Raw genomic sequence first — 229,899 nt, 5'->3', positions numbered from 1 at the left:
AATATAGCAACCCTGGAATTTAGATTATGTCCCCTTCCCCAAGGTTTACTGTTGTCTCTGGGTTTTGTTGCTATTTGTTTGTCTAGTGACTTTTCAGAACTAATTCTGTAAAGTCTATTTTCTTTGTCATGCATGGCCATTGAAGTCGCTGCTCAGTTAGCTTAGTAGTCAGCTATTGATTGGACAGAGATTTCCTTAGTCATCTAGAATCAAAAGTCTCCCAGTCTTTGCTGAGGGGCTTGTATGGTTGTGTTAGACCTTCAATACTCAGCCAGGCAGTATACAATTCTTCCTTAGTGTTTACTTCCTGCTTGCACAGAGCCTCAAATTCAGCCTGAGGTGAGAAATTAGAGTCTTCTCAAGTTTTTTCTGAGCTTGTGTACAGCCCTACACTTGCAGGTGGACTTCTAGATTCCCAGGAATATGTCAGAGCTTTTCAGAGTTGCTGTGGACTTCTCACTTTTCTTTTGAAGCCTTTTGGTTAGCTTATCATTTGCTCCAACTGTTATCCACCAACCCAGGCAGCTGTGAAGTTAATCAATTGCCTCTAATTATTTTAGACAAATGCCCCCAGGAAAAAAGCTTTTTACACTGGGTGAGAGCTCCAAGTCAGGTCAAATAAACACAGCCTTGCAAGTGGGGTCTTCCAAGGATCCACCAGACAGGCCACATAATGACAATTCTCTGGGAATGTGGCTTTAAAGGAGCTCCAGCAATGGTTAAGTGCTTGACTACTAGCTGAAAGTTTGGCAGTTCAAATGCACTCAGAGGCACCTTGGAAGACAGGACTGGTAACCTCCTTCTGAAAGTTCACAGTGTTGAAAATCCTATGAAGCAGTTCTACTCTGAACACATGGGTTGCCTTGAGTCAGAAATGACTCAATGGCAACTAACAACAACAACAACAACAACTCTGTTCTGCCCCCTCTGGTGGCTGCCAGGCTGCTGGTTTCACTGTTATCGCAGGCTGTTTGTTTTCCAGGTTAACATGGAACTGGAAAAGGGAAAATGGGAACAGAACAAGTTAAAAGACCATAAAGATTGCTGTTCTTGTGGAGAGTCAGCCATTTTTCTTGAATAAGTGCTCCCTGGATTGCTGCAAGCCTTTGATTAATTTTTAGAATTCTGAAAAAGTTGATTTTGAAAATTTTCACCAGTTGCTTCATTGCCTTTATGGATGAGAAATTTTTGACGATCTTTACTCTGCCATTTTGCTGATGTCCTCCCTGGAAAATTTTTTCTCTAAGAAGAAGGGTCAGGGGATCATTTCACTGCACTTGTATGCTAAAACTATAGTTAGAACAAATCATAACTGATAATAATTGAAGTTCATTACAAGTGTATCAAATTGTTTAAATTGTGTTTACATTGTTTAAAATCTTATCATTGCATATCTCTTAATAAATAGAAAGTAATATATTTTGTGCTTTTAATTTTTCTAAGAAATATTTATAGAAAAACCACAATTTGGTAGAATTATGTTTTAATGTAGATTCTAAGTTTCCCAGCCCCTGAACAGAAGCCCTAAAGTCCTAGTCTGGCTTCTATGCCATACCTGGAGCATGTAGGGTCCAGATAGAATTGGCCAATGGTCAGGATCAGGGCTTGGTGTGGGAGCCAGAGTAGCTATGCCTGGAAAGCCTAGGGGTGTAGTTGAGAGTGGATTGTGAGCAGAGCACAACTGAGAGGCTAATTGTGGGTACTTGGGAGGGAAAAGGAAGAAATTGTTCGAAGTAGAACTACCTATGTCCCTGGGCCAGAAAGAACTGGGCCCAGCTAGGGTCTGGCCCCCACGGGTTAGAAGGTTCAGAAAATGGCTAATGTATCTTATAATGTCCCAGGCATAGAGATGAATGAGCAGGGAATTCAGCACCTCTTCTGACCCCAGTTGGGTGGCCACTTGCTGGGTGATGGGGAGGGCAGCTGGGTAAATATGAGAGTCATATTGAAAGTAATATGAAAGTAAAAGGTTCACCTCTTTGTTTTCAGATATGTTTGCACGCAGAAAACCAAAATGCCCTCTTAACTCCGAAGGGCAATGCCTTACACTCCCACAGTAGGCACTTGTATGCTGAATTGAAGACCTAAAGGAAAGAAGTTTGTAGTTGTAGTCCAGGAAGTGTTTAGAGAGTTTTCCTATAATAGCCCAAGGCTCAGAAAAACCCCAAAGTCTCCAGGTAGGTTGGGCTTCACCTCTGTGTAGGTATGAGACCTCATGTTTGGGGAGCAGAGGCTGATCTCTCCAGTGGCCCAAATTTTGGCCCAACCTGTTCTTTTTTTTTCTAGAGGTGGGCCTGGAGGGCAGTGCCAGCCCCTGCTACTGCCCCCTTAAAGCTATGCCATAGGTGCCCAGTGAGATCTGTTCTCTGCCTTCACCTCAACCCCTGCCTGCCCCACCCCCCAACTCTGCCTGTTGCCTGGGATTCTGTAACAGGAAGTTCTCAACTAGACTTCCTGGGGAGGGGAAAAGAGGTGGAAAGGGAAAAGTAGCACAAGTATAGGGAGCTCAGAGACACAGCTTCTTCCTGTTCACCAGGCTGGGAGTTCCCAGGGACCGGGCCTCTTCCTTTTCTGTCATTCCTCATACTTCCCCCATGCACCACCCCCAGCCATACTCAGAACTTACTACATAAGGCCAAGAATCTTCTCCCCTCAAGCTTCTGGAAAGATCTCCAGGCAAGATGAAGTAAATGGCTCGCCTTAGAATAAAAAACAGGTTGTTCTCTGGGAACCGAGGTGTGTGCAAAAGAGGGTAGGGTGTCAGCAGAAGCCCCACTGAGCTGGACAATGTCAGGAAAGGAAACCACCCAGCTACCACTGTGTTCTCCTTCAAGGCTGGGTCTGGGCAGGCCTCCTCTGTCAGGGAAGGACTGTGGAGCTGTTCCCAGAACAGATAATGGTATTTTCTTCTAATGCTTTTCAAAATATGCTCATGTGTATGTATGTGTGAGTGAAGCAGAGACAGAGGTAAGAAATGGATCCAGATCTTAAAGGCCTTAAATGCCAGAGCTTGGATTTTTTCCTAAGTGACATGATTGGATTTCAGAAAGAGTTTCTTGGCTGTTGTATGGACTGGATTGAAGGGTCCAAGAGTAGAGAGAGTTAGGAGGCCACTGTAGTGGTCAGGCTAGAAATGGAAAGGTCTGATGTGGAACAGTGGCCGGGGAATGGAAAGGTAGGACACAGGGCTTGTACTCAGGGAGGGGAGAAGGGACCAGAGAGCTCAGTGAGGGAGGGGTCAGTGGAAGAAGGTCTTGATCTAGAGCCAGAGCCAGAGCCGGGTCTTGGGGAACAGGAGCAAAGACTTTCCAAGAAAACCCATATCTTAGGCTCAGGGAGAGGTCTTGACCAGAGCTAAGTGCATTCATAGGGTGTTAGAAGGGAAATTGGGGCAGACTCTTGGGAAGCACAGAGTCATAGAATAGGGGCTTTAGGCTCCGGTTCTAGGTTTTCTGCAGTGGCCACTTAGCCCCTCTTCATAACTTCTGGAGAAGGGAGCTCCTTGTTTCTGCATATCATCCCCCAGCTCAGGGGTTCGGGGGAGACTGATGAGGAATTCTGGCCACGATGAAGCTGCTGGAAGCTCCATAGAGGAGGGACAGGACCCCCAGATCCAGATGTGCAGAGAGAGAGATAACTTGGAAGGCACAAGAAGCACTGCCATGGCTCGGGGTATTGGGCTGGGCAAGGCTGGAAGGGACCAGAGTCCTTGGCATCCTGAGGAGTAGGGGTAGAGGTGGCTTCCAGGCCAACTCCCTCCCCTTCCCCCATCTTCAAGATGTAGCTTTTTCTCATGGTTTCTGCCATTCTAGTTTCCCCCAACCTCTGAACCTCTTTTTCTGGTGTCAGTGAGGGAGGAAGTATTGGGAGTAGAGCACTTCTTGGCCTAGAATCAGGCCCATTGGGTGGTAGTTTCAGAGACTCACTTTCAGCTGGCTCCCCATTCTTGGCAGAATACTCACCAGGCTGGGGCTGGGCCATGCTGTTGAAGGAGGTGGGGAGAGGCTGGGTCTGAGATTCTAGGCCTCTAGAAGCAGGACACCAAGGTTTCAACTGAGCCTTGGTTACTGATTTTGTGTGTGACCTCAGGTCAGTGCCCTCCTCTCTCAGAGCCTCAGTTTGCCCATCTGTGTTTTTGTGATTAATGGGATAAATAGCAGAGATGGGACTAGAAACCAGATCCTAAGTCAAGGGTCAACGTGATGGTTAGTTTTATGTGTCAACCTGACTAGGCTACAGTGCACAGTTATTCAGTTAAACACACATCTAGGTATTGCTGTGAAGGTATTTTGTAGATGTAGTTAATATCTACAATCAATTGACTTTAAGTAAAGCAGATTATCCCCAATAATTTTTTTTCACCCAACAAATTGAAAGGCCTTAAGAACAAAACTGACTTCTCCCTGAGCCTAAGATATGGGTTTTTTGTTTTTTTTTTTTTGAAGGGTCTTTGCCCCTGTTCCCTCAGACCTGGCTCTGGCTCTAAATCAAGACTTTGTCTACTGACTCCCCCTCACCAAGCTCTCTAGTCCTTTCACCCCTCCTGAGTACAAGCCCAGTGTCCCACCTCTCTATCCCCTGAAGAAGTAGAAATTTTGCCTGCTGGCCTGTGGCCTGTCTATAGATTTCAGACTTGCCAGCCCCCACAATCATGTAAAGCTAGTTCCTTTAATTAAATCAGACACACACACATATATATACATATGTATATATATACATACATGTATTTATGTATATATGTATTAGATATACATAACACACATATATAAAATTTCCTATTGGTTCTGTTTCTCTGGTAGAACCCTGATATAGCCAGTTTGCTGGATTTGGTCAGAGAGAGGTTCCCCTACCCTTTGGCCCTGCCCACTGAGTGCTCAGTGGGCATGGAGTACAGTGTGCTGTACAGTCCATACAGGCTGTAAGACACCCCTGCCTGCCGTCAGTCCCCTTCTAAAGGTCTTCACTTCCTCCAGTGAACCCTCATAGATTGCTTTTCCCCACTCCATGATATCTCAGGCAGCACACACTGCTTGGTCTAGGGCTGTCTGTCCCATAGAACTTTCTGCGACTATGGAAATGCTCTATAATCTTTGTTGTCCAATAGTGTAGCCACTAGGCACGTGTGGATCTTGAGCACTTGAAGTGTGGCTTAGAGTGTTTGAGGAACTGAATTTTAATTTTAACTAATGTTAAAATTAAATTTAAGAAGCCACAAAGCCACATGTGGCTAGTGGCTACCATATTGGGCAATATAGGTTCTAGTCTCCTTGTTTTTTGTCTATCATAAGTTAATTAATAAGTTACAATTTATTGAGCACTGAGTCTGTGCCAAGCTTTGCATAAGTGCTTTACAGACACATCTCAATGAATCCCGGAAATCCCATTTCAGAGGTGAAGGAACCAAGGCTCAGAGAGGTTAGGTAAACTGATTTCAGGTTGAAGAGAAAGCCGGTGGGCCATCCGAGTATGTTATGCTCTCCAGCCATTTAGGGAGCTTTACAGGGACCAGCCTGAGTGTCTTCCTTCTATAGCTACTCTACAGCACATGGTTGGACACCAGGGCCCAGAGAGGCTCGTTAGGAAGTACCGATTGGTGTATACTTCTGGTGAAAAGGAGGTAAGCTAATTCCATTCCTTCCTCACCTCCTGGGGAGCCAGGGATCCTAACTTCTGACATTCCACCTTCAGACAGCTCTGTCCTTGCCTCTCTCCTAGAGCACAGTGTCCTTTGGGTCACTGAACTTAACTAAGTGCCAGGTGCAGCAGGTTGCAGGGAGGGGTCACAGGCAGGCCCAGGGGAAGCTGTTGGGCTGGGAGCTGGGGCCTGGAAGAATTCTTCTGGTTTTAAAACAAGCCAACCACAAATAGTATTATAGTAGCTACCTTTTATTGAGCACTTACTTTGTGCCAGGCACTTTACATATATGTGTGCTTATAATTCTTACAACCTGGGAGGTAGGCATTATTATCATCATTTTAGAGATGAGGAAACCCAGGCTCAGAGAGGTTAAGCAGCTTGCTCAAGGTCACACAGCTGGTGGATGAGTAGTATAATGAACACTCAAGATGGGCATCTGTGAGTGCCTCAAAGCTTTCATCACACATTTGCCACACTGAAAAAATACACGGGTTGAAGGAATGGGCAAAGGGACACATTCTCCAGGGGGCGGGGGAGCAGTTCTGCTGTCAAAACTGTTGAGAGGTGCTAAGTCCCGCTGTTTCCCACCTTCCCTCCCCCTCTAGCAAGACATTCCTTTCCCAGACCCAGCTGCAAAGTCAGGAAAAACTCTCTACTCTGGCTGAAGTTCCTCTTCTTAGAAACAGAAAATGACTGAGATGAAAACTCTTATCCTGTGTGTGTATTTGCAGGTGCCAGTGTGTGAGTGTAGCTCCTGTACTGGGGCACACCACCACCAGAATACCTTTCCCTGTTAGGCCACATCTCCACCACGTGTGCATAGCGAGGCAGCTGAGGAATCTTGAAAGGGCTGTTTATTTCCTACCAGAGTCCTAGGGTCACCACCTGGGAGGAGGCCAGTTCAACAATCTAAGCCTCAAATTTGCTCCCTGCCCCCTCCCTCCAGGCTTATCCAGCCTCAGGGATGTTGTGTTCATTCCATAGATCCAGTGACAAATGGTCTCTCTCTCTGTCACACACACACACAGGTTCTTGAGTTAAGGCAACAAGTCTGGCCTGTACGACCCTGCAAATCTGCACCAGTCAAGCCAAGGTACAGGGCCCTGGCCCAGGGCTGAGCCCATGTGTGTACACAGGTCAATGCAGTATTTGTTAGGAGTGTCTTCACAAATAGGGGATGACAATGGGTCCATGCTGAGCCCAGTCCTTTTACACCCTGGGAAGAGACCTCCTGCCTCGTTGTTAGTTGGCCAAGCACCTCCATCCCTTCTTCCTAGCTGGGGTGGGGCCAGGTCAGCCACAGTTCAGCCTCAGAGACAAGAGCCAGTGCTAGAACTCAGGGCTTGGCTTTCAGCTCCAAGAATGTGAGCTAAGTGTAGCAGGGGGCTATTTTAGGACTTCAAAGGGGATCAAGCCCCCACCTCAGAAGGACAAAGATGGCCACTCAGGCCAGGGCAGAGGGAGAGATTTCTCTTTGTGCTTTTAAAACCCAACCATGTGTAACAGGAAGAGAGCTGAACTTTTTCCCCTCAGCTCTCTCACCCCCATTCTAGTGAAGAGGTTTCTGCAGATGAATGTGAAAAATGAGAATGAGAAGGGTGGGGTGATAGGATTGTGTGTTGGAGTGGGCATTTGCTTCAGCGCCCCCTCCCCAGGCCCCACAGGAGCTGTCTTGAGCACATTTACTGTCAGCACCCACTTAGTGGGTGGCACAAAGGTAGGGCTTGCTGCGGGTACACAGTGCGGGTATGACGGAGGGTTAAGGACCTGAAGGCAGGCCAGGGATAGGGTTGTGGGGTTCCTGGGGCCTGGGCCGGTCAGGACGCCCAAGTAAAGTAGGCGACCTCATCCAGGTCGACGGGGTAGTCGGTGAGAAGCACCGGTGTCTTGTCAAAAAGCTCGCCCTTGTAGCTGCGCCACTTGCCAGCAGGCAGGTAGACGTCGCGCTCCTGTTTGCCGGGCTCCAGCACTGGCGCCACGAGCAACGTATCCCCGATAAGGAACTGAGAGTCGATGCGGTGCGCCGTCTCATCTCCGGGCGCTATCCACCAGAGGGGTCGCACGATGGGGTCGCCCGTGTCGGTGACTTCACCGGCCAACTCAAGCAATAGCGGCGCTACAAGCGAGGCCCGCAGGGCGGCAAATTTGTGCGCAATGGCCACCACCTCGGCGTCGTAGCGCCAGGGTGGGATGGAGAACTGCATGGCGGGCATGAAGGCGGCCACCTCCAGCCAGCGAACGTAGAGCTCGCGCTCCGGCACATCGCCGCCGCCAGCCATGCGCTCGGGCACCGCGTTACCGCCTACCATGTCAGGCAGGATGAATGGGTAGCCCAGCATGCTGACCGTGAGCACAGCAGGAATGAGCGAGCGCAGCCCCAGATCGTAGCCCCACACCGAGTCACGGTCCACCAGGCGGAAGAAACACGAGATGTTCTGCGACTGGTATCCCACGCGGACCTCGGCTAGCGAGAAGAATGGCAGCGCCATCTCGGTGTAGCGCCGGCTCCACACGCTGGGGTCGGGCAGCGGCCTGTACGTACTGAAGTCCCGCGGGAGGTAGCTGACCTCGCCCGCGTCGAACTTGAAGGAGGATACCGCGTAGCGCGAGCGCAGCCGCCGCAGGTGGCCCTGGAACCAGTCGCGGGCCTCCGGTCGCGTGAAGTCGAGCACCGCGCCGATGCCGTTCCACCAGCGCACCAGAGCAGGCAGCCGGCCCGTAGGCTCGCGCACGAACAGCTCGCGCTCCACGCCCTCACCGAAGCGCGACGAGTTGTAATTGACGAACGGGTGCACCCAGAGCGTGACGCGGAAGCCGGCGTCGCGCAGGCGGCGGAACATGTCGCTGGCGTTGGGGAATTTGACCTCGTCAAAGTCGAAGTCGCCGTAGGCAGACGTGTACATGTCGTCGATTTCCAGGTGGCTGCTGTTGAACCGGTGCTGGCGAATCTGTTGAGCGAACTGCAGCACCTTGTCCTGATCCACACCGCGCCCGTACAGCGCCCACGTGGACCAGATCGGGTCCCGGAAGGCCTCTGGCGCTGGCACCCTCGACGGCTTGTTGAAGTAGCGCCGCACCATGTACTTGTGGATAGAGGTGACGTCTGAGCCGACGCACACGCGGTAGCTGAGCTCCGGCGCAGCGGCGCGGCCGGCAGGCGGCTTGTAGGGAGTGTCGTGGTAGCGCGACTGCAGCCGCAGCGAGCGCTCCGTGCTGTTCCAGCCCAGGTGGAAGGGCACTGAATCGTTGACTTTAATGGCCGCTGCGCGCGACGATAGCCAGTAGCGCTCAAGGATACCTCCGAAGGCGGCGTCAGAGGAGTAGACATCACTAGTGACGAAAGGCTGCGGCTCTTGCTGGCCGTCCAGGCGGATGGGCCAGTGCTGTGTCCTCATCTCAGCGCCGCCATACCAATGCGCCGCTGAGTCGCCCAGGAACATGGCATGCTCCACAGCGCGCCCTGCTGCCGCCTCCTCCCAGCGAACGCGGTAGCACATGACTGTGTCCTTGGGTCGAACAGTCTGGATGAAGAAGTGCAGCGGACGCCCATCTGCCGTGCGCGAGCAGCCGAGCAGAGCGCCATCGCGGCTGCAAGAATCGAGGTCTAACGCACCTGAGCGAAAAGCCAGGCGGAAGACTTGCTCACCCTTCTGGTTGCGGATGGAGAAGCCGCCGCGGTTGAGATCCAGCAGCTCAGCGCGCAATCGTTCTGCCTTGCGTAAAGAAGCACTGTAGTAGCACCAGGCCACAACTGCGGCCAGCACCAGCAGCAGCCCCAGCACAGCGGAGCCCACCAGCGGTTTCAGATCTTTGGAAGGTTTGGGTTTGGAGGGTGAGAAGTTGTCCGGCAGGAAGGTGTACATGGCGGCGGTAGCGGAGGCCTCGAGGCTATTACTGCCCCGGTGGCTCCGACGGCGGCGATGGCGGGAGGACTCCTGAGAGTCCTGGGGCATCAGCTCCTACCTAAGGAAGGATCGGGCAGTGAGGCCATGCCACCAAGCCCATCTGAACGTGGCCTTCCGGAGTCTAGAAGGGGAAGAAAGGATGAAACTGAGATCTTTCTTCCGTAGTGTTCCCATTCACTGTAGCAAGAAAGGTGTATACTTTGGGAAGAACTGGGACTTGGGGGCTTGACTAGTGGCAAGTGACCAGCGTGACCAGTGGCAAAGGTGAGCCTCTCAGGATTATCCATCTGGGTTTTACACACCCTTTCTAATGGGCCCCAGTGCTTGTCACAATTAGTCAGGACTTTCTGAATGGTGAGGGGGCAGGTGGCATACATTATTTTTGGGGTGGGAAAAAACCCCAGAGAGGGTTGGGGACTGTCCAGGGGCACAGAGTAAATCAGATATCTCTGGAATCACACATAGGGACAGTTCAGACCCATGTGTGGACAGCCCAGACTGAAGAGAAGGGGAAGGAACTGGAGAGGGCTTGGTCTCCCAGAGGTATGGCCGTGGTGGAAGAGAGGGGATAGGCTAGCTAGCTCCTTGGGACCTTTAACAGGGCAGTAGTTTGGGCGCTGCCACTTCTCCTGTATATTGCAACAGTTCCCCCAGTAGGCCTCCTTGCCTCCAATTTCTTCCCCTCCAGTACCTCCTGTTCACAGCAACCATGTGATCTTTCTAAAGCACTTGTGAGATCATATCTCTCCCTAGCTAGGAGAGCTGCTTATGTCCCCTGTGATGAAGTACAGAAGTATAAGCCTTGCAATCGAGGCTCCAGGCATGACGTGGTCTCAGCTGCCTTTTTGACTCCATTTACTGCCAGGCCTATCCTGTGACTACTAGGCTTATTTCTCCCCCAGCCTAAATCTTTCAGTCCACCTGCTTCAGGAAACTTCACCCACCTTGGGCCCACCTTCACCCACCCTAGGGTCAGAGACCCACCACTACACACCCATACTCTCAAACACTGTATTGTAAACATCAGGATAAGGCTGCAGAGAAACATAGGCTTGTGGGGAGGTGTGTGCCCCAATCTGCTGCTCAAGGCCACTGACCCTTCCTGTCCCAGCCCTCAGGACAGAGTCCAACAAAGAAATAGCACTAGGCAGACATACACACTGCCAGCCAGTTGGCCTGCTCCCACTGCTCCAGCTGGGGGGAAGGAGAGAGGGAGACTGGCAAACAGTAATTAGTCTCCTCCCAGATGCCAGTGTCTGTCTCTAAGTCCTCAGCTTCTTCCAAGGAGATGCTGTAACTACTCAGGGTCTTCACCTCCACAGCGGAGACACTAACAAGACCAGGTGCAGATCAGAACTTTGATCACAGATGTCAATACACAGCCCCCCACAATATCCCTCCCCAAGGAGGTGCCATCTCAGGGCCTGATTCTCAGTACCTCCTCCCCTCACCTCTCTAAGTTGGTCAGTCCTAACTGGTCTGGAATAGCCTCTTATTCCCTTTCCTCTCAGCACATTCTGCACACACAATTTAACTTTCCTTCCCCATCCCTCTACGGACACCCCTTCCTGTACGTACAGGCTAGAAAAGCCCTGCTGGAAAATGCAGGTAGCAGCCTTTAATGGAAGCCCTTAAACTGAGCAGAATCCAAAGAAGGCCTTAGGCAGCCCAGGCTAGACCTGCTGTGCGTTTGTATTCATTCAAGAAAAGTGAGGCACCATTCTGTGCACTAAGGGAATAATGGGAGAGGATCCTCAAAACTTTCATATTAAGTTAGCCCATCTTATCGCCCCTGAAAGTGTGGCGAGGCCACCAAAGTGGCCTCAAAAGCCCTTTCCAACACTTTAGTTCTAAGAATCTTAACTTTCTGGAATTCTAAGGTTCTTTGATGAAGGACAGGATCTCCAGGCCTGGGCACCCACTCCAAACAGACACCCAAATGCCACTATAGTATCCAACCCTAACAACAATGCTGAGTGTCAGGCATAGCTACAGTGCCCATCTTACAGACAAGAAAACAGTAGCCCAGACAGAAAAATGGATTTGTCTGAAGTCACCCAGTAGCAAGTTTGCCTGAATCCAAAACCCCAGCTCAACCGCCCCACAGCATAAGTTTGGGGAGATGGGAGAATGATCTGACCTGGCTGCCAAAATGCAGCACAGGAAAGGGGCTATGTAGCCAAGAGAAGATGGGATATGCTTTCATCAGGTGGGTACGGGGCATGGTGAGGTCTGTCTTCCCAGGGACTTGGTGCTGCTGCTTGCTCCAGGTAGACCAAAAAACCAAAACCAAACCCAGTGCCGTCGAGTCGATTCCGACTCATAGCAACCCTATAGGAAGAGTAGAACTGCCCCATAGAGTTTCCAAGGAGCGCCTGGTGGATTTGAACTGCTGACCCTTTGGTTAGCAGCCGTAGCACTTAGCCACTACACCACCAGGATTTCCCCCAGGTAGACGAGGAAGTCTTTAAGGGGAGGGAAAGGGGCAATTTTGATGCTATCTGGTACTGGGGCTGTGGGCAAGAAATTTATGGAAGGGACTGGTGGGGGAAGAAATCTATGGTTCCAGTGTTAACTGTGGCGCTAGAGACCCCTGTAATCTGCCGCCTCCGTAATCTAGCCGTCTACAGGCTAATGCCAGTAAATGGGGTCTGCAGGGCGGGCACCTTGGGCTTTGCCCCTGCCGAGCTCAACCTCAACCTACTCAACACTCAACCTCAGCCTTGAGTGTAGCTCCTAGCTCTGACTGAGAGGGAGCCCGGCCCAACTGAAGGGAGGCCATTCCAAGCTGAGTCGTTTGTCAGACGCAGTTCCCAGGGGGGTGGAAATGTCAAAGGCAACTGGATCTGGCCCATCGCCCTCCCCCGCCTGGCGACGGGATCCGCAAGGATCGAGAGACGGTGTATACAACCTGGAATACTCTGCATCCGCCCCCAGCGTCCGGCCCGACAGCTATTTGTCCGAAGGGAGAGACTGAGGTCATGTGGGCCCGTCGCCTGTTGGAAACTGCGGCCCGAGGAGGGACCCAGGTGTCCAGGCTGGCTCTACCCACTTATCGGTAGGAGGCAAAGTTCAGGAATCATGAGCCCTTAGCAGCCCCCCGAGGTTCTCCCGCTGGGCTCACTCACGGCAGTAATGGCCCCGCAGAAGTGGGATTGAAGGGAGGCTCCTGCAGATGCCCTGCGCGCTAGCCAGAGTTGTGAGCCGTTGTGGCTTGGTGGCGGGGCTCAGCCTGGCTGGGGACAGGGGGAGCCCTCCTCGGGCCCCGCCCCCTGGCGGCTTGGCCCCGCCCAGGCCTACGGTCTCACCCCTGGCAGTCGATCCCTCCTTCCATATTGTCACGCGGGTCCGAGGTCCCGCCCCTAGCCCCCACTTTCCTCCCACTGCTGGACCCTCTGCTTCCAACATTTTTAGCCAGCCACAGGTCCTGTGCCTCTGGCTCAGCCCCTTGCCTGCGGGCCCGCCTCCGCTGGGCAGTCGTTTGCCCGCGTGCGGGCGGGGCTCGGCCCCAGGCCTTTTGGGAAATGTAGTTCTGGAGGAAGGCGAGGCCAGAGAATGTTGAGTTCTTCCACTTCCAGGCTGGGTTTGGGATGTGTATGAGGAGAGAGCCGAAGGGTAAAGTGGCAGGGCTGGCCCCTGGTATTCCTTCCCTTCCAGTGGAAGCCGTCTCGGTCTAACACTCTGACAAGCTCTCAATTTTCCCATGTGGAAAAGAAGTACAGAAACGTCTGGAGGATTTCAGAGCTCAGCGCAGGGAGAGCTCACAAAAAAGGACGCCACAGCGGGAGTCTGTAGCTCCATCAGCGGAGAAGCCTCGGCTGTCAGTTCCCCCCCCGACTAGACGGGCTATGTACAAGGTCTGGGACTGCGAAGAACCGCCTTCGCTTGGAATTTGCCCCCGCCCCCACACCTGGTTATTTATAGAGTCCACTCTACCTTTGGAAACCCTAGTGGCATAGTGGTTAAGTGGTACAGCTGCAAACCAATAGGTCGGCAGTTCGAATCCACCAGGTGCTCCTTGGAAACTCTATGGGGCAGTTCTACTGTGTGCTGTAGGGTCACTATGAGTCGGAATCGACTGGACTGCAACGGGTTTGTTTGTTTTTTTTTTTAAGTCCCTCCTTGGTTAAGTACTAAGGCGGCTAACCAAAAGGTCAGCTCTTGGAATCCACCAGGTGCTCCTTGGAAACTCTGTGGGGCAGTTCTGCTCCGCCCTGTACGGTCCCTGTGAGTTGGAATCGATGGCAACGGGTTTGTTAAGGAGTTAGTCCCTCCTTGTGGTGGAAGCCTTTGGTTAGAAAATGCTTCTGGTGCTTAGAGATGAATATATCCCCTCACACTTCTGTCCCTGGGGGTTAGGGAGTGAAGGAAGTGCCAGACTTTGAGGTTTCATGTTTTTGATAAAGGTAAATACTGGCGATCCCAGGGACTCCAGAAAACCCCACCCCTTGCTCCCTGTTGGGCAGAGAAACAGGGCTTTGTTTTGCAATTTAAAATTTCTTGGTCTTGAGGCCCCCAAACTTATGTTTTGCACCACTTCAACCTGGGTGACAGAGCAGCAAGGGTGTCTGAGCAGAGACTTTTGGGCAACTGTGATGAGATTCTAGGAGCAGAGGTTGAGAGCTTTGGGTGTAGGGACAGAGCTGACTGTGGACTGGAGGATTCTGGGACCACTGAGATTCAAGAGAGCCCAAATTTGGGGGGCCTACTAGAGGGCCTCATGGGCTGGGAAGTAGATGGGCCTAGGAGGAGTCTTCCCTGCATGACTAGATTAGTCTGGGCTCCGGGGTGGAGGGGAGGACACCAGCTGGATGTAGGGCTACTGTTGTACGTCAGGAGGGTACTCAGGGCCACCCAAGGGAAGACTGAGATGGGGGAGGGGGTGACTTAGGGCAGGGTGACTTTGAGAGACTCCATCTCAGTGGAGGAGGCTTGGCAGAGCCTTCACTGTCAGATCCTGCTGGGTAAGGACACAGGAGGCAGCCTCTGGGGGTGAAGAGTTTATTTATTGGTCAGCCCCCTTGGCCTGGCCAGCCCAGGGTCTACCAGCAGCCATACTCAGGATAGGCCTCAGACACAAACTCAGGGTGGACAACATAGTTGTTTCTCAAGGGACCACCAGTCTTCCTGAAGTGACTTGTGTCCCATCTGTGGGGAGAGATGGGTCAGCCCTTTTGGACCTCATATATCTAAGTGGACAACGATCCTAATTCTCAATGGTGACCTTATCCCAACATTATGTCCCCTAACGCTGAGCCCTGGTGGTGCAGTGGTTAAAAGCGCTGGGCTGCTAACCCAAAGGTTGGAAGTTTGAACCCACCAGCCACTCTGTGGGACAAAGATGTGGTGGCAGTCTGCTTCTGTAAAGATTTACAGCATTGGAAACCATATGAGGCAGTTCTACTCTGTGCTATAGAGTCACTATGAGTCAGATAGACTCAGCAGCAGCCGGTTTGGTTTTCTGATTTATCACTGACTGACCCAAGACTCCAACACTGACCTCAGGCTCTACTTCTTCATTTCTAATTCCCAATACCTGTTCGTTAACATAGACTTCTTACTCTTCCAGCTCTGAATCCAATGCCTTGATCTCTTGACTCTAAGCCCCACTGCCAAGCTCTGACCCCTCAATACCGTCCTCCCTGTCATGGGGGGAGGAGGGGGGTCTTCCATTTCCTAGCCTGCTTTGACTTCCTCGGGGCGCTTGCGCCCCCTCGCGGCATCTTTCAGTCAGTGCATTGCAGTGGACCAGTTCCCCCCGCTCCCCCCTCAAGTTCCGCCGGCCATACCGAGGGACAGCCTTCCTCATGCGTAGATGTGTGCGCGAGACTTACCTAAGGTTCGGATAAGGGTAGTACGACGGCGGGGGAGTTATAACAGCACATTGTATTCCGGGTCGGTGTTGGTAGGGAGATGCAGCCCTGGAGGAGAAAACGGTGGGCAGGGCCTTTTGATATTCCCCTAACCCTCAACCCAGGCCAGGCCTCTGGGCGGTGCTTCAGGAGTCAGTTTCAGGGCTCCGAGACGGTTTCCTTAGGTCTCCATACTCTTTAAGACTCCACCGCAGCACCGCCTCCGGGAAGCCCCTTGGGAAGTCCCCCTCCCCGTAAGGCCGGGTTCTGCCGCCCAGGCCGGGCTGTGGAGCATGCTGGACTCGGGTCAGACTCCCGCTGCTGGAGGAATTAGAAGCTCCGTTCCCCGCCGTGAGACAGCATTTCTCCAGGCACTTTACTGTCCCACATGCCCACGCCTTTGTGAGGGTTAAGACTCAGACTCACACAAGGCTCTCCCCGCCTGGGGAGGACAGGGGATCACCATGGTAGGTTAGGGATAGGGTTTCAGGACCCCGTTCTGCCCAGCTCACTACGTCTGCCGTTGTGTGCAGGGAGAATGCTGTTTCTTCAGCTGTTACACTTGAGAGAGCCTCCCTGCGGAGGGTGGCGGGGCTTCGAGGAGCCTAGGGCCACCGTGGTAATGCGCTCAGCATTTCCTTGTCACTTAGCTCCTAGCAACGACCCAGCCTACCACCGACGGGGACCCGAGGCACAGAAAGAGAAGACACTTTTCCCAGGACACGTGGCACCCCTCTGGCTAACACTTGAGTGGTCACAGATGGGTGTCGAGGTAGGGGCTGGGCCGGTAGGCACGCAAAAGGTATGTGACTGGTGTGCCGAGTTTCTTAAAAACTCCGGCAGGATCTCCAGAGCAGATACAGGAGCCAGGTTGACTTTGAGCCTATTCCGGAGGGACAGGGGTCGGGGACTTGCGGGAGCCTTCATGCTGGTTCTACCGCCCCAGCTGTCTGCTCAGACCCGGCTGGGGGCGGGGTGGAGCGCGCAGCCGGGGGCGGGGCTTGTTTGGGGCGGGGCCCGCAGAGGCGGGGCGGGGCCCGGCAGAGGCGGGCCAGGCCCTGCGAACCTTACAGTCGGCTGCGCGCAGCACCCTGGCCGCAGGCGGCGTTGAAGGCAAGGCGCCCCGGTGGCGTAGTAGTCCATCCCGCGCAGACAGTAGTGGCGGCCGGAACAACGGCTTTCGTAACCCTGGAAGGGCAGGCGGCCCGGCAGCGGGTCTACACACCCGCATCGGGGAGTGATCTGCGGCAGCGGCTGGTTCCGTGACAGCGAATTCAGCATGTTCACCACGACCTCACGCTCTGAGCCCAGGCCCAAACCGGAGAGACCCAGAGTGACACAGAGATGGGAAGAGACAGGGAGAGAGGAATACAAAAAAAAGGGACAGATAGAAATAGGGTTACACTCTCTCCAGGGCCCTGGGTTTTTGCCCCCGTCCCCAAAGTCCATCCCACCCGGAACCTCCTGAGCCTCACCTTACCCGTTCCCCTCCGCCACCACAACCCTGGTTACCGTAGGCATTCAGCCGCTCAGGTTTAGGAGGGCATTCCAAGGGCATTCCTCGAACTACCGTCTCCATCCCGGCCTCCTAGAAATGGGATACACGGTACCTCAAACTCTGACCACGAGGAGCTTCTGCCTTTGGGGGCAACTCCCAGGACATCCAGACCCTCCCCAGGCCACGCCTTCTCCCGCTCTCCCGTGGCTCCTCTTCCCTCCAGGCTCTGAGTGTTTGGGGTTGAGTCCTGGCAATGCGTTTGCTCCGCCTCACGAGGGGAGGTGCTGTAGGTGAAGGAGGTTTGGCCCTGGGCCGCTGACGACCCTGCCTTCGAGCTTGTCTTTGATTTTCTGTCATCTCTGTCTAGCTGACCCTGTCTAGCTGGGTCTCGGTGCCTAATAAGGGATTTTCAATATTGCCTGCCCGTCAAAATCACCTGAGAAGCTTGTGAAAAATTCTGATTCTTGAGAAAGTTCTGATTCAAAAAGTTTCAGTCAACCCGAGGTCAGCGTCAGCCTAACCTTAAGAAGCACTGCTATGACCTCGAATCCTTACACATTCCCTCTTCTGTCGGTCCTGGGGCTGGGGGTCAAACTCCCACCTATCTCCTGGGAAGAATTTCCTATATCTGTGCTGCCCCTAAGTGGCCTTGCTCCTCCTCCTGTTGTCCCTGCTCACATCACAAAGGAGGGGAGGGTGGAGCAAGTATGCTCAGCTCATCACTGGCCCTTGGCCAGCCCCAGTGTCATAGGGACTGCACCACAGAGGGAGGGGGTAGTTGGCAAGCTTCAGAAAGGCAGCACTTCAAGGAGGACATGCCAGTCATGTCCCCCACAGAGCCTGGTCAGAGATTGGGACTTAGGGGAGCCATCTCCAGAGGTTGGGATTTGGGGCACCCAAAAAGGTTGGAACTCAGGGGCCCAACATAGCCCCCTCCTGGGCTTCCTTGTTTCCTAGAAATACAAACACTAGTTTCATGGATGAAGGAGCGCCCTGGAGCATTGTTGGCAGACAAGGGCTGAGGAACTAATGGTGTCACTGTGCCAAGGATGGGGAAGGGGGATGCTTCCTGGACCCCAGGCATCTATGCTGGGCAAAGTAGATACCTTAGGCAGCCGGGGCAGGCAGGTGGTATACTTGTTCCATCCGGTGCTATTGTAAGGTCCTATCCTCCATGTGGCGTACCGGTCACCATACAGATAGTTTGGGTTGCATTTGTCTGCTTGATTATAGGAGTGTGGATATAGACAGTGTTACTCCTTACTCTACCCTAGGACCTGGGAAACCCGCCTCCCAGATGTTTCTCCTCTAGTTCCCAGCACAAAGCTGGCTCTCACTTATCTCCGTCAGGCCAGTCCCCAAACCCAGCCTGGCTCCAAACTCACCCTAGAAGCTGAGATGCAGCCAATTCCCCACTCAAGGCAGTCTTCTGAGTGGGATCTGGATCCTCTGGCCTGATCACTTTTCATCCTCGTATTACCCTGTCTGAATTAGCCAAGCTGGAAATGGGGCCTCCTCCAAATTCCTCCCTCTCCCTCATCTTCCACATTCAGGCATCAAGGTTTGCCTATTCTACCTCCTTAAAATCGCTTGAATCTTTCCCCTCTTCCCCAGACACCTGTCAGCTCACCCCTGTATCTCTGCAGTGCTTTAACCAGGAAGTAGTATAGTGCGATTAAAGAATGGACTCTGCAGATAGACTGTCTGGGTTCACATTTCAGCTTTGCCAATTATCAGCTGTGTGTGACCTTGACCGAATTAATTTTGCTCTGTCAGTTTCCTCATCTTTAAAATGGGGGTAATAATTCTATCTATTCCGTAGGGTCGTTGTGAGGTTTATGTAAGTTAATATATGTAAAACAGAACAGTGCTCGGCACATGGAAAGTTATTATTAGTCTACTAATCTCCCTGCCTCGTCTTTAAAAGCCTACGATTCAACGTTACATAGAAGCTGCAGTACATTTTCACAAATGATAATCTGACCAAGACACTCCCTACTCAAAATCCTCCAAAGCCCCACCCACCCAGTCACCTAAGCCTGTCCTACAAGGCCCTATGTGATCTTCTCCCCCCCCACCCCCCCCCAGTAGTCTGAAAGAAGAGACATGAGAGACATTACAGAAGGAGGACTGGAAGTCCTAGAGGTGTGTAGGGGGTGGGGTGGGATTGGGATGTTAGGATTTAGAATTTGGGGTTGGGCAAACTAAGTTTGAGGTGTTTGGAGAGATCCAGGTAAAGATGACCATAGTCAGGTGAAGGAGAGTGGAATTCTGGTGAGGGCCAAAGATAGAGATAAAGACTTGGAGCTGTCAGTAATTAAAGCCACAAGTTAGATAAAATGGCTTCGAGAGAGGAGAGGGTCCAGGATCCAGGACAGCACCCTGAGGAACCCCGCATTTCCCCACGTGAGTGGATAAGAGGCCCAGGAAAATGAGGTATTAGAGAAGCTGAGGAAGAAAAGAGTTTCAAGCAGTATAGTGGTCAGAGAGTGAAATGGATAGGATAGGTCTCAAAAGGTAAAAGATTGAAGAGACCCATGGATTTGGCAATTAGAACCGTACAAGAACAGTTTTAGTGTTTGTGGATGAGGGTAAGAGATGCAGATTCCCAATATCAATTCATTCAATAAACACTTATGAAGCCAGGCACTGTTCTAGGTGGAGGGGACACAGCTGTGAATAAAACAAGAGTCCCTGCTCTTATGGAATGTTTGAGAGACAGACCATAAACATCTAACCAAATGAGAAAGATAATTTCTCATAAGGTGTTAGAGGAGGGGGAAAATTAGAGACATTAGGTATAGACTATGTTTCTGAAAATCTTGGCTGTGAAGAGAAGGAGCAAGAGAAAATTCTTAGGCAGAAAGACGTTAGAAAAGATTTTCAAGTTGAAGAGAAAGAGGGCATGGTGAGCTGAAGGATGCCTGATGGGGGGTGGAGGGGATGGAACAGGATTGCCAAGAAGATGGGAGGGGATGGCATTTGGAATATACTTGGAGGGATATTATTTGTTTGGGGGGAGGTTAATATTCTTTCCATCTCTAAGGATAAGACCCAGGATTTTTCCAGTTCTGTAGCACAGACGGGGGGCTACCAAAGGGCAGGGGTTGGATCTCCTCCTCCAGGGTCAGGGTTAGGTCAGGTGGTTGGGAGTCAAGTTGGAGTGGGGGTTAGTTAGGGAAGAAGCCCAAGTAGGGATAAGATTGATGTAGGATCAGGATGGAAGTCAAGATCCAAGTTGAGTTCAGGTTGGTGGTCATTGTTGAGGTCACTGCTGGGATCAGGGTTGGGCGAGAGGTGAGGCCCTACCTTCCTCTTGAGAGAGCCAATACTTCTCAGGGAAGTAGGGGTGGCCTGGTATGCAGTTTTTATAACTGTAGTTCTGCACAGCACATCTGACCATCTTCTGCAGGGCTTCAGGGTCCACATGGCGCTCCATAGTCTGAGTCAGGCCCTGAGCAAGGGAAGAGGGCAGGAAGTGGCTACATACATAAAGACCCAGCACTGGAGTCCTTCCGGAGAAGGTGAGCCCAGGTGGGTCTCCTCCCCTGCTGCTCCCTATACCAGAGGGAGTCGGTGCCAGCCTTGGCCCCCTCTGCATAGTTTCCTTGTTTGAATCACTCTTTCCTCCTTTCTTTCCATCCAAGCCTGGGCCTTAGAGCCAGGCACTTGCCCTCATTCAGGATGGTTTTCTTACTTTCTCATTTGTATCCTGTCCCTGACTGGGAACTCTTTGAGGGCAGACAGAGCTGGATCTTTCTGTTTCTTCCAGACTGTGTACTGCCTGGGAACTGCCTGGGTCTTCCCCAACAGAGCAACAGGCCCTTGGCACAATCTGTAGCCTCAGGAAAGGCTGGGTGCCCAGGGGGCTGGCTACCTTATGCAAGTCGCTGGGAATTTGGCTCCTTGGAGGAGCCAAAGGGTGAGGGTGGTGCTGGAGAGGCCCCTACTGACTCCAGTCTGCGCATGACTCTGGCTCTGATATTACCCTTAACCCTGAACTTCACTTTGTCCTGGCCCTCACCCTACTCTGACCTTTTTCCTGGTCCAGGCCCTGGACCCCTTCTGCTTCTTGGGGTTCACCTCATCTCATCCCATCACCCTTTTTGGGTTAGATCTGTGGAAGCCCAGATCTAGGCCTCCCATTGTCCTCACCTGAGAGCAGAATGCCAAATTAGTTGTGGACTCACAGGTCTCTGCAGACAGCTGGTGTGAACAGGCAGCTGGTTCACAGGGTGAGATACCCAGCAAAGAGACACCAGAAAGGACTTCCTCATAATGGACAGTGAGGTGCTGGGACAGTGATGCTATCACCCACACGTCCTTCTTTCGATCTTAAGTGCAGAGGTTTTTCTTAGCCAGGGATGAGACCCTGCTGCTCCCAGTGCGCTGCCACCCACCTGAAAACCCCCAGTACAGGGGCTTCTGGGATCCTCTGTCCAGCTGAGGTTCTGTTCTGTGGCAGACCCTGTACAGTAACACTCCCAAGTAGGTGGAGATGGGGCCAAACGTGGGGGACCACACGTGCAGGGGCCACACCACCATGATACAGCACTTCCCTGAGCTTTACACACACATACACACACACACACACCAGGTATATACATAGATCTGTGCACCCAGATACACTCATAATACACACACAGACATACATCTACATATCTACACTCTTAGACATATTCACACACATAAACACTCACAGATACTCATACCACATACACACTCACAAATACAAAAACAACCATTTAGAAGAGCTTACAGGTATCCTTTTTTCTGTGAGAGCCTTTCCTCAGATGTGTGTAATTTTTGATTGTCTGCTCATGTTTAATAGGAGACTAAAAAGCTTATTGGAGGCTTTGAGCTGTGAGTAGACTTTGTTGACCATGAGCATCACTTTAGGGTGATCTGGCTGGACCATCTTTTGCAAACCCTGATGTCAGTATCTGTAGGTCTTTCTCTTGTGCTGATTATATTTTTCAGAAGAGACATCTTCAATCTCTGGCTTGAGAGTAATGACCTAGTTGTTGGTGTTCTGAGAGCCTAGTGAACCAGAGGGCTGCTGGGAGTTTTAGTGTTCAGTCTATGAAAGTCTACCTGTTTTTTTATTATGGTCCCCTGCCCTAAGCTGGGCCTGAGGTCCTCAGTGCTGAGATCCTCTCCAAAAAATAAGCCTTATGACTTTCGCTGGGGTAGGTGTGGGCAGTCACCCAGTAACATAGACAAGGAGGGGGAATTAGTGGGTTTAGCTGCTTCTTAAACAGCTTTCAAATAATTTTTATTTTAGCCTAGGCCCTGTCCCATCCTCAGTTCCAGAGAAACTTAGTACTGCCAATTCCCAAGCCTTTTGAAAATCCTGTAGTTTTAAGTTGTATTATGTCTTGAGTTTCCCACTGCTGGCTTTGGATTCAGCTTTCTCAGATCTGCTAAGCCAGTTACCACTTAATCTTCCAAACTTCTGTCCCCTGTCCCCTCTCCTTTCTCCCCATCCTTGTGGGTTTATGCCTTAAATATTCATTTACTGTAGTTTTAGAGGGGTTTCAGGAGAGAGGAAAAATACATGTGTATTCAATTTTAACCCAGAGAATTAACAGTTATTTATGTATTCTATATACTAATCCTTTGTCAGTTACACATTGCAAGTATCTTCTAGTTTGTGGCTTGTATTTTCATTTTCGTTATGGTGTCTTTTGATGAATAGAAGTTCTTAACTTTAACATAGTTGAATTTATTAATCTCTTATGGTGTTTTTTATGACTTGTTTAAGAAATCTATCCATATTCTAAGATAATGGAGATATTGTCCTATCTTTTCTTCTAAATAATATACAGTTTTACTTTCCATATTTAAGTCTTTAATCTATCAGGCATTGTCTTCTGCATTTGGTGTGAGGTAGGGATCAATTTTATTTTCATTCACGTGGTCCCATTGAGTAGCCTATCTTTTCCACAGATTTGTAATGCCACCTCAAGCCTCATATATCTTTTTCCATAGGTTTACTTTCAACATCTCTGTTGTATATCGTTTCCATCAGTGTGTGGATCTGTTTCTAGTCTATTTTATTCCATTAAACAATTTGTCTATCACTACAGTAATAATATACTTTATTAGTTCCTATAGCTTTATAGCCAAACCAGTGAGTTGCTGTCTAGCATAATACTTGACTGGGCATATACCTTTCTTCTTCAGGAGTATTTTAGCTATTTCTCGGACCTTTGCTTCTCTGTATAAACTTTAGAAATGGCTTGTCAAATTCCTGAAAATATTCCATTGGGGTTTTAATCAGAATTTCACTGAATCTTTATGATACTGACTTTTCCTATCCAAAAGCATGTTATCTCTCTCCATTTGTATAGTTATTTTTACAAAGTATTCAATAAAGTTTTGTAATAATATTCATATAGTTTTGCACACATTTTGTTAGATTTATTTCTAGGTACGTTTATATTTTGTGGCTAGAATAAGTGATGTATTTTTACATTTATATTGCCTAAATACCCATTGTTGGTGTAAAGAAATGTGATTGACTTTTTATCTCATATTCATCCCACTTTCTACAGTCTATTACATCTAGTAATTTATAGGTTATATATATATTATTTTATATATATATATAATTACATCATTTGTAAATAATAACATTTTTGTTTCTTCCTTTCCTATCTTTGTATTTTTTTCTTGGTGTCCTGGCTAGGACCTGCCATACAATGTTGAATAGAAGCAGTGAGTGAACATCCTTGCCTTGATCCTGATTTTAAAAAGAATGCTTGTATGCACACCTGTGTTCATTGTAACACTATTCACAGTAGCAAAAAGATGGAAACAACCTAAGTGCCTGTCAACAGATAAATAAATAAACAAAATATGGTATATACATGCAATGGAATACTATGCAGCCATAAAGAAAAATGATGGGTTTTCAAAATATAACATGGATGAATCTGGAGGACATTTTGCTGAGTGAAATAAGTCAATCACAAAAGGACAAATATTATATGACCTCACTATTATAAAAAGACAAGAATAGATATACATACTGAAACCAATGTTCACTCGTGGTTACCGGGGATAGGTGGAGGAGGAGGGATCACTCTCTAGATAGTAAGCACCTGTTATTTTTGGTGATGGAGAAGGTAATGTGGGTGAAGTGTGCATAGCTTGACCAAGGTAAATGATGTCATTAAGGAATATACAAGAAAAAAGGACTTTCTGGTAAATACTTTGCCATATACAACTTTGCAGCAATAGCAACAACAACTAAAAAAATGAGCATGTTTACGTGTGTGTGTATATATGCATACAAGTGAATAGGTATGTATATATATATGTATCTATGTGGCCATGCATAGATGTATCTATATGCAGGTATATATACATACATGTATGTGTATATATGTATATATACACACATATGTATAGATATACACGTGTATATGAATATATATAATATGTATGCATCCATATATATTCATGTATTCAATAAAGTACATCCCAACCCAGTGCCGTCGAGTCGATTCCAACTCATAGCGACCCTATAGGACAGAGTAGAACTGCCCCATAGAGTTTCCAAGGAGCGCCTGGCGGATTCGAACCACCAATGCTTTGGTTAGCAACCGTAGCACTTAACCACTACGCCACCAGGTTTTCCATAAAGTACATAGGGGTTAAAAACACAGATACCTCTTAGACTTAACCAAACACCTTGTAGGATTGGTTTACAGGGTATGAAGGCTTAGGACCATAGTCTTGTAGGACAACCGGGTCATTTGGCATAATATAGTACATAAAGTTTATGTTCTACAACTTAGTTTGGTGTGTAACATCTGGGGTATTAAAAGCTTGCAAATGGCCATCTAAGATACAACTATTGGTCTCTACATGTCCAGAGTAAAAGAGAAAGAAGGAAACCAAAGACTCAGAGAAGAAACTAGTCTACAGAACTAATAGTCTACCGGAACTACAGCTTCATATACCCAGAGACCAGAAGAACTAGGTGGTGCCTGGCTACCGCTACCAACAGTTCTGATCAGGAACTTAGTAGATAGATCCTGATAGAATTGGAGCAAAATGTGAAACAGAACTCAAATTCTTAAAAAGTCCAGACTTACTGGACCAGTTGAGACTGGAGGACTCCCGGGGACTATTGCCTGGAGATATTCCTTAAACCTCTAACCGAAACTATTCCATGAGGTCACCTTTTAGCTAAATAACAGCCTATAAAATAAACAATATCATCTGTGATTACCGTGCTCCTTTAAAAAATCATCTAAGTGAGATCAAACGGTCAACATTTACTCTAAAGCAAAGATGAAAAGGCATGGGGGCAGGGAAACTAGATTACTGAAAATGGAACAACCAGAACGGAAATAATGATAAAGTTGACACACTGTGAAAAATGTAACCAATGTCACTGAACAAATTGTGTAAAAAAAGCCAAACCCATTGCATGCAACTAATTGTGACCCTATAGGACAAAGTAGAACTGCCCCAGAGAGTTTCCAAGAAACACCCGGTGGATTGGAACTGCCAACCTTTTGGTTTGCAGCTATAGCACTTAACCACTGCATCACCAAGGTTTCCAAATGAATTGTGTAGAAATTGTTAAATGGGAACCTAATTTGCTGTGTAAACTTTCACTGAAAACACAATAAAATATTAAAAAAGAATGCTTGTTAATCAGAAAAGATGTTGGCTGCATACTTTTGGTATATACCCTTTATCAGGTTAAGGAAGTTTCCTTCTATTTTTGTTAAATCTTTGTTTTTAATCGTGAATGAGTATTGAATTTTTAGCAACTATTATTTCTGCATTTTTTTCAAATAGTTTTATTGAGGTATAATTTACATACCATAAAATTCACCTATTTTAAGTGTACAATTTAAGGATTCTTAGTAAGTTTACAGAGTTGGGCAACTATCACCACAATCCAATTTTAGAACATTTCTATCACTCCAAAAAGATCTCTCATGCCCATTTTGTTTCTGCATACTTTAAAATGATCTTGTGGTTTTCCCCTTGAATTTGTCAATGTAGTAAATGATATTTATAGATTTTTCTAATGTTAAACCATCCTTATATTTCTGAAATAATTATAACTTAACCATACTTGCTGGATACAGTTTGCTAATAATTTATTTAGAATTTTGGCATTTGTGTTTATAAGTGAATTTACCTGTAATTTTCTTTTCTTACACTTGGAAACCCTGGTGACATAGTGGTTAGGAGCTATGGCTGCTAACCAAGAGGCTGGCAGTTTGAATCCACCAGGCACTCCTTGGAAACCCTATGGGGCAGCTCTGCTCTGTCCTATAGGGGCACTATGAGTCAGAATCAACTCAACGGCAATGGGTTTGGTTTGATTTTTTTTTTTTTTTTACCCTATTCTTGATTGGTTTTGCATCGAAGTTACACTGACTTCATAGAATGAGTTGAGAAGAATCCTGTTTTTCCCTGTTCTCTGAAAGAGTTTAAGACTGAAATAAACTGTTCCTTTAACATTGGAGGAACACAACTGTAAAATTATCTACGTTGGATGTTGTCTTTGAGGGAAGTTTTAAAATTACTGATTTAATTGCTATAGGACAATTCTGGGTTTTTTTCTAATTCTTTTTATGGCAAGTTATATTTTTCTAGAATTTGTTCATTTTCTGTGAGTTTTCAATTTTATTAGCATAAAGTTTTTTAATTCTTTTTAAAATTTTCTTTTCAATTCATGGGTATGATTCTTCTTTCAGTTGTTTCTGCCTTCTCTCTTTATTTCTCGATTATTCTCTCCAGAGATTTGTTTATGAGTCTTTTCAAAGAACCGAATTCTGACTTTGTGACCCTGTTAGATCTTTGCTGTTACGCATTGAATTGTGTCCCTCGAAAATATGTGTTGTAAATCCTAACCTGTATGCCTGTGGTTATAATCCGATTTGAGAATGGGTTGTCTTTCTTATGTTAATGAGGCAGGATTAGTATAGGGTGTGTCTTGAGGCAATCTCTTTTGAGATATAAAAAGAGATTAATCAAAGCTAGCAAGCTGAGATGGGGGAAGGAGATCACCCAGGAGCAGAAGCTCAAAGTGACAAGGACCTTCCTCCAGAACTAGAAGAGAGAGAAAGCCTTTCCCTTGAGCCAGCGCTCTGAATTTGAACTTAAAACCAAACCCAATGCCGTTGAGTTGATTCTGACTCATAGCAACCCTACAGGACAGAGTAGAACTGCCCCATAGAGTTTCCAAGGAGTGCCTGGCAGATTTGAACTGCCAACCTCTTGGTTAGCAGCCGTAGCACTTAATCACTACACCACCAGGGTTTCCAAATTCGGATTTAGAGCCTCCTAAACTGTGCGAAAATAAATTTCTGTTTGTTAAAGCCACCCACTTGTGGTATTTTTGTTATTGCAGTACTAGATGACTTAGAAATTTGCTATCTAATTTGTTAGTTTTTGCTCTTATCTCCAGTTTTCTACTTTCTTTCCATTTATTCTGTTTTCCCGTAGTTTTATTGTGTTGATCTTTGAATTCTGTTAATGTTTTCGACCTAGTACTTGGTCTATTTTTATAGTGGTCCTTGTGTTCTTGAATCCATATTTGCTGGATTCGGGATTCTATTTATGTTTAATAAGTCAAGCTTGTTAATTGTGTTTTCAAGTGTTTTAGATTTTTGTTTTTGTTTCTTTGCTTGACCTATCAGTAACTGAGGTATGTTAAACTGGTGGATTTTATCAATTTCTCCCTCTAGAAATTTTTTAGGTCAATACAAGTTTAGAATTATAATCTGTTTCTGGTGAAATGAAACTTCATTATTTACGTAGTGACCCATTGAAAAGTGTGTCTGTGTTTAATCTTACAGTCTCTTTTGCCTGTTATTTATTAGCTACCTCAGCTTTTTGTTATTGTATATGTATCAGGCAGGGTTGGATCAGAGCAGCAGAACCACTATGAGTGATATAGCATAAGAGATTTATTATAAAAATTAAATTTTCCACAATTGTGAGAACTGGTTAAGAACTTAATGCAAATCCTCTGTTTTTGCACCCACTGTTGAGCCTAAAGTCACTATAGTTCAGCATGGCTAGTGGTCAGGAAGGAGACTTGGACATGAAGTGGGGAAGAACAAGGATAAACTGGAGCCCACAAGGACAAACTAAAACCTGCATCTGTCCCACTGCCTCCAATCTTGATGATACAGACGACCTTCAGGAGAATATGTGCCCTTCACCAGAGAACTGCACATACATCTGGCTCTTTTGTGTCTTCCAAATCTCACACAAATTTCTCTAGTATACCCTTGCCTCAATTCTGACCTCAATTAGGAACCACTTACCATTGCTATAGAGTCGATTCTGATTCATTGTGACTGTTAAGGATTGAATTGTGAGAGAATAAATTCCTCTTTGTTAAAGCCATCCACTTGTATTTCTGTTATGGCAGCACTAGATGACTAAGGCAGCAACCCTATAGGAAACCATTTAGGGAAGGGAATTTTAAGTTGACAGTGCAAAACCACAGTATCTTATACTTTCTTTAGAATAGTTCGAGGATGTTGGAACACCTTAACTGTGATTTCTTCCCTTCCAACTTAAATGCTATTGCTTTCCAATATTTTAGTTCTTTTTTAATTTTACAAATTAAAAATTATAATAATTTTATATAAACAATGTTTCTTAAATTTACCTCATATTTGCCATTTTCTTAGCTCACCATTACTTCTGCATCTCAGATTTCTCTTTGTCTCTCTGCTCTGCATTCTGGGAAATTTCCTTCACTCTATCTTTCATTTCACTGACACTCTTCAGCTGTGTCCTAATTTGCTCTTTAATGCTTCCACTGAGTTTTTTATTTTAACAAATATATTTTTCCTAAATTTTATTTGTTGTTATTGTTGAGAATATACACAGCAAAATATACATCAATTGAACAGTTTCTAAATATGCAATTTAGTGACATTGATTACATTCTTTGAGTTGTGCAACCATTCTTACCTTCCTTTTGAGTTGTTCCTCCCTTGTTAACATAAACTCACTGCCCCCTAAGTTCCTATCTAAACTTTTGAGTTGCTGTTGTCAATTTGACCCCATATAGATAGTTCTTAAAAAAGCATAATGTTCAAGGCAGACCTTTTTTACTAGTTAAGTTAAACTATTGTTCTGTTTCAAGATGACTTCAGGGGATATTTTTGGCTTAAGGTTTAAAGATTATCTTAGGGTAATAGTTTTAGGGGTTTATCTACCCTCCATGGCTCCAGAAAGTCTAGAGTTCATGACAATTTGAAATTCTGTTCTGCATTTCCCCCCTTTTGATCAGGACTCTTCTATGGAATCTTTGATCAAAATGTTTGGTAATGCTACCCTGGCACCATCCAGTTCTTCTGGTCTCATGGCAAAGAAGGCAGTTGTTCATAGAGACAGCCATACATTCAGTATCCTCCTCCTATCCCTGACTCTTCTTTCTCTGTTGTTCCAAGTGAATAGAGATCTATTGTTGTGCCTTGGATGGCCGCTTGCAAGCTTTTAAGCCCTAGACACTATGCGACAAACTAGGAGGTAGAACAGAAGCACTAAACACATTATTATGCCAATTAATTGGCATGTTCCATGAAACCATGACCTTAAATCACCAGGATCCCATGAGGTGTTTTGTTGTACGTAAGCAGCCTCAGCAGCTATTCTTTTCTCGTTATTGTTATAAATATATCTGTCACACAATTTTACCAATTCAACCTTTTACAGGTGTACAATTTATTGACAACAATGACAATAACTGGCTGTGCAATCCTACCCTTAGTGACTGTGATATTTCCACCACCGTTAACCCCCCTTGCCCTCCTTCCTCCCACCCCTGGTAACCACTAATAGACTTTGTTGTCTATACATTTGCCTTTTCTTGTCTTTTTATTTAAGTGAAGTCATACAATGTCTGTCCTTTTGTGATTGACTTATTTCATACAGTGTCATGTCTCCTAGCTGCATCCATACTGTAGTATGTCTCAAGACTTCATTTCTCCTACTGGATGAGTACTATTCCATTGTACGTATGTACCACATTTTGTTTATCCATTTATGTGTTGATGGGCATTTAGGTTGTTCCACCTTTTGGCTGTTGTGAGTAGTGCTGCAATGAACATTGGTGTACAAGTCTCTTTTTGAGTCTTTGCTTACAAGTCTTTTGGGTATATGCCTAGGAGTGGAATTGCTCGGTAATATGGTAGTTCTATTTTTAGTTTTTTGAGGAACCGCCACACAGTTTTCCATGGCAGCTGTACCATTTTGCATTCCCACCAGCACTGGATAAGGTTTCCAGTTTCCCCACATCCTTGCCAACATTTATTATTTTCTGTTTGTTTTTAATCTTAGGCATCCTAGTGGGATTGAAATGGTATTTCATTGTGGTTTTGATTTGCATCTTTCTGATGGCTAATGATACTGAGCATCTTTTCATACATTTGATGGCCATTTGAGTGTCATCTTTGGTGAAATGTCTATTCAAGTCCTTTGCCCATTTTATAATTGAGTTATTTGTCCTTTTGTTGTTGTCGAAGTTTTATATGTATATTTTTTTATTATTGGATTCTTGTTGGACATATGGTTTCCAAAGATATCCTCCTAGTCAGTAGCTTATCTTTTCACTTTTTCAGCCTTTTGATGAACAAAAGTTTTTAATTTTTATGAGGTCCTATTTATTTATTTTGTCTTTTGTCGTTTGTGCTTTTGTTATTATATTAGATAATCCATTGTGCAAAACCAGGGCTGACAGCGTTTCCCCTGCTTGTTCTTTTGAGAATTTTATGGTTTTAGTTTTCACATTTAGGTCCTTAATCCATTTCAAATTTATTTTCGCGTATGGTATGAGGCATAGATCCTGTTTCATTTTTCTGCGTGCGGAAATCCCATTTTCCCAGCACATTTATTGAAGAGATTCTTCTTTACCCATCAAATGGACTTAGCACCTGTGTCAAAAATCAGTTGACCGTAGATATGTATTTATTTCTGGACTCTCAATTGTATTCCATTTGTCTGTCTATTGTTATACCAGTACCAGGCTGTTTTGATTACTGTGGCTGTACAGCATGTTTTAAAATCCAGAAATGTGAGTCCTCCTACTTTGTGCTTCCCTTTTAACATTGTTTCAGATATTGGGGCCTCTTGCCATTCCATATAAAATTGAGAGTAACAAATAGTTTTATTTTTTACATTTGCTAGTCATTTTTTATAACCCATTGTTGCTTGCTTGTTTTGATGATTTCACATTTTATTTTAAAGATTTCTTAATTATTTTACATTCTTTAATTTTTTTATTCCTATTCTGAAGTCCTTGGAGTTTAAATCTGTTGTTTGTTGTTTCTATTGATTCACTTTATGGTGGTTTGTTTCCTCGTATCTCTTATTGTGAGTTTATATTTAATTTACCTTAATCTGAACGATACCTGGAAAACTACATTGAGGGTGTTTCTCACCAGAGAAGATACACGTTTGCCTCGTGTGTGTTCACGTGTGTACTAGCAGTGGTGGTGGTAGTGGTGGAGGAGGAGAGACAGGGAGCCAGGGATCACTATTAACCTGAGATTATGTTATCCCCCCTCTGATTCAGGATGGAATTTACAAGTTTAGTTCCTCCATCTATTAGCCAACTTAAGCCTTAAACTCCTGCTTATAGTTCTGACACTGGCATTTTCTTCGGGGTAATCCTATATTCTAAGTATACTTACCACTCATCTCCATGAGAATTCAAAATGAAATAAAAATAGATTTTTATGCAGGATCTAGTTGTTTTGAAGCAGGAAGGCCCATCAGAGTTTCTAGACCATCATACTGCAAGAAGTCTTTCCTTCATTCTTAATCCTACTGCTCTCTGGTTTTTATTCTTTTTCAATCACTAAAGCTTTTCTGGCCAGTTACCAAGTTATTATGCCCAAGAGATCCCTTCTGGTGTCTGCAACTTTTTTTTTTTAATTTCTTTGTGCTTTAAGTGAAAGTTTACAAATCAAGTCAGTCTTTCATATAAAAATTTATAAACACCTTGCTATATACTCTTGGGAAACCCTGGTGGCGTAGTGGTTAAGTGCTACAGCTGCTAACCAAAGGGTTGGCAGTTTGAATTCGCCAGGCACTCCTTGGAAACTCTATGAGGCAGCTCTCCTCTGTCCTATAGGGTTGCTATGAGTTGGAATCGACTCAACGGCACTGGTTTTGGTTTTGATATACTCTTGCTCTCCCTCTAACGAGACAGCACGGTCCTTCCCTCCACTCTCTTTTCGTGTCCATTTGGCCAGCTTCTGACGCCCCTACCCTCTCATCCCCACTTCAGACAGGATATGCCAATGTAGTCTCATGTCTCTACTTGATCCAAGAAGTTCATTCCTCACCAGTATCACTTTCTATCCCATAACCCAGTCCAATCCCTGTCTAAAGAGTTGGCTTTGGTATTGTTCCTGTCTTGGGCTAACAGAAGGTCTGGGGACCATGACCTCCAGGGTCCTTTAGTCTCAGTCAGACCATTAAGTCTGGTCTTTTTATGAGAATTTGGGGTCTGCATCCCACTGCTCTCCTGCTCCCTCAGGGGTTCTCTGTTGTGTTCCCTGTCAGGGCAGTCATCAGTTGTAGCTGGACACCATGTAGCTCGTCTGGTCTCAGGTTGATGTAGTCTCTAGTTTATGTGGCCCTTTCTGTCTTTTGGGCTCATAATTACCTTGTGTCTTTGGTGTTCTTCATTCTCCTTTGCTCCAGGCGGGTTGTGGTGTCTGCAACTTTTGACACCACTGACTTTTCTCTAATAATGCTCTCCTTATTGGTTTCTCTTTTATTTTCCTCCTTTCTCTCTGGTCATATTTTTCTGTCTCCTTTTATGGCTCTTCTTTCTCTGTCTAACTACACCACTTAAATATTAATAGTCCCCAAAGTTATGTCCTTGGCCATTTTCTTACTCATTGACAATCTCATCCACTCCTATGACTTCAGCTACCACCTATATGTTGATGATTCAAAATCTACATCCATAGCCCGGATCACTTCCCTTTGCTTCAGATAAGTCTCCACCTACCCATCAGATGTCTTTCCCTGGATGTCCTCAGAATATTTTTGTTCCAAAACAAACTCCAAATACCTCTCTAATCTGCTATTCCAAATCTCAACCCCAAATCTCCTGTTCCTCCAGTTGCCAGAGCCAGAAATCCCAGAGTCATCCTAAGCTCATCCCTTTTCTTATATCCAGATGGTGACCAAGATCTGTTAATCTATTTCTTAAAATTCTCTCCTACTGGGTGTGGAAAAGCAGGTACTCTCATACTTTGCTGGTGGGAATATAAATTGTTACAACCCTATGTACTACAATTTGAGGTGTACATCAAAAGTTTTAAAAATGTGCAAGTCCTTTCTCTCAACAACACATGTCTAGGAATTTATTGTAAGGGAATAGTCAGAAATATGTACAAAGATATACGTACAAGAATGATTATACTAGCAACATTTTATAAATAATCTAAATTTCCAATAACATAAGATTCCTTAAATACATTATGGTACATTCGTAAGATGGAATACTATGCTGTCATTAAAATCATATTTTAGAATATTTTGACACAGGAAAATGTATTTGATATATGCCTATGTGAAAAAAAGCAGGATTCAAAATACTAGTTCAATATGACACTGTTTTTATTAAAAAGCAATATTTGCTTCCTAAAAGGGCATATCATAAAATATTAGCAGTAGTTATTTTGAGTCATGGGACTATGCATCTTTTTCTTGTGTGCTTCTCTGAATGATCCCCATTTTCTACATTATGTATTTATTTTATAATTAGGAAAAAATGTATTATTTTAAAGATTCTCTCCTAGTCCAAAAACTTTCTTTTTTCACTGCCACAGTCTCTTCTTATCTCCCACCCACATTCTCCTCCATCCTTCGCTGGGTTTCCTGCCCTCAGCCCTACCTCCTCCAGTTCCCTGGCACTATGGCAAGAGCAGCCTAACTCACAATCCAAACATGACACTCCCAGGTTCAAAAGCCTGGAGCATCGTGCCCATGCTCCTCAGGATACCCTGAGAAGCCCTTCGTGGCCTGCATCTCCTCTCCTATCACAGGGCTGGGCTCTCCCCCTGCTTTAGCAGTTCTCAGTTCATGGTGGGTCCCTGGCCCTAGGCTGCCTTTTCTCAGAACTCTTCTTCTGGAAGCCTCCACCTCCTGGATCACTCTGTAGACCTGCCATTCGAGTTCCAGGAGTACTTTCCCCTTTCTAGTGCTTCTACTGGGCTATGCTCCACACTGGGTGGCCCTATTTTATACACTTGTTTGTTGAGATCTCCTGGAAGTCAGGGTCTGGCCCCTCATTTTTTTATCCCAGGTGCCCACATTATGCCTGGCACATGTAGGTACTTGTGCACATGTACTTACAAACTTTGCCTGGATGATACAGATAAATTCTCTGAGGCAGAATCACAGACTCACAGATCCTCTCTCCCTTTTGTGAAAGCTGCACAGACCCACTTGGTCACCCATTTTCAAGCACTGTCACAAGGAGACAGCAATAAGGAGACATGCCTATAAGACATTTTCTAGCATATCCCACAGGCACACACCATTGTAGATGGAGTCCTGCCTCAGGGCCTTTACGCTTTCTGATAACTCTGCCTGGAACCCAGTTTTTTTCAGCTCTTCACATGGCTAGTTCTTTACAGTCTCAGCTCAATGCCACCTCGAGAAAGATCATCCGTGACTTCCTCATCTAAGTAGCTCTCCCTGGTTACTTCCATTTCTCTTACTCTGTTTATTTCCTTTACAGTATTTTGGACAATTTATAAAAATAGTGTTTATTCTTTGTTTATTATCTGTCTCTCTCCACCCCCTATCCTGATGTAATTCCATGAGGGCAGGATCTTATGCTATGTACCATTGTAAATTCTGTGTCTAGGCAAATGAATAAAATGCATACACACATACACATAAAGTTACAAATAATTACAATCACATATTGACAACCACACACTACCACTCATGCAGATATTCATGGCTATACACTCCAGCCTGTCCCCCCTCCCCCACCAACCTGCACTTACCGGGGTCACAAACTTGTTGGCCTCCCAGGCCCACAGAGGTGGGTCCTTATAGACCTCCTTGATGGAGGTAGGAGCCCTATAGGAGTCACTGTAGGTGCTGATGGGCGTCTTGGTCTTACGGGAGAAGAGGAACATGGTGGGTCGTGTGTAGGGGATGCTGTGGTAGGTTCTACCTACCAAGGGCTCCTGCTGGACATCAGTGACCACCGCTTCCCCTAGGCAGCCCACACCTCCAGCCTGGCAGGTGTCCCTAGCTACTATGACTCCCTCCTATGAGGGATCCCTCAGCTTCCGTTCCCCACAGCCTTCCTGCCACCACCCTACCTTGCCTCCCCCTCCAGGATGGGCACTACCCATTGTGATATCATCTGGCTCAGCACCGTCTCTGGGAAGGTGAGGAAACCCAGTTCCTCTTTACCCTCCCAATCCCTTCCTGCCTCAAGCCCTTCAAAACAGACCAATTTACAAGAGTTCAGAGGGCCCCTGGAGACCTTCTAAGCTGAGCTTCTCACTTTTTTGAAGAGGAAACGGGTTCAGAGGGGTCAAGTGGCTCAATCAGAGTCATGTAGCAGGTCAGTGACAGGCCCTGGCCTGGGAATCCATGGGTGGAGGAAGAGTGAGCTGTGCATTCAGACAATCAGTTCTCTCACCTTCCCAGCCCACCTGCCCTTTGCCCATACCCCAGGTAGGGAGCTGAGGCTGGCTTGTTTAATGCTTTTAATATTATTTGTGTTACACGATACACAACCAAGGGTGATGGTCAATACTGCAATGGAAATGTTAAAAAAAATATTATACACGGCTCATGTCTTTCACACACCTTCCTAGAAATAAATTAGTGAGCACGGAGAAACCTGGCTGGTTGGCAGCCACAGCTGAGAGTAGAGGGAGTGTTAAGGCAGTATCTACAAGGGGGAATGTGGCAGGGGGGCAAGCTAAGGCCTTGATTTTTCCCCTCCAGCCTCCCAAACAGGGAAGGAGGGAAACATGCACTCTCCCCAGATCCAAAAGCTGCCCACCATCAGCTTCCTACCTCTCCTGTCATGTGTACACTGCCTCAATCTAAAGCCCTTGCTTGCCAGGGGTCTATGTATGTCCTGATGGGAGGGAGCTTTCCCTGGTTTCTCAGGGCCAGAGTCACACAGCACGTGAGCAGCAAAGGCAACAGTCTAAGTGAGCCCTGGTAGGGGCTCTGCCTGATAAAGAGGTACCCATGTTCTAGATGGTTGAGTCAAGGAGGCTGGGTGGTGGTGGTGGTGGTAGTGGGAGGCCTGACCCTGGGGCCCAGATGGTGGGGGGGGATGCTGATTGGGGTAGGGAAATGGGCACCGATGGGGGCCAGTTTGAACTTTGTGGGCCCTGTAGGTGCCTTCTCTGTCTTTCCCTTCCTTTGGCATTTTCTCATCTAACTAGGGTCCCTGTACTACAGGAGGGAGGAGTGGGTAGAGGGAGTAGGGAGTGGAGAGCTGCACCTCCACACACTGGAGTTGGCAGCTCCTGAGTGTGGTGCAGCGAGAGGTGCTACCCTTCCTAAGCCAGCAGCCTCACTCCCCCCGTCACTACCCCCCTTCTAGCCTCCCACCTCCCAGAACTGGCATCCAGAGGGTGGGCTGTGGGTGTGTCCATTACATGCTTGCAGCATGTGAGTGGCAGACATGAGAGTGGATATGCCAGCATGTTGGAGTGTCAACATGGAGGAATGGGGAGTTGTACACCTTGGCCCTGAAATACCAGGTTTGTGGGGCATAGGCCTGAGCAGCTTTAGGTTATCTACACTTTCATTTTCCTTCCCATGGGGGCAGGTGTATATTGCCCAGCTCAGAGGAGGGTCCCAATCACTTCCTTCTTCTTTTTCATCCTCTCCTTTCCTTTCCCCCACCCACAAATCAGCAGCAGAAGCAGAAGCAACAGTACATACATTCTGACCCACAGATGCCCGGTACAGCTACGCACACAATAGACATCCACACACATATACACATTCACAGACACACACATATAGATACATGTATTCCCAAACAGATCTATTTAAAACTGCCCCCTTCCTTTTCCACACAGAGATGCAAACCTGGAGAGCTCCTCAGGTGTACTCAAAGACACAGAGAACTCCCCACACACCTCCACAGAAACTCCTACAAAGAAATTCCTCAGGTATGAAGGGACTGTAAAAATAATTGCAGCTACTGCTCATTTTACAGTTGAGGAAACATGCCCAGAGAAAGAAGTGATGTGTTGAAGATCACAGGGAGAGTGTCAGAGCTGGTATGAGAACCCAGACTTTTAACTCCCAGTCCAAGGCTCTCAGTCCATTGAAGTGCTGAGCAGCCTCTCTGTTACCAGACCACACAGACACTTCGCCACCATGGAAGCTCACATCTGTGACAGAAATGGACACATGCAGATGGAGACCTGGAGGGACAGGCCCGACTCAGAGAACAGACAGACACACACCCTGACACCTCAACACATACATTCTGCCAGGCTCTCCCTACCACACACATGCAGTCACTCAATCCAGCTTGCTTCCTTGCAGAGTCTTGCTGAGAATCAGCCTCCGGAATCTTCGGCCTGGGTGGGATGGGAACGGGGCTTCCGCTGCCGGCCTTAACCCCCTCCACTCCCCGCCCCGCCCCTTCCAGCCTGGGACAGAGACCACAGAACGGAAGCATAGGAGGGGCGGGGCAGAGCGATACATTGGTTAGGGGCAAGGGAGGACGGATTATATCACCCCAAACCCTGGCCTGTCTCCAAAGCCCACCTTACCCTCCCCCACAACCCAGAGAGCAAGGAGAGGGGTGAGTGGGGCAAAGAGGAGGAAAAGGCCTCCTCTTGATGTAATCAAGATGGTGGGGGGTAGGGCAATATCCCTCTGGGCGGCTTTGCTAGGCTTCCCATCTGGAGATGAGGGGATAAACGCAAATAGGTTCATGGACCGGCAGGGGGCGCGTGGAGGGGGCTCTCAAGTGCTGGGCCCGGTTCCCACGGCTCGGGCCTTCCTCTCTCCAAGCCTCTTTCCGTAACAGGCTGGGGCTGGGGATTCATGGCTTCGCTAGGATGGGGCCAAGCCCCTGGCCTTATGATCTCTCCTCTCACTCATTACTCTTGGCCTCCCTGCCATCCAGTTCCCCCTCCCCGACACCAGACTGCAGCCTTGGGAGACGGGGCAGAGTGCTGGGTAGGGCCCCCCAAGTAACTGAACAAACAGCCCCTACCCCTCCTCAGCCCCGGGGTGGAGAGGGACCCGGTTTTGGTTTCTCCGTCTCCATGAACACACAGAGGTACACGTCCTACCATAGGAGGAAGCAATGACTGTTACGAGGTTGCGGCTGTAGAGGGCGCTGGGCCGGGGACAGGTGGACGAGCTGGGGAGGTGTCGGCCCCTGCCCGCCCAGCCTGGCCCGCTCAGCCCTGTCCCGACTGCCGCGGCGGCCCCGCCCGCTACTGAATATGGCAGGCGGTGGAGGACGTGGCCTGGCAGCACATGCAGGTGGGGTTCACGGACTTGGGGGGTATGAGGTCCAGGTCCTCATCGTCTGGGATCTCGTCTAACCGGTAGCCGTCCTTCAGCAGCTGGATGTTCAAATCTTGGTTGATCTGCTGTAGACAAAGCGGGGGAGGAGGTTAGGCTCCGGCGGGTGGGAGAGACTAAACCCCCACCCTCCTGCGCCCCGCCCCAGGCCCGCCCACCTGTCAGCACCATCTCGCTCCAAGTCGCTCTGCACCCCCCAGGCTTCACCCCACCGAGACCCCACCCTCACTTTCTTACAGGCACAGCTTCCTGAGGCCCCATCCTGCTACATTCCAAGGTCAAATTCTCACCTCAGGTCCTGCCTTTATTCCGGCACTGCCCCGACCTCATTCCTGCCCCCATAAACTATCGCCTGTATTTCACACCCCATCCCATCTAAGAGCCCTGTTCCATCTCAAGCCCCGCCCCATCCCCGGGCCAGTACCTTACGGACTAACCTTGTTACAGACTGTCCTATCCCAGCCCCATCCCCGTCCCCATCCCCGTCCCCACCCCCACCCCACCCTCACCCCAGTCCCGTTTTAGGTGTCCTTTTTTTTTTTTTTTTTTTTTATCCTTGCCTAGGAAACCCTGGTGGCGTAGTGGTTAAGTGCTAGGCTGCTAACCAAAGGTCGGCAGTTCAAATCCGCCAGGCGCTCCTTAGAAACTCTATGGGGCAGTTCTACTCTGTCCTGTAGGGTCGCTATGAGTCGGAATCGACTCGAAGGCACTAGGTGTGTGTGTGTGTATCCTTGCCTACTCCTTTTCTCAAGGTGTGATTTGACGTTGGCCCCCCCCCCCTTTCCCTTGATAGAGGTGGGCCTTCTCTGGTGTGTCTAGGGTGGCGGGGGGGGGGGCCTCACCTCAGCAGAGGAGTAGCCAGAGGAAGAATATCTGGACATGTCAAAATCGTCATCGCTGGCAGTGGAGAAAGGAGGACAGAGGAAGCAATTCAGGAAAATTTAGTAGCAAATCCCCTACACCCTCCCATCAGTCAATACCCCACCTCACCCTCCACTGTCCCAAATAAACAGTGCAGTCTAAATAAAAACTGTGCTTGTTGTGCAAATGCAGTTTTAAGACAGGTTCCCTAGCCCCACCCTACTAAATTGCCACCATTAACCCCCTTCTAAATAGAGCCGCCACTCCTTCCACCCCACCCTACTCCTTTTTTCAAGCTCAAATCACCCTGGCCTGTTGATTTTTCCGAGGTCCAGGTCTAGTCAGGTGTGTTCCTAGCAAGTAGGGCTACTCTCTTAGAGGGAGTGGAGCATTAAGCATTGCAACCTGCTGTTTAGGGATGACATCAAGGCCTGTTCTAGGGGAAGCCTTTGGGTCAGTTCTCCTAGGACAGCAGCATACTGCACCAGCCCCCCTTTCCTCTCTCTGCATCCCCCTTCCTCAGGTAAAAAAAAAAATTCCATTCCCTGGGGGATTCACCCTTGGAGAGCCCCCTGGCTGTCTGAGGAACACGCCAGTTCCCAAAGTACAGCAGATGTGGCCTCTACAGCCCACTTGTGCTCACACCAGTTTCTGGCTTGCCCAGCTGTCCCCAGGCCCCCGTACACACCTGTCCGTGTCAAGGGCTACCAGTGGCTTCTCGTCTGGGCTCTGGTCAAGCGAGGAGTAGCCTTTATTGGGGACGACCAGCCTGGGTGGAGAATTTTGGGGGTTGGAGTGGCAACTGGAGCACACAAGCCTAGCAGGGAACTGGGTTGGGCCCAACCCCACCATGTCCCTCCCTCCCTCCCCATCTCGGATCTTGAGGCCCTCTCCTTTTGGAGAGGAGCTGGACCTAAGGAAGGAGGGAAGAGGAGGAAGCTCAGGACCAGCAGAGATAGGTGCTTACTAACTGGATCCAGGTGGGGTAAAGGGAGCCTCTACCTGGTCCGGGCCATGACATTGTTCTTCTTGGGTTGCTGGTTGACAGGGCTACCCATGCTGCCATTCTTCAAGGAGCCCTTTCGCGCCAGTTCCCGCTGCTTCTCTGCAGAGGAACATGGGAAAGAAGCTGTGTCCTGCCCCCAGGGCCACCCCATCTACTGCTAGGGGCAGCCTGGGCTGGGCCTTCATTGTGAAACACCTTGCTTTTCTAGGGACTGAGGCTGTGACCCCAACTCCAGACTCCTACTGCCCTGTGGAGACAGTACTTGGCCCTGCACACCCTAAATCATGTAGCGGGGTGGGAGGAGCAAAAGGAGGCAGACCCCCTGTCCTTCCAGGAGCCACAACTCCCATATGGGGCAGTTAGTGTGTGCTTAATGCCAGGGAAAGGCTGGGGAGGAAGAGATGATCACAGAGAGATGGAGTAGTCAGGAAGACTCCCTGAAGGTGACACCTTGAGCTGGAGAAAGGACAGCATTCTAGGAAGACGGGATAGTGTGCACAAAAATGAATTTAAAAGTGACCATAATAAATGTGGATCTGGGTGGGATGGAAGGGTGAAGAGCAAGAGAGATCAGGTTAGAAAAGTAGGATCCATTTATTCAATCACTTATTCATTCAACAAACACCTTGTGTTACTAATCATATGCAGGTCCTATGCTAAGCAGCTGGGGGCTCTATATCTGGTTATAAACTCAGAGCATGACGACCTTGAATGTCAGACAGGGGAGTTTGGAATTAATGCAGAAGGCAAAAAGGAGCCACTGAAGGTTGTGGAGTAGAACTGGCTGAAGGGGACTAGCAAGGTAGGGGACAGGAGGCTGGGGGAAGCCCCTCTGGTCACGCTATCTGAGTGATGCTCCTGACTTCTCTGCAGCCCCTGATATCTCCTAGGCTCTGTGCTTACCAGGTCCATGGGGCTGGCCATTGGTTGACCCACTACCCCATGTGGCACTGAGTGAGTGTGGGAGAAGATCTTGCAGGAGAAGTTTTGGGGACACTGGCCTCCTCTCTCTGCTCTCAGCATCTCTTCTCAGCAGTGGTTGCCCAGGTCCTGAAGGAGGCCCATCTGTCCTTTCCTACTCATCTCAAGTAAAGCCCAAATCTAGGAAAATGGACTGTCGAGTGGGGAGGGATGCTAGGGGAACACTAACTCATAAAATAACCATGAATTCCATCTACTGTGACTCATTTTGGAATTTCCTCTGAGTCCCATATCTCTGAGTCTTTTATCTCCCAGTCTCTGCCTGTCCCTGCTCTTTGCAGCTGTTCACCGGGTCCAGCTTCTTCTCAGCGAGTGACAGCTGCCATTACCACCCCAAGCCTCTAGGGGGTGCAATTTGCCTTAAAGTTCCTGGTGGTGATTTTTTTTTTCCTTAGTGAAACTGGAACAAGGTTGTGAATTTTCATGTGGAACTTTGGTGGGAATGTAATGGAGAGGAAAAAAAATTACATTAAAAGCATCCTGCGATTGTTTGAAATAGTGAAAAAAACGCAGACAAATTAGGAAAACCAAATTATGGACCTTGGTGGCACAGTGGCTAAAAGCTATGGCTGCCAACCGAAAGGTTGGCAGTTCGAATCTACCAGCCGTTCCTTGGAAACCCTATGGGGCACTTTTGCTCTGTCCTGTTGGGTTGCTATGAGTCGAAATCGACTGGATGGCAATGGGCTTGGTTTTGGTTTTTGGTATGCAACTATTGGAGCTCTGGTGGCGCAGTGGTTAAGAGCTCAGCTGCTAACCAAGAGGTCGAAATTTGAATCCACCAGCTGCTCCTTGGAAACCCTATGGGGTAGTTCTACTCTGTCATATAGGGTCACTATGAGTTGGAATCAACTCAATGGCAGTGGTTTTTTTTTTTTTTTTTTTAATGCAACCATTAGGAGCCCTAGTGGCACAGTGGTTAAATGTTTGGCCGCTAACCAAAAGGCCTGCGGTTCAAACCCACCAGCCGCTCCAGGGGAGAAAGATATGGCAGTCGGTTTCCATAAAGACTACAGTCTTGGAAACCGTACGGGCCAGTTTTACTCTGTCCTACTGTGTCGCTATGAGTTGGAATCGACTCCACGGCAGTGGGTTTTGAGTTATGCAGCCATTTAAAACAATGCAGTGATTCTTCATATATTGACATTGGAAGGGGCTCCAAGATATGAATTGGAAAAAAAAAAAGTTTTAGAAAATGTATACAGTGTGATACCCTTATGTCAAAATGCAAAATAGAAGTAGAAAAACTAAAGATGGGAGGGGAGTAAAGGAGAACTTAAACTTGTTAAATTTAAAAATAGTAAATAAAACTGGCTGCAGTTTGAGCCTGATGTCCTAGGAGGATGTACAAAGTCCCTTTAGGGAGGGAACTGCTCTCTTGTTTAAAAAACAGCTTAAGGGGCTCCCTGAATATGGTGTGGAAATAGCTAAATAACAGAACAGGACTCTTCAGAAAGGAGTCTGAGAAGCTACAGAGGGAGAAGGTTTTAGAATAGATGTAGATGAGAAAGAGCACTTGGGAATGAGGAGGAGGTCCAGTATTTGGTGGGCAGCCCAAGGTAAAAGATGGACAGAATGACAAGGATGGCAGAGGAGTTTTGAAGGAGAATGATGACCTGGGTTTCATTGTGAACTCTTTCCTGTATGTACTGTATTGTAATTTCTCTGTATGCAACCACATTTTTAGCAAATGTCTGTGACACACAGTAGCTGTGGGTCAGTGAAACTTTGGGCTCTGAAGGGAGGGGGCAGTGTTCACCACAGGATGAAGTGAGAACCTAGCTGCTGGGGCTGTGGGGGATGGTCGGTAGCCAGGTGACTGCAAAGGAGCAGGCTGCAGTGTAAGCTGACTTCAGAGTGGACATAAGATAAACTCCCAAGGAAAGGTGACCCTGGAAAGGGGAGTGTGGGGAGATGTTTGGGTTTACTAAGAAACTGAAAGGAAGCCTCCCTAAACGGGAGCCAAACAGGTCCTGAGATCTCCAGATGAGCTGAGGTTGGAATGGGGAGAGGGGCTCAGTTTCTAGGCTTTGGAACTCTCATTCCTTTCTATCCTTCAGACATATTAACTGATACCCCACCTCTAAGGCAGCTTTCTGTCAGCCTGATCCAGTGTTTGATGGCACTTCCAAGCCCTCTGTGGGTACTTCAAGCCCTGCAGCTCTCTCTTAGAATACCTGGCACCTTCTTGGCCTCAGAGATGCCTCCTAGAGTTTTAGGCTCCTACAGAGAACTGTAACTGCCCTCTCTGCCTTGCAGGAGATAAGGTGCCTGGCAGTGCCAGTGACTTGGTGGCTTGAGTCTTGGAATCATCTAACCTGAGTTGGTTTATCTGTGGTACCTCCTTGCAGACCCAGCCCATCTCCCTCACCCCCCAGACACACTCACCCAGCTTCACTTGGAGCGGGGATGGTTTGTAATTCATGGCTACTGACTCACCCTCCCGGGCGTCACAGTCTCCGTCTGAGATGGAGGCGGCGGCTGGGTCCTATGAGGAGAAATCAGAGAGAGAGAGAGTTGTTAGGAAGTGAACACAGAGGGCTGCTCTCAGCCCTGAAGCTGGATTTCCCACCAGCCCTCTGGGTTACTGGAGGCATTTGTCTCTGTCAGCAGGCAAGGGATCGGGCGGAGGGGCCAGACCCATCCGTTGGCGGGAGGAAGATTCTGAGCTGGGTAGAAAAGCCAAGGATCTCAGCCCCACTTATACCCAGCTGGGTGTCTGTCTTCAAAGTCCTGTGTGATCCAGCCTCCTCCAGAAAGTCCACTATGATGCCTTAAACCCACAGGACTGCCTCCTTCAACCTAAAGCCCACACTAGTTGCCCTGCTCCTCAGGGCCCTTCCTGTGTACTTGTTTGGAAAGGTCTTTCTAGGTTCCCATTGGTTGAAGTCTGGATTGAGGTCAGTTGGTGCTCTTTGAACCAGGCCTTCTCCCTCATGGTTCCGCCTGCCCAGGATCCAGAGAACTGACTGGCCAAGCCAGGCCAGACTATCAGCTGTGGCCACTGGACAATAAAGAGTTCTAATGAGGACTCCCCATTTCACAGATGAGTCCTAAAGAGGGGCTCCTGGAAGAACCTGATGGGTCAGCTGGGTGTGGTAGGAAAGAAGATAAATAATGGTAAAGAAGCTGATAGCCAGTTAGTCCTGTGCTGCCCAGAATGCAAAATATGGGGCTTGACACTACAGAAATGACTGAATGTAGGAAAGCATGCATCTGCATATTGTCCAGGGGCTGCAGCCTTCTCAGTCTCCCTCACCACCCTCCTTTTCACCTCCCTGCACTGGGCTGAACCCAGTGCTGCCAGGATCCTAACCTAGCGCCACCATTCCCTCCAAAACATCCAAATCCTCTGCTCTAAGATTCAAGGCCCTAGCCCACTCTCACCCACAGGTGAAAAGGGCTGGAGTCATCCACATTCTCCTGAGATGCTGATGACCAACCATTAATATAGGTATTGCCATCCTAGGGGTTTTTGTATTTTAACCAGGGACTGCAGAGTAGTAGGCCTAAGGTATGAGGATTCCAGAGCGAATCCAAGGCTGTTGCCTGTTCTGCCTCTGGGGCTGCAGAGAGTAGAAAGGCAGGTAGAATGCCTCAGGACTGGCCTACAGTGTCAGGTCTGGGAATGTGGGAGGGTTCAAGTGACCCAAAACTGCTGTTGGCTTCTGTTCCTAATGTTTGAGAGAGAAATCTTGATCTTGTTTGTGCTCCCTCAGGCCATCCAGAACCCAAGGGCCTGGGTGGACTCTGCTGCCAAGTGGTTTGTGAGTTGCTTCGGGCTCAACCTGGACCTCCTTCCTCTGCTCTGATCCCCACCCCTTAGCTACAGTGAATGTGGAGGGGGCAGGAGGCTCTGCTCAGAAAAGACCCAGCGCCACAGTGCCTGAGTCTCAGGCAAACTCATACCTTTACTGTGGGCTTCCTGTTTGTCTTCCCTGAGAAATGCAGCCAGTGCACCACAACCATCTCATGGCAATGGTATAAAAAAAAAAAAATTTTTTTATAGGGAAGATTAAATATGAAATATTCATGAATATAAGTATCACAAAGGAAATCCAGGTAGAAGGAAGCTTCTGGCTCCAAGAAACCAGGGAGAATTGAAAATATCCCCCAAGGACATCTCACAGGCGTTAGCTAGATCCGGAACTAGAGTGGGGATTAGCAAGATTATTAATAAACACTCAGCAGAGACAGATGTTGCAATGCATCTCTAACAGCAACCCGTGTTCCTGCAACCATTCAAACAAATTCTCCAAAGACTGCTGAGAATGACTAATAGCCCAATCTCACTGTTTCTGGGACAGGGTATGTAGGCTAATAGCCAGTGCAAAGCCAATACATCTAAAGGAAGAAAAAAGAGCCAGAAGAATCCTTAGTCTGGCCCAATGGTTCTCATTCAACTGTGTTCCCAGAGCCCTATGGCTTGGGTGGGGCTGAGAGTGAGGAGGAAACAATAATAGAATGAGGGTCTGGCTTCCCTCCCACAAGAGTAGATCTACTTTTAGTTCATTTACATATTAGGCTTCCTATAAGATTTTGGTTGGAGAAAGAGTTCTATTTCTTAAAAAAAGAAAGGGGGGGGGGAAGGTTAAGATCCATTGATCTAATCCAATCCAAGCTTTAAAAAATATGTTTTATTAAGGAAATTACTAAACTTATACAAAAGTAGAAAAAATAGTATAGTGAGATTTTGGGTATCTATTACCAGCTTCAACAAATGTCAACTTATCAATTCATTTTTTTAAAAAAGGAGGAAACCTAGGCTCAGAGGGAAAGTGTCTTACCCCAATTCAGTGATGGAGTCAGTGACCTTTTAAAGTATGCAAGGAGGGGTGTAAGGAAAGAGACAATGACTAGGAGTTGGAGCCAGAGACAGGTCCTCTGGGAGGCTGTTCTGTCCCCTCAGGCCCAAGCATCAATCTGCATACTAACCCCTACCTTTAACCTCCTTGTGCTACAGCTGTACTAGCTCAAGAGTTGTTCTAGCTCAAGAGCGGTCTCTGGCCTTAAATTGTGGGAGCTGTGGGTAGTGAAGGCTGGGAATCTAGAGACCAGAAATGCAGATAAACAGGATGGAATTGGAGACTAGGACTTTCAAGGCTCATGCCCAGAGGTTTGAAGAGGGGAGAAGCCTGGAGAAGTAGCCAGAGGGATTGCTTTCCTGGATGACCAGCAGAGCTTTACAATTTTCTCTTGTAGGACTTTAAGGGTCAAAAAAAAGACTTGTGGGGGCTTTTGTAATTCCATATCCATGGGCTTATCTGATTTTCACAAGTACCCAGTAGACATTGTGATTGCCTCCCCAACATTTAAAGTATTAGTATTACCCTCCCCCAACTAGGCAGATCGTGTGGCATAGGTGGGCTGACCTCACTTCCATGGCTAAGGGGATTCCCTGACTAAAGGAAGACAATCTACATAATCCCATCGTCCTTGTCACACAGACTGAAAGACAGATTGTGATGAAGAAAAACAGACTCTGGAGCCAGGCTGCCTAGGTTAGAATCCAAGCTTCTCCATTTACTAGCTATGTGATCTGGGTGTCAGCTTTCTCATCTGTAAAATGGGACTGATATTAATACCTACGTCAAAAGGGTATTGTGAGAATAAAATGAGTTAATATACATCAAGCAATTAGTAGTGGTCACCCTGCTGGTATTTGAAATACTGGTGGTATAGCTTCCAGCATCACAGCAACATGCAAGCCACTACAGTACGACAAACTGACAGACAAGTAATGGACTACTGGAAATTCAAGCCAAATTCAGAAGAGGATGTGGAATGAGGGCTATCACTGCTGATGTCAGATGGATCTTGGCTGAAAGCAGAGAATAACAGAAAGATGTTTACCTGTGTTTTAGCGATTATGCAAATGCATTCAACTGTGTGGGAACCTGTACATAGACCAAGATGCAGTCGTTTGAACAGAACAAGGGGATATTGCATGGTTTAAAATCAGGAAGGGTGTGTGGTCAGAGTTGTATCCTTTCACCAAACTTATTCTATTTGTATGGTTAGGAAATATTTGGTGAGCAAATAATCTGAGAAGCTGGACTATATGAAGAAGAATGTGGCATCAGAATTGGAGGAAGACTGATTAACAACCTGCGATATGCAGATGACACAACCTTGCTTGCTGAAAGTGAAGAGGACTTGAAGCACTTACTGATGAAGATCAAAGACTTCAATATGGATTACTCCTCAACATAAACAAAAATCCTCACAACTGGACAAATAAGCAACATCATGATAAACGGAGAAAAGATTGAAGTTGTCAAGGATTTCATTTTACTTGGATCCACAATCAATGCCATGGAAGCAGCAGTCAAGAAATCAAACGATGTATTGCATTGGGTAAATCTGCTGCAAAAGATCTCTTTAAAGTGTTGAAAAGCAAAGATGTCACCTTGAGGACTAAGGTGTGCCTGACCCAAATCATGGTATTTTCAATCACCTCATATGTATGTGAAAGCTGGATAGTGAATAAGGAAGGCCAAAAAAGAATTGGTGCGTTTGAATTATGGTGTTGGTCAAGAATATTGAATATATCATGGACTGCCAGAAGAATGAACAAATCTGTCTTGGAAGAAGTACAGCCAGAATGCTCCTTAGAAGCAAGGATACTGGAATTTCATCTCATTTACTTTGGACATGTTATCAGGAGGGGCCAGTCCCTGGAGGACATCATGCTTGGTAAAGTACAGTGTCAGCAAAAAAAAGGAAGACCCTCAATGAAATAGATTGACACAGTGACCACAACAATGGGCTCAAACATAGCAATGATTGTGAGGATGGTGCAGGGCTGGGCAGTGTTTCATTTTGTTGTGCATGGAATTGCTATGAGTCAGAACTGACTTAACAGCACCACACAAAAACAAAAAGCACTTAGAACAGTACTTGGTACATAACGGGCACTATATCAGTGTTAGCTGTAAAGTTGTTATTAGTATAGGTTTAGTAAGAATCACACAATAGTGGATAATGTGCCCTGGGAGTGACTGGCCCACAGCTGTACATACCTCTTTATGTGTAGAGATACCTGTGGAAAATGTGCTCCCTCCACAGGGTAAGGAGAGGACTGACCAGGGGGCACCCTGTCTCCTCTTTCTCCTCCTTCCACGGTGCCACATTTCCCTCACTGATTTAACAATGCTAGGCTTGGGGCTCACAAAGAATGGAAAATAGGCCCATGCGTAAGGAGTGACCAGTAATTATCAATAAAGGGAATAAAAGCCATAGAAAAGTAGAGGGAATATGACAAAGTAGGTGGTAATCAGAGAAAACTTCACAGAGGGGACACTTAAAAAATCTCAAAATATCGGTTGATCAGTGAGTTTAAGAGGAAGAGAGAAAGGATATTCAGGAAACAACATGTGCAAAGTCTCAGACTCATGAAACTAACAGTGTATTCAAAGAACAGTCAGTATTTTACATAGTTGAAACCTTGCAGGTAGGATGAAAAGTGGCAGGAAATAAAGTTGGTGGGGTCAGCAGGGCTTAGATCATGGTGGCAGGTGGGCCTTAATTTTGTTCTTTATTCAGATGATGGGGAACCAATGAAGCCTTAAGTAGGGAAGTAACATGGTCAAATTTGAGATGGAGAAGGATCTCTCTGATAGCCATGTGGGAGATAGGTGGGAAAAGAATGAGACTGGAGGTAAGGATAATTAGGAAACGACTGAAACAGTGCCAGCAAGAGGTGGCAGGGGCCTGAACAAAGTAGAAGCTAAGAGGACAGAAAGGAGGATATTAAGAAGAGTAGAATTAGCAGCCTTTAGAGATAAAATGTAGGAGTATAGACATTCCTAGCTTTATGCCTGGGGTAATTAGGAAAGAGATGCTAATTACTAAGACTATCCAGGAAGAGGCATAACTACACTGCTAGAGAGAAAATGCAATGAGTTTAATTTGGGACATGTTGAATTTGAAGTGTTTTTGGACATCCAGATGATATCATTAGTAAGGTTTGAGGTGTGGGAACTCAGAAAAGAGGCCTGGGCTGGCGGTGATGGAAGCCCTTTGATAGAGAATGAGCAAAGTGGAAAAAAAAAAAAATCAAGGATGGACCCCTGGGTAATACCCAACCTTAGGGATTGAGTAAAAGAAGGGGACTAGGTAAGAGCAGAAAGATGAGATATAGGAAGCCACTCAAATAGAGTTTTAAGATGGAAGAAATCAGCAGTGTCAAATAATCAGATGGGTCCCTAATGTAAAGAAAATATTTAGAAGTAATGAGGTCATGGGTGGCCTCAGTGAACACAACTATAGTTGAAAAGTAGGGACAGAACTCAGATTACAGGGAATTTAGGAGGGAATAGGAGATAAGGAAGTAGAGACAGTGAGCACAGACTATTATTTCAAGGACATAGGGTGAGAATGGAACAAATGAGAATGGGTGACAGTCACAGGCAGCATTACTGTTGAATTTCCTTAGAACCAGGGAACACCTGACACTGTCCTACACTGAGGGGAAGGAATCTGGGTAGAGAGGAGTTGTTTGACGGGGAATGGTTTCTAAAGAGTCAAGAGGAGATAGAACCAGAATCTTGGACTAGAGGAGGAAGCTCCTTACTGAGATGGAAGGGTGGTAAAGATGCGTGGGGGATGCAGATAACCATGGAGGTGGAAAATTGGGTGGAAAGTTGAGGAAGTTCATTCCTAAAAGCCTAAAATTTCACTGTTATACAGAGGGCTACCGGCCCTTTTGTCAAGTGTAGTCAGGTAAAGGAAGGGGATGAATGCTACCGGGGGGTGGGGATTAGGAAGAAGAGGGGTACTTAGTGGCTGCCAAGGAGTGGGAGGAGATCAGGCTGGCTAGGCTGTCAGCTACAATCCTCATTTTTCCCATGACCCAGTAGCCAGGATGAAGGCACTGTCCCTGGTGCTGAACAACCTTGTCTGTCTTGTGGATTGAATATGGATGATTCAGGGTAGAGATACTCTATCTCAGCTTTCCCATAGGGAAGGATACCTCTGTTCTCACCTCCAAGCACTAATTCTCAGGAAAATTGGAATTGAAATGGATATAGAGTGAGGTATGAAGACGCAAATTGCTCAAATCAACCTTCTATAACCTTTCTTGATAGAGCAGGCATGAATTTTCCTCTAGTTTTAGGAGGAAGTTTGGGGAGGCATCTCTGAGTTGGGAAATTCTGGAACAGGGTCAAGTCTGTACTCTGTTCACTTTCCCTGGGCGAAATCAGGAATCAGGATAGACCTAGAGCAGGAACCAACCAAGTTAGGAAGGAGGACAGTGCTGATAAGGAAACAAAAAGCAGGGGAAACCTGGGGCTCACGTCACTCTCTGTCAGGTGTGGGCAGAAAAATAGAGCATTAAAGATCAACTCTGCTTGAGTCACAATTTTTCTAGAGGTCTGAAGCTACCTGGGGCTGTGGTCTGGCTATTCAGGGCTACTCTGTAACAGCTCTTGGCAATGGGTGGAGAAGCATGTTCACATATCATGTTGAGAGGCAAATCCAGCAAGTACAACTCAGTGCCTTCATTGATTGCCCACAGCTGGGCAGAAAACTGACCTCCTGTCCAAGAATATTCAATGGGAACTTAGGCATCGGTCAGACTGCCCTACTTCCCTGCAGATGGCTGTTCATTCAGCCTCTAAGGTATTTCCGTTTGTCTTTGACTCCACATCTCAACGTGAGAACCATTCAATGACGGCTCTTACTCTGTGATATGACCTGAAGTCACACCTCACATACACAGGCCATTCCCTGAGTCCCATTTTTGGGCAGCTCCCAAGTTTGTTGTCCATCTCTCCTTCTCCAGGAGCTGCCTGTGGTGCCAGGCAATTGGCTAGGACTTCTATCCTGTTGGAACATATAGGGCCCCATTTATAGGGAAGAATAAAAGTCTCTCATAGGGATAAAATCTTTGAGTGAAGATCTGGAGGAGAATCAGGGGAATATAAGAGGGATGGTCTCCCCAAATGTTAGTGGCTCTTGCAAAGAGTAAAATAAGAACAAAAAAGCTAAAGAGAAAGATTGTGGAGCCTGAGCTTGGGAGATGGGGCAGAGGATCTTGGCTAGTTCAGGAAGGCCTCCTCATCAGCCTAAATCTCCCCAATCATCTAGGTTTTTCTCTAAAAGAAACTTTAATTCAAATAAAGCCCACACACTTACTGCGTGCCCATGTTCTTTCCAGCTCTGGACTAGGCGCTGGTGGTAGAAAGGTGGTAGAGAGCAAAGCACCCTCTCTTTACTCACACCACAGTTCTGTACAGCATTTTGGGGCAAAGTGAAGTTCACCAAAAAAATGGAAAGGATTTTCATGCTAGGACTAGAATTTGGGAACTCAAGCTGGTCTTGTGGGTAGTTGAGGATTTTCTGTCTCTTTAAACAGCTCCTGGGATGGAATTCATTATACATACATACACACACAAAAACAACAACCCAAAGAAACCACCACCAAGCCTTGGTATCTGTGGTGGCTGGCATTGGCAAAACCAAAATGAGGGAGTGTAAAGCAGCTGCTGACTTCAGGCCTAGTAAAAATGCAGCTATTACAAGTTTAAAAGATTTTCCTATTATAAAGTCGAACATGATAAATTAAAAAAAACTACCTTTAGTTTCACCACCTAGAGACCACCTTTGTTAATATTTTGGTTTATATCTTTTGAGCCCTTTGTGTACAATACAGTAGCAACACTCTAGGATTTCCCTTCTCTGTGCGCTGGTGCTGCTCCCATCCTCATGGTCACAGCATTGGGCCCTCAGCAACCATGTTGGTTCCATGTGGTCCCACCTCTTTGTATGTATGTTCAGACTAAAAAATCACCTCTAGACTTGGGAACTGGGATGAAATGTAAAGCTCAAGACTGGAGTGTTGTAGAGAAAGCTGTTGGGAGAGAGATAAGAATAAAGCTGATATTCAGAAAGGAAACAAACACAAGAGATGGAGAAAATGCTCCCTAGGTTTCAGGCTCCAGCATTAGAATCCCTCCAAGGCCTGGCTACACGCCTAACCTTAGACACCGTGAGACACCCTACTATCCTTATAGTATGTTTTCCTTTCTAGCTTAAACTAGCTTGAATTGAATTTTGTTACTGTAACCAGAGTACAAACTAATGCACTTGAATAGAATAACATTAAAAAAAAAAAAACTGTATCCTGAATTCTGTATTTTGTAAACTTAGTATTAGAACACAATCATCCCTCCATATTTTTATATAGTTTTGTAACCATCAGTTTAGGCTGCATAATAATCCAAAGGAATATACAATAATGTTTTTTTTTTAACAATTCACTTATTTTGGACACTCAGGTTTATAATTTTTCACTATAATAACGCTATACTGAAATCCATATATATTTGCACTTAGGATCATTTCCTAAATAAAATAGAATTACTAAATCAAAAGACACGAGCGTTTTTTAATATTTTCGATACATATTGCCAAACTGCTTTCCCAAAGGATCATTCTAGTTTACAATGCCTCCAGTCATGACTGAGCGCTATAGCTGGTTTTTAATATTTCATTTTTCACTGTGCGCTGGGGAATTTCAGGTCATCACATCTATCCATTATCTTCCAAGAGAGCTCAGCTCCAGTCCTCATTTACCTGGTTGCCTCTGGGGAATCTTCTTTGAAAGAACAGGATTTCCTCTGGGCATCACCTGCCAGACCAGATAAAATACTCCTTACTTGAGGCCACCAATTAAGAATGAAAAAAAGGAAGATTTGTCTCATGAAGCTTGGGAAGGACTCTAAATGGAGCACTGGTTCCCCTGGCTGCTGGCCACAATGCAAGAGCCAGTTCTTGTCCTGTGCTAGCACGTCATCTCTGGGAACCAGGACAGTAATCTCAGAGCCAGGAGGCAAACTTCAAGGAGTGGGTCTTTCTTGCTTTCAGACTTATGGTGGGAGAGTTAACCAAAATGGCTCTGGGGCTATCCCAGCTGGGGTGGAAGCTCTTATCCTTTAGCTTTCAAAAATAGCTACTCAGAAACAGGGAGAGAAAAGGATGGTGAAAGATAGGAAGCTAGCAACTGGGATGACCAAAAACTGCGTTCATTTTTGAGACAGGGAGACAAGGGACCAGTGAGTTTTGAAAAAGAAAATTTAGAATCTTGCTCTGTCTTCTTGTGGGCTTGTCCCAGGTTGATGTGCTGCTATTCATTCCCATTACCACTCACCTGGAAACCCCATGACCGAAAAGCCTTTGTTTGGGACATAGGATGACATATACCTTAACTCAGTGACACCCACTGTAGCAACCCTGGCTTGGGGGAAGCCTATGCATACAGGCCTAGGGGACAAGCCTCATGACGAAGGTGGTATAGCCAGAGCCAGAAACTGAGAAACATTTGTACCTTCTGGGTGGCCTCACTTGGCCTAGCCTCTGACCTTCACCCAACCCTTAAGCTCATTTCCTGAGCCAGATGTTGAGGAGGCTCCAGCCTTACTCTTTGACCAGCTGGAGACACAGGTATTGGCCCATACAGTCTTGCAATCTACGAGGTCTTTAAGCCCCACATTCTACTCCCTCACGTTTCAGCCTCATTAGGGAAATACGATTTCACTTAATGGAGAAAGTTCTTTAATAACGGATCAACTGGAAGGACTTGAGACAGAAGGAGAAGATGGTGTGAGGGTATGCAGTACAGAGGAGGCAGTCCCTTTTCCTCTTTTTTTTTTTTTTTTCATTCAGGTCTGGCCAACACAGACTTTGTTGTTGTTGTTTTTTACTGTGTTTCAAGTGAAAGTTTACAGTTCAAGACAAGTTCTTAAACAAAAATTTATACATATATTGTTATGTGACCCTATAATGTGACAGCACACTCCTCCTTTCCACCCCAGATTTCCCGTGTCCATTCAACCAGCTCCTGTCCCTTTCTGCCTTCTCATCTCACCTCCAGATAGGAGCTGCCCATTTAGTCTCATATTACCTACTTGAACTAAGAAGCACACTCCTCATGAGTATCATTTTATGTCTTATAGTCCAGTCTAATCTTTGTCTAAAGAGTTGATTTCCGGAATGGTTTTAGTTTTGGACTAACAGAGAGTCCAGGGGCCATGTCTTCTGGGGTCCCTCCAGTCTCAGTCAGACCATTAAGTCTGGTATTTTTACTAGAATTTGAGTTCTGCACCCCCACTTTTCCCCTGCTCCTCCTTTTCACTTGCTAGCTTTTAAGACCCCAGACACCACTCACCAAAGTGGGATGCAGAACATTTTCTTAATAAACTTTGTGATGCCAGTTGACCTGGATGTCCCCTGAAACCATGGTCCCCAGACCCCCGCCTCTGCTACTCTGTCCCTTGAAGTGTTTGGTTGTATTCAGGAAACTTCTTAGCTTTTGGTTTAGTTCAGTTGTGCTGACTTCTCCTGTATTGTGTGTTGTCCTTCCCTTCACCTAAGATAATTTTTGTCTACTCTCTCTCCCTCCCTCTCTACCCTGGTAACCATCAGAGAATGTTTTCTTCTGTGTTTAAACCTTTCCTTGAGTTCTTATAATAGTGGTCTCATACAATATTTGTCCTTTTGCAATTGACTAATTTCGCTCAGCATAATGCCTTCCAGATTCATCCATGTTATGTTTCACAGATTCATTATTGTTCTTTATTGTTGTACAGTATTTCATTGTGTGAATATACCATAATTTGTTTATCCATTCATCTGTTGGTGGGCATCTAGGTTGTTTCCATTTTTTGCTATTGTGAACAGTGCTGCAGTGAAAATGGGTGTGCATATATCTATTCGTGCGAGGGCTCTTAATTCTCTAGGATATGTTCCAAGGAGTGAGATTGCTAAATTGTATGGTATTTGTATTTCTAGCTTTTTAAGGAAGCACCACATCAATTTCCAATGTGGTTGTACCATTTTACATTCCCATCAGCAGTGTATAAGTGTTGCAGTCTCTACAACCTCTCTAACATTTATTATTTTGTATTTTTTTGGATTAATGCTAGCCTTGTTGGAGTGAGATGGTATCTCATTGTAGATTTGATTTGTGTTTCTCTAATGGCTAATGATCGTGAGCATTTCCTCATGTATCTGTTAGCCGCCTGAATGTCTTCTTTGGTGACGTGCCTGCTCATATCCTTTGCCCATGTTTTTAATTGGGTTATTTGTCTTTTTGTTATTGAGGTTTTGCAGTATCTTTTAGAGATTAGTTCCTGATTGGATTTGTTATAGCCAAAATTTTTTTCCCCAAGTCTGTAGGTTGTCTTTTTACTCTTTTGGTGAAGTCTTTGGATGACCATGAGTGTTTGATTTTTAGGAGATCCCAGTTATCTAGTTTTTCTTCTGCTGTTTGTGCATTGTTAGTTATGGTTTGTATTCTGATTATGCCGTGTATTAGGGCTCCCAGCAACACAGACTTTGGAGGTGAGGCCTTTCATAGGAGAGAAGAAACCAAAAAAACCAAACCCAGTGCCATCAATTCCAACTCACAGCAACCCTATAGGACAGAGTAGAACTGCCCCATGGAGTTTCCAAGGAGCGCCTGGCAGATCTGAACTGCCGACCCTTTGGTAAGCAGCCATAGCACTTAACCACTACGCCACCAGGGTTTCCAGGAGAGGAGTAAGGACTCTAAAATCAGGAGAGTTGGATGGACCAGGAGCTTTTAGTTTGGGTGCCTGGGGCTTTCTACATGGGGTGCTCCTTAGGTGGGTCCCAGAGGGCAGGAAGGGAACCAGATGCTCAGGGTTAACAGAGCTTTAACGATCATAGACCAAAGGATCTTTCAATTTCGTTCCAGGATGTGGAATTCAGTTCCCCAACGTAAAGAAGGAGGCACAGACATTGAGGAGAGATACTGTGCAGGAATTAATATGGAGCATTTGGTTTGAGAGTCCTTGAGACCAACCCCCCGGAGCCCTGCATGTGGTAGAAAGTCAACAGACACTGATGTTTGGTCTGGGCCAGATTGACTCGTGGATTCATGTCTGGATCTTGGCCCCAAATCTAACTTGAAAATTTTTGGTAAGCTTCAATTACTCAAGGAGTTGAGCCTGGTCTGCACTAGTTCATGAATCTTTTGAGTTCTTTGGTTTCCCAGGAAAGCAAAGGAATTGTCTGTGTCACGGATTGAACTGTGTCCTCCCAAAATACATGTCAACTTGGGTATGCCATGATTCCCAATATTGTGTGTGGTTGTCCTCCATTTTGTGATTGTAATTTTATGTTAAAGAGAATTAGAGTGGGATTGTTACACCCTTACTAAGGTCACATCCCTGATCCAATGTAAAAGGAGTTTCCCTGGGGTGTGGCCCACACCACCTTTTATCTTACAAGAAATAAAAAGAAAGGAAAGCAAGCAGAGAGAGAGGGGGACCTCATACTACCAAGAAAGCTGCACCAGGAGCAGAGCATGTTCTTTGAACCCAGGGTTCCTGCATGGAGAAGCTCCTAGTCCAGGGGAAGATTGATGACAAGGACCTTCCTCTAAAGCTGACAGAAAGAGAAAGCCTTCCCCTGGAGCTGACGCCCTGAATTCGGACTTGTAGCCTACTAGACTGTGAGAACATAAATTTCTCTTTGTTGAAGCCATCCACTTGTGGTATTTCTGTCATAGCAGCACTAGGTGACTAAGATAGTCTGTAAGTGCCTATGGAATGCTTTCCCAGAGCTGCCATCTCTGATCCCTTTCCTCCAGACTTGGAGGAATAAGTAATAAGGCAATGGACTTGGAGACCTGGTGTAAAGTAGTTTCTTTCCTTTGTGGCTTTTCCTGCTCCCTGCCCTTCCTCTCCTTTTCCACCTATTCTAACTCTAACCCCCATTAGACCTGATAAACACTACTTTTTGCTCACGAAGACAACTTGCAGCTCTAAATCTCAGCTCTCTGGCAAGGGCAGTCTCCTATTCTCTCCTTTTTGTCATCCCAATAATCAAACATTGGTGAGCTCTCCACGTTAAAAAAAAAAAACCTAATATTCAATTTACTGAACATCAACAAAGGGCAGGGCACGAAATACTTAGGGAAGGGAAAACACCAAGACCTGGTTCCTGCCAAGAAGACTTTAGTCTAAAAGTGGAGAGATGATGGCACACAAAGCAGCATATTTAAGGCAGAGAGGGACAAGAGAGACAGGAATGCATGAAGGGTGGTGAGACAACAAAGGAGAGTGTGGTGTGATGGAGGTCTGCTCTCCTCCCTGATGTAGATGATCAGGCCTGGGCAGGAGTGTGGTAAAGCAAGATCAGTTATTGAGTCAGTGAGTACTTTGGCAAGAGGGTTTAAAGCAAAGAGTGGTGAGGCTCAGCCCTGGGGACGAGGCCTCCATTCTTACCACTCTTAGTTGCTGCTGCAGCTGCCACCCTTACCCTCCTATGGGGCACTCAACCCAGCCCATTTCTAGGGACCAAGACAGTGGGCCTTCTCTCTTCACTGAGATCACAAACAACTTTCTCACAGAGAAGGATCAAGAGGCCCTAGGTGGGTGACTTGGAAGTATTTTTATTAGGAAGGCAAACAGGGATTCAGAGTCCTAAGAGTGCTTTAGAGAGATAGAGAAATGGGAGCTCAGATAAAACAAACTCTTGCTGCCTCCAACCACACCTATGGTCTGCAGTTACACTCCTCAGGCCTGCTTTGTAACAAGGAGGTCAATGGTGCGGGCTCCCGAAGGCTCGGAGCCCAGCCTGGGAATGAAGGAGGTCAGCGAGTGTCATGTGAACAAGAACTCCCACTGTCAGTTGTCCTAGGACAAGTGCCAGGTTCCGGTATATGAATGATTCTTTGCAGGGAGGGGGCGGCTGGAAAGGGGCTCCTCTGGCCCCAGAGGCCAATCTGCATCCTGTCTGCCCCACAAAGGCTTATGAATTCCCAGCTGAGTCTCTGAAGAGAAGACAGTTCTTCAGGTGGGGGTGTGTGTGTGTATGTGTGGCTCCATTGAGGGCAGAGAGGGGGGTTTAGCTTGGCATAGGTTCAAAGCAGGTTTTTCAAGGAGTGAAGCCAGCCAGTTGTTGGTTATCCATTTCTCAAGAGAAATAATACTCAACTGCTAATTAGATGGTCCCGGGGTCTGCAGTGTCTCCCAAGGCTCAGGCTGGTAGAATGCCTCTCCCTGCCCACTCATCGCTCCCTAGCTGGTGCAGTGACACTGACTGGCTGACTCAAGGGAACACCCTCATTCCCAAGACGTCCACAGGAAGGGGGCCTGAAGCACCAAATAACCAATACCCTTCCAAAGAATCCCCGATAGCTCGGTAGCCCAAGCCTGAGGAACATCTCTTCTCTAGCCACACCCCAACAGCCTCTCCACATCTGTGCAGCTTTCATCTAGACAGCTCTAACACACCTGTACAGTCTGTATCCCTCCATACCTGCTGAGCTTATCTATATGCCTCAAGAATCCAAACCCACTGCCATAAAGTTGATTCCAACCCTACAGGATAGAGTAGAACAGCCCCATAAGATTTCCAAGGCTGTAAATCTTTACGGAAGCAGACTGTTACATCTTTCTCCTACAGAGTGGCTGGTGGGTTCGAACTGCCCAACTTTCAGTTAGCAGCCGAGCACTTCAACCACTGCACCACCAGCCACCCCCCCCAGGACTGTGCTTCTTCAACATTAATGTGCATGCAAATCACCTGGAGATACTGTTTCAATGCACATTCTGATTCAGAAGGTTGGAGCAAATCCTGAGTCTACATTTCATGCAAGATCCCAGGTGATGCAATACTGTTAGTACATGGACCACACTTTGAATAGCAAGGCTCTAGGCCAGCTCTTCTACACATACACCATCTCTCAGACAGCCGTTGGCTCTAGCCTTAACATGGTTACATTCTCAGTGCCAAGAAAGGACAATCTTTTGGGAGGGGGCTACTCAGAGTTCATGTTGGAGAGGCAGCTGTGTTAAGAGCTCTGGCTGAGCTCAAGCAGGAGTGGTTTAGAACAACTTAGTGCAGGTGTAGTTCTTCTGGAATTCATTGAATCATTTTTGTTAATATTGCCAGAACACCTCCTATGTGTCTGGTCCTAATACTAGGTGCTTTATATATATTATCTTATTTAATCCTCCTAAGACCAAATAAGATTAAGTATCATTCCCATTCTAAAATTGAGGAACCAGGTTGTATTAAAGCAATATGTTTAAAGTTATACCTTGAAGGTGGCTGTACAAGGATTTGAATCTAATTTCCACATTTCATACCCTAGCCCCTTCTCAGAGATGTCAGATAAAGTCATGAGATTAACAAAACAACAGAATTTACACAGTCATCTTTCCAAGCAGGCACATGGAAGGCTGGTACCTAGTCCAGTCGTGTCTCCAGTGCTCAGCACGTACTTGGAGCCCCTCTTCGGAAAATGGCCTGGATGCTTTCAGCTCACCAAACTTTTGCTCAATGAGTTCTCCACAGGAAGGAAATATTACAGCCACTAAAGCAGTCAATAACTCAAGAGGGAGAAAGAGACTGGCAGGAAGCAGTGAGAAAGAAAAAGCACTGGGAACTGAGAATGCTAAGCCCAGGAGAGAAAAGCAGAGCCCAGTACAAGAAAAGGAGACAAAAGGGTCTCAGTTACCAAATTCAGTTCTGGTCCCACCTATATTTAGGCACACTGTGTCTGGTGGCACAGTCGTTAAGTGCTACGGCTGCTAACCAAAAGGTCAGCAGTTTGAATCTATCAGGGGCTCCTTGGAAACCCTATGGGGCAGCTCTACTCTGTCCTATAGGGTCACTATGAGTCGTAGTCAACTCAGGAGCAATGGGTTTTTGGTTTTGTGCTGGAAACTGGGGATACAAATATAATGTGGTCCCTGGCTATGAAGTGCTTATAGACAAATGAATAACCGATAATTTTAATAATACACTAAGTGCTACAACAGAGGTTGTAGAGGGTGCTGCAGGTTAAGAGGACAGAAGCACCTATCCCACCCTGGGGGATTAGGGAAGGCTTTTCCAAGGAATCCTGAGGCATGAAGGATGAGTAGAAGGTAGAAGTGAAGCAGATGAAGAAAGGAGTGGGAAATAAAAAAAGAGAGAGGAGGACACACACAAGCTATACTGCATGTAAAAGAATAGCTCAATTTTGCTAGAATGTTAAATGTCAGGGGGTGAAGTGGCAGGTGATGAGACTAGAATGGGAGGCTCAAAATCATGAAGGGCTTTGTAAGTCATGGACTTTAACTAGAAACAATGGGAGCCGCTGAAAGATTTTAAGCCCATTGTCAGACTTAACACAAACAGATGACTCTGGGAGCAGTGTGAAGAGAATGGGCAGAAGAGATTAAGATGGAGGCAGGTAGACCAGGTAAGAGTTATGGCAAGAGGTGATAAAAGCTTGAAATAGGCAGTGTCAGGGGGCTAGAGAAAAGGTGATGGAGAAGAAAAATATACCAGAGTTCACACTGCTGGGGCTTAGTAGCTGACCGAACCTGGATTTGAGGGAAAAGACCTAAGCAAGGATAACTACCAGATTTCCTCCTTACTTAAGTGACTGGGTGAATTGTGATGCCAGCAAACAAGACAATACAGAAATAAGTTTCAATGATTTGGTTGCGCGTGTGTGTTAAATACTCGAGGAAAAAACTTAGGGGACATCAACATTGAAGGAGCAGACAGAAGACTAAGAGGCATAGTCAAAGGTAGGAGAGATGGATGTCATGGACGGACAGAATTTTAGGAAGGATAATGTAAGACATGGAAGAACCAGAGTCCTGGAGGGGCTTCTATTACATGAGTGGAGATGGTTAAGGCTAGGAGAAAGGGCCAGCAGGAAGGGCCAGCTGTTCGAAGATGTCAAGAAAGAAGGTCCGAGACACATGGTTTGTTTTTTGGTTTGCTGACATTTCAACGGAAACTTTGTTTTGTTCTCAACAATTACGGATCTGATCTTTGGGAGGACTGAGACTCCCCACAGAGAAGAGCCCTCCAGTAGAGAAGCCTAGCCACAGTCCAGAGATCATCGCAAGTCTTCTATTTCTTAAGAAGTGTGAACTGAAGTCAAGGGAGGCTGACCATGGCCTTGCCAACCTAGAAATAACAGCAAGCAGTGAGGTGGGTAGTTGCCCCATGTTCTGGCTGCACCACAATCTCTTGACATAGCCTTGAATCATCCTCACCAGGCTATGACGAAAAACAGCAAAGACCCTGGGATTCTAGTCCTTGGATCAGGAGGCCAGCACAGACCTGTGAACAGGAATAGCCTGGGAATCCAGGATAGAGAGGGGAGCAGCCCGCGCAGAGATTTTTCCAGAACCTGGAACATCTGTTTCACCAACTGTGAACATCCAAATGGAGGTTCAACCTCGGAACATATACTCCATTATGTGATCAGGATTTCTCGCTTTTAAAACCTTCAACAATACCTTTCTATAAAAACAAACAAATGAGTAAAATCCAGGGCTTCAAACTGGTTCATTCCGGTTCAGACCCCTGCTGAGAATTTGCGTTTCCACCTCAGATATACTGAATCAGAATCTACAGTTTAACAAGATCCCCAGGTGATTCTTATTTATAACTTCCTGGGAACTTGCTAGAAATGCAAATTCTCTGGGGGGTGGGGGCGTGGAGGGATGGAGGGGGGTGTTTCAAAGTCCTGGTAAAATCAAAGTAAAAATGAAGGATCACTTGACTTAATTGGTAACTTGCCCCTCAGGTGTAGTAATGGTCAGTAGTCGACATGTCTCCACTATGCCCACAGAGGTTAAGAAATGTGCGGTTATAGTTAGGGCTAGATTCCAGTTCTTCTGTTTCTTGCATCCAAACACTGGCACCTATGGGTGAGGGGGTAGGACACTGAGGTATAGGAAAGCCAGGCTTACACTAGGGCAAAGGACTGGCAACCTCAGTGAGGTTGGACTGACTTCTCCCAAGCCCTAAACTTTGACCTTGGGGGCCTACTCTATTTTGAAAACAAAATAAAACCATGTTTTGGGGTGAACGATTTGTGTTTGCTATTTACAAAAATAGGTCTGTGATGCTGCCAGAGTTGAACGAATGTTTTATGTTATTTGATGCATTTGAAATAACCCAATACACTCTGGATTTTTTTTTTTTTTTTCAGTGAAAGGAATGCTTGTTCTGTAGCGTTAATCTTGGTTACAATTAGAAACCAAACTCCAAAAGTTCCTATGTTTCCTGGCAGGGGACCAATGCTTTCCCTTCACCCACTCTATAACCTTGTGGCTGTCAGAGGGTTTGTTAAAGGCCTTCACATCTAGGCTCCAAGAGGAAGCAGAGAATAGCCATTTCCAGGGGTATTTTAGCTTTTATATGGTCACCTAATTTCAAGGGAACCTACCTTTTTAATGTTATGATTAAAGTTAGGCTTCCACTCTTTCCCCTGCCCCTTTCTATCTTTTGCTTCAATGAAAATCTCCTGAATGTTGGATTCTTGGTAATTTTTCCTATCTCAATGTTTAGGAGAGCTACCTTCAACTCCTTTTTACATCTAGGTCAGAACTAAGATGAGATCTGCCTTTAAAGATAGGAAAAATGATGGGCTAGGGAAAGAACCCCCAAATTCTGGACCCCAGTCTACAGTAAGCCCTGGGCTGCTCTAGATTCTGAGAGAATATTGCCCCCACCCTCTCACCCAACTCCAGCCAGATGCAAATTGTCTGGATCAAGCCGCTTCAACATGCTGATGTTATCAGTCTCATGGTGCCTGGAGCATGCAAATAGGAACTGGCAATGGCGCCGGCTTCACAGGACGTAGTAATGTAATTTAGTTTCTGAAATACAAGCACAAAATCTTGAAAGCTGACTTTTTTTTTTTTTTAATCTACTTCAGGAGGAGTGGTTGTGGTGGTGAGGAATTCCCAGTGGAACCATCTAAATAGGGAAATGGCTTCTGTCATGTATTAATAAACAGTTCAAAGCAATGGAAAACACACAGGATTTGTAGGGAATGTAAAGTGCATAGTCTTTCTGGCCTTCTCATGCCTCTGAGCTGTGCTGCCAGGTGAGGGCTACTCCATCTGTCTCTCCCCCTGAGCATTCCAGTGAGGGTTCCCTGTGCTAGGGAGGTGGAACAGGCACCAGCCTCCCCTGGGAGCATTCCATGGTGGTTTGGGTGGTCTCAACCTGCACTTTTTTTAAAGGAGTTATTCAGATTGGGCTAAGAAAGGTGGCAAAGGAGAGTTGCATGTCCTCCCTTGCATGTCCCCATCCTCACCTTGTGCCATTCTTCCCCTGGTCTACTACATTTTGCATCATCTCCTTTGTTCCTGATGGAGCGCCAACGTCCTTTTACCTCATCCTTCAGGCCTCAGCTGACACAGTCTGTGAATGCCAGGCTAGGTTAGGTCCCTCTAGAATGTACCCTCACAGCCCCTCCCCCTATACATTTCTTTCATGGACCTATCAAATTTTAAATTATTTATATATTTGCTTAATAAATATTCATAAAGGCAGGGGCTATGACGGTCTCCACTGTGCCTAGCACAGTACCAAACACAGAAAATGGTAACAGATATAAATGCAAACCAACTTCTACTTGGTTTGAAGCCATAGCAAAGAACTTTCTGGAACAGAGGTGGCAAAAAGCTGGTGGCCTGCCAGGCTATGCCATGGCCTTATCTAATAGTGTCCCAGACAGCTGTTGCATTGTGTACCTTTTGTAGGGCTACTTTATGTAAGCCTCTGGCCTGGGCTGTAAGATCACTCTCCAGGAAGTTACTCCTGGAGAACAGCCAAAGGAAAGGTCCCCAAGCTCTCACTCACCTGAAGGCTTGGCCTAGTTAAAACTCCAGTTAAGGTCCATGGCCAAAGCAGCAGCTCAACTTCAGTTCAACTTCTCTTAGGCAGTGACCACCAGCTAAGCAGACACAGCCGTCTTTGTGATGCAAGGGCTAGGCTCATATATTTGCTTGCAGATATACATTCTCATCATTAAATTGTTAAGACTCCACTCCTCCTTTTTTTTTTTTTTTTAATTGTGCTTTAGGTGAAAGTTTACATCTCAGGTTAATTTCTCATACAAAAATTTATACACATCTTGTTTTGTGTCATTAGTTGCAATCCCCACAATGTGACAGCACACTCCCCCTGTCTACCCCGAGTTCCCTGTGTCCATTCATCCAGTTCCTGTCCCTTCCTGCCTTCTCATCCTGCCCCCAGACGGGAGCCACTGATTTGGTCTTGTGTATCTGACTGAACTAAGAATCACGCTCCTCGTGTCTATTATTTTTTGTTTTATAGTCCTGTCTAGTCTTTGTCTGAAGAGTGGGCTTTGGCCATGGTTTTAGTTCTGGGTTAGCAGAGTGTCTCGGGGCCATAAAGAACCCACTCTTACTGTTGAGTTTTAAGAGGCGTGGGGGGCCAGCTTGGAAACCAAACTATCAGAAAACAATTTGGAAGGTGACAGGGGTGGGTCTGCTCCAATCCTTTCTCTGTTCAAAGTGATTTCTGATATCCTGGGGCTTGCAACCATGTTTACCAGGCAGTGAACTTGTCCAAGGCAGAGAAATTCAGATCTAAGGGCAAGAAGACTGCAAAGTAAAACTCAAGAAACCTCCCTGAACGGTAAACACAGCCTCAGGCTGGAGAGTAGGGCCTGTGGATTCCAGTTTTGCCTCTGGACTGCACTGACTTTGAGAGTTTAGACAGGTCATTTCACTCTCTGAGCTCCCAGGTCTGTTTTTATTCAGACCCTGAGATCCCAGAAAGAGCCTCCAGGGCAGAGAGTAAATGAGTTGTCCCAAGTAAATGCCAGATGGCAGCCCTGGGATTAGAATTCATGGGCTCTTCTTTCCAGCCAGCTGCTCCCTCCCCTGAGTCCTGCAGCATTTCTTTTTCTGAATGCTCAGGATTGTATTCAATTTAGTAAGGTTTGTGGTCACATAATCACAGCTCCTAAATAAAACAATGACTACAGAGCATCCGCTGTGAGGAAGGGGTGCCTTTGCCCCTGAGAGAAGATGCTCAGAGCAAGCTCTGGCTGAGGTTAGGACTGTTGCACTTGAACAAAAACTAACATAAACAACTCTCTTGGGATCCGGCATGAGTCCTCATCTGTTCTCATTTCTTCTCCAGACTTCCTTGTGTGTATACAGAGCCTGTGCTTAATCCCACAGTAAGGGAAGCTGGAATATGTTGTTTCCAAGAGCAAGAGAGGGCCAGGCTGAGGGACTTTTGAGATTCTTATCACTTATAATACAGCTACCAGATTGTCAATGCCCCTATCTCCAGGAGCACCATCCTGCTACACCTTTTGGGGTGGGGTAGGGGCATCCCTAGTCCTTCTAGCCCAAACTCTGACAGGTCAGTGAACACAAAATGTTCATTTCTCCTCCCTGACCTTCCTTCATCCATTATGCCCGGCTGGTGCAAGGAGTGGGAGCCTGCAGTGGTTTTACTACTGCTTTAGCACCTGTTTCATTGACCAGGACATTCTTAAGGCATAAGCCATGCAGTAGCCTTTGGGCTCAGAAAACTCCTTCATCAGGGGACCCTGAAACCTAGAGAGGGGAAGAAAACAAGATCTCAAAAGGTGGAAGGCCTTGCACAAATTACCTATCCCACACTACAGCAGGGCTAATAGCACTAATTTCTACAGTGCTTTTTTTTTTTTTTTAATTTAACTCCTCTTCTGTGGCCCTGGTGGCGCAATGGTTAAGAGCTTGGCTGCTAACCAAAAGGTTGGCAGTTTGAACCCAACCAGCAGCTCTGTGGGTGAAAGACCTGGCGATCTGCTGCCACAAAGATTGCAGCCTAGAAAACCCTATGAGGCAGTTCTACTCTGTAACATGGGGTCGCTATAAGTCAAAACTGAATTGACGGCACCTAACAACAGTGGCTTCTGGGGGCCACATGCATGGCTAGGGTGGGGCTGGCAGGCTGTGAGCCTCCAGACTCACTAGTTTTATTTCTGCTTCTACTTGCTACACATGCCCCTACTCTCACCTTGTGTCAGTGCCCTTCCCCTAAAAAACGCCATCTTTAAATCAAGTGTACTCCTACTGCCAAGCTAAGGGTATGAGTGATGACTCATGAAAGGTTCCTGCTCAGTATCTCTCCTTAGTTTCCCTTCCCTCATGCTTCCCACCCCCAGATTGAAGAAGGGAATGCAGGGGGATTAGAGACAAAGGCCCCTGTTAACACTCCCTTGTTACACTGCACTTTTATTCCTCCCGAGTCCTACAGCCCTGATGTATTAGGGTCCCTGGCCAGGGACAGCTCAGGAGATAACATGGTTTTCTTGCAGGCTTGATTCACCTTCAGAGTGGTGGAGACCTTAACAAAGAGCACAGTCAGGTTAGATGTATGTGGTGGGAGGTGGCGCAAGGACTGGTAGGAGGAAAGGAGAACCCCTGGCCCCAAAGGGCTGATCCTGGGAAGAGAAGAGGTCAGACCCCTTTCACAGCTAGAGGCACAGAAAACAAAAAAACAAAAAAACCTGTTGGCCGTAGAGTCCATTCAGACTCAGAGACACTTAAATAAGCACAGGACCTTAAGAACTCAGATGCTGAGGCTTTCAGACCTAGAGGGGACAGGGCTCCTTCCTCTAGGAGCTGTCCAGAGTTCTGAAATGCCTCCGCCTGAAGACCACGGAAGCTGTGGACAAGAGCCCCGTCTGCCAGTTAATGCCGACCTTAAATGCCACTGGTTCATCTCTGCCATCATTGATACCAGTGGTCTGCCTGAACCCATGGCCTGCATGTCCTGATGTAGCTCCAGCATGGTTCCAATTACTCTTTATGGCTGCCGCCTGGGCTTCAGGCCAGCAGCCTGGCTCCCAATAAGATTTTCAACGTGGAGTGAGGTTGAGGATTTTGGTGTGTGTGAAAAAATATTTCCTAGTCTGTCTGGAAGCTCAGGACAAAGCAGGCCTGTCTCAGGGACAAGGTAGCCATAGAGGAGAGAGAGAATTCACATGGTACCACCTCAGACAGCTCAACAGAATCTCCCCTAACCTTAGTGGCTGCTAGTGCCTGCACGTGCACACACACACGCATGTACACACACTAGATTCTCCGTCTTGTCACTGCAGAGCCTGTACTGCTGCAGAGAAGAGTCTTCTTTGTTGGCACTTGAACAGAACGCACCTGCTTTGTTCCTATCATAGATATTACAGAAGTTTGGCAAAAAGCACCAAAGCTTAAAACTTAAGTAAAATAAAACATTTATTTCTTTTTCTGATTTCAAGAGCAATACATAGTCACTGCAAAAAGTCCTGCTAAATACAAAAGAAGAATAAAAAATCATCACCCTTAATCCTACCATCCAGAGCTGTCCAATGTTAACCTCCAGGCACACAGCCTGGGTCCTTGTATATGCGTGCATGTGCACACATGTGTGTGCGTGTCAGTAAGATGTAGAATAGTGCAGTGGTTAAAAGCATGGGGTTTGCACTGAGTCCTATGTCTGCCATTTACTTATTCCTAACCTATCTGGACTGGTTTTGTTTTGTTTTTAATCTTTACAGGAGGAAAATAACACCTGTCTCATAGGATTGCTGGGAGGATTAAATGAGATAATGTAAATAAAGTACTTGGCTGCAGTCACGGACACATGGTAAGCAGTCAGTCAATGAAAGCTTTTATTACACATACACACCCATACAGAGATCATTCTGTACATACTGTTTAATGACTATTTTTAAAACACTGAATATTCTCCACTTCAGATAAAATCTGAAGAGAAGATGAATGAGTTCAGTTTACTTCATTTCCTGACTGGCTTAATTTACTACTCCACAGTGGGGGATGAACTAGAACTTGGGTTATAGACTGGCCTCCTAGCTCAGGAAGGCAAAAAGCAGTCCTTGATCTAGGGCTTCCAGTTTTCAGCCTGAGAAGTTCTGCAGCCACAGCGAGGATGGCAGGGGGCTTCCTTTCGGTCAAGCTTCTTTTCTCTTCTTGAGCTTCAGGCCCCTGCCCTTTGGCATCACTTCCTGCTCCTCTGCCCAGGAACCTCTCCTCCAGGGGCTCCTTCCCATTGGTACACACACAACCCCATTTGCCAGCTTGGACAAGCCTGCTGCTTCACTGTATGATTTGTGCAATTTGATTCCTAGATCTGCCACCCCCATGTATCCTTACCTGTTCTATTAGCACTGTTCTCTCTGAGGTCAGCACTGAGCTTCTATTTTAAAATCAAATGACCTTTTTTCAATCCCCTCTACCATCGCCTCTCAGTATCACTGGACAGTGCTGACCAAATCTTTCCAGTAACTATTTTCCCTTGAGGTCTATAAAAATATATCCTTTCCTTTTTGAGGAGCCCTGGTGGCACAGAGGTTAACAGCCCGGCTGCTAACCAAAGGTTCGTTAAGCGTTTGGCTGCTAACCAAAAGGTCAGCAGTTCAAATCTACCAGCTGCTCCTTGGAAAACTTAGAGAGCAGCTCTACTCTGTCCTGTAGGGTCACTATGAGTCAGAATCGATTCAACAGCATGGGTTTGGTTTGGGCTCCTTTTTGACCACCCTCCTTACTCTCGTATTCTAGACATAGGTGCTCTTCCTACCAGAGCTACCAGCTCTCTTTCCACATACTCTCTCCTGGTATTCCATATAAACCTATGCTTTCAACTGATCTCTCTGGTTTTGACTCCCAAATCTATACCTCTAGTCCTGACCTCTCTCTTAAGCTTCAGATCCACATTTTCAACTGCTTACTACTTCCAGTAACCCCCTCCCCCAGCCTAGCTCTTCTTTGTAACTATCCTTATCTAGTTAATGGAACGACCACTTTCCCGGTTAAATAAACTAAAATATAGGGGTCATTTTTAAAACTTTTATTTTGAAATAATTTTAGATTTACAGAAGAGTTACAAAGATAGTCCATAGAGCTCTTATATACTCTTCATCCAGCTTCCCCTAATGTTAACATCTTACATAATGGTATATTTATCAAAACTAAGAAATCAACACTGATACAATACTATTAACTCACGTACAGACTTTACATAAATTTCTCTAGTTTTCCCACTAATATCCCTTTTCTGTTCTAGGATCCACATTGCATTTGGTTGACTTGTCTCCTTAGTTTCTCAGTTTTTCCTCGACTTTTACGTCCTTGACTTTTGAAGAGTACTCCTCAGGTGTTTTGTAGAACGTTCCTCCAATTCGGGTTTGCCTGATGTTTCTCATGATTAGACTGAGGTTACGGATTTTTTTTGAAGAATACTGCATAGGTAATATGTCCTTCTCATCATATATCAAGAGGTACCTTATGTCAACATGACTTAATACTGGTGATGTTAATCTTAATCACTTAAGGTAACGCTTGCCAGGTTTCTCCACTATAAATTTACTATTTTCTCTTATAATACTCTATTCATCAGAAGAGAGTCACTAAGTCCAGCCCGTAATCAAGGGGAGGGACTTTTAAGTTCCACTTCCCAGAGAGCAGAGGATCAAAGAATTTGTGGACATATGTTAAAATTACCATAGTAATTAATACATGGTGGGGGGAAGATTCTTATAGGCTATGCAAATATCCTGTAACTTACCCACCAACTTTAGCATGCATCAGTGGGTCTCACCTACAGCAGTTATTACTATGATGTTCTTTTTCTTTTCTTCTTTTTTTTAAATGTGCTTTAGGTGAAAGTTTACTGCTCAAGTTAATTTCTTATACAAAAATTTATATACACATTGTTACGTGACATTACTTGCAATCCCTATAATGCAACAGCATACTCCCCCTTTCCTACCATGATATTCTAATGATGATTTTCTTTTTGTTCATTCTTTCTGCACATGAATGTAAAAACTTTTTCCAGGTTGGTTTAAGAAGGAAATGGCCTTTCTAGATTCTTCAGTGTCTCCCCATCTTCCTATTAAATTGCTATACCATAGCAAACAGATTTAGAGACATGGTTCTTGACTTCAGAGTTTATAATCCAAATTGGATAATGTTAAATTCAGAAAATATAGACCTTTATGTTCATATTGTAATTTATACTTTCAAGGCTTTTTCTTTATTATCTCATTTAATTCTCACAATCCTAAGAGATAGAAATGGCATTTATTATTTATCCCCATTTTACAGGGAAAAAAAGCTGAAACCTTGCAAAGCTGAGCAGCTCCCTGGAAGACCCCTAGCTAGGGCTAGGACCCAGGCTTCCTGAACCCTCTCCTACTTTACCACATAAAACAGCCATACTGAAAACCACAACCCAGTGAGTGATGACACTAACAGGAAGGAGACCAGAAGCCAAAGAGAACCACTCAAAATGTTCAAACATTAGTGACCACGGCTTTACCCTGGGGAATATGAGAATAATTTTGTCCCTTGCTTCCTTTTTTATGATGAAGGTGAGACTGCAGGATGAACAGGGAATAAAAGTTTGTATCTGATTTATCTGATCAATTTTGATGACTTTCTATTCCCAAAGAAATGCCCTGACCCCTAAAAGTTAAGGCTTTGCTAAGGAGGTGAGAAGATGTGTGTCAACTGTGACAGGTCAAAGTTGGGGGTGCCCAGCAGAAACAAGATTGGCCAGACAAACAATGTATAGGTATTTGGCAACATTTCCATACTTAATTCATATCATCAATTTGTTGGTATGCATACCTGATCAAAAAATATGGGAATTATGAGACAAGGGCTATATCCCCCGAGTAGGCATAATACAGTGGAAAGAGTATAATTTTTGACCATTTGTTTCCCAAATGGAAAACAAAATATCATAAAAAAAAGACAATATCAGTTTAAACAATATAGACATAAACAAAGAAGAACTTCAAAGTTCTCAGAACTGTAACTAGTTTATTGTATACTTCGGGACTTTTAAAATGTATATTCATATATACACATTTAAACATAGATGGAATCAGATTATCTCTATTCCATATGTATGTATAAAAATCTGCTTTTATTATTTGTCAATATACCATGAAAATATTTCATGTCAATCCACAATAGAGCTTACCTCTTCTTTTTAAAAGGCTGCCGTATGCTGTGGGATGCTTGTACCATGGTTTATTTAATCAGTCCTCACTAATGGAGGTTTAGATGGTTTTCTTTCATCACTATTACAATGTTGTAGCTAATTGCCTTGTAAAAAAAAGTCTTTATACACTTGTCTGACTGTTTCTTCAGTTTAACGAATTCTGATAAGTTGAATTGCTGAGGAGGTCAGAGCACATGCACCTACTGCTTTGAAGCACATTTCCAGTTGTTTTTTCATAGAGGCTGTGACAATGTATCCTCTCACCAACTGGGTGCGGTGATACCCGGGTTTTGAAAACCTGAATTAGCTCTAACACTGGCTGGCTGTATGATCTTTGGCAAGTTACCTTTCTTAATGTCCCTTAATTCCCCATGGGCATAATATACCTACTTTGCAGGGCTGTTGTTAGAGTGAAATGAGATATTGTATGTAAAATGCCTTACAGCAAGCCTCGCAACAAAAGGTAGCTAGCTGCCCTTTGTTTTTATGTTGCTCTCTGGTTCACTTTGTTTCCTTCTAGCACAAAGTATTCATCAGCTCCAGTTTCCCTGGCCACCACAAGGAGCTTGGTAAACAACAGCAAGGGAGATTGTCCTCTTCAGAGTTTGCGCTTGCCTGGAAAGCCTTGAAGCCAACTTCCAGAGTTCTATCTTTAGCGACTAAATCACAAAGAGACAAACACTACTTTCCCCCTCTCAATTATCTTTACTAGGATCTTAATCAGGCCATGATTACTCCCCAGGACACTGCCCATCAGTCCATTTCAACAGCTGGCCCTTTTGCTCTTTAAAACAGGACATTGCACCAAGCCCTGGAGGCTACAAAGGGTACATGGAAAACAAGTGAGGAGACAGACCTGAGACACATGCACTCTGGGACATTGGGGAGTCCAGGTTGAATTCCTTTCTCTGTGTCCTTCCACAGACAGGCCCCAAAGCAGGGGGAATGGAACCCGATCAAGCCTTCTTTGAGCTTTAAGTTTCAAAAAATATTTACGTTTGAAATTAACCAAGAACCAGTGGAGAAGGCTGGGCCCAGTGACAACTCTCTAAACTGCCAAAAGGGGGCAGTGTAGTGTTATGGTTAAGAGCATGGCTTTGGCTCAACATGCCTGGGCTTGAAACATGGCTTTGCCACTTATTAGCTGTGTGACCTTGGGTCTCACTTTCTTTCTCTGTAGATTAAGGGAATACCCTCTTTACAGAGCTGAGAAGATTAATGAAATGTTGCTTGTCTGGTGGCAGATGCAGAGTAAGTGCCCATAAACAGCAGGATAACACCTGCAGGTTGTATGGTTGAATATGATAGAATGAGATATGACATGGGATTGGTTGTTAGGCAAAGGAAACAAGAAGACTGAATTTAATTCAATTCAGTCATTCATTTGTTCTTTCAGGCATTTGGTGAATATCTGCTATGTGTGCAATACATAATGGGGAATAAAAATAGATATGGTTGCTGCCCTCAGGAAACTTGGCCTTCAGGAGGACTCATGCTAATAGAATAATCCTACAAACATGTAAAACTGTAACTGTGAAAAGTGCAATAAAGAGAACGCCACTGACCAAGTCTAAGGCTTAAGGGAGCCTTAACCCTTCCCTCTATGGTGAAATTGTTGACTGAGCCAAGATCTAAAGGATGAATAGGCGGGAGGGAGCCTGGGACACTGGAGCAATGGAGAAAAAGCCAGTGAGGCTGGATACAGTGATGAGGGGGAGTGTGGTATGAGATGAGCTGGAAGTGAAGGCAGGAGCCAGACCACATAATGCCTTGCAAGCTATGCTAAGGATTTAAGTCTTTATATTATAGTAGGAATGAGAGGAGGCTGTTGAAATGTAAGCAGCTACACTAGGCATCCCTGCTATTCAGCCACACTTCCCTCTGTACTTTGCTTTCCATGGGGATGAAAGGGATAGGTCTTCACACAGATCTTACTGTGACCACCCAGGAGAGAGGAACAAAGAAGTGATCTACAACAGGTCCTTCCCCAAAACAAAATGAAGCCCCCTGGACCTTCAGGGCCCAAGGAAGAGCTAGACATAAGGAGGGATGGTGATGGGGAATCTAGGGCTGTGAGACTCTCATCAGAATTCCTATACTGGATGATTATTGGCTGTCACTGTAGAGCCCCTAATGTTTGCTAGGTGCTGCATAGCCAGGACCCTAGCCAGCCTCCACCTCTCAGACTTCCAGCCCCACCAGATGCTCCATTGCATTGGACATAATGACATATTACACCGGGTTGATGAAGGTGCAGCACTCCTGTGCATAGGGCTTGGGGACAGGTACAGGTTTGCAAGAAGCAGCTCTCAGCTTCTGTGTCATTTCTGGTGATCTGGCTCTCAGAGCCCATGATGCATGTCTGGGCACATGTGGACACAGAAATTCACAGTCTCTACAGCTTCTCCTCTGTGAAGAGAGAAACTGGGAGTGGAGATCCTGGGGCAGCACAGGAATGCTAAAGGACCAGAAGGTGGTAACTGTGGTTCCAGCCCCCACAGGTTTTTGAGATTGGCTGGAAAGAGGAAAAGGCCTAAAAGTGCCAGGGTTTTCTGCTGTGCCCCTTAGCCCAACCTCTCCTGACCACAGTCCAACCAAACAGGAAACCAGGCTTGGGTCCCTGCCAGGGCCCAGGCTGGGGCAGGAAGCTGAGGAAATGAGTGAGAAAGACCCTCCCCAGCATAGAAGGCGGTTCAGAAATCCCTGGGAAGGCAAAATAAACTCAGCCGCTGCTAAACTCTCCCAGGGGAGGAGAAGACTAGAGCTGCCTCCTCTCCTAGAATGGGTCAAGGGTGGTGCTAGCAGGTTTCACAGAGAGTAGAAGGCTTAGGAGCCTCATGAGGGGAGACGCTGCTGTCTCAGTGCTAGGAGAACAGATGCCAAGTAGCTCCTCCCCTCAGATGAGCACAGGGCCCCGATGAAGCAGGGTGTGTAGTGTGGTCTGAAGACACCCTAAGGCCATCTTGGGTTGATAAGGAAGGAAACCATGATGCAGGCAGGATAAGGGCAGAGGTGCAATAAATGGACCTGAAGGAGAAAGGTGATATCTTGTAGAGGATGAAGACAGAGAATTACAGGGGTTCTTGGCTATCCAAATGTGAAAGAAACTCCTGTTTTTTTAAAAAAAAAGTATTGAGGCAATGGTCATCAGTGGCTATTAAAAAAAAAAACAGAGGTGAGAGGGGAATCTTTATAATGGAATGATCAGGCTGTCTGCACACTAATCAATCTGAACATCTCGAAAAGTAAGACAACCATATGTCATGTGCCCCCTGATGTGATGCTATAGGAAGTACACAACATACCTCAGAAGTGTTCTTCACAAAAAACTGAATCTGATCAAACCTTGAGATCTGACTACTAGTTTTCAGAAACACAGTGGACAGAAGAATAAGATAAAAAATACCACACAGAGATGCAATCAACAAAATCCAGAATGTGAGAAACTCCACGGGATAGAAGACTGAGTTTCTTTAACAAATTGCAAGAAAAGAAAAAATGGTAGGTGAGACAATAGATTAAAAGACACATATCAATCAAATGCAGCGTGTGGACCTGATTCAAATAAGCCAACTAAATTTTTTATGATGTTAAGGAATTATTATTATTATTATTTTTGGTGTGATAATGGCATTGTAGTTAGGTTAAAAATAATCTTTTAGAGAAACATACTGCAATGTGATAGATAAAATAATTATTCCAAATAATCCAGTGGGTAGGGTGAGACGAGATTAGCCCTGTCTTGAACTGTTGAAGCTGAGTAATGAGTACTTGGGGGTTCATTTTATCTTTCTCTCTACCATTGTACAGTGAAATCTGTGAGAGCTGGAATTCAGTGGGATTGCCTTGTTTTTCTGGGACTTGCAAGTTTTCTGCCTCTGACAGGGTGCAGCCTTGCCACTTTTCTATCGCTTGTGTTAGTGGAAAACATTTGAGTTTTCCTTCTCTGACAGGTTTCCGCCTTACAAAGATTCCGGCTTTCACAGAGCTTACTGTATATGTTTGAGATTTTCCATGATAAAACATTTAAAAATAATATGTAGATGGTCAGCAGACTGGAAACTGCCTCCTTTTTGAGCCCACTGACCTGTGAAAATAGTAGCAAAATGGACCTTTTCAAATGTTTCTTGAGTCCTGGGACTTTGGCTTTGGGAGCAGAAACAGCAGCAGGACATTCTCCACCAGGCAGGTCTCATTCTGTCACGAGCCAGACACCGTTACAGCCATGGCAGGGAAGGGCAGTAGCAGGGCCTCAGCTGCCCTCTGCAGCCTCCTCTAGCCTAGGCCTACTTAATGGGAACCCCTCTGGGGACCACTGGCCTCACCATGGGCCTGCCAAGGAGACCAAGGACTCTTCTCATTTGGTGATGAGAAAAATAGACTGCCTCCCCACCCTCTCCTGCAAAAGTTCCCTTGGGAACCACTGGCACAGAAATGAAATCGCCAACCCCTTCATTACCATCAACCCTTAGACCAGAAATAAGGTAGTAATTTGCAGCTCATTTTCGTGTACAAGATCTTATTTATTTTACATATAGCCTGAAAGAGCTTAAGAGCCTGGCTAAAGGTCACAACAAAAGTGGTGGATGTACCCAGCAGACTTCTTCCCACCACGGTGCACAGCTCCTGCCCTGAGGCCCATGCCCCTCACTAGCTCACCCTGATCCCCCCAACCCCTCAAGGTCATCCAAACCAATTCCTCTCACAGGAGCTTCCTGAGACTGCCTCTGCTGTATCTCAGCCCCTGGCATATGAGGATCTGAAACATGAGGTTCCATCAGAAAGTTGACAGGGAGGCTGAAGGATGGTCAAACCTTGGCTCCTGACTGGTTCCGTTTTGTGCCAGTGTTTGCTACTTTAAATTTCACCCCCAAGTTGTTTTCCTGCTCTGAGCTCACATAATTCTCCTTCTTCTTCCCTAAGCCACTAGCTACCAACTCCCCTCATCGTGATCTCCATTTGGCCTTTCTCTGGGCCCGTGATCCCCTCTGAGCCAGAACTAGAAGCAACAGCAACTGAGAGAGCAGAGAGGACTTTCTGGAAGCTGAAATCCTTAGGGAATAGCTTTGGGGTTTACAGGGGACAACGGAGGTCCCTCTCACCAGCTGCTGAAATCTGTATGCCAATGTGGCTGATGCTTTTCCATCAGAGGCAGGCCTGCTCCTGGAAAGAATGGCCTTTAGCATTTGGTTTTTGTGGTAAGATGAACATGAAACCCATGCCTGGCACACTAAGAGCAGGACATCCAGGCTGGCACTCTTCCATTCCTCTAAGAGCTCTGAATACTTTTTCCATCTCTAGGAGGTTGTGTGCAAGTCACACAATGTTAGGGGACTCAGGTAGGGGTTCTTCATCAGCAGAGCTGTTTTTTGCTAATTAAATATTAAAGATCATCACTCTACTAATAGCTTCTCCAGCTTCACAACAAAGCTGGCAACACAGTCTTTAGCTCTGCTACCGTATCTTCCTACGTCCCTCACCCCCTGAAAACTTACCTAATGCTGCAAAGGAAGGGGATAAAGAAAGGCCAGTTTGTAAGTGCCTCAGACCACCAACAAAGATAGGAGATCCTGCCCCACTGGGGAGTAAGAGGCAAGTCACTCCTTTTCAGAGACTTCAAGGTCCTTCTCATCCTGTGGTCTCAGCTCAAACCATCACTTTCTCAGAGGAGCCTTCCCTGACAGCCCCAGTCTAAGATGGGATGCTTTATTACTCTCTTTTATGCCTTGTTCAAGAATGCCTTCTTCTTGTCTTTTTTATCACTTACCACAGTTTGTAACTATAATTTTGTTTATACATTTATTTGTTTAGTATCTGTCTCTCCCACTGGATTGCCAGCTTATAAAGGCAGGGACCAAGTTTGTTTTTAATTTATTCATCATTTTTATTTTCTAGGTTTTATACCTAGTATTGTGTCTTGATAGAGCAGATCCTTAGAAGAAATTTTTTGAATAATGAATGAGTGCTCCAATCCACATATTCCCCTAAATTTCCCACCATTTCCCAACTTGTACCTTTTATTGCACTCACTAACTCCCACCTACTCATCCCACTTTGGGTCTCTGTTGTTCTCCTTGGAATCTCCTCTCCACTCTTACTCATCCTTAAAGGGATCAGCAGTATTCTTCCGTAGTTCTGTATCATGAGAGAAAGTCTCTTCTTTGCCAGACTGTAAGCTCTGAGGCAGAAGCTGTCTGCCAGCTCAAGGGGAATCAGAGTGACAAGAATCACAATATAATGCATCACAGTGGACACCCCAAATCAGAATGTCACATGTGTTAAAAGGTTATAGAGGTTTTAGAGGTTAGTTGAGAGCTCATTAGACCAGTCAGGGAAGGCTTCCTGGAGATGAGGAGATATATATTGGCCTTTGAAGAATGGAGGAGCCCTCATGGCACAGTGGTTAAGCCCTCAGCTGCTAACCAAAAGGTCAGTGGTTCAAACCCACCAGTTGCTCCACGGTTGAAATATGTGAGCCTGTTCCCATAAAGACCACAGCCTTGGAAATCCTATGGGGCAGTTCAAAAGCTAGTGGAGCAGTTTAAACTTAATGCAGAAGAACTTAATTAGGCCCCAAGTTGTAAAGGAAATATCATGGGTCTGGGATCCAGGATGCCTCGGCTCTAGTCTGGGCCCCACCAAACTCTAGCTGGGTAATGGCCAAGCCTACTTACATTGCTGAGACTCTGCTTACATATCTGTAAAATGGGCAGAAATGATTTTCCCAGTCTACTTCATAAAGTGGTTCAGGTGCCTTGGAAACATCTTTTTATCTACCTTAAAAAAAAAATTAAGACTGGGATAAGGCAACTCCACTCATAAACTTCACACAAAGACAATGTATTAGGGTCATAGGACAGGTAAAATGAAGAGCTTCCATCTTAGAAAGAAAAGGATGCATAAAGAAGTTGCCATTTTTTGAAAGGCCTTGAGAGATAAAAAATATTGGCAGACATATGATCAGGAAACTAGTAAAGTGCTACTCATGCTAAGTTCTACAGTGAATTTTTTGGGATATGTTTATATTACACATACACAATACAGCCATATTTTCTGCTAGAATGTTGTTCTTAGCTACTACTTTGGAAAGAAGGTAGCATTCTGCAAACAGTAGCATGCCTCCCAGGTGCCCTGGTCTCTGGCCCAGTTTAAGAACAGGAAACAGGAGGCAATAGAGGTAGAAGGTAGGAGCATGTTCACACTTCCATTACAGGCCCTGTTTCTCCCTGTGAGGCCACAGGGAGCATAAGTCTAACCTCCTTTCCTTCCCTATAATTTGAAAACTTTAAAATGCTTTCCCCGAGACTTCTTTTTCACAGGCTGAACAGCCTCAGTTCTTCCAACTGTTCTCACATGACATGGCTTCAACTCCTTTCATCATTCCACTAACTCTCCCTCTTGAACTATGATATATAAGCACAGAATACGTCATCACATATTCAGAAAAGGACTTCATATAGCACTGACAAGTGCAGTGTACAGCAGAGCAGATTATCATTTCCCAGGACTTGAACTCCATACTTCTATTAATGCAGACCAACAAACATTAGCTATATTATGTAGTGGACTTATATTAAGCTTTCTGTCCACTCAATCACTAGCACTTTTTGAAGGTTTACCTTGGCCTTTCCAATCACACACCCTCACTTAGATTCCTATTTAAATTCCACCTTGCTGAATTCAGCCAACTATCTCTCTGAGAATAAAAGTCATGTCACATGTGATGTAGTTTTTAATATGTATAAAACTACCACTTCACTAGCTCCAGTGGACCCTTACCTGTATTGGCAACTAGCCTAGCCCAGGATGTGATTCTAAGTTTTTGCCTTGATTTTACACTGTTAAGGCAAAGGCTACCCTATTTCAGAGGCGTTCTGAGTTCAATATAAGAACAGGTACATCTATTAGTAGAGGGTCATCAAAAAAGAGGAAGACCCTCAATGAGATGGATTGACACAGTGGCTGCAACAATGAGATCAACATAGCAACGATTGTGAGGATGGTGCAGGACCGGGCAGTGTTTCGTTTTGTTGTACATACAGGGTCACTATGAGTTGGAACCACCTGGATGGTACCTAGCAACAACATCATCATCTATTAAATATGATCATAAAACATTGACTGACAATAATAGAAGTACATTATCAATATTATGGGTAGCGGCAGCCCCACAGTAATCCGTGCTGGTCAGATCACATGAAGAAGTCTGTGTCCTGTTCCAGGGGTGAGCCATTCAAAAGGCAAATTCACTAAGGCAGCCAGGTTGACTGGGAATTTGGAAACCAGTCTCTAGGGAAATGGTAGAAGGAAAAAATTGGGTCTTGGTTAGCCTGAAAAAAAGAGTGCTAAGGCTCCATTACCTGTGGTAGGGCCTTTCCTCTGTAGTAACTGCTGGTTTAAGGGTCTGTCTCCTCTTGTAGCCCACTCCTTCCTCTTGCTACTTTAGCCAAGGGCTTATCTTTTTAGGTTAAACATGGCCAACCACTTATGTGATATTCAGCTCTCTTCCTGTATCTGCTTCTTTCCCCCTTCTATCTGCTCAGCAGAGTCAAGGTTCCTCCGTATTACCTGGCCTACCATTTTCCAAAGGACTATTTACCTATCAATTTGATACTTCAAAAACCAGGTTGACAATATGAAGAACGTAATCAATATCACTGAATTTTCCATGTAGAAATTGTTGAATTGGTGAATGTTTTGGTGCATATATTTTCAGCATACACACAGGGTTGAAAAAAAAAAAAAAAAAAAAGCTGTTGAGGTAGGAAAGATCAGCGTGATCTATTCATTTCTTAAGGAGCCATATGATAAGACTTCAGCCCCTCAGTGAAACAGATTACTGAGCTGGCTAACATCCCCAAGTTTCCCTTTCCTGAATTCTCTGCCCAGGAGAACTATGATGATTCAGGACTGTCAGGATAGCAAGCAGAGTGCTAGAACTGCTGTTCCCCTGCTAAAGACCATGGCAGATAGGGAAAATCAATCATGTCACTTTCTCACTGAACCAGGGCTCTTCCTCAGAATCCATCTTAACACAAATACTCCAGACAGAATTTTTTTAAAGGGATGAACCCTACTTATTATCATTGTTTTATGTAGCCCATGGAGTAGGGGGTATTAAATGATTATGCAGGAGTGTCTCTTGAGCTTCTGTGGCCAGAGGGGACATTTTTTTTATAGAGAAAGTGGAAACTCTGGTGGCATAGTGGTTAAATGCTATGGCTGCTAACCAAAGGGTCGGCAGTTTGAATCTGCCAGGCGCTCCCTGGAAACTCTGCGGAGCAGTTCTACTCTGTCCTATAGGGTCACTACGAGTCGGAATCAACTTGACGGCAGTGGGTTTGGTTTTTTTTGTTTGGGTAGAGAAAGTACAAAGGGACCCTAGTGGCGCAGTGATTAAGTGCTCGACTATTAATTGGAAGATTCGTGGTTTGAACCCACCAGCCACTCCGCAGGAGAAAGATGTGGCAGTCTGCTTCCGTAAAGATTTACAGCCTTGGAAACCCTATGGGACTGTTCTGCTCTGTCCTATAGGGTTGCTGAGTTGGAATCATCTCGACGGTAACGGGTTTGGGGTTTTTTTTTGGAGAAAGTACTGAGGTATCCCCTAATCAGGAAATTATTTTATCGTTTTTCAGCTTAAGTCTCAACAGAGAGGGGATTCTTCCTGGCAAAAGATTTGGACTACAACCTTAATCTTCTTTCCTGAATGGCAGAACACAGAAAGGGCGCAGTGCAGCCCATAGGTCAAAAACAGAAAGAGAACTGAGGTATGGAGTAGCCATGCCAGGATTAAACATTAAGCACTAAATGGGTAAATTGTATAGTATGTGAATTATATCCCAAAAAAAAAAAAAAGCAAAGCACTTGGTAAACCAGCATCTGGTAGAGGGACTTGAAGGGTGGCAAAACTTCTCAGCAATGTAATGAGAAAAACTAGACGCTTAGTATTTGCTTGTGCACCTGACCAAAATTTACTGACAACTTCCCGCTGATGGCAACAAGTTCAGGCCCTGAAACAAAGAAGCAACATCCCATTAGAGGCTAGTGTGGGGCAAAATGATGTAAGTCATAAGAGGCTCAAAAGAAGTGGAAGAATATAAATCTAGATAGGGTCAGAATAGAGACTAATTTCAACCCTAAGTTTCCCAAAGAATATCCCTTGAAACTCATTGGTTCTGTAAGAAGTTCACAGATGTAACATAAAAAAGGATTTTACAGTTAAATAAAATTGAGAAACATTGAATTAAACAAAGTTGAAGAGCTTCCTTTACTGCAGGGCTTCTCGGAGTCTTTAAAATACCAGTGGACATTGTGACAAGATAGAGTATGTAGTGTTCTACAAAGGAATTTGTCTATGGAGCCTTTTTTTCCCCCCTGTAAAGCATCACAAGCAACCAATATTCCTAAGAATGTTCTATAGGAAATGCTAGTCTTAAGCCATACTTGACTAAGGGCTTTGCCAAATCCTTCATAAGGATGTTGTTGTTAGGTGCCGTCAAGGTGGTTCCAACTCATAGTGACCCTATGTACAACAGAACAGAACACTGCCTGGTCCTGCACCGTTCTCACAATCACTGCTATGTTTGAGCTTATTGTTGCAGTCACTGTGTCAATCCATCTCATCAAGGGTCTTCCTCTTTTTTCACTGATCCTCTACTTTAGCAAGCATGATGTCCTTCTCCAGGGATTGGTCCCTCCTGATAACATGCCCAAAGCATGTGAGAGGAAGTCTCACCATCCTTGCTTCCAAGGAGTATTTCCGCTGTACTTCTTCCAAAACAGATCTGTTTGTTCTTTTGGCAGTCCGCGGTATATTCAATATTCTCCTCCAACACCACAAATCAAATGCATCAATTCTTCTTCAGTCTTCCTTATACATTGTCCAACTTTTATATGCATATGAGGTGATTAAAAATACCATGGTTTGGGTCAGGCGCACCTTAATCCTCAAGGTGACATCTTTGCTTTTCAACACTTTAAAGAGGTCTTTTGCAGCAGATTTGCCCAATGCAATACGTTGTTTGATTTCTTGACTGCTGCTTCCATGGCGTTGATTGTGGATCCAAGTAAAATGAAATCCTTGACAACTTTATTATTTTTTCTGTTAATCATGATGTTGCTTATTTGTCCAGTTGTGAGCATTTTTGTTTTCTTTATGTTGCATAATCCATACTGGAGCCTGTAGTCTTTGATCTTTCAGCAAGCAAGGCTGTATTATCTGCATATCACAGGTTGTTAATGAGTCTTCCACCAATCCTGATGCCACATTCTTCTTCATATAGAACAGTTTCTTGGATAATTTGCTCAGCATACATATTGAATAAGTATGGAGAAAGGATACAACCCTGACGCACACCTTTCCTGATTTTAAACCATGCAGTATCCCCTTGTTCTACTTGAATGACTGTCTCTTGGTCTATGTACGGGTTTCGCTTGAGCACAATTAAGTGTTCTGGGATTCCCATTCTTCTCAATGTTATCCATTTTTATCCATAACTTGTTATCCATAATTTGATCCACATAGTCAAATGCCTTTGCATAGTCAATAAAACACAAGTAAACATCCTTCTGGTTATTCTCTGCTTTCAGCCAAGATCCATCTGACATCAGCAATGATATCCTTCATTCCATGTCCTCTTTTGAACCCCATTTGAATTTCTGGCAGTTCCCTGTCAATGTACGGCTGCAACCATTTTTTAATTATCTTCAGCAACATTTTACTTGCATGTGATATTAATGATATTGTTAGATAATTTCTGCATTCCATTGGATCACCTTTCTTTGGAATAAGCACATATATGGCTCTCTTCTAGTTGGTTGGCCAGTTAGCTATCTTCCAAATTTCTTGGCATAGACAAGTGAATACCTCCAGCGCTGCATCCATTTGTTCAAACATCTCAATTGGTACTCCATCAATTACTGGAGCCTTGTCTTTCACCAATGCCTTCAGTGTAGCTTGAACTTCTTCCTTCAGTACCATTGGTTTTTGATCATATGCTACCTCCTGAAATGGTTGAACGTTGATCAATTCTTTTTTGTACAGTGACTCTGTGTGTTCCTTCCATCTACTTTTGATGCTTCCTGTGTTGTTCAATATTTTGCCCATAGAACCCTTCAGTATTGCAACTCAAGGCTTGAATTTTTTCTTCAGTTCTTTCAGCTTGAGAAATGCTGAGTGAGTTCTTCCCGTTTGGTTTTCTAGCTCCAGGTCTTTGCACATTTCATTGTAATATTTTACTTTGTCTTCTTGATCCACCCTTTGAAATCTTCTGTTCAGCTCTTTTACTGGTTGAAGAGGTTTCTTTACTGCAGGACTTCTCAAAGTCTTTAAAATACTAATGGACATTTTGACAGGATAGAAAATATGTAGTGTTTTCCAAAGAAATTTATCTATAGAGCCTTTTTTTTCCCGTAAAGTATCACGAAAGACAAATATTCCTAAGAATATACTATAGGAAATGCTAGTCTAAGCGATACTTGGCTAAGGGTTTTATCAGTTCCAGTTTTATATGGATAAAATTGGAAATTAATATGGGAATGCCATTATAAATCATTTATAGCTTATACATAGTAATTATGTATAAGTTAACTACATAATAAAATGTATATGGTTCTCCTTCCACAGTTTGAGTTTAGTTAATTCAATAAATCTTAAAGTTCCCCTTCAGGTATTGTTCTAGATAGATAGACGGGGTGAACTCTGGCTATGACAGCCGAGAGTCTAGTGACAAAAACAGACAAAACCAGGCCAAGAGCTACAGTAGCTGGGCTGGTTTCTGCTTGGATATGGCCTCTTACCATACTTTTCAGGGCTAGGATGGTCATTTGGAGAGTCCCCTTCATGGTCATTAGTCTGCACTTGTGCATACACTCATTCATCATCATCATCACAGAAACTTAAAACTGACCCTCAAGAATCACAACCATCTGATTCTCAATTTGACATTTCCTAATATATATATATATTTTTAATAACAACAAAAAATGTAAGTACATATTTGCTTGAACTGGCTTCCTGCAAACATAAAGCCTGGGGAAAAAGCTCTGGCAGGCCCCAGTGTCTACCTCTCCCCCTAGACCGGACCCTCTTGGCCTCCTTCCTAGATGACTTCCCCACTCTAGAGCCCCCCCTTGCAGCCCAGGGTTCACTTGGCTGCCCTATAGTGAGGCTGTTGGATCGTGTGCCAATTTCCAAACTCCAGACAGTTAGAGCCAGAGCTGGTCCCAGCTCTGCCTCCTTCCTTCCTTCCTTTCTCCTCCCCAGATGGCCAGATTGCCATCAATCTCCATAGGAAACAATGACTTGAGAGCCTGCCGAGCCACACCTCTTGCTTTCTTCAAACAGGCACCTCTGAGAATATGCAGATAGCCTGATCCTTCCCTCCCCACCCCCTCTGGGGCTCCCTGCACCAGTTCTCCCAGGGTCTGCTGGAAGGCATGCAGCAGCTACACCCAAGAAGCAAGTTTCCCATGCCTCCTTTCCAGACACAGGCTGCCCTTTTGAGGAGGGAAGAGGGTCCCTGAGGCTAACCAGGGTGCAGTGAAGAAGACTCTTTCCATTTCTGTCCTTTCTGGGCTGTGGACAGTTGAGGGTGGCAAGCAGCTGGGAGCTGGGAATGACTCAGCCTGAACCCCAGCTACCAAAGAAGCACCCACCTTCAGAGGCTACACATGGGGCCCCTAAGAAGCCTCTGAGCAATATCACTCCAGAAGCCTCCCTTGGAACATCTTGTCTGAAAGGTAACAGCCTGGGCACTGCTTCTACCCCAAGTATAGCTTTTCAGGCTGTTCTCAGAGAAGGGATTTATTTGTCTTTTTTCATTCTGACTCTTCCAGGTGATGCAGTAACACACACATCTCTTCTTAAATGAAATCAGCAAAAGGACCCAGCCCAGTCAGTCAGTCAGAAATAAAACCATAGGTTTAACCAGAATGATGGTAAAAGACCAAGCCAGAAACTGCAACATAAAACACTCTCTCAGACAACAAAGGATTTTATTTTTCCTCCATCAAAGTGCTGCTGAAAAAAACAAAAAACATGATGGCTCTTTGCTGCCACCAGTTCTCTTGCATTTATCAAAACAGGTTTCAGGGGGAAGGTGTGAGGAGGTGAGCACATTTCTTGGGAGTCCTTTTGAGATGGGGCCAGTACCACTCTGCCCTTTTGTTTGCCAGTACTCCTGGGCCCCTCAATCACCCCAAGAATCTACCTTCCAGCAACAGAATAAAGGAAAACAGCAGCCTTCTCCTACATAAACTGTCCCTGAGGGCAAGAGGTACACAGGCCCCCAAATTTCCTGAGGCGGTATTGATGGTCCCACCCTCCATCCAGGTATCCATGCTAGAAACCAAGGAGTCATCCTTGACTCCCTACCTTTCCACCGCACCTCCCAACAGGTGTCACACCCTGCCTATTTCACTTTGTTAGTGTCTGTGTATCTATCCCCTCCTTGCTGTTTGCTTCAGCTTTAATGGAGATCTTCATCATCTCTTGTCTGGATTATTGCACTCCCTTCCGTATCGGTTTCCCAACCTCCAATCTCACTTTGCCCAACCCCTCCTCCACACTAGAGTGATATTCCTAAACTCAAATTTGATTATGTTATTCTCCTAATTACAACCCTTCATTCATTCCAGTGGGGCCCTGGTGGTGCAGTGGTTAAGTGTTGGCTGTTAACCAAAAGGTCAGCAGTTTGAATCTACCAGCCACTTCCTGGAAACCCTGTGGAGCAGTTCTACTCTGTCCTATAGGATCACTATGAGTGAAAATTGACTTGACAGCAATGAGTTATTCATTCCAAATGCATCCTTTTGCTTCTTCTTCCATACTCTCTGCCTGAACTCCTGCCCTCACCCCACCTTCTTGGTCTTCTAATTTATTCCTCTTTCAAGAGCAAGTTCAGTCATGTCTCCTCTGTGAAGCCTCCCTGGCTACTTGATAAGAATCCTTCCTATTTTCCTTTGACACCACTGGACCTGGTTCTTACTTCTCTTATAGTGCTCCTTACCCTGTAGTGCCTCAGTCTCCTCTGGACTGTGTGAATCCCTGGAATAAGATTCTGTGGTACTGAGCCCAGCACAGAATCCAGTTGAGAGTAGTTTTTTTTTACTAAATGTCTGTTGAATGGGGAGATGAGTAATGAGGGGCTGGAGGCCTGAGCAAACCTGATCCTCAGTTTGCAATATAGGGAGGAAAAGAATGATGTGTCTCTCCCTAGAAGCATGAAAAATACTGTTGGGTGATGAGCCACATAGATCCATTAGGAGAATCCATCCTTAAACCGAAAAGTCATCTGACTACAAGGAGGCAACATAAGGTGTCCAGATCTTTTTGGTCAATTTTCCATGGTGGTTACTTGCTATCTTCACGGTGTTCTCTCTGCCACATTCAGAAGCTGCTGCGGCCCATTTACTGAATTAATTTCCTGACCATGTCCATTCCTAAGTGTCAGGAAAAGAGTCTGAAACTCCTTTCCAAGCTCAGAAACCTTGGCAATTCCTCTTTTCTAAGAACCTTGGCAATTCCTCACCTTCTGCCAAGGGAGGTGTCACTCTTTCTTGAGAACACCCTTCATCAATCTCCACTACTTCCTGACATGTATCTTTAAAAACCTTTCTGTAGCCATTTGAGTCCATCCTTCTCCTGTTCACCCACTGAAGAGATCTCACTTGTCTCTGAATCCTTAAAGTACCTGGAACTAAATAGATACACAGCAGATGCTCATGAACTAACCAAATGAGCTAACAGATAACCTAGGTTTCAGTGAGCCTAGCATTTCTCTGCAGTGTGCAGAGACCCTATCTGGTGCCATATGCCATTCTTTAAGTTTCTTTGGTCTCTGAGAGCACAGGAGGCAGGGTTTTGCCTGACACAATTAAGCGCTTAAAAGCCCCATTGTTTTTCTTATAACAAAACTCTTCCTCTCCAATTGCATCCAAAAGAGAAGACACAGACTATGCAGCTGCACCAACCAGCTCAGTAGACAGGCAATAGGGTCAGATAAGCTATTCCCTGTTGCTCACACAAACAGTAGCCCAAGCTCAACCAAACTGCTCAATCGACAGCCTTGGACAGCTGTGAGCTTCCCAAGATCATGAGGTGTTTGGGTCAGACAGATCTGACACACAAAGTGTGCCTATCCTTGGCAGTTGCTTTGGGAGAATCTGTGCTCAGAAATACTCAGGATTGTCTGGGAGATAGACACAGCAGGAGTGGGGCCCAGGGAATCAGTCTCTAAGAGAAGATCTCATTCCTTTCAAAAGAAGACAGGAAGAGACCCTGGGGAGCTCTCAGGGATAGGCCCAAGCCTGGTTCAGCTGCTGAGATGCAGCTAGGTCAATTAAGTTATTGGTGTGATGGGGAAAGGAGGGAGGCAACTCCCTTCAGGCAAACTCCCACCCTAGAAGGGAGGATCCTTGCAGCTGTTGCAGCAGCAACAACAACAACAATAAGGCAGGGATCTCTTCCTCTTCCTCCCACTAGCTGAGAACTAATGCTTAAATTAGCACCTTGGAAACACCCAGATCTGCTGACTGAGCCTTCTCTCCCAACTCCTACCACTCCTCTGGGCCTCCTTTTTAAGCTTGAGTTTACCTTTCAAGTAAACAATAAAAAAATAAAGATGCTTTCCCCCTAGAGCTCATCTTTCCAAGTAAGAAATGGCCTGTGTATTCTTCCCACCACTATGGGTGGAGGGACAGCTATTTGATGATGGAGTCCTGTGACAGGCCTCTATCCATACAGCTTGGTCCAGAAAGGGGCAATGATACTGACATCAGCATTGTCCTGTTTCCCTTATGGCTTAAGGAGGCAGCCCCTACCCTGCCCTCAGGGGGACTCACACTGAGGGAGTAAGAGAAATAAACTCCCCCTGAACTGTGAGCCACATCTGCATTGCTAACCACTGTCCCCAACACCTAGTACAGTATGTGGAACAGATCAGATGCTTAGTAAATATTTGGTGAAAAATTTGCTGAATCAATGGTGTCAGGGCCCCATGGTATCCTTTGGAGGGGAAACAAGGAAGCTATCATTTATACTTTAAAGAAAATTCATCTTCATTTCATAAACAGAAAAATTGAGAACAGGAAAAAGGAGAGACTTCCTAGAGGTATCAATAAATAATGGCAAAAAATGAAATTGGTTACAGCTAAGCCTGAAACTGCCCCCTCCCCCAGTTTATGCTTGACCCAAATATCCCTATACAGCCACTTCACCCCTCTCTGCTGCCTTTTACCTCTGTGGCATGACATTTTGATTCCTTATGCTCCAAAATGAAGGATGTGAGGAATAGGGTACAGCAAGCTTAGGCTCCTGGTAAAACTTATACCATATTCTGCTGGTCTCAACAATACACAGGACATTTAAGGAGTTCTGGAATGCCTCTAGACTTCAGCCTACAGACACGGTTCACTAGGCAGAGATCTGAAGGGCAATGTCTATGGCCCCCAAATGGGGAATGACTGTATTGCCATTTCCATTAAGACTCTCACTCAACCTCAACAAAGTATCCTCTTGCAGAGAAGGGCTCCTTTGGCTTTCAAGAAAAGAGTCTGATCTGAAGGTAGCAGCCACAGTTTTTCTGGTAAATGCTTCCTTGTCCACAAGCACTTCTACTCCAGGGTCACACAAACCAGAAAGCACAGACCTAAGGAGTCCTCTGGGCCACTACCCAGCCATACTACCATTTAGAACTTCAGGCAATAACAGACATTGTCTCACAACTGAGAGAGCCCTGTGAACCCATTCTTCCCCCCTTTCTCTGGACAGCTGTTGCCTCAGGAACCCCAGATGGGAGACAAGAACCAACTCATTGTTCCCCTCCTGACTCACTTGGTCCTCCCCCTTCATCTACCCTCCCTTTTGGTAATTGATTAGATGCTCAGAACTGGAAGAACACTCTAGTTTCAGAAGTCAGGTGAGACGAAAGAAGTCCAGAAAGAAAAGTTCTCTTAGCCCAGTCCAAGGTCCTTCTGCAAGTTCATGGGTACCAACTTCCCTCCAGGATTCTTGGGCCCCCAAATAATCCAATGATGGTAGTAGCTTAGGAAAGAAATTCTGCAGCATCTCTCTCCCCAATTTAATATTGTACACTTCAGTAAAGCTACTCTGTTTTAGCTTCTAGAACTAAGTAATCACAGAAGAGAGGGAAAAGCTACTTATCTCCTGCTTAGTGGCCGTTGATTCTCTCCATCCCCCAAAAGGTAAATAGAGTGGGTCATGGGTCCTTGCCAAGGCCCATCCTGGCTGCTGGAATGGGCAGGTTACTTACCCAGGAAGCCACAAAGCACATCTCTCAGCCCAGCGCCTCCAGACCCAAGGGTAGAACCTGTTCCTCACCTCTTCACCTAACAGAGGGATAAGGCTTAGGGAGCCCCGAGCTTCAGGACTTGGAGAGCTCTGCTCACTCCAGCAGAGCCCAGAGAATAGGGCATCCACGCCTTCAGGTTCCAGGCCTGCCCCAGGCTTCTTCCAGCTTCTCCTGGGAATCCACGGGGAAAGGAGATGGAAAAGCGAACGGAGCAGGAATGCTCCCTCCTTCCTCCCCCTCTCTATACCAGCTGGCTAGGCCTCAGTTCTCCCGCGCTGGCGCCATGCGGACCAGCTAGTAAGGTAGCCCCCTGGGCGGTGGCCAGCGGGAATGGTCTCCCCCGAGGCCTGGCCTAGGTGCGCCCGCATCGCCCTCCCCCTCCATCCTCTCCGCGCCGGCAGCGATGACATCATTCCTCCCTGACGCCGGGACAGCGGACAGGCGGCAGAATCAGCGCCCAGCAAAGAGTCCAAGCACGTAGGCCTTGGAGGCTGGGGGGCTCTTTGGAACCGGTGGGCACAGGCAGTTCCAGCGCGACCCCGCCCCCTCACCGTGAGTGCCGAAGCGCTCTCATCTGCGCCCTTGTTTCTCCATCTGGCCGCCGCACACTCTCCTCGTCCGCTCCGGGACCCCCAGCCCAAGCTGCCTGAGCTCTCCTTTGGAGAGAAATGGAATTCCGTCTAACGGGTCCCTGACCACGGCTCCGCGTTCCCATCCACATCCGGCGAACTGGCAGGCAGGCCATTCATCTCCTACACGGTCCCCTACTCGTCCCCTACACGTCCCCTTCCCAGTCCCTCTTAGCTTGACGGGGCCTCCGGCCCCCTCCCCTGCCCCGAGCATCACAGACCTCTAGGGCTGAACGCCTACCCAGCACCACCCCCCCATCACAGCCCCCTGGGCCTGCTGCTGGCGGTGTCCCATCAGTTCCTTGCCATCCCCCGCTACGGGCCTCCACCAGGGGGTGCACCATTGTGCCCCCGCCCCGTTTCATCCACAGCGCTCCCCGAGGCTGCCTCTGCCTGACTCCGGTGACGGTGCCTTTCCGCTTTACAGGCCCCTTAGCTCTCACCCCGCGAATTCTCCCAACGTGTTCTTGGCCTGCAACTGCCCCTACCCCGGCGATGCGTTTTCACAGCTCTCTTTACCCCACCCGATGGCGCCCCCTCCGCACGGCACCCATGGCCTGATTCTCTCCTCTCCCTCCGCGGCGCCCCCTCCCGGCCCTGGTCTACCCGCCGCCCGCCCCCTCACCAGCGGCTGCATCTCCGAGTGCGCGGTGGGCACCTGGAACCGGTCGATCTCCTCCATCATGGTGCCGGCGGGCGAGCAGACCGGAGGCCGGGCGCGGCCTGGGACGCCGACAGGGCCGCGCGGGGCGGCAGCCCCAGGAGCCCGGCGGGTGGTGCAGACTAGGCCGCCCGCGATGAGTCCGGCGGGCAAGCAGCCCGGCGGATGGGGGGGAAGGAGAAGGGGTGAAAGGTTCGCGGGCGGGCTGAGGCCGGCGTGGCTCGGTAGGCTTGGCTAGCGCTACAGTAGCTGTGGCCAGGCCGAGCCGCAGGTCTTGCCTCGCCTCCTCCTCCGCCGCCGCCTCCTGTCAGCAGCTCAGCCACTGCGGTGACTCGGCAACTCCACTTCCGGGTCCGGGACACCGCCCGGGTCTTGCATTATTCATGCGGAACCGGCGTCTGGGCCCGCCCCCAGCCCCGCCCATATGCGGGCGTTCCGAATGCTCATTGCAGTTCGACGAATTACTTCTGAGGGGGCGGGGCTTGGTGGAGCGGGCGGATCCCCGTGCACCCAGCCCCGCCTCCTCCCCGGGCCGGGAGGGGTGCCAAAGGCGCCTGCGCCTTGATTGCCAGTCGGTTGCTGGGTAACCGCGTCGGGGAGGAGCAGACTCTTCCCCACAAGGGCGCGGGGACCGACGACGACGGCTGTCCCCAAAGAACCCCTGCGACTGGGGATTAAAGTGAGAGTCCAGATTTCCTGTGTGTGGTCGAGGAGACGAACAAACTTCCTGACCTCAGGCGAGGGAGCGTTTTGTACGCTCTCCAGGGATTGAGGTACTTCCTGCTTCTACGAAGATGCCCCCTAAACAGCTTCGTAGGCAGGTAATGCACACCCCACCAGCCCTCTCCCGATGACCTCTGACCTTCACCCCTTCACTCCCGTGACCACGGATTATACCTCTCCAGCTGCTCCTTGATCTTCCTTTCCCTGTTGATCCCTAACGTTCTCTCCCCCTGTGACCCTGGCCTGTGCTCCCACTGATGACTGACTCTGCCCTGCTTTGTCCTACTGACTCCGGCCTCCTCGCCCACACAGCTCCTGAACCACTATTTCTTACCTCTCTCTCACTTGGCCTTCTCTCACCACTGCATTCCCTTTCTCCATTCACTCCTGACCCATCCTGACCATCCCGCCCTCTTAACACCCCCTCCCACTTCCACCTGTACATTCCTCATTGCCTTCTCATTCTTGTCCCAGAGGAATCATCTGACCAGCCCTTTGCCATGTGGTCTGCACTGGGCTGGATGGGGATACAGGCCTTGCCCTTCGGAAACCCACAGAAAGAGTGCAAGAGAACTATAAAGAAGACAAAAATTATGTGCCAGAGTTTGGCTTAGGTTTTCTGTGCTGGGAGACTTGTGACGAGAGAGCTCAGTTGAAGAGGAAAAGGAGAGAGACCTCTTTCCCATCTCTGGCCTCCTACCTCACATACTGCACACCCCCAAACACTGGCCTCTATTTCTGGAGCCCCTGTGTCCATTCCTGTGACTCATTCAGCCATGTGAACATTGTGTCCTTGTTGCCACCTGGCCAGATGTCATCCCTTCTCACAGGAAGCCCAAGAGTCAGCCCCTTTATCCACATAGCCCAGAGTTCTGCTTTCCTCCTTAACGTTACCCAGAAGCCCCAGCTTCTCCAGGAGCCCTCTGTGGGAAACTATTCAGTCCGTCAGGAATCACCTTTTCCAAACCCTTTATGCATTATCACCCTGGGACTAATGTGCAGTTTCTGGCTCTATGAAGAAGGACTTTTATTTATTTGTGCTCAATTTACCTCACTCAGGCCTAGGTATTTTGAGATTTAGAGAGTGAATCTGTGTCCGTTCTATTTGGACTTTACATATTTTGGTCTGGCCCCCTCCATATTAGCCTTTTGCTCCTCTGCTTCTTTCACCAGGACTCCTGCAGCAGGTGGGCCCTTCTTTCTTAGATTTTTCTTGTCGTAGGGAAGCTGTTATTCCCGTATAGCTATGCCGTAGTTTTATGTTGAGTTGTGTTTTGAAGCACATGTGCTGTACTTAGGCCTACTGACTCTTAATTTACATGCAATTTAAAAAAAATTAACGCCATTGAGGTCTGGTTTACACACAATAGAATGGTCTGTTTTAGTTGTACATGTAGACAAGTTTTGACAAATTTATACACTTATGTAGCCACTGCCACACTCAAGATATAGGACACTTACGTTACCTGGGAAAGTTATCTGGTGCTTCATCAGTCAGCTTCCTTGCTCCCCCACCCCACCAGCTCCAGGTAACCACTGATCTACTTTCTGCTGCAACAGGTCAATCTTTTCTAGCACTTGCAGTTTGAACAATTTTTCCCAGCCCATTAGGGGAGACATGAGAGAAATAATTAGGAGAGACATTAGAGACTGGTTGTTCTGAGAGCAGAGAGAAGTGACAACTGAGAGGAAGCAGAGAAACCTGGGACAGCTGGCCCTGCATTGTTTCCTTGAGGGAAGTGTTGTTTTAGTACAGTGTCAATATTGGTGTGTAGAGTGGAGAAAAAACTGGGTTGTTTCCTGCGTTGTATTCATTATACTCTTGTTTCAGTGAAGCCCAATTTGGGTCAGTGCTAAGTTGGGTGGGGATAACCTAGAGATGTTTGAGAAGTTGTCCGTCCTCTGTGAGCTCAGTCCAAAGAGGGAGACAGAATACAGGCACACAAAGATAAAGGAAAATGGGATCCCTGGGGTTGAGAGGGAAAGAGACATGTAGGTTGGAGCAGCAGAAAGCCTTCAGGGAGGAAACAGGTAGGACTTAGATGCCTACAATGGAGAAGAGGGTCAAGGTTGGGTTTGTTAGGGGACAGAGAGGAGTTTAAACTTCAGCGGTTCATGCCAATCCACTGATCAGACCTTTCAGTGGCTCCCTGTTGCTCTCAAAATAGAGTACCAAAAGTCCAACTTCTTCGATGAAGTCTACAAGGCCCTGCATGGTCTCGCCTTTGTTACCCACCCTACTTCAGATCTCTCAATTGCTCGTGAAAGTTCACAACCACAGCACACTAAATTGCCCTCACTTCCTAGAAAGTGACATCCACAGTCTACTCTGGGCCTTTAAAACTGCTGTTTCCTCTGCCTGCTTGGTATACTCTTTTCCACTGGCTACCACCTGCTCTCCCCCACGTATCTGTCAGTTTGTCGTACTGTGGGGGCTTGTGTGTTGCTGTGATGCTGGAAGCTATGCCCCCGGTATTCAGATACCAGCAGGGTCACCCATGGAGGACAGGTTTCACTGAGCTTCCAGACTAAGACAGACTAGGAAGAAGGACCCGGCAGCCTACTTCTGAAAAGCATTAGCCAGTGAAAACCTTATGAATAGCAGTGGAACATTGTCAGATATAGTGCTGGAAGATGAGCCCTCCAGGTTGTAAGGCACTCAGAAGATGACTGGGGAAAAGCTGCCTTCTCAAAGTAGAGTCGACCTTAACGACGTGGATGGAGTAAAGCTTTCAGGACCTTCATTTGCTGATGTGGCATGACTCAAAATGAGAAGAAACTGCTGCAAACATCCCTTAATAATTGGAACCTGGGATGTACAAAGTATGAATCTAGGAAAATTGGAAATCGTTAAAAATGAAATGGAACACATAAACATCGATATCCTAGGCATTAAAAAAAAAAAATTCTAGGCATCAGTGAGCTGAAATGGACTGGTACTGGCCATTTTGAATAGGACAATCATATAGTCTACTATGCTGGGAATGACAGCTCAAAGAGGAATGGTGTTGCATTCATCGTCAAAAAGAATGTTTCAAGATCTATCCTGAAGTAAAATGCTGTCAGTGATAGGATAATATCCATATGCCTACAAGGAAGACCAGTTAATACAACTATTATTCAAATTTACACACCAACCACTAGGGCCAAAGATGAAGAAATAGAAGATTTTTATCAGCTGCTGCAGTCTGAAATTGATCGAACATGCAATCAAGATGCATTGATAATTACTGGCGATTGCAATGTGAAAGTTGGAAACAAAGAAGAAGGATCAGTAGTTGGAAAATATGGCCTTGGTGACGGAAACAATGCCGGAGATCGAATGATAGAATTTTGCAAGACCAACGACTTCTTCATTGCAAATACCTTCTTTCACCAACATAAACGGTGACTATACACATGGACCTTGCCAGATGGAACACACAGAAATCAACTTGACTACATCTGTGGAAAGAGACGATGGAAAAGCTCAATATCATCAGTCAGAACAAGGCCAGGGGCCGACTGTGGAACAGACCATCAATTGCTCATATGCAAGTTCAAGCTGAAACTGAAGAAAATCAGAGCAAGTCCACGAGAGCCAAAATATGACCTTGAGTGTATCTCACCTGAATTTAGAGACCATCTGAAGAATAGATTTGACGCATTGAACACTAGTGACTGCAGACCAGATGAGTTGTGGAATGACATCAAGGACATCATCCATGAAGAAAGCAAGAGGTCACTGAAAAGACAGGAAAGAAAGAAAAGACCAAGGTGGATGTCAGAGGAGACTCTGAAACTTGCTCTTGAGCATCGAGCAGCTAAAGCAAAAGGAAGAATTGATGAAGTAAAAGAACTGAACAGAAGATTTCAAAGGGCCTCTCGAGAAGAGAAAGTAAACTATTATAATGACATGTACAAAGAGCTGAAGATGGAAAACCAAAAGGGAAGAACATGCTCGGCGTTTCTCAAGCTGAAAGAACTGAAGAAAAAATTCAAGCCTCGAGCTGCAATAGTGAAGGATTCCATGGGGAAAATATTAAACGACACAGGAAGCATCAAAAGAATATGGAAGGAATACACAGAGTCATTATGCCAAAAAGAATTAGCTGATATTCAACCATTTCAAGAGGTGGCATATGATCAGGAACCGATGGTACTGGGGAAGAAGTCCAAGCTGCTCTGAAGGCATTGGTGAAAAACAAGGCTCCAGGAATTGATGGAATATCAATTGAGATGTTTCAACAAACAGATGCAAAGCTGGAGGTGCTCACTCGTCTATGCCGAGAAATATGGAAGACAGCTTCCTGGCCAACTGACTGAAAGAGATCCATATTTATGCCTATTCCCAAGAAAGGTGATCCAGCCGAATGTGGAAATTATAGAACGATATCATTAATATCACACGCAAGCAAAATTTGTCTGAAGATCATTCAAAAATGGCTGCAGCAGTACATCAACAGGGAACTTTCAGAAATTCAGGCTGGTTTCAGAAGAGGACGTGGAACCAGGGATATCATTGCTGATGTCAGATGGATCCTGGCTGAAAGCAGAGAATACCAGAAGGATGTTTACCTGTGTTTTATTGACTATGCAAAGTCATTCGACTGTGTGGATCATAACAAACTATGGATAACGCTGTGAAGAATGGAAATTCCAGAACACTTTATTGTGCTCATGAGGAAACTTTACATAGATCAAGAGGCAGTTGTTCGGACAGAACAAGGGGATACTGATTGGTTTAAAGTCAGGAAAGGTGTGTGTCAGGGTTGTATTCTTTCACCATACCTATTTAATCTGTATGCTGAACAAATAATACGAGAAGCTGGACTATATGAAGAAGAACGGGGCATCAGGATTGGAGGAAGACTCATTAACAACCTGCATTATGCAGATGACACAACTTTGCTTGCTGAAAGTGAAGAGGACCTGAAGCACTTACTAATGAAGATCAAAGACCACAGCCTTCAGTATGGATTACGCCTCAACATAAAACAAAAATCCTCACAACTGGACCAATGAGCAACGTCATGATAAATGGAGAAAAGATTGAAGTTGTCAAGGATTTCATTTTACTTGGATCCACAATCAACAGCCGTGGAAGCAGCAGTCAAGAAATCAAGAGACACATTGCACTGGGCAAATCTGCTGCAAAGGACCTCTTCAAAGTGTTGAAGAGCAAAGATGTCACCCTGGAGACTAAGGTGTGCCTGACCCAAGCCATGGTATTTTCAATCGCATCATATGTGTGTGAAAGCTGGACAATGAATAAGGAAGACCAAAGAAGAGTTGACGCCTTTGAATTGTGGCGAAGAATATTGAATATACCATGGACTGCCAAAAGAACGAACAAATCTGTCTTGGAAGAAGTGCGGCCAGAATGCTCCTTAGAGGCAAGGATGGCGAGACTGCATCTTACATACTTTGGACATGTCAGGAGGGATCAGTCCGGACATCATGCTTGGCAGAGTACAGGGTCAGCGGAAAAGAGGAAGACCCTCAACGAGGTGGATTGACACAGTGGCTGCAACAATGAGCTCAAGCATAACGATTGTAAGGATGGCGCAGGACCGGGCAGTGTTTCGTTCTGTTGTGCATAGGGTCGCTTTGAGTCGGAACCGACTCGACGGCACCTAACAACAACAACAACCACGTGCTCTGCCCCTATCCCTATCTCTCCTTCATCCCTGTTGATACTTCGAGTCTCAGCTTGGCCTCATATTCTCCAGCAAGGGATAAAGTGCTCTTTCTGGAGGCAAGACAGGGTGATACCCCACTAGAGTATAAATTCTGTGATGGCAAGGATCATGTCTGTCTCATTCATTGTTGAGTCTCCTTTACCTATCAATGCCTGAAATATATTAAATTCTAAGAAAATGAATTGAATATGAATCTTGAATGCACTTAGCTGTCCTTTGGAAATTTTGATCTGGGTGTGTTTGAAGGATAGGAAGGGAAGAGCCTGGGATAGGCAGACTAGTGACCAGAAAATGTCACTGTATAAACATGTTCTCTGAACTCATGTTTATATCTGCTTTGATAGTAGGGCTAGGAATGGTTGAACCACAGTGCACCTCAGCCTTAAGAGCTGGGTATTGGAAAATAAGATGTCAAAAGTACTGATGATGCAAATATTCATTCTCATTAAATAGATACTTATTGAGCACTTGCTACATACCAGGTACTGTTCAAGGTATTGGTGATACAGCAACAGCACTAACAAAAATCCCTGTTTTTATGGACCGTATCTTTCAGTTGGAGGTAAATTGCCAACAAGCAAATAAAATAGAGAGTATCAGATGGCGATAGATACCAAGGAGAAAAATAAAGCAGGGAAGGGAACTAGGAAGTGGAGGGAGACAGAAGATTGTGATTTAAATAGAGTAGTCACAGAGGTGACATTTGAGCAAAGGCCTGAAGGAAATGAAGGAAATAACTATGTGATATCTGAGGGGAAAAAGATTCCAGACAGAGGACATACTAAGTGTGAAGTCTCTGAGGTGGGAGCCTGCTACACATGTTCTAGATCAGTAAGGAAGGGAGGGGGAACGTGACAGTAGATAAGGCCAGAGTGGTGCATCCTCCTACTCCATAACCAGGAAAACCTCCTACCCCATAACCAGAAAAACCACACCTGTTGCCGTCAAGTCAATTCCGATTCACAGCAACCCCAAAGGACAGAATAGAACTGCTCCATAGGGTTTCCAAGGTGTGGCTGGTAAATTCAAACTGCCAGCCTTTTGGCTAGCAGCGTGAGCTCTTAACCACTGCCTCACCAGGGTACTCCATCCAAAAAAAACAAAACTTGTTGTGGTCGAGTCAATTCTGACCCATAGCGACCCTAAAGAACAGAGTAGAACTGCCCCATAGGGCTTTCAAGGAGTGCCTGGTGGATTCAAACTGCTGTCCTTTTGATTAACAGCTGTACCTCTTAACCGCTACACCACGAGGGTTTCCAGTAGGGTTAATCAAATCCAACCAACCAACTGCCATCGAGTCGTATAGCGACCCTATAGGGCAGAGTAGAACTGCCCCATAGGATTTCCTAGGCTGTAAATCTTTACAGAAGCAGACTGCCACACCTTTCTCCCTCAGAGGAGATGGTGGGTTTGAACCACCAACCTTTCAGTTATCAGCGAGTGTATAACCACTGCACTATCAGGGTTCCTGGTTAATCAAATAACCCACGGCAAATTAAATTGATCATGATGGAGTTCCATTAATCAAAATTTGTCGTTAAAATGCATAAATGTCAGGCACCATAGACCATGACCAGCTTAAAACATCACTGGTAATGCCCCAATAACAAAATGTCCTTCCCCAAAATTGTGAGAATTCCAACTGGCTGTTTGTGTACATGTGCAGGAGAGCTTTGCACCGTTGCCAAACATTGCCCGGCAGCCAGACTTTTTAGAAGAAACTTGAATTAGAGTCTTCTGTGAACTCCAGTTAAAGGCTAATTTTAGTTTATGACTAACAAATTTTAGTACCCCTTTATAACTCAGTTGGTTACCATAAAAAAAAAAAAAAAATCAAAGCCTGAAATTTTGCATCATTCTCCTGTAAGGGCCAAATAAAAGACTTACATTTTTGGATCATTTTATGATCTCTCAAGAGGCCCCTCTAGGACACTACTTCAAGAAATATTGATCTAGATGAGGGGTGACTAGAGGTCGAGTGGATATGACTGGGTCCAAGACCAGAAAAGAGTGTTGATGACTCGGAAATTTTGATTGAGTCTGGTGATTGTGCCCAAAATCCACAGAAGGAAGGACAGGAACAGGTGAGCAGAAGTTAAGTTCTTGTGTTTCTGTATGCCCAGAGTAAGAGGGTCATCCTTATACCTTATCTTTCTCTAGCCCTAGATAGGGTCCTTTACCCCTTTACCTCCTAAATACATCTTGAACCAAACCATTTTTCTTCACATTCACTGCTACCTCCCTAACTCAGTCATCTCTCAACCAGAGTGCTATGATTGCCTTGTAAGTGGTCTTGCTCTCATCCACTCATGCCCCTTCCACTCCATTCTCTGTACTGCACTGAAAAGAAAGATCTTTTCCAACTATCGATCTTATTATATCATCCCACACTCAGAGCCCTTCGGTGACTTCCCATTGTTCTTAGGTCAGGGACTAAATCTTTAGATAACCTTTCAAGGGCTTGTCTGAACTGAGGCCTGCCTTGTTCTCTAAGCCTTAACTTGTACCACTCTTCCCCCATTACTTCTGTGCTTCAGTTCTATGTGCTATATCCTCTTTTTGGAACACTCTTCACACCCTTCCTCACACATGCACTCACCCCTAAGATTTCAATCCAAACATCAATTTGCACAACACATCCCAATGCTCCCTGCCCTGTTCTTGAAGACAGGGGTAAGTTTCCTCTATTCTATATAGTCTCTGAGCTCTATGTTCCTTTCTTTCATAGCATGTATCACACTTTGCAATTACTCACTTATTTGATTATTGATTATCTCTCCCATTAGACTGTGAGCCCCTTGAGAGCAGGGGCTGTGGATGTTTTTGCTCACATCTGTATTCTCAGCTCCTAACACAGTGGCTATCACATCAGAAGTACTCAATGATTACTGAATGAATGATAGAATGTAGTAGGGGAAGGAGCATAGAGTGCTATGGAAGTGTGTGGTGGTGTTAGTTGTTAGGTGCCATCAAGTCGGTTCTGACTCGTAGCAGCCCTATGTATAACCAAATGAAACAATGCGAGGTCCTGCGCCATCCTCACAATCATTGCTATGTTTGAGTGCATTGTTGTAGCCACTATGTCAATCCATCTCATTGAAGGTCCTCGTCTTTTTCACTGACCCTCTGCTTTACCAAGCATCGTGTCCTTCTCCAGGGAATGGTCCCTCCTGATAACGTGTCCGAAGTATGTGAGACAGAATCTCACCATCCTTGCTTCTAAGGACCGTTCTGGCTGTATTTCTTCTAAGACAGATCAGTTCGTTCTTCCTTCCAGTAGTCAATAGTATATTCAGTATTCTTCCCCAACACCATAATTCAAAGGCACCAATTCTTCTTTTGTCTTCCTTACTCATTGTCCAGCTTTTGCATGCATATGAGGTGATTGAAAACACCATGGCTTGGGTCAGGTGCACCTTAGTCCTCAAGGTGACATCTTTGCTTTTAAACACTTTAAAGAGGTCTTAAGAAAGTGTGTGGTAGGGAATCCTAATGCTGACTCTGGGGAAATCAGGTAAGACTCCTTGGAGGAACACGAGCATTTAAGGTTTGAACAGAGGAACTACTAAAACAGAAACTAAGAAAGAGTGACTAGAGAGGTAAGAAGACAACAAGGAAGACTATTGTTCCAGAAGCTGAAGGAAGAGTGTGTTTATAGTGAAAATATGTGGTCAGCCATGTTACATGCTGCTGAAGAGTCATTGAAAATGGAAAATGAAATGCAGACATTAGATTTAATAATTAGGAAGTCATTGAGGACGCTGGCAAAAGAAGAGTTCTGGAGGTAAAGGCCAGACTGAATTGAGCTAAGAAGGCAGTAGAGACCATATGAACATGATTTTTTTTTTTTTAAGATGAAATGAGACTTGAGTGTCACGTGCTGAAGGGAGGGACCCCAATGGAGAGAGAAGTTGAAGATAAAGGGGACAGATAAAATATGACTACAGCCAAGTCTCTGAGGAGGTGGGAATGGAACGATTGTGGACAGGAGGAGGAGCACTTTGTAACAGGAGAGAAGAAAGGAGAAAGAGATGGATGCAGATGATAATTTAGAGATTTAGTAGCAGGAAGTTGAGAGAGTTTTCTCTTCCCTTTCCATAGTAGTGTTATGGAATTTCTTCTGGAAGTGATAACTAGAAAACAAATTTTGCCAATGGCTGTTCCATTTTGTTATGATTACAGTCATGCTGTTTTCAGAGTTATGGTATGAGGTTTGTCATGCACAATTATCAGATTATGAAACAGCTGTGAGCATTTGAGGCCAGGACTTGGTCTCCTCCCCTGTTTACTGTGGAGCCTAGCACTTGGTTAGTACTCAGTACATGCCAGGTACTCAAATAATAACGGCAGAGGGCCCTTCTGCTTATCCCTGGGCTTTGCATCCTGCAAGCTGATGCTGAAGAGTAATTTTGATTCTCTGGCTTCAGCTGTGAGTAAGCCACATGAAGTTGTTTTCTGCAAGCTAGGAATTTTTATGGAGTGTTCAGTCTTCTCAATCACTGAACACTGACAGAGTGGCACAGGACAAGGCTGTTGATCACACTTGGGTTTCACTGCTTTGCATCTCACAACACTTTGTTCTACTCCTGGAGCTCGCTGGATTTATGTCCTCCACTTATCTACTTATCTCACCTCCTAGTTTTGAGAACCTTGGGAGTGGAGACAAACCCAACTTTGATTCTCCTTTAGCTGACATCCTAAGAAATGGCACAATAGTGTTGTTTTGTGCCGTCGAGTTAATTCCAACTCATAGCAACATTATATGACAGAGTAGAACTGCTCCATAGGGTTTCCTTGACTGTAATCTTTGTGGAAGCCAATCGCCAGGTCTTTTCTCCCACAGAGCCACTGGATGGGTTCAAACTGACAATTTTTTGGTTAGCACCCAAGCACTTAACCATTGCGCCACCAGGGCTCCTTGGCACAATAGCACAACCCAAACCCATTGCTGTCAAGTAGATTCTGACTCATAACAACCCTATAGGACAGAGTAGAACTTCCCCATAGGGTTTCCAAGCAGCAGCTAATGGATTCAAACTGCCAAAATCTGGTTAGCAGCTGTAGCTCTTAACTACTGTGCCACCAGGACTTTGGCACAATGGTGGTTGCTTAATAAATACTGGATGAATGAATGATGAATGAATAAGTGAATGATGGAAAGGTATATACTGCCATACTATGAACACAAACTTCTTTCTGGGCTTACAGGAGAAACAGTTCATGACTCCCTTATCCTAGCAAAAGAAGCCTAACTCTGTTAATTATGTAGGGACCCTACGCTTGGTGTTAACTTATGTACTTACTTTATTTTTACCTCACGTCCGTTTTCTTTTTTTTAATTTTTTATCTTCCCTTTTTTTAAAAAAATTTTTGTTGTGCTTTAAGTGAAAGTTTACAAATCAAGTCAGTCTCTCATACAAAAATTTACATACACCTTGCTATATACTCCTAGTTGTCTCCTCCTAATGAGACAGCACACTGCTTCCCTCCACTCTCTCTTTTGTGTCTATCCAACCAGCTTCAGACCCCCTCCCTCTGCCCTCTCATCTCCTCTTCAGACAGGAGCTGCCTATGTAGTCTCATGTGTCCACTTGACATAAGAAGCTCACTCTTCACCAGTATCATTTTCTATCCCATAGTCCACTCTAATCCCTGTCTGAAGAGTTGGCTTTGGGAATGGCTGTGTTGGGCTAATAGAATGGCTGGGGACCGTGACCACCGGGGTCCTTCTAGTCTCAGTCAGGCCGTTAAGTCTGGTCTTTTATGAGAACTTGGGGTCTGCATCCCACTGCTCTCCTGCTCCCTCAGGGTTTCTCTGTTGTGTTCCCCGTCAGGGCAGTCATCGGTTGTAGCCAGGCAGCATCTAGCTCTTCTGGTCTCAGGCTGACTTAGTCTCTGATTTATGTGGCCCTTTCTGTCTCTTGGGCTCATAAATACCTTGTGTCTTTGGTGTTCTTCATTCTCCTTTGCTCCAGGTTGTTGAGACCAATTGATGCATCTTAGATGGCCGCTTGCTAACGTTTAAGACCCCAGATGCCGCTTACCAAAGTGGGATGCGGAAAGTTTTCTTAATAGATTTTATTATGCCAATTAACTTAGATGTCCCCTGAAACCATGGCCTCCAAACCCCCACCCCTGCTACACTGGCCTTCGAAGCGTTCAGTTTATTCAGGACACTTCTTTGCTTTTGCTTTAGTCCAATTGTGCTGACCTCTCCTGTATTGTGTGTTGTCTTTTCCTTCCCGGAAAATACTTCTTTTTTTTTTTTTCAAGATTTTTATTGTGCTTTAAGTGAAAGTTTACAAATCAAGTCAGTCTCTCACTCAAACACCTATATACACCTTGCTACACACTCCCGATTACTCTCCCCCTAAAAAAAAAGTTTTGTTTTTTTTTTTTTTAATGCGGCAGCCCGCTGTCTCCCTCCACTCTCTCTTTTCGTGTCCATTTCGCCAGCTTCTAACCCCCTCCACCCTTTCATCTCCCCTCCAGGCAGGAGATGCCAACATAGTCTCAAGTGTCCACCTGATCCAAGAAGCTCACTCCTCACCAGCATCCCTCTCCAACCCAATGTCTAGTCCAATCCATGTCTGAAGAGTTCGCTTCGGGAATGGTTCCTGTCCTGGGCCAACAGAAGATCTCGGGGCCATGACCACCGGGGTCCTTCCAGTCTCAGTCAGACCATTAAGTCTGGTCTTATGAGAATTTGGGGTCTGCATCCCACTGCTCTCCTGCTCCCTCAGGGGTCCTCTGTTGTGTTCCCTGTCAGGGCAGTCATCAGTTGTAGCAGGGCACCATCTAGCTCTTCTGGTCTCAGGATGATGTGGCCTCTGGTTCATGTGGCCCTTTCTGTCTCTTGGGCTCGTAATTGCCTTGTGCCCTTGGTGTTCTTCATTCTCCTTTGATCCAGGTGGGTCGAGACCAATTGATGCATCTTAGATGGCTGCTTGCTAGCATTTAAGACCCCAGATGCCACTCTCCAAAGTGGGATGCAGAATGTTTTCTTAATAGATGTTATTATGCTAATTGACTTAGATGTCCCCTGAAACCATGGTCCCCAGACCCCGTCCCTGCTACGCTGGCCTTCGAAGCATTCAGTTTATTCAGGAAACTTCTTTGCTTTTGGTTTAGTCCGATTGTGCTGACCTCCCCTGTATTGTGTGCTGTCTTTCCCTTCACCTAAAGTAGTTCTTATCTACTAATTAGTGAATGTCCCTCTCCCACCCTCCCTCCCTCCCCCCTCTCGTAACCATAAAAGAATGTTTTCTTCTCAGCTTAAACTATTTCTCAAGTTCTTATAATAGTGGTCTTATACAATATTTGTCCTTTTGCAACTGACTAATTTCACTCAATGTAATGCCTTCCAGGTTCCTCCATGTTATGAAATGTTTCACAGATTCATCACTGTTCTTTACCGATGCATAGTATTCCATTGTGTGAATATACCATAATCTATTTATCCATTCATCCGTTGATGGGCACCTTGGTTGCTTCCATCTTTTTGCTATTGTAAACAGAGCTGCAATAAACATGGATGTGCATATATCTGTTTGTGTAAAGGGTCTTATTTCTCTAGGATATATTCCGAGGAGTGGGATTGCTGGATCGTATGGTAGTTCTGTTTCTAGCTTTTTAAGGAAGCGCCAAGTCGATTTCCAAAGTGGTTGTACCATTTGACATTCCCACCAGCATTGTATAAGCGTTCCAATCTCTCCACAGCCTCCCCAACATTTATTCTTTTGTGTTTTTTGGATTAATGCCAGCCTTGTTGGAGTGAGATGAAATCTCATTGTAATTTTGATCTGCATTTCTCTAATAGCTAATGATCATGAACATTTCCTCATATATCTCTTAGCTACCTGAATGTCTTCTTTAGTGAAGTGTCTATTCATATCTTTTGCCCATTTTTTAATTGGGTTATTTGTCTTTTTGCAGTTGAGTTTTTGCAGTTTATGTAGATTTTAGAGATCAGGTGCTGATCAGAAATGTCATAGCTAGAAACTTTTTCCCAGTCTGTAGGTAGTTTTTTTACTTTTTTGGTGAAGTCTTTGGATGAGCATAGGTGTTTGATTTTTAGGAGCTCCCAGTTATCTAGTTTGTTGAAAACACTTCTTATCTATTATCCAGTTAGTGAAAACCCCTTTCCCTCCCTCTGTCCCTCCCTCTGTCCCTCCCTCTGTCCCTCCCTCCTTACTCTCGTAACCATCAAAGAATATTTTCTTCTCTGTTTAAGCTATTTCTCGAGTTCTTAAAACAGTGATCTCATACAATATTTGTCCTTTTGCAGCTGACTAATTTCACTCAGCATAATGCCTTCCAGATCCATCCACGTTATGAAATGTTTCACAGATTCATTATTGTTCTTTTTCGATGCATAGTATTCCATTGTGTGAATATACCATAATTTATTTATCCATTCATCCATCGATGGGCACCTTGATCGCTTCCATCTTTTTGCTATTGTAAACAGTGCTGCAGTGAACACGGGTGTGCATTTATCTGTTCATGTAAAGGGTCTTATTTCTCTAGGATATATTCCAAGGAGTGGGATTGCTGGATCGTATAGTAGTTCTATGTCTAGTTTTTTAAGGAAGCGCCGAATTGATTTCCAAAGTGGTTGTACCATTTTACATTGCTACCAGCAATGTATAAGTGTCCCAGTCTCTACAACCTCTCCCACATTTATTATTTAATGTTTTTTGGATTAATGCCAGCCTTGTTGGAGTGAGGTGGAATCTCATTGTAGTTTTGATTTGCATTTCTCTAATGGTTAATGATCGTGAGCATTTCTTCATGTATCTGTTAGCTACCTGAATGTCTTCTTTAGTGAAGTGCCTGTTCATATCCTTCGCCCATTTTTTATTTGGGTTATTTGTCTTTTTGTTGTTGAGTTTTTGCAGCATCGAGGAGATTTTAGAGATGAGATGCTGATTGGAAATGTTATAGCTAAAAACTTTTTCCCAGTCTGTAGGTAATCTTTTTACTCTTTTGGAGGAGTCTTTGGATGAGCATAGGTATTTGATTTTTAGGAGCTCCCAGTTATCTAGTTTCTCTTCTGTGTTGTTAGTAATGTTTTGTATACTGTTTATGCCATGTGTTAGGGCTCCTAGCATTGTCCCTGTTTTTTGTTCCATGATCTTTATTGTTTTAGATTTTATATTTAGGTCGTTGATCTATTTTGAGTTAGTTTTTGTGCATGGTGTGAGGTATGGGTCTTGTTTCATTTTTGTGCAGATGGATATCTAGTTATTCCAGCACCATTTGTTAAAGAGACTGTGTTTTCCCCATTTAACTGATTTTGGGCCTTTGTCAAATATCAGCCACTCATATGTGGATGGATTTATGTCTGGATTCTCAACTCTGTTCCATCGGTCTATGTATCTGTTGTTGTACCAGTACCAGGCTGTTTTGACTACAGTTGCTCCCGGGAGTGGTGCCTGAGGGATCCCAGCAATTCAGGCCCGGTAAGTCCTTTCTACTTCTGAACCGTCTCTCCCTCCCCCTGCCACTCAGTCCATGTTCTAACTTTGCCTTTGATGTTCAAGGCTCCTAGCTTGTCATAAATACAATTGTTTCACTTGTTTTTTCGAGTCTTTGTTATAAGAGGGATCACCGCAAGCATCTGGCTATTCTGCCATTTTTGCCCCGCCTCCCCATTTTCTTATTTTTTGTCAGTGTGTCATCATGAGATTGTCCTGAATCTTGTTTTGGGAGAAATTGTCATATAAATTGTTGTCGTTCAGTGCCATTGAGTTGGTTCCGACTCAGTGACCCTATGTACCGCAGAATGAAACACTGCGCAGTTTTGCGCCATGCTTACAATCGTTATGTTTGAGCCCATTGTTGCAGCCATTGTGTCAATCCATCTCCTTGAGGGTCTTCCACTTTTCCACTGGCCCTGTACTTTACCAAGTATGATGTCCTTCTCCAGACACTGATCCCTCCTGACAACATGTCCAAAGTATGTAAGCCGTAGTCTCGCTGTCCTTGCTTCCAAGGAGCATTCTGGTTGTACTTCGTCCAAGACAGATTTGTTCGTTCTTTTGGCAGTCCATGGTATAGTCAGTATTCTTCGCCAACACCATAATTCAAAGGCATTGATTCTTTGGTCTTCCTTATTCACCGTGCAGCTTTCGCATGCATACGAGGCAATTGAAAATACCATGGCTTGTGTCAGGTGCGCCTTAGTCTTCAAGGTGACACCTATGCCTTTTAACACTTTAAAGAGGTCTTTTGCAGCAGATTTGCCCATGCAATATGTTGTTTGATTTCTTGACTGCCGTTCCCATGGTGTTGATTGTGGACCCAAGTAAAACGAAATCCTTGACAACTTCAATCTTTTCTCCATTTATCATGGTGTTGCTTATTGGTCCAGTTGTGAGGATTTTTGTTTTCTTTATGTTGAGGTGTAATCCTTACCGAAGGCTGTGGTCTTTGATCTTCATCAGTAAGTGCTTCAAGTCTTCTTCACTCTCAGCAAGCAAGGTTGTGTCCTCTGCATAATGCAGGTTGTTAAGGAGTTTTCCTCCAATCCTGATGCCCCATTCTGCTTCATGTAGTCCAGCTTCTTGGGTTATTTGCACAGCATATAGATTGAATAAGTATGTTGAAAGGATACAACCCTGATGTACACACCTTTCCTGGCTTTGAACCGTGCAGTATCCCCTTGTTCTGTTTGAACTACTGCCTCTTGATCTATGTACAGGTTCCTCATGAGCACAATTAAGTGTCCTGGAATTCCCATTCTTCACAATGTTATCCATAATTTGTTATGATCCACACAGTTGAATGCCTTTGCATAGTCAATAAAACACAGGTAAACATCTTTCTGGTATTCTCTGCTTTCAGCCAACATCCATCTGTCATCAGCAATGATATCCCCGGTTCCACGTCCTCTTCTGAATCTGGTTTGAATTTCTGTCAGTTCCCTGTCGATATACTGCTGCAGCCGCTTTTGAATGATCTTCTGCAAAATTTTGTTTGCGTGTGATGTTAATGATACTGTTCCATAATTTCTGCATTTGGTTGGGTCACCTTTCTTGGGAATAGGCATAAATATGGATCTCTTCCAGTCAGTTGGCCAGGTAGCTGTTTTCCAAATTTCTTGGCACAGACGAGTGAGCACTTCCGGCGCTGCATCCGTTTGTTGAAACATCTCAGTTGGTATTCCATCAATTCCTGGAGCCTTGTTTTTCACCAGTGCCTTCAGCGCAGCTTGGAAGGCAGCCATAATTCTTATTATTATTCCCTTGTATGCAATTCATACTATTGTTCCCCTGTATACGTCATTTTTCCCTGGCTACTTTCGATATTTTATTTTTATCTTTGGTTTTTAGCAGTTCAACCATGATGGGCCTAGATGTAGTTTTCTTTGTATTTATTCTGCTTGGGTGTCACTGAGCTTCTGATAATACTATATGCTTTCTACCAAGTTTAAGAAAATTTTAACCATCATTTCTTCAAATATTTTTTTCTTCCTCTCTTTTTTCTTCTGAGATTTCAACTACCTATATGTTAGACTACTTGATCTATTCCCACAGGTGGTTATGGCTCTTTTTATTTTTCAGTCTTGTTGCTTTCTGTTCACCAGATTAGATAATTTCAATGGGTCCATCTTCACATTCAAACCCCCCAAAAAACAAACCCACTGCCATTGAGTCAATTTTGACTCATAGTGACCCTATAGGACAGAGTAGAACTGCCCCGTAGAGTTTCCAAGAAGCGCCTGGCAGATTCGAACTGCCGACCTTTTGGTTAGCAGCTGTAGGACTTAACCACTACACCACAAGTGTTTCCATCTTCACATTCAGTAGTGAATTTTTCATTTCCAATACCGTACTTTTTTATCATTAACATTTTTCCACTTAGTCCACTCATCTGTCCATCCATTAAGAAAATATTTTCTCTAAATCCTTAAATACATTTACAATAACTACTTTAAAGTCATTGTGTGCTAATTTTAATATCTGGGTTACCATACTCTCCATTGGGCCTATCTCTCAGTGCCATGATCAAGAAATTTTCCCCAAGCAGAGATATAAGGTAAATATGTGACTCATGTTGGGTGTCCTCCTTCCCTCAGGAATCACTGTCCTGTGTTGTGTATTGCCCAATGCCTAAAAACAATCGCCTCATATACTATGTCCAGGTTTATAGTTGTCTATAGGAGGAAGGCAAGTCTAGTACTACTTGCTCCATTATGGCCAGAAGTATAAGTCTCCTATATGAAGGTCTTTAAAAGTGATATATAAAGTGTGCTGTATTTTTTAATTCATTGCAGAAATGTGCTCTTAAAAAAAAAAAAAAACCCACAGTAAAGGCTTTTGTAAAAGACAGAAACTTTTGTAATATAAATATTAGCCCTGAATGAAGGCATTGAACTGGAAGAAATCTGAGGTACCTTCCTGCACAATTTATGAGAAAGGGATTTACCCGAAATAATATAGAAGTTATTTTGGAGTAAAACATCTTGCACTAGAGATGTCAAAGAAGAACCATACTTCTTTCTAAAAGGAACCTACATTGTTTAAGGCCGTGGTTGCTCAGAGAGCTGTGGAATTTTGACATGGCATAGCATGAACAACTGAGCTAGGGTCAATAAGATTCCCTCTCCAAAAGTCTGAACTGTGACTACAGAAAGAACCAGTAGTTGGATGGAGAGGAAGAAGAGGATGCTTGTGAGGTAGAGAGAAGCCAGAGTAGCCATGCTGAGCTGGATATACACTTACGTTATGAGGGAGCAGAAACCATGGAAAAACTCGTTGCTTGGGGAATGAAAGTGGGGAATAAAAAACATAGTTGCTAAAAGAAATAAAGACGCCATGAGAGATATGGAGAAAATGGTTGATCCCTATACCTATTTCAGAGCCGATAGCTTTCCAATTCCAATTCTAGGCTATCTATGTATTTATAATACCTATGCACAGACAACCCCCCCATATATATACCTTTCCCCTTTACCCACCTCACTTTACTGGAGGTAACTTGAGTGAGCCTCTGTTCTCTGCAACTTAAAGAGCTTAATTAAAATATATGTGCCTTAGCGGGGGTTTGGGAACCATGGTTTCAGGGGACATCTAAGTCAATTGGCATAATAAAATCTATTAAGGAAACATTCTGCATCCCATTTTGGCGAGTGGCATCTGGGGTCTTAAATGCTAGCAAGTGGTGGTCTAAGATGCTTCAACTGGTCTTAACCACCTGGAGCAAAGGAGAATGAAGAACACCAAAGATGCAAGGTATTTATGAGCCCAAGAGACAGAAAGGGGCACATAAACCAGAGACTACATCAGCCTGAGACCAGAAGAACTAGATAGTGCCCAGCTACAACCAATGACTGCCCTGACAGGGAACACAACAGAGAACCCATTAGGGAACAGGAGAGCAGTGGGATGCAGACCCCAAATTCTTGTAAAAAGACCACTTAATGGTATGACTGAGACTAGAAGGACCCTGGAGGTCATGGTCCCCAGACCTGTTAGCCCAGGACAGGAACCATTCCCAAAGCTAACTTTTCCGATGGGGACTGGACTGGACTATGGGATAGAAAATGATACTGGTGAAGAGTGAGCTTCTTGGATGAAGTAGACACACGAGACTATATGGGCAGATCCTGTCTGGAGGACAGATGAGAGGGCAGAGGGGTTCAGAAGCTGGCCAAATGGACATGAAAAGAGAGAGTGGAGGAAAGGAGTGTGCTGTTTCATTAGCAGGAGAGCAACTAGGAATATATAGCAAGGTGTATATAAATTTTTGTATGAGAGACTGATTTGATTTGTGAACTTTCACTTAAAGCACAATAAAAAATTAAAAAAAGAGAGTGAGAGAGAAATATATATATGTGCCTTAGAGTTTGTCAGGCCCATAAAGAGAAGGAGCAGTAGGAAAGATTTGAGTATTCCAGGCAGAGGGAACAAAATCATTAACAAAGATGCAGAGGTATGGAGCCACATGGCTGTCCAGGGATTAGCAATTTATTTTTTCTACTTTGTTGAGAAGACAAAGTGAAGTATTATAATGACATGTGCAAGGAGCTCTAGATAGAAAACCAAAAGGGAAGAGCATGCTTGGCAATTCTCAAGCTGAAAAAACTGAAGAAAAAAATCGAGCCTCAAGTTGCAATAGTGACGGATTCTAAGGGGAAAGTATTAAATGACACAGGACGTATCAAAAGAAGATGGAAGGAACACACAGAGTCATTACACCAAAAAGATTTGGTTGATGTTCAGCCATATTCAAGAGGTAGCATATGAGCAGGAACCGATGCTACCGAAGGAAGAAGTCCAAGCTGCAAAAAACAAGGCTCCAGGAATTGACAGGATACCAACTGAGATGTTTCAACAAACGGATGCAGCGCCGGAGGTGCTCACTCGTCTGTGCCAAGAAATTTGGAAAACAGCTACCTGGCCAACTGACTGGAAGAGATCCATATTTATGCCTATTCCCAAGAAAGGTGACCCAACCAAATGCAGAAATTATGGAACAGTATCATTAACATCACACGCAAACAAAATTTTGCAGAAGATCATTCAAAAGCGGCTGCAGCAGTATATCGACAGGGAACTGACAGAAATTCAAACCAGATTCAGAAGAGGACGTGGAACCAGGGATATCATTGCTGATGACAGATGGATGTTGGCTGAAAGCAGAGAATACCAGAAAGATGTTTACCTGTGTTTTATTGACTATGCAAAGGCATTCAACTGTGTGGATCATAACAAATTATGGATAACATTGTGAAGAATGGGAATTCCAGGACACTTAATTGTGCTCATGAGGAACCTGTACATAGATCAAGAGGCAGTAGTTCAAACAGAACAAGGGGATACTGCATGGTTCAAAGCCAGGAAAGGTGTGTACATCAGGGTTGTATCCTTTCAACATACTTATTCAATCTATATGCTGTGCAAATAACCCAAGAAGCTGGACTACATGAAGCAGAATGGGGCATCAGGATTGGAGGAAAACTCCTTAACAACCTGCATTATGCAGAGGACACAACCTTGCTTGCTGAGAGTGAAGAAGACTTGAAGCACTTACTGATGAAGATCAAAGACCACAGCCTTCGGTAAGGATTACACCTCAACATAAAGAAAACAAAAATCCTCACAACTGGACCAATAAGCAACACCATGATAAATGGAGAAAAGATTGAAGTTGTCAAGGATTTCGTTTTACTTGGGTCCACAATCAACACCATGGGAACGGCAGTCAAGAAATCAAACAACATATTGCATGGGCAAATCTGCTGCAAAAGACCTCTTTAAAGTGTTAAAAGGCATAGGTGTCACCTTGAAGACTAAGGCGCACCTGACACAAGCCATGGTATTTTCAATTGCCTCGTATGCATGCGAAAGCTGCACGGTGAATAAGGAAGACCAAAGAATCAATGCCTTTGAATTATGGTGTTGGCGAAGAATATTGACTATACCATGGACTGCCAAAAGAACGAACAAATCTGTCTTGGACGAAGTACAACCAGAATGCTCCTTGGAAGCAAGGACAGCGAGACTACGGCTTACATACTTTGGACATGTTGTCAGGAGGGATCAGTGTCTGGAGAAGGACATCATGCTTGAAGGACACCAAGATGAATTAACACAGTGGCTGCAACAATGCGCTCAAGCATAACAACAATTGTGAGGATAGCACAGGACCAGGCAATGTTTTGTTCTGTTGTACATAGGGTTGCTATGAGTCGGAACCAACTCAATGGCACCTAACAATAACAACAATATGACTGACTTCTCATCAGAAACAATGGGGGCCAGAAATAATTGAATGACACATTTAAAGCACTGGAAGAAAATTTCTACAAACCTAGAATTTTAGATCCAGCAAAAATATCCATCAAAAAGGAGAATGAATAAAGACATTTTTGGATAAACTAAGATGAAAGAATTTGTCGTCAGCAGACCTTCACTATGAGAAATACTAAAGAAAAAAAACCAAAGACACAAGGGAAATATTAGTCCAGAGGACTAATGGACCACAAGTACCACAGACTCTACCACCATGAGCCCAGAAGAACTAAATGGTGCCCAGCTACCACCACCAGTCACTCTGACCGAGATCACGATAGAGGGTCCTGGACAGAGCTGGAGAAAAATGTAGAACAAAATTCGAATTCACTAAAAAAAAAAAAAAAAAAAAACAGACTTACTGGTCTAATACAGACTGGAAGAACCCCAGGGACTATGGCCCATGGACACCCTTTCAACTCAGAACTGAATCTACTCCTTTCAGCCAAAGATTAGATTAAAAAAACCAAGCCCATTGCCATAGAGTCAATTCCAAGTCACAGCAACCGTATAGGACAGAGTAGAACTGCCCCATAGAGTTTCCAAGGAGTGGCTAGTGGATTTGAACTGCCAACCTTTGGTTAGCAGCTGTAGCTCTTAACCACTGTGCCAACAGGGTTCCACAGATTAGACAGGTCTATAAAACAAACAATAACACACATGAGGGAAGTGTTTCTTAGTTCAATCATGTATACTAGATCAAAAGGGGAATACCTGCCCAAAAGCAATGACGAGAAGGCAGGAAGGGACAGAAAAATGGACAGATGGAAATGGGGAATTGGGGTGTGGAAGGGGAGGCTGTTGACACATCACAGAGATTACAACCAATGTTACAAAACAATTTCTGCATAAATTGTTGAATGAGAAACTAATTTGCTCTGTAAAGCACAAAAAAAAAAGAAAGAAGGAAATACTAAGGAAAAATTTTTAGGCTGAAGGAAAATGATATCTGATGGAAATTCAATCTACAGGGAGGTCCAAAATGTACTGGAAATGGTAAATATGTGAATAAATATAAGCGACTAGCTTTTTGTTCTCCTGTTAATTTTCATAACATATTTTCATGCCATCTAAGATGCATGAGTGGGTTGGTTCCAACCCACTCAGGGCAAAGGAGAATGAAGAACACCAAAGATACAAGTAAAATATTAGCCCAAGAGACAAAAGGTCCACATTAACCAGAGACTCCACTAGCATGAGAAGAGAAGAACTAGATGGTTCCTAGGTGCCACCAATGACTGCCCTGACAGGGAATACAACAGAGTCCCAAATGGAGCACAAGAAAAGTGCAAAACACAGCTCAAAGTTATGTAAAAAGACCAAACAATAGTCTGACAGACTGGAGGAACCACCAAAACTATGGCCCCCAGACTTTCTGTTAACCCAGAACTAAAACCATTCCCAAAGCCACTCTTCAGACAAAGATTAGACAGGATTATAAAACAAAAAAAAATAATACTATGAGAAGTGTGCTTCTTAGTTCAGATAAAAAAAATACACAAGACCAAATGGGCAGCTCCTGTGTAGAGGCAGGATGAGAAGGCAGGAACGGACAGGAACTGGTTAAATAGACACAGGGAACTTGGGGTGGAAAGGGGGAGTGTGCTGTCACATTGTGGGATTGCAATTAATGTCACAAAATAATATGTTATAAATTTTGTATGAGAAATTAACTTGACCTGTTAACTTTCACCTAAAGCACAGTTTAAAAAAAAAAAAAAACCAGTTGACCAAAAAAAAAAAAGACATTTTCTTAAAGATTGTTGAGATCATCTGGAAATTGGTTAGAAATGCAAATATTCATGTATTATCCCAGAACCATGGATCTTAAGAGACAGTGGAGTAGTAGACTATTCAGTTGGCCAAGTGCCCATTGAAATTTCTAAAAACATCAATCCATAACAGAAAAAAATCTCAGCAAACTAGAAATACAAAGGAGCTTCCTGAATCTGATAAAACGTATCTGTGAAAAACCTGTAGCTAACATCATTCTAAATGGTGATACATTGAATGTTTTCCCCCTAACATCAGGAATAAGGCAAGGACATCTGCTGTTACCAATTCTTCTCAGCATTGTACCAGAGATCTTAGTAAATATAATAAAACATAAGAGAAATAAAAGAAATGACGATGTGAAAGAAAAAAGTTAAACTGTCTTTATTCACAGATGACGTGATTGTCTATACAGAAAATTCTAAGAAGTCCAAAAAAAAGTCCAAGGCACAAATAATTAGAATTCATAAGTGAATTTAGCAAGACCATAGGTTACATGGTCTACATTAAAAAAATCAATTGTATTTCTATAGGCATTCTACTATTCTCGTAAATTTGGAAAAAATATTTTTTAAAAATTCATTTAAAATAGCATGAAAAGCAAAACATGAAAGAGCTCTACTCTGAAAACTACAAAACATCACTGAGAGAAATTAAAGAAATCCTAAATAAATGGAGAGATCATCTACCTGATGCAGAAAAAGCATTTGACAAATCCAACCAGTTTGATAAAAACATTCAACAAACTAGGAACAGAAGGGAGCTTCCTCAACATGATAAAGGGCATTTATGAAAAATCCACAGCTAACATCATACTTAATGGTGAAAGACTGAACACTTTCCTCTTACAAACCAGAACAAGATGCCTGCTTTCACCACTTCTATTCAGGATTTATTGGAAGTTTTAGCCAGAGTAATTAGGCAAAAAGAAGTAAAAGATGCCCAAATTGGAAAGGAAGAAGTAAAATTTTCTCTATTGGCAGATATATGATCTTATATATATAGAAAATCCTAAAGAACCCACAAAAAAAACTAGAATTATTAAATTCAGCAAAGTTGCAGGATACAAGATCGACATACAAAAATCAGTTTTCTATACACGAACAATGAACAATCTGAAAAGGAAATTAAGAAAACAATTTCATTTATAATAGCATCAAAAAGAACAAAATACTTAGAAATAAATTTAACCAACAAGATGCAAGACTTGTACGCTGGAAACTACAAAACACTACTGAAAGAAATCAAAGAAAGTCTAAATAAATAGAAAGACATCCTGTGTTCATGGATTAGAAGACTGAATAGTACCAAGATGGCAGTACTTCCCAAAGCAAGTTATAGATTCAATACAACCCCTATCAAAATCTCAATGACCTTTTTTGGAAAAATGGGAAATCCAATCCTAAAATTCATATGAAATTTCAAGGAACCCTAAATAGTCAAAACAATCTTGAAAAAGAGGAACAAAGTTGGAGGTCTCACACTTCCCAATTCCAAAACTTATTACAAACCTATAGTATTCAAAACATTGTGGTACTAGAATAAGAATAAACATAGATCAATGGGATGGAATTGAGAGTCCAGAAATAAACTATACATATATCTATATCAATTGATTTTTGACAAGGGTGCCAGGAAAATTCAATAGGGAAAAAGCAGTCTCTTCAACAAATGATGCTGAGACTACTGGATAGCCACATGCAGAGGAATAAAGTTAGCTTTTACTTCACACCATATACAAAAATTAACTGAAAATGGGTCAAAGATCCAAATGTAAGAACTAAAACTATAAAACTCTTAGAACATAGTGACTTGCTCATCATCACATAGCTAGTAAACTGCAGACTCTAAGTCCCCTGCTCTTTCCAAAAAGAACACAGCTGCCTCCATGACTTAAAGTTTCCCTTCCACTAACTCCTTTACGTCCTCAAAGTAACTGCACCCTACACTGTATTCATACCTTGTACCACAAAAGACTGTTACAACGGTAAAATGAAATGATGTACTCAAAAGTGTTGGAAACCCTGGTGGCGTAGTAGTTAAGTGCTACGGCTGCTAACCAAAGGGACGGCAGTTCAAATCCACCAGGCGCTCCTTGGAAACTCTGTGGGGCAGTGCTACTCTGTCCTGTAGGGTCCCTATGAGTCGGAATGGACTCGACTTGATGGCGCTGGGTTTGATTTGGTTGGTACTCAAAAGTGTTTAGTAAACTGAAAGTTGCTGTATAAATGGAAGGTATTTTTATTGTAATCCCTCTGTTGTGACACTGACATTTCCAGGCTCCTTTTTTTTCCGATAAGGATTTCCTGGTACCTCGGCAGCACACTTTCAACTATTCATTACATGCCCTTAAAGTGGGGCTCAACTGCATCACATGGCAGACTAAGATGGAATAATAAAATAATGACAGCTCAAAGTCTATATTGCCACTGTTACTTATGGGATTACTGTGTTCTTGGCCCTGAATTAGGTGCTTATCATGCATTGTTTCATTTTATCCTCACAACAAGTGTATGAGGAGGCTACTAATATTTTTTACGTTTTATAGATAAGAGAATGAGGCGTAGAGACTCAGAACCTTGCTCCTGGTCTCATATGTAGTCCGTGACAGAGTCAGGAATCCAGCCAAGGCTTGCTCTAGAGCTCCAGCTCTTAAACACTCCACTGCCTTGCCTCCTGAGGCCTAGCTAAGGCTTCCAGGGAGGCACCGGGCTGGTCATTTATCCCCTTTTCCTGCATTCTGAGCAACGTGCCAACTCTTTAACTGTACTTTGTTCGTTTTTTAATTCTTCATTTACATTTTAAATTATAAAAGCAATGCACATTCACATTAAAAATATTAAAACCATGATGATGAGTATAAGGCAAACAGTATTGGTCCCCTCTCCGTAATTTTCCAGTCACACAGTGGACAAAACCACTGTCAACAGATTCTGTACATTCTTCCAAATATTTTCCATGTATATGTAAATACATACACACAAATTCTTAAAGTAAACAAGTGGGTTGTCTATTGTAGCTGGCTTTTTTATTCAACAATATACCTTGGAGAGCTTTCCATAACAATACATAAAGGTTTACCTCATTCTTTTAAAAATATGCATACTATTCCATTGAATGGTTATACCATAATTTATTTTACTAGGCCCCTCTCAGTGAATATTTGGTTTATTTTTCCTGTTTTTAAAAATACTAGAAATAATACGGTAGTGAGCAATTTTGTACATATATCTTATGCACCATGTATTTCCATAGGAAAAATTGAAAGAAGTAGAGTTGCTGAATTGAGGGGTATGTGCATTTTAAATTTTGATAGCAGGAAGACCCTCAATGAGATAAATTGACGCAGTGGCTGCAACAATGGGCTCAAACAGCAATGATTGTGAGGATGACGCAGGACTGGGCAATGTTTCGTTCTGTTGTACATAGGGTTGCTATGAGTCGGAACCAAATTGAGGGCACCTAACAACATTGGCAAATTACCCTACAAAAAGTTTGTGTAATAGTTCTTGTTACCCTGCATACCACCATTTCAAAATTTTGAGGTTTCTTTCAACTACAAACACTTATTGAGTGCCTTCTGTGTGCTTTAGACACTTCACTAGACTCAAGGATTTGAAATACATTCATTGTAGCTGGAGGAAGATTTGTTGGTGAATTACTTATTCCTTGGAGACTAACAGCTTTTACCCTTTTAGAAACTGCAAGCTGGTGAGGTATTTAGTTTCAATTTAGCTTAATGGAAGCCTATTAGTGAGTTTTAAAATAAGGACCAAGACAACTGAAATGGTAAACGAAATCTCCTGGGCCTCAGGGAGGAGGATGCAGTGTCTGTGGGTTTGCCTGCTTCAAAGAGCCCCTCTTTCCAGGAATAATTGTGTTTCAGCACTGAACTGTTTGGTGGAGATGTGAGCCGCTAAAGGCAGCTCTAGGGTGAGTGCTTCTTAGCAGACGAAGATCCACTTGCGTGGCTGAGGACATAGCAGAGTCTATGAATGGGAATATAATGTTTCCAACAGCCATTTTATTGGACGCAAACTCATAGCCAGACACCATGGTTGGTGGTCTTAAGAGAAGGGAACAAGATGCTTGATTTATACCATTGAAGTCAGGTGATTTGGGAAAGAAATCTATGAAAATGGAGGAAGAGGGGAGAAGTTTTATGTGGTTCCATTGTTTGACCAGGGGGGCAGCCCCTCCTAAATCAGCTGCTGTGACCTGCCCAAGGCTCTGGGGGCATATTTGACAACCAGGAACACAGGCTCAATCTTCCTGCTTCCATGGCTCTTTCCTACATAAGTTTAGAGAGGATTATAAGTGGTCAAGTGTGGTTGTGGGAGGGAAAGAGGAGATGACATGGATACCGTGTTAGGGAGCTTGAGCTTCACCTCATGGCTGATAGGGAGTCCTTCAAGGCTTTAAATCAGGAGAGTGACATAATCAGATTTATATGTTAGAAAGAGCACTTATAGATAGTAAAAGTTTGAGTTCAAATCCTCATCACTTTTGGGCTGGTTGCTTGATCTCTCTATGCCTCAGTTTTCTCATTTGTAAGATAGGAATAATGATAGCTCCTACCTCACAGGGTAGTTGTAATAATTAAATGAGATGACTTACATAAATAGCTTAATAAATGACTGATACAGAGTAAGTGTTCAATAACAGAAAATGGTAATATTACAATTACTGGAGTAGAGAGAAACAGCGGTCAGGAAGATCAAATGTAGTTAGACAAGAGGGTGTAAATGGAGAGGATAGTTATGAAAGATATTAAAGAGACAGAATTGTTAGACTTTATAATGGTAACGGGAAGGTGAAGAAAAGTCAGGTATCTTTGATGACTCCCAGTTTTCAACCTGGGTGACTGAATGAATGTAGGTACCCTTGAGTAAAATGGGGAATATTGGAGGAAGTGGCAATTTGCAGTGGAAAAAAGAACACAAAGAGGTTGGTTTTTAAAATATTGAGTTTGAATATTCTGTCTTCAATTTGATCATGGGGTTCTGGGAAGTCTAAGTTACAGAAATAGATAGCCTCTTCTTCATAAGGTGGAAGGTGAGGACAAGAGCACCCAAAGAGAATGTGTAGAGTAGGAAGAGCAGAGGTTCAAGCATATAACCCTGGAGGTATATCAGCATTTAAGAGGTTGCTGAAGAAAAATGAGCCAGTAAAGGATATTGAGAAAGAGCCATTGGAGAGGTCAGTGACATGGAAATGAAGGAGGAGAAGTTTCAAGGAGGGAGGAAGCCCTCAGCAATGTCAGGCCCTATAAGAGAACTGAGAAGTGACCACTAGGCAGGCTGAGTTGTCACCAGTGACTTTTGTAAGATAGGTGAACTCCATCCAAGTTCTAGGCTCAGCGTTAGTGGTCCAATGATGGGTAAGGCAGTTCTGCCCTCAGGATACTCACACTGAGATCTGAAACAAGGAGAATAGAAAAATGTTCTGTGAAGGAATTCAAGTCGGGATATCTGCTTTCCCATTGACCACCAGTGTTAAGTTGGCTGCCATGGTGATCTGAGTGGGTTTCCTCTTCCTTCTTGACTCCTCAATAGATATCCTTTCTTGGCCAAAATGAATGACCAGCCCAAGGGAAGAGGACCTTTTTTGGTCAAGAGTATAAGGACGGTGGGCCTCTCCAAGCTGCCTCCTATATGTACTGCGGTATTTTTTTTTCCATAATATTGTCACTTGTTATAGATTAAAACCCAGAGACAACAGAGTACCTATTTAAAGATGCATTTCATCCAAAATCTCACACCAGCCAATGCTTGTGGTAGTGATGGAGGGTGGAGGGGAACCTTGCTCAAATGAGGAAAGGAAGGGTAGAGGAAGGTAGGAGAAACATGGTAATATGATAGGAGGAGTTAGATAAGCCACCAGCAGAGGTTAGTTGGACAGAGTTTTGTTAGGCAGAGATAGAGGGAGCAAGATAGTGTTCCTGACAAGGAATGGTGCAGAGATGGGAAAGCACAGGGCAGACCCAGAAACTGTGAGTAGCCTCACTGAGCTGCATTTCAAAGTCCTACCACATGAGGGGTGGGATAGCAGGCTGGAATGGAGACTTGGGGCCAGATGATGAAATTCTGAGGTCCAGGAGAGGGAATTTGAACTTTCTTCTGTGGTTTGATGGCTTCTGGGAAGAACCATCAAAAGCTTTTCAGGAATTCAGGCTTGTCTGTCTCAGGCTTCTCCTTCTGGAAGACCAAGGGCCCAAAGTGGCAGCCTGACATTCAATCTCTTTTGCCGTGGTTGTAAGTCAGGGCTGTAGCTGATTTCATTGGCCTGTTTTGCGTTTATTATAGTGTGGCTTTTACAGTGTGTTAATTGAAATATTTCCAACTGCCAAAAACAATTACACTCAAATTCCCTTGTCAGTTCTCTTATTGCCAGATAAATGTTTTACAGACATATTTACGGGGGCCAGTGGTAACTGGGTCTCATTTTCTATTTAAGGCTGGCGGTTTGGGTTGGGATTGGCCCTCCAGTGCTCTGTTGTGGGCCAGAAATCTGTTGGACGTTGTGACATTGCCATCCTGTTACCTTAGGGATCAGAGGATCTTCAAATGAAAGCAACGTTCTGGCTCATGTGGCTTGGCATCAGTGAAGGATTCCTATCACTGAAACCTTGGAAACCTGGCAAAAATCTGAATTCTGCTGCCTGCCCTATTGGCAACAATCCAGCCCAAGCAGGGACATGCTTTTTTCTCCCCCTGGAATCCCTTTCCTTTCTTTCACCATCAAAGCCTCTCCCAGAGACCCTATCATGTAAGAGCTCTAAGAACCCATCTAGTCTAACTCTATCACTTTGCGTATGGGAAACCAAGGCCCAGAGACTTCCCCGAGAACAGTGAGAAGCACTGATCACACTTGTCTTTCTTTTTGGATCCTAAGCAAACTGGGATAGGGACCTCATCTTTCTTTGTTTTGGTCCCAATGTTTAGGCTAGTCTCTGACACAAAAATAGATTCTTGACAAATGTTTATCAAACTGAATTGAGCATGCTGCTCAGGGGAATTTTAGCATATTAGAACTGAAAGGTTATCATACCTAATCCTCTGCGTTTTATTGACTAGGAAACCAAGACTGAGGCAGGAAAACCACTTTGCCCAGGGTCAGGGTTACTGATGGGTTCTGAAGGCATTCATTCATTTATTCAATAAGTATTTTGAACATCTGCTGTGTTCTTAACACTGTTCTGGAATCTGGACAAAATAGATAATAGAAAATAGCAGTGGACAAAATAGATAAAATACCTGCTCGTAAGGAGCTTAAATTCACCCCCAAACAAATGTTTATGAATATAATCTGCCCTCAGAATCCCCTAAATGCCTAATACAGAGATTAGCACTTAGAATATACTTCAAAAACTGTTTGTTGAACTAGCTGCAAGTAAGAAATGTCCAGTGCTAAGTTACCTGGTTGTTCTTTATGGGCCTCACTGGTGCTAAAAGGGGGTTGCCTCAGATATAGGCCCTCCTAGGCTGGACCAAGAAGCACATGTTGTCACTGAGAAGACTATTTTTGGGACTTGGGAAAAATTAGTGTCCTTTGTCTGCAAGGCCCCTGGGCTGGAGCCTCCCCGTCATACCGTTTATGGTATTCCCACTGTGATTCACTTAACATGACTCACCTTCTGTTTCTGTTCCTTCTTCAGAGCATCAGTGTGGGCAGAGGAACCAGGAAGAAAGTAAGTGCTGAGATTACCACGGTCTCTCAAGAAATTGTTAAAAGCCGTTTTTTTTTCTGTAAAAAATATTACCTAAATATTTTTTAGAAAATTTGAACAAGTAAAAAGAAGAATGTTAAATTCACCATTAAGCCCACCACCCAGGGATAACCTCTTAACATTTGATGTTATAGCCTCCTGGATATTTTAATGTATATATTAAAAGTACATGTAGGTTTAAGGGGACTTCTAAGTCAATTGGCAAAATAATTCTATTATGAAAACATTCTGCATCCCACTTTGAAATGTGGCATCTGGGGTCTTAAATGCTAACAAGCGGCCATCTAAGATACATCAATTGGTCTTAACTCACCTGGAGCAAAGGAGAATGAAGAACACCAAGGTCACACAATAACTAAGAGCCCAAGAGACAGAAAGGGCCACATGAACCAGAGACCTACATCATCCTGAGACCAGAAGAACTAGTTGGTGCCTGGCCACAATCGATGACTGCCCTGACAGGGAGCACAACAGAGAACCCCTGAGGGAGCAAGAGATCAGTGGGATGCAGACCCCAAATTCTCATAAAAAGACCATACTTAATGGTCTGACTGAGACTAGAGGAATCGGCGGCCATGGTCCCCAGACCTTCTGTTGGCCCAGGACAGGAACCATCCCCGAAGACAACTCATCAGACATGAAAGGGACTGGACAGTGGGTGGGAGAGAGATGCTGATGAAGAGTGAGCTAATTATATCAGGTGGACACTTGAGATTGTGTGGGCATCTCCTGTCTGGAGGGGGGATGGGAGGATAGAGAGAGTGGGAAGCTGGCAAAATTGTCACAAAAGGAGAGACTGGAAGGGCTGACTCATTAGGGGGAGAGCAAGTGGGAGTACGGAGTAAGATGTATGTAAACTTATATGTGACAGACTGACTTGATTTGTAAACGTTCACTTGAAGCTCAATAAAAGTTAATTAAAAAAATTGAAAAAAAAAGTACATGTATTTATGTTTAAATGGAATCAAACTGTGTGTATTATTTTATAACCTGCTTATAGCCAGTGTTAGATGTTTAGATGTTTCCTCTTTGTCACTAACTATAATAAATCCTCCAGCAAATACACATGCACCATATCCTTGGTTATGTTCATAATTATAAACTCCTATAAATAGAAATTTGGGTCAGAGTGTAAACACTTATAAATATTTCTGAATTGCTCTTTAGCGAGGCTGTGCTAATTTATGGGTACATGTTTTTTCCTCGGCATTTCTCAAGCTAAGAGAACTGAAGAAAATATTCAAGCCTTGAGTTGCAATTTTGAAGGATTCTATGGGCAAAATATTGAATGATTCAGGAAGCGTCAAAAGAAAATGAAAAAAATATGCAGAGTCACTGTATCAAAAAGAATTGGTTGATGTTCATCTATTTCTGGAGGTAGCACATGATCAGGAACTGATGGTACTGAAGGAAGAAGTCCAAGCTGCACTGAAGGCATTGTCAATAAACAAGGCTCCAGGAATTGATGAATACTAGTTGAGATGTTTCAACAAACAGATGCAGCACTGGAGGTGCTCACTGGTCTATGCCAAGAAATTTGGAAGACAGCTCCTTGGCCAACCTACTGAAAGAGATCCATATTTGTGCCCATTCCAAAGAAAGGTGATCCAACAGAATGTGAAAATTATAAAACAATGTCATTAATATTATACGCAAGTAAAATTTTGCTGACTATCATTCAAAAGTGGTTGCAGCAGTACGTTGACAGGGAACTGCAAGAAATTCAAGCTGGATTCAAAAGAGGCCTGGAGTGAGGGATATCATTGCTGATGTCAGGTGGACGTTGGCTGAAAGCAGAGAATACCAGAAAGATGTTTACCTGTGTTTTATTGACTATCCAAAGGCATTCAACTGTGTGGATCATAACAAATTATGGATAACATTGTGAAGAACGGGAATTCCAGAACACTTAATTGTGCTCATGAGGAGATGGTACATAGACCAAGAGGCAGTAGTTCAAACAGAACAAGGGGATACTGCAGGGTTTAAAATCAGGAAAGGTGTGTGTCAGGGTTGTATCCTTTCACCATACTTATTCAGTTTATATGCTGAGCACATAATCCGAGAAGCTGGACTATATGAAGAAGAATGTGGAATCAGGATTGGTGGAAGACTGATTTAACAACCTGAGATATGCAGATGACAAACCTTGCTTGCTGCAAGGTGAAGAGGACTTGAAGCACTTACTGATGAAAATCAAAGACCACAGCCTTCGGTAAGGATTACACCTCAACATAAAGAAAACAAAAATCCTCACAACTGGACCAATAAGCAACATCATGATAAATGGAGAAAAGATTGAAGTTGTCAAGGATTTCACTTTACTTGGATCCACAATCAACACCCATGGAAGCAGCAGTCAAGAAATCAAACAACATATTGCATTGGGCAAGTCTGCTGCAAAAGACCCCTTTAAAGTGTTGAAAAGCAAAGATGTCACTTTGAGGACTAAGGTGTGCCTGACCCAAGCCATGATATTTTTAATCACCTCATGTGCGTATGAAAGCTGGACGATGAATAAGGAAGACTGAAGAAGAATTGATGCCTTTGAATTATGGTGTTGGCAAAGAATATTGAACATACCATGGACTGCCAGAAGAATGAACAAACCTGTCTTGGAAGAAGTACAGCCAGAGTGCTCCTTGGAAGCGGGGATGGTGAGACTTCATCTCAGGTACTTTGGACATGTTATCAGGAGAACCAGTCCCTGGAGAAGGACATCATACTTGGTAAGGTAGAGGGTCAGTGAAAAAGAGAAAGACCCTTCACATGATGGATTGACACAGTGGCTGCAACGATGGGCTCAAACATAGCAACGATTGCCAGGATGGCACAGGACCGGGTGATGTGTTGTTCTGTTGTGCATTGGGTCACTATGAGTTGGAACCAACCTGACAGCACCTAACAATGACATTTTTCTGTCACCAACACTGGATGTTAATTTTGTTTGGTTGTTTGTGTCTGTTTTTAAGTTTTCCAGTGAAAAATTGCATTGATGTATTTAGCATATCTTTGATTATTAGTAGGGGGAACGTTTTTTAATATGTCATGGGCCACTTTGGCAATGTCTTTAACATCTGTCAGGGAATGGGAAAACTTCTGGTCCTTGCTTTTTTGCTCCAAAGACCTGATGGGACTATGAAGCTTAAAATCACTAAGTTTAAGAAAGTTTTGTTTTAAGAATAACTTTAAGGTAACAATTTGGAAGATAAAATATAGAGTTGAAGTAACTTAAAGAGTAGCTTGGCATCCTTTCTTGACGTCTACGCCACTTTGTATAAAACCCTGCCTTTGGCAGCTGGTCCTGGACATTAGTTCCCAGGATATATGAGAGGCAATAGGGAAGAGCAAGTTCTCCTGGTCCGACAACTGAGGCCAAAGGCCCACCACAATATTCCGGGACTGAGGTGGCCATGATATTCCAGGCAATCAGAACTCTGGCCTGAGCAGTTCCCTTGGACTCTTCCATGAGTGGTCTGGTGTGCATTTTGTATACTCTGTAAGGGTATACAAAATCCTTTGGGAGGATTTGTGGATCAAGGATCCTCCTGTAGCACTGCTTGCTTGTCCAAGTAGGATCAGACACTCTAGACCTTCAGTAAGGTTTTTGTGTAGGATGAAGATTCGGGGACTGATGTGGGAGAAGGAACAGATGAATGGTCACAGTCCAAAGCCACAGTCAGACCACCTGACCAGCTGGAGTTGACTGATGCAGTAAGTGAGCAACATCCTGCCCTTGCTCCTTCCACCTACTCCCACTTCAGAGCTGTGTTCTTCCATTGTACTGATTAGGAGACCTCACAGAACCCAGGTGTGAGATGCCTGTGGACATCCTGGGTAGGGGTAGGATCTTCCCAAGCCTCAAAAGGGCTTGTTTGGGGGGCGGGGGGATTCCACATATGACCTTTGGTATTTCTGTCCCATAGGAACTAAAGGAGGAGTTCACTCGGATTCTGACAGCCAACAACCCACATGCACCCCAGAACATCGTCAGGTACAGCTTCAAAGTAAGTCACGCCCTCCTTGGCGGGGGCCTGTAGATGCTGCTTGGCTTGGAGGTGACTTGCCACGTTGCAAAAACCTCTCAGCTATTTGATAGGAGACTACCTTTAAACTGAGGTCCCTGGCTGGGACCCTGGGATTTTACATGGAGTTTTCCAGAGATTTCTGAAATTTCTTTATGAATCTCCCTTGCAGTCTTGCAAATTGTAATGTCTTAAGTGCCTTGCAGAGCCCACTCTTTTCAGGAACCCTCATATGAATCATTTGGTTAAAAAATCTTATCAAATCTGTATAAAATGTTTTCACTAACATCAACTTTTGAGTCTTCAGAATCTGGTTTTCCTTCAGCCAGACACCTGGGTGGAGTACAAACTCCCCTCTGGACACCCACATTGCACCTTGGGTGGAAGCCCCAGAAAACTCCATTCTCAGCATCTCCTTATGTCACAGCCAGTCAGGCAGGTGACCCTATCAGGGCCTTTCTTTGGTACACGTGGCGTGGATAAGTTCTCACTTGGTAGACACATATGTGGCACATCTTTAAGGGGGATAACGCTGTTTTTGGACACAGCAAGATCAGCCCCTGTGGGTACTGACTAAAGAGAACCTCAGAATACATTTTGAGCTAAAGTGGGAGTCACACATATGTTTTTAATTTCATTATTTTAAGACACATTCGTTCTGTGCTTATTATGTACCAGTGTCAGGTCCTACATTAGTGCTCTTATATAGGATACCTCATTAAATCCTAACAATTCTTTGATATAAGAGCTATTATTATCTGAATTTTATTGCAACTGAGGCTCAATTAGATGAAATAAATTACAAAAGTCACACAGCCAGGATTCAAAGCAAGATTTGGACAAGTTTGTCTGACTCCAAAGCAATATTACAGTACTTATTTAAAAAAATGATAAAGCAAAAATTTTAAATACGTATATAATTATATAATAAAGATATATAGTACAAATCCATGATACAAATTTCAGAAGATTCAAAATAGCATGAAAATTAAAGCCCCCTCGCTCCCCCGTCCCCTTCCTTAGAGACAACCACTGTTAACAGTTTATTTTTTTTTTAAACAGCTTTATTGAGATAGGAAACCCTGGTGGCATAGTGGTTAAGAGCTACAGCTGCTAACCAAGAGGTTGGCAGTTGAAATCTACCAGGTGCTCCTTGGAAACTCCGTCCTATAGGGTCGCTATGAGTCGGAATCAACTTGACGGAATCAGTCAACTTTTTTGGTTTTATTGAAATAAAATTTATATACAATACAATTCACTTGTTTAAAGTGTACAATTCAACCATCACCACAATCAATTTTAAAACTATTTTCATTATTCCTCAAGGAAACCCTGCACCTCTTAGTTGTCACCCCCAACCCTCCCATGCCCCAGCTCTAGGCAACTACTCATCTACTTTCTGTCCATAGATTTGCCTACCCTACAAGGAGCCCTGCTGGCATAATGGTTAAGCTCTCAGCTGCTAACCGAAAGCCACCAATGGCTCTGTAGAAGAAAAGACCTGGAAATCTGCTCCTGTAAAGATTACAGCCTGGGAAACCCTATGGGGAAGTTCTACTCTGCCCTATAGAGTCTCTATAAGTCTGAATTAACTGGACGGTACACAGCAACAACAACAGACATTTCATATAAATGGAATCATGCAACATGTGGTCTTTAGTGTCTGGCTTCTTTCACTTAGCATGATGTTTTTAAGGTTTGCCCACATTGTAGCATATATCAGGACTTCATTTCTTTTTATTGCCAAATAATGTTCCGTTGTATGAATATACCACATTTTATTTATTGATTCATCTGTTAATGGACATTTAGGTTGTTTCTACTTTTTGGCTATTATGAATAATGTTACTGCGAATATTCCTGTACAATAACATTTTCTCAAATAATCTGTTTCTGTTTAATATTGAGTAGTCAATCATTCTATAAACAGGTTGGGACAAATCAAGATGTGTTTCTTAAAAAATGCTCAATGTCATAGTCATTAAGAAAATGAGAATAAAAACCACAATGAGATACCACTTCACATACACTAAGATGGTTATGATTTAAGAAAAAAAACCCAGAAAACAGCAGTATTGGCAAAGATGTGGAGAAATTGGAACCCTCATCAATTACTTGTGGGATGGTACAACCGCTATGGAAAACAGTATGGTGGTTCCTCAAAAAGTTAAACATAGAACTACCCTATGATCCAGCAATTTCACTCCTAGGTATACATCTGAAAGAAAGCAGGCACTCAAAACATAGAAATGTACATCAGTGTTCACTGCAGCATTATCTGCAGTAGCCAAAATGTAGAAACAAGTCAAATGTCCATCAATAGATGAACAGAAAAATAAAATAGGATACATACATACGATAGAATATTATTCAGCCATAAAGAAAAATGAAGTTCTAATACATGTTATGACATGGTGAACTTTGAAAACATGGTGAGGGAAATAAGTCAGACACAAAAGGACAAGATCGTATGATCGCACTTATGTGAAATATACAAAATGGCCAAATGCATAGAGACTAAGGTTTAGTAGTGGCAACCGGGGTGGTTAAGAGGGGGAAATGGGAGGTATTACTTAAGGGGTACTGAGTGTCTGTTCAGGGTGATGAAAAATTTTGAAAATAGAGAGTGGCGATGGTTGCACAACATGGAGAATTTAATTGTGTAACATCACTGAATTGTACAAATAAAAGTTGTTGGAATGGCAAATGTGTTGTTATACACCAAATGTGTTACATATTCACCAAAATTTTTTTCAAAATACATGTGTTTCTTGAGAGGTGTCACTCATGAGTTGTGCTCATGGCCTCCCTTGGGCAGCCTGTAAAGGCGCAGAGGGAAGCTGAATTGCCTTCCCTGAGATTATGCTAGAGAGTGGTGCACTCTGTGGGCTCCTGTCCTTCTGACATCTGAAAGAGGGCCTTTCTAGGACTCAGTGTGTTGGCCATGGAATGCTACAGAGAGAAGAAAAACATTGCCTTATTGTTAGCAATGCCCTCGTCTTGCCCCTGGGAATCCCACTTATTAGAAAAGATTCCCATGAGCCAACTGCCAGCTGGGTAGCACTAGCCTTCCAGGAAGGCTCATATTATCCAAGCTGCCACCCCTACCTGGAGTCCTCTCACAGAGATGGTGCCCGTCTTGTTGGTCCTTTGCTGGAATCCAAGGGCTTTAGATCTCTGAAGCTACTACTTTCCCTTAAAGTGCTGGAGTAGGGAGACAGATGTTTCTGGTCCAGGCGTGCCTTCCCTCCTTACACAGAAGAAATGGAATCTGATTCCATCCTGAACTGAAGAGGAAGGTCCCAGTCAATTGTTGGGGACAAGATGAAGGCAAAAATCTCAAATGACAGGTATATGAATAATTTATTCTGATGGGAACCTCCATCATCATAATAATAGTTACTAATTTTATTGAGCACTTATTATGTGTCAGGCACTGTGTTAAAATATTGTTTTCATGATTTTCAATACTTACAACTTTCATTATTTTCAATGCTTACAATATCTAATACCCCAAAATGAGATATTATTATCCTCATTTAAAGATGGTAAAATTAGGGTTCAGAGTGGTTAAACCCAAGGTCATAGAAATAATAAGGGACGGAATCAGGATTTGAACCCAACTTTGCCCAGCTCCAAAGGCCATGCTCTTAACTATTGCACCGTCCAACCTCTTCATCCATCTGAGCTACTGACTTTCTAAGGCAGAGCTTCCCAAACTGTGTGCAGAGATAGTGATCCTTTCTGCTCTCCACGGGCATGTGGGTCTGGGACAGCTGGAGCCCATGGGCTGGCTGCCTCTGGCCAGGGGTTTACCCTAGTGTGCCATACAAATGTAATTATTTGCTATATGTGCCATGACTTGAAAAAGGTTGAGCAGTACTTTTTTAGAAGAAGGAAGAGACCCTTGGTCTAAAAGTCAACTTTAGTGGTTATTTGGATGCTGACCAATGAGGAGGTAGTCTAGAGGAACCAGATTATAGACGCTGTGAAAAGGAGGGATCATGTCTTCTTGGCTCAGATTTATATACCAGGCACCTATAAATACTTGGCATATTGTGGCTGTCCAAAAAATACTTGTTGAAGAGTTGCCTGGGCTTTAAGCCTAGCCCTGCTTCTCACTGTGCCATGACCTAGACAAGTGCTAAAATCCTCTCTGGATCTCTATGATCCTCTTCTGTAGATCAGGAGATTTGGTTGTTTCTGAGGGTTTTTCCAGCTCTGGCGTCCACTAAATAGAGTGGAGAGAGGACCATGCCAGGTGTATTTTACGACTCTGTCTGACCTTTCCAGTGGTCTGTGATGAGACAGGTGAGCTTGGATGTGTCAGCATGGATGTAGGAGACAGGCACCTGGGTGGATAAAAGGTAAGCTCAGAGCTGCTCAAGGTTGGAAGGGGAAGGTATTTTAAAATAAGTATTTGATGAGAACTTAAAAAAAAGTTGATTTCATTTGCTTCCTTTTCTTTAAACTGGAATGCAGTGGAAACTTCATTTTAACTAAGGATATGGTGAGTTAGATTCCTATGGACAGAAGTGGACCGTCTTTGGCCTTCGAAAATGAAACCCACCCCCCCAAAAAAACTATTGCTGTCGATTCTGACTCATAACGACCCTATAGAAGGCAGACTAAATTCTGATTCCAGTCAGAATTTCAGACCTCTGGTCTGACTGCACTGGGTTTTTTTGGGTTGGGTCTGACTCAGGCTTTCTTCTTAGGAAGGCACATATAAGCTTATTGGCTTTGTGAACCAACTGGCAGTTCACTTCAGCCAAGTCGGAAACCTGATCCCCAAAGACTCGGATGAAGGACGACGGCAGCACTACCGTGATGAGTTAACGGCAGGTAGGACTCCAGGCTAGCCTGAGGCTGCAGCCGTGAATCCAGCCCCTTGCTCACTCTAGAGAGTAGAATCCCAGGCCAGAACTTTGCAGAACCTCTACTTACATAAAGTCCAATATTGCTGACTGTCCTGGATTGGTCCAGGAATTAATCCAGCCTCTCAGATTCCTCATGAAGGCCCCTCTCCATGAAGCTTAGCTCAAGGAGAACCTAGGGGCAGGGAGAGTCTGAAAGGCAGAAAGCAAGAAGGCCCACCTTACCAAGGGTTGTGGTAGGGGGCTTGGACTTCAGGCTCATCAGCTCCATCTTACCAAGGTTCTCAAGAGTCTGCCAAGGTGGTGCGTTCAGACGCAGAAATGCTCGAAGAAGAAGAAGAGCCCAAGGAAGCAGAAACTGAAGCTGGGAGTCAAACAGATATGCCCACAGCTGAGGTGCAGTATAAAGTTGCTTTCCATCACTTCCCTTCCAGCTCAAGCTGTGACTAGGGGGAGGGAGATAAAGGTGAGAAGTTAGAGGCTGCAGGTGGTAATGCATTTCCCTCTCCCACCTCCCTCCTAGCCCAAGATAGGACTTCCCTCAACTCCCAGTTCCCTACCACCTCCCTCTCACAGCTGAGTCTTGGTCTCCTGAGTCTTTTTTTCCCCCCAGGCAGCTGAAAAAGTGGCTGAAGAATTGATGACTCCTATGCAGCCCAAGGAGCGGAAGCTCACCAACCAGTTTAACTTCAGTGAGAGGGCCTCACAGACCTTCAACAATCCTCTCCGGGTAGAGCAGCCCCTACCCCAGCCCCTTTACCTTGCAGCTCTGCACTGAACATGCCAGGGAAGAAGCAGACATGACCCCAGCCCTAGCAGCCCTCAGCCTGGCAAGGGTAGAAACCACCGTTTAGCTCTCCAAGGAGAGCTGGGAGCATGTGTTCAGATCCCTGTGAGCCATCTATGAAGATGTTCAGAAGGAGTCATAAGGGTCCCCAAAACCCTACTGAGAGACTGAAACATGAAATGGGATTTGAGGAGGGGGTAGAAATCAGGACCTGGGGAGGAAAGGGGAGGCCTCAATGTGCTGGGGAGGGGGGTTGGGAGCCAGATTGAATGGAGTTGAAGGTGTTTGTGGTAGACTAGCTGGAAAGGGCTAGAAAAGTTCCCCAGCTCCTAAGCATGGAGGACCCTGAGTACTAGGCCAAGGAGCCTCTCAGGATTTCAGGTGGGAGACTGACATATGTAAGGGCAGTACCATACAAAAAAGATCTGCGGATGGAGGGCAGAGGTTTGCTGGGTGGGTTTTGGCATCTCCTCATCGCCTGTATGGCCCCTGTGCTGCTATTTTGTGATCTGGGTGATACACAACAGGGAGGAGCTCATTTCTGCAGTGGAGCCAGGGACTCCAGTTTTAGTAAGAAGCCTTCTTAGGGTGAGGGACATTAGCACAATGAATATGGGCTGACCTCTGTGCTCTGTGTCTGGAGGCTGGCTACCTGCTTGGCTTCCTGCAGATCTGTCCGTGCTCTACCTGGAATTTATCTTTGTTGAAACTGACACAATCAGGCTTCACTGCCTGTACTTTCTAGATTGGGCTTCTTCTGAAGAAAGCCTGAATGGAAAAAAAAAAAATGTTTGCTTAATATATATTTGGTCCTTTGCCCAGGCCCTTCTTTACTTCTCCTACTCTGTGTCCCATTCCACCCCCTCAGCTCCAACCAAAATGTTTTTCCAAAGGATATACTATTGGGTTAAGTGAGAAGTTAAGAGCTTTCTTTGGTTTTTCTCTTGTCATTTTTATTTAGGATCGAGAATGTCAGATGGAGCCTCCCCCAAGGACAAACTTCTCAGCCACAGCCAATCAGGTAAGACCCTGGGCCAGCCTGAAACCCATCACGGCACCTCACCCCCATGGATCCTTGTCTCGATCAGCAGGAAGAGAGACTGATCATGAACTCCTCTGGCAGTCTGCCCTCCACATCCATCCACCTCCCTTATCGTTTCCCCGAGTATCCAGGCTCTGACATCAGGCACAGGAAACAGTATGTCCCCAACCAGTGAGCTCTGGACCAGCCCCTTTCTCTCAGGGCAAGGCTGTGCAAGCTGGAAACAGGCACGGCTTCTAGAGCTTTCCCCGAGACCAGAGGAGAATGTTTGTTCTCATAGACTGTCTGTGTGGCTGACACGGATTGTTAGCACTCTGACCCTGCCCTTCCTGCAGCCTGCAGTGTTGTTATAGATCCTCCTTCTTCCCTTTCCAGTCCTCTTGGATAGCCACGCTGGTTTTGGCAGGATATGGTGTCGGGAGACCTAACCTCAGGCCCCGACTCTGGCGTTCATACTGTAAGATCCTGGGAAAACTACGTCACCCTCAAAGCCTTAGTTTCCTTCTCTGTCAAGTAAAGATGGCAACCTGCCTTGTAGAATGGTTGGGGGACTCTGAATGAAATAACAAATGTCGAAGCACTTTGTGGTGTGGAGTAATTGGCCTGTGGGTGAATTATTAAATGTAAGGTATGCCTGTCTGGCCTCCAGGTGGCAGTGAGTGCCCAGCTCTGGGAAGCACACAGTGTGATCTGGGGCATTTGTTCAGCCCCAGATCCTTGCTGCTTCCCTTGCTACTACCTTTTAGTCTTCTTTTGCTGTCAGATCCAATTAGCAGAGGTTCCCTTCCCTTTTGATGATCTCTTCTTTGTGCTGAGAAGGTGTGGTCACTGCTGTAGACAGCCAATCTGAGCCAGCATTTTTATCGCATCTCCATGAGGGGAGATTTTTTTTTTTTAGTTCCTGATTCAGAGTCTTATAAATCACCAACAAAAATAAGACCTAGCCTAATGTTTGCCCATTTTACTCCCTGGTGGGTGTTACAGGCCAAAATGATGCTTATTTCCATTTGGCAACCCAGCCCTTGGGCTGCAGAGTGGATAAGCCCAGCCCAGAGGTGCCCTGAGAGCTCCTTTATTCCTATCCTAGCGCTGATGGTTAGCAGGAAAGACAAACATTGAATGCATAATTACAAGGGACCAAGTAGAGAATGCTTTGGAGGCATTTGACAGGGGTTAGCATGGTTGATTGCCCAAGCCCAAAAGCTGAAGAGGAGCTGGGTGGTAAAGATTGTACCTGGGATGATCCTTCTCACCTTGCCCTTGCCTAGTGGGAGATATATGATGCCTACATGGAGGAGCTTGAGAAGCAGGAAAAGACCAAAGAGAAGGAGAAGACAAAGACACCAGTGGCTAAAAAAATGGGGAAGATGGCCATGAGGAAGCTGACATCTATGGAGTCCCAGGTTTGGTGAGGGTTCCCATGGTCCTGTCACAGAGAATGTTTGAGAGGGTCCTTGATCCCTGGATAGACAGGAGCCTGGCTATCTGGGAGAGCTTCAGACACTTAAAAAGGGGGCTTACATTGAAGTATGGATTTTAATAGTCCTTTCCTTGTGGGAAAATGTGAAGAAAGCTACAACTTTCTCTGGCATTCCACACCTCCCCCCAATTTGATATAGGTCTGGAGCCTAGCAGAGACTCAGGATTATTTGGCTGAGGGGCAACAGAAGACATGAACCTTATTTAAAGGCCTGTATGCCTCCCAGAATATCTAGGGAGTCTTCCCAGGGTGGGTGTGGTATGTGAGGATAAGGCACCACCTCTTGGGGTGAGGGCTCATGAGGCTTGGGATGATAAGATACTCTTTAACCTTCAGTCCTTGGGTTTATTTGTGCCAATACTTTAGGTGAGTCTGCAGGTCCAGAATCCAGGTCAGAGATGATCACAGATACCAGCAAGCCTAGGCTAATATATGTGGCCAACATTGGCTGGGTTTACCATGAGGAGGCAAAGGATGGTTACTATACAGGTGATGATTGAAGGGCTTACTCTCTAGCATCGGTATGGGGATCACCATGGTAGTTACAGTGATGTATCACTGCAGGGAGGGTCACCACAGGAAGATACTGAGGGGGCCAGAGTCTCAGTATGGAGATCAGGATGGAGTAGGAGGGATGAGGTCCACAGGAAGCTGAGGGCTGGTTTCAGCACCTTGGAGAGTTCCCACATAGGCTCTCTGGGAAGTGGTCCTGCTCCACCCCAGTATGGAAGCCACGTCAGTGAAAAGTTCCGCTTCCTTTGTCTGAAGTTCCCATCGAGTCAATTCTGACTCATAGTGACCCTATAAGACAGGGTAGAACTGCCCTATAGGGTTTTCAAGGCTGTAATCTGTACAGAAGCAGACTGCCACATCTCTCTCCGGCTGAACGGCTGGTGGGTTCAAACCACTGACCTTGTGGTTATCAGCCAAGCACTTAACCACTACACCATGTACCCATTTCCACTCAAATGCCTGTTGCATGACTTTGATAGTGTTACATTTCAGGGGAAGTTTGAGGGTTCCCTGCCTTGGCTTAATAGGAACTTCCCCAATTCAGTTTCATTCTATCACAGACCAAGTACCCAGAAATCATGGCCCATGCTGGTTGCTTGAACCCTGAGGTGAAAGATGGAGCGCTGACCTGAAGCTTTCCCTACCCAGACCCTTGGCTTTTTGAGGCTAGGGTCTTCAGAAGGGCTACTGGCCTGGGTCAGGATTCACATGATCAGCTGTTAAAGGTTTGGCTATGGGCTCTGTGCTGGGACCATGGTTGAAGAGGTCCCAATTGCAGTCACCAAGACCTAGAGACCAGAATAAAAATCCCTGTGGCTGAGGCTGAAAACAGGTCAGTTTTCCCAAGAAGCTTTAAGAAACATTAATTCATTGCCAAAACCAGTATAATGAAGAGGCAAATAAAAAGTTAATGAAAGCTGTTGAACCACCCCTGGAGGAGCAGAAAATTTAATTTTTAAGCACAATGTGAATATATACTCTACAAAGGTGTTTGTTAAAACCATGCTTTGAAAATATAGCTAATTAAGTAGCCTAATTGGATCAGTTAGATGTTGATGTGTATGGTTGTACTATGTTAAATTGTCTTGGTAGTGTTACAGAGAATAAGCATTCAGTTGTTTTTTTTATGGTCTATTTATGTGGCTGTCTTGAAAATCAATAAATTCTTACTGTATGTTCCAGATGGATTGAAAAAAAAAAAAAAAGGTCTAAGCCCCGCCAGAGCTGGTGTCTAACACCCTCAGGGAGAAGGTACTACCCCTTCCATCACATCTGGGTTCCTCCAGCTCGATGACACAGGAGGCTGTGATGCAGGCAGATTCCAGTCCTCTGGACTGAGAAGCTGCAGTGAAGGCAGGACACTGGGGTATATAACATACACACACCTCCGTGAGTGCCTTGGTGTACAACCTCTTCCCAAGGGAATGCAGCTCTAATGGGGAATCCTAGTACTGAGCCAGGCTGTCTGTGGAATAGAGTGCAAAGGCAGTCAACTTTGCCCAGGCCCAGCATGTGAGCAGAGTGACACAGTTTCCTTTGAGACCTGAGTCTGACTAGGTTGCTATAAAACTCAAATGTGTGGAAGGGGAGAAAACAATAAATTCATGATACCCTGTAGGAAGTTCTCCAATGGTAGACCTCAAACTTCTGTCTCATTGATAATTTGGGTGAATGCAGAGAAGTGAATGCAAGCTTGTCTGATTTGAAAGATTAGGACAGGACTGAGGGAAAGGTTCAAAGACCACAAGTTCATTCCAAACCAAAAGAGAGATGTGGCTGTTCAAGGAGCATAGAGTCCAGAACATGGGAGATCACCATCCGCCATATCCTGTCCTGCCCAGAGCACATCTGGAGCACTGAGGCTTCCACAACCAGGAGAGGGTGGCCAGACTGCAGAGGGACTAGCTCTCGTATATGGGGCTGAGAGCATGGGCCCTGGAATCCACAGACCTGGTTTCCATCCTAGCTTTGCCCTTATTGGCTGGGTGACATTGGACAAGTTTCTTAATTTCTCTGAAACCTCAGTTTCCTCATCCTAATGATACCTAGTTTGAAAAACTGTTGTGAGAATCTGATATAATGAATAGACATTCCCTAACACAGTATCTTCTTGATACTCATCAATAAGTAGTGGCTTTTTTTTTAAATTGTTATTAATATTCCAGATGGTAACCTTGGGCAAGTTATTTAACTTCTCTGAGTCTTGGAGTCCTCATGATAAATTGGGGATGGATAATGGCCCCTGCCTCATAGGGTTGTTGTGAGGATTAAGTGTATTTAATCCAATGCCTGGTGGTGATGATGTCAGAGGAAAGATACCGACCAGTGTGGTGGAAGCCTATAAAATCACATCTGGGGAACCACCCTTTGAGAATGGTTCAAACTGACTCCAAGTTTATCTTAGGAAACTGGCTAATGAAGACATTCACTGGAGTCTTAAAATCATAGTCCCAGAATTCATCTGGTTCCAACAATTTCCCCCACTTCCTGACTCAGAGCAGGAACCCACTCCCCTTGGCAGCTTCCTGCAAAATTGACTCCTCCATGTCAGGGAGTGTCTTCTGTGGTCAGACAGTCTGGTAGCTGAAACCTTCTCCCCTGGAGAGGTAGGTGCTGTCCTCTGGCCACAGGGACTGTGTACCTAGGGCCAGCTATGCCAGCGCAGACCCCTTGTGCCGCTTGTGATGTATGGGTTCCCAGAAGGGGGTGGTGAGGTGAGCTAGACCTTGAGGCGTGGAGGGATACCTTTACAGAACTATCTGAGGTGGGTGGTGTCAAAGGGGCATTACTGAACCAGTTGCAAGTCTGGGCTGTGCCTCAGGGCATATGACCTTGCCAAGGGCTGGCTTATGAGGACCTCTGGCCTCTGTATCCCCACAGAGTGATGACATCACCAAAGTGACCCAAGCTGCTAAAATTGTGGAGCGCATGGTCAACCAGAACACATATGATGACGTTGCTCAAGGTAAGATATAAAGTGCCAAGTGCCAGGAACCACAATTATTGACTGTACTTTTTAAAAAATCCCTCATAAAAAGTTGGTATTTGAGTGTCCCGTGCCAGGTTTTGTAGGTGCAAGGGGAGAAAAACTAACCCCTCCCTCCTCAGGATGTCACTGGGGAGACAAGACTTATGCAAGTCAACCATGAACAATGGCATTAAAAAAAGTGGGTATAGTGATGAGATCTTAAAATGGTGCAGCAAAACACACCTACACATTTGTTACCCAATGTGATCTTCCCAACAATCCTGGGAGGCAGCAAAATAGTGTATTACTCCTACTTTACACAGGAAGAAGGTAGGGCCGAGGCCACCTGGCTAGTGAATTGCAGAGAGGACCCAAATCTAGGTCTTGAAGTTTGTAACCCTGTGCCCTGTCCTCTACTCAGTGTGGCTTGTAGATATTCATGCTAGAATGTACCAGATAGATGGAAGATGCTCTGGGGATCCTCCAGAAGGGAAGATGGGAAAGGAGGGGTAGGTGGGAACAGCAGGAACAGTCAAGGAGCAGTCAAGTCAGGGAGGCCTGAGCTGGATACTGAAGGATAGGCAGTGTTTGAGTGGGTGGAGAGCAGAGGGAGGGTGTCCTGGCCAGGGAACAGCATGAACAGTGATTTGGTGGTAGAAATGAATAGGAATGGACTGTGGGACTCAATGACCCAAACAGGAATTTTTGGGGGAAGTGGTGAGAGTTAAGGCTAGAGAGGTGGTTCCAGTCAGCTTATGAATGGCCTTAAATGCTATGTGGAGAATCTGAGCTGTCTCTGAAGAGAGTTCAGGGACACTGAAGCCTTCCAGGTAGGGATACAGCCCAATGAGAGCAGGCCTGGAGGAGGATGTGACTGGGCAGAATGCAGAGACAGAGACGGAAGTGAGGTTCAGGTGTGGGGTAGAGTGAACCTCACCACACCTCACCCAGCCTGCATCCTAGGGGAGGGAGAAAAGGGAGCCGTTAAACAAGTGCTAACATTCACTGGGAATGTCCTAGGTGCCAGGCATCCTGTGATGTAATTTACATATATTATTTTATTTTATCCTCACTGTAAAGTGGATACCATTATTATCCCCATTTTATACATTAAAAACAGGCTGGAATGTTGCCACTTGTTTAGAATCACAGCTAGCATAAATGGTGGAATTAGGGCTCGAACCCAAGCCCCTTGGATCCATAGCCTAAGCACTTCAGCACTATGGTTATACAGCCACCAAGCTGGAAGAGACATTTCAAATAAACACACTCAATAGGTCTATCCTGGTGATTAATTAGTGATGAGGTAAAGAAAGAGAATGATTCAGAAACGCTTAAGTCCTGGGGGCTGGGAAATTCTAGTGTCTTGCACAGAACCAGGGAAACGGAATCCTTCCCATGGCACAAACAGCACATTCCCAAGTGGCTTGTATTTCCCTAAGAGGTTGTGTATTTCTCTGGAGCAGCTGCATCCCCAGAGCTGGCAGCCCCTCGCCGCTGGCTGGTCTCCTTAGCTGACGGCCTAGGGCTCTTCTTGGTTACTCGATGCTCATTGCTTACCCATGGGACATAGAAATCCGGGCTGCCAAGACCAGCAGCTGAAACAAGCCCCCTCGTTATCATTCAGGCTGGAAAACGACCTTGAGTGCTTTTCAAAGCTGTCAAAGTACACAGCAGCTGTGAATGAATTTGTCACTCACACAGCTTGGCTTCCTGAAACCCAGCCTCTGCAACCAGCCCACCAAAGGGCTGCAAACCTGATTAATATCCATGCAGAAATTGGCTTTGGTGAACCATTTTCATTTATAAGAACACACAGTCACATAAAAATGCATTGAACTTTGATTTTCTTAATTGCGTGCTCTTTTCCCTTTGGGAAAGTGTAACCATGAAGGAGAAGTGAAAATAGAGAAGTGTTACCAATTAATCTCCTCTCTGAAATGAGGTATTTTCAAACACAGCCCAAGCTCAGGGATCTCTGATGTGATCAAGGCTCATGCCTCTCTGACCACTCTAATCTTTCTTGTTCTGAGATGTTTTTGAGGTTGAATGTAGTCCCCAACTTCAAGGTGTGGGGCATCACAAGAGAGGCTGGAGCAGTACCGAGCATGTCACTGACCATGTTAGATAAGAGGAGTCATTTTCTAATGGGTCGCTCTTGGTTGGAAAGAAGACTGAGAACCATTTTACTTCTGTTGATTTATTTCATTGCATTCTTTGAACAGTCATTGGTTATCTTCTCTGTGGCTGGCCCTGTGCTAGGTACTGGGGACACAAAGATGAATGCTTCCTGCTCTCCAGGAACTCTCTGGTGGAGGAAACAGGCAAAGGGATAAATAGAGGCAATGCAGTGTGACAGACGTTTCAGTACAGGAAGGCAGGGCTGGAACAGAGGAGGAAGAAATGAATTCTGCTCAACCAGAAACTGCAGGCCTCACAGAGGAGGAGGAGTTTGATCTGGATGTGGAGCGAGAAGGAATTTGCCAGGAAGATGGGGGAAAAGTACATTTTAGACATGAAACAGCATGTAATAATGCACAGAAGCGTCAGACAACATGACTCATTGACTATTTGTTATAGAGGGTCCGTGGACAGCTGGCTGGAGATGACGTGGGAGTAGTGTCCAGGAGTCTTGGTTTGGCCAGGGAGCCCAGACATTCTTCTCTGTGTAACAGGAGCCATTGAGGGGGTTTTAGTGGGGCTGGAGGAGTGTGGTGATTTATATGTTTTTATACGTTCACTCTGGTAGCTCTGTGGAACATGAACTGGAGGAGTAACCTGAGGCAGGGAGACCCATTAGGAGGATATTGTAATAATGCAGGTAGGTTTGGAGAAAAGTGAGCAGATTAAAAAGATAATCAGAAAGGAAATGTGAGAGTTGATAGAAGGACATCAGTCAAGGATGACCCAGATTTCTGGTTTAGACAAGTGGAAGGATGGCGCTTCTACCTAAGTTAGAGAAAACAGGAAGCAGAGACATTTTAGGGCTGGAGATGAAGTTGAGTTCAGAGAGCCCATGGGGGATCCACGCAGCTTCACTATAGTGGGGCTTGCCAGTGGATATGAAGACGGGCTGAATTTCAGGGATTTAGGAGGCAGAATGGACAGAACCATTAATCAGCCACGGAAGCTGAGCCCCTGAAATTTGGCTGCTCCAGTCTGAGCTTTCTGAAGTGCTGGGGAAACTCATGAAACAAGGGCTGCAAACCTAGAATTTTATCCATGCTGATATGGCCGCTTTATCATAACCTACCTTCGACAGTGGCAACGATGGCAATAACAATAGCTAACACATACAGAGTGCTCACTATTTGCAAGGCACTTTTCTTAACACTTTACATATATTAACTCAATTAGTCCTCACAACAGCCCTTTGAGATAGGTACTATTATTATTTCCCACTCAGAGACACAAAAATTTATTGTTTTGCCCAAGGAGATACAGCCAGTAGGTGGTAGATCTGGGTTTGCCATAAAGTGGCAGTTCCAAGGCTGACTCTGCCTCTGTGTTTGTGTGTGTGTGTGTGTGTGTGTAAGATTTTAAGTACTATGAGGATGCTGCAGACGAATACCGAGACCAGGAGGGTACACTGCTACCGCTCTGGAAATTCCAAAACGACAAAGCCAAGCGCCTGGCCGTCACCGCCCTCTGCTGGTGAGTGTAGGCATTGCAGCAAACCCAGAGACCCTGAGCGCCTGCTGCGTGCCAAGCCCTGAGCAGGGCACTTCTGCTGCACTTAACCACCTTGAGACTGACATGAGATACAAAGATGACTATGACATGGAAAAAGTAGGACCCAGGTCCCTCAGCTGGTGCCATCCTGAGACAGGCAGGAGATGCCTGCAGGGTAGTTAGGCACCAGTGTCCATGGGAAGGTGCCTGTCCATGGGAGGGTCATGCCCATTCCCCAGGCCAATGGGTTCATACTTCTTTTGCAGGAATCCAAAGTACAAGGATCTGTTTGCAGTGGGACATGGCTCCTGTAAGTGACCTAGCTATTCATTCATTTTTTCATTCAACCAGCAAACACTAAGTGCCTACTCAGTGCAGAGCTCTTTGCCAGGTGTGAGAGATGCGAAGATGAGTAGGACATGGTTGCTTCCCCTCAGGCGGTTCAGAGTCTAATGGGGAAGATGGAGAAACACACCAGCAATTAGTTCTGGGTGAAGGAACATACCAAGATGAATATGCCAGGCTGATCCTTGAAGGGGTTATTCTGGTGAAGAAAGAGGAGAGGACTCCTGACAGAGGGACCAACATATGCAAAGGTCTGGAGGCATGAGAAATATGACAGGAAGAGGAGCTCTTGAGGGATACAGGGGAGGCTCCCCCAAAGGTTTTGTAAGCCTTTCTAAGATGCTCGAACCTTCTCTTCAGGACAATGGGGAAACCACTGAGGGAATTCAAGAAGGACAGGGATATGACCACCAGTACAGAGAGGGAGTGAAGGTCTGGAGGCTGGGAGACCAGTTATGAGACTGGTGCAGACATCCCAATGAGGGATGGCAGGATTGAACCCTGGCGGTGGAGTAAGGATTGAGAAGCGGATTTGCCTTAAGAGTAGACTGGACCAGACCTGGGGAGGGATTGGATGCGGGGGCTAAGGGAGGGTAGTGTTGTAGTCTCCCCTCCCTGCCTCCTCATCAGGCCTTCCTTCCCAGCTGGGACTCCTGGGGCAGGCAGGGCTGGAGGGGAGTGCTTGATGTTCACTTGGCCCCTGAACCCTGGGGGACCACTATTGCCCAGGGTGTTCCTGGCTCTGCTAGTTATCTGCCCCTGCCTGCTATACTGAAGGATCCTTTCCAGCCCATTAACCAGTTCATAGGGGGCAACGTGAGGCCCTGAGGCCCAGCGCTGTGATAACTGTGTCCCAGCAATTTGCCTTCCTTTCACGTTCTTTGGTCACTACAGAAGCCCCTACCTCTCCGCTGGTCTGGCTGTTCTCCTTCCTTACAGGAGGGGGCTCCACACTGCATATTAGCTGCAGCTTCCCCTTGCTAGCGGCTTGTTCTCTGGCTGGGAGGACCTGCTTCTGCAGACAGAAAACCCTTTCCACTCTCTGAGCTGCTGCTGGCTGGCAGGCAGACAAGCTCCTGGTCTCTGCCCCTCAGACCGCCTGTCCACTCATTCTTTGACCAGGGTGGGGGGATGAGGGCGGGGACCAGGAGGAGTTGGTGTTTGTCATTATTCTCAGGGAGGAGACCTTGGAGCTGCTCCCAGTCTCGTGGTCTGGGCTGCCTTTGAGGATGCCCTAAATGCCTGATTTGTGTCCCCACTCCTGAGGGTGGGCTGCTGCCAAGTGGGAAACATCCTCCCTCTCTGGCAGGAAGCTAGCACATTCTTCCCCCTGTGCTGTAGCTACTGGGCCTGGAACAGAGCCTGGGGGCTGGGCAGACCCTTCCAGGAGTGGGTGTGAACCCACTGTGAGGCTGCTCACAGCCCAGGCTCTCTGCCCAGGCTTTGGGGGAGGGTTGGGGGAGTCCCCAGCAGGTGGAGGGAGAAACTTCAGCTTCAGCCTCATCCTTCTCCACCCAGGGCCAGCAGCAGGGTCAGCTGGTCAGGATTATATGGAGGCTGCCATGTCTGGGCAGCCTTAGCCAGGAGCAGTGGAGAAGAGTAACCTACCTCCCAGAACAGATAACTTGACAAGCCCATCAGCCTCCTTCAGGCAGGCACTTGCCCAGGAAGGGTCTCTTTGTCATTCATTGGTCCTTTTAGCCATATCTACATGCCTGGGTGGTACCCACAGCTGCAGACCCTTTGGCTGGAGGATCATTTCCCAGTGGTACAATCTGGGGCCAGAAGCCCCTCTGATGGTTTCCTCATTGGCGACATGGAGAGGCTGACACCTGCCAGGCCTCCATCCCAGGACTGTGCGAGGCCCACTTGAGCAAAAAGACGCAAAGTGTGCAGTTAGCTGTAAGAACCACCCCGACGCAGAGGACAATCATTGCTGATTTGTCTGTCATTAGTTTCCCTGCAATATCCTCAGGAGGCCTGAGCAGAGAAGGGGACAGAAAGCAATCAGACAAAGGCCACACCTACTAGGCTGGCAGCTCTGGTGGTGATGGTATCTGCGGTTGCTGTCACTGAGCAGCTCTCAGACGAGTATCTATTCTCCAGAGCCTTGCGTATCTTAGCACTGCCCTGCAGAGACTTGAGCAGAGCCAGGGTTTGAGCTGGTACTCAGGAAGGCCCTTCATGCACTCCTGTGTTTGCCTCTGGGAGTCCCATGTTCTTGAGTGCCTCAGGGCTCAGATGCCTCCATGGAAGAAAGAGGGCAAAGCTAAGGCAGGCAGAGGGCACCTTTAGTTCCTAGGCGGGGTTGTGTGACCTCACCAGCATCCATCATACCGTCTTTGGAAGCTCCCAGATACCAACCTCCCCTAATCAGATTTGGCCTCATGAGGACAACACTGGAGTGAGAATTTGGGTTTGTTGGGTTTGACACTAATAAGCTTAGCCCAGACCTAGTAGACCTCCTTTTGCCTAGAATTCCTAGATGTTTGTGCTGTGATCCAGCCAAATAAGACTTTGGTGGGATAGACATGTACCCTAGGAAGGACTGGGGCCAATCTTCCACTTTGGGACAGGGCAGGTTGGCTAAGGCCAAGCCAGGAGCGAGCAGATGGGGAAAAGCGAGTCAAGCAACAGCACAGGAACATTCACACCTGCCTCACCTCTATGGATGCTGGGTACCAGGTGGTAGGGATATCAGCTGGCTTAGAGGACGGAGACTTGGATGCCTCCTACAGCCAGGCTCCCAGCAGAAAGGAGAAAGAAGCTGTCAGCAGGTGAAAGCAGGTAGGGGAACTTTGGAGGGCAAAGGGAGCTAGCCCAGTAAGAGATGGCTCATGGGACAGGACAAGGACTTGGAACTGCTGGGATGCAATTGTGTCAGCCTGCTGTACTGAAGGATCCTTTCCAGCCCATTAACCAGTTCATAGCAGGGAAATGGGAGCTCCTCAAGGTCTGTCAAGCAGGGATAGAGAAACATTCCAGATACTCTGTGTGGTCTTGACTGGCTGTCACACAGGGGTTAGGGCAGGAAGCTTCCCAGTGGGTCACATCTTGGAAGGACAGGAGAGCAATCTGTCCCTCAGCCTAGCCTTCCTCTGAGGGCAGCACCCTCAAAAGGGGCCACCGTGAGGCCCTGAGGCCCAGCACTAAACCCTTTCCCACTCTGTGCCACTGCATCCTGGCCTTGTCCCTGAGCCTGCCCAGGCCAGAGATATACTTGTAGGGATTTAAATCTTTACTGGTCATTTATTTGTCAGCTTCACTAATTAAAAAAATTAAGCAGTGTTAATTTCATTTACTGAAAATGGAAATTCATCCACCTCATTTCTCTCTGTTCATCTGCACACACAAAATCCATCACTCCTCGGCTGCAGGCTGCGTAAAATTTACAGGACTAATTATGTTGTCAGGTCTCTTTGTAAATACAGTCCATAAAGGCCACTATGCTTGCCGGGTTGTAGTGCAAGGGCATTCCCATTGTTAGTTTAATTACTGGTTAGTTATTTAGGTTCTCAAATGTTTGCCTCATTTTCCTTAAATCAAGTTAAATGTCCTGCTTGATATATTCTGTCTCCAAGGCCTTGCTTTTACTTCCCACACTGTAAATATGACTTCTAATAGAATGACAGTGCTTGGAACAGCCCAGCCTGGGATCATGGCCTTTGGGCCATGCTTGAGGTTTGGAACTCTTTAGCAACTGATGCCTTTCCTTGGGGAAGCCTTGGGCTAATTTCTTGCCTTTGGGGACTGTGAAACTCCTAACAAAAAGTGCATTTTTGTCCCTGGAGTCTAAGGGGACAGGGCTGAGGTATAAGTTGAGGAAGGTTTCATTATTGTCCACAGAAGAGCTGAGGGTCATTGAAACCACCCCTCTAACTTCTTGAGGGACTGCTTCCAAACTGCCCCAGGAAAAACTGCCATCTGCTGGGGCTTCTCCCTCTGATTTCTAAAAGTAGAGTTCAGGTCAACCTTCCCTGAATGTCTATTGTATTAGTTTCCTACAGCTGCTGTGAAAAATTACCACAAACATGGTTGCTTAAAACAACACAAATTTGTTATCTTACCGATCTGGAGATCAGAAATCCAAAATGGATTTCACCGAGCTAAAATCAAGGCAGGGTTACATTCCTGCTGGAGGCTCTAGAGGAGAAACTTTTCCATATCTTTTCCAGCTTCTAGAGGCCACCAGCATTCTATGGCTTGTGGCCCCCTTCCAGCCAGCAGTCACAGCACTCTGACCTCTGCTTCCGTCATTACATCTTCTCTGACTCTCCTTCCTCTCCCTTCCCCTTAAAAGGACCCCTGTGATTGGATTGGGCCCACACAGATAATCCAGGATAATCTCATATCTCAAGTTCCTTAACTTGTCTGCTGAGTCTCTTTTGCCAGGCTTTAGCCTGATGCCTCAACATGGCCTCTGCCTGCCTTGCTCTCCCTGAACTCTGAGCAGAAGCCCAGAATTTTGCTGACAGCCAGAACTCTCCAGAGTGGCCCCCCACAATCTAAAGCCATTGCCTGCTAGGCAGGAGTGGGGTTGCTGGGGATGAAGCCTCCACTTATGGTTGGCAGTTCAGGAAGACATCAATCCATGCTCCTCATTGTTGCTCTAGTGGAGGACACTAAGGTCAGTCAGAGCTTTGATCTACAGCAGAATTAAGCCACTCCTCCCAGGTAGTCCCCTTGCCCAAGACCATGGCTTTCTGAGAACTGCTGAATCAGGTTCAACCAGGGGTATCATTGAAGAAAAGAGTTGGAAGACACCTTAGAGATTATCCAACAGAGCAGGGTTAGCAGGAGGCAGCCCTACCACCAAAGAGAGCAAGGCTGCAGGGCCACACTAGGCCATGCCCACTCCATTCTCTGCTGACAGCCAAGACCTGCTCACAATCACCTGTGATAATAAGATGTGGATGGAGCACTCACAGGAGAGACAGCCCTGGTGACTGGATGGTCTGGAAGCCTCCTGGAGGAGTGAGCCCTCAAGGACTAGTAGATTATCACTAGGCAAAGTATAGAAGGGGAATATATTGCAGCTTAAGGAAGCAATGTGGGCAAAAACATAGTGGGGCAGGAGAGCTAAGACCAGGCCAGCAGATTGGATGGGATACCTAGGATCTAGTAGTAGCTCAGCTCCTGCCCTGACTTCTCCCTTCAGGGACCAGCCCAGATTATCCCTGATCCCAGCCCAGCCACTTACTATCTTGAGTAAAGGACAGCCTGAGAAGTAAGGCAGAGGGAACAACTCAATGAAACTAGCCAAGTTGGGGATACCTCCCTGCTGCTCCTATCCATGGGCTGTACACTCCAGGGCTGGCCACTGCGTCAGAGACCGAGACACTTCAGCTGCCAGGGGCAGAGAAGGCAGCCTTGGAGGCAGGAGGGTAAGGAGGACTTTCATCTTGGCCAAAAGGCTACTGTAACATAGGGCCTCAAAAATGGGGCCTGCTGTAGCACCTTCCACCTCTCCAGCTCCAACTCTTTGGAAGTTGGGAAGGGTCTGGAAGGACAGACTAGTGGCAGAAGAGGTAGACTTGAAGGCTGGAATTGTGTTCTGTTCAGCGACTAGTTATCAGGATGGGTGCCAAGCATGTAGACAACGAAAGAGTAGGAGGAGTTCCCTTGACATGGGGCAGGGTAGGGAGGAGGACCTCTGCTGAGTGGTCCATTGCCGAACACCCAGAGCTGTGCCAGGCCAGAAGGATGGCAGAGTGGGCCTATGGAAGCCTGACTGGCTGGTCTGGGAATTCTGGATTCTGGAAACATACCAAGAGCTGGGGCTCAGGCTGCAACTGAGGGCTGGGACTGGAGGGTATAGGATGATGCCCACAGGTGGTTAGTCTGGGACTCATTATAGACAAGTCCATTTTAGTCCAAGTTTAACCCTGTCCTTGGCTGTGTATATATGGGGTAGGTTGGGGAGAAGAGGGAGGATATGGGCATTATCCAGGCATCTACAGAATATCACAACCTGCTCCTGGGCTGGACATCTCAACTCCCTCTGGAGGGTACTGCCCCATTCCAAGCCCACTACACACATACATTCTTCACTTAGCAAATCTTTGAGCTCACATTCCCCTTTCCTATACCTCAGGGAGCATAGGAGAATGACTGTCCATCCCTCAGATAAGCCTGGTCACCTCTACTGGTTGTTGGATCTGCCCATGAACCCTGAGAAGGGGAAGACCACATCTCATGATTGTTTCACCGACAGGAAAGCTGAAGCCCAAAGAGGAATCCCAAGCTCTCTGACAGAGACAGAGCAGGGCAGAGCAGTGTCCCTCTGGTGGGGAGGGGCAAGGGGTTCCCCCAGCAGGGCAGTAGATTCTGCAACTAAAGCAGCCCGTCTCCCCCGAGGGCAGATGACTTCATGAAGCAGAGCCGGGGAATGCTGCTACTCTACAGCTTGAAGAACCCAAGTTTCCCAGAATACGTCTTTAGCAGCGAGAGCGGCATCATGTGTCTCGACATACATGTGGACCACCCCTACCTGGTGGTGGTGGGCCACTACGACGGCAACGTGGCCATTTACAACCTCAAGAAGCCCCACTCCCAGCCCTCCTTCCGTAGCTCCGCCAAGTCTGGCAAGCACACGGACCCTGTGTGGCAGGTCAGACTCGAACCAGGATGGGAAAGTGGGGATGGAAGTAGCGTGTGCATCTAGGACCCATGGCGGAAGGACTTTAGGGAGGAGAAGGCCATAGGCAAGGGTATGAGGATGTCAGGTACCAGCTTAGACGCCAAGGAGCTGGGAGTTAGAAGGGGAAGAAAAAGGCAGAAGGTAAGAATCAGGTAAGAGGGTCTCCAATGAGAGCTGGGGTCTGCTGCCCCAGAGCTCCCATTAGGAGGGCCCCATCTGTCTGTTAAGAATCTCTTGGATGTGGGGATAGTGACTCAGAGGCCATGTTGGACACCTCCAGGGCCTGACAGGCCCCAGCTGAGTATGTCAAGGGCTTCAGTTCCTCAACTTCCCACAGCGGCTCTGCTCAGCCATCTGGGCAGCCCATGCTTTATTTGGGGGAACTCCCAGATGGGGGAGAGTGCTGCTAGTCATCTGCCCTTGGGATGAGGCTGTAAGGCCTGGTCCTTTTTGGCAGGCAGTTGGATGTATGAGCCTGGAGCTTAAAGGAGAGCCAAGGTGGTGAATGAGATGTCACAGACATCAAAGTCTAGGTCCTTCTTAAAGGGATTGTGTCAGAGGTATTTGTGGGAGAATAGACAGGTTGTTTGGACCTCACATACCAGGCTGGGGCAGAAGGACTTGGTTCTGTTGGCAGCAGGGAGCCATGGACGGTTTTGGAGGCAGGGAAAGAACTGTCTGTTCTAAGGGGGCTGGCCTCAGTCGGCAACACTGGTGTGTGTGTGCGCGCGTGATGCGTGCACGTGTTATGTGTGATTCTGAGGAAAGGAGGGAGAAGGATGTGTGAGCAGAGACTGGGGTCAAGCAGGTTTGCTCTAATCAAATGAAACAGAAAGAGAAGGAATCAGTTAAGCAAGCTCCAGCCCCTCCTTAACCACCTAGTCCCTGGGCATTAATTCATTTTCCCAAGTCCCAACCCCTCCTTACTATCCACCTTATACCTACTCCTCCCACCCCTGAAGCACGTGTGTAACTTGTACACATATACACACTTGCTTGGAATATACATACCATCCCCCATTGGGCATCAGGCAGCTAAGTGGGGTGTGAAATACAATTTCCATGCGTGCTGGCTCATTAAACACTTTCCTTTGCAGCTCCCTAGCGCCTCTTAGAGCCTGGCCTTTGACACTTCTTGTCTCCTCCCCTCTTTAAAGGGACCATCTTTACACAGAAGGGGAAGTGGTCTCAGCATCAGAGCTGGCTCAGACTTTTGGCTCTGTGGGGTTCTAGGCCCTCCCAGTGAAAGCACAGAAGAGCTGCTGCCCAGACAGGCCCAGGCAAGACTCGGCTGCCCTCCTGCAGCTCTGATCAGCCAGGCCTCAGGGTGGCTGGGGAGGCACAGCCCCTTCCTCCCCCAGACAGCCATGGTGACAGCTGCGGTTACAGGCAGCAGCGCTGGGCTCCCAGCCTTGGCCTCCCTCACTGGGCCTCTGCTTGTGACAGGGGGAGGGGACAGTGGTCCCAGCATGGGAGGTCTGGAGGGAGCTGGAGGACAGGAAACTCTGGGCACCCAGCCCCACCCCTGCTCTCCAGGACACAGCTTGGCCAGGCCTCCACATCTGGCAACAGAAACTTGAGCCTTGAGCGTGTCATCTTCATAAGACAACAGCTCTGTCTCCAAAACACTTTCCCATATGTTCCCTTCCAGCCCAGAGAAGATGGGTGGGGCAGGATTATTAACTCCGATTTGCAGATGGAGAAATGCAGTTCAAATCTGGGATTTAGGAGCAAGATTCTGGGAGTGGGAGCCAGTGGCAAAGTGAAGGTAGGAACAGAGACTTCGTAGAGAAAGGCCAAGCCTGGCAAAGGTGGGCGGGGGAGGGAGGCCTACCGTTCCCTATCAAGCAAGCAGGAAAAAGGCCCCTGCAGAACCAAAGGCCTACCACCTAGAATCCTAGGATGATGATAATAATTCAGATATTATCAGATGCTGTGGAGTTAATCCTGACTCATAGTGACCCCGTGTGTGTCACAGTAGAACTGTGCTCCATAGGGTTATCGATGGCTGATTTTTCAGAAGGAGATTGCTAGGCCTTTCTTCCAAGGTGCCTCTGGGTGGATGGACTAGAACCTCCAACCTTTCAGTTAGCGGTCAAGTGCATTAGCCATTTACACCACCCAGAGACTAACAAGGATATTAGCCAATGTTAATTGAACATTTAATGTGTACAAGGTCCTGAACTATGGGTTTCGTGTACCTTATCTCATTTATTCCCCACAGTGAGCCTGTTCTATTGTGATTCCTGTTTAATAAATGGGGAAACTGGTTGATGGGTTCTGTCCTTTCCAGTTCATGTCTATGTAAGGAGATTGAACTCAGAGCCATCTTTTTCTTTCCATAACTAGGCTCCTATAAACCAACCCAGGGAGGAATTGAGCACCGCCATTGCCAAGCCAGTGGGTTAGGGGAAAGCCCTGACTGGCACTGTTGCCCCAGGATGGTCAGGGAAAGAGGGACATGGGAGACAGAGATGGATGGAAGGAGGGAGGGAGAATCAATCCTGGGATTCTGGAAAATGAGCTCACATAACTTGCTTCTGAGCCTTACATGGGTTGTTGGAGAAGGCCAGCCCGCCCACAAAAACCGGCTCACAACCCTAACTCAACGCCTTAGCAGGGTCCCAGAGCTCATGGTTTGGCATGTTTCAGGTCAAGTGGCAGAAGGATGACATGGACCACAATCTTAACTTCTTCTCTGTGTCATCTGACGGCAGGATTGTGTCTTGGACGCTTGTGAAGGTGCCTTCTTCCTAGGAAGGGTTATGCAGGGGTGGGTGGGTGTGTGGGTGGGTACTGAATGACAAAGGACACCCCCTAACCCTGCTGATCCCAACCCATGGCCTTCCCCTTGCACCCTGTCACTGCAGAGCGAGCTGGTTCACACAGATGTCATCAAGCTGAAGGTGGAGGGCAGCACCACAGAGGGTCTCGAGGGGTTACAGCTGCACACAGTAGGTAGGAACCCCAGCCTTCGCACATCAGACCTGGTCAAGTCATTCAGGCGCCGTGAAGGTCAAGGAAGTAGTCCTCCCCGTGACGGAGCACTCCCTTCCCCACTCTTGCCAGAGCCCAACCCAAGATAATGGGAAAGCTGAACGTGTGGCTGTTTGCAGATGCTCCCTGCCCCGTTTAGGCAGGTCCCAGCCCTGTGCAGAAACCCTGGTGGCGAAGTGGTTAAGTGCTATGGCTGCTAACCAAAGAGTTGGCAGTTCAAATCCGCCAGGTGCTCCTTGGAAACTCTATGGGGCAGTTCTACCCTGTTCTATAGGGTCCCTATGAGTCGGAATCGACTCAACCAACGGCACTGGGTTTGTCTTTTTGTTTGTTTGTTTCAGCCTTGTGTGCAGACCCTGTTCCTGTTTATGCAGATCAGGTGCTGTGATGTAGATCCAGTCTTTATGTAGATCAGGCCCTGTTTACCGAGATCCTATCCCTGTTTACTTAATTCCTACCCTGTTTATGCAGACTATATCCCTGTTTGCACAGACCATGTCCCTGTTTGCAGACCCTGTCCTTGTTTACCCTAACCCTGACCCTGTTCTAACTCACTCCCTGCCTTGTTTACCCAGACCCTGTTCCTGTCTTCAGAACCCCTGGCTATTTGCAGAGTCCTAACTGCCTGGGACAAGCAGGCCAGGGGGCCGGTTCCTGTTTGCCTGGCCTGGTCCCAGCCCTTACAGAAGCTCAGCTCAGTCTGGCCCAACAGCTTGCTCTGAGTCCCCTCCCTGGGGAGGGGAGGTGCTGGGAGCCTCCCTCTCAGAGCTGAGCTAAGGGCTGCTTCCTCTTCTCCCAAGGATGTGGCACTGCCTTTGACTTCCACAAAGAGATCGACTACATGTTCCTAGTGGGCACAGAGGAGGGGAAAATCTACAAGGTGAGGCAACTCTGTCCCCGTGCCAGCTTCTTATAGGGCCACCTAGACCTGAGCACTCCCTCCCAGCCTACACTCACCCACCCAGAGTTTATAATTCTCCACAGACCCTATTCGGACAGACCTTAGTGCGTATCAGTTCTGGAAGGCTTCTTGGGGGAGGAGAACACATTTGACTAGCTTTGGTGTGAAGAAGGGGAAAATGGGGAAAATGCAGAAAAGGGGGTGGAAAATCTAGAAGGTGACTTTGGCTTCCCAGCATTTTTCCCTCTAAGCCCTGCCTTCCCTCCTGGGATCAAGGAGGTAGAGGTGGGTGTTGGGGTGAGGTGGGAATAGGAGTTAGAACATTCTGGGAAGACTTCCTGGAGGAGGTCTGAACTTGAGCTGAGCTTTGAAGGCCAGGTAAAAAGCAGACTTATTTTTTAAAATGGAGAGCCTCCAACCAGCAGGATGGAGCCTCAGGGCCGTCTGCAAGGTCTCAGTGTTAGTAGGTGAATATCCTCTGAAGTGCCATCCGTCCAGAAATAGCTCTGCTGCCAGCTTTTCCCAGGCCCAGAGACTCGGAATGTTAATTAAGGCAGGCTCCAGGGAGCCCCTGAGGCCCAGCCAGAGCTGGTCTGAATGCAAAAGAGGTCCCCACCCCCTCCCCACAATGGCCCTGGCTTTAGGAAGCAGGGCAGAAGGAGGGACTTGCTGCACTGTCTCCTGGAGGCAGGGAGTGAGGGGCATGGTGGTCTGGGCAAGTACCTGAGTGGGAAACTTGAAGATGGGGGTTTGCCCCGGCTCAGCACCTCCATGTACCTGAGCAAGGTGGGATGTTTGTTTATCATCATTACAAGGATTCTCTTTGTAAGCCACCGATGGACCCAGGGCTCTGTCTGTCTGTCCATAGGCCCTGGTCTGAAGAGATGGCTAGGCCACACCTGACCCAGGACCCTCAGACCTGCCCAGCCCTGACTCAGGGAGAAAAAGCCTTTTCTGCCTGGCCTGGCATCCTGCAGGGTTCAGGCCCTCACTTTCCAGGAAGGATCCCCTGCCCACCTGAACCCCTAGCCCCTTAAGTCCCTCCTTTCTCTTTGGGTGTATTAAGGGTAGAGAGAGCAGCCAGTGGGCCCCAGCTTAGCCTGTGACAGTGATGTGGGGTGAGGACAGGTTGAGTCTCAGGCTGTGGTCCTCCAAGACCCCCAGGGAGGTGCTGTTGCTAACCTCTCCTACTCCTGACCCCTGATTCCACCCCCCCTCCACTCTGCCCAGTGCTCTAAATCCTACTCCAGCCAATTCCTCGACACCTATGATGCCCACAACATGGCAGTGGATACTGTGTCTTGGAACCCATACCACACCAAGGTCTTCATGTCCTGCAGCTCCGACTGGACAGTGAAGATCTGGGATCACACCATCAAGTGAGGGGCCTGTCCCTGGCCCTGTCCTCCCCCTGGCCCCACCCTGGGCTGGCCTGTGGGGCTCTGGCACTATGAGCCCTCTGTATCATAATCTTTCCACCTCTTCACCACCACAGGACCCCAATGTTCATCTATGACCTGAACTCAGCTGTGGGTGATGTGGCCTGGGCACCATACTCTTCTACTGTGTTTGCGGCAGTCACCACCGATGGGAAAGTGAGTGCCCCTTCCTGACCTGCTAAGTTCCTACTGGAGATAGGATGAAGTATCTCAGGGTCTCCCTCATGGAGAGCCCACCCCATAACCAGGTCAGGTAGAGGAAGGTGGGACCGAAAGACTGTATTTTCAAGGGTCAGGCAGATCAGGGACCATTCATCCCAAGAGGCCTCAAGGAAGGAATGGCAGCTGTTCATCTTGAAGGAAAGAGCACTCTGTGGGATGAGATCCCATGAGGAGCAGTTACTTTCTCTGAGACCCCTGGGCGAGGGAGCTACAGGGTGGCAGGGGCCAGCTCAATCTATGAAAACACTTATGAGCCAGAGTTAATCAGTGATTGAAATACTGTCTGTAAGGTAGTGAGGTCCCTATCCCTGGAAGAATGCAAGCTGAATCTGGAAAGGGACTTCAGTGGGGATGGGATGGTATACTGTTCAGCAGTGAGGCTTGGTGAAAGCTCAGAAAACAGCATGTTGTGCGCAAATTCTTAGATGCAAATCTGTTCTCCTTGTGGACTTTGATATAAACTGAGAGGCACCTGCTGCTACAACGGAAGAGTATAGTGGTTAAGGCATCACCCTAAAGTCAGTCAGATGTCTATAAAGGGCCAACGATGGTGCCCAGCTTCAGGCTAAGCCCTGGTGGTTGAGGTTCCTGCTCTCACGGAAAAGACATAAAGCAACAACAATAACAAAATTCCTATAGTGCTAAGTGCTGGCCAGAGAATTAAAAGAGGGTGATATGTGCACACAAATGTTCGTAGCAGTATTATTCATAATAGCCCAAAAGTGGAAACAACCCAATGTCCATCAGTGGATGAATGGATAGATAAAATGTTGTATATACATTCAATGAGAAATTTGTTTTTTACAATAACAAGTATTACTTATTGCTACTACAACAAGAATGGACCTTGAAAACATTATGCCTAGTGAAAGAAGCCAGTCATACTGGATCATACATTGTATAATTTCATTTCAGACATGGAAATAGGCAAATCTGTAGAGACAGAAAGTAGATTTGTGGTTGTCTAGGACTGGGAGGGTGGGGGAAAATGGGAAGTGACTGCAAATAGGTACAGTTTTTCTTTTTAGGGTGATGCAGATGTTCTAAAATTTATTGTGGTGATGGTTGCACAACTCTGTGAATATACTAAAAACTATTGAATGGTATAAATGAGTGAATTATATTTCAATAAAGCTTTTATATAAAAAAAAGAAAAAGAGGGTGAAGTGAAAGAGGACTGGATGGATGGGCCCTTAGAGTGGTCAGGGAAGGCTTCTTTGAGGAGGTGACATCTGAGTTGAGAATTGAGTGATAAAAAGGAGCCAGCCATGTGAAATTGGGTCATCAGGTGTGTGTGTGGGAGGGGGGGTCCAGACAGAGGGAACACCTAGTGCATACGCTCGAAGTGAGAATGAACTTGAAGGGAATGAGTTTCTGGAACAGAAAGTCAAGTGTGTCTGGGGTGTAGTGAGCAAGAGGGACAGAGGAAAGCATGAGGTGAGAGCGGAAAGGTGGGCCAGGGTAAGGAATGTGGATTTTTCACCAAGAAAGACTATTGAAGGATTTAAAATGTTTAAAGGTAAGTCTGGCTGCTGCATGGAAGGTGGATTGTAGGTCAGAGTGGAAGCTGGGAGACCAGTTAGGAGGCTGCTACAGTTGTTCACGCAAGATCTGGTCTTGGTTTGGACTAAGATCAAACATTTATTGAGCACTTATATGTCAATCACTGTCTGAGCACTTTACATATATTCTAGCTGGTGTAAATCCTAGCTCTGCCACTTACTAACAAGTTAGCCTCTAAGAGCCTCTACGTCCTCATTTACCAGAATCTACCTTACAGAGTGGTTCTGAGAATTATAATTAGATGATGCAACATGTAACATGCTTGCCCAGGGTACATAATAAGTGGTCAATAAATGATAGCTATGATTATTGTTAATTCTGCATAGACTTACAAGTTTCTCCTAACCTCTTTCTTTCCCCCAACCACAGGAAAAACATAAGCAGAGACACAAAAGTCCCTCTCCCACTGCCCTCCAGCTGCAGCATGCTAGCCATTAACCTTCCATAGTGTTTCCCCAGAAAGCGCAAGGGCTGTTTCCTCTGAGACTGGGGACAGGGGCCCCATTACCCCTGAGTGTGCCAACACTGACCTTTCTACAGGCCCATGTGTTCGACTTGGCCATCAACAAGTACGAGGCCATCTGCAACCAGCCCGTGGTGGCCAAAAAGAAGAACAAGATCACCCACGTGCAGTTCAATCCCATCTACCCCATCATCATTGTGGGTGATGACCGTGGGCACATTACCTGCCTCAAGCTCTCACCCAACTTGCGCAAGATGCCCAAGGTACAGGCTTGGGGGTGGGGTGCCCCAAGAGATAAACTCTCCAGGATGGTGAGGGATGAGACAGAGGGATGAAGTCAGATGTGGTCCAGGTTTCTGGTTTGGGAGACCCTGGGTGGTGTCATTGCCTGAATGGGGAACACAGGAGGAGAAGCAGGTTTGTGAGGAGACAATGAGATCAGGTTTGACACACTGAGTCTGAGTTACCTGCAGGGGCTGCCAGGTAGACATCCAGTGAGCAGGGGCCTCTATGGGTCTGAAGCTTAGGGAAGGTGCATGGGCATCATTGGATTATGGATAAAATAGGAAGCTGTGGATGTAGGCCAGGTCTACAACCAGGGGCTCTGGGCTTAGTTACTGCTTCGCTGGCTGGGTTTACGTGGGGCTGCAGCTCCAGTGGTCCCTGAGCAGGGAGCTGTGAGTCCACACAGGGGAGAATGAAATGAGCCATGAGAAGGGTAACTAGGTCAACAGCTATGCAGTTCTCCTTTTGAGCTCTGATTCCTGTTTCTAGGGTCTGTTATTATCAAGAGGCCCCGCCCAGAACCCAAGGACCCCAAATTCAGGCCACAGAGCCCAGAGCCATGACTTCAAAGGCTAGAACTCAGAGTCCAGATTAGAACCCAGGTCTTAGAATCCAGAGCTCAAGTGCCCAAGTTAAAAACTCAGAACCCAAGAACCCAGAGCCCAGCCCTGCCCATTTGGGTGTTGGAATTTGAAGCCCGGTGCAGCTGGATAGAGCTAAGAGAAGAAATGAGATTACTTTCTGCCAGGTTCCGGGTCAGGATCGGGACTGGACCATGGCTGGGCCAGGTTGCCCTGACAGCTGTATCCCAGGTTGCAGTTAGAATCCTTTAGTGCAGTTCGAAGGTAGGACAGAGGCCTGTCTCTTTCAAGTACTGACACCTCCCCCCATGTCCCTCTACCAAGGCAGGACCACCGCTGCACCGTCCCTCTGGTGCCTAACTGGTCCATTCCCCACCATGGCCAGGGAGGCAAAGGCTAGGACTGGAGTTTGGCCCAGCCTGTAATTGTAGCCAGCTGGAGGAGGGGGTGGACTTGGCTATAAATACTCAAAAGGCTGCTAAGCTCAGGCAGCTGTGGCCCAGAGGCTGCAGTGGGCTCAGGGAGAGGGGGCCGGGCGTGGTCTGAAGCTAGTTGGCCCCAAGGAGGGTCGAGGAGGCAGCACAATTTGCAGAACAGATAAAATCTGTTCTTAATTAACTGAGGAGAGAGACCCAGGCTTAAGCTGGCAGAGCTGGACCGCCCTCTGGGAGGGATGATGGTCACTCCTTGGGGCAGAGGGTACGGCCATGGCACCACAAGGGGGTGCTAGCTACGGGTGGGGGTCTGACCTGCCCCTCAATCTGGGGAGGCAAGACTCTTCCACAGTCCCAACTCCTCTCACAGCAAGGTCAGTCCTGGCTGTGAGCTGACTCCTAATATCTGGGGTCCTATGTCTGAGGGTTGGAAACCCTGGTGGCATAGTGGTTAAGTGCTACGGCTGCTAACCAAAGGGTCTGCAGTTCGAATCCACCAGGCGCTCCTTGGAAACTCTATGGGGGGCAGTTCTACTCTGTCCTATAGGGTCGCTGTGAGTCGGAATTGACTCAACGGCACTGGGTTTGGCTTTTTTGTTTTGATGTCTGAGGGTCTGAAGACAAAGGTACCTGGGGCTCTGAGGATCTGAGCAGGCCGTGGCTGAGGGCTGGTCCTTGGGTGAATTGAAGGTCCCTGTGAAATTACTATCTGAGCCCTATCATGGCTAAGTTTTTTGTGCAAAAGGAAGTCCTCTGGGCACCCCTGTTGCCCCTCCTCTGTGGGCTGCAGCTTCCCGGCCCACTGAGGGGGCTTAGCCGCAGAGATCTGGGCTGCCTGGCCAAGGGAGCTTCCCATGATGGGTGTCAGAGCCCCGGCTTATCAAAAGTCAAGGACCATCTTTCCCTAACTACTGTGTAGGTGAAAAACTAAGGCTCAGAGAGGCAAAGGACTTGCCCAAAGCCACATCATAAAGAGTTAACGACAGAGCTGGAACTAAAAGCCAGGTCCTCTAACACTCAAAGGATAGGGTGAGGCCAAGGGAACCCAAGCTTAATTCAGGAGAGTGGGAAGAGAGAAAAAGATGCCTTTGTCTTCTGTCTCTGAAGCACAGAGGTGATCTGGGTAATGACAACAGCCCTGGGCTGCAAGGGGTTTGGGGAGACAGGTTTGAGAGCAGGTGCAGGGGCCACACCAGAGCCCCATACAGTGTCAGCAGCCAGGATGGGGCCTGCTGGCCCTGCAGTCTCCCTCCACCTCACAGCAAGGCAAATCCAGGCCAGGCCCTCAGCAGGCAAGGCTGGGGCAGGTGCCAGTGAGCAATGGGCACAGGTGGCTGAAAGGGAGGGGCCGGGAGTTGAGGGAAGACAGGAAATGGCAGCTGCCCAGCCTGCCCCAGCTCGGCCCACATTCCAGTGCCTGGACAGAGGGTGGATGGGACTGGTACTGGTCAGCTAAGGAGCCCTTGGGCTTGTGAGCAACATGTACCCAGCACTCCAACTCCCTTTTACTCAGAGCTCAGCTTACCTGTAGAAGCATTAAAGTGCTCTGTAGGATGGGATGTTGTTAGTTGCCATTGAGTCAATTTCAACTCACAGCAACCTCATGTGTGCAGAGTAGAACTGCTCCTTAGGGTTTTCAAGGCTATGACCTTGAAAAAAGCAGATTGCCAGGCCTGTCTTCTGAGGCGCCTCTGGGTTTGAACCGTCAACCTTTCGGCTAATAGTTAAGTGCTTAACAATTTGCACCACCCAGGGACTCCTATAGACTGAGGCAAGGGGTCATAAATTCAGGATGTTCTTCTGAGGGACAGTTCCAGCCAAGGACATATGGAGTCACATAGGATATCCCATCTGCCCTGGTGGGTTTCCTGACACACTTGTGGAAGCTACAAGTTTGTCTGACTAAGCAGGCCTGGCCCCAAATAGCACCCCACCCCCAGCTTGACCTGAGGGCATTAGGTAAGAATACTAGATAAGGGCACCTGTAGCTTTGTCCACACTCCTCTTTCTCCCCTAAAAAGCACCTCTTAGCTCTTTGATAGGCCTTAGCTAGAGACCTGCCTTTGGGAAAGGTAGTCCCAACAATCAAAGGCCCTACCCATCCCCATGGCTACAGCCCTCCCCTGGATTGAAAGAACAGTTCCTCTGAGGGTCAGTGGATGGATGCCTTCCCAAACTGCTCCCAGCATAAAGATCCTATGTCCATCTGAGATTCCAAGCCAGAGCTGGGTGCTTCTCCCAAGCTCTCAGCTGGGCCCCTGTGTCACTCAACCTGAGTTGGGAAGAAGGCAAAGATCCAGAACCTAACCAGGCAGGGGAGGAGTGGGCAGAGGATGCAGTGCCAGAACCCAGAGAGAGGTGGACCATCTCTCACCATTCCTCTTCCCACTTACAGGAAAAGAAGGGGCAGGAAGTGCAGAAGGGTCCAGCTGTGGAGATCGCAAAATTGGACAAACTGCTGAACCTGGTGAGGGAAGTAAAAACCAAGACCTGAGGGCTGGCCTCAGTACCTGCTCCATTTCTTAAACCCATTTCTTGCAGCCCCTGACCCTGGTACCTAGCCCAGCCTTAGCACTCAGCATGTGACCCCACTCCTGACCAGGCCCCAGCATCTGCCCTGGCCCCAGCACCTTACCCCAGGACTTGGCCCTCAACCACCATTAACCTCTCCCGCTTTGCACAAATAAACTTGTGTCTGGAAACCCACCCCACACCTTTAATCTTGCCACTGCAGGGCCCTCAGGAAGAGGAAATCTCAGGGTGGAGCCGTAGTTCATTTATTATCCAGCAAACAGCAGGAGGACCAAGGGAGGGGCCAGTCTGGACACCCTCCCATTATTGCCATGGGTTCCAGTTTGCTTCCCCAACTAGAGGGCCTAGAGGCGCTCAGTCAGCCTAGGAAGAGGGTGGACCCAGCCCCTGGCCCTTGGGGTGGAGCAGAGTCCAGATGACCCTGGCCCTAGCACCAACTCACGAACCTCCACCCCAGGCCCATCGCCCTGGAGCCACTGAGCCCTTCTTGGAGCCGGTCCAGGTAGGCTGGATTGCAAGTTCTGGACCCCAGGCTGGCTGAACTCCTGGATCCTGATTCGAGGCTCTGGGCAGGGTGGACTTAGGACCCAGGCTCCAGGATAGGCCAGGGGCCTTCAGGGATGCAGCAGGTAGCTGCCCTCATGGCTGGACTTCTGGGGCGGAGGAGCTTTCTCAGGACAGGGGCCAGGGCTAGAGTTGGGACTGGATTCGGAGAGGGAGTCAATGTCGGCAGAGCGGGAGTGGCAGGCCCAGCAGAGAATGACCCAGAGCAGCAGCAGCAAGAGGCCTACAAGGCCATTGCAGACGATGGCGATGAGGGCCCCCTGGGAGATGGCTGCCCCCATGACGGGCAGCACACTCAGATCAGCACAGACAGTGGGGCTGCCTCAATGGCAAGGCCCATGCCGAGGCGGGATTCCAGTATGGCCGGCCTTCCAAGGAGGCTGTCCTGTCTACACGCTCGATGATTCCTGGCCAGCGGAGATGCACACCTGCAGTCCTGAGCCTGTGTGGGGTAAAAGCAAAGGAGAGGGTGGTAAGGAAAGAGCAATGGGGAGGCCTAGGACGGGGTAGGGAAGAATGCACTCTTCCCACATCTCTGGCCACCCCACAGAACCAATATGCCCATCCTCAGGCCTGGCTCTAGGCACCTAAGTGTAGCTGCAGTGGGGGGAGCTGGAACAGGCAGCCCGTATCATTCTCCTTAGAACCAGTGGGCATGGCCTGGCCCTGCCCACTTAGCTTCCAGCCCTCAGAAGCACTGTGTGGGGGTGGGACTGAGGTAGCCCAAGGCCTCAGAGGATGTAGACTGTGACCAGCTTCAGTGTGGCCTGGGTGCCTCCCCCATCTCAGGACTCAAGCCAGCCAGTCCAGGAGACCTCCAGAGGCGCCAGCTCACACAGAGAGAACTTTGTGGAGGCCCTGGCAGGCATGTGTGGGTTCTATGTATCCAGGCTGGGTATCTGGGTGTGCCTCTCTGTGGGACTGTTTCTCCAGGTCAGGTGCATGTCTGTGCGTCTGGCTGTCTTACTCAGTCTCTCCATTCCTGTGCCTAGAGGTGAGCCTCTGCCTCTGTTTACCCACCTCTGGGTTTGTGGCTGTCTTTCCCTCTGTGTGTAGCTCTCTTTATATCTGTCTCTCTGTGTGTCCCCATCACTGAGTGGTCTGTCTCTGTGTGTCTGGTTTCTCTCCAGATCCATCTCTTTGTGTTTCTCTGTATCAGTCTCTGGGTCTTTTTCCCTGTCTCTGTGTCTGTGGGCTTCTTGTGGCTCTCTTGCTCCCAGCTGGGTGCCCTCCTGTTCCCGTGGATCTGAGTCTACCCCCTCCTCCCCGCTCCGTGGGGTCCTTCTGTCTCTGTGGTTCTGTGAGTCTCTTGTGTGTCAGTCTTTGTGTCTGCCTCTATTTCTCTGCTGTAGAAGTCTATCTCGCTGGGGTCTCCGTCCCTGGGTCTCTGGGTCTCGGCCCCCGTGCCCGTGGGGGTAGGGCGCCCCTTACCTGAGTTGAGCACGGTGCGCGCCCGCGGGAGGGTCCGGGGCAGCAGGATGCTCGGCGCCCACTGAGGCTCGGGAGCCTGCTGGCGGGCGGGCTGGCGGGCGGGCGGCGGGGGTCGGCGGGACGTGGGCAGGGGCGACGTCCCCTACCCCAGCCCTCCCCCTCGGCCGCGCAGCCTCCGCCGGCCGCTCCCGCCGCGGCGCGACCGGGGGGGCGGCCTCTGCCGCGGGCGGTCTGCGGCGAGCGGGCACCTCCTCCCCCTGGGGCGGCGCCTCCTCCGCTGTGCGGCCGCTCGCTCGCTCTCTCGGCGGCGCTCGGGCGGCGGCGGCACGGGGCTCGGCTGGTCTCGGCTGCGTTCGGCTGGGCTCGGCAGGGCTCAGCTGACAGCAAGATCAGCGAAGACCCCTGCCTCCTAGGGGGGTCGGCGGCCGGCGGTCTGTCTGGGGCGGGGCCATGCCCGCGCCACTGCCGCCATCCAATTGGCTGGCTGCGCCAGACTGCCTAGCCGTTGGTTGTGCGCTGGGGCGGGGACTGGTCCGCCCCTTGTGCAAGCTGGGGGCAGAGAGCTGAAAAGGCTACTCAGTCTTAATACCTCCCGGGGGGTGAGGCCCACCTTCCTTCTGAGGTTTCTTGCACTTTCCACACCTGGAAGAGCTGCACGCCCAACATCTGAGAACAGCCTCAGCACACACCCCTCCCCAATCTGAAGAGACCACTCTCCATGTATCTGGGAGAGGTCTCGGTCCCCGTCATCCGGAGGAAAGCCATGCATCCCCATACCTGGGAGGAGACTGAACCTCCTCATCTTGGAAGCCCCCTGTACTCCCTCAAGACCCACTACCTCTTGGGAGTGGACTCTGCATCTCCACTTTAAAGGGTTTATAATTGGCAACACATTCCCTGGCCCCGGGAGGTGTGAGAATCTTTGGCAATACGAATTCTTTGGTACACATTTACTGAGTTCCCACTCACTGTTGGTTGCAGGCTTGTGCTTTGCTGTGCTGTGGAGGAGGCTGGGACAGAGAGGAAAGGGATGTCCTGAGGGATGGCTCAGCACTCCCTGGAATAGGACCAGGCATGGTGAAGGGAGTGACTCTCTCCATGCTAGAAGCTTTCCCAAGAGGAAGATCAGCTTGGGCAGGAGCACAGTCAGGAAGGCTTTCCTCTCTCTGACCCTCATAACCCAGTGATTCCCACTCTACATATTCTCCATGAATGATCACATTCCTGAAGTTATACCATCAAGATTCCCAGTGCTCCCTGGAATTCTAAACTCATATAGCCATGTACCTAATAGAATCATCCATTCCTGACTCTGCCACCTACTAGTTTTGTGAGTTTGGGCAAGTTATTTGACCTTTCTTAGTCTCAGCTTCCCCCTCTGTAAAATGGTTATAGTGATAGCTAGCTCTCAGGATTGTTATTCACTAATTCATTATGCCCATTATGCCAACCAGCGCAGTCACATTTTGGCAAATGCCAGCTGACACACCCCCAAGGACCATGTAGCTAAGGGGTCCCTTAGCCACGTGGTCCCTTAGTTTTCAATGGCTGATTTTTTTTTTCAGAAGTAGATCACCTAGTCTTTCTTCTGAGGCACCTCTGGGTGGACAGCTAAGCACGTTAACCATTTGCACTATCAGGGACTCCATCTCAACAGAAGAATGATTTGGGCTGCTGGGTGGAAGGGATATTAAAGGTGTTTGAGTGTGAAGACAAGGAGTTAATGAAGAGAGACTGAAATGATGCAGGGGACTAGGAGTGGAGAGTAGAGAGCACTGAGGATATTTGGGAGCTAAAATTGGCAGGAATTGGTGACCTATAGGTTATGGGGGGTAAAAGGAAGGAAAATGTTTGAGATAACTCCCCAGTTGATGACTAGGGATAATGTGGTGCACTTACGGAGATAGGGAACACACAAGAAGGGGTGATTTCAGTAGGGGATTAGGAGGATGGTGAGTTCAGTTTTGGGGGTATGTTGAATCTGAGGTACCAGTAGGACAACCAAATGGAACTAACAGGCAATTGGATAAACAGGTGTAAGGTTCAGGAGAGAGGTCCAGGCCAGCAATAACATTTTGTGAATTATCAACCAAAAAAAAAAAAAAAAAAAGCCGTAATTAAATCGCAAAAGTAGATGAGCTCACCCAAAGAAAGTGAGAACTGGCTTAAACAAAAAGATACATATGTAATCAAATACTGAAACCCAAAGACGAGCGTGCCTCGGTAACAACTGAAACTAAGAGACTCAAAAGCCACCTCTCATCTCTGTTACTTTCTGCTGGTTTTCTTCACTCCTCCCTCCCCCTTCCTCCAGCCCATGCCATCCTCACCCTCAGACTTCCTTCCAATGCTTTTCTGGTCTACATGGTGAAAAACATGATTTAAGACCATTCTAAAGTTTACAATCTTATTGTCTAGGCATCTGAAGAGAGACTGGCTGTTTTTCCCGGTTGTATTACTTGGTGGGAACTTGGTTGGAAGTTCTCTGAATGGCTCAACTTAGACACAGATCAATCAACTGTGTCCAGGGGATGAAGATCAAATTGACTAACATGGCTGGCATGATAAGCTCATGGACAGTGTGGGGGCCAGGGGAATTTTCCAGGAGAAGAACGATCCTGAATAAGCAAAATGGTAGGTGTTGTCCAACATACACACACATACAAACACACTGTTTTCCTATATGTATGATTCCAGAAATGCCCTCACCTACATAATGCTACCATCAGGGTCAGATTAACCAGTAAACATGGTACACACCAACTTGCATTGAGCAAGGTACTCAGGCTTAATTGTATTTACTTGCTAATCTGTGGTGAGCAATTTCACATGGGTTTTACCACAACTTTGACGTGGTGGGGAACAGATGAAATTGTGCACTGTAGATTGGTGGGAAGGCACATGCATACCTTGCTTATTGGGTAATCTGCCTTGCCTACCATCCCTCTATACATCTGCCAGTAAATTCACCTCCTGGCCAAGGGAGGGCAACTCAACGACACATTCAGCTACTGTTTCTGCAAGTTATATCACAGGACCACTATTCTTCATATATAGGTTCTTTGGGTAATGTCCCCTCATGCTGTAGTTAGGTGACCATGAGCTGTGAATATGGCTTCTAATAATTGCACTACCTTTGTTTGAACTGCCTCTGAACTACTTTTAAACCACTCCCTGAAAAAACTCATTGGGCATCTGTTAGTCGACTCCCTTCCTTGGTTGTGGATTCCTTGGTCAGCCAGTCTGGCTGCCTCGGGTTTTGCCCACAGGGATGAAATCCCTTATTCAGTGCTCTGAGAGGGCCGTTGTGGAGGATTTCTTTGTGGGGCACTGTGCTGATTAGCACTACACTTTCTGGTGTTAGCTTAGGGATTATCCTGGAATTGAGCAATCACAGGTTTGTATTTATGAGGATTGGATGAGTCGTTTTCCCCCTAGTTGGTACAGTTCTCTTAAAACCATGATCAGCTGCCTGTCCATCTCATTTGGAGGAATGCCATTTGCTAATAACATATTTCATTGATTCTAAGGCACTTTTTTTCTAATCTAAATAACTGAAATCTGAACGTGTCTTGCAGTTAGTGGCATGTAAAAGGTTTTAGTATCTTTTTTTCTTAGTATTAATAAAATACGCTTGCCTCATAATTGATCAATTATTAGATTTATTAAATACAGTAATTTTATCAGTCAGGGTTCTTTTCACAAAATAATAGAATCCACTCTGGATAGTTGAAGCAGGAAAGGGATTTACTAAAAGGTACGTAGCTCAGAATTGTTAGGAGGGCTCAAGAAACAACACCCAAACCATACCACACAACCTGATGAAGAAACCGCAGTCATTGCCACTTCAAATACTAAGCACCAAGAGCTCAATTTGACTGCCAATTGTTGGAAGTTCTAGTGGCACTTCTGCAGCAGGAATTAAATATTGTAACCACTAGAAAACCACAACTGCTGCCACCTCTAAAAGCTGGACGTTTACGTTACTACCAGTAACAGCAGAAACTGAAGCCCTATGTCCAACCTGCTTCCTTCCTGTATCAGTCAGGATGAGCTAGGTAACACAGTAGTAACAAAGAACTCCAAAATCTTACTGGCTCACAACAACAAAGATATATTTTTACTCATGCTACAGTTTGTGCATGGGTCAGTAGGAGGAGTCTTGCTCACTGTGCTCACTCAGGATCTGGGCTTTTGGAGGCTCCATCATTCTATGATGCCACCTTCTATGATGAGCCTTCAGGGTTTGCTGTACCAGGACAAAGGAGTAAGGAAAAACACACACTGGCTCTTGAATGCTTCTGCTCACATTTTATTGATTAAAACAAGTCTCATGGCCACACCTTATGTCAAGGGACAGGGAAGTGCAATCCTCCTGTTGCCCAGAAGGAAAGGAAAATCAGAAATTTTGGTGAGCTTTAGTAATGTTTACCTCATGCATATTGCTCACTTCCAAATCGAAGTCTCACCTGGGTGAAATATGCCTATAACCAAGCTGCTAGGGATGCAGGAAATTTGAGTTCTGACTTCTATACTGAGATGGCCAGATTTTAAAATGGGAATTTTTTTATACAGAAAAACTATTTAACAGGTGAAGGGCATCCCTGAATACAGCAGATTTCCACTATAAGAGTCAATAACAGAATTTTGTAGAACCATGCTCTTTGAATCTCCAGGTTTGTCAAAAATATCTAGGACCTGACCAAGCTCTCTGAGCACTATGTCTGGGGCTCTCTCATTCCCTCTGACTATGCTTGATGGGAAATCATAGTGACAGGGCAGGAAGCCTTTCTTCTTCAATCAGGAATGATGCCCTTGCCTCGCCCTCATTCCAGTCAATGCACTTTACAATGGGAGGCACCATCCCATTTGTCTGGTAAGGTAGGGACAAGAAGTTCTTCTCAATTCCTCTGGATCTTCCAGTCTGTCTCCATCCTGATTGCTAGGACCCCACAGCAGTTTCCTCATCAGGACATTATCATTAGAGCGCAGCAAACAACTAACTCTCCTAGCAGGCTGGGGTCAAAACTGAAAGAAATGTCCATATCCTGTTATGCTTATGCTTATTCGGTTCCTTATGCTTGTTCTGTTGTCCCCCTAATCGACTTGCAGACCACCCATTTTGGATAACCCATTTTGTTATCTTGACTTTTTGTTACAGTATCTTCAGGTACTTCAGCTTCAGCAGGCACACGGTCTGAGACACAAGAGACAACAGGTGGTAGTTTAACTAATTGCTTTGCTACCACATAAAAAGGACTTCAGCTTCCCAGGCTGGGGTTAGGGTTTTCTTACTGCTGCTCCACACACTTCAACTCAGTCAGTTCCTCACTTTAAAGTCTGTCATTTAGAATACTTCATTGCTGGTACACAATTTCTATGTTGTTACAAGTCAAAGAAACCTGACTTGAGCTAGCTTAGGCAAAAGGGGAATTTACATTCAGAAAAGTATAGTGTCTCATGGAATCCTAGCACAAGAATATGGCAGGAACTTGAGCACAACTGGATCTCGGAACTTGAGCGTCATCAGGACTCTCCCTCTACCTCTCATCTCCGCTTCTTTCTGCCTGCTTCATTTCTCTCTTCCTCTCTCTGCCCTGCTCTCCCTTCCTCCACCCCTTTACCGTCCCTTCCTTGTTTTTTTCCCCTCTCCCTCTCCACACAAGCTTCCAGTGCTTCTCCAGTCCACATTACAATAAACTCTGCTCTGACAGTTCTCAAACCTTACAGCTTACAGGCACCCAACAAGAGGCTGGCTCACCTTTTTAAGTTTCAGTTCTGGCTCATCTTTCTCAGTTTCAGTTCCAACATTCCTAGGGACTTGCCCTCATAAGCCTGGCTTTAGTCAGATGCCATTCTATGTACCAATGATCCATGGTGAGAGTGGGGGTCATAGGGCGGTGACTCCTATGATGACCACATAACTGAAAGGCAGTTTCTACCAGAAGGGGTTGCCATCCAGACAAAACATAAAGAACACCACACTAACTTTTATGGGTCGGGGGGAGGGGGTGGAAACAAACTACAAAGTAGATAGAGGAGGAGCTGTCAGAGAAAAGAAGGAAAACCAGGAGGGAACATAGTCTCAGGGAAGCCAAGAAAGTACAGCATTTCAAGAAGGAGGGAGGAGCCAATAATCCATATTGTCAAAGAGAGCTACAGTAGTTTATAGGTAGAAAAGGGGCCGTTGGACTTTAGAACAAGGAAGGTGTTCATTATCTTGGCTAGAAGTAGTTCCTTTCAATGGATAGTGGGAGAGTGGAGATAGGGTATGTGGTGGAAGCCAGATTTCGGAGGTTTCAAGAGTGAGTAAGAAGTATGCAATATATAATTAAAACTATGATGAGATTCCATCTCACTCCAACAAGGCTGGCATTAATCCAAAAAACACAAAATAATAAATGTTGGAGAGGCTGTGGAGAGATTGGAACTCTTATACACTGCTGGTGGGAATGTAAAATGGTACAACCACTTTGGAAATCTATCTGGCATTTTCTTAAAAAGTTAGAAATAGAACTACCATACAATCCAGAAATCCCACTCCTCGGAATATACCCTAGAGAAATAAGAGCCTTCACACGAACAGATATGTGCACACCCATGTTTATTGCAGCACTGTTTACAATAGCAAAAAGCTGGAAGCAACCAAGGTGTCCATCAATGGATGAATGGTTAAATAAATTGTGGTAAATTCACACAATGGAATACTACACATCGATAAAGAACAGTGACGAATCTGTGAAACATTTCCTAACATGGAGGAACCTGGAAGGCATTATGCTAAGTAAAATTAGTCAGAGGCAAAAGAACAAATATTGTATAAGACCACTATTATAGGATCTTGAGAAATAGTATAAACTGAGAAGAACACATACTTTTGTGGTTACGAGCAGGGGAGGGAGGGAGGATGGGAGAGGGCTATTTACTGCTTAGTTAGTAGATAAGAACTACTTTAGGTGAAGGGAAGGACAATACTCAATACAGGGAAGGTCAGCTCAACTGGACTGGACCAAAAGCAAAGAAGTTTCCGGGATAAACTGAATGCTTCAAAGGTCAGCGGAGCAAGGGCGGGGGTTTGGGGACTATGGCTTAAGGGGACTTCTAAGTCAATTGGCAAAATAATTCTATTACGAAAACAGTCTGCATCCCACTTTGAAATGTGGCGTCTGGGGTCTTAAATGCTAACAAGCGGCCATCTAAGATGCATCAATTGGTCTCAACCCACCTGGAGCAAAGGAGAATGAAGAACACCAAGGTCACACAATAACTATGAGCCCAAGAGACAGAAAGGGCCCTATGAACCAGAGGCTTATATCATCCTGAGACCAGAAGAACTAGATGGTGCCTGGCCACAACCAACGACTGCCCTGACAGGGAGCACAACAGAGAACCCCTGAGGGAGCAGGAGATCAGCAGGATGCAGACCCCAAATTCTCATAAAAAGACCAGACTTAATGGTCTGACTGAGACTAGAGGAATCTCGGTGGTCATGGTCCCCAAACCTTCTGTTGGCCCAGGACAGGAACCATTCCCGAAGACAACTCATCAGACATGGAAGGAACTGGACAATGGGTAGGAGAGAGAAGCTGATGAAGAGTGAGCTACTTGTATCAGGTGGACACTTGAGACTGTGTTGGCATCTCCTGTCTGGAGGGGAGATAGAAGGGTAGAGAGGGTTAGAAACTGGCAAAATTGTCATGAAAGGAGAGACTAGAAGGGCTGACTCATTAGGGGGAGAGTAAGTGGGAGTATGGAGTAAGGTGTATATAAGCTTATATGTGACAGACTGACTTGATTTGTAAACGTTCACTTAAAGCTCAATAAAAATTATTTAAAAAAGAAGAGAAAAGATACAGGGGTGGAGAGACACAGAGGGAAGAGAGCCATGTGAAGATGGAGGTGGAGATTGAAGTGATGCATCTACAAGCGAAGGAATGCCAAGATTGCCAGCAACCCCTAGAAGCTAGGAAGAGGCAAAGGAAGATCTTCTAGAGCCTTCAGAGAGCACGGCCCTGTTGACACCTTGAATTCAGACTTCTAGCCTCCAGAACTGTGAGATGATAAATCTCTACTTTTTAAAAATTATTATTTTATTGCACTTTAGGTGAAGGTTTACAGACCAAACCAGCTTCTCGTTAAACAGTTAGTACACGTAAAAAAAAAAAAAAAAAAAAAAGAAGTATGCAATATAGATGATTCTTTCAAGAGGAATGACTGTAAAAGTTAGGAAGAAGGAGAATAGATACTGAAGGATGTAGAGTCAGAGGAAAGTTTTTTTTAATTTTTAAAAATTTATAACATGTTTCTTATTTGGGCATGTTTAAATACCAGTGGGAAGGAATGAGGAGAAAGGATATAATTGATACCTGTTTTCATATTCCTGTCCATCTACCCCTGGGCTGTGCATATCCAGGCAGCAGGGACAAAGATAAAAGCTAAGGCCCTAGCAGAAGGTGTAAACCATTTAAACTTTTCCCAGGCCACAGTGGAAAGTAGGGCAGAGAGAGGAGGTACCTGGCTTGAGGGCCTGTGGGGCAGTATTGGGTAGCCCAGGTCAGGGCCCAGGGAGCAGCTAGGGGCACAGACAGAGAGGCCTTGTATAAAGAACAAAGGGTCCTAAGGCTAGAGCCAATCCCTGGTGGTTGGGGACAGGGTGGGTACCTAGCAACTACACTCAGGGACAGGCAAACTTACCCATGAAGTCGACTTCCCCATCTCAAAATCATCCCTATCACTGCATTCCCCCCCACCCCCCCCCCACCCACTGCTCATCTCCCTTTGGGCTGTCACCTTCTCTCTTAGCTCTGCTTCCCCACCTCCTCTCGCTCCTCACCCACTGCCCTCACCTTCTGCTCTCGTCATCCCTGAAGCTGGCTCACCAAGGTCACTTTCAACTCCTTGTCACATCCAATGAATACTTTTTAGTTGTTTGTTGACTTCTTGGCAGTATTGAGGCTGTCGATCCCTTCTTGAAACTATCTTCCTTTGTCTCCCATGAAACCGCTCTCTCTAGAGACATTTGTTCCTCCTCCTAAAATAACAACTATTGTTTATTAAGTACCTAGACTCCGTCAAGGCTTTATACTCATTGTAGATAATCCTCACTTGGATAAAAGACAGGTCAGATGAGGAAACTGAGCCTCAAGGCAACCAAGGGACTTTTCTAAGGTCCTGCAGCAATAAGTGAGAGCATCCAGATTAGAATCCAAATTTGCTGCATTGCCTTCAACTCCAGCACACTGTCTCCCTTGCCTCTCTGACCCCTCCTCAGCACCTTTTGTGGGCTCTGCACTCTATACCCACCCTTCTCTCATCTCCTTAACTCCTATTTATTTGTGGCTTCAGTGCCCATTTCTGTGCTTTCTCTCTCTCTCTCTATATACATCATCTCATTAAATCCTTACAACAACCCTGTGGATTGGTACTGTTGTCCCATTTTCCACTTAAGGAAACCGATACTTAGAGAGATTAACCAGCTTATCCTAGGTCAACAGGAGCCTAGGTTTGTCTGACCCCAAAGTCCATTCTCTTGACTACTGACTAGATGCCTTCCACTAAGATGTCCCACTAGTGCCCTATACTTGACATGTCTAACTATTGTTGTGTGCCTGTAGGCAAGAGACTGAATGTCTGTGCCATGGTTATTATCATCTTCTCCCGAGCCTGTCCTTCTACCACCATTGTCCCGCTGTGTTTACTATTTTAATAAACAGCCTTGCCATCTCCCAGTCAACAGGAGTTATATAAGACTCTTTCCTCTCCCTTACCTCCCCACCCCACCTTCATCAAGACTTGGTATCCTTCCCCGTGCATACACACACATACACACAACCCACAAAGCATAAACACACTGTCATGGATTGAATTATGTCCCCCCAAGATGTATGTATCACTTTGACTGGACCATGATTTCCAGTATTGTGTGATTGTCCTCCATTTTGTGATCATAATTTTATGTTAAAGAAGATTAGGGTGGGATTGTAACACCCTTACCCAGGTCATATTCCTGATCCAACGTAAAGGGAGTTTCCCTGGGTTATGGCCTGCTCCACCTTTATCTCTTGAGAGATAAAAAGGAAAGGGAAGCAAGCAGAGAGTTGGGGACCTCATACTACCAAGAAAGCAGCACCAGGAGCACAGTGCATCCTTTGGACCTGGGGTCCCTGTGCCTGAGAAGTTCCTTGACCAGGGGAAGATTGATGACAAGGAATCTTCCTCCAGAGCCAACAGAGAGAGAAAGCTGCCCCCTGGAGTTGACACTCTGAATTTGGACTTGTAACCTACTAGACTGTGAGAGAATAAATTTCTCTTTGTTAAAGCCATCCACTTGTGGTATTTCTGTTATGGCAGCACTAGATGACTGCACACACATACATACAAGCCAAGACATGTATACAGACAACAACATGCCTACCCACAGACACAAACATGCACATAAAAACACACATCCACACACAGAGACATGCATGTATAGTACTCAAAACATACATTCCACATATCCAGGAAAGCACACACAAAGAAGTTCACAGGCCTCCATGATACACATATGCACACACACACACACACACACACGATAAACCTACTGATAGAATCACACAACAGGTATCAGCACATGTGTTTTGGATCAATTATTGAAGAAAGAAGCCAGAGATATGGAAACAGACAAGTTTTCTAGAAATTGAAGGAATGTCTTTATGTGGAGGACAGGCTGGTAGGGAAAGAGCCAGATAGAAAAAGGGAAGGGAGAGTTCTGTCACCAAAACCAAAAACCAAACCAAACCCATTGCCATTGAGTCAATTCCGACTCATATCTGACACCAAGGAAAGTAGGCAATGGTTATTCATAAAGTGCTAATCTGGCCCGTATTTATCATCTATTCATTCAGTAGTTACTGAGCTGGGTCTTCTTTTGGACTCTGGCCCTGTCCTTTTCTAAAAGCTCCCATGAAAGAGAGAGATCAACCCATGAGCAACTGTAACAGAGTGGTGAGTGCCGCCATGAAGCATGCTCATCCAGCCTCTGGGCAGCACTGGAAAGTAGGAGATGTCAGGAAAGCTTGAATCAAACTTTGAACAAGTAGGAGTTGGCTGGAGGATAAGGAGGGCAACTCAGGCCGAGGGAACAACACATTGGAAGGTATAACTATCAGTTTTCCATTGCTGCTGCAGCAAATTACCACAACTTTAGTGGCTTAAAACAACACAGGTTTATTCTCTTACAGTTCTAGAGGTCAGAAGTTTGAAACCAGGTTCAGCAAGCTAAAATCAAGATGTCAGCAGGGCTAGTTCCTTCTGGAGGCTCTCAGAGGAGGATCTGTTTCCTTGCCTGTTTCAGCTTCTAGTGGCCACCTGTATTCCTTGACATGTGGACATTTCCTCCATCTTCGAAGTGCATCACTCCAGTCTCTGCTTCCATCATCCCATCACTTTCTCCTCCTCTGTCCTGACTCCTTCTGCCTCTCTCTTATAAGAACTGTTGTAATTACATCAGGCTAACCTGGATAATCCAGGATAATCTTCCCAACTCAAGATCCTTAATTTAATCACATTTGTGTAAATTCCCATTTGCTATATACAGTAATGTCTCAGGTTCTAGACATATTGGTGGGCCATTATTTAGCTTAATGTCCCTAGGTGGTGCAAATGCTTTGCGCTCAGTTACTAAATGCAAGGTTGGTGGTTTGAATCCTCCCAGCAGTGCTGCAGAAGAAAGGCCTAGCAACAGGGTTTTCTTTTTTTTTTTTAAGTCAGTTTACCACAAAGGGGGGGGGGGTATTATCTCACAATCCTCAAAACACCTTCTAATGCAAATCTTGTTATTCCCAGATTGCAGATGAGGAATCTGAAGTTCATAGAATTTAAATGATTTACCCAAGATCAAAAAATTAAACATTTAAAAAAGAGACTAAAAAAAGATACATGCTTATTATTCAAAAATTATCTATAAGCCATACAAAAGAATACAAAGAAAAATGCAATGTAACAGTCCAAATCCCATTACTCAGAAATGATCAGTATTAACATTTGGTGAGCCAAATAGAGAAAGAACAGAGAGGAAGAGGGAGAGAGAAAAATTTAGAGAGAAAGACAGACAGGTAGAAAAATGAGAAAAGAATGGGATCATACTATAGAAGCTCTTTTTTTTTTTTTACCCAAAGTAGAAAATGTACTTTTACTTGATTTTAGTTTAGGAAAAAGAAACTAAGGTAAAAATGAAGGAATAGTTGAACTTCAGCTAAATGTTTCTTCACTTCAAAGAATATTCATTCCTAAAAGATCCCTCTCAAGAAAAATGATTTTGATTAAGATGTTGGAGTAGAAAGGGCCACATAAGCCAGAGACTCCAACAGCCTGAGACCGGAAGAACCAGATGGTGCCCACCTACCACCAATGACTGCCCTGACAGGGAACACAACAGAGAATCCCTGATAGAACAGGAGAAAAGTGGGACGCAGACCTCAAATTCTAGTAAAAAGACTGGACTTAATTGTCAGACTGAGACTGGAGGGACCCCGTAGGTCATGGCCCCCGGACTCTCTGTTGGCCCAAAACTAAAACCATTCTCAAAACCAACTCTTTAGATAAAGATTAGTCTGGATTATAGGACATAAAATGTTACTGGTGAGGAGTAGGCTTCTTGCCTCAAGTAGACACATAAGACTATGTGGCCAGCTCCTGTCTGGAGGTGAGATGAGAAGGCAGAGGGGGACAGGAGCTGGTTAAATGGACACGGGAAATACAGGGTGGAGAGGAGGAGTGTGCTGTCACATTGTGGGGAGGGTAACTAGGTCACGTTACAATGTGTGTATAAGTTTTTATATGAGAAACTGACTTAAATTATAAACTTTCACCGATAAAAAAAATAGCACAATAAAAAATTAAATAGAAAAATATTTGTTATGGGCATTTTATTTTGATGAAACATCCACTTAAAAACATTTAGTGTTCTAAGCAGAAGCCATGCTCAGACCATGTAGGTCACAAAAGCTAGTATTTTGCTCAGATTATTCCTTCTTATTCATCCCTGGTCATTAAAGGATGTGAAACTCTTAAAAAAAGAGAAAAGTTGTAGTAGAATTTTTGCCATTATGTTTCAGTTTTATATGAATTAGTTGACTCTGAACTGTGAAAGAAAATGTGATTGGTACTTCTACCCTCCTTCCCACTCCTCCCCTCCACTCAAGATTATGTTGCCAATGTTGTTTTTACTTTGTTAGAATTTCTAATATTTACAATGTGTTTTGTAACCAAAATTCCCACAATTTAATCTCAACCTAAATGGAATTAATGTTCACCACCAGTCCTTTGACCATGGATCTCCCTTCCTCAGTGCCTTGTTTTGATTCATCTCTTGGCTGATTGGATTTTGTCATTGAGTAGTTTTTTCCAAAGGCTCTCATGAGTTCTATATCCCCAAAATCAGTGTTTGAAATCAACCACTTTGTTGGATATGTTTTTAGATGACATCTTTTTACCCTCAAAACTTTGTAGATACTACTTCCCTATTTTCAGTTGTTGAACAGTACCTTGGAAAAATATGAGTGAGATCAGCCTGAATGTTCTCTTTTGTAAGTGATTTGCTTTTTTCTGCCTAGGTACCTAAAATATTCTTACTTTATCCTTAAAGTTTAGTAACTAAATCAGTATGTGTCTTAAGGTCAATTATTCTGCATCAATTTTTCTGGTATAATATAAAATGCTATTTTTTATCTGAACATTCACTTCTTTTTTCATCTCAGGGTAAGTTTTTTTATTTCATACCTTAGTATTGTTTTCTGTTCCATTTTTGGAAACTTTAGGGCTTTCAGTAATTATGCTTATGCTAGCTTGTCTTTGTCCTCTCTATTACCTTCCAATTTCTTTAATATCTTTGTCTTTTTCCATCACATTTACTCTTAGGATCACAATCCTTTCCTGCACACAATTACTTTGATTTTCAGCCATATCTATTCTTTTCTTTGTTGTGTCTAGTTTATTTATTCATCGTAATGGTATTATTTTGGTCTTCTATTATTTTCCTTTAGCTCTGTTATTTCCCTTATCATCTTGTTTTTGAGTTCTTATTCTATTGATTTCACATTATTGTTAAGTCCTTCTAGGTTTATGGGTTTTCTATAACAGGAAAACTTACCAAGAATCTGCTTTGATTCCTTTGGTTGTGTCTTCTTCTAGACTGGGTTCTTCATCTATTTTTTACATTCTGTCTTCCTTGCTCCCTCCTTTCCTTCCCTCTTTTCTTCCTTCTTGCCTGTATTTAACTGTGATTTGTGTACCTAAAGGCCATGCCATTTCCTTTCCTCTTAATCCTATTTACCATGACTCATGTGTAACAGACCTCTTCTTGCTTTGAGTGTAGGCAAATGCCCCATGAGCCCCTTCCCATCTTGTCTGGAACAGTTCATCTTCCCCTGGGAGCTATGGTTTGAAGGCTGACTGTTGTTTTCAACTTTTCCTGTCCCTTCTATGACTTGAGGGTGGCTTAGATGGGCAGCTTGCTGACCTGGATGGGGCTTGAGTGTTGTCTTTCCGCTGAGACCCTGTCCGATGTCTTGTTCCAGGGCCACTCTCTCAACAGAGGTGGGGGGTGAGGTGCTAAGGATTTCGCGGGGGGAGCATATTTCATTCCTCTGGGCTTGGCTTGCTCAACAACCTAAGTCCCATACCATGGAAGATGCCAAGCCATGGCAGCTCTTCTTGCCTCTGCTGAGGTCTCATGGAGGAACATAACGGCTTCTACTCGTGAAGGTTTTTACCAGACTTTTCCTAAGGCTACCTACTCACCCCACAGTCTATGTCTCTCAAATTACAGATTATTAGAATTGGCATTTTGTTGACTTATCTCTTCTCAATACTACTTTTGGGGATGATGTTAGGAAACATACCACTCATTCATTGCACCAGAATCTTCTGTTACTTTCCTTGGCTATTACATTTTAAGGTTTATGAAAAGGATTTCTTTAGTAGGCCTTGGTGAGTTTGTAGCAATGTCTTTGGTTTGGTTTTTCTTGACTCTTGCCCGTTTGTTAGTGCGGAGGTTGGGAGGATTCTGTGATAGCTTCACTTTGCTGTCCTAACCAGAGATCTGCAGCACTGCCTTGTCTGTGCCTCTCCCCTCAAGCCCCTCCCCTGGCCTGAGTCGGGGACCCCAGGACTAGGCCTCAGCACGTGTTGGTGTTCAGTCCACGGCAGAGAAGGGAACATTTCATGGAGGCAGCATCAGCGATGGAGGGACCTCAAATGCTTCACTAGAGGGCATCCTAGGCAGGGGCACAGAATGTGCAAAGGTGTGGCAGCAGGAAAGTACAGAACCATGATTGGGGGGTGTGGAGGAGTCCATGTGGCAGTAGTACCAGCTGAAGGAGAGGAGGAGCTGGAGAGATGGCAGGCAGGGCCCAGGTGTGCAGGCCAGCATAGAGGCTGCCCTTGTGTGTGACCAGAGCACGTGGGTCCTGTATCTGGAACCTCAGAGAATACTACGCTGGACAGGGGCAGCACAGGTAGGGAAACCTGGTTCCTTGCCTCTCCTCCCCATCTTCAGCCCTTCCAAGGAACCTTCTCTGACTGTTCCACTTCTGATAAGTCTCTGTCCTGGTGAGCCCCAAAGTGCTCGTGCTGTCTTCCCTACAGCCTCAGGTAAGTCCTTAGCCATGGCCACATCAGGCACACTCTCCATCACAAGCCACACACTAACCACATGGTCCTAAAGGCACCACCTACAGATGCAACCCTGGTACCCAGCCACACAGATACGGAACTGCACAGCTGCATATAATCACAACTTGCACATGATGGCACAGCAATACAAGCTGTTGAAGGCACACCTTGCACACAGGTTCACGCTGCCTGGCTCCTTTTCTGGGGCCTTTGCCTCTGAATCTCCTGAGAGCCTGCCCTGCCCCCTGGTGGCCACTCCTTAAGCCACTGCCCTTCTGGAAGGACCCTCACTACCCACCCCCTTCCTGGCCTTGTCCCTGCCCAAAGAAACTTCTGGCCTAGAAATGTCTTCCCTTAGACTGGCCTGTCAAACAAGACCTTCTCAGATAGGGTAACCAACTGTTCTGTGTGCCTGGGACTGAGAAGTTTCCCAGGACATAAGACATTCAGTGCTAAAATCAGGAAAGTCCCAGGCAAACCAGGATTAGTTGATGACCCTACTCTCAGATCCACATGCCTTCATATTAGTCTCCCTCTCAGACGGGACCCAACAGATCAGGCCCCTTCACTCTCCAGATCAGCCTACCCCCTCAGACTATCCCTTTCAAACAAGATCTCTTCAAAAGCATGTCCTAGACCAGCCTCCCCCTCTTGGGCAAGTCCTGTCACACAAGACCACCTCAGATAGACTCATCTTCAGATTAGCCTCCCCTATCCAAGTGGCCCTGTCAGATAAGGTCCCCTCCAGCCTTTCTCCTTGAACAAGTTTCTTCAGACTTCCCTCCACAGATCTGCTTTCCCTTCCCCCTCCCCTGAGGAGAGGGATGAGGGTTCACACCCAACCCTGCCTGCCCCCAAGGCTTCAGCCCTGCATCCCCAGACAGGCATGCCACCTTCTAAGGGTATTGCCTTTATGTGGCCAGGTTCAGCACCTCTAGGTTGTGGGCACAGGGGACATCTGGGCTTCAGGACATAAAGACACCCAGGTGCAGGGTACAGAGTTGGGGTCTAGAGCCAAGCATTTTGTTCTCTCCAGATGAGAATGAACTTCCTGAGTCCCAGCCTATGGAGGTAGTAAGCTCACTAGCTCTAGGAAGTTCCCAAGGCCAGAGGCTGCCCCAGAGGGACTCCTGCCTAGTGTTTCCCTCCCTCCCGGCTGGCTGCTGAGAACGCAGATTGTGGGATGCCTGTGCTGACAGACGCTGGCCTGGGCGCAGGAATGAAGGGCGGGCGGGTGGCCGAGAGGGGGCAGCAGAAGCCAGGACAGCCCCTGGCTTGGGCCAGAGAAGCACAGTGGCCACAGGCTGGGGTCTGCACCAGGGCAGAACACAAGAGCAGAGCAGAAAGGGGGAAAGACTGACAGTGTCGGAGAAGAGGTACAGACAGATGGAGACAGAGGTGAAGATACACAGAGATGGGGATGGAGACCCACAGAGATAGACAAAGGGAGACAAACTGGGAGCAGAGACAGGAGAAAAGGCAGGAGATAGAAACATGCAGAGAGAGAGATGAGGTAGAGATACACAGAAAGAAACACGAAGATAGTGACCAGGACAAAGATATACCCGGAGATGGGAATAGGACAGAGATAGCTACATAGATGGGCATGGGGACGGAGAGAAGTCAGGGCAGAGACAAGTCCAGCATGGTAGGAATGGGACAGAGCCGCACTGAGAGATCAGGTGGGCAGGGGGCTAGGCCAGAACATAGCAGGGGTCCCTCCATCCCAGTGCACCTTGGGGGAGCAGAGAGAACTAGTGGGCAAAAAGGCTAGGCCACTGTGCACATTGGGTCTGGGATCCAAACCTCTCCCACCAGCCCCCCAACTCCCTAGCAGTGTTTTCATTTTCTGGGTTATGTTTTAGCTCCAAGAATTGATGTCTACTTATCCCCAGCTCCCCAGAACCACCATGGGAAATAACAGACGTGGAGGGACAGTACTCGACGGAAGCAGTGGTAGACTACAGCCAAGATCCTCCAAGGCAAGCAGCCTCTGTGAGGTCGAGGGGCCAGGACCCCCAAGGAGGGATGACCACCCAGACCCAGTCCAGTCAGAGGCATGACACCAACCTCTAGCCACCTTGGGGCTGGTTCTGTTTGTCTCCAGGGGATTGGGGTTGGGGGCACGGAGATGCCCCAATCCCCCTCTCCATCGGCCTCTGAGGCTCCAGCAAGTCCCCTCCCCTCCCTCTGCCCCCTCCTCCTCCCCAGGCCCACATAATTGCTTTCCCATGCTCTTAATGGAGGCCAGATTGCTGATGCCCAAGCCCTGGGTGGGTCAGAGCTGACCAAGGCTCTCAAATGAGGAAAGCAGCACAGGCTAGAGGACTCGTAGCTTCTACCCACCCACCCCAAGGACATAGGAGGTCTGGCTCAGATACATCCCAGGAATATAATGTCATTGGTAAGAGGTGGCAGGCCCCCCATTGCCCCTACCCCTCCTGGACCTGGAGCATAGGTTCAGGCCTGGACCCCACCTCACAGGGACCAGACAGGTAGACTGCAGTTAGAGTACAGAGACAGCTGCAGGCCACCTCTTAGAATGTCCAACCTGGAATGACAAGCCATGTGCTCTCATAGCAAGGGCTGTTCAGCTTGAAGAGTCATGGGCCTGTCCACCCTGACACCAGGCTTTTGCTCTCCATGAGGCTTCCTCCTGCAACACTCTTCCTGTCCACTGATGCCTGACCAGGAGGAAAGCCAGTCTTCAGTCTCAAGCCCCTCACCAGTCCCCTACTCAAGTTCTGTGCTGTCTAGGCCTGATTCATCAATGCTTGAGGCACTGTGAGCCCCCCACCCTGCCAGGACAAGACCCCAGTTAGGCCTGATGAGACCAGTGCGAAGCATCCATTTTCTGTCCCCAGAATGAGGAGAAGAGTATGTGTTGGGGGTGTGTGTGACAAGGCAGGGGGTCTGGATGAGTGCAAGTGTTGTGCTTAATACCTGCTGTGTAGGGAGTGTGTGTCAGTGTGGACATGACTATGTTTACAGCTTTGACTCTCTTCTTGCTCCAGCCACCTAGAGCAAGGCCAAGGCAGGGCTACCCCACACCCTCACATCCAGGCCAGAGGTGACTATCAGCTTGGCCCACCCTGGGCATTCTCAGCTAAGAAGCCTTGGTGAGGTAGCTTCTACTACCTGAGCAGGCGTGGGGCGGCAAAAGGGCCTCTTAGAGGAGGAGAAGTCAAAGGGACCCTGGAGCCCCAGCTTGGGGACTGGAAGGATAAGCAGGGTATGGAGCTAGACCAAGGACTGGCCACTGCTGTAAAGCCAGAGCCCTGCCCCACCCACCCCACACTGAGTCCTAGCTGTAATCTAACCCTGGGCGTAAACCTTGTACTACATAATTCTAGTCCCACAGCAGCAGTCAAATCCCCAATCACAGTCCAAGTGGCCTCCTCCTTCAGGTAGCCTCCTGCCTGCCCAGGACACTCTGTCCTCTGAGCCCGTATGATCTGGCTGAACCCCAGGCCTGACCGGCTAGAGCCCCTGGACAGTGTATCCTGGCTGGCAGGAACCTCCCACCTAGCCAAAAAGATGAGGCTTGGCCTCCTCACCTTCTTCTATCTTTGCCCCTGTGGGTAGAGTCCAGGCCTGGGCACTAATGGAAGGGAGCTCCAGAGAGGGCCCTTGGAAGGCTTCTACCCCAGCCAGGAGTTTAGTAGTCTCCAGGGCTGGCCCATGGGCCCTCTCATTCCCTACAACACTGTCTGTGGTCACAACCCTGTGCTCTGGGGTCTCTGTGGCCCTGGGCTACGAGGGCGTAGGGGTGTCAGACCAATCTCCAGGGAAGCCCTACCCCACCAAGATGCACAGTCTTCCCTCCAACCACATCTACATGAAAGCTGAACTCTCTCTCCCCACTCTCCCCAACCCTAACTTCTTTCCTCCTCCAGGCCTGGAAGGGGAAGGGTCCTTGGAAGACAGTTATCCTTCCAAAGTGGGTCTGTTCCAAGGACTCATGAAATGGTGACGTTTAATGAGAACCCCCCTACCTCCCACCCCTGTATATACATCTATAAAAAATTCAAATACAGCAAGTTACCATTGAGTCAGACTAGAAGGGACTGGCAGGGCATTAAATACTGTGGAGTAGGAGCGGGGGCTAGGGGAGGGTCGTACAAAACAGGGGCAGAGGTGGGCGGACTGAAAAGTTTGGGCGCTGGGGGGAGGAGAATGGCTGGGCCCCCCCAGCATCAGGAGCTTATCATCTGATGGTGGCAACAGAGACCCTGGGACAGACAGGAGGCTGGGGCAGGAGGAGAAACTGTGGATGTGAGGGGCTCCCCTCAGGCCCCTCAAGGGCTCCTAAGAGTCGCTGGCGTTGGAGGGTCCAGCCCAAGGGGGCACGGTAAGGGTGGGAAGGGGGTCTTTGGTGGGTGGGTTAGCTGCATGGTCCTCCTCCCCTGAGGGAGGGAGGATGGCCTGCATAATGTGGTGGGGCTGGGGAGTGGCAGGCCCGGGCCCGCCGGGGTCTCTACAAATTGTGTCTGAAGAGAATGCAAAAGGTCCTCCTGCCCATGTGCAAAATAGAAACCGGGGTCTGCGGGCTCGGCTCCGGCTTCTGCTCCTCTGCAGATGCTCTGTCATGTCGTCACAGGGTGTCAGGCTCTAGGGAGACAGGGCAGGGGGCTGTGAGGGATGAGGGCGAGTGGGTGCCCCTGGGGCCTCCTCTCTGCCCAGCCCCACCCACCTTACCAGATCAGGAGACTGCTGGCAGTGGCAGCAGCGGTGGCAAGGGCCAGAGTGACAGGAGCACTGACCAAGAGGGGTGCCGAGGGTCCCCCGCCACTGCCCAGCTCCCCAGGGTCACAGATCTTCGTGGTGGGCGGGGGTGCCAGTGAGCTGGTGGTGCTGGTCGTGGTCTCTGGGGAGCATGGGGGAAACTCAGGGCAGTGCCGGGGCTGGGATCCCACCCACGAGGCACACTGTTCATGCTTCCTGCTTAGCCCAGCGCTGCCTCCTTCATCAGACAGCCCCTTCCTCCCAAGGCTCACAGGTTAGACTGCTCAATGATCTCTACTATACAGAACAGCAGGGTGGACAGACAGACAGGAGCGCAGTGGCCACAGAGTGTATGGCGAGCTCTGGAACAGGGGCTCTGCATCCCGGAAGGGGGTTGGACGGACTCTGGGGAGCACAGGTGCAGGGGCGAGGGTGGGCTCACCTGGGGCCTGGGCCTCAGTGGTGAGGTGTCGTGGCTCCTCTGTCCAGGGTGTGGCATGAGCAGCCACGCTCCAGTCACTCCAGGTCCCAATCTCATTGTCCTTGGCTGCCACCTGGATGATGTACTCCTTCCCGGCGTAGGCATCTGTGATGGTGTGCGATGTGCCATCAGACAGCTCCACCTGCAGCCAGACCACGGGGTAGGGGAGTAAGGACAAGGGTCAGGAGAGTGAGGCACTCCCCAGAGGAAGTGAGAGCACCCATGGGAAAAGGAGGGTGAAGACAACTCTGGGTAGATGAGGACTTCCCTGAGAGAGAGGGGATGTTGAGAATATTCCGGAAACACCCCCAGGAGAGAATAAAGACCCCTTTGCTCAGCGTTGACAACTGTGGTTGTCAAGGCTCCCGTACCTCCCCCCTACCTCCCTCCACCAGTCCCAGCCTGGAGGTGACAAGAGGAACAGATTAAGAGAGGAAATGGTACCAGCCACCTCATGCTGTCTTCCTCCCCCATTAAGCAGTTTAGTGAGAAGGTTAAAGGCTGCCCGAATGCAAATTTTGGCTGTCCCTTATTAGCTGGGTGACCAAGTTACTTAACTTCCATGTGCCTTTACGTCCTCATCTGTAAAATGGTGTTAATGATGATATCTACCTCATAGGGTTGTAATGAGGACTACAACACATGGGAAGCAGCAAACAGACTGCAGCCACTGCTGTAGTTATCACGGGGTCCAACTCCAAGCAAGGGTTCCCAGGTGCTCACCACAACCACCAGCCTGGCCCAAGTTGGGCCTCCTCCGCAGGAAGACCTCAGTGTGGATTATCACCTGGCCTGAGGCGGAAATGGGCTGGGGGGCAGCCCCCAGGGCAACAAGACAGCTGCTCCACTTCCTCCTGGAGGTATCGCCACCTCACCCCCGCCCTGGCCAGCCCCATCCTGTTGGTTTCCCCCCAACCCTCCAGGCTAGCCTGCCTGTCCGGCGCCCCTCCCCGGCCCAGGCTGGGCTCTGGTTCATCTCAGCAGCACCCGCTGCCTCATTAAGCCGCCTCGTAAACAGGGGCAGCCGGCAGGGGCGGAGAAGTGGGCCACTCTGGGCCATGTCTGGCTTTAGGGTGTTTTTGGTCCCTGTTCCAATCTTCCCCCCAGAAAACTGGGGTCTGGGCTATCTGACCCTATTGGCTGCCAGTACGTGTGTATATGTGTGTGTGTTCCTGAGTGCAGTGTGGTCCAAGCAGAGCAGGAAACTCCTCCTCCAATTCCCACTAAGTCTGTAGCCCTGATTCAGGAGGCTCTGGTAAAGGTCAGGGTCAGGGTGAGAGTCAGAGTCATTTGGGGCCCAGACCTGGGCTCAGCAGGTCCCACTCCCAGCCCTGACAGGTGGGTAGGCTCCAAAGATCCTCCTCTCCTAGGCCTGGGGCCCCAGCTCCACCTCTGGCCTCCAGAGACCCATTCTGCTCCACAAAGACACACTGGCTAAGTAGACCCAGCTCCTTCAGTTCCTTCTCCCTCTTGCCAGGATTTGGCCCCCAGTCCCCTCCTTTGTTTCTGTCCCTCAGACCTCCATATCCGTCTTTCCCCAAAGGGACAGAGCCATGGGAAGCAGATTAAATTGTCACCTCATTGGTGGGGTCATGGTAGGCACCATCCTTCTAGGAACATGGTCCGGAACCCCAGTGCTCTCCTGACAGCCACATCTCCTAGGCCTGGGCCCTTCTTGCTAGGTTGTCACTAATCCCTTAATCCATCCCCTTAAGGGAATAGCTCCTCAGTTGCCAGGAACTTAGTGCCTGGCATCCACTTCTAGGTCCTCCATCCTGCCTGCTGCAGCAGATGTCAGACATGCCCTCCAGGCCTCCCTGCTGAGTTAGGGCCACAGCAGGAGCTGTAGGGAACCCATGCTGGGTCCCAGTACTCGCCTCGCTCTTGTTCATGCTGAGATAGCCCCTGCCAGACATCCTGGTGCCCATTCTTGTGCAATTCCTGGCCTGTATCTTTCATCTCCTCCTGAAAATCCAAGTAATGTTTTCTGGGCTTCCCCTTCTGTGCTGCCTCCCAAATCATACACCTGCCTCTCTCCAAGATCAAGGATGGAAAAGAGTAGATTCTGTTCAGAGCAAAACTAAAATTCAGAGGAGCCATAAATCTAGCCAACCCCAGTGCCAAGGAGACAAGAGCCGAGCTAGGACGTGCCACGGGCCATGCATGTTCTCACCACAGAGCCCACACACTTTGCTCTGACCGTGTGTGGGGGTCAGCTCTTCCCATGGTGTAGGCCGATGCAGTGTCTTGGCATGTTAGTCACACATGTGTGAACACGGTACCTGCTGGGGGCCACGTGTGTATGTGCATGTCCCCGTGTGTGCAATGGGCAGTGTGCCAGGTCCACTGCAAGGCGTGTGCGCCGCGACGCGCGGGGCTGCTGCCTGTAGCTCGTTAGCGGGGGAGGGGGGCTTGTGAAACTAGACCTTGGTTATTAGCAATGCATTAGGCTCGGGCAGCTGGCCAGGTGGGAGGGACTGCGGACTCTTGTCAGGGAACATGTGAGCGGGTGAGCAGCCTTTGTGGGGGCCAGGCCCGAAACCCGGACAGACGTCTGCCCGGGGAATCGAATTACCCACTTTAAAGGCCAGATGGGAGAAGGGCATAAGGAGATGGAGCTGGAACCTGATGGATGCGGTAGGGGTACAGGTTGACCACTAGGAGCCAGCCTGGGTTGCCCCATGGAGCACTCTCCCAGCCCCAGGCCTAACCCACAGTCCTCATGGGCCACAGATGCCCACAACCCTATAGGTTCAGAGCTCACAACAGAAGAGAAACCCAAGCCTGCCCCAAAGCCTGACTGCCCCGCAAAGCTTTCTACCATAGCTTGACCTGCATCCAGACCACAGCCTGACCACATACTGACCATTGTCTACTGCTTGGTTCTCAGCCTAGGTCGCCTCCTTCCCTATAACCTTAAGCTGACCCCTAAGCTAGGCCTGACTTTGGAACCCTGACATTAGTTATGGCCTGAACTCACACCCTGGACCAGGCTTGACCCTACTGCCTGATCCTGACTCCCTGAACCCAGCTCTGAGTCCTTGAGGACAGGAACTGTCCTGCCCTTTAGGTCCAGCATAGGCCCGGGGTCTGGGCCAGAGTATAAAGACGAAGACAGATGATCACAGCCCAGAGCCAGACGTAAGGAAAGGGAAACACCGCTCACCTTGCCATCTCTCCTCCAGCATCTCTCTCTACTACCCTGGGGAACCACAAAGACAGTCATGCTCCCACTGCACTAGTGGGGTCACTGGGAACCCCTAAGGGCCTTAAATAGGATACCTCCCTTGGATCCATCCATCTCCCAGGCCCACCTCTGTCCTTCCATCCCAGAAAGGCTCTCTGACTGCCCTCAGGCCCACACTGGAGCTGCCACCACCAGGATATGGGTGCCTCCCAGGCCATGTGGCTCTGATTCAGGCACCCAGGATGTGGGCAGGGCAGGGCAAGGCACTCACATGCTGCCACTGGTCCAGGATGAGGGGTCGGTAGCGCAGAAAGAACTTGAGAGGAAAGGACTCAGGGTCAGGCCAAGTTGAAGGGGTCTGCCATGTCACCTCCAGCCGGCGAGGGTTGCTGGGCACCGGCCGGGCTACCACATTTTCTGGAGGGTCTGGCTTCACTGTTCAGGAAACATAGCTTCATTACCACAGCAATCTCTGAAAACAACCCCACTTTGTCAGCTCCAGCCATCATGTTGACCTCATATCACCAGCCATTCTCATCACCATGGTTGCCATCTTCTCTGTCAATCCTGGCAGCCACCACTGAAAACCATTACTTCCATCTCTGACATCCCTGTCATCACCAATGACTATCACTATAGTCATTGTCATCAGTTCTTGACACCCCAACCTTCATCCCATCATCCCAACCTCATCCTCATGATGACCAGCTCCCAGTAACTAAACCTATACAATACCTTCAGCATTGCCATCATCACCTCCATCATCACCTGGATCACCCCCTCCTGCACCAGCATCACACACTCCCCCAAATCTGGTTTGTCACCTCAACTTTTCCAGTTCCAAACTGAGATACTGCCTCCCTTGGATGGATCTGGGTTTGAAGCTGCTCTGTGAGTCAAAGTTATAGGACAGTCCACAGGTGTTACAGATCTGGGTTGGAGGTAGTTGGGGGTATGATGGGTGCATCTAAAGGCTTAGCTCATGCAGAAAAGAGTCTGGCTGGGGATCTAGCAATCAGAGTGGAAGAGGAAGACGGGTAGGCAGGGGATGTGGCTGGGATGGGACAGGAGGAGGCAGAAGATCTGCTTGGAATGGGGCAAGAACAGGCAAAGGGCCTGGCTGGGGTGGGATAGGGGCAGGCAGGGGGTCTAACTGAGATGGGGCAGGGGCAAGCAGGAGGTATGCCTGGGATGGGACAGGAGCTGGCAGGGAGTCTGGGTCTGGCTAAGATGGGATAGGAGGAGGCAGGTCTGCCTGGAATAGGGCAGGGGCAGGCAGCGGGTCTGGCTGGGATGGGGCGGGGGAAGGGGAGTATCTGTCCCAGTCCTGTCTCCTGTTCTGACACCTCATTCATCACAGGCCGTAAGGAAGCCATTAGCGTTGGGGGGGGGGAGTGTGGAGGCTGCAGCTGCTCAAGGGTCTGGCCCAGCCTGCCCCCCTCCCCCTACTGCATGGTCTGGGAGCTAAAGGGACAATAGGAAGAGCTGCTGGAGATGCCTCTTGGCCCCCACAGGTAAAGGATATTCACTCTTATGTTCACAGGTACACACATGCCTCACACAGATGTCAGGGTGCACACATGTGAGCATCCTCACCAATGTCAGTGTACACCTGTGGCACACATCCACTTACACACTCCCACTTGAGTATTAAGAAGGGATCCCCCCCAACAACCACGCACCAATGGTGAACTCGTCGAAGGTGATGGCTGTGGCGTTGTGGCCCAGGGCGTTGCTGACACTTATTGAGACTTTGTACTTGACGGTGGAGAACAGGTGCATGTAGCGGATATGGCAGCGGTTCTTGAGGGCCGGGTCCTTCTCACAGACCATAATTTTGGAGCCATGCCTGGGGAGGGGCAGGGCCCAGGCACCATTACCAACATTAAGGGTCAGGTGGGGCAGAGGTTGGGGGGAGGTCAAGCCCATGGCTGGATTGGTCTGAGGGCATGGGGGGGGGGTCAGGTGTGAGGTCAGAGGTCAGGGTTGGGAGTGGGTCACAGGCGCAGCTACTCACAGCACGGTCACATTGAAGGTGTTGGGGATGTAAGTGGGGGTGGGCAGATGCCAGCTGCAGTAGAAGCCCTTGGGGTAAGTGTTGGAGCGGCAGCTGAGTACAGGCTCCCGCGGTGGCACTGGGGGCGAGGACAACATGGTCAGGGCACTCCTGGAGCCCCCAGTCCCCTGCATTAGTGTGGGGACAGGTGGGCCCCAGAGCCCCAGCTTTCCCCACCCCCTAACCCATTAGCAACGCCAGAGGTGGGGGGTGCTGTCAGCAAGGGTCTGAGGCTTCCCAGGCCACAGAGAGCCAGATGTTTAATTAAAGAAAAACAAGGGCTGTGCAGAGAGGGAGCACCCCCCACCTGCTCAATGGAGGCGGGACCTTCGGGGAGCAGGGGGCTGCAGGCCTCAGCTCATCAATCACAGGATGGAGGTGCTGTCTGGGGGGATCAGCCCCAGCCCCACATCTCCTGCCACACTGTGTCCATTCCCAGAGGAGGACAGGCCTTAGCAGGCAGATGCAACAGAGGCCAAGGAGAGCCTTGACTGGGTCCTCTGGTTGCTGGGGTGATGAGGCTGTACTTCCTGAAGAAGACACCCCAGGCTTCCCATGGTGATGGTTGCAGGAAGCCCTCAGCAGAGATTGAGACAGAAGGAGAGGCCTGGCAGCTACAGAGGAACAGAGCACTGGGCGGCTGTTCACGTGCATATCTATGTACACATCTGAGTGCGTGGATACATATGTAGATGCATGTCTGTGTATTACATGAACGAGTGACCCACCCGTGACTGGATGTGGGTCCATATGTAGGAGTCTCTATGCGGGTGTATATGAATCCAGATGTGGCTCTCAGAGTGCGTGCTCATGTATTACTGTGTATGTCTATACATGTGCCTGTTGAGAGGAACCTGTTGTCCCTTGGTGTGCATCTCACCCCACCCCCAGCCCCCAGCTTCTCATCACAGAGCCTATAAGAAGCCCGTTGCATGGTTAGGGGCTGCCTTCTCTCTGGAATACAGAGAGGCCCAGAGAGGGACGACAACGTGCCTGGGTTCACACAGCAAGCCCGGGCGGGGACTAAACCCCACGACACACTTGGGAAGTCCTTTCTGCTCTCCAGCCTCACTCATTTTGCTGCTGTGAGCACTTAGCCCAGCTGTCCCACCCTCAGGCATTGGGCAAGGCGTGAGGACAGGCGGCTCAGGTTCCTGGAAGGAGGCTGCTTCTGTGATCTGACCCAGGCAAGGAATGTCCGTCTAGGGCTCCAGGGACACTGACACCTCCCTCCTGTGTGCCCCCACCCCCTGCCTGACAGGTGGACAGGAAATGGGAGGGGGCAGCTCAATAATCCAGGCACGGTGAAGGGGAGTGCGTGTCTATGCTTGTAGGGTGGCCATGGTGACATGTGGGGAGCTGTGGGCTTTCATCCACTGTGCACACGATTGTGTGAATGTGTGACTGCATGTACATGGCCACTGTGTGTGAAGCTCTGGAGGGAGGGGTCTGGGGCAGAACCCCCAGGCCCAGATCTGGCTTTGCAGCAGAAGGGAGGAGGGGGCAGGTGGGCATCAGGAAAGCTTGAGGTATAACAGGTGAAATGGGTAATGCTGTGGGCCAAGGCAGCACCACCCCCGGACCTGCAGGGGAGAGCCAGAGCCCAGCTAGGCTCCTGCAGGGGCAACCTCTGCTCTGCCCACTGCTGTCTTCGTCTCCTGGGAAGCCTTCCCGGCCCCAGGTTCATCTTGTTTCTCTTCCATGTTCATACTGTATGCCTCTCGTGTCCCTTCCCTATCTGCCCAGGACTGCAGAGGCATGGGGGTGGGGTGGGGGGCGGCCAAGGACACAGGAAGTGCCTTGTGGGGGCCTGTGGGCCAGGCCAGAGTTGGCAGCCACCCCAGGAGGAAAGGACATTCCGAGGTCGGCCGAAAAGCCTCCACTCCCCGCTCCTGCCCGCTACCCCCCCAACCCCCAGCTTCAAAGGAGAAGGGCGCGGGGCGGGGGGGCGGGTAAGGGATTGAAGCCTGCAGAGTCAGCGCCCTGCCACCTCAGACTCTTCGGAGGGCAGAGCGGGCCATGGCACTAGACTCATGGGCCCCCTCCCCCAGCCAGCCTCCCCACTGACCAGTCTCCTTCTTCCTCAGACTGCCCTCTCCCCTCAGACTTGCATCCCCTTCCAACCACCCCCTGAAACCAGTTCCCCTCTCTGACTGGGCAGTGCAAGGGGGTCTGGGGGGCCAGGCGGGAGCTTTGTCTGTCATCTGGCTACTCCTGCCTGGCCCTGGGCCCTGAGCAGGGAAGAGCTTGGGTTTCCTGACAGGGACCAGGTTTCTCAGAGGGAAAAGGAGGAAAGAAAAACAAAGAAAAGGAAGAAAAGGAGTGACTTGTTGCAGCTGGAGCCCAGCTGAGGGACTGGGTGGGCGGAGGTGGGGGTGTTATGAGAGAGCAAGTGTGAGATTACAGGACAGTCCTGTTGTGAGAGTATTTTTAAGATGCTTCTAAGACGATTGTGAAGATGTACTTGGAACTCTGAGAGGCTGACTGTGAGCAACTAACTGGTTGTGGGCTTCACATGTGTGACTAAGACTCTAGGCAATCATGTCATCGTACTATTTGAGGCTGTCTGTGACCGAATAACTGCTTCTACATGTAACTCAGTGTGCAGCTGTTTGATTTCGAGATTGTATGTGAGCCTGTATGGTGAGGTGTTCTGTGAGAATAAGTGTGACATTGTGTGTCAAACACATGGTGACAGCAAGACTACACACATGAGACACTGCATAGAAGCTTGAGTAGTTTTTCAAACTGTGGGTGTGGGAAGATGCCCAGAATTCCAAGCGTGTTCACACGTGTGAGCTGAACACCATGTGAGAGCATGCTGAGGGAGAGAGTGATCAAAAGCTCGTACGCATTCGTATCACACGCTGGGTGTACAGGCGCACTCCTGGCTGCCCAGGCATCCTGAGTTGCCCCTTGGTTGGGGGGGGGCTCCTGAGACGTCCAAGTGACTGTGTCAGCTTCGGACAGGGTGTCCCTGGGTCCCATGCGGGGCTGTGTGTGCATGTGCATGCGTGCGTGTGCCCCCACTGGCCCTGGGTTTGTTTGTTTTCCTCCTAATTGGCTTGTTTTTCCATGTCCAGCCCACCAAACCGCATGTTTTTCCTCTCATCTCGCCAGCCCGCCTGGGCTGGAGCCCCCGGCACGCACGAAGCCTGCCCGCCGGCCCAGTGAGGAGGAGGGGCAGACTGCCCACAGCCCTGGCCAGGCCAGATCAGGCTGGGTGGGGTCGGGTGACCCAGCTCCAGCCCTGCCCAGGCCCCACCCTCCTGCCTGGCACTGAAGGCCCATGGCCTGTCCCAACTTTATCTCATGGCATCCCTCGAGACACCCTAACTTCCAGACTCCCAAATGCCCCCCTCCTGCCTCCCACCCATCTTTTCTCCCCAGGCACCTTCTTCTTCAACCACAGCCCTCTTACCCACTCTTTACTTAGCGAATCAGGGCTGAGGGAAAGTAGTGCTGAACCAGGGGGTCTGGAGTTTCACTTCCTGACCATCAAATAAAGATTTCTAAAAACTGGACAAGGAATTGTCCATTTAAAAAATCATTTCAATCTCTAACCTGCTTAACTTAAAATCAGGACCAGTCCCTGGAGGACATCATGCTTGGTGGAGGGTCAGCAAAAGAGAGGAAGACCCTCAATGAGACAGACTGACACAGCAACTGCAACAATGAGCTCAAGCACAGCAACGATTGTGAGGATGGCACAGGACCAGATGGTGTTTCGTTCTGTTGTACATAGGGTTGTTATGGGTCGAAGCTGACTCAATGGCAACTAACAACAACAACAAGTGAACAAAAGGATGCTACTAAAAGGAACTCTGGGATCCTGTTTCCTAACCTGGAGGGTCCTTTCCTAATCCTGGGTAAGAGATTCCTTGAGCTCTGTTTGTGAGTATTCATCTGAAGGCAGGAGGGCAGGGCAGGAGAAAGCAGTTAAGGGATCAGCCTGGTTAAGCAGACTTTTAACAGAATATTGACATTGATTTCTCTCAGAAATAAAGGCAGGAAAGTCTTATATGTTTAAGATAATATTAAACATTTTTTAGTTTGAATGATCAACAAATCAGGGCTAACTCTGTCCTGTTCTGAGAGCTGATGAGAAGAATAATTCAATATTGAGTGTTGCCATACCCAGTCTCTTGTTACTAATATAAAGTGACTGAGACAATCATGATTAACACCCCTGTTCCTCTGCCAGGTCTTTACGAGGAAATAAGGCAATGAGAGATAAGTACCTGATACTAATGCTACAGCCAAGTCCTGGCCAGCCCTCCTCTGACAGGCGGGGCCTGGGGGGTGGTGAGCGCTATGTAGAAAAGGTCTGGGCTCTGGTCACAACAGGGCAACTGTGGGCATGTCCTGTGAGTACAGACATTACTTCAAGACCCATTCCCTCCCCGCAGTGACCTCCCAAAGATCAAGTCAATTCATCAGAAAAGGGGGCCCAGGGTCATCAAGGCCCATCCATCTGCTGCCAGCCTTGTCCATCCTAAAGACTCTTGGGACCTAAACTGAGAAGATGGAGTGTGGAGGTGATTGGTGCCAAGATGGCCTCATTCTTCTTCCATGGCACCCAGTAAATGGGCTTTTTCCCCATGCCAAGGCCCAAAGCTAAACTGAGTACTCCAGTTCTGATGGACTCTGGGGTGGGTGGGTCAGGAAGGACACCGTTAGGCTGGTCCGGCATTTCTCAAGCTGGCCAACAGGGGTCATGCCACCCTTGGCTTGCAACTAAGAGGTTCAATTATGAATGCCATCTCTACAGTTTTTTGTTTTGTTTTTAAGAAGCCCTGTTGGCACTTGGCTGCTAATCAAAAGGTCAGCAGTTCGAATCCACCAGTCACTCCGCAAGAGAGAGATGCGGCAGTCTGCTTCTGTAAGATTGCAGCCTTGGAAACACTATGGGGCAGAGAATCAACCCGATGGCAATGGGTTTGGTTTTTTGTTTTAGCTCCAGTTTGAATACATAAAAGGCTTTTCTGTGGGAGAGGGTACATTCTCCCTAAAACATATTTTTACCTCTTCCCCAGCCCCACTGGTGGGTCAGTGTTTTTGTGAAGGACCCTGAGCAACCCTTTAATCTAACATTTCACATGGTTCTCCACATCAGTCTCCCAACAATGGGGGCAAGGGCCTGCACCAAAGTCCCTCAGCATCTTCTGGGTAGCTTCCAAGGAGCAAAGAAACCATCTCCAGGCAGTAGGATGTATTACATCCGAATGGGAGGAGGCCAGAGGAGCTTAAGTCTTTGGTTCAAGGAGAAAAGAAATGGAAGAAACATGATGCTGTTTTCAGAGTATCTACTCTGTTTGCAGATGCCTCTGGCTGAAACGGGGTATTTGCCCAGATGTTGGAGTGCATGGCTGCAGGGCTCCCCCCTTGCCTGGCCCATAGCAGCACTCACGCATACTTCTCCAAACCCTTCTTCCAAATCACACTCACCTGGTCTTCCCTCAGCCTTCCTTCTTGCTCCTTCTTACTGCTATTAGTGGCTTGTTTCTCTCCATCCACCCCTTACACACTGATGGTCTTCAGAGCTCAATTCTGGGTCTTCTTCTCTCCTCACCCACAATCTCTCCCTTGGCCATCTCACCCTTGCCCATCCCCTTGATGCTGGCAACCCCTCAAATCCCCATCTCCAGCACAGGCCTCTCCCCTGAGCCCCAGGCCTCAGATCCATCAACTCCTGGTTGTTCCCCAAGGATCCCAACCCAACACGTCTGTGGCAGATCTTGATGGTGTGCAGATCCCTTACCCCACCACTTCCCACTGCCAGCTTCTGCAGCTATTTGTCTAAGAGCTCTCTTTGGCCACCAAAACCCACTCTGCCAGCTGGGGCATCAGGCCAAAACTACTGGGGAATTAAAGCACCCCAACCCCACCCCAGGAGAATCCCTCAACCATAACAGTCAGGAGTCAGTATGTAAACACCACAGCTCCTCACCCCTCATTAGCTCCCAGAATTCCTTCGATGGGTTAAGCTCCTTGCCCAGAGGTAATGGCTTTGATGACTCACTCTTTATTGGCTATCTTAACTTCCTTTTTCTGTGCCACTTTCTCACTCCCTTACGGTGTTTCCATCACCTGCCAAATAAACTACTTGCGCACAAATTCTCATCTCAGAATCTGCTTCCAGAGAAACCCAAACCAAGACATTGTCCAAGCAGAACACACTATCTTATCCTCTACACTGACCCTTCTGCTTTGTCCCTGTCAAAGTGGCTGGTCCTGACAGCTGTCTTGACTCCTCCTACTCTCTGCTCTCCTGTCTTCCCACCGCCAATCCATCACTAACCTCTGGAGATCCAACCACCCCCTCTCAACTTCCCTAATTCTGTGGCCTGGTCCCAGGTCCTCACATCTCTCCTGGATCCCAGAAACAGCCTCCTTCCTGTTCTTCCTGCCCTGGCTTTGTCCCCTCTAACTGCCTCCCTTCACTGCAGTGAGAGGGATCTTCTAAGAACATGACCCTGACCCTCCCTGGCACTCCCCAGCTTCCAGGATCATAAGCCATCTCTGCCCTCTCCCTAGTCTCCTTCCCCTCATTTGTGCCAAGTGGCCTTTCCATGCCCTCCCAGCCTCTGAGGTCTATAGTCACATTCGGCTCTCTGCCAGAAATGACATTTCCAATGTATCTTCCAAATCCTACAAGTCTCCATGTGCCTCCTACTCCTGGAAGCCTTCCTCCTTCCTAGGGGCCTCCTAAAGTACTCATACCTACACCTGCATAGCCCATGCCCCATTTCTCTCCCTAAAGCCATTATGGCCAGGCCCTGTGAAACCAGACACAGGCTGCACCAGCTCAGAGCTGTGATCCCACTTAGCCCCAGATGGACCATGCCTTGCCAGCCTTCTTCTCCCCATCTTGTCATAGGGAACAGGATCTCAAAGACCTCCAGGAGGGTGGGATAAATGGGTAAAATGCCCATGGGTCTGGCTCAGTGGGAAAAACTGGGCTCAGAGGTCAGAACAGCAAGCTAAAGTCATAGGGAAAGAGTCAGGGGGTGGCAGCCACCTCCCCATCCCCATCCCTGCCCACAGGAAGGGGATCTGATCTGGGCCAGGGGTCTGGGCCTCACTGACAATCCTCTTGAGCAAAGCAGGAGGTCAGATGAGGGGTCAAGGGCAACACTCACAGCCCACATGTAGCAGTACTTGGTGACGCAGGTGCCAGGAGTCACGGTGGAAGCAGTCATAGAGGCCGCTGTGGCCCAGTTCCAGGCCATGGAGCACGAGCTGGGAGCCGTTGAGCAGCTCAGGGGCCAGGTCTGTCCCATTCACCCTCCACGTCACAGCTGCATCCCAGTTTGCTGTTCCACATGGCAGTGTCACGTCTGAGCCCAAGCGCTCATACTGCACGTGGGGTGCCTCTGTGGGAGGAGGGGCAGGGGACACAGGGCAGAAGTCACAGGTCACAGCCCTGCCCAGCTCCCCCAGGTGAGCCTGCATGGATGAAAGCCTGCGACTGTGCGTAAGGTACACGGCCAGGCTCCAGAGACTGGTGAGTGTGAAAACTCTGTGACGGTGCAAGTGTGCAGGTACATGAAAGTCTCCAAGTGTGTGTGTGTAAATGGGCAACTTTTGTGTGTGTCTGTGTAGAGTGCCAGGAGGGATCAGTTCTCAGTGAAAAACTATTTCACCTCCAGTCCTTGGGTCCTTTAAAAAGTTTTCCTGACCCCCGTGACCCTAATCTCTTGCCACTGACATCTGCCACCCAGTCAAGCTGGAGCTGAGGGGCCCTACTACTGGACTCCTGTCTCTGTCTCCCCCCTCTTCTTTCTCTCCTTCACCTTTGTCTCTTTCTGTCCTGTCTCTCTCTCCCCATCTCTCCTTCTCCTCCACTCTGGCCCCTGAGAACCCTCTCCCCCTACTACCATCCCGGGCTGGGACAGCAGAAGCAGCAGCAAGAGAGAATGGTTAGGTCCAGGACAAGAGCCCTAGGGAACTCCTGGCAGCTGTCAACCTTGGGAAGGCAGGAACTGCATGGGGTGGGTGGGGGTGCTGGGACTGAGTGAGCATGCTGACCATTCCTCTCCTGCCCCCAGGAGGGGCCTGTCAGAGCCAAAAGCAACCCCCAGCCCTGGCCTCAGCAACCCAGGCGTGATGGACTGAGCCCAGGAGACTAGAGATGGAAGGGTGGGAGGGAGCACCTGTCGAGAGCCAGCACTAGGTGGGGGAGGCAAGTGGGACGAGGAAGTCAGAGATGCAGATCTACAGCTTAGCGAGCAAGCTGAGCAAGCGAGCAGCAAGGAGGAAGAGCCAGGGAGATATGAATCCTGGGACCCCTCTCCACTCCCCTCATCCTGCTCCCCAAGCCTGGAAGGACAGATGCTTCTTCCCTGGTCATGGCCAGAGGCCAGAGCCAGATCTGCAGCGGGAGGGTGGGAAAGGGGGAGGAGGAGGAAGGGGGGGGGGTCTGCGGGATCCCTCGTTAACACTCGCTCACATCTCCCCTCCAGAGAGCCACCCCACTGAGTTGGGGGGTTTTCAGAGGCGATTCCTGTTAACGAGCCAATTAAGTTGGGCCAATGGCCTCTTAATTAGACTTGTTAACACCACCAGGACTGCAGGGGGTGGGGAATCCCCTTCCACCAGCCAGCCACCCCTCCCCCATCACAGCCCCCTCCCCAGTACTTCTCTTCTCTCTGATGGAACATCTGTCCCTGTTTGTTGCTTCTGTGGCCTTCCCCATGCTGGGGTCTCTCTGGGTCTCTGGGTCTCTCTCCCTGACTGCCTGTCTGTGTCCTGCCCATCTCTGAGCCTCTCTGTCCCCTTCAGAGGAGAGGGAAGCAGGAAACCCAGCCAGCCCTGACCACTCGTCTGTGGGGCCTGAGACCAGCCGAGCAGAGAATGAACGGGCGGAAGGGCGGTGGCTGGGGGCCTTGGAGGCCACAGCTGTGAGGCTGGACCAGAGACTGAATGGGGGCCTCCCCTGACCAGGGGCCTAGTGTCCGAGACTCAGGCCATAGAGCCCCCCTGCACCAGCTCCAGCCACTGAGCCCCCCTCTAGCCTCCCTTCCAAAAACCTGGAGCTTCCAGGAAACATGCCAAGCCCCTCTCCCTGCATCACCCCCTCCCCCCAACCCCAGCAGAGACTTTGCATCCAGCTGCCTGAGGAGGAGGCTGAAAACTGACCGTTGGGGAGGGGGAGTGGCCATCATGGTCCCAGGGGCAACACATCAACACTGACCAACAACAGCTCAGAACTAACACCGACCCAGGATGGGCCCTTTAATGCTGGGGGGCAGGTCTGGCCACAAGAGGAGGAAACGATGACCAAACAACACAGCAAATACAATGGCCGTGGACAGCTCTTCCACGCCACACCTTACTCATCTCACAAAGGAAGTGGAAACAACCTGACAACAATGACAGTCCGACAATGTTAGGGCAGGGTGGGAATGAAAACGTGACAACACATGACAGAAGACAGCTACAGGCTACAATGTGGAGGCGGAGGGGGCAAAGTGCCATGACAATCACAGAGTGTCACAACGGCTACAATAACACAACAATGGCAATACACACAGTCATGCAACAGCTCCAAAGATGGCAATGATTGAATCCTTTGTCTCTGGACAGCTCTCCTCCCACCCCATAGGTGCCCCTACTGATGTGCTGTACATTTCAGAAATTAAATCAAGCAGCAGGGGGAGGATGGGGCTCTTGGCCCTGACGCGGTGACAAATGCTCCAAAGGAATCAGCTGTGAAAAGGTTGTTAGAAGCCAGGATGAGAGACAGAGACAGGATGAGGTCATGGACACAGAGAACAGAGGGACAGAGCCGACAGCTCCCTCACACCTGCACACGCAGCCTCACATGGGGACCACATGCCGGAAACAGTCCTCTAACCCGAGCATCCTCACTAAGCAACCTCACACTGCCACACACAGGAAGGTCACCCACAAAGAACAAGCATACACAGGACAGTCATCCACAAGGTCACAGTCACACATGGGATCACGGTCACACATGGAAGCTGTCTACTTCAGGGATGGTAACACCTGACATGAGATCACAGGCACGCACAAGCGGCAAATGTAGGAACAGTCTCACACATGGGGAGATAGTTTAACAAGCACACAAAGGGACAGAAACAGAGAGACACTATCACACATGGGGCACAGTCTCAAACACAAAGACACAGCCCCACAAAAGACATACAATGTCACATATGGGACACTGCCCACAAGGACACAACCACACAGAGACACTCAAACAGGGATACGGTCTCATTCACACAGGAACACAGCCTAATGCATACAAGGGCAGAGTCTCACACTCTCAGGGATGGAGGGCCTTGGTCACATGCGGCCCGGTCTTCGCACCCAAGCATTCCCCTTTGCTCAGGGCAGAGGCCAGGCCAATGGTAGAGACCACTGGTAGGTCCTTGGCAGGTGTGGTCAGCACAGGAGCCCAGGGCAGACCAACTGCAGGCAGGGGAGGATGGGCTGGCCTGGTAGTCCCTTTGGCCACTGTTCTTTGGGAAGTGGTCCTGGGGCTGGCCAGGCTTGCTCTAGGGCTGGCCAGGCTTGCTCTAAGTCTCAGTGTCAGTCTCACAAGGAGGCCATGGGAGCCTTGACCCACTACACTCCTTGAACCCACAGCCTTGAGGGTGGCAGAGCTCAGCCAGCAAGGTCTGCTCTGTGCCTGAGCTCCAGAGATGCCCCCATCCTCCCTGCCCTCGTGATCTGCAAAGGTGGTGGGGCAGACCCATCCAAGGGGGAAGTTCCCCACACTTTGAGCCTTGTTCGAGGAGAATTTCAAGTTCAGACCTCATGCTGATATGGCTATTTAAGGTGCTGCCTCAAATGCAGTGGGAGGGCTGGGGGTCAAGTTAAGACGGTGCCTGGCTCCTCCGCAGGGGTGCAGCTACTTGCTCTGTGGGCTGTGGTGGGGGGAACTCAGCCCTCACTGGACAAATTGTGGGGGCAGGAAGGCTGCCAGTGGCCCAACCCTGAACAGTTTCTCCCTCCTCCAGCCACACCAGCCCACTAACCTGTCCCCTTCCTCAGTGCACCAGCCCTTTCCCACTGGTCACCCAGTCTGTTGTCCCCCCACCTTGTTCTCAGTCCTCTATCTTTCCTCCAGGATGAGGCTGAGGATAGAAGGGGACCAAAGTCTTGTCCACTATCTCCTCTCAGTGCTTCTACTCCCACAAACCTCCAGAAGGTACCATTCCACACAGATGCCCTACAGGGACCCTACTCCTAGCTGCCCCTCCCATCTGCCTGTACCTTACACCCACCCTGGTGGGAAGAGGGACAGGTCCCTTCAAGCCAGAGACACCATCAGCATGTGACCACCCAAGTGTGACTATAGGGGGTTTGTGCCTGGGAGACCACATCAGTGGGTCACCCTGCATGTGTCATATGACTCCACGTCCCTCTCAGTGTTCATGTGTGGTAATGCCAGGTCCTTACTGGGTGGTGTCAGTGTGCAGCTGTGCCAATGAGGGCTCATGCCCTCAGTGAGGGGGTCAGCAGGGAGCTCCCTCAAGCACTCACCCTGTGGACTGTGTCTCTGGGTGTAGACAACTGCAGCGGCAGCAGCAAGCACAGCACAGCAGGCCCACGGGACAGGAACGGCCATCTGTTGGGAGAAACCGGCGGGGGAGGGGGCAGCATCAGCCCAGGCAGGAACAGCCTGGGGAGCCCCCTCTTGTTCTCAGGCAAGACTGGGAAATCCCAGCTGCAGGGCCAGGGCACCTTGACCCCAAATGCCCTTCTTAATGGGGCTTGGGATCCTCTTTCAAGCAATAGAAAGCAACATTATTGGCATCTGTAGGCAAAGGTTTGCTAAGATGGTAGAAGGCAACCTACAGTGGTTTGCTGTTCGATAAGGCTGCTGGCTGCAGGATGTAGTCAACCACGGATGAGTTATAAAACATTGGTAATACCAGGGCCATTTGTCTACAAAAAAAATAACTTTGCTGGTGAGGTTGGCTAATTAGCTGTAAACATCACAAACTGGAAGGGTAGTATTTTAACTTAATTGGAGGACAGTACTTCTCTAAATTGCCTTGAATGGGAGGCCCACTGCCTGAAACCTGGATGCTCAGGAGCCCCTTGGCTCTGCCCTACTCCCTGTAAAGCCCTGCCACTGGGCTCTGGGAAACTCAGAGCAGCAGGGTACCAAGGCAGCAGGACCTTGTGACCCAAGGCAGATGTGGCTTCTGCTTTACTGTACATCAATGATGAAGAGAAGAATGGGGTTTGCACATGTAAGTCCTTTCAGAGACGCCAGCCCATCCTTCACCACTGCCACAAGCCCTAAAGCCCCAGCCAGCCGAAATGCATCAGTATCTACATGCACACATGTGGGTACACAGGGCACACTCAGGCCATGTTCCCAGAAGCCAGGCTGGATCTGGTGCCCCGCCTCCGCCACCTGTTGTCCTGCTTCCTGGGATGAATTCAACAAGCCCCCCACACATACACACACATACACTCACACCTGAGGGCAGGGAAGTAACTGTTTCCTGCAGAATGGACCCCAATTTTGACTCCCACCCCAGTATGAAGAGAGGTGAACTGTCAGCCAGACAGAAGCAGAGATTCCAAGAGGGACTGCCAGACACTCAACCAGAGCCACTGTCAGAGATACAGACACATAGAAGACACTAGACAGAGACACTGCCCCAAACAACAACACAGAACCCCAAAGAAACAGTACCAGTCCTCTATCTGTCTATATAATGGAGACACTGGGAGTACCACTACCAGACAAAGCCAGAAAAACAGGTAGACACAACCAGAGACACAGCCAGAGAAACGGCCAGAGGACAGCCGAGCACCACCAAAGAGCCTGTCAGAAACACTGTGGAAGATTCAGCCAGACACAACCAGACACACCACCAGAGAAAACAAGAAGCACAGCCAGAGAAACCATCAGAGACATAGCCAGAGAGCTAGAGACACTTTTAGAAACATTGCCAGAGAAACTGTCAGACACACAAGCAGAGAAATACCAGAGAAACTGATAGACACAAACAGGCAAACACCCAAAAAAACAGCTAGAGAAATAGCCAGAGACACTGCCAGATGCTCAGTTAGGCAGGATCTGTACTAAAAACACTGCCAGAGACACCGTCAGGCACACAGTCAGACATACTACCAGAAACACCATCAGACAGTCAGACACTGCCAGAAAAACTGTCAGGGACACAGCCAGAGGCACCATCAGAAATACTGCCAGAGAAACTGCCAGACATAGTGAGAGAAACAGCCAGACACACAGCCAGAGAACCTGACAGAGACACACTGCCAGATACATCCACAGACACTGCCAGAGAAACAGCTAGAGACACTGCAGACACAGCTTTAGCAGAGGGGAGGGAAACGCAGGTCTCAGAGCCTATAGCAGTTGGGGTTTTTTGGATCCTAAGTAGATGGAGAGAATCTGATTTCTAGGACTCTTTTCTGGGAGAGGGATCCTGTCTGCCCTGTGCCTACACCTGGCCCTCACCAGGCACGTCCCCTCATCTGAACCTAGTTTCCCTCCAGCCACAGCTGCAGGTGCTCCACCTGCCCCTCCTGGCACAACTCCTCTCTCTATGCCCCCTCTGGTTTCAGCTACTCCTCCTACACATCAGTGACTCCTGAGCCTTAGCTACCCCTTGGCCTGGCTCCTCCTGATCTCAGCCTCTCCCTCATCTTCGGCTAGTCCTCAGGCCTAGGTGGTTAAGACAATGGCCAGAGCCACATAGCCAGCAAGCAGGGGAGCCAGGAAATGAACCCAGGGCTGTCCAAATTCAGAACTGGTGCTGGAGAAAGAGAGAGGCTGGAGCCTATCTTGTCCCCTACCTTGACCCCTGCCAGTGACCCTCAGCCCCTCCCCCACCATCCCTGCCATCTGTCTGTCCCTTCCTCTTCACAGTCAGGAAGATACCCCACCTCAGTGCCAGGCCCACTGCCCATCACTTGGGAGCACAGCCAGGGTCTGCAGAGCCAGAGAAGCAGGCAGAGTGGACTGAGGTTAGGTCAAGGTGGCCTCCCAGCTCCTTCCTGGTCCTGGCCAGGTGGGACGGGTAAGGGGATGGCCAGGCACGGGTGTGCACGCATGCTGGCACACGCTGCGCACAACAGGCGCATACTCAGGCCCCCGCAGGGGGAGGGGTGGCTTCTTCATCAAAGTCGCCTCCATCAGCCCGATGAGTTACTGTAAGGGCCGGGCCCTGGGCCAACGGGGCTGCAGCCATGGGAGACAGGCGCTGCCGTGAGCGCTGCAGAGGGTGGGGGATGGGGTACCAAACAGACACTGCAGGGGTGGGGGTGCTCAGAGAAGGAAGAGACCCAGGGAAGGGGGAACAGAGAGGCAGGGGGAAGGGGAGAGACATAAGCAGGGACCCAGAGGGCCACAGAGAAACAGAAATAGGGAGAAATGGACAGAGTAGAAAAGACGCAGGGAGAGAAACGGGGAGCACAGGAAATGAGTAGAGATTCAAGGACACAGAGAGGAACAGACCCAAAGAGAATGACAGACCCCAGGGTCTCTGTGCCCATCCTAGAGCATCTCTCTGAGCCCACCTAGCCACTCCAGTGTGAGGGCAGTGTGAGTGCTGGGCCTTCCCAGGGGCTACTGGGCTTCTCCCTAGAGATCCAGAACCTCAGCCTCCAGGGGGTAGGGGTGGACTAAGATCCCACCCCATCCCTGCCCCTGCTTCTCAGGATCCAGGAAGCCTCAGGCTAGTTTCACTTCCCCTTTTCCTCAAAGTCCCTGCTGGGACCCATTCACCAGGTGGGGAGGCTAAGGCCAGAGGCATCCAGGCCATGCACCGCCCTGCCCTAGCTCACCTCAGGTCACCCATCCCAGGCCAAAGAACATTTTTCCCAGGAATTTTCCAACTCCACGCCCCACGGCTCTGGGGCACAAACCAGCCCAGCTCCCTGCAGGCCCCCCAAGGGAGCCAGCCTGGCCTCTGGCCCCAGTCCAGAATGAAGAGGGAACAGATGGTACCCTGCTAGCAAGAAAGGAGCCCAGTGCCCAGCAGTCCCTGAATCTCTTGTCAGCACAGGGGTCCAACACCTCTCCTGACAGTGAGCCCCACAGTGTCATCCTTATACACACACAAGTGACACATCAAGGGACAAATCCTGGGGACCCATCTTACTACCACTGTCCCACTGTGACACAAAGACACTATCACACAGTGGTAACAATACCTAAAACAAAAAACCAAACCTACTGCCATCAAGTCGATTCCAACTCACAGCAACCCTATAGGACATAGTAGAATTGCCCCATAGAGTTTCCAAGGAGCGCCTGGTGGATTCGAACTGCCAACTTTTTGGTTAGCAGCCGAAGCACTTAACCACTGCACCACCAGGGTTTCCAGTGATAACAATACCCAGTAAAAATAACAGTTACACAGTGACAGTTACATTCAGGGATGTTGATAGAAACCAGGGTGACAATGATGCAGTGAATGACAGTCACATAAAACAGCAGCAACAGGACGATGACACCTGTTGACACTGACAGTCACAGTGACAGTCACCTCAGGATCAAAGATGCAACAAGACTGACAGTCACACAGAGTGACACCCACCGCGACATCAATGCATAGAGACACCGACACAATCAGACTCAGTAACACTGGTCCATCATAATACACCCATGGAGGCTAACAGTCATCAGTAGTGACACTGACACAGTGACATACAGACAGGCTCTAGAACAGTGACCCCAATTACCCAGTTTCTGAATCTGGCTTAGGATCCAGGGCCCAAGACCCCTCTTCCGAGCCCCAGCAATGCTAGGCCCAGCTCCCATCCCCCTACCCCAGCCCAGCTAAGGGCAGAACATCAGGCAGGAGAGATGTTAGCTTTGGAAAGCCCCTACTTACCCATGCAGAATCAGAAAGCAGTTTCAGTACAGAGCCTGACAACCAGGTTTGGAGGGGATGGGGTGGGGTGCAAGCACATTGACTGAATCTCAGCTACAATTGTGAGTGTTAACCTGCAATAGTGTGTTCAGAGCTTCATGGTGCTGGTTGGCATGGGTGTATTGAGGGTAGGCTCAATCTGGCCTGGAAAATGAGTGAGCAGGGAGACCCCAGGGCATGACCTCAAAGCAAAGTTACTATCACATCTCCTAGATGGGGAAATTGAACTTCAAAGAAGTTCACAAGACTGGTCACCCCTGGGGTCAGGGTAGGGTCAGAGACACTCCATCTGACGGAGGGCATCTGGCCTGGGGCAGGGCCAAAATGACATCTCTATAGCTTCTAGTCCTCCCTTGGCAACCTCAGGCCCCAGAATCCCACAGTGTGAGGGAAAAGGCACCTCTGTCCTAAGGCTGTGTCTCTTTTGCCTCCTCCTCAGCAGTCCTAATGGGCCCATCCCTGGGAACAAGGCAAGATCACAGGACACAGCATGGACTAACCATTTCAAAGGCCTGGGGAACTCCAGAGGCCTCAAACCTGCAAAGGAAGTAGGCTGGAGCAAGGACAAGAGACATATAAGCTTGGAGATGGAGAAAGAAAATGAGAGACAGGGCAGAGGCAGAGACAGGGACAAGGACACAGTGGGCAGAGAGGAACAGCACTGGTTGAGGGGGAGCCTGGGAGAGACAATCAGGGCGGCGGGAAGCTCCAGAAGGGGGAGGAGGGGCCGAGGCTGGGAGGCCCCCAGATCCCACCAGGCCTAGGCAGCCTGGACAGTGTGGGCGGTGGGGGCGGGGGCAGAGGCCTGAGCGGTCCTGAGACTGAGGGGGGCCAGCTGAGGAGGGAGGCCTGGCCCCTGGCAGCTGGCCCAGCAGGCCCCCCACCAGGGAGGGGGCGGGCCCAGGTCAGGGGCCAGCTCTTCGACTGGGCCGGCTGGCCTCAGGCTCCCACTCCCTGTGGCGTCTCTCCCTCCTGTCTCTCTCCAAGTCTCTTGTCTCTGGTTCTCTATCTCCCTTCGTTACTTCTCTCTGAATCCAGCCCTGCCTCTTCTCTCAGCTCTCAATGGTCTCACCCCCAAGTGGTGCAAAGGATCCAGATGCCATGCCTGGATTCAGGGAGCAAGGCTTATCTCCTCGTGGGCTACCACATCCCCACCCACGTCGGAGCCACTGAGAACTGAAAGCCCCAGTGCTCAGTGGGGAAGGACCCTACCCAAGCATAGGTTCCCCTTTCCCCACTTAGAAGGGGGCAGGATGAGCTGAGCACCAGTGGGAGGGGGGCCAGGAGGGAGGCAGGGGGAGCAGTCCCCCAGCTCCAGCCGCTGGCCGAGGTTGTGGAAAAGGAGGCGGCCCAGTGTGAGTGAGTTGGGGGGTGGGTATCTGCACCTGCTGCTGTGACCTCCACAGCCGGAGTTGGGGGCCTGCGGGGCGGGGGGACAAGATTCCAATGGATTTTGGCAGCAGCCTGGACTCTGAGTGCTCAGTCCCCCCACCCCCAGCCTCCTGCACCACGGGGACCCTGAGATCAGCATGTGTGTGCCCTATTACACATGTGTGCAGGCATGTTGTAGGGGGAGCTGAGGCCCTCGCATAGCGGGCCTGGCCGGGTAGCTGGAGCGGTGTCCTGGAGAGGCAGAGGTCTGATTTCCTTCAGCCTGGTGCCCACATGTGCAGCCCTAGTCAGAACCCGAATGCTGCCTGGTGACCTGGGCATGGGCTGCATTGCACATACACAGTAAGCAGCCCCCTAAGTGCAGGGGGCCTGGGTCTTCTCCCCCAAAAGGCATCTGGCTCAGCCCCAGCCTCTCAAACAGGGAGCAAAAGGGACAGATAAGTTCATCTCCTCCCTCTGGGCACACAGGCTCTGGGCAGCATCTCAGAATCTGAAATACAAGTGCCAAGTTCCCATCCCCCACCTGAGTTCCTTCTCACTGCCAGGAGAATAAGGAGGACCCTTCCGCCAAGAAAAGGCCCACACGCCAGTCAGGTTAAGTCTGCAGGGAGGGAAGCTGCTCCTCTTGGAAGGACAGAATGCTGCAGCAGGAGGTTAGACAGCTGGAAGAGTCCCATGAAAGGTGGAGGATGGGCAGAGCAATAGGGTTAAATGAGACTTCCCTTAGCTGAGGGAGAGAGTGCTCCAAGGGGATGAGGAGGGGACAGGAAAGAGTCTGCAGGGCCCTCCCTGGAGGTGGAAGGATGGACAGAATGGCTTTCCAGACTTGGACGCTGGGGCAAAGACCTGTTTGCCTCCACATCTCCCACCACGCCCTGCCCCTGGCCCCATCACTGCTAAGGTGCAGACACACCCTCAAATACATACGCAGACACCAAAGCAAGCTCATACACACGCACACACGGGGAGGGGGGCAGTAGACATGAAGCATTGTTCGGTAACAAAAATAGCCAAAGATGGTCTTTCTGACAAAGCCAGGGTTGAGTGGGGAGAAGAGAAGCCTCGACTGTCTTCATGGAAGTGTCCTGTTCTCCCTGCTGCCCGGACATACACGCGTACCGCGAATGCTACTTCTGAGGAACCTTCTGGTCTGCTGGGCAAGAGCAGACCATCCTTCCTCCCCCTTACCCTCCCCTCCTCACAGTGGGGAAGCCAAAGCAATCTGTTCCTGATGGGTAAACACAGGCGAGAGTACGTGCATGTGCACGCTCACACACACACCAGCAATTCAGGGTCACACAGCACCCAGTGCTCACTTGACCCCCAGACATAGCACACACTTGGGCTCTCACTACCATCCAGCAGAGCTTCCCAAACCGCACCCTCCCCCCGCCCCCCCCCACACACACAGCCATAGCTTTACAGACACACCCAGGCAGCCTCACACTGACACTGGCATTCAGAGTCAACCATCATGGCCACACATCAGGCCCTCCCACGTGGACATCCGCTGCCATAGCTTCGAACACACTGGTGTGCATGCACACATGCATTACAGTCACAGTCTCACACACACACACGGACTCCCTCACACACGTTCACTCAAAACAGTCGTGGTCTCACATATGGATACCATCACACACTCGGAACAGTCGATCTTCCACACAAACAGCATTACACACCTCCAGAAACTGAGAATCTCCCCAGTCACTCTCAGCCTCTCACACCCCCACACCCAGCAGTGGGAAATACACTGATCCAACTATCACACACTCAGAATAGTCACATCATACTGGGACCTCAGGTGGCTGAAGCTGCACTTGTGGGGAGGGGAATAAAGCCCAGGGTGACCTAAGGCAGGACCGGAAAGAGAAGGGGAAACTTTGCTGGTCCCTAATTTTAAAAAGCAAGAAAATAGGAGTCTATTCCCTAGGCAGCTCGTTTCTCCCCTGACAGTGCTTTCAAAGACATTAGGGAATGAGGGGAGAATCAGGCCAGGCCAAACAGAAGGGGTGAGGGATCCCCTGTGTGTGAGAAATAGCAGCACTGGGAGCAGCAAGAGGAGCCAGAAAATCCCAGAAACCAGCCCACTCCCTAGGCCCCCACCTCCTCCCTTCCTCACCCCTCTTCTCCAGGATGAGGAACAGCAGCAGCTCTCAGCCTAGCCACCTGCTGTGTGACCTTAGGCCTCTGTGAAACCTCTCTGTGCCCACAGCTGCCTAAAGGGCACCCAAATGTCAGGCCTGGCTGCAGGAGGGGGAGGGGAGGGGAAGGAGGCACAGGATGCCAAAGCCCTGTCATCACTTGCTTGTCAGGCCCAAAGAGAGATAGGGGCCAACACCAAGCAGCAGGCGGCAGTCAGGAAGTTGAACACTGGAGGGTGGGAATGCTCCCCTAACTAACCACTGAGGACAAGAGTCCTAAAGTGTCCTTGGACCCTGCAGCCCAGCCTCCCACCCCAGGGCCCCTTGGAAGCTGTGTTGCAGTCCAGGCAGAATGAAATTCAGGCTGTGCTGGCCAGGCCCCAAACGGAATAATTGGCAACGTTGTTGACATCTTTACCACTTGCCGCTCCAGGTGTAGCTGGGACCCCGATGCCCCCATCCTAAAGGAAGCCTGATAGGGCTCCATGGGAGCCATCCAGGCAGCCAAGCATGCCAAGCAGCCCACAGCAGGGCCTGAGGAAACCAGGCAGGGCAATCCCATAAAGCCAGGTGATGGGGACTTACGGAAACAAGGCAGTTGGGACAAAAGAAACCAGGCTGCAGGGTCTAAGGAAACCAAGTGGGGTAGAGGTGGCAGACAGGGGGACTAGGCAGCAGGGCCTAAGGAAATCAGCTGACAGGGCCCAAAAGAAAGTAGGCTGTAGGGGCCAAATGGAACCTGTCAGTGCCGGCTGAAGTTAGCTACGAGGTGAGGACGAATGAAGCCAGGCGGCGGGGATCAAATGAAACCAGGCAAGAGGCCCACAGGATGTGAGAAAGGAAAGGTATCAGGAGCTCATCCTCTCTGTCTAGATGTCACCTCCACACCCTGGGCCTCTCTTTCAGTAGCCCCCTCCCACCCAGCCGGTGGTCCCCTCCCCCAGGCCGCTGGACAGAGCCAGAGCCCCCCCCACTTCCAAGAGGCCTGGTCCAATTGCAGCCAGTGGGCCCCGGCCCCATCCCTGGGACCTCAGGAAGTCCCAGTCCCTCCCACCGGCTGCAGAGGCAAGGGGGATTGGGGGGAGAGAAAGAGAAGCGAAGAGAGACAGCTTGGCAGGGGGAGCGCGCCGAGCAGCCGCGGGGGGCGGGGGCCGAGAAAGGAGCGGGAAGCGCCGAGGCGGGCTGGCGGACGAGCGCGGGCGGGGGCGTCGCGGCGGCGGAGAGGGACTAGAACCCTGGCCGTGCGACCGCGCGGCCACTGACCTGGGTGCCCGCGCAGGCGCCCGTCGGTGCCTCCGGCGCTCCGTGGGCCCGCCCGGCCGCCCGCGGGCATCGGGTCCCCGGGGTCTGTACTGGGCCGGCGGCAGGAGCGGAGGCCCTGCGAGTCCCAACAAGCGGGCGGGTTAGGGGCCGGACCCGGCCGGGACCGACGCGGGCCGAGCCGCGAGCGAGGCAGCGAGCGGGCCGGGAGGAGGGAGGAAGAAGCGCGCCGCGAGCGAACGAGCGAGCGAGCAGAGGGAGCGAGTGAGGGACGGCATGCAGTGAGGTCATCCTTTGAATCTAATTGTCTGAGTCAGGAGGAGATGTGGCACTTGATTCGAGGGGAGGGGAGGAGGAAGAGACCCTCCTGGCTGTGGGGCCAGGGCCCCTTCTCACACCCAGGGGCGGCCGGAGGCCTCCCGTACCCCCCTTGCCCTAGCAGCTAAAGTCCCCTCAGGCAATGTCTCAGGACTGACCTCTGCTGCCTGGGGTATCAGTCTCAGCTCTGAGCCAAATTTCTACTTTCTGGGGGTGATGGAGAACCTCCCCATCCAGGTCCAGGTCAGTTTCCTCCATATAAGAGAAAGTCCCCAACTCACCCCAGGTCATAGTCCTACTCTCTGAAGATAAAGGGGGAAGTTCAACCAGCCTTCCACGTTAACTTCATGCACTTTAGGAGCATGGGGTCCCCAACTCTATTACCCAAATCACTTCCTGGACTGAGAATTTGGGGGGATTTGGCCACTGAACCCCAATTCACCTTCCCACTCTCTAGGAATGACAGTGCAAAGGCTCCCCAGTCCTATAGTCACTTTCTGCACTTTAGGGGGCATAAGGACCCCCAAATAACCTTGAGGTCTCCCCACTCTTCATGCCCCATCCATCAGGAGGGGCAGGAGCAGGGCCAGATTCCTATGGTCCCCAGGGGCTGCCCAGGGGACCAGGCTGCCCAGATGGTGGGGGGTATGCCATGGCATGGCCCTGGGCCTGTTGGGTGTGCACACCCGTGCATGCACACATAAGCACACGCACACATGTGCACGTGTACACGGGGGAAGGGGGGCACCAGGCAGCTGGGGATCTCACACCAAGGGCCACACACCCCTCCCCTCGCCCCCATGGGGGAGGGGTGATAAATATTTAAGGGCCTTTTAGCTCTGAAGGGGCTGAAGCTGGGTGAGGGAGGGGGATCCAAGCTGCCTGATTAATGGGGTTACGGGCTTGGATCAATCCATCCGCCCGCTGCTCCCTCCTCCCTCCTCCCTCCCTCCGCCTAATGCGCTTTATCAGGAGACGCTTTTCTGACTTGGCAGCGTCGGGCGTTTTAAATAGACCCATTTAGAGCAGGGGTTGGGGGGAGAGATGGAGGGGGAGGGAGACAGAGATTGAGACAGGCTGGGAGACAGAGATGAAAATGAGAGAGAGACAGGCCCTAGAAGAGGAGAGACTGAGAAGGTGCAGAGACAGAGAAATAAGAGACTGAGGGTGAGACTCCCCAGAGGCTGAGATCGAGAGAGGGGGGTAACTGGAGGCCAAAGGAAAGCTGGAGGGCCAAGGGGTAGAAACAAACAAACAAACAAATGAGACAGAGAGAGAAAAGGAGCTACCCGCAGCAGGGAGAGACCCAGAGAGAGGCTCTCTGCAAGGGTTGAGTGCTAGCCTGGGAGACAGAAGATATCTTTTATTTCCAAAAACAGTTTTTCATCCACTTTGTTAAATTAAAAAGCTGTTTTTAAAGTGGTGGTGGAGGTGCTGCTGGGGGAGGGGTGGACACAACTGCCAAGTCCTCCCTTCATAGCCACCTCCTCCTCAGCCCCCACAGAAGCTGCCTTAGCCTGAGCCCCTGAAGTGTTCTGCAGCTCCCCTGCTCTCTCCAATCCTCAGGGATTTCCTGGGCCAGGGTCAGGGCATCTGAGCTACTGTTCACTGGCAGAAAGTCCCTCCTGCTGTCTGGCCTTAGTCCCTTCTACTGCAGGGAGCCCATTCTCTAGTCTGACCACTAGCCTTCTCTCCAGCTCCTGTCCCAGCTCCCTAAAGTGTTCCCAAAGCTGGAGGAGGATTATGGAGTATGGGGAGGGGAAACAGGGTGCCCTCACAGCTCAGTAGCCCACTTTCCCAATAAGCCCTCAGACTTCTCCCAGGTGTGTCCTCCGTACATATTATGTTATTGTTCAAATCCACTTCTTAGCCCCATCTTAATCTGCATTTCCATCAGATACCCCATCCCATGTCTTTGGGTCCCCTGGACTAGTGAGGTAGAAGCTTAACTCTCCATAGCCTTCTGAGGCCTCCTTTCTTCCTCTCCAGGGCCCCAGCCGCATCTTAAGCCCCTTTTCTTGCCAAGTGTCAGCCTGGGGTACCCACCCCACACTCAACAACACCCCAGTCCTAGTTCTAAAGGGTCAGCCCCCCTCCAGGCCGGGAAAATGGCCAGTCTGTTTGGGAGCTCAGATGAAAAGCCCAGGCCGGCCTTTGTGGGCCTCTGGCGGGTTTTGGACAATAGGCCCTTCCGTTCCGCTTCAGCGCCTTGATTCCTTAGACGCCCCCACCCTGGGCTGCCAATCCAGGGGCCTTGCCTGGCCTGAATGAGAGGCAGGGAGAGTCAGGCCTTGCCCCACAGCTGGCCCCAGAAGACTCTGCACTTTCAGACCCCCCATCCCAACTCCTTTAAGCCCAGCCCCCCCACCCCACCCCCAACCCCCCACAATCAAACCAGAGAGATGCTTCAGAGGCAGAGAGGGGGCCTGAGGATGCTGGGACAGAAACACCCTACCACACCCAGGGTTCAGCTCCCGTCAGAGCACAGCCCAGCTTCCTGACCTGGTTTTGGCCTTGCCTGTGTGACCATTGGGTAAATCTCTTCTCCTCTGTGGGCCTATCCTGGGGGCAGGAGGAGGAAGGAGAGAGGAACAGAAAGAAGAGAACTCAAGTTTCCCTTCACTCATGTCCCCCAGACCTACGGCCCCACCACACCTGCCTCATACCTTGAGACGAACCTGCCCTGCCTGGGCCCCCAGCTCCTACCTCTTCACCACGGATATACCAAGAGCATCAATGTCCTCCTCCTTCTCCAGACCAAACTCTTCCTGGGACTGCCAGAACCAAGGGGTGGGATGAAGCGACAAGGCTGGATTCTGGAAGGGCAAAGAGCATAAATCAGAGGTCACAGAGGAGCCACATGCCTCGGTCCAACTCAGAGCTCATTCCACACTCGAATCCCCACTGTGAAGGAGGGAAACTGAGGCAGGCAGCAGGTCAGTGCCTGAAGAGTAAAAGCTGAGAGTAACCCAGGCTCCCTCCAGCGCCCCTTGCTGACTTGAGGTTCTGAAACACAGGGACAAAGGAAGGCCACAAGCCAGCGGCCTGACATCACACAAAGATACACACACTCATAAAAATCCATAGACAATCCAAAATCTTCTACACAACCAATTCGTCCTTATACATGTACTGGCACAGAGACACAGGGCCACAGAGAGGGGATAAACGCCCAGGGCATACAGTCCTCCTCCTTTTCCTCACAACCACCATGATCTACCCAGCACTTCTTATGTGCCCGGAACTGGGCTGGGTACTTTATATTCATTATCTCATTTAATCCTCATGACTTCTTCATAAGGTGGATTCTATTATTCTTCCCACTTGACAGTTGAGGAAACTGAGATACTGGGGGGTTAAGTAACTTCCCCAAGACCACAGAGCTGGTCAGCTCGAGTCTAGATCTGAGCCCAGGCTAACCCCAAAGCCTTTCTGCTATACCAGTTTTCCTCTGCAGATCTCTCACCCTGATGCCTTTCCCAGTAATAACAGCAGCTAGTGCTTGCACAGAGCCAGATACCGTGGAAGCAGTTAGCAACCATTTTTGTCCTGAATCATGAAAACAACCTGAGGAAAATGAGACTCAGAATGCAAGAAAGCAGTTTGCCCAAAGTCATACAATTCATAGTTGGTAGGAGAGCTGGCCTTGAACTCAGGGATGTCTTGAAAGCAACAGTTGCTTCTAAGGACTCCAGTCACTCAACAGACTCCAACACCACCACCTACAAGACCCCAGAAATCCTCAGGGTCCAGCTGTCCTTCCCCAAAACAGATGTCTGTCAAAGATGTGATTAGGTGTTAAAATGCACTCATGAGAGAGGGACTCTATGTCATCTCAATCTTGCCCAGGGATGCAGAGAGCCCACCGACAAGCGAGAGATGGACAGAAACTAAGACAAGGTGCTAAAGATAGGCTGGCTGGTGGGGACAGACACAGATACACTAAGACACAGGCCCAAAAAGAGAGAGACAGAAGGGAAGACAGAGGAGGGGACAGGTTGACATGAAGAAACAACAGACACACACCAACATGCACAGAGACACATATTCATCTGTCACAAGAAAAAAAAAATTGCGAAAGCAAGCAAGGCTTACGCTGGGGGTGCGTGTGTGTGTATGTGTGCTGGGGGGACATGCAGACTCTGTATCGCTACGCACATTACACCAGCTGCTTCCAGCAATTTCATCTGATTAATAATAAATGCCCCGTAATTACAGTCACTCCCCCAGCCCTTCTTCCTGTTTTTTGTCAGCTGCTGCCAGGCCAGCCCCCCATGGACCCCATGGACCCCTCCATCCTTACCTGCATCTCTTAGGAGGCAGAGAGGACATGGGTTGATGGGGGAACCCAACTCCCAATCTGAAGGGAAAATACTCATCTCTCTATCTTGGATTAATGCCCTCTGCCTCCAAGCATAGGTCATCTCACTTAGGTCTCACCCAGAATTCTCCCTCCCATCCTGGGTATAACCTGTGCCCCAAAATAAGGCCTGGGGGCCCAGATCTGTGAAGCAGGGAGCTGAACCCTCCCCAACCCCGGCCCACCCTTTACCACTCACTAGCTGAAAGAAGTCTCCACCCACAAACTTCACCTAGCCTTGGAACCACACAGCCTCAAAGGAGGAAGGGACCAGCATGAGGCCCCCCACCCCATCATTTCAACCCCAGGCAGCCCCAGAGTCTCTGCCACTTGGGTACCCTCAAGCTTTGAACACTTGGTGGCTCCACGTCCCCTTCCCATTCCTGAGCACCACCCCCCACCCAGGTCTGCCTCCTTCTAGGCCTCCCACCCTAGCTCTCCAAGGCAGCTCTATCAGAATCAGCTGCGGGTTTGTGCTGATCTGTTTCTAATCGCTGGGGCCTGGTTCACGCTTGCCCCCCCCCCAATATTGATTCCATTATTTGGAGAGTCATTGACGTCAGGGGCCTGGATGGGTGCCAATACCGCGTTCTCTCTGGGCCTGGGCTGGGGCCCAGCCCCCCACCCCAGAATTTCATGGAGGGGCCCAGAAAGGTCAGCTCACGGGCCAAGGTTGCAAGGCATCTGCCTTCAGTGGCTGGGCTCCTCTTGCCTTTTCGGATCCACCCGTGCAGCTGCCTTCCCCGGGGAAGGGGCTGCAGCACATAGTCCGGGGGGCAGGGGCAGAAGTGCCGTGGGGGCCTGTATGAGGGGATCTGCAAGAATCTCACTGGGACTCTGGCTGCAAGGAAGGCAAGGAAGGGCTCTAAAGAGGTAGGGGTTGGGGGGGGCAGTGGCACAGAAAAGGACACTTGGGGAGGATTTTGTTTTCTTTGCCATACACTTATTTTGGAACATCCTGAAGTTGGACTTGAAATTGTTACTACTGACAACTTTATTTTTATGTCTGATATCAGATGCATCTCCAGACTTTCTGAGAAGAAACTTAAAATCGGCAGTGTAGGACAAGAGATTACCCCACATGTTGCCATGATCTTACTAACCGGCACACTCATTTTATAAATCTTGGCTCCATAAATCTCTGTTGCTCTTTCTACCTCTTCGTCTCCTGTGCATCTCTCACCCATTCTGCCTCAGTTTCCCTGCACTCACACGCTCTTTCAGTCTTCCTGGTTCTGAGTGTGTGTGTCTCCCTCTCTGTCTCTTTCTCCCCAACTCTATCCAACCAAGATGCAGCCACTGCTGTACACCAGCAACTCCCAGGCTCTGGCTGGACAGGGTATTTTTAGGATCCAAACCCTGTGTTCTCAGACAGACATTAATAACCAATACAGACAGTGTGTGGTGCCTGAAGCAGCTATGCATCCTCAAAACCCAGCCCTTGGAAGCACAGAGACAGGAATCCATTCCCTCATCTAGAGTCCAAGAAACCCAGACCTAGAGAGAGCAAGGGGCAGGCACATGACAACATGGGGAGAAAAGGACTTCCCCACCTTCCAAAAAATTCTGAAGCTGGGGAGAGGACAGAGGTGACCTCCAACCTCTGCCATAGAACCAGGGCTGTTGCCCTGCCCCAACTCCCCTAATCCAGACCTTTCTAAGGAAGATGGCACCAACTCTCTGCACGCCTTTACTAAGAACAGGGAAGTCTTTCCTGTAGTCTAGCCTGCAAACCACTCAGGGTTCTCTGGAGCCAAATAGTCGTGTGCAACAGGGGCCGTTGGGCCTCAACCCGTGAGCCCCAGAGGGATCCCTCTTCCTGTGATCTGTCCTACTCAACGATTCATTCCTCAGCATTGACTGAGCACCTACTCTCTGCCAGGCACTGTGCTGGGAGCACTCAGCCAGATGGGAAATGAAAGGATGTATTGTTCCCTCCACACTGCCCTCCTACCATGTACCAGGTCTGCACCAGGTCAGGAGGTCCAGTGGTATACAGGGACGACCCTGTCCCTGGGTCCCACAGAGCTTACAGGTCACTACTCCACAACCTTGCTGAGTGTTGTGAGGGGAAAGGCTGGTCGGGTATGGTGAGGCATACAGACAGCTCTGGGTCTGGAGAAACCTGTGCTCCTGTAGAGCGGGGGACTCTTTAGTCCATTCCTAAATGGGAGGAAGCCAGTCGGCCCTAGTGCTGATCAGGAGTCACCCCCGTAGTCTAATTTCAGTTCCTCCCTCTGCAGCCCCAGCCCCAACTTCTGAGAGCTGATTCTCCACAGCCCAAGTGTAACTCTTACCCTACATCTGCTCCACCTCCTCCTCCACTCCTGGTCCTCAGAACTCCCGGCTCCAGTGCCCCCCAACCTAGCATGGCTCTATGCTCTAGGGTCTCTCTTTGCTCTCTGTCAAGGTATAGGGGGGTGATGACCTCAGGGCTCTCCACCCACAGGGACCTCTTGCCTCCCCAGCCCCTCCGCACAAGAAGCCGGGACCCTAGTGGGCGTGGTCACTCAGGGCCACAGGAGTTTACACAGCTGAGGTCTCCCCCACTTCCTCAACCCATTGTCAGTCTGGAGGAGGGGTCATCTCTCTCTTCTCTGCCGCCTTGCTCTCTGGGACCCCCCCAAACCAGGCACACATGGTCCCCCCCCGAACCATCTGCATTTCAAAGAAAATCCGCTCCATATGTTTCCCATTCATTTACACTTGAACTCACCATGGGGGGGGGGGGGCAGAGAGCAGGGCGCCTTGCCTCCAAGCCCCCACCCTTATAGGGGGCTGGAGAGCATGTGTCCCTTTCAGGGACAGGGAGCAGTTACAGCCCAGTCATTTCGGTCTGAGTGGGGGCTGCAAGGTCAAGTCCCTACTGTATGGGCTCCTGTGGGGGACAAGACACTCATGGTGGGAGGGGATGTAAAGCCCAGACGAGTGTCTCCAAGGCAGGTGGAATCCCAGGGCTGGCTGTAACCTAGGCTCTCCAGGGTCATTGCTCAAGAAGCCCTTCTGGAGAGAAGAGGATACTGGGGAGTGGGAAAACCCCAAGCATGCTCAGAACACAGGATAAGGGCTCAACGGGCATTTCAGGAGACATGGTGAAACATATTACATGCCCCCACGCAACCCTGGCCAGGAACAGACAGTTACCTCCTCCAGCTACCTTCTCACCAAAAATCTGGGGCTTCCACCCCCCTTAGAATCAGAGATTCACCATTCTGGGATGGACCTTGGAGGAGTCACTGGAGTCCAAGGTCTATTCTCCACTTCCAGGTCAGTCTTCACACCCTTACCATTAAAAGGATGAATGCGGTGGCAAGATGTCTTAGGAATCCATGAGTCTTATTTCCCTACACCTGGCTCTCTCTACCAGAGGGATGTTCAAGACTATTTAAGGGGAGATGACCCTTTAAATGGCATGTGAGGGACTGTAAGCGTACATGTCACGCCTGTACCAAAAAGTCAATCAGACCTTCTTGTTGAGCCCAGTCTTCTTGTGGAAGGAAATTTTTTCCTACCACCCCATCATCCACAGTCTAAGTGAGGAATGTGACCAAACATGAATCACCTCTCCTCCCCATCTTTGGAGGGGACAGGTCTTATAATAGCAGTCTCTGCTCCTCATCCCAACTGCCCTGATAAACCAAAGGAAAGCAAGAGTGTGAGTACTTGACTATGAGTCCTAAGTTCTACCTGGAGTGTAAACACCATGATCCTAGTGGGGATCTGAATGTGAGCCCAGAGTGGAAATGAAAATCTGGGTGTGAACTCCAGGATCCCTGTGTGAATCTGAGAGTTCCAAGATGGAAGTGCGAATCTGAGTGTGAACACTAGGGCCCTAGTGTTTGTCTAAGCATGAGCTCCAGGATGTAAATATGAGTTTAAACATCAGTACCAGGGTCTAATGCCAATTTGAGTATAAGCTCCAAGATGCAAGTGTGCATCTGAGTGTGAGCCCAAGTCCCAGTAAGCATCTGACTATAAGCCCCAAGTTTCTTATGTAAGTCTAAATGTGAGCTCCAGGACTGAAGTGTGAGTCTAATTGTGAGTCCCAGGATTCCCATATAAGTCAGTGTAAGCGTCATAGTTCTAATGTAAATCTGAGCATGAGCCCTTGGTTCTAATGGCTTTCTGAGTGTGAGCTACAGGCTTCCCATGTGCATCTTGGTTTGAGCAGTAGAGTCCCCTTCTGAGTCTGAGCATAAGCCCCAAAGTCCCCCATAAGTTGAGTGTGAACATTAGAATCCTAGTGTAAGTCTGAGTGTGAACACCAGGTCCCTAAGCGATCCCAGGATGGAAGTGTGAGAATCTGAGTGTAAGCAATGGGTCCTAGCATGAGACTGAGTGTGAGCTCCAAGATCCTAATATGAATGAGTGTGAGCCCCAGGATATCAAGTGAATTGGAGGAATGAGATCCCCGTATGAGTCTAAGTGTGAGCTTTAGGTTCCCCATGTGAGTTTCACCCTCAGGGTCGCTACATGAATCTAAGTGCGATCCCAAAGGACCTAAAATATATCCGAACATGAACCCCAGGTTCCCCATGTGAGACTAAGTATGGGTCCGTGGTCTTAGTATGACTCTGAGTATGAGCCCCAGAGTGTGAATCTGAGTGCGAGTTCCATTGTCAAGCTGTGATTCTGAGTGTGAGCCTAGATGAGTCTGAATGTAAACCCCAAGACCACAGGATGAGTTGAACTGTCCCAGTGTGAATCTGAGCACAGATTTCAGAGCCCCAGGAAGTCTTAAGCATAAACTTTAAACTGCTAGTCTTTGTATAAGACTCAGGATCCCAGTTGAAGTATGAACCCTGGCCAGGCGTGAACCTTAGGTCCATCTCACCAATCCTGACCAGGATTCCCAGGAACCTGCCTAGAGGATTGGTGTGTTGTGACAGTGGAGACAGGATGGTATGGCTTACTGAGACACATGGGCCCCTCCACCCTAGAGCCCTGACTAGCCCTACATTCAGGGGAATATCCACTTGTTCAAGCCCCATCCCCACACATGCAAACACACCTAGAGTTAACACACCCAGTGGTTCAGACTCCCTGGACACACAACAATTACAGATGCAAAAACACACCCATCATTTTAGACCTCCACCACCTCAGTGATTACAGTCACACAAACACCCCCAGCGATACAGACACAAATATACATCAGGTATTACAGGCAAAACAACTAGCATGCAGACATTCCTACACCGACCGGCATGCAGACACACAACCAGTGTTGCAGACAAGCTGCCAGCCACATAGACACACACAGACGCTTCTCAAAGGCAGAGAATAGACGGAAAGAGAAAGAAAATCCTGAATTTTCAACAAGGCGTGAAATAGTCCTGCCCGCCTAAAGCTACTGAGGGGGGAGGAAGGGGCCAAGAGAGCGAGCGAGTGAGCAAGCGAGCGTGAGAGCTAGACGCTGGAGGAGAGGCTCCTAAGAGGAGGAGAGACAAGCCCAGGAGAAGAGGAGAGCTGTCCGTCTGGTGACCTCCCCGCGGCCCTGCCCCCACGCACGGGGGATACACTACTCCGAGCAACACAGGGACACCCAGGCCGGCTCACACAGAGCCTCACTGGAGGAGATACACACGGGCAGACTCACAAAGAGACTCTTGGAGGTATACCACAGGCGGACTCACAAGGACACACAACACAAGACTTACAAAGAGATACACTGGAGGAGACCCACTACAGGGAGATACCTACTGGCGGACTCAGGAGGAAACCACAGAAGGGCTTATGCTGATACACACGCACAGGCGGATTCACACGGACACACAAACACTGGCAGACGCACAACCGTCCGTTCACACCCTCGGGCGCTTTGAAGTCCAAATTTTGCGGGAGGAGGAAGCCACCTCCCTGGCTTGCGGGGAGTCACTGCGATCCCTCAGGCCCGGAATTTTCCCAAACCCCGTGCGCGCAGCTGGGGGGCGGGGAAGAACAGGGACGCTCTTGCAATCTGCCCCCCATCCCCGCCAGATACAGCCGATTGTCCGCCCCCACCACCACGCCCAACCTTCCGCGCGCCTGGACATGGGGGGCCGCGTCTCCCGCGCCCCCGCCCCCGAGTTTGCGGGCGAAGTTTCCCGTGAACTTTCCTGTCCCCCGGGGCCATGGGCCCACGCGCGTCCCTGCCCTCTCCCGGCGCGCACAAGGGCGGCCAGTCTGTCGGACCGCCGGAGGGTCTGAGGTTCCAGCCGCGCGCGGCTCGCCGTGGGGTACTCACCGCGCCCTCGGGTCGCGGTGACTCTGCGCCGCGCCCTCCGACCGCCCCCGGCAGGGAGCAAGGCAGGCAGCGCGGAGCGAGCGCCACTGCTGGATCCCACCGCCAAGCCCAGCGCCGCGCAGGCTGGAGCCGCCGCCTCCGCTGCCGCTGCCGCCGCCGCCGCCCGCTCTGCACCGGCTCCTCGGCGCTCGGCGGCTTTAACCCCCCCATCCTCCTCCCTCCCTCGCGCGCTCCCTCCCTCCTTCCCTCGCCCATGTGACCGCGGGCGCCCGCTCGGCCGCGCGCGCCCTCGCTCCCCTCCCCCTCCTGCCTTCCCTCCCCGCGCATTCGAGGCCGCGCGGCACGGCCCCTTGCCCGCCACGGCCCCCGCGGGCCCCCTCCCTGGCACGCGCCCGCGCCCTGGCACGCGCGGGCACACTCGCCCGTGCAGGCCTGTGAACCCCCACCCCAACTCGCCCCGAGCTGGCACACTCGCTCGCCCTGGCACGCGTGACTCCCTCACACTCGCCCTTGCTCGGGCGCGCCCTCCAGACGGTGATCCACGCGCTTCACGCTCAGCCCCAGCCGCAGGTCTCACAAACGCGCGCGCACACACATCCACACCCATTCCGCCTGCTTCTCCAGAGCCGCTGGGCGCACAACCCCCAGGGTCGCTCATTCACACTCTCACGCAGCATTGGCCAGGTCTCTCTTGCGCACACTCCGCACCTTCAGGCCCTGACTGCCTTCCAAAGACACCCTGGCACACCCGGGGCCAACTCTAGGGGTCCTTCCTTCGCCCAGCCATGAGAGTAGCACGAGCCAGAGTCTCCCACCGGCCCCCGCTTCGGGCAGACAAGGCCAGTCGGCTTCTACCCTCCCCTATCCTTATCGCCCCCAGCAACGACCCCCTTCCCAGTCACATACAGACAAACCCCTCTGCAGGGAGGCAAGGGGGCTTTACGCTTCCATGTCCCGGGATGGGCCAGACTGGGACCACCACGTCTCCGGTGCCAGCACCAGCCTCTCCCTCCTCACCTCCCAGACACGCTTGGGGAGAAGTCCCCACCAGGATGCAGGCGAGAGGGAGAGTGAGCCCGCCAAGGCTGGATGGGCAGATCCAGAGAGCGAGGCACGCCCCTCAACGAGCTTGGCGCTAGCGGCTCGCCCTCCAGTCTTCCTTTAGCAGCCTGGGCCTCTGAGGGGTCGGTGTGCTTACTTCAGTCGCCACCCCCGGGCCTCCGGTCTGGCTGCAACATGGGGGATTGAGGTTAGACAACCGAACCGACTTCTAAGGCAGCGCGGGAACGCAACGGAAAGGGTGAATGCCAGAGGCCGGAGAATGAATGGCCCATCCCCATCTCCACCCAAGGATTTTTCACCTGACCTATGACCCATAATCCTTAAGCCTTCTGCTACCCTTTTCCCCCTCCAGGGAACTGCTCCAGGGCTGGGGGCGGGGAAGGGAAGGAAAATATCTTGCAGTTTCCTTACGCCCTTCTCTAGGAAGCTGCCCGGAGCGCGCCGGCCCTTTCTCAACAAATGCCTCAGGGAGTCCCATTGCAGGGGAAAAACCATCTTCCCGCCACTGCCGAGCCTTTTCACTTTCACTTCCGTGGTCGCAGAATCCCCTCGTGCAAATGGCAGGGGTCAGCTAGGCCTGAGGCCAAGAGAGGGCCTGCCGAAGTTTAAGGACACACAGTGAAAAGGTGGTGCCCAGCTGAGGGCCAGCCTATCCCACTCACAGTAAGTGTCCTCTACACGACCTCTCCGGACCCGCCACCCTCCTGGGCCGCAGAAACCAATGACATGGTGGGCGTGGGGGACGGAGTAGGGGAGGCGACCGAATCTGAGGGGATAGGAATTGCCCCTCCCTCTGCGACAGCCTGGGCCTGGGCGAGGTTTGGTGCTGGAGGCCGCCCCTCTCCTCCAGGGGCAGACGGGCCTGGGCGCTCATGCCGGGCCTGGGAACCGCTGGGGAGCTTCAAGATCGGTGGGTCATTCGTGGGCTGACTTGACCTCCGGATGCTCCCGTGTCCCGGGTTCAGGCAAGTTTTCCCAGGTTGGGAGCCGTCAGGAGTTCTACCCCGGGCTGTGCTCGGGGGGCAGCCGTCGGCAGTGCCGCAATTCGCGGGTGCTGGAACAGAGTCCACTTAGCGTATCTGGGGTACAGGAGCTTCATGGGTCCTTATATCCAAGGGTACACGGAACCCGAGGGGCGCACTTCCGACCTATCCGGGAGTCGATGGGTCAGCTGCTGCTCCGGGAGCGGGACCCAGCAGCCGCGCCCTCTTCCCCGGGGCCGCAGCGACACCTGGCGGCCACCGTGGAAAGCGCGTTTCCCCTCGGGCTGGGAATCCTGCTCAAGCAGAATCAGCGCCCACTTAACCAAATAGTTAGGGTGTGGCCCCCTCTCCAGCCCACCCCCACTGCCTGGCCTAGAGCCGATTGTTCTACCTGAGCTGGGGCAACAAACTACTTGTGGGTTTCTGCTCCTGTCACCTTCAATGCCCTACCTGCACGTGAGCCTCTGACCTTCCTAAACCTCCGTGAGGGACCCTCCCGTTCTCTCCACTGCCTTGGTGGCAAAACTGGGGTCCTTAGGAGGGGGCGTCAAAGCCCCGCAGGATTTGCCCCTGTCTCCACTTCAGTTTTTAATGGATGCTCCCAGGCTCTGCGTTTGTCATGACAGGGTTATCCTTAACTCAAATCCCACTTTACCGTGCACCTTCCCTTCAGCAGTCACTAGCTCCCCGACCTTCACCATCTTCCTTTCCCACGATGTGCGGGGGGTGGGTGGGCAGGGCACGCAGGAACCAACACCCCAGAGGCCAGAGCTTGCCTTGCAAGTGATGGGGATCCCAAATTTGGTAACCCTGGGAGGTCTTGGGAGATTGGGGGAAGTTCTCCTTGACTTTGAGTCCTCGGAGTTGTTGCTTTTTATTTTGTTGTTGTTGTTGAGAATATACACAGCAAAACAGACACCAACCTTTTCTACGTGTACAATTCAGTGACACTGATTACATTCTTTGAGTTGTGCAATCGTTCTCACTCTCCTTTTCTGAGTTGTTCCTTCTCCATTAACAAAAACTCACTGCCCGCTGAGTTTCCTGTCTCATCTTTTGGGTTGCTGTTGTCACTTTGATCCCATATAGATAGTTCTTAAAAAAACATAATGCTCAAGGCAAACATGTTATACTAGTTAAGCTGAACTGTTGTTTGATTTTAAGAAGACTTAAGGGGATATTTTTGGTTTGAGGTTTAAAGATCATCTCAAGGCAATAGTTTCAGGGGTTCATCTAGGCTCCATGGCTCCAGAAAGTCTGGAGTTCATGAGAATTTGAAATTCTGTTCTTCATTTTCCCCCTTTTGATCAGAATTCTTCTATAAAATCTTTGACCAAAATATTCAGTAATGGTAGCCCGGGCACCAACAAGTTCTTTTGGTCTCATGACAAAGTGGGCAGTTGTTCATGGAGGCAATTAGCCACACATTCCCTATTCTCCTCCTATTTCTGTGAGTCCCTGGAGATTTAGGTCCCTGGCCAGCACTTCCCTGGTAAGTGACCTAAGCTTGAACAACCTTCCATCCTCATCTCCGAGGAGTCAGTCGGTCCATCCCAAGACTTTGGGCAGCAAGTACCCTTCTGCACTGCTATGGAGGTGTTTACAAGGAAGGAAAGCCCCCACTCCACATCCTGTGGTCCACCTTTTCCAGTGCTCCTTAGAAAAACTGTGCTGATTTCTAGCCTGCTATACAGTTCCACTCAGGTGCACATACCTGGCTACCCATAAGTACAAACACTTTCACACATAGGCTCTCTGTCTTACCTACAAGTGCCAAACACATGGTCATGTAAAGTCACACACCCAGTCCCAGAGAATCAAATGTGTATATTCAGCCTCACCACGGCATACTGGGGATCAGGGTCCCCTGCTTGAGGCTGGGAGCCACGGATTCCTGAAGAAAGGCACTGAGTCCCCAAATCACACACTTACACATCGTATCCACTTGCAGACACACACAGCCTTGTGTCAGTCACACCCGTGTGTCACTCAGGCACACATGCAAAGTCACACACGTTCTCAATCACACAAAGTCCCACACTGGGATTTGGCGGGTCGGGGCGGGCTCCAGGAGGCAGTTACGTAAACTCCCTCACAGCCCCCCCTCACTCCCCCTCGGTCCTCCCCCTGCTTCCTCGTGCAGTGCCAGCGCCCGGGGCGGCTTGGCCCAGGCCCGGGAACAGCTCGGCCTCACAGAGGCTCCAGGCGCCGAGAAACCCGATCCGACAGAGCCCGGGGCCCAGCCAGGGAGGGGGCCCAGAGCCCCCCCCCAACTCAGGGACCAGCCCAGCCCCCCAGGGACAACTTACCGCCATTCTGGGCCAGCTTCCAGCCCTGGCACCTAGGGCCCACCCACAGCACCCTCATTCTGCTGATCCCTTTCTAGAACCCTATCATCTGTGCTGCTGCCTAAGTGTTCCCTGACCTTTCCAACCTCTGGTGCCAGAAAAGGGCAAAGAATCCCTAAAGGTAGAGAATGGGTGAGGGCTGGAGCCATAATGGCAGAACCTAAGTGTTCAGCCCAGAATTGTCCCCAATTCCATGGAGCCACCTCCTTTTCTGTCCTCCAAAGGGCCCTCTAAAGCCACTCTGATAGAATCTTTCACTTCTGCCTCAAACTCCTGTTCTGGGCCTTTCTCAAATCTGCTGCATACCTGCCTACTGACCTCAACATATTCTATCAGGATTCTAGTTTTTTCAGATAGGCCCAAGGCCTCCCCTCCCTCTCTTTGGTATCTTTCTTTTCTCCTTAGCTAGAAGTTCTAACTCCAGTCTAACTGCAGTTCCTCCTGCTTTGCTAAGAAGCTTGAGGGCAACCTGAGGCATTGGGAACAAAATCCCTGAAAGAAAGAAGGACTAAAGCTGAAAGCCAGGGAGTGGGAGCGGAGAGGAGGGGAGAGAATGCCTATCCCCTCCCTGAACAACCCCCACCCCACTCTGCAGCCCAGATTCGATTTTTCACAATAGCTTTTGAGCGTCCGCCTAGGCTGCCCAGGCCCAGGCGGAAAGGGAATTTCCCCCTATGTTCTCTGTTAATGAACAAAACATTTCATGTTGAAATTCCTCCTCTGCCCCCAGCCCAGTGTCTCTAAGGCCCCCCAGCCTGACCATGCAGGGGAACCACTAGGAGGGGGAACAGAATAGGGGGCAGCCTCAGGGGAAGCAGTTTACATTGGGGGGCATCTTTTTTCATAAATAATTAGAGTGACTTTTTTTTTTTCACTTTTGGCTAAAATTACCCACTCCTGTGGCAGCTTCCCAGAAAGGGCGGCGGGAGGGCGGCCGGAGCTGTCCCGAGGCCCAGGACATGGCCCCCCTCTCCCGAGCGAGGAGCCTTCCCTGAGTTGTTTTCCTGGTCTCTTCCTCTTGGATGTTTTTTTGATTATTAATCACATTTTCCATCCACAGGCTCAGTCCAGACCCCCTCCCCCCAGGGTCAGGACTGGACAGATGGAGGAGTGTCAGGCTCCAGGAGGATGAGTTGGGGACAAGATGAGCAGTGACCCTTGACCCAGACCAACTCAGAAGAGGCTGTCAGTGGCACATCACAGATCATATCTTCACTATCACATAAAAATAAAAACCAAACCCATTGCCATTGAGTCAATTCCAACTCATAGCGACCCTATAGGACAGAGTAGAACTGCCCCATAGGATTTCCAAGGAATGGCTGGTGGATTGAAACTGCTGACCTTTTGGTTAGCAGCTGAGCTCTTAACCACTACACCACCAGGGGGCTCCCACTATCACACAGTAGGACCTTAGTACAAGTGGAGTAAATGAATGAACAAGTGTCCAGCTATTTCAGAACGCAGCCAGCTCTAGATGGCAAACCTCCTAGTGCTGATCCCCTGGTGTTACAGACAGGGAAATAGCCCAGAGAAGTGGAGTCGCTTGCCCAGAGTCACACAGCAAGTTAGGGCAAGGGCCAGAGCCGTACCCCAGGAATGCTGATGGCTCCTCATAAATTAGCTAGTCAATAAATATATATTGAGTACGTACTATATATCAGGCATTGATCTAAGTGCTGGGATACAGCAGTGAACCAAACAGACAAAATTCCTATCCTCTTGAGGATGTGGAGCAACTGGAACTCCCGTATGGTACTGGTGAGCATGTTTACGCTAGCAGAATCTACTAAGCTGAATACACACACGTTTACTCTATCACCTAGCAATTTCACTCCTAGATATATACCTAACAGAAATGATTATGTATGGTCACCAAAGACATGTATGATAGTGTTCATAGCAGCTGTATTTATAATAGCCATAAACTGGAAAAAAGCCAAATAAATATATTGTGATGTAGTCACAGCAATGAAAAAGAATCAGCTACAACTACACACCAAAAAAAAAACCCTTTGCCATCGAGTCAATTCTAACTTACAACGACCCTATAGGACAAAGTAGAACTGCCCCATAGTGTTTCCAAGGAGCGGCTGGTGGATTTGAACTGCCAAACTTTTGGTCGGCAACTGAGCTCTTAACCACTGTATACACAACATGGGTAAATCTCATAGACACATGGTTGAGCAAAGAAAAAAAAAGACACACAAGAGTACATCCTGAATGATTCCATTTATATAAAGCTCAAGAACAGGCAAAATTAATTTACGGTGATAGAAGTCAAAATAGTAGTTACCTTTATTGAGGGTGCGTATACATGTGCCAAAATTTGAGCTGCACTCTTAAGTTTCTGACCCACAGCAACCCTATGTATAACACAAAGAAATGTTGCTCTGTCCTGTGCCATCCTCGAAGCAGTAGATATGTTTGAATCAATTGTTGCAGCTACTGTGTCAACCCATTTGTATGTATTTTTTTTCTTTTTTTACTGTGCTTTAAGAGACAGTTTCTCATACAAAAACTTATACACACATTGTTATGTGACCCTAGTTGCTCTCCCTATAATGTGACAACACACTCCTCCTTTCCACCCTGGATTTCCTGTGTCCATTCAATCAGCTCCTCTCCCTTTCTGCCTTCTCATCTCTCCTCCAGACAGGAGCTGCCCATTTAGTCTCATGTATCTACTCGAGCTAAGATGCACACTCCTCACAAGTATCATTTCATGTCTTATAGTCCAGCCTAATCTTTGTCTGAAGAGTTGGCTTCGAGAATGGTTTTAGTTTAAGGTTAACAGAGAACCCAGGGGCCATGTCTTTCGGAGTCCCTCCAATCTCAGACCATTAAGTCTGGTCTTTTTAAGTGAATTTGAGTTCTGCACCCCACTTTTTTCCTGCTCCATCAAGAACTCTCTGTTGTGTTCCCTGTCAGGGTGGTCCTTGGTAGTAGCCGGGCACCATCTGGTTCTTCTAGTCCCAGACTGATGGAGTCTCTGGTTTATATGGCCCTTCCTGTCTTTTGGGCTCATATTTTCCTTGTGTCTTTGGTGTTCTTTATTCTCCTTTGCTCCAGGTGAGTTGGGACTAATTGATGCATCTTAGACACCCACTTGCTAGCTTTTAAGACTCCAGACGCCACTCACCAAAGGGGGATGCAGAACATTTTCTTAATAAACTTTGTTATGCCAATTGACCTGGATGTCCCCAGACCCCTGCCCCTGCTACCCTGTCACTTGAAGTGCTTGGTGGTATCCAGGAAACTTCTTAGTTTTCGGTTTAGTCCAGTTATGCTGATCTCCCCTGTATAGTGTGTTGTCCTTCCCTCCACCTAAGATAATTCTTGTGTACTATTTTTTTTTATCTAGTTAGTGAGTACCCCCTCCCTCCCTCCCCAGCCTCGTAACCACCAAAGAATGTTTTCTTATTTGTATGTATTTTTGCCTGAAGAAAACCGAAGTGTAAAAATTCCCTGCCCTCATGGGCCTCATACTCTAGTCAGGGAGGATGGATACTAAACAAAATAGCTTAGTATATAATTCGTCCATGTGACAAAGTTTACCTGACTCTCCAGGCCCCTCAGGCAAGAGGCGTCACCTAAATGTCACCTAAGAGAGACCTAGACTAGACTAGACTCCCTAGTCTTCTCTCATAAAACCGAAAAACCCAAACCCATCGCCGTCAAGTCGATTCCGTCTCACAGCGACCTGTTGTTAAGAGTGACTTTTAATTACCTAGTTACTTGTGTAGTGCCTGCCTGTGAGCTCCATGAGGACAGCTGTGTGCCCGTGGCTTCTCTAGGCACCTAGAGCTGGGTCTGGAATAGAACCAAAAAAAAAAAAAACCAAACCCATTGCTGTCGAGTCAATTCCTACTCATAGCGACCCTATAAGACAAAGTAGAACTGCCCCACAGTGTTTTCAAGGAGCGGCTGGTGGCTTCGAAATGCCGACATTTTGGTTTCAGCTGAGCTCTTAACCACTGCTGCACCAGGGTTCCAACATTTGAAATAGATTTAAATAAATGTTGAATGAATGAAGCAAGCAAGTAAGCAGGACAATCTTCACCTGAGAGAAATAAATCCAAGTCCCAGGGCACAAAGAAGGGAGCGAGGACCTGGAGCCTATCTGAATAGGTGGCAGCCTCCATGGATGGCCAAGAAGGTTTGATACGTAGTAAGGGACTAGGCAGAAGAAACAAGGGGAACAGGAACCCAGAAAGCAGGCTGAGGGAGTCCAAGTGGTTCAGAAACCACATCCGGAAGTGCCTTTGGTGTCAAGGTCATGGAAGCCTGGAAGGGCATAAAGTAGGTGAAGAACACAACCAGATTTGAGTTTTAGCAGCATCATTCGGGCTGCTGATGATGATAAAGAAGACTGAGACTGGAGGCGGGGCAGCCAGGGAGGTGTTTGCAGTGACACAAGAGAGATACCTCCAGCCTAACTTGGGGCAGGACCATTAGGCTAGAGAGAGAGGCAGTGGCCATCTGCTTCCATGACCCCTAGAGGAACCCCCTTACCCCCACGACACACAGAAAACAGGCCCCCTTGGCACTTGGTCCTGTGTCTGCTTTCCCAAGGTGCCTGCCCCTGGGAGATCCAGGGATCTGGACTAAGGTTAGAAAGAGAAGCAGAGAGGGAGCAAAGGACCAGGCTGGCGGGGGGGCAGGGGGAGGGGGGTGGTGAGAGGGTCAAGGGAGGCCAGGGGAGTAGATGGCGGGGGGGGGCTCCGTGTGTTTTCAGGTGGGAGTAGGGCCATAGACTTACAAAATCACAGATGCAAGTTTTTCATTTTGTGTTGCAAAAATTTATATGAAACTAATTCCTTGCTCAGCAGCACGAAGTCCCTCCCTTCCTCCCCACCCCAGTCGGCTCCAATCCCCCCTCCTATTTTTCATGCAGAAGGCATCTTTCTTCAAAGAATTGTCCCCTTCCATTGTCTTTTTTTTTTATTGTCAGTCCAGAGTCTAACCTTGATCCCTGCTGTTGTAGGGTTGCTGCCCTGATCACAGGGCAGAAATTGAGGGCCATTGGTTCCCTCCCTTCACTTCCTATGGCTTCATTCCTGGCCAGCCTTCCATTCACCGAGGTATGGAGAGGGGGAAGAAAACAGGCCCCAACTTCGCCCCCAGAAACTCAACTGTGGTGATTGGGAAGGCAGAGAAAAAGTCAGGAGATTTAAAGACTGAAACCCAAAGACACCAAGTCCCAGTGAAACAGACAGAGGCAGACAGGGGAATCCAAGAGGGAAAATTGAATTAAACTCAGTTCAACAGACGTTTATTAGTGCCTACTGTGTGCCAGGCCCAGAGGGAACATTGTGTACGAAAGCACAAACAATTCCCTGGCTTTTGGCATGAGTGACTGGGAGATGATGGTGCCATTCACTGAGCTGGGGAGAGAAGGGGGCTTGATATGGCCAGTCCAAGGGTGTGTGGGATGATGGCTGGGCTAGGGAAAGGATAGGGAGGAGCAGAGAGGGCCTCAAACAGCTGAGAGTGGGCTGGCTGGCTGGAGGTATGCAGTCCTTGTTCAATAGTTTCAGGTGCCCTCATCAAAGTCCCAGAGTGAACTGGGTACTATGGGGGGTGCTGGGAGTTGAAGAGACAGATCAGAGGGTGA

The 229,899-nt window shown here is 47.9% G+C and overlaps 6 protein-coding genes across 13 annotated transcripts; 1 reads left to right on the top strand and 5 right to left on the bottom strand.

Moving 5' to 3' along the window:
- Positions 1-6,991: 6,991 nt before the first annotated feature.
- On the bottom strand, positions 6,992-15,491 carry MYORG (myogenesis regulating glycosidase (putative)). 3 transcript variants are annotated; one of them, XM_023545187.2, is made up of 2 exons: positions 15,378-15,491; positions 6,992-9,664 (listed from the first exon to the last, which is right to left on the bottom strand). In XM_023545187.2, exon 2 carries the CDS (start codon positions 9,589-9,591, stop codon positions 7,456-7,458), a length of 2,136 nt encoding a protein of 711 aa, XP_023400955.1. In that variant the 5' UTR covers positions 9,592-9,664; positions 15,378-15,491; the 3' UTR covers positions 6,992-7,455. The 3 variants fall into 3 exon arrangements, with proteins under 3 accessions (XP_023400955.1, XP_023400956.1, XP_003407673.1); XM_023545188.2 differs by lacking the exon at positions 15,378-15,491 and adding an exon at positions 12,672-12,798; XM_003407625.4 differs by lacking the exon at positions 15,378-15,491 and adding an exon at positions 12,455-12,767.
- SPMIP6 (sperm microtubule inner protein 6) lies at positions 11,653-35,509 on the bottom strand. Its single transcript, XM_010587864.3, has 7 exons — positions 34,929-35,509; positions 20,203-20,347; positions 18,000-18,115; positions 16,908-16,983; positions 16,462-16,696; positions 15,378-15,464; positions 11,653-14,691 (listed from the first exon to the last, which is right to left on the bottom strand). The coding sequence occupies exons 1-7, from the start codon at positions 35,061-35,063 to the stop codon at positions 14,586-14,588; spliced, it is 900 nt and encodes a 299-aa protein (XP_010586166.2). The 5' UTR covers positions 35,064-35,509; the 3' UTR covers positions 11,653-14,585.
- A 119-nt stretch (positions 35,510-35,628) lies between these two features.
- Positions 35,629-91,060, bottom strand: FAM219A (family with sequence similarity 219 member A). Of its 6 annotated transcripts, none has more exons than XM_010587863.3 (6): positions 90,691-91,060; positions 43,745-43,793; positions 40,321-40,423; positions 40,007-40,087; positions 39,300-39,354; positions 35,629-38,522 (listed from the first exon to the last, which is right to left on the bottom strand). In XM_010587863.3, the coding sequence occupies exons 1-6, from the start codon at positions 90,748-90,750 to the stop codon at positions 38,367-38,369; spliced, it is 504 nt and encodes a 167-aa protein (XP_010586165.1). In that variant the 5' UTR covers positions 90,751-91,060; the 3' UTR covers positions 35,629-38,366. The 6 variants fall into 6 exon arrangements, with proteins under 6 accessions (XP_010586165.1, XP_010586164.1, XP_003407353.1 ...); XM_010587862.3 differs by having other exon boundaries at positions 43,694-43,793; positions 90,691-91,059; XM_003407305.4 differs by having other exon boundaries at positions 35,629-38,525; positions 43,694-43,793; positions 90,691-91,055.
- Positions 90,749-160,445, top strand: DNAI1 (dynein axonemal intermediate chain 1). Its single transcript, XM_064290852.1, has 20 exons — positions 90,749-90,950; positions 92,623-92,636; positions 126,048-126,146; positions 126,359-126,439; positions 131,176-131,302; positions 131,600-131,730; positions 131,948-132,064; positions 133,083-133,142; positions 134,432-134,566; positions 138,037-138,121; positions 141,661-141,778; positions 142,063-142,106; positions 148,504-148,751; positions 151,434-151,523; positions 151,652-151,739; positions 152,579-152,658; positions 153,910-154,058; positions 154,175-154,274; positions 156,444-156,629; positions 160,062-160,445. The coding sequence occupies exons 1-20, from the start codon at positions 90,749-90,751 to the stop codon at positions 160,158-160,160; spliced, it is 2,253 nt and encodes a 750-aa protein (XP_064146922.1). The 3' UTR covers positions 160,161-160,445.
- Positions 160,428-162,265, bottom strand: ENHO (energy homeostasis associated). The gene is made up of 2 exons (XM_010587861.2): positions 162,194-162,265; positions 160,428-161,204 (listed from the first exon to the last, which is right to left on the bottom strand). Exon 2 carries the CDS (start codon positions 161,041-161,043, stop codon positions 160,813-160,815), a length of 231 nt encoding a protein of 76 aa, XP_010586163.1. The 5' UTR covers positions 161,044-161,204; positions 162,194-162,265; the 3' UTR covers positions 160,428-160,812.
- Positions 162,266-181,930: 19,665 nt separating this feature from the next.
- On the bottom strand, positions 181,931-199,951 carry CNTFR (ciliary neurotrophic factor receptor). Its single transcript, XM_064291793.1, has 8 exons — positions 199,811-199,951; positions 195,439-195,672; positions 188,258-188,375; positions 187,923-188,113; positions 186,512-186,675; positions 183,015-183,195; positions 182,546-182,714; positions 181,931-182,458 (listed from the first exon to the last, which is right to left on the bottom strand). Coding segments are annotated over exons 1-8 (1,143 nt in total). The 5' UTR covers positions 199,896-199,951; the 3' UTR covers positions 181,931-182,457.
- Positions 199,952-229,899: the final 29,948 nt, after the last annotated feature.

Source organism: Loxodonta africana, chromosome 9 (genome assembly GCF_030014295.1).
Source record: "Loxodonta africana isolate mLoxAfr1 chromosome 9, mLoxAfr1.hap2, whole genome shotgun sequence".
In the NCBI taxonomy this organism is placed as follows: Eukaryota; Metazoa; Chordata; class Mammalia; order Proboscidea; family Elephantidae; genus Loxodonta; species Loxodonta africana.
This window is presented reverse-complemented; position numbering and strand designations above follow the sequence as displayed.

Excerpts from the sequence above, each read along its gene's own strand:
- MYORG (XM_023545187.2), bottom strand. The coding sequence starts at position 9,591 with ATGCCCCAGGACTCTCAGGAGTCCTCCCGCCATCGCCGCCGTCGGAGC.
- SPMIP6 (XM_010587864.3), bottom strand. The coding sequence starts at position 35,063 with ATGTTCCTCTTCTCCCGTAAGACCAAGACGCCCATCAGCACCTACAGT. Across the intron at positions 18,116-20,202 it reads TTGGCTCTCTCAAGAGGAAG|CAGACAAATGCAACCCAAAC; the intron begins GTAGGGCCTCAC and ends CCTATAATCAAG. Across the intron at positions 14,692-15,377 it reads TACCCTTATCCGAACCTTAG|ATGGGACACAAGTCACTTCA; the intron begins GTAAGTCTCGCG and ends CTCTCCCCACAG.
- DNAI1 (XM_064290852.1), top strand. The coding sequence starts at position 90,749 with ATGGTGCCGGCGGGCGAGCAGACCGGAGGCCGGGCGCGGCCTGGGACG. Across the intron at positions 141,779-142,062 it reads GCCGTCACCGCCCTCTGCTG|GAATCCAAAGTACAAGGATC; the intron begins GTGAGTGTAGGC and ends CTTCTTTTGCAG. Across the intron at positions 142,107-148,503 it reads TGCAGTGGGACATGGCTCCT|ATGACTTCATGAAGCAGAGC; the intron begins GTAAGTGACCTA and ends CCCCGAGGGCAG.
- FAM219A (XM_003407305.4), bottom strand. The coding sequence starts at position 90,750 with ATGATGGAGGAGATCGACCGGTTCCAGGTGCCCACCGCGCACTCGGAG. Across the intron at positions 39,355-40,006 it reads GTAGCCCTTGACACGGACAG|CGATGACGATTTTGACATGT; the intron begins GTGTGTACGGGG and ends CTCCACTGCCAG. Across the intron at positions 38,526-39,299 it reads CTGGCTACTCCTCTGCTGAG|CAGATCAACCAAGATTTGAA; the intron begins GTGAGGCCCCCC and ends CTTTGTCTACAG.
- ENHO (XM_010587861.2), bottom strand. The coding sequence starts at position 161,043 with ATGGGGGCAGCCATCTCCCAGGGGGCCCTCATCGCCATCGTCTGCAAT.
- CNTFR (XM_064291793.1), bottom strand. The coding sequence starts at position 199,895 with ATGGCCGTTCCTGTCCCGTGGGCCTGCTGTGCTGTGCTTGCTGCTGCC. Across the intron at positions 188,376-195,438 it reads AGTACTGCTACATGTGGGCT|TGCCACCGCGGGAGCCTGTA; the intron begins GTGAGTGTTGCC and ends CCTCGCCCCCAG. Across the intron at positions 182,715-183,014 it reads CACTGAGGCCCAGGCCCCAG|AGACCACGACCAGCACCACC; the intron begins GTGAGCCCACCC and ends CATGCTCCCCAG.